Source organism: Zalophus californianus, chromosome 10 (genome assembly GCF_009762305.2).
Source record: "Zalophus californianus isolate mZalCal1 chromosome 10, mZalCal1.pri.v2, whole genome shotgun sequence".
Classification (NCBI taxonomy): Eukaryota; Metazoa; Chordata; class Mammalia; order Carnivora; family Otariidae; genus Zalophus; species Zalophus californianus.
Genome location: NC_045604.1, coordinates 81669168 through 81905090, shown reverse-complemented (window position 1 = coordinate 81905090; position 235923 = coordinate 81669168). Strand labels below are relative to the sequence as shown.

At 47.3% G+C, this 235923-nt stretch overlaps 4 protein-coding genes and 1 pseudogene across 19 annotated transcripts; 4 read left to right on the top strand and 1 right to left on the bottom strand.

Annotated features, from left to right (window-relative positions):
- The first annotated feature begins 5871 nt into the window (after positions 1-5871).
- LOC113931752 lies at positions 5872-6740 on the top strand (annotated as a pseudogene).
- A 13791-nt stretch (positions 6741-20531) lies between these two features.
- CEP20 (centrosomal protein 20) lies at positions 20532-35560 on the top strand. Of its 2 annotated transcripts, XM_027613704.1 has the most exons (5): positions 20537-20591; positions 23649-23846; positions 25899-25983; positions 30866-31002; positions 35317-35560. In XM_027613704.1, exons 1-5 carry the CDS (start codon positions 20564-20566, stop codon positions 35391-35393), a joined length of 525 nt encoding a protein of 174 aa, XP_027469505.1. In that variant the 5' UTR covers positions 20537-20563; the 3' UTR covers positions 35394-35560. The 2 variants fall into 2 exon arrangements, with proteins under 2 accessions (XP_027469507.1, XP_027469505.1); XM_027613706.1 differs by lacking the exon at positions 30866-31002 and having other exon boundaries at positions 20532-20591.
- A 7343-nt stretch (positions 35561-42903) lies between these two features.
- Positions 42904-151070, top strand: MYH11 (myosin heavy chain 11). 5 transcript variants are annotated; one of them, XM_027614101.2, is made up of 43 exons: positions 42904-43026; positions 59290-59651; positions 67986-68142; positions 85795-85822; positions 97273-97375; positions 98802-98822; positions 100856-100948; positions 102149-102212; positions 105159-105257; positions 108272-108415; positions 112716-112811; positions 114872-114990; positions 115931-116083; positions 116961-117134; positions 118268-118441; positions 119652-119766; positions 122190-122383; positions 123765-123886; positions 124014-124083; positions 124223-124383; positions 125661-125769; positions 127288-127419; positions 127510-127716; positions 128639-128776; positions 129787-129910; positions 130442-130613; positions 132041-132253; positions 133474-133618; positions 135564-135770; positions 137169-137273; positions 137362-137514; positions 137740-137988; positions 139487-139699; positions 140041-140253; positions 140532-140693; positions 141107-141235; positions 141513-141601; positions 142029-142152; positions 142804-143012; positions 143915-144023; positions 144120-144292; positions 147251-147291; positions 150363-150497. In XM_027614101.2, exons 2-42 carry the CDS (start codon positions 59307-59309, stop codon positions 147279-147281), a joined length of 5838 nt encoding a protein of 1945 aa, XP_027469902.1. In that variant the 5' UTR covers positions 42904-43026; positions 59290-59306; the 3' UTR covers positions 147282-147291; positions 150363-150497. The 5 variants fall into 5 exon arrangements, with proteins under 5 accessions (XP_027469902.1, XP_027469900.1, XP_027469898.1 ...); XM_027614099.2 differs by lacking the exon at positions 147251-147291 and having other exon boundaries at positions 98805-98822; positions 150363-151070; XM_027614097.2 differs by lacking the exon at positions 147251-147291 and having other exon boundaries at positions 150363-151070.
- A 673-nt stretch (positions 151071-151743) lies between these two features.
- Positions 151744-182574, bottom strand: NDE1 (nudE neurodevelopment protein 1). Of its 3 annotated transcripts, XM_027614104.2 has the most exons (10): positions 182456-182523; positions 181607-181847; positions 175328-175453; positions 174177-174330; positions 168651-168799; positions 159159-159295; positions 157412-157591; positions 155787-155878; positions 154189-154340; positions 151751-153400 (listed from the first exon to the last, which is right to left on the bottom strand). In XM_027614104.2, exons 3-10 carry the CDS (start codon positions 175408-175410, stop codon positions 153307-153309), a joined length of 1041 nt encoding a protein of 346 aa, XP_027469905.1. In that variant the 5' UTR covers positions 175411-175453; positions 181607-181847; positions 182456-182523; the 3' UTR covers positions 151751-153306. The 3 variants fall into 3 exon arrangements, with proteins under 3 accessions (XP_027469906.1, XP_027469905.1, XP_027469904.1); XM_027614105.2 differs by lacking the exon at positions 181607-181847 and having other exon boundaries at positions 151744-153400; positions 168651-168796; positions 182456-182574; XM_027614103.2 differs by lacking the exon at positions 181607-181847 and having other exon boundaries at positions 182456-182574.
- Positions 182575-186788: 4214 nt separating this feature from the next.
- MARF1 (meiosis regulator and mRNA stability factor 1) lies at positions 186789-228422 on the top strand. 9 transcript variants are annotated; one of them, XM_027611367.2, is made up of 28 exons: positions 186789-186914; positions 190380-190581; positions 192727-192876; positions 193384-193416; positions 194168-194342; positions 195275-195501; positions 196605-196722; positions 197300-197472; positions 198704-199132; positions 199334-199491; positions 199579-199737; positions 200774-200963; positions 201683-201861; positions 203487-203567; positions 208958-209194; positions 209324-209443; positions 210160-210335; positions 211644-211864; positions 212588-212730; positions 212907-213040; positions 214156-214358; positions 215017-215244; positions 218604-218834; positions 220970-221182; positions 222419-222479; positions 222567-222692; positions 224074-224244; positions 225787-228422. In XM_027611367.2, the coding sequence occupies exons 2-28, from the start codon at positions 190438-190440 to the stop codon at positions 226029-226031; spliced, it is 4725 nt and encodes a 1574-aa protein (XP_027467168.1). In that variant the 5' UTR covers positions 186789-186914; positions 190380-190437; the 3' UTR covers positions 226032-228422. The 9 variants fall into 9 exon arrangements, with proteins under 9 accessions (XP_027467168.1, XP_027467165.1, XP_027467169.1 ...); XM_027611364.2 differs by having other exon boundaries at positions 192727-193026; XM_027611368.2 differs by lacking the exon at positions 193384-193416.
- Positions 228423-235923: the final 7501 nt, after the last annotated feature.

Below are 235923 nucleotides of genomic sequence, written 5' to 3'. Positions count from 1 at the left end.
TAATCTCAATAACACATCCCACTCACACTGATTCTACTTCTCTGATCCAACCCTAATTGATGTAAGGTTGGTACTAATTATCCAAGGAAAGGCGGCCATGTATTCCTCAATGGTACTGCACACATGGGACATCTCTGAAAGACTCTTCCAGCCAGTAGTAACGGTAGGATGTTTGGAGGGAGGGGCCAGGGGGTCCAGGGGTAGGGAGACTTACTTTGCACGCATTTGTTTGTTTGCATTTTTTTTTACCTTGTGCATGTATACATTTTTCAAACACATGTTCTTGATAAAATACAACATGCATACAGAAAAAGCACATAATATATGTAGCCTGTGTAGTGGTATCCCATTGTGGTTTTAATTTGCATCTCCCAGATTACAAATGAAGCTGAGGACTTCTTTCTATGTTATTGGCCCTGTGGATTTCTTACTATTTGTAAGGGCATGTTAAAGTCTTTTGCCATTTTTCTCCCAATTGTCCGTCTTTTTCTTAATGATTTGAAGGAGTTCTTTGTTCAGTCTAGGTATAAATTCTTTGTCATTTATATAGATAGCAAATATCTTCTACTCCTCTGTGTGTGTGTGTTTAACCTTCTTTTGATGAAGAGAGTTTCTAAATTTAGTTCAGTTGAATTTATCAATTTCTTTCTTTCTTTTGTTTTTTTAAGTTTGATTTATTTATTTAAGTAACCTCTACACCCAACGCGGGGCTTGAACTCATGACCCCAAGAGTCCTCTGGCTCCTCTGACTGAGCCACCAGGCACCCCTCAATGTATTTCCTTTTTTTTTTTTTTTTTTAGTCTCAGCGGTAGAATTTAATGAGTCATCAATTGCATATAACACCCAGGGCTCATTACACCCTTAATGTATTTCGTTATTGCTAGTGCTCTGTGTGTTTTATTTAAGTCTCATGGTAAGTCTTGATATCCAGTAAAGCAAATCTTTCATTTGGTTTCCCCCCTCCCAAGAGCGTCTGGCTATTTTTTGCCTCTTCCATTCCCATGTAAATTTTGGAATCAGATCATCAAGTTCTTGGGGAAAAAAAAAAGCTGAGATTTTGATTGGGATTGCATTTGATCTATAAATCGTTGTAAGGGGAATTGATGCTTTTCAATCGTGAATCTCCTAGTCAATTAACATGGTATTACTCTTCATTTACTTAGGTCTACTTTAATGTCCCTCAAAAATCTTTTACAGTATTTCAAAGAGGTTTTGTACATCTTTTGCGAGATGTTAGATCTTTTTATTAGGTACTCCTTGGGTATAAGAGGAAGGCTTGCTTTTCACTCTTTTGAACTGTGTGAAATTTTTTTTTACCATATGCATATATTTTTCAGAATAAATTATTTAGATTTTAAATCCGTGCTATATCATCATTGCTTGAAAATTGAAACTCTAAAGAGGTACACATTAGGAAGTCTCTCTCCCACTCCTGTATCCATTTACATATCCCCAACTCTTTCCAAGAGGTAACTGTTATTTTTAGTCTCTTGTCTATCCTTCCAGAATTCTTTTTCAAAAAATATTTATTTATTTATTTATGTATTTATTTGAGAGAGAGAGAGTGAGCACATGCCAACAAGCAGGGGGAGGGGGCAGAGGGAGAGGGAGAAGGAGAAGCAGCAGACTTCTCACTGAGCGGGGAGCCCAACATGGGCTTGATCCCATGACCCTGAGATCATGACCTGAACTGAAATCAAGAGTTGGACACTCAACCAACTGAGCCACCCAGGCACCCCTTCCAGAATCCTTCATACACACACCCATAAATCTATATTTCCTCTTGGTATGGTCTGAATGTTTGTGGTACCCTCCAAATTCATATATTGAAATCCACACCCAATGTGATGACATTAGTAGGTAGGGCCTTTGGAAAGTGATTAGGTCATGAGAGGGGAACCCCCATAAATGAGACTGATAACCCTTACGAAAGTGACCCCAGAGAGCTCCCTTGTAACCTTCCACATCGTGAGCACTATGGACCAAGAAAAGGGTCCTCACTCAACCCTGCTGGTGGCACCTTGATCTTGGACTTCAGCCTCCAAAACTGTGAAAAATAAATTGTTACTTTTTATAAACCACCCAGTCCGTGGTATTTGTTATGGCAGCTTGGGTGGACTAAGACACCTCTCTTCTCAAAACAAATGCCGTAGATGATGTATCTTTCTGACAAAATCTCGCAGGCAAGGCAAAACCACAAGGGACTGGTGGCTGCATTCAGAAGAAGCTGAGTGTGCAAATCCCAAGAAGTTCTGATAAAGGGATCCCTGGAGAGGCGTTCCCCACTGTTACACTCTGTTCTCTGAACAGCCTTTTTAAATTTTTGAATATCATTTATTGAGTTACAAAGAGCCAGGCCCTGTGCTCTGCTAAGCACTTTATATACTCGACCTGTTTTCTCATCTTCACCAGCGACCAGAGCCCACGTACCCATCCAGTTACAGAAGGCACAGTGCCTAAGGCCATGATACTTACTTTTGGGACCCCATGAAAAATACTTTAATTCTTTTCAAATCAGAAGAAAACGATAAATACAACCCGGCCTTTATTATATTTGTCTTTATAACAATGCAATCATAAAATATAGTTTTACATTGTTTTTTATGGAGGAATGCAGCCCCACCAGCAACCCTACCAGGTGGGTACTACTGTTATACAAATTATCCAAGGGAGGAAACTCAAGTGCCTTGGCCAAGGTCAGATGGCTGGACAAGTGTAGCAACAGGGACTTGAACCCAGGCCTGGAGGACCCTGCGTGGCCACCAAGCTAAAGGACCTCCAGCTCAGCACTTTCTTATCCAGGGCACGTGTCTGGCTGGAGCTGGGGAGGTTTATGCCAGAAGGAGAAGAGTTAGAAGAGATTTCATGCAGTCTTCAAATATCTTAAGGGCTGTCACATGGAAAGAGATTAGCCCGGTTTTGAATTGTTCCTGAGAACTGAGTTAGCATAGGTGGAGTGAGGTTGCCAGAAAGTAGATTACGATCCAGTGAGATACTGAATTTACTGGGACTAACAAGATCCCTGGCAGTGACAATTTCTCCTGAAGACCAAAGAAGAGGCATGTGACCCCAGCCGCTGACAAGAAAAGAATTCAAAACAAGGCTCTGCTGGAGAAGTTTGCTGCCTTGGGAGGAGATTCGGATGAGAAAGAGTTGAACTTTCATGTCCCTTGGACGTGAAGAGTCCACAGTTGTAAATATGAGCAGTTCATCAGTATAGGGTAGGTGGGATCCTCCCTACCCATACCCCAGTCTCACGAATCCTTATTGAGTCCTCTCATATACCATGGGTGGGAGCCTGAAGGGATAGATTCTTTGGAAGACCTGTTGGCAGTATCTGTTAATATTTAGACTGTTCGTACCTTTGACTTAGCAATTCTATATGGAGGAATCTGTCCTACAATATAAGCACATAGATGAGCAAAAGCATTCGCCCAAGGGTGTCTGCCACAGTATGCTTATAATTGCAAAAGATTGGCAACAACCTATGTGTGTATCAGAGAACAGATTAACTGGATGATATAGGATTGATATATTGTGAGTGATGAAGACCCTTGAGGATATCGCCCTTAGGGGGGGTGGGAGGGCATCAGACAATTAACAAACATCTTTAATAAGTTAAATCATGCAGCACAGTTAGAGATTCGTGGGGGCTGCGTTGGGAACTTGGGAATGTGGGGTGGAGGTGGGGGCAGGGTGCAATTTTAAGTAGGGTGGCTGGGGTAGGCCTCATTGAGAAGGTGACACCTGAGAAAGACCTGAAGTTCAGTGGGACACCTGCCCCTTCCTGACATTCTTTTTAAAAATTTTTTTTCAAGGTTTTGTTTTGTTTTTAAGTAGGCTCCTGGCCCAATGTGGGGTTTGAACTCACAACCCCGTGATCAAGGGTCGATGCTCTAACCACTGAGTCAGCCAGGTGCCCCTTTCCTTCATCCTAAGGGGAAATTTGCCGAGATAACCCCTTTGATGGGCCTGGCATCCAGCAGGCCTTGGAAGGACTATTGTTCGTTTTAATCCTGAAATTAAAAAGAGCTCACAGAGCTCTTATCTCAGGAAGATGCCTAAAAACATTCCAGTTTGCAAACCAAGAGTGGGAGGCCTTGGGCTCTGGTGACTGTCTTATCTGCTTCCAAGAAGGGAATTGAAACATCTCATTGGAGGGAAAGGTCCTGCCTGTGCATCCTGTTTCCCTGCCTTCCTTTGTAGCAATCGGCCCATTGTGTTTCCATCAGTTTAACTGTCTGGGGAGGCTCCTCGGCTCCCTTTGTCCTTGATAAAGGCCCACAGGGCCTCCTCCATTAGGCAATGATGAAGCCACTGGTGTGGTAAAATCTCTCCCCCGCACAGGAGGTCACTAGTCAGCAGGTCCTTAGACCACAGGAGTTGGTCCCTATCAATACATTTATTCTGTGACTTGGCAACAGAGGGGTGGTACCAAAGGGATCAATTGCTTGCTTCCTCTGACTCCAAGCAGACCCTATCTGGTTCCTTCTAAAATTGGTTCTGGCCCCTTTAGAGTAACAAGTATCTAATGGGGTCTGCTTTGCTTTACATGTTATCTGACGTAGAGAAAGCAGCTCCTTCAAGGGGAGAAGAGACAAGCTGGATTTTTACACAAAGCCAGAAATAAGTATCCCGAGACAGATCAATAAAGTCCCAATGCAGGGATGAGAAAAGGCCTTGCTCACACCAACGACACTGCTGGTGGGACCAGAGAAGACAGAGTTGGGCTTTTGACACAGGGAAATGGGGGATGGTGTCCTAGGCAGAAGGCACAGTTAAGGAAACACATGGAAGCTGCTGACAGTGGAGCATATTCAAGCTGTTCTAAGTAGTTCCTTTCGTCCAAAGCATGGTGACAAAGGAAAGAATAAATAACAGTAATAACTAACATCCATTGTGCACTTATATGTGCACGGCAGCATTCAAAACATTTTCTACTCTGTCTGATCCTGTAAGAAAGTATATTAATATCCCAACTCTCTGAGGAAGCAGAGGCAAAGATAGGTTGCTAAATTGCCCATTTGTGGCACCACCAATAATAATAGTAATAACCACAATACTCAACTGCCACTGATTGATTACCATGTCCCCCGAGTGCTAGATGTACCTCCTCTTCTGATCTGACCCTCATTGTCCAGTGAGGAAACTGAGGCCTGGGAGGGAGTAAAATTTTTGTATATTACTGAAGCTAAGTTGGTATTAATTCTAACCAGCTTGTTATAAATTAAGAAGCTAATTGTAATTCCCGGGGCAACCACTAAGAAAACAACTGGAACATATATAGTACAAGAGATAAGGGAATCAAAATGGTACACTAGAAAACATCTATCTAACAACAAAAAAAGTAGGCAGTAATGGGGGAATTGAGGAACAAAAAGATATGACACAGAGAAAACAAATAGCAAAACAGCAGAAGTAAGTCTTTACTTACCAGCAATCACATTCAATGTAAGTGGATTAAATTCTCCAATTAAAGAGCAGGTTGACAGAATCATCAAATAACATGAACCAATATTACGCTCACTAGAGATCCAAAGACACAAATAGGCTGAAAGACAAAGGATAGAAAAAGGTATTCCATGCAAATAGTGGTCAAGTGAGCTGGAATGGTTATAGTGATATCGGAAAAATAAACCTTAAATAAGAAACTGTTATGAGAGACAGGGGTGCTTGGGTGGCTCAGTCAGTTGAGCGTCAGACTCTTGGTCTCAGCTCAGGTCATGATCTCAGGGATCAAGCCCCAAGTCAGGCTCTGTGCTCAGTGTGACAGAATCTGTTTGAGGTTCTCTCTCCCTCTGCCCCTCCCCACTCTGTAAAATAAATAATAAATCTTTAAAAAAAAGGAACTGTGGTGACGTCGAGTTGCCATGGCCAGCTACCTGTATGGGCAGGGCTGCCCAGGAGCTGGAGGACAAGCTCCTGGAGCCCCTCCGGGCAGCTACTACCCTGGACACCCCCCATGGTGGAGGGCAGTATGGCAGTGGGGTACCCCCGGTGGCGGTTATAGAGGGGGTCCTGCCCCCAGAAGGCCTTATGGACAGCCAGCTCGTGGGGGACCCTATGGACACCCCAACCCTGGGGGACTCCCCTCTGGAACTCCAGGAGGACTATATGGTGGAGCGGCCCCAGGGGGCCCCTATGGTCAGCCGCCTCTGAATTCCTACGGTGCCCAGCATCCTGGGCCTTATGGACAGGGACCTCCTCCAGGTGGCGTTCCTCCCAATGTGGATCCTGAGGCTTACTCCTGGTTCCAGTCAGTGGATGCCGATCACAGTGGCTACATCTCCTTCAAGGAGCTGAAGCAGGCTCTGGTCAACTCCAACTGGTCCTCTTCCAATGACGAGACAATCCTCATGATGATAAACATATTTGACAAGATGAAGTCAGGCCGCATCGACGTCTATGGTTTCTCAGCCCTGTGGAAGTTCATCCAGCAGTGGAAGAACCTCTTCCAGCATATGACCGGGACCACTCCGGCTCCATCAGCTACATGGAGCTGCAGAAAGTTCTGTCCCAGATGGGCTACAACCTGAGCCCCCAGTTCACCCAACTCCTGGTCTTCCGCTATTGCCCGAGCTCCGCCAACCCTGCCATGCAGCTAGACCACTTCATCCAGGTGTGCACCCAGCTACAGGTGCTGACCGAGGCCTCCCGGGAGAAGGACACAACCATGCAGGGCAACATTCGACTCAGCTTCGAGGACTTCGTCACCATGACAGCTTCTCGGATGCTCTAAGCCAGTCCCTCTGGAGAGAACGGAGTGTACCAGGGACTTTTCCTGGCTCTTGAGAGTGGGAGAGGCGTGTGGACCTCTCCTCTTTTCCTGCCCCTCCTAGAAAAAGATTCTCCCTTGCCTGATGCAGCACTGTTTCCAAAGAGGGCCAGGAGTCTCCCTGTCACCAAACCGTGGGGACCTGGGCTGAGGCCACACAGATAGCGGCCTGACCTTAGAGAGGCCTGGAAGTTGAATGTCCTTAGAGCCCCGAGCATTTGAATGGCCCAGCCTTGCGCCAGGAGCAGGAGATGTTAGTCACTGCAGTGGAGTGAGTAACGTCAGTCAGTTGGACTCCAGCCTCTAGCTGTCCCTTCTGCACCCTGACACCAGCAGTGAGTGTTCATCAGCCTCTTGCCATTAGCGACTGAGCCCCTTCACCCATACTGTCTTGTCCGATGAACCCAGTTTCTGCAAAGTGGAAGCTAACCAAGCATGAGAGAGGTTTGTCCGCGGGACCAAGTGGCTTGGGTTCCACCAGCCCCATGCCCCAAATCTGCGCGTGTTGACTTCTCACTGCCTGGGTGCCATCCCTGCTCAGGGAGCTCAGACAGGCTGCTCTCTGGGCATCCTTGGTTAGGCTCCCCCTCTGCAGCTTGGAACCCTCCCTTGCCTGCCATTCTCTGCTTGGCTTTAATCCCCAGGGGACAGTTGGCACCTCCCACTGCCAAGGTTCTTTTTTTATTTGTGTTTTTTTTTTCTTTCGGGGCCAAAAGTTCAGTGAAACTGTAAGCTTCAATAAAAGGACAAAACTCTGGAAAAAAAAAAAAGGAACTGTTACAAGAGACAAAGAAGGACATTATGTAATGATAAAAAGGGAAATCCATTAAGAAGATATGACAATGATTAATCTATATGTGCCTAAAGCAGAGCCCTATAATACATGAAATAACAACTACCAGAGTTGAAGGACAAATAATCCAACAATAATAGTTGGGAGACTACAACACCCTACTTTCAACAATCGGTAGAACTACTAGATAAAAAATCAACAAGGAGAGAGACGACTTGACACCATAAAGCAATTACACCTAACAGACTTATATACAACATTCCACTCAAAAACACCATGGTAACAGAATGAAGAGGGAGAAAAATCACATGAACATCCCAAATGAGGCAGAAAAAAAAACATTTGGCAAAATCCAACACCCTTTCATGATCAAAATACTCCATAAGAAGGACTGGAAAGGAACTACATCAACATGATAAGGGGCATACAAGAAAAACCCTCTTTACATGCAGTAATGGAAGACTTAAAGCTTCCCTGTCTAAGATTGGGAACGAGACAAAAATTTCTACTTTTGCTAATCCTATTCAATACTATACTTGAATGTTTTACAATATAGGATTTATAATTATTCGGGTATGGTGAGTCTAACAGATCAGGAGATGACTGCCATTGAAAAGGTACTTTATAAGGGGTGCCTGGGTGGCTCAGTCAGTTAAGACTCCAACTCTTGGTTTGGTTCAGGTCATGATGTCAGGGTCATGAGATCAAGCCCCCTGTCAGGCTCCACACTCAGCACAGAATTTGTTTAAGACTTTCTCTGCCTCTGCTTTCCCCTCCCCACCTCCCCCCAACCCTGCTCTCTCTCTCAAGTAAATAAATAAATCCTTTTTTTTTTTTTAAATCCCATCGTCCTTTTTAGCAGACATGGAAAAGCCAAATCTAAAATTTATATGGTATTTTAAGGGACCCTGAAAAGCCAAAAGGATCTGGGGAAAGAACAAAGTTGGAAGACTCACACTTCATGATTTAAAACTTACTACGAAGCTACAATACCTGAACAGTTTGCCACTGGCATAAATTATAGACAATATAAGTGAATGCAATAGAGCCGAGATTTTGGAAATAAGCCCATATATCCATTGTTAATGGATTTTCACAAGAGTGCCAAGACCGTGCATTGGGGAAAAGAATAATCTCTTCAACAGATGGTCATGGAACAACTGGATAGCCACATGCAAAAGACGGGACTCAGATCTTGAACTCACATTTAGAAAAATTAGCTCAGAATGGATCAACAACCTAAATATGAGAGTTGAAACTATAAAATACTTTGAAGAAAACCTAGAGGCAAATCTTCACGATCTTGGATTTGGCAATGGTTTCTTAAATGTGACACCAACAACCCAAGCAGCAGCAACCACAATAATAGATTGATGATAATAATAATAAATAATAATTTCCAGCTTATCAAAATTGAAAACATTTGTGCACCAAAGCACACTGTCAGGAGAGTAAAAAGACAACCCACAGGATAGGAGAAAATGTTTGCAAATCATACATTTGATAAGTCTCTGGTATCCAGAATATGCAAACAAACAAACAAACAAACAACAAAACCCTAAAACAATTACAACTCTTTCAAGAGCAAGAAAAATGAATAACTCCATTTTAAAACGGGCCAAGCATTCAAAAAGACATTTCTTCAAAGAAGATACTCACATAGGGCGCTTGGGTGGCTCAGTCGGTTAAGGTCTGCCTTCAGCTCAGGTCACCGTCCTGGGATCCTGGGATCGAGCCCCCCATCGGGCTCCTTGCTCAGTGGGGAGTCTGCATCTCCGTCTCCCTCTATCCCTCCCTCCAGCTCGTACTCTCTCTCTCAAATAAATAAATAAATAAAACCTTAAAAAAAAAAAGAATATATTCAAATGGCCAACAAGCAGATGACAAAAGGCTCAACATCATTAGTTACTGGGCAAATGCACATAAAACCACGATGAGATGCCACTTCACAGACACTAAGATGACTATAGAAAAAACAAAAAAGAAATAACAATTTTTGGTGAGGATGTGGAGAAACTGGGAGGCTTACATGATAGGAATGTAATAGTGTATTCTCTGTGGAAAATAGTCTGGCAGCTCCTCAAAAAGGTAAACAGACAAAAAAAAAAAACAAACAAACAAAATGAGAAAAACCAAACCTGCCATGTGATCCAGCCCTTCTATGCCTAGGCATATACCTCAGAATGGAAAAGAAGTGTTCAAATATTAACTTGTACACAAATGCTCCCAGCCTCTTTATTCATAACAGTCCAAAAGTAGAAACGACCTAAGTGTCCATCAGTGGTTGACTGGATAAATAATGTCTAGTCTAGTCAAACAATGGACTAGTTCTCAGCCACAAAAGGCAGTGAGGTACTGATATGCACGACATGGTGGATGAATCTTGAAAACATGCTAAGTGAAAGAACCCATGCATAGAAAGCCACATATTAGATTCATCTATTTATATGAAATATCCAGAACAAGTGAATCCATAGAGACTGAAAGTAGGTTAGTGGTTGGCAAGCCAGGGGGTGGGGAAGCAGGGAGTGGGGAATGGCTGCTTAATGGGGATGGGGTTTCCCCTTGGGGTGATGTAAATTCTCTGAAATAGTGGTGGTGGTTGCACAACATGGTCAAGGTGTTAAAGGCCACTGACTTGTATCCTTTAAAATGGTGATTTTTATGTTATGTGAATTTTACCCCAATCAGTTAAGAGATGAAACGAGACCCAACTTAGATGAATGGGATATGAGGAGAGTTTTGCTAAGGGTTTCTGGGCAAGTTCTGGATCTCTGGGAGAGATTCTGGAAGTTGTTTTCTCCTCTGGCCTTTGTGGTACTTGAATGGGATCCTTGAAACAACTTGGGTCATCTCATCAACCCTTTAAAAAATGGTGTCCATCTATGGGGAGGGCATGAGGGTATTCACTGGCATGCAGTTTGGCACTGTGCCCTAAATAAATGCTCCCCACCGAGTAGGCAGTTGGAGATTGCAGTTTCCAGCCTGTGCTCTTCTTGGGATGTGGTTGAGTCTTCTCAAGGAAGGAGATGTTTTTTTAAAAAGTTGCCTGGAGGGGTCCTTCCACTAATTTGCTTAAGGCCACCATATATACACCAGCAGCAGCCTAGAGCAATCCATAAAATATAAAGAAAGAGGGCCAGGGACCCAGGCACAAGTCAGGTTTTAAACCTGCTAAGAATCTGTACGTCTAGCTGTGTTTAACATTAATTTTTCCTACCAATAGGGAGAATTGATTTGCATAAAAAGTCTAATCTCCCTAAACCAAAATCTTTTGACTCTCGTATCTAAAATGTCCAGTGGTAGGGCGCCTGGCTGGCTCAGTCGGAGGAGCATGAGACTCTTGATCTTCGAGTTGTGAGTTTGAACCCCACCTTGGGTGTAGAGATGACTAAAATAAAATAAGGGGCACCTGGGTGGCTAGTCAGTTAAGCGTCTGACTTCAGCTCTGGTCATGATCTCAGGGTCCTGGGATGAAGCCCTGCTTCCCTGCTTCAGGCTTCTCACTCAGCGGGGAGTCTGCTTGTCCCTCTGCCCCTCCGCCTGCTCGTACACACTCTCTCAAATAAATAAATAAAATCTTAAAAACAATAAAAATAAAACAAAACAAAATAAAATGTCCAGTGGTAAATTTGGCTTCAATCATGGTCCAGGAGCTCAAGAGCCTCTATTACTTGGTTCTGCTTTTCTCTTTGTTGGTGACATTGTCAGCCTGGTTCTCAACTCATGGTCAGAGATGACACCCAGCACTTTCAGCTGTATTATTCCTACTAAGCCCCAAAGAAAGTCTACATCCCTTGTCCAAAACTCCAGCTGATGTCTTGGGTTTGAATCTCATTGGCCCTGCCGAAGGCACATGTCCATTCCTGGGCCAATCGCTGAGGTGGGTGTGAGTAGAATCTAGTAGATTCAGGCTAGACCTGGGTCTTATGCCCACTCCTACGGCCCCACTAAAAGGATTGGGGAGCAGGGAGTTAACAGTTTCCCAATGGAACTTTAGGGTGCCGTCCTTAGAAGAATGGACAATGGAAGCTGAGTGGAGACAACAGGTATTTAGGGGATTTTGTTTGTTTGTTTGTTTTTAGAGAGGGAGGGAGAGGAGCAGAGGGAGAGAGAGAATCTTAAGCAGTCTCCCCGCCCAGCACGGAGCCCGATCTCACAGCCCTGAGATCGTGACCTGAACAGAAATCAAGAGTCGGTTGCTTAACCGACTGAGCCACCCAGGTGCCCCAAGAAGCAACAAATGTTTAAAGCACATGACAGACGAAGCTCTATGCAATCTGCCCTTTCATATTCCCTTTGTGCCTCTCTGTCTCTCTGACCCTGTCACTTGAGCCTGCTTTCAGTTTCTCAGATGTGCTCATTGTTTCACCTCAGGGCCCTTCCACACGCTGTTCCATGTTCCTGGAATGCTCTTCCACCACCGTGCCTGGCCGACACCTACTTATCCTTTAGCTCTCAGCTCAAACATCACTTCCCTGGGGGAGCTGTGGCCATTTTATATATACAACTGTAACTCCCATAGCCCATGCTGTTCTTATAGGGTGACTTTGACACTCTGCCCATGAGATGTGTGGTCTGTGTTTCCTTGCCTTGAATCCAGGTGAGCTTGAGACTCCCATCAGAGTGCCACTGCGTGACTTTGGAAGGAGTGGCATTATGTGACTTTCATAAAAGGTGAAAAGCTTCTGCCTGGCTCTCTTGGGAGGCTCACTCTTGGAACCCAGCCACCATGCTGTATGGAAGCCCAAGTAGCAATGGCAGGGCCCCCACAGAGGGGAACTGGGATTCCTGGTTCGTATCCCTGGGTGACAGCCAGGTGATAACCAGCACTGACTTGCCAGCCGGCCCTGTGATGAACCATCTTAAAAGTGGATCCTCCAGAATCTTGACAACATCAAGTGACAGAAGCCAGACGTAAAAGGCCACATATCGTATGCTTCTATTTCTATGAAATGCCCAGAATGTTAATATCTATAGGAACAGAAAGTAGAGTAGTGGTTGCCAGGGGCTGGGGAGAGGAAAGCATGGGGAGTGACTTTTAATGGGTACAGGATTTCCTTTTAAGGGAATGAAAATGTCCTGGAATTAGATCGTGAAGAGGATGACACAACCTCGTGGATCTACTCAAAACCACTGAGTTGTGCCGTGTCAAATGGTGAATTTGATGGTATGGAAATTATATCTTTAAGAAAGCAGACCCAGCAGTCCTAGTCAAACTGCCCTGGCTGATGACATGAGGAACATAGACTCGCTGTCCGGGCACATTTCTGCCCAAACTGCAGCTTTGTGGACAAAAATAAATGCCGCTGTTTTAAGTCACTAAGGTTGAGGATAGTTTTGTTACAGAAGAATGGATGCTGATGCTGATATGGAAGCTTCCCCCAGCCTCCTCCTCAGTGTAGGGCAGGGTCCCTGTTATCTCTGTATTTATTATAGTTCCTATCGTAGTGTGTAATGAAATATTTGACTAATTCTGTCTTCCTCAGTAAGCTCTGTGCAGTGTCTTTAGCAAGAACCAGTCCCCAAAGGTGTATGTACCCGCAGTGTTCAAGAACCACGTGGCTGATGTCGAAGTAGATGGAAAGCAGGTGGAGTTGGCTTTGTGGGACACAGCTGGGCAGGAAGATTAGGATCACCGGAGGGCTCCTCTCCTTCCTGGACACTCACGTTCTACTGACGTATTTCTCCATTGACAGTCTCGATAGTTTAGAAAAAAATCTGAGAATAATAGACTCTGGAAGTCAAGCATTTCTTTCCCGACACACACATCACCCTGCTTGGGAACAAGAAGAGTCTTCAGAATGAGGAGCCCACAAGGTAGGAGCTAGCCAAGATGAAGCAGGGGCTGGTACAGATCTTTTCTGCCTTCCTTCGGCTTCATGCTTGAGGCACACATAACTTGTCAGCATTCACGCCCACTTCTGAGTGACAGTGAAGCTGAGCAGATAACCAGGACCCTGCAGTGGTGTCATAGGTAGGAAAGTGAGAGCGCAAGGGGCCAAGGATGTGTTTGTAAGAATGTCATCAAGAGCCAGGGCAGCAGCGGTGACCCACCCAGACATAACCTTCCCTGGCTGGGTTCAAGACTGGCTCTGCCACCCATCCCCTATGTGACCTTGAGCCAAGTGCTTGACCCTTCTCTCCTTCGGGTTTAGCGTGTATATTATCATAACGATTGGAGGTCGAAGAGGAAAGAGAAGTCTTACCTGCGACAAAAATTTGGAAAATTGGAGGAGATTTGGGGGGAGGGCATCAATATTATCCTACATTCTTTTCCAGCATGAAAAAGTCCTTATTGTATGGATCTGTGAGTTCACTGAACCAACCACACATTATAGATTTGCCCAGTTCAAGTGGAATATCAAATAATCTGTCCACTTGCTGGGCAAATGAAACGGAAAACCTTGGAGGTGGCATCAGACTGTGAAGGTGCCAAGTCTCCGCCCAGCTGTCTGAACTTGGGCAGGTCACTCTGCCCCCCTGAGCCTTCCGTTCCCCTTCTCACCCTTAAACCAGGACAACAATAGCAACTACCTCTTGGGAATAAGTTAAATGGTGCATGCAAAATGCTTCACACAGTACCTAGGATAGGGATGTGTGAAAAACAACAGCCACTCCTATTTTTTGGAATGTGCTCAGTGCAACGATATTGCACATAAAGACAGAAGCTATTTCTCCCTTAACAAATGCAGAAAGAATTTGAATTCCCCTGGGATTCCGACCCATCCCTTTGAATCAACGGTTTGGATTTGGTTGCCATAGTCTTAGGGGCCATGTGGCCAATGTGGAGGCATGTCATATTTTCAAAAGATGCCTTGACTTATCTGACGAGGAGATACTGTTTCTATAATGTAGTTGTCTCCAATTTGTAAAATTCCATCTACAGATCTTTTTTCTTCCTAATCTCTACAACCTCTTGCTGCAGGTCCTAAGAAAAGGAATGCCAACTAGGAGGGAGGTGACTAAGTCTCAGTAAGACACTTGACTCATTTGAACTGAACTTTGTCCAGCTGGGTTCCTCTAATAAAACATATTTCAGCAAGAGTTACCTCAGGAATTGCTTAATTCCTAATTCTTTTTGTAAACAAGGCATTGAATAAATGTACAGCTCATCCCTCTGAAAAAGACCTTTAGAAAGTGGCATTCTCATTTTACCCGGCAAATCCATTTTACTTCCTCCAAAGGGCTGACATTACTATCCACTGCGTTCCCCAACTCCCCACCACACACAAAAAATTCCACATTAAAACCTCCCACGCATCAACGTTCCAATGTGAGAACCGTGTCTATGCCACAGTTCAGAAGCTGGAACCTGTGGGCGCCTGGGTGGCTCAGTCGGTTAAGCGACTGCCTTCGGCTCGGGTCATGATCCTGGAGTCCCGGGATCGAGTCCCGCATCGGGCTCCCTGCTCGGCGGGGAGTCTGCTTCTCCCTCTGACCCTCCCTCCTCTCATGTGCTCTCTCTCTCTCTCTCTCTCTCACTCTCTCTCTCAAATAAATAAATAAAATCTTAAAAAAAAAAAAAGCTGGAACCTGTAATTCCCATGGGTTGCATTTTCTCAGTCACTGGAGAGCAAGACGCGGTTATAATCCCAGCTGCACCACACTGTCTACTTGCTTGGGGCCGGTTACTTCTCTGAATGTCCGTTTCATCTGTGAGATGAGCTGCCTGGCAGCCCTTCATTCATTTGGTCATTCTACAGATATGTGTGTCAGAGATGATCACAATAAGCAAGGTCTCTGGTCCTGCAAAGCGATCCGTGTGGGCACCAGGCGTGAAATAGAATTGCAGCCCAGTGCATGTGGGCAGCATTGTCATGGCGGTGGTGGAGGGTGGGGGAGTTCTGGAACTGTGTGAGGATGACTTTGCTCAACGTTCCTGCCGCCCTCCAGGTGCAGTATGGGGAACACCCTCTGCTCTGGAATTGCTGAGTGATGAGTCACCCTCGGGAACCTGGGGAAGTGGAGCAGGCAGGGGACCAGAGGCCACCAGACTTATCACTGGTTTCCGGGATCAAGTCACAGTTCCTTGGGAAGCTGACTGTGTTAGAGAGGGCCACTGGGGTCAACATCTAGAGAAGGGTCTTAGGGGAGGGGAGGAAGAAGTTGGAAAAAAAGTCCTCAACCTACCCCACCTCAGGAAGCTCTGAAGTCGAGGAGATCGCAAAGAATTGTCCCAATCTGGGGTAAGGAGGCTGGACCTTTAGACCCTAACACGGCTCGGGCACCGGAAGTGGTCTGCCCCCAAGGAGGGGTTATGACCCCGGGTTTGGGGGGGGTGCCGGGGGCATGGGTGTGGTGCATCTCCACTTGGAAGCTTTCTCTTGTCTCCATACCCATCCCTTTTCTCAGCCCCTCCCACCTCCCAAAATAGATCTGAGAAAAGGAGCCTAATCTAGCCAGGGAAGTTTTAGGAAGAGCCAAAGTATAAACTGAGACCTCACAAAGGAGCAGGAATCAACTAGGGAGGAAGAGGAGGAAATTTCTGGGCTGAGGGATGGACATGTGCCAAGGCCCAGCAGCAAGAGAAGGAGGGAGAGGGGGGAGGAGGAGGGAGGGGTGTTTCTCACTTCAGGGTAACCAAAAATAGCTACGTAGAGATCACTGGACTTGGGGTCCAGTTCTGACTTTGCCAAGTGCTCGGAAGTTACTTAAACTCTCCAAACACCAGTTTCTCTGTATAAACAAGGATGATTGATACAACTTGCCTCTCAGTTGTTTTTAGGATGACAAGAAATAACACACACATAGTAAGGGTTTCCTAAGTGTTAGGTGTCACATTTCTTATTATTGGCTATTGCTCAGAGAATCATAATGGTTGATCTGTTTTTTTTTTATTTATTTATTGCTTTTTTTTTTTTTTTAAGTAGGCCTCACCCCCAGCACAGAGCCCAACACGGGGCTCGAACTCAGGACCCTTAGATCAAGACCTAGAGCTGAGATCAGGAGGTGGACGCTCAACCGACTGAGCCACCCAGGTGCCCCCAGTAATGGTTTATCTGTTAATTGCATACCCCTTTCCTGGAAAAATTATAGAACAAGGAGTCAGGAGTCAGCAAACCTTTTCTTGAAGAGCCAGATTCAGTATTTTTAAGCTTGTGGACATGTGGTCTCTGTTGGAACTACTCAGCTCTTACAGCATGAAAACAAGCACAGCCTATGCATAGAAAACAGGCGGGGCTGCGTTCTGGTAAGACTTCCATTTCCAGAAACAGGCAGCAGTCCCATATGCCAATAGCTGAACCTATATTATTAAAACATCAAAACAAGTTTCTGTGGTTGAAGGAGACATTTCGGGTGTCTTTCCCTGCCTTGCTCAGAATGCTCTGTGTACATACCAGTTCCATGTATCTGCATCGGCTTACGATATCACCTAACAATGAAATAAAAAGTGAGACACAACGATAAAATTCTCATCTTGTCATCATAAGACCTCATGATTCAGATTCCATGAAGCTCATAAGCAGCCATTTACTCCACTTGAAATGATCAGTTGCCATGATCTTGTGTCAGAAAACTGACTGCAGTAATGAGGCATCATGCAGGGACTCTGCATGGACTTTCTATGTATGAATATATATATATATAGGAAGGTCATTGCCCTAGCTTGGTTTAACCCCAAAAAGCAGAATCTGAGCCGAGGGCTGATTTGCAAATAGTTTATTTTGGGAAGAATTCCGGGAAACTGGAGTGGGGATAGTGAAGGGGGAGAAGCCAATGCAGGAGTGGGTTATGGGGATGTTTACTGCCCTGGGCTATCCCAATAGAGATCCCCTAAGGAACTATGTAGAAGATGTCTCAGAAATGTCCACCCAAGCGGCACCTGGGTGGCTCAGTAGGTTAAGCGTTCCACTCTTGCTTTCAGCTCAGGTCATGATCTCAGGGTCGTGAGATCGAGCCCTGTGTCGGCTCCACACTCAGCACAGAGTCCACTTGAGATTCTCCCTCTCTCTCTGCCCCTCCCCCTGCTTGTGCTATGAATGAATGAATGAATGAATGAATGAATGAATAAGGAATGTCCACCCGAGATGTGGATTATCCACTTGCTCCCCTTGGTCAAAGGAAGTATTAAATCCCTTACATTTTCCAGAACTGAGCATGTTAAGGTACTTAATGCAGTCAAGAGGAGGCTTGAACAGGTTACCCCTGCACATACCTGGTTATGCACAGTAATGCATACACATAATTAAATCAAAATTTAAATCAAAATTAGTCTGTGGATTAAGACAGAAGTCTCTCTCTGACCATCACCCTCTAGTCATCCAGTCCTCCTTCTCGGACAATTTTTGCTTTGCTTTTTTGTGTATCTTTCCAGAGGCATCCCATGTGTAGGCAAACAAATACTTAGTATTTTTACTTTCTCTGAACCATTGGTGACACACTGCATACTGTCTACTGGACTACGCTTTTAAAAATTTCTGTCTATGCATATTGCTGATAATTACATATGTATATGTTTAGAACTCACTCTTCTTTCAAATGATTGTGTTTCATTTATGACTGTACCTTAATTTACTAACCAGTTTCTCTACTGATGATATTGGTATTTCCGGGAACTTTGAAAAAGTCAAGTTGATTGAGGTATCCATGCAATAAAGTTCATTCTTCCAACTGGACAGCTCTATGAATTTTGATCCATGCATACAATTGTGTAGTCACAACCAAGATGTAGACAGTTCCATGACTCCAAAAATCATCCTAGTGCATCCTTATGGACAGTCCCCTTCATTATCCCGGCCCCTGGCAACCACTGAGGAGCTTTCCATCCCTTTTCCAAAATATTGCATAAGTGGAATCCTACAGGATGTAGCTTTTTGAGTCTTGTTTCTTTCACCAAGCACAATGCATTTGAGATTCATCCACGTTGTTGCATGTATCAGTGGCCAACTCCTTTTTATTATTGAGCCTTTATTATGCCATGGTACAGACATACACCACAGCTAATTTATATCCATTCACCAGTCGGAAAACATTAGGTCATTTCCAGGTGGGACAGTTATGAATAAATCCGCTACTATTTCATACTGGCTTTGTGTAGAGATAAGTTTTTATTTCTCCTGGGTAAACACCTAGGAGCGGATTACTGAGTTGTACGGTGAGTATATGCTTGGCTTAATCAGCACTAGCCAAACTGATTTCTTTGTTTTCCTACCAGCAATGAATGTATACTCACCAGCCTCTGATATTGTCATTGTCACTTGTTTTTCTTTCGGCCATTCTGACAGGCACATATAGATTTTGTCTACTATAAACAGTGCTACAGTGAATATTCTTATGTATATATCCTTGGTGATTAGATGTGAGTGTATCCATTAGATACATTCTTAGAACTAGAATTGGTGGGTCGTAGGGTGTGAAAGGTTGATTAGATATTGCCAAAAAGCCTTCCGAGAAGGTGGGGCCAATATACACACATACCAGCTGGGAATGGTAATGCCTGTTTCCCCACATCCTCACCAACACAGTGTTATTACGTGATTGCTGTGTGAGTTGTTGGTGAGGACTTGAAGTAAAGCGTTAGAGCCATGCCTATCACACAGAGTGCTAAAGGATGTTATTGTATGATTACCACGATTAATCAATCAATCACATTATTATTTGCCTCTCTCTCTCTCTCTCTTAGTTCCTCATCAATATATCCAGGAGTGCTTTTCTCTGAGGAGCTCAAACATTTTACCTATGGAATTTGGTTAATCCTTATAAATCTCTTCAGATGTTGGTCAGGAATTCAGGCTCTGTGGGTTTTACAGAATAAGGAAGTGGGACAGAATAGGGCCTTTCCAAGTTTACAGAACAGATCTGTGTTCCACAAGGTCAAAATTAATCTACTTTGGAATGGGAATGGACTCCTCTAGGTTACAATGGCTTTCAAACTTTCTTTTCACTGCTACCCACTTTGAGAAATACACCAAGAATCAGGACACACATTCATACCCAAAACAGAAGTTCCCCTCCAAACCCCAGTACTTGTTTTCTATTTGTTCCATCCCATTTCATTGAAAATACGTTCATTGGGAGCCACTGATAAATAGAGTTCAAAACCTACTATGGGTTAAGACTAGCAGTTTAAAGGGCACTGTTCTAGCATCTAGGTCACAGGTGTTGGTCTTCCTGGCAATGGAAGGAATCACCGAACTGGATTCCTGATTGGAAGCACAGAATCTCACACTCAGCTTTGGTTAGATTATTCCCATGTTCTTTCTTCTTCATTTCCTTGGGATGGTAGAGTTTATTCGTTCCTCAATTATTCACAAATAGCTTTTGGACTCCTTAGGTGCACTACCCATTATTAAGTGCCATTAGACTACCCATTATTAAGAGGCCTGCCTGGATTCAAATCTCGCTTCCACCATCTGTTGATGATCTTGGTTAAGCCTCATCAGTCATCAAAGACTCAGTTTCCTCCTCTGTAACATGGGAGACATAATAGAGAAATCAATGAGCCAGTGTCACTTGACAGCGTCAAGGTGTGATCCCCAGAACAGCAGCTCCAGCATCCCTGGAGAACTTGTTAGAAATGTAGTTCTCGGATCGCACCCTGGATGGACTAAATCGGAAACCCCAGCGGTGGGGCTCCGCGATCTGTTTTAACAAGTCTTCCAGGCACGCTCAAGTTTGAGAACCACAGGCTTAATAAATGGTAACCATTGACAATTAGTCCCTGAGGCTGCAGAGATGAGCAGTGGGCAGATCATGGAAGGATTAATAAGCTAAAGTTCAGCACTAACTTGACGGCAGCACCCACAGGTGAGGGCTCTAACCTGTTTCAGTCCCGGTTCCTCCCCCCTCCTCCCTCAGCACCTAGAGAGCTCGCTGATTGGTGAGGTCCCTCCGGACAGTCACCACCCACCCAACCCGGGAGAGCGAAAACTGAAAGGGGCGGGACCGAGCACCGCGAGAGAGGCACGCCTATTGGCTATAGACCACGCCGCATAGCGGGGCGGAGTTGCGCGTGCGCAAGGCGAGGCGCGCCCCTGACGGCGGTTGAAAAATGGCGACTGTCGCCGAGCTGAAGGCTGGTGAGTGCGAGTGGGAAGTTTTCCGGGTGAGAGGCGTTTGGCCTTCCGCCTGTGAAAAGGATGCAACGAAAGGAGGGCGCGCGGAACACAGAACCAGCCTTTTTCGGGGTCGTTCTGAGGCGTCAGGGCTTGCAGAGCGTCCGGCTGGTGTGGCGGCCGCTTCGCCGGGGCCCTGGGTGAGGGAAGCGGTCGCACAGGGGCAGTTTTGGAAGCAGCTGTGAGCTGGAAGAGGAGCTGCAGGACCCGCAGGGTCCTGAGAGGTCTATAGTCCTGCACTTTGGGCCTCTGGCGCATTTGTCGGACCCCGCTCGAGCCGAGGCTTTGGACCGCAGCTTTCGTTTGGGACTGATGATTACTGTACCCACATCCATTATTGGGGTTAGGTGCAACCCCTAAACCATTTGCTTACTTGTTTTACGGAATCCTTGTAACCTGTAGGGTAGGTCCCGATCTCCATTGGGAAAACCTGGAGGTAGAAAAGTTTTCCTGGCTTGGCCATTCTCCTGTGTTTTTCACTCAGCTCCACAAAAGGTGCGAGTCAGACGGGTAACGCTTGTGCCCGGTGGTTTTGACGGAGATATCCAGGCAAATAATAGTGTTCATAGTTGCAAGTGAGCCTTAAATGTCAGACACTGCCCAGCCCCTGTGTCACCTAATAGTCTGTGTGACAACTTTATGCCTCATTTCATAGATTGGGAAATTGAGATGCAGAGAGGTGAAATAGCTCGCCCAAAGTAACTTAGCTAGAAGGAGGCAGTGCGTGAGAACCTGGATATGCTGCCCCTGAACCCCGGGTCTTAATCGCAGGGTGATACTGCTACCTGCTTAATGAAACCAGTTCCAGTTTTCAGGGACCTTGCACTCTAAATCAGTAATTCTTAAAGATCTGACAGAGAAGGGTTGAATCCCTTTGAGAATAGGATTCAGTAAACATTGATACAAATGTGTATTTGGGGCACTGGGCTGATGATGAACAGTCATAAAAAAGGCATGCCTTTATCCACAAGAACAGACTTTCAGGTGAATCTGAGCACCCTCCCTGCATGAAATACAGAATACATGTAATACTGCATCAGCCTCAGAGGATTTAAAGATACTTTGGGATATTAGGCCAGGTTAAGAACTTCTTTCTGAAGAAATTATTAGGTATTTTTTTTTCTTTTTTACGGTACAGATTTTTAAGCATAATTAAAGGAAGGGCAAAATGGTATGGAACCTGAAAAGAAAATAGAACTGGGGATTAGGAATGTCCTACGCAGATGTATCCCTTTGTTTTTTCTGCATTTCCCAGTTCTGAATATGCCTTGTGTTCAGAGAAAATGTATTTCCCGCTCAATTATCCTACATTGTATGGGCTTTTACCCCCCTACACACACCTTGGGATAATTGGGGAGGGGTGGAGGGAGAAAGAGAATCTTGAGTTAGCTCCATGCCCACTCTGGAGCCTAGTGCTGAGCCAAAATCAGGAGTCAGTCCTTAACCCACAGAGCCATCCAGGTGCCCCTGGGGTTTTACCTTATTAAAACATTTTCACATTTTTCCACCTCACTTGGTTCTGCCTTTAAGAGGTAGAACTCATTATGTTGGAGAGGGCAGCTGAGGCGTGAGCTGGTGATGAGAAAGGATAGGCTTCCTAACTCCAGCTTCATTAATTCTCACTTCTCTGCTGAGTTTGAGGCTGTGCTGTGTGCTAATTCAGAGTATTTGGGACAGGATCCTGGCCAGGGAAACAAATCTCTTCCATCTAATTTCCAAAGATGGAGTTAGAGAACCGGGGTTTGGTTATGATCCCAAGAATATGATAAGGCTGGACCTTCCTTTTATGGGCCTGTTACAAAGTCTGATTGGGTGATAACGGTACTTGCATACCCGCCAAAAAGGTTGAGGGGATGATTTAAAAACAAGGGGCGAGAAAGGTTAAAGTTTAGTCTACACTGTGTCTCTGTAATCATATCACCCAGGTTTTTGTTGGTGTATCTTAAAGCTTAAAGGGATTTTATGTTTATGCCTACATGGATAAGCTCCTTGGGCTCCATTTATTAATTTTTCTTTATTTTGGTGTAGTTATTTGGTGCCTTTGGCAGGGCACAGTACAGTATTAAACTATGTTTATTATACCAATAGTATTCAGCACTGTATTATAATGCTCCCAGGTAGCATTTATTGAGCTCTTACTATGTTCTAGGCGCTGTGGGTGAGATGTGTTGATTGTCTGGGTTATTTAGCCACTAGGGACAATGTGAAAAAAGAGGTTCCAGACCACTGCAAGGAATGATGCCAATTCAGCTCTGTGCCCCTCAGTGTCCATACTGGTATTTATGGCTAAATCTCATTATCACAACCGATATTGTAATAGGACCTTTGCTCATCAAGAACAAGTTAGATTACATTCAGCATATATATCCCTGATTCTTTAAGATGGCAATGATATAGCTACGTGTTAGATTTCTGTCTAGGCTTACAATTTCAAAATCCTGATTTTTTTTTAGGAAGTTAACTCATAAGTGTCTTTAAAAAAACAAAACCCAAAGAAGCACCTTTTTGTTCAGAATGGGCCATTCCCCAAGGGTTATCTGGGTATCAGGTTTTTATCAAAAGACAACAAATTCCTTCCTTTTATGGGATGTACTTGTTATCTTTAACCATCTTTCTAGACCAGAGGTTTTTAGTGACACAGACCTGTCTGCAGTGATAAATGCTCTTGAAAATATAGGAGACAGGGGAAATTTCAGGCCGCAGTAAGCCAAGGATAATTCTGCGCTCCCTTTTCCTCCCTCCCTGAAGATGCATACCAGACTATAGCTTCCCACGATGATGATGCTGGAAAGAGAAACTTGAATTTGCTTAAATATATTAAAACAGCAAATCATTGCAACTTGAGAACTTTATTTTTTATTACAAACATGATGCCAATCGGATAACTTCCATTCAGCACATTGTTTAGATCAAAACAATGGCTACTAGGCCATTTACCTTTTAAACAGTTTTCTTCAAAGTATGCCTAAGAATGACCAAATTTAATCTGTAATTGAAGCATTAATGTTTTATGTTTAACAGTTTTAAAGGACACGTTGGAGAAAAGGGGAGTATTAGGGCATTTAAAAGCAAGGATCCGAGCTGAAGTTTTCAATGCCCTAGATGATGAAAGCGAACCCCGACCATCATTGTCTCATGAAAACCTTCTAATTAATGAACTAATTCGGGAGTATCTGGAATTCAACAAATATAAGTACACAGCATCTGTCCTCATATCAGGTAAGAGGTTATTACTACTTGCCTGAAACAAAATCTGCTTTTTCCCTTCCCTCACTCCTCAGAAAATATTTGGGCTGAAAATCTAATTCCATTACCACACGGTGTCATCCAGGTGACGGGGACATAAAAATCTCCTGGGCTTTTTCCATAGCTTGAATACGTTCTCATGGGGCTTATTGTACTGTAGGGGAAAATAAATACCTAAACACTTAAACTAGGTGCATACTTTGAAAAGTCATCTGTGTTTCCTGATACTAAATAAAAAGTTGTTTACATTTTGTTTGCTGACAGCCTTTTTCTGTGTAGATGCTTTAAAAATACAGTTTCAGAGGCTCAGTCAGTTAAGCATACGACTCTTGATCTCAGCTCAGGTCTTGATCTCAGGGCCTCAGGTTTGAGCCCCGAGTTGGGCTCTGCGCTTGGCCCGGAACCCACTTAAAAAGGATTGGGAAGGTAAACTCCAAACTCACTATAATGATAGAAGGGAGAGAAGTGGTGTTGGGGGGAGGAGGTGGGCCGTTAAAGAGATATTTATCTCATATTTTATTTCTGAAGAAAGTAAGTAAGTAACTGAAAAGAATGCACATTAATCAGGATAGACTTTCCTCTGGGCTTGGGGGAGAAATGAGATTGGAAGGATTGCTTTGTTTAAGGTTTAATCTGAGCTTTAAGACTATTTCATGCCTCATCAAAAAAAAAGAGACCATGAAGTAGATTTTGGAAGAGAGAATGAATTCTTGGTGATGTTGGAACTTTTCCATTTAATAGATTTTTTTAAATTAACATTCTATATCTTGTATTTAATGTTAAGCACATACCTTAACTGAATAAGACTGGTGAGTTTTAGTGGTTTAAGGATCTTCAGAATCAGCCTCCACTTTCCTCAGTCTGTTGTAGATGGCTATATAATACTATTAACACTCAGAAAAGAAGAAAATTATGAAAATATAATGAATTAAGTCTTGGACCTGGGCTTCCCTAGAATGAAATGTAGTCACAATAGTCAAATTTCATGTTAAGTGTCTTGGCTTTTTTAAAAAACTGAGGTATAATTAACAATGCAATATACCTTTTTTAGTGTACAGTTCTATGGATTTTGCCAAATGCATACAGTTGTGTAACTACCACCTCAGTTACAATCACTACAGAGAATATTTTTATCACCTCAAAACATTCTCTGTGCCCTGTTTTAGTCAACTTCTTCACCTACCCCAACCCCTAACAACCACTGATCTGTTTTTTTCTGTACCTGTCATTTGCCTTTTCCAGAATGTCATATAAATGAGCCTATTCAGGATGTAGCCTTTTGAGTCTGTTTCCTTTCACTTAGCATAATGCATTTCACATTCAGCTGTGTTGGTTCCCCCCCCCCCCCCCCCCCGCCCCGAATATCAGCATTCCTTTGTATTGCTATGCCAATTTATCTATTATCATTTGAAGGCCAGTTGTGTATATTTTTTGGCAATTATCAATCAAGCTACCATAAACATTCACCACAAGTTTTTGTGTGAATGTAAGCTTTCACTTCTCTTGGGTAAAGAACTAAGAGTGGGATTTTAGGTTATGTGTGCTAATAAGTACATGCTTACCTTTTTAAGAAATGGCTCAACTGTTTTCCAAAGTGGTTGTACCATTTTGCTCTCCTACTAGCAAAGCAAAGGATGAGAGTATACAGTTGCCCTTTATCCTTGCCAGCACTTGATATTTGGGTTAATTTTACTTATAGAGTTATTGCCACCAAATGGATATTGTTACTGTCCTGTGTTTAATTTGTAGGCTTCTTCAAAAAAAGACTTCTGAAGTCCAGTATGCAGGAACATATGTTCCCAAGCAAAAATTGGGGGATTTAAAAAATGAATTTATGTTAAGCTCTGTTAAGTTACACATAAAATGATATTTTGAAAATCATAAAGTCACATACAGTTGGATCTGCCTTGGTATGTGCCATCATCACTCTTCCAAAATCTGAAAAGTCTGTATAACTGGTAAGTGGTTCTTACCAAAATCAGATGTGCTTTTTAGGTGAATAAAGACTCATGATTTTTCCTCTAGAATCTGGTCAACCTGTAGTTCCATTGGACAGACAGTTTCTCATCCGTGAACTAAATGCATTTGAAGAATCAAAGGATAATACAATGTAAGAAGTTTTTTTAAGTAAAGTTTTTTAAAAATAAAAACTTACAAGTAAGTTTTTGGATATTGTATTGGAATTGTAATCACATAGTGGTTTTATTTCATTTTAATTAAGCAGGTATTTATTTGGTTCGAGTATGCGTCTGACTCTGCACCAAATCCTAGGTGTGTAGCAATAAACAGGACAAGGCCTCTGCTCTCTGGAGCTAAAATTCCTGTGGTTTCAGAGAACTGAGCATCTGTCTCACTAAGGGTCACTCTTCTTGGCTTCTTGATGCATCCCTTTTTTTTCTTCTGAGGCTTTAATCTATCAGTTGTTTTCTTCCTCATGATGAACTCTTCCTTCTGATTGTTTCCTTCACTTCAACTTAGGAATATACTCAGATCTCCAAAAAAAACCAGTGAACTTGTTTTTACCACCGAACTTAGTGAAAACCAACCATCTACATTCATTTTGTTACTCTCCCCTCTTTTGCCTTCTTTGCATATTAAATTCTTCCTTCACCATTTATACTGAAACTATGCTTTTGAAAAGAAGGGTGACCACTTTCTAGTAGTTTCTTAGTTCTATTCCTACCTTGAAGTTGCTTAAACTTTTTCCAGAGGATCCCTGAATGGCAAAAAAAAAAAAAAAATGTACCTAGGACACTCAAAGCAGGGCCTCCCCTTCCCCCCCCCGGGCAAGAAATTTCTTTGAAGTCTTGAGCGTTTTCCCTTTCTAAAAATTTCTTGAATTTTTTTCTTTCTGCTTCATGGTATAATTGTTTTACCATAAAAATGTTATAACTGATACAGCAATTACATTGAACTCTCCCACAAATCTTTGTACAATTAATGTTCCAGGATCATATGCCACTTTTATCCTGTACTTTGTCCCAAGTCCCCGGCACCAAGAGTGGTTGTATATCTGTATTTCCAATTTGAGAAGCTCAGTTTTACTTGAGTTTCTGTAGCATTTTGTAATAGTGACTATTCTCCCTTAAAACATTTTTTGTCATTTGTCTTTTATGAACCTTTACTGTCTAGGTTTTTCTATCCGTAATAGTGTTCTCAGTTTCTTCATTGGCTCCTTTAGGGTTCCTTTAAATCATGAGCACTCTCCAAGTTTTGTCCTTAACAAAACTTTTCTTCCTGTCCCCTTACCCGCTTTTCTAAGTATGCCTGAGTCTTTAACGATGCCTCCATGCTGGTGACTCTACTTTAAATCTGACAGATCCTCTGAATTACGGACGCACATTTCTGCTGGCATCTCAAACTCAGTGTGTCCAAAAATTAAATGTGTTATTTTCACCTCCTTAAACCCCCCTTGTAGGTTCCTCATATAGCCATTTGGGTCTTAAACTCAGAGTCCATGTACAGTTGTGGCTCCTTCCCTCTCTCTGCCCGCCACTCTGCGGGCTCCGTGACTTCTGCCTCTGCACTGTTCAGAAGCCATCTGTCTGCTTTTCTGTCTCTAGTCACTTTCTTTCCCAACTTACCTTCATACCGCCAACAGCGGGCTTTCTAAAAGACAATTACTGCTTTGTTTGAAACATTTCCATTGTAGGGCTGCCTGGGCTGGTTAGTCGGTTAAGACTCGGACTCTTAATGTCAGCTCAGGTCTTGAGTTCAAGGCCCATGTTGGGCTCCACATCCATAAAAACAACAAAACAAAACATCTCCATTGTGAAGTTTTCAGATTTTAAAAAATAATATGGATTGTATATTTGAAATTTGCTAAGAGAGTAGAACTTAAATGTTTTCTCACCCATGAAAGTAACACAAAGTAAATGGGTGAGGTGATGGGTATGTTACTTAACTCGATGAGGGGAATCCCTTCGCAGTGTGTGTGTGTGTGTGTGTGTGTGTGTGTGTGTGTGTGTATCAAATCATGTTGTACACTTTAAATACCTTACAATTTTATTTCTCAATTACACCTCAATAAAGCTGGGGGGAAAGAAGTAATACAGCAAGTAAAGCAAATACTAGATACACGTGGCAGTGTGAACATAATGTGCCTCTCCATAAATACATTATTTTTCAGGAAAACAAGAATTTTCACACAAAGTAGGATAAAGTCTAGAATAGCCTTAGTTAGGTCAAGCCGTGACACCAAATGAGTTTGTGCCAAATTTATAAAGAAAACTAGTTTTCAGAGTTTTTGTGTTTCACCATTGCAAATAAGGTTATGGTAAGGCTGAACTTAAAAAAAAATTTTTTTTAACTTTTATTTAAAAAAAATCTTAACATCCATGAATTTGTGGATTAAATATGCAAGCTTTAAATTTTCTAATAACATTTAAAAATGTCTGAATCTTAAAAATTTTAAATCTTAAAACTTCATTGATGTTAATTTAAGAACAAAATTGTTCAAACTTGAAAAGCTTGAACCAGGGCACCTGGGTGGCTCAGTTGGTTAAGAGACGGCTCAGGTCATGATCCCGGAGTCCCGGGATCGAGTCCCACATCGGGCTCCCTGCTCAGCAGGGAGTCTGCTTCTCCCTCTGACCCTACACCCTCTTGGGCTCGCTCTCTCTCAAATAAGTAAATAAAATCTTTAAAAACAAAATCTTGAACCAGTTAGCTCTTTGGGAAACATGGGTTTAAAATTAAACAAAAGATGGATCTTACATTCCTGGATCTAAGAGTTACAATAAAAGATATATTGCTTTCCTAAGAGTTGAGGCACCTTAAATAGAGAAACTTACTTTCCTGCTCTTGTCATGGTCTGAAGAAGTTGGTATGCAAGCAGTTAATTACTGCTGCATAACTGAGCACCCCAGGATTTGGTGGCTTGAAACAACAATCATTTATTATCTGTGGTTGGTCAGGAATCTATGGGCAGTTCTGGTGCTCAGCAGAGAGCTGGAGATTCCAGCTACAATGGAGCCAGGGAGGTCCTCATCTGAAGGGCTTCCCTGGGGCTGCAGGATCCCCTTCTGTGTGGCTCGCTCACATGGCCGCTTGCAACAGGCCCCCATTCCTTCCATGGCTACCTTTCCCTTGGACAACTCGAGTGTCCTCATGACGTGGCAGCTGACTTCCCCCAGAGAGAGTGGCCAGAGAGAAGGCACGGAGGCAGCCATGGTACACAGTGCTTTATGACCTAGTCTTGGAAGTTGCACAGTGCTGTCACTTAATACCTTACTTGGTCCATAGAAGTGACTTGAGCCCACACTCCAGGGGAGGGCAGTTAGGCTCCACCTTTTTTTTTTTTTTTAAACATCTTTTTTTTTTTTAATTTTATTTATTTATTTCAGAGAGAGAGAGAATGAGAGAGAGAAAGCACGAGAGGGAAGAGGGTCAGAGGGAGAAGCAGACTCCCCGCCAAGCAGGGAGCCCGATGTGGGACTCGATCCCGGGACTCCAGGATCATGACCTGAGCCGAAGGCAGTCGCTTAACCAACTGAGCCACCCAGGCGCCCCTAGGCTCCACCTTTTGAAGGGAAAGGAATATCATACTTTAAACTATCACATTAGCTAATAAATAGATAGCTCAAAAAATCAGTGAAATAGTATTTTCAATGATGAGATTAGAAACGAAGAAAACATTTTTTTTTAAGATTTTATTTATTTATTTGAGAGAGAGAGAGAATGAGAGATAGAGAGCACGAGAGGGAAGAGGGTCAGAGAGAGAAGCAGACTCCCCGCTGAGCAGGGAGCCCAATGCGGGACTCGATCCCGGGACTCCAGGATCATGACCTGAGCTGAAGGCAGTCGCTTAACCAACTGAGCCACCCAGGCGCCCCGAAGAAAACATTTCTGTTGGACCTCTCTTCATTGTCAGCAAGTAGCTTCCCTTTGTGCTGGGATACTAATAGAAATCACCAGGCAGATTATTGTCATGAAAAGAGTATGGGACTTGGAATTCAAGTAGAAAGTTTGTTTACTTACAGAGGAGTCTCCAGCAAATCTTCCCTGAGCTGTGGTGGGATGATGATTAGGACATTCACAAGGAGAGGATAAAATGGAGAGAGGTTTGGGGCGCCTGGGTGGCTCAGTTGTTAAACATCTGCCTTCGGCTCAGGTCATGATCCCAGGGTCCTGGAATCGAGCCCCACATCGGGCTCCCTGCTCCACGGGAAGCCTGCTTCTCCCTCTCCCTCTCCCCCTGCTTGTGTTCCCTCTCTCGCTGTGTCTCTCTCTGTCAAATAAATAAGTAAAATCTTAAAAAAAAAAAAAAAAAAAGAGGTTAGAGTGTTTTGTAAACTGTAAAAATAGCCTTTTTTTAACCTGCCCTCCCTCCCTAAAAATAGCTTATTAAATGTTAATTCTTACTCAACTCCTGAATAGCTAACATTTATATACCATTTAATATGTGCCAGGCACAGTTCTAAACACTTGATATTTATTAACTCATTTAGTCCACAGCAACCCTAGGAGGTAAGGGCTACACTTACCTTCATTTATAGAGGAAGAAACATATATCAGGGTGGGGACATTAAGAATCTTGTTGAGGTCAAGTGGTGAAGCCAGGATTTGAACCCAGGCAGTCTGGCTTTCAAGCCGTATGACCTTCTTTAGGTAAGGATTTATTCACCCAGTAAGTGTTTACTGAATACCTACTATATATCAGACAGTGCTAGGCACTGGGAAATCTCAACTGGACTTGAAAGGCGGAATTCCTGTGTATTGATGGATGGACCTTGTATTTCAGTTTAGATGATGTTTAAGTTGTTAACATGGGTTCTCTGGGTTTTTAAATTGTCTTTCGAGTTAAATGGTACTCTTCGATTTAGAAAAGCATGAATAGTTTGCAATTTGGATAGTAACTGTGCATCTTCTTTCTTTTAAGTCTGGAGAATTACCTGGCCCTTTTGGTGGCAGAGACTGCCTTAAAGAAGAGAGATTTTAAGCTTTTCCTCTATCTGCAATTTTAATTGATTTTGCTTTTCTTCCTGCTACAGACCTCTTTTATATGGAATTTTAGCTCATTTCTTGCATGGAACTAAGGATGACCTCCAAAATCCATTTCTGAGACGGTCTTCACTTCAGCCTCCAAACCCAAATCTTGGCGAACAACCTAGCAGAAGAAAGCAAAGGGGTATGAATTTCCTGGGATTCACCATTTAGCTGTCAACAAGTATTTTTTCTTCGTTTTTTTTAATTTTTTTTAAAGATTTTATTTTTAAAAATAAAAGTCACAACCCGAAGGGCAAGAGTCACGTGCTCCACTGACTGAGCCAGCCAGGTGCTCCGAGTATTTTTTTCTTCTTAAATATTTTTCTCTCAGGTCACTTGGGTGGCTCAGTCGGTTAAGTGAGTGCGTTTGGCTCAGATCATGATCTCAGGGTGCTGGGATTGAGCCCCATGTGGGTCTCTCTGCTCAGCTGGGAGCCTGCTTCTCCCTCTGCCTCTGTTTGCTTCTCCCCCTGCTTGTGCTCTCTCTCAAATAAATTCTTTAAAAAAAAAAATTTTTTTTTCTCTCAGGAATAGTTTTTCCAGAGCTTTTGAGTCACAGTTTAATTCTACTTACATCTAATATAGTTTGAGTCTGTGTTACTTATCCTCCAAAAAACAAAATGGTTTTTGGAAAGAGAATCTTGAGGGGATGGGGGAATGACTGGACAAAATTCTTAGATATTGTTTCTATGCCAAAGTATGGAAAAACCTGATTTTCACATAGATTTGTATTCTTTGGGACAGCTTAGATCATTGGCATACTCGGTAAAGAGATTTTTATCAAATCATCACTTTTTTCCCCCCCAAGACTGAAGAAAGGCAAGATTGCTGAATACAGATAGAGAAGTCACAGGTGTCTATATTCTTTGCATTTTTTGGATACTGTTGGTGGAAGACTGATAGTTACCTACAGATAACATATTCCTAGGAGAATAGCCCCTATTTCTTTCAGAATGTTCACTCTTTAAATGAGCTTTCAGTTGCTGTGATCACATCAGCAATAGGATCTCAATTTGATAATCTGAACTGAATGGTTTATAGCTCCTTCTTTCCAACCTTGGTAGAGTTGATCCCTTTCTAAGGACAGTCAGAGGTGGGGCTCAGGCAGCAGATAACCAGAACAAATCTAAATCTTGAATGTTGAAATAAACTTCTAGGAAACATCTAAAATACAAATTGTCTTTCGTAGTTTTCATAAACTGCTATGAGCAGTATTGATTCCGTTAAATATTTGCTGTGTCTCCTAAGATCTGAAAACGAAGTATTTGTGAAGCAAGGTTACTTCTTTTGTGGGTTATTTCTGTTTTTGCTAAGAGTTACTCATCTGTGTATCTTAGAACGCTGAGCTAATGGACCATTGAAAAAGAAATCACCCCCACCTCCTTACCTTACAGTTGAGAAAACCAGTACTGAGAGGTTAAGTGACTCCTCTAAAGCCTACAGCTGATCATTTTTAGCAGAATCAGCATCTGCAAGTGCCATTCCTGTACACTTTTACACTTAAAGAATGTGAAGAAGTTTTCCTAGTTCCCTTTTCAGGGCTTGATAAGGAACTGTCATTAGTGGCTACTATTTGACAAGTACTTTAAAAGCAAAACAAAACACACAAGTAGACAAATCTCTAAGCATTCATATAATACAACATAAAATCCTCTTGAATCTCTTCCCCCTTGTCTCTCCCTAACTCCCCAATCTCCCTCCCTTCCGTGGAAGGTCCCTATTAGCAGCTTGGGGGGAGTCTCCGTCCGGACTCATTTCTGTGCATGTAAATTTATATGTACTGCTATTCGACATGTTATCCTGACATGTGCTTTGTTTTCCCTTGTCTTGTCAATATGTGTAGATCTACTTCGACCTCATTCTTAACTTTGTGTAGTATTGCATAGTATTGCTAATCATCCCTTACTGATGAACTTTTATGTTTTTAAGTTTACCGTATTGCAATATAGAATTACTTCTTTGTCCACATAAGTATTTCTCTTATGTGGATGCCTAGAAGTACAGTTGCTGGTTCAAAGCATACGCATATAAAAAAATGTAGTAGATATTGTCTAATTCCCCTCCAAAAAGGCTTTACCTACCAAGAATATATGCTAATACCAGTTTCTCTATTTAATTGCCACCAGGGGATATTGTACACGTGGACACCTGGTAACACAGCAAACCAATGACATGGGTAGTTTCAGTCCCATAAGCAAAAATAACTTCTTGAGAAATCACTTTTCTGGCTTACAAACCTTTTATTTTTATTTATTTATTTTCAGGTGTACAATATAGCAATTCAGCACCTCCATACAACACCCCAGTGCTCATCACAAGTGCCCTCCTTAATCCCTATCGCCTGGTAATCCATTAGTGTGTTCTCTAGAGTTAAGAGTGTTTTTTTGGTTTGTCTTTTTCTTCCTTTGTTCATTTGTTTTGTTTCTTAAATTCCCCATATGAGTGACGTCATTGGTGTTTGTCTTTCTCTGACTTATTTCTCTTGGCATGATACTCTCTAGCTCCATCCATGTCATTGCATGGCTTGTAAGCTTTTTATAATCCATCTCATTCATGGCTAATGACTAATAATCAAGTTACAAGTAACAGAGTATTTCTTAACCCAGTTCTGTTCTTTTTTGAGATGTGGGTAGAATAGCTAGTGGTAGCTTCATACCATGGAGGTGGGAGGGCTGGAGCGTGGGTGTGTGTGTGCATGGGAGAGAGAGAGAGAGAGGGTGTACTAGTTGGTTTGGGGCCTCCAGAGACATCAGAGAATCCAGTTCAAGTCAGTAGAGCTTTGGGTGTGTGTTCTGTGGGAAGTTCCCTGGCAGGCTCAGAGGTGAGGAGGACGGCTGAACTAATAGAAGAACCGGGATTTTGCAAACTGTTTTTCTTGACCATCAAAACTTTTCTTGATAATGGTGAACTCTTTGTGCAATGATTTGCGAAGAATTGGTAGCCACAAATGGCATTTTGTCCCAGTAACACACATCAGCATTTACTTTCAGCATCTTTCTCAGTCCTAGCTTACTGTTTGATAGAAACATGTTTTGTGTTGACAACATGGAAAGGTTATGAAAATAGTAAAATATTATGTTACAGTACCTGATCTCTACAGAAGCTCATCTAACTGAGATAGAACACACTAAGATGAAATTGTCATGTGTGTGAACATGAGTCTAAAGCATGCCAACACCAAAGCACTTTTATCACAGCTCCCAAAGAGCTGGAAAAAATGAACGGTTGTAGACACACTTGCCTCCGGGATGGTAACCAGTTCATTAGGGCTGCTGAGGTCAGTGCTTGAGAGACTGCAGGCAAAGTAGGTTCTAGCTATAAGTAAAAGACCAGATATTTTTTAACAGAAGATCATTAGCGGTGTAACTTTATTGCACATCTGTGAAGTGCATGCATCACATACTTCTTAGTAATGCTTTTCTAGAAAACCTAAAATGTCTGTGGCCTTAGGATATTGTTAATTTTGTTCTGTCCAGCAAAGCTGCCTAAAAACGAGGGAGATAGTCCTCCGTGATCCAGACCTGCAGTCTCTAGTCTTTATGAGGACGATCAGCTGCCAGGGACTAGCAGGCCTGGGTTAGAATCAGATTGTCTTTAGAATTAGAAAATCCAGGGTGTGTTTTTGGTGCTAAAATTGCATGTTTCTAACAACTGTCTAAATTTGTATTCTTTTTCTCCTGTCATCAAAATCACAAAAATGGGTTTTTCCAGTGTAAAAGTGTCTAGGGAATATTTTCTGTTTTTCACGGTTTCTCAGAATTTAGTCTTCGCCTTGCATTTTTGTTGCATTTGGATATTAAGTCTCTTCAGGTTCTTTTAATCCAAGGCACTTCTGCCTTCCAGCCCTTTCTCCCCATGACAAAAATTCAACAGAAGTGACAGGACCCCTTCTATTACCAGAGCACAGAGGGTGGTCACAGGGGCTCTGGGCTCTTCTGAACTCTCACGGAGCTTTATTGTTGTGTCTTCGGCTGAAAAACATTTTCTACAACTTCTTGGATATTTTCTGATGTGGGTAGGAAAATGTAAACTCTGCTAGTTTTTTCTTGCCACAAGAGGGTGCTGCTGAGAGGCATGTCTGTTTGAAGGTGGTTTGTTTTTTGTTTTTAGTTGAAGAACTTCGGCATCCCTCAAAATGTTAATTGAATACCCTGTCCTTTCTCTCATTCCATTCCTTACATATCATGTAAGAGAAGTTTGTAACTGCTCCTTACACATGGGTTTACTCCACAGTGCTCTCTGTTCCCTTAAAAACACTTGACAGTGAGTCTTTAGTACTAAATGTTTCTGACTTCAATAATGTTTTTAAAATGGTGAGTTTATTTCATTGTTCTAAGCCATCTAAAGAACTCCTACAATATTAAATACATAACATCCAAAAATATGTGTGGATATGTCTTCACACTGCCTACTTTGACTTGGGATAAGTACTGACATTGGTTTCTGTTCATTTCAGATGACCACCTAAGAACGGAGAAGGGGAATAGTGCTAACATTGAAGAGCCTCTTGTTTCTCAAGCGGTGAAGAGATGACATTTCCATTTGGGGCATCTTTAGTCTTAAAATTGACATATTTATTCTCTCAACATAACCAACATACATCACTAATATTTGTCCTTTGTAGAAATTTGAGTTTCTGCAAAACATTTAGCCCCTCCTGTTTGGCTACAATTGTGAATAAAGGCTAACTCTGTCGTCTAGCTTCCTGGATTTGACTCGAAAGAAAATACATTGTTTTTAGAAAGTATTTGAAAGGTTTTTAAATTTGTGAGAACTGGAAGGATTTTTTAGTACCCCGTTATTCTTGGAAAAAAAAAGAAAATTCAGGTCTTTATAGCCATATGCTCTGCTCTTTAACAAGGCTACAGTAATTAAATTTCCTTCAGGCTGGAATTATGTGGATTTGTAGAAAAATTCATTTACGTTTCTAAAAAACACTTAAAAGAACATTAAAGCCAGAAAAAATTCCTGTGAAGTTTGGTTTTTTGTTTATGATAGCGGTTTTTCAGATAACCGTTTATAATTCAGTTTGAATATCTGAATTTCTATCTAAATTTGAACTTTTAAACTAGGTAACAAGTGGTTTTTCTTTCCTTAGACCGTTTTGGTTTCTACTGGAAGATTTAATTAAAAGGTAGAGGGGGAAATAATTCTTTTAATTTTGCTGTAAGTAAAACAAAGAGTTTATTTTATTATATAAAGAATGTGGAATAAGCATGAAGAGACAGGCTTTAGGAGAAATACCAGAAAGCACCTCTTAAAAGATGGCATTGTTTAACCTCCATGTGGCCTTCAGTTGTGCAATCACAAGGTGAGCTCTAAAAGAGCCAGTCCCTACTTTTCTGGACTCACTGTATGTCAGTTTTTTATTCTTGGGATAGAAAAATGGTAAGAGCTCTTCCTGTGCTATCTCTAAAATGCTATTTTGATATTTACTAAGACATTTTTATAAGTGGAGTCTCCAGACAGATGGCACTGACAGCCGCCATGATAATAGCATGTGATCGGCAGAAGTCAGAAAGTGTATTCGGCAAAACTGCCCAGGCGCCCACATACCGACAGCATTTAACTTGAATGTTTTCCACAGGGCAAGTGAGAAGGGCTGTAGGTGGCAGAATTGGCATTCTCTTCAGAGTGTCGATTCTGTTCTGTCTTTTGAAACTTTTGAGTGTATATTTGGTGTTGGTCAGTGTTCAGTCCTTACAGATGAACGAAGAATTTTTATCTGAATGCAGAAAATTATTAAAGAAATCCCCTTAAGCCATACTTTACAAGTGAGAGGAGTTTGAGAGGCCCTGTTGATGAGCTAGGATTACAGAAGAGGCGTAGAAGTACTATAAGGGCTCATTTCCATTTTTCAAATCAAATCTGTAGTATCTGATAACAATTACAAATTCCACTGTATTGTATGTGGGAATATAAGTATCTGTATTCTTCTCAGAGGACTTGGTTTACATCCAAGGATGTTGGCAGTGGATGCTAAGTTTACCTCAGAAATTACAATCATGCAGGACTAGATTAAGAAGAAATGCTGGAGTTTATAATTTTGGTTACTGCTAAACAGAATTGTCACGTGTAGTCCATAGCGCATTTGTATGCATTATTCTATAACTTGTTTGTACCTAGGCAACTTTTATACTTTCAATGTATTACTTAATAAAAAACAATCAACTCGCCTTTGTGCAAAGGGTGTTCCTGTGACTCTTCTGTCACCAAGAGGTGGGCACCAGGACAGGAAGAATGTTGGAGGTGGTTCCCCAGGCTGGCCTTCAGGATCTCCAGCGGCCTAGTTGTTGGAGGGTATAGTGTGAGGTGGAGGGAGGGGAAATTTCCTCGTGTGTGGGCCCCTGGCATCAGCCACATCACCCTGCAACACTTAGTCTTCATCCAGGAGGCTGATGGTGTCAGTCTCCAGGGGGACAGTATTGTAACCTGGGGGGCCATTTAGGGGTTCGAAAAAGCATATTTACTAGTATGTTTTTCTATTTGCAAAAGAGAAAAACCACCTATTTTCAAAACTCTGAGATTTTTGTGATTTCCTCAAAGGACCTTCGGTTGAAAAATCTGCTCTAGAAATTTTTATACTCAGGATTTTTGAATGGTGTCAATTAATTTATAAGCCAGTTGTTGAAAAAGGTGCACGGGCTGAGACATTTAAAAAAAAACTGAGGGAAAGACAAGACAAATAGAAATACAGAGGACCCATTGAACTATTCGCATACCCCATAAACTACATCAGTACATCATTGCTGGTGGTTTTCATGGGGTTGTTGGGAGAAGTTCTCCTCCAGAAATAGGGAGAAGTTTCAGGAGAAGATTTGGATTTACAGAAAAATAGGATGTGAATTGAGACTGAAGAGGGGTTTAGGAAAAGTGGAAATATAAAACCTGGGCAGTCTAAAAACCCAGCAGGAGCAGAGGTGGTGTTTGAAGATGATAAATTTAGCTTAGCATATATGTTTGCACAGAGTAAACTGATAGCTTTATAATTATGTGCAAGAATGCAATTGTATATGACTCACATGCCTGTATGATTATATAAAATTTGATCTGTTCTTTCAACCTAAAGCCAAGTGTACATGAAGGATTAACATTGTGAGAATATGCCTTTAAAGGCATTTGGGACAATGCTTCCCAGCCACTTGGTATTTGATTTTTGTTAACCATTCTGCAAAGATTGTATGGTCTTTGTTCATTTTTTTTATTTTTAATTTTTTAAAAGATTTCATTTATTCATTGGACAGAGCACAAGCAGGGGGGAGTGGCAGGCAGAGGGAGAAGCAGGCTTCCCACCGAGCAGGGAGTCTGATGCGGGACTCGATACCAGGACCCCGGGATCATGACCTGAGCCGAAGGCAAACGTTTAACTGATTGAGCCACCCATACGCCCCCCCCAAAATATACTTTATTTTTGAGAACAACCTTAGGTTCACAGCAGTTGAGTGTAGTGTACAGAGTTTCTATACACCTCCTATCCACTCCCCCAATTCATGGCACCCCCCCCCCCCAAGGAGTGGCACATTTGTTCCAATGGGTGGACCTACGCGGACACATCATTATCACTCACAGTCCATAGTTTACATCAGGGTTCATATTTGCTGCTGTCCATTCTATGCATTTGAACAAATGTATAATGACAGGTATCCGCCATTGTAGTACCACACAGAGTACTTTCACTGCCCTAAAAAACTTCTGCCCATTCATCCCTCCAGCCCCCCAACCCCTGGCAACGACAGATCTTTTAACTATCTTCTTAGTTTTGCCTTTCCCAGAATGTCATATAGTTGGAATCCTACGGGATGTGGTCTTTTCAGCCTGGCTTCTTTCACTTGGTTAATACGCACCTACGATTCCTCCTTGTCTTTTCGCGGCTTGAGAGCTTGTTTGTTTTTAGCACCAAAGAATATTCCATCACCTCAGTGTACCACAGATTGTGCATTTACCTGCTGAATAGCCGCTTGGTTGCTCCCAAGGTTTGGCAATTATGGATAAAGCTGCTTTAAACATCCCAAGTGCAGGCTTTAGCATGGATGTAAGCTTTTAACTCATTTGGGTAAATCCTGAGGAGTATGATTTGCTGGTTCATATGTTTAGAATATGTTTCGTTTTGTAAGACACTGTAAAACTACTTTTGAGAATTTTAGGACCCTTCCTAATGGAGGGTAGAGAATCTGGTACCAAGACACCAGAGTCGGAAATTGATGAAGGAAAGAGCATTGCCAGTCCGTCTCCCATGCAGTCTTGTCCTGGAGAAGTGTGGAGCCATCATGAGTGAAACAGAAGTGCCTTTGTGCAAGAGATAGAGCTGAGCTGGGCTTGTGGCCAGGAATGATGTCCCTTCATTCACAAGAAGGCACAGCACTGTGCACATCTTGGGCTGGAGGACTTGAATGTTGGTACACTTTTGAATGATTAGATTGTGAAGCACACACAGGAGTGAACCATGCTTGGACCCAATCTTTGATATTATTAAAAACTGGAGGGAATCACATTTTGGAGCTTTTTGAAGCCAAAAGCAAATACAAAGCTATTTGATAAAGAGGGAAAGACTCCAAGAGAGAAATTTCCCCTTTGCCATCTTGTTTCATGAGTTCATGGAAACTCCCATTACACAGCACCTCACAAAGAAGACAAGCCAAGGAAATTTACTGGACAGCTCTCAAAGTAACACTTTTTTAAAAGTATTTTTCCCCCTTGATCTTAAAATAGCTGGCTTTTTGAGCCATGAGAAATAAAACAGGCATTTGACTTCATTATTGTTACAATGCGCTTTTGAAGATTCAAACATCTGAGCTTCTGCGTTGGACAGATATTGAATGAATGACTGTTATGTACACATACTGTCCCTGAGCACTCATAGAATGTACCAGAAAGGTATGAAATACTTTATATAAGGCCCTCACGTGCATCATCATATTTAACAACCCAGTAAAGTAGTTGAGGCAAAGATTCTGTTCATCTGCCCCCCTCCTTGAGAAGAACCAGTCCCAGTTCACTGACTGTCCTGTGGCTTCCGGTCTGGTGCCTTGCAGATCATGTGTAAACCTCCCGTCTACTTAACCTGGACTTGATCAGACATATGGCGTTGGAATTCTTGCTCCAGCACTAGATAGCTATGCTACCTTGGCTTGTTACTTAATTCACCAACCTGGTTTGTCAACAGCAAAATGGGAAGAAAAAAAATCTTTTTTACTACTTCAGGGACGCCTGGGTGGCTCAGTCGGTTAAAGTGGCTGCCTTCGGCCCGGGGTTATGATCCCAGGGTCCTGGGATCAAGTCCCACATCAGGCTCCTTGCTCAGCAGGGAGCCTGCTTCTCCCTCTCTCTCCTTCTGCTTGTGCTCTCTCTGTCAAATAAATAAAATCTTGGAAAAAATAAAGTACCTACTTCATAGGGTTGTTATAAGGAAGAGGAAAGAGAATGCAGTAAAATTCAGTGTTTTTTTATTTATTAATAAAAAAACCCTCCATTTATTAATAATTGCTTATAAGGATTCTTTTTTAAATTTTACGAACAAGTTCTTTAAGGAGTCAAATGCAAAACCCCTTTGAAGTACCAGTGTTAAGTCCTCCAGTCAAGATACCTGCTCTTACTCTGAGGCCAACAAGTTCGATTCTGACAGCCTGCTCTGGGTTCTTTCCAGGACGGGAAGGTGGGGGTCAACTTCACTCTTCCCTTTCCATCACCCTCTGCCCTGCACCCTGTCCGTACCAGCCAACGCAGGGACAATTTCCACTCCTTTTACAGTGCAGACACTAAAAGGCATGTGGAGAAGCAACTTATCCATCATTTTCTGAAGATCTTTACCCCTAGCTGTGCAGTCAGCAGAACTCTGGCCGTTCTTGACTCTGATTTCGGTCCCTCGCGTGTTTTCAGGGGTGAGAAAGGAAGAGAGCCGGACGTTGGAAGCATGAGGAAGTGACCAAGAGGGTCTGAGATGCTGAGCCCTGTGGCGGGGACCCTGCAGGAGGGACAGGCTCTCACTCACCATCACGTGCCCAAGGCCTGTGCCACCCTACTTGGTTTCAAGTTGGTTGAGAATAATAACAGCTACCAGGAAACAGCACAATTATGTTCATTTTGCATGGATCATCTCAAGGGCTGTTTACCAACAGCCAGGTAGGGAAACTGAGTCACGGAGCCTTTAAGGGACTGGTCCATGCTGGAACAGCTAGAAAGTGGCACTGGCCACTAACCTCAGAGACCTGTCTTTAGCCCATAAGCCAATTCACCCTGGGAAGGCATTTCGCTTTAAAATCTCCCTGGAAGTGAATCCTGGCAACGGTGGGCTCCAGTCCCAGCGAGAGCCTGGGCAGATCTCAGCACACCTCTAGGACCTCAGTTTTCTCACCTGCAAAATGGGGGTATTGATACAGCCGCCCCCCCCACCTGATCTGGTTACCAGGGGAGGGGTTGTGGACCAAGGGCACAGAGCCTGGCAGAGGTCTTCCCACCGCCTCTGACCCTCTCCCCAAACCCTCTGGCCGCTGGGAGTAGCTGGAGCCCGCGCGGGCCCGGGGGGCTGTCCCCGCGCGCCGCTGTCGCAGCCACGAGAGGCAGGGCCCCCTCCCCCGCGCCCGCCGCGCCGGGACGCCGCTCGGCACCATATTTAGTCAGGGGGAGCGGGCAGCCCCGGGCTGGTATGCGACGCTGGGAATTCCTGCAGGAAGGAGCCCGCGCCTGCCCTTTTTGGGTTGTCGCCCGCCCTGCGCCCCCAGCCGCGCCCCGGGAGGGAGGACCGGCCCGGGAAGCCGGAGCCCGTGCGGGGCGGGGACCGGGGCGGGGAGCTGGGCGCGCGGGTCACCCCCCCCCCCCCGGCCCCCGCGGCCTGGCGCGGGGCCAGCCCACCGCCTCGGCTTCCTTTTATGGCCTGTGCGCGTGCGGGAGAAGCCGGAGAGCCAGGGAGAGAGCCAGCCAGAGAGATCTGGAGCCAGAGACACCGGGCTCGAGACACAGGGAGATGTGCGGGAGAGACACCGGGCTTGAGACACAGGGAGACTTAGGACAAAGTGAGAGACAGTGATGGACACAGTGACATACAGAGTGACCGCAAGACAAAATGCATGATGGATCTGTGTCAGATATACAGGAGGGATAGACAGACGAACGCGGAGGGAGGAGGGGAGAGAGGTCCTAAGTTTTAAGTGAAGTTTTAAGCAGCTTCTTCATTTGCAAGAATTTCTTGGGCGGGAGAGGAACGGTTGGGAACTTGCAAGGGCGGGATCGCACCCACTTTCTCTTTGGATCCTGACACGCACCTTGCAAATTACATAAAGGTACCCGCCCCAACGCACGCACCCATTTTTCAGCTGCGGACACTGAGGCTCAGAGCAAGGATATGACTTGCCTGAGGTCAGGCAGGCAGCGGAAGGCACAGCCAGGCCTTAAGTCACAGCAGAGGTTTTTTTTTTTTTTTCTTTTTCTTTTCCTTTCTTCTTTTGCTTGGGGGTGGAGGTGGGGATGGCAATTTGGGAAAAATAAAAAGTTCCCTTTCACGAATAATTCCCAGCAGTCAGGGGCTCCTGCCTCGCACTTTGCAAAGTTCAAAAAATCCCCTTTCTCAACCCTTCATGCGGCACGGCTGGCCCCGTGTCCAGCCAGTGGGAGGCGAATAAAATGAAGAGTGGGGCGGGGAGGTGACAATTCAGACCCCCTCACACCGCCACCCCCCGCCCGCCCGTGGGGAGGAAGCGGTTAAAATCCGTGCACTGCACTGACCCAGCGAAGCCATTCTCAAGCATCCCCTCTAGACGCTGGCCGCTTGACCCCTTTCTGTGGGAATCAGAGTCTCGGTAACTGTCCCAGAGCGGAGGAGGGGGGTGACACACTTGCCCCGAAGGCTCCGCAGCCCCCTGCGCTCCCGCCCATTGTGCGCCCCCCCCCCTTCCCGCGCGGCCGCAGGTGCGCCCTAGGGCCCGCACAGACGCTGCGCTTTCAGGGCCCTGCAGGGGGAGCTGCGGAGGGAGCAGCATGGGACCCCCTCCCCCCGCATTGCGCCCCCCCCCCCCCGGGCCGCCTCCCCTTTCCCACCCGCGGGCAGCTCCGGGTCTATAAAGCGAGGCGTCCCGAGCGAACTGGGAGATTTGGACTCCCCTGCCTGGGAGGTGTGCCAGATCTGAGCTCTCCACCCAGTTTCTTCTCCGCTGTCCCCCCAGTTGGGAGATCTGTAAGTAGCGTGGTCCTGGGGTGGGGGTGGGCGCAATTGGGTAGGGGGTTTGACGGTCCCATGGGGCATCCTAAAGGGGCTGGCGAGTCGCGAGATGTTCTGGTTTTCATCCTCTCAAGGACTATGGTGAGGAGGTGGGAATTCACAATTTTCATTTCTCTGCCCCGGCAGCCTAGGTTTTTCCCCAAACCAGCTTCTCCCAAGGCTGTCAATGATGGGTACTTACTAAAGACAGATGCCCGGGCCCACCTCCAGTTACACTAGAATCTCCAGGGGAAAAAAAAAAAAAAAAAAAAAGAGGAGTCCCATACTATTCTTATAAGGCAAATCTGGGAGATGTGATCCCTTAAAATCTCAGAGGACCAACTTCCCTCAGCTTCTAACTTTTATCTTAGGCACAGATAAAGTGCACCTGAACTTCATTGAAAAGTCATTTCCAGTCACAGAGGCGAGCAAAGTAACGCTCCAGGTGTGTTTGGAAGCCTGGCTTAATTCTGCTGATGATGTGTTAAATCAATTACAAACACATGGGCAGATGCTCTGCAGAAAGAGGAGTGTTTTGCATCAGTTTAGAGGATGTGCTTGTTGATATCCCTGCAGAGGTAGGGCTGGTTATGATCCAGTTTATTTCTTACAGCCCAGTTTTCTTCCAGACCGCACCCCCCCGGCCCCCACCCCCCGCCAAAGTGTGAAAAAAAAAAATCTTATGCAGGTTGACCCCAGGGGCTTCAGATACCCAGACAGATGCCTGAGGCTCAATTTGCATCCCTGACCCGCAGGTAGATTAGGTAGGAAGGGGCCGGGCATGCCTGCACAGCAGGTGCTACAAATGTGGCTCTCGTTGCCCAAAGTGGGCAAAGGGAGAAAATGCGTGCCTGTTGCAGTGTTCTCCCTGCACAGAGAGTGGGTGGGGGTTTCACTGCTTGAGGAAAGGCACCATTCGAAGCCATGCTGATCAAGAAGTCAGAGAAAATATTTAGAAGCCCAAGACAGAGAGTGTTCAGTACCAGTATTAAGAACGGATGGACGAAATTGCAAAGTGGCCAGGGTTTGGCAAAGGGAAAGCAGGGCAGACTGTGAGTAAGCCGATGTGCATAGTTGTGTTCTGTTTGGTCTTTCTCGATTGGTTTCCTTTTCTTGAAGATGCTGGACTGAAAGGCATTGGATGGCAGTGTGTAATAGAGGATGTTGAATCTCTGTGGGAGGATGTTTTCCTTCCGAGCTTTTCCAGGGAGATAGCCACCGCTGGTGGGATATGTATGTACCAGGCACTGTAGCAATGTTTGATGTAATTTATCTCATTGAACACCGCAACATCCTCTTAAAAGAGGCATCATGTAAAAAGGCAGCTGTGGCTCAGAGAGGTTCAGTAACTTGCCCAGCGTCACACAGCTGCCAAGTGGTAGAACCCATTCCTGGGTCTGTCTGATGCCAAGGTTATAACCCTGACCCCACCACCTTTTGTCTTTACAAAAACTCTCTTGAGTCAGGTTTCTGGGGGCGACCAGATGCTTCCAGGAAGGCAAGTGTTTATCCTCTTCTCTTTGAAGAAAACAACAAACTGACCTTTTGCGAATTTAAAATAAAATGCATTGTTTGTCCCCCGGTGGTGGGGGTGGTGGGCCGTCGGGGCGGCCATCCCGAGGGTCCAACCCATGAACTAGCCGGGCCCTCCCGCAAGAAGCTTCTGGGGTTTGCCTGGTACCCACCATGTTTTTTTATTTTCACATCTGAAATAGACGTGTTATTCCGTACAAGGTATTTGTTATGGGTTTGTTATCATTACTTTTCTGTCTGGGGGCCGAGATTGAGGCAAACATGCCCATGTATGGTAGCGTTTTCCACGAGGCCATCCCCAGCTTGCTCACAAATTAGCGTTCTATTGCAGCTTTGTTGGTCGTGACTCTGGGGATTTCTTGGCCCTTGTTCTTCCCCTTTGGGAACAAGTTGGGGAGCCTGGAGGAGAAGGCCTTGGGGAGGCAAGTGGGATGACTTTTGCCTGCTCCTTTCTTATTTGGAGGTTTTATTTATTTTTAAAAATTTTTTGACCACTCAGGTTTATTAAGCTACTGCTTTCCAAGGTGGGAATAGAAAACAGAACTTCTGGTTCTGTAAAAAGGTAATTATCTTTGTGAGACCTGTTGCACCAGGGGTTAGTAACTCCAAGGCTTCACAGACCACGAGGAGTCCTTTCCAGTCCGTTGATGAATTTCTGCATCACTCCACAGTCAGGTCCTTGCATTCATGTGCAGGTTCCCCGCTGTCTCCCTCTTCCACCATCCGCCTCCGGCACTTTCTCCTCTGCCTTCCCCCTTCCCAGAGCTCTGGCACCCAGAAGGTTTGGCCAAACCAGCTCATCAGAATCCTGCCTATTCATCAACTGCCGATGACCCGAGTGCCTTCCTCGGCACTTGGCCCTCATTATTGACTAAATCAGTTAGCCAAGTGAAGACCTGTCATCTTAAAGGAAGGGAAGAGCCACAGTTCTGGAGGCTGTGATGTCCAATGTCAAGGCGCTGGCAGATTCCGTCCTTAGTGAGGACCCTCTCCCAGGTTTGAAGAAGGGTGCCTTCTCACTGTGGGCTCACATGGCCTCTCCTGGCAGTTTTATTTTTTTGAGGGGGGAAGTTGTCTCTTTTTTTCTGCAGGACATTGGATCCCAGCAGGTGGATTTTCTGTTGTAGGCACAATCACGTAATTCTGAAATCAGATAAGCATCTGGACTTGGAAAACCAAGTCCAGAGTTAAATCCCCTGGAATTCTAGAATGTCACGGGCAAATTTAGACATCACCCGTGTTGGACTTGGCAAACCTTGGTTTTGCCATCTGAAAAATGGGGTGGAGAAGAGCTAATGAGCACTTTTGCCAACTGACATGCTAAGCCCTTCATTGGCATCATTTTACCATCTTTACAACAACCCTTTGGAGTAGATATTATTACTGGCCCCTTTTTACTATTGTTCTCTGAATAACTTGCTCAAGAGAGCTTGCCTGGCTGATGAGAAGGAATAGTTTCTGCAGATCTAGCTCTTTCTAACTCTAGAGCCAAATGGATCACCCTGTTGGGAAGATTAAGTGGGATAATGCCCATGAAGGCTTTAACACAGTGCCTGGACCCTGGTCACCTTCAGTGGACAGTTACTGATAATGCACCTGACCAGAGACCTTAAGGATTTTGCTTAATGTGGCAGAGCGGGTACTTGGCAGAACCAGAACGCCTATCTATGGTGTGGCCTTTCTGTAAAGGAGAAACTGGTCCCTAATTTTCTTTTTGGATAATGTCTTCATAAACCCAATTCCTGTTTGCCCTGAAGGTGGTTGCTAGAATGTTCTTCTGCTTTCATATGGCTGCACTTCTTTACCTGTGCCAGGAACATCACAAATTCCAGTGCTCTTGGCCCGTTTGTGATTCATGTAGGGTCGCGATGGCATCCCTGAAGCACTCACCTATGAACGGAAACCTGTCTGGCTTTTATAGCAGCTCTTTTGCTCCTTGGGGTGTCCGCCCTCCACCCCTGACCTGTAAAGAATTTAACCATGACCACACGTTGGAGGAAAGGCTGAGTTTGAAGAGGGCCAAGCAGGAATTGGAAGGAAATTTTGTAAGGGTCAGATGATGGAGGAAATTGCTCTTGGTGCCCATCATTCTTGCCATGGGGAGTCCCGCCCATACCTTGGACTTGAATCAGTTTTTCAGCAGCTTGGAAGGAACAGCCCTCATCAAAAGTCCCCAAGAAAGGGCCACAGGACTCATCCCTTGTTCACTAACACAGGCTTGAACTTGCCATATCACTAGACCCATTCTTTCCTTACCCTGGAGCAGCCAAGCGTGCAGCAGAATCTCAAAAGGGGCCAACCTCTGAGACCCCTGGGGTCACAATTGCCAAGGTAGAATGCCCTTCTCCCTGATCCCCTTCTCCTCCCTGTTCCCCATCCTCCCTGGAAGTAACCCCAGTGTATTCTTGTGTATCTTTCCAAAACCTTTCTATGTCGAATTTCCTTTTTTTACACAAATATTGGCAGTCTGGAAATTAGGATTTTTTTTCCACTTAATCATAGATCTTTGGCATCTTTCCGTACCAGCATGTTTTGGCATTTTTAAAAATCAGCTGTGTAATACTCTATTATTTGAAAGTCTAGCTTTTTACTGAAACATCCCCTCATGGAAACATACCATCATTTATAAAGAGTGCTTCAGGGACCATCCTTGTATCTATTTTTGTCTAATTACATGAGATTATCTGTCAGATAAATTCCCAGCAATGCAATGGCTAAGTCAAAGGGCATGCACATTTATTTTTTTATTTTTTAAATGTTTTATTTATTTATTCATGAAAGAGAGAGAGGGAGGCAGAGGCAGAGGGAGAAGCAGGCCTCCCGCTGAGCAGGGAGCCTGATGCGGGGCTCGATCCCAGGACCCTGAGATCATGACCTGAGCCGAAGGCAGACGCTTAACCATCTGAGCCACCCAGGTGCCCCGCATGCACATTTATTTTTATTCTTTATTTTTTTGAGAGTGAGAGTGAGCGTGGTGGGGGAGGGGCAGAGGGCGAGAAGGAGAGAGCAGGGGAGGGGAGGAAGGAGAGGGAGAGAGAATCTTAAGTAGGCTCCATGCCCAGCACCGAGCCCAACATAGGGCTCGATCTCACGACCCCAGGATCATGACCTAAAGCCGAAATCAAGAGCCGGATGCTTCAGTGACCGAGCCATCCAGGCGCCCCGGCATGCACATTTAAAATAGATATTGAGAAATGTCTGTCACATTCGAGACTATACATTTATTGTAAGCTGTGTTATGCCAGGGTTGTAAGCGACAAAGTACAATGGGGCTTTTAGGGCCAGAAATGACCAGTTCTCTCGATCCCAAAATTGTTCTCCATAGGAGCTACGATGTCTCTTGCTAACCCAGTTCTCTTGGTAGGAGAGGAAAAAGAATTTCGCTCTACAAACTAAAAACACTCTTCCGGAGTTACTTTATTTTTTTTTTTCTATTTTAATTTCTTTATTTTTTATTTTTTATTATGTTTTGTTAATCACCATACATTACATCATTAGTTTTTGATGTAGTGTTCCATGATTCATTGTTTGTGCATAACACCCGGTGCTCCACGCAGAATGTGCCCTCTTTAATACCCATCACCAGGCTAACCCATGCTCCCACCCCCCTCCCTCTAGAACCCTCAGTTTGTTTCTCAGAGTCCATAGTCTCTCATGGTTCGTCTCCCCCTCCGATTTCCCCCCCTTCATTCTTCCCCTCCTGCTATCTTCTTCTTTTTTTTTTTTTTTAACATGTAATGTATTATTTGTTTCGGAGGTACAGATCTGTGATTCAACAGTCTTACACAATTCACAGCGCTCACCATAGCACATACCCTCCCCAGTGTCTGTCACCCGCCCCTCCCTCCCCGCCTGCGATCCTGGCCTTTTACCCTGTCGGGGTGGCTCGGGCTGAGGCCGGAGTTACTTTAAACACAGTATTTAGGGGCACCTGGGTGGCTCAGTTGTCAAGCGTCTGCCTTTGGCTTAAGTCATGATCCCGGGGTCCTGGGATCGAGTCCCCCATCGGGCTCCCTGATCCATGCGAGGCCTGCTTCTCCCTCTCCCACTCCCCCTGCTTGTGTTCCCTCTCTTGCTGTCTCTCTCTGTCAAATAAATAAATAAAATCTTTAAAAAAAAAAACACAGTATTTAAATGAGTTAGACAGATGTCAAAAGTAACACTGAAATGACAATTTCACCACCCACCTTTCTCCTGTTACGGTGAGGTCAGGCTCCCTCGGAACCCTCAGGAGGTGGGGGGTGTGATCTGTTGGGGGCATGGTGAGAGGCTCAGGCGGTGTGGCAAGGAAGAGCTTTTCTGCTAAGAGTAGATGGGGTGTCAGACAGATCTGGGTTTAAATCCTGGCTCCAACTTTTACCAGTGAAGGCTTTTAATGTACTTTACTTTCCAGGATCTCTGTAATCTTTAAGGAATAATGATGTTCACCTTGCTGAACATTTAGGGCACATAGTGAGCTGGTGTATTTAATAAATAGCCCCACCCGGGGGTGCCTGGGTGGCTCAGTCGGTGAAGCATCTGCCTTCGGCTCAGGTCATGATCTCAGGGTCCTGGGATCGAGCCCTGTGTCAGGCTCCCTGCTCAGTGGGGTGCCTGCTTCTCCCTCTGCTTGTGCTTGCTCACTCTCTCTCTGTCTCCCTCTCTCTGTCAAATAAATAAAATCTTAAAAAAAAAAACTTTCTAAAAAAAAAAATAACAAATGGCCTGACCCAATACCCCATGAATAGAAGGGGCTCAGTAATGATGGTGGCTATTATTAGTAACAGAGGTAGAGTCTGGTGGCCTCGTGGGGACAGGTTGGGGCTGGGAGAGCCGGTGCGCTGAGGGAGGCTGGTCCCCCTCCTTCTTCCTTCCACATATTTGGCTCCTCCCACACCTGGGCCAGGCCTTGACTTTGTTTCACTGATGCAGAGGTCCTTCCAGCAGGTGGGTTGTGTCCTAGATCAGGCTCAGAGGGCGTTCAGTTTTGTCTGCGTGAAATGGGCAGTGCTTTAACTTGAGGGGGTGGCTTTCTTGTACCTAAATTCAGACTTGTGGGTCTGTTGACCACCTGGCAATACAGGGCCCACATCCTCACCCGCTGACCACAGCTGGAGGGAAGGAGTTACTGCCATCTCTAGGCAGAGTGAGAGGGCTCTGGCCAGCTGCCTCAAGCCTGGATCACCCTACATTGTACCTCTGACTCCGGGGATGTTTATTTAGGTTTGTGTGTCTGGTTCCAGCTCTTGAGCTGGCAGCTTGGCAATGAAATCTACAGGGAAGCTGTCGAGCAGGCATGGTGATGTGCAAATCCTATACTGTTTGGGCCCTGGGGTATTTTATTCATTTTTCATTAGTGCAGAAGCGAAAGGGCAAGATCTTTTACCTCCGCATTCCTCTGGGGAACATAAAGCCGATGTGAAAACACACGAGAGTAGCTGAACAGTCTTAATGGGTCCAATTTCAATCCTTTGAAGAGGCCCTTTGGTTGTCACAACTGGTAGGAGGAGTGGTCGCTGACACCTAGTAGGTAAAGAACGGGGATGCTGTAGACATCCTCCAGCACACAAGACAGCCCCCTCCGCCACCAAAGACTGATCAGCGCTGCATGTCCACAGTGCCAAGGCCGAAAACCCCTGCTTGAAATGAAGGACCACAGCAGGGAGCAGGGGACCAGGTTTTGCTTCCACATAGCACACGGAGAATCCTCTCCCTGGGATGATGCTCCCTGATCACTCCTGCAATTTTGCTAGCTACTTTTTATTCCTCCCTGTGTCTCCCCTAATGCCTGACCTGAGACTTTTTGCCTAGTTGCCAGATTTTGAAGACTCAAGGCTCTGGGTGCATGCTGGGGCACGTCCTTGTAACGACGAAACTGACTTATCGGGAGACTTTGACACTGATCCGGGATGTCTCTCAGGCACATCTGTATTTCCCACAGTCCTCAAGTGCTCTGCCCGTTTCAAAGAAGGCAAACAAAGCAGAAAAGATCACCTTGGAAATACACCTTCTTTCAGGGTCCACCATAACTAGCTGTGCCGCGATGGGGAAGTTACTCAACCTCTCTGTGCCCGTTTCCTCATCTGTAAGCCAGAGTTAATGGTGTACCTCAGTGTTAATGAGGGGATTGAGATAATAGCTGGTACCCAAAAAAGATTTAACAGCTATGATTACTAATATTAGTATTATTAATTTGCTAGGCTCACCAAATTTTCTCAAGGGCAAATCTGTAGGATTTCATCCGTGTTTGGTGGGAAAAGAGGTCTGTGGCCAAATGTTTTGGGGAGCCCTGGGTCCAAAGGCATAAAATCGCTTTTGGGATTCAGGACCTGCCGAGGTCTTGGATGTCCTGATACATGCTATGTCTCTCCATGCAGAGGTGGGGGGTGGGAGCTTTGGAGAGTGGGAATGGGGTGGAAAAAGGTAGCCCTTTTCAAGTGGATTTAGCCACAGAATCTTTTTTTTTTTTTTTTAGTATCTCAACTTCCCTGAATCCCACCCAATCCCCACCCCTACTATTTCAAGGGATTAGGGTTCCAAGGAACACATTCTGGGAAAGGCCATTCCAGGATGAAGCCAGGCTCCTCTTTCCTTTGACCAAAGCAGATGTTGTACTTTGTAACTGTCAGAAGCATCAAAGCCGTGAGAAACAGGCTAGCTTCTCTCTCTCCTTTTTTGGATAGAGACAGACTCTCTGCACTTGATCTTGTTTGTGCTTCTGAGTCCTGGATCAGATAGGGTTCCTGGTGATGGGGATTCCTATGTCCTTTTATTTTTCTGTTGTATTATTTTTGCTGGTTTTCTGACTTTTAAGACAGCTGTGACCAACATCGCAACCTGAAAGTGCCCACTTAGCTGTCACGCTGCTCGGAATAAACCAAACACTTCCCTGGCCCTCTTGAGTATATTTAGGTATTTTTAAACACTTTGCATTACACATACTAACATAAGTGTACTTAACACTCTTGAGCTGTGCACTTGACTGGTTAAGGCAGTCAATTTTATGTTATGTGTGTTTCATCATGAGGATCAAAAAGAGAAAAGGAAACCACAATTTTTCATGGAGGTGTATACTTTGTATCGGAAAAGTACACATTCCATGGATATGTAGCTTAATGAATTGTCACAAAGTGAACACATCCCTGTCACCGGCACACAGATTAAGACATCCAACTTTTATCACCACGGGATAGTTTTACCTGGTTTGGAACCGCCGATAAACACAATCCCACAGTGCATTCTTTTTGTGTCTCCTTTCTTCATTCAAGTGTGTGTGTGAGATTCTTTTCTTACTGTGGTGTGGAGCTGAAGTTCCCTTCGTTTGATTGGGGTCCCATTTTGAATGTTGATAATGTGCCAGGCACTGCGTTAGGTACTTTCAAGGGTCAGTTCATTTATTGCAAATTCTCCGTTGAACTTGGGACAAGCCCATCAGGCTCGTGGGGGGGGGGGGTGGGGGGCAGAGGGGCACAGGTTCTAGAATCAGACACAGGCTCGGACCCTGGCTCTGCTGTGTGACCTCAGGCAGATTGCTTCGCCTCTCTGAACCTCTGTTTCCCTATCTGTAAGAAGGTGCTGATGGTAACACACAATTCCTAAGGCTGTGCTGTTCTTCCTCGATGGTCCTACACGTGAGCCACTCAGCCCAGCACCTGTACAGGGTGGGGGGGCAGGTGTCTGAGAATAATTCTCAGACCAACACTGTGGGTATTCAGAAAACTTGGCCCTGGGGATGATGTACAGGCCAAATGGGAGATGGTGTGGTATTGACACTGCTTACACACAGACGAGAATCATACAAATTTTATGCAGTAATATTTTTCCTTTTAAGGACAAATGTCAAACAGAAGAGTGTAACCCATCTGCAGGCACCCCACCCCTGAACCCCAGGCTTGTCAGTTCTGCTACAACTGCTTCTCATTGTCTCAGAAAGGAAGGGACTCTAAATACTTTTTTAAGGTTTATTTGTTTAAAGTCCTCTCTGCACCTAACGTGGGGCTCGAACTCATGACCCCGAGATCAAGAGTCGCATGCTCCTCCCACCGAGTCAGCCAGGTGACCCAGGAAAGGACTCCAAATAGATGAAATCATAGTACCATGGTCACTCCGAGAAATTTAACAAATTCCCTAATATAAAGGATTATCGAGTTGATGTTCAAGGTTTTCTTGATCATCTCCCACCTTTTTGGGAGGGGTTTTCGGAATTTTGTTTTTTCTCACAATTGCACTCAATTTTGCAAAAGCTTTCCACGTGAGGGGTGGCTTTTTAAAAAGGCGAAATGTGCCCTTATTTCTGATTTGCACTCGTATGTGTATGTTAGGGGGGGGAGAGGGTTCTTTTCCTCCCTCCCTCCCTCCGCGTTTGTCTTTTCTTATCCCTGTTGGACTTTTTCATTGTGAAAATGTTCCAGTGTATGCACAAGTAGAGAGAATGCTAGGACACCCCCCCCCAACCCCGCAGGCACCTGCCAGTCCCCTTTGGTAATGACCAGACTGGAGGCGGTCTTCATTTGTCTTCACCTCCCATTTTTCCTCCGGGTCTCAAGGCCCCTTTCTAGTTTATAGGTTCCTCTCCTTTTTCTGTGCTTTACTAAAGCAACGGAGTCATTTGTCCTATACCTTCCCACCTGTGGACGTCGTTGCATCCTCCCCACCATCCCCCACGACAGTGTTCAGCGTGTTCTCTGTGCCCTGCATTTCCTGGGTGTTAGACCCAGAGGCTTTGTCAGGTTTGACCCCCCACCCCTTCCCCTTCTCCTTTCTGGAAGAATATTTCCTTGATGTTAGTGGTACTTTTCATGGCTCCCCATCTGCCACCTGATTGACACTTTATTGTGTTATTAAGGTTAATGAGCACATTTAGGTGACACCATCCTGATGCATGCGTGATAAAGCTCTCCATCCAGTTCTCATCTAACACCATGGGTCCGGAAGTGTGGACCCCAGACCCACATCCTCAGCATCACCTGGGAACTTGTTAGAAATGCAGATCCTGGGGCTCATCCCAGCCCTGCTGATTCCGGAGCTTTGGGGGCGGACCAGGCCATCTGTGATTTCACAACCTCCCAGGGGAGGCTGGTGCCCAGGGATGTGTGCAAGCCGCTGGTCTCATGGTTTTAGCAATTACCGATGGTCATTGTCAGGGTCCATTATTTTATTAGGGGTTCCAAAATTGCTACATTCTAGTTTTGTCGTTTCTTCTACATTTGTTAACTGAAATTCTTCCAAGTAGAGGGAGTGTTCTTTCACAACAGTTAAGTGAGGTTGTGAGAGGGATGCTCCTGGGATAATGTCCTACGCAAAACCCATAAGAGTTTAAAACTGTAGGAGATGGGGTTGTTAAACTCAAGTTCATGGGCAGTTCCTTATTTCGCTTCTTTGAGTGATGAAGTGATTATTCAGGTTTAGGGAATAACTTGCTCATTTCTCCACCTTCTTAAAAATGCGCTATTAGGGGCATCTGGGTGGCTCAGTCAGTTAAGTGTCTGCCTTCACTCAGGTCATGATCCCAGGGTCCTTGGATTGAGGTCCTTGGATAGAGCCCCACGTTGGCCTCCTTGCTCAGCGGGGAGCCTGCTTCTCTCTCTTGCTCGGCCCCTTTCCTCTGCTCATGTTCTCAATCTCTCAAATAAATAAATAAAACCTTTTTTTTTTTTTAATGGGCTATTAGAGGGGGACCTGGGTGGCACGGTCGGTTAAGCAGGCAACTCTTGATTTCGGCTCAGGTCGTGGTCTAATCGAGCCCCGAGTCCGCCTCTGTACTCAGTGGGGAGTTGGGGCCTGCTTGCGATTCTCTCCATCTCCTCTGCTGCTTCCCCTGCTTGTGCTCGCGCTCTCTCTCTCAAATAAATAAATAAATCTTTAAAAAAAGTGAGCTACTAGATCAGGACTCTTGGAAGAAATAACTGCCCCCTCTGAGCATATCAGTTTCTGGCTTTTCTTATTGCTATTTTCACACCTGAAAGAGAAAAGTGGCTGTATTTGGCCTTGTAAAGTCTGCATCTCAGGAGTTGGCTGCCCATTCACGGGATGTGCGGTTACCCCATCTCCATGGGATTTGGGGTCCAAGTGTGAGCATTACCTTGGTGAATTCAAAGGAGTTGTGAATTCTTCTCTGCTGAAGTAGGGGTAGCAACCACACAGGATGTCCTGGTGGTCATCCATCCTAACTCAGCCTGCGCCTCAGTTCCTGGGGACGTAGCAGCAGTGGGTGGGGGGAGACGTGGGGCAGGTGGGAGGAGCCGGCTGACCGAATCAGAGCTTGGTGTCTCAGCACCTGCCTCGTGGACACATCTAGAGAGTAGGATGAAGATTGTCTCAGATGAGCTCCTCATGTTGAGAGGACATTTAAGGACTTGAAATTTTACATAAAGACTTTTCTCTGCCAATTGTTTAGTGACCTTGAGGAACGATTTACATCAGGAAGGCCGAATCAATGTTTGCTGCCCCTCCGCTCATCGTGACCAGTTTTCAAGAGAATGTCTGGGTTGCCCAGCATCTTACATGGACGACCATTGAAATTTATGTTAATCATCATGCCTCATGGGTTTAACATCCTCCTCTTTCCATTTTTTTAAGATTTTATTTATTTATTTCAGTGAGAGAGAATGAGAGAGAGAGACAGCAGGAGCAGGGGGGAGGGTCAGAGGGAGAAGCAGACTCCCCACTGAGCAGGGAGCCTGATGTGGGACTCGATCCCGGGACTCCAGGATCATGACCTGAGCCGAAGGCAGATGCTTAGCCAACTGAGTCACCCAGGCGCCCCTTCTTTCCATTCTTATAGTTCTTTTTCTTTCTTTCTTTCTTTTTAAGATTTTATTTATTTATTTGAGAGAGCATGAGAGAGAGAGAGAGAGAGCACGCGCGAGTGCACAAGTGGGGGGAGGGGCAGAAGAAGAGGGAGAAGCAGACTCCCTGCTGAGCAGGGAGCCCAATGTGATGCAGGACTTGATCCCAGGGCCCCGAGATCATAACCTCAGCTGGAGACAGACGCTTAACTGACTGAGCCACCTAGGCGTCCCTTACAGTTATCTTTCTTACCAATGTTCAAAGTCACCTGTATTGGACCAGCTAGAACCATAGCTTAATATTTTAGTATATAGTGTTCTAGACTTTTTTTAAAGATTTTATTTATTTATTTGACAGAGAGAGACACAGCGAGAGAAGGAACACAAGCAGGGGGAGTGGGAGAGAGAGAGAGGCAGGCTTCCCGCTGAGCAGGGAGCCCGATGCGGGGCTCAATCCCATTACCCCAGGATCATGACCTGAGCCGAAGGCAGATGCTTAACCTACTGAGCCACCCAGGCGTCCTAGACTTTTTTTTTTTAAGTCATCTCTACCCCCAACATGGGGCTCAAACTCACAACCCCAAGGGCAAGAGTCACATGCTCCACTGACTGAGCCAGCACATATACTAGACTTTTAAAAATGTATATACATTCATATAAAATTACGAGAAAGATTCTGTTGTAAACATTTCAATCAGCTTTATTGAGGTATAATCTACATACAGTAAAACTCACCAGTATTTTAAAAATTCACTGGCGGGCGCCTGGGTGGCTCAGATGGTTAAGCGTCTGCCTTCGGCTCAGGTCATGATCCCGGGGTCCTGGGATCGAGTCCCGCATCGGGCTCCCTGCTCCTTGGGAGCCTGCTTCTCCCTCTGCCTCCCTCTCTCTCTCTCTCTCTCTCTGTCTCTCATGAATAAATAAATAAAATCTTTAAAAATAAATAAATAAATAAAAAATAAAAATTCACTGGCTTTTAAGTGTACAGCCCAGTGGGTTTTGACAAATGTGTACAGTTGTGTAACCACCATAATCAGAATATAGAATGTTTCATCACCGTGGAGGTTCCTTGGTGCCTCTCAGCAGTCAGTTCCCCTCCCTGCCCCTGGCAGCTAACTACTGATGTGCTTTCTGTCATGATGGTTTTGCCTTTTCTAGACTTGCGTATCAGTGAAGCAATAGAGCCTTTGGGGTCTGGCTTCTTTGGTTCAGCATAATGTTTTTGAGATTTGTCTATTTTTTTCCCCTGAGTATTCCATTTATACGTAATTTTAACTTAGAAATACATCATAAGTATCTTTGTGTGATCAACGGTCACCTGTGGTATGATTCCATTTATATGAAATGTCTAGAAAAGAGGAACCTATAGAGACAGGGAGTAGATTAGTGGGTGCCAGGGGTTGGGGTTGGAATGATGGCAGACCAGCACAAGGGAACCCTTTCTTGGGGTGATGGGAACATTCCAAATTTTATCGTAGCGATAGATGCACAACTTGGTAAATTTGCTAAAAGTCATTGGATTGAACATTTACAGATGAGAGAATTTTATGGCATGTAAATGACCCTTTAACAAACATGTTAAAAGGAAAGGGATAAATTTTGGCATAAAGGAAAGTCCACACCCTGAATTTCCGGGGGAATTACCCCATTCTAATGCATGGATGTCCCAGTTAAGGCATTCCTGAAGGCCATTTAGAGGGATTGCAGATTTGCTGTTCCACAGAGCGTTGCAACCCACCTTGTGGTGCATCTGTTAGCCCTTGTCCGTTTTCTTAGGCCAAATTCCTAGAAATGCAATTGCATTTAAGCATCTGCCTTTGGCTCAGGTCATGATCTCAGGGTCCTGGGATTGGGTCGTGTCAGGCTCCCCGCTCAGTGGGGAGTCTGCTTGTCCCTCTCCCTGTGCCCCTCCCCCTGCTTGTGCTCTATCTCTCTGTATATCTCTCAAATAAATAAATACAATCTTAGAAAAAAAGAAATGCAATTGCAGGTCAAGCCTTTGCATAGATTTTAAGGTTTTCTGTTCATAAGGGTGGTGTGTACAGAGGCCCACTCCCTACAACTCTTGATGACACTGGATATTACCAATAGTTTTCATCTCATCCAAGCTGATAGGGGAAAATCAGTATCTCATTGCTTTAACTCATTTACTAGTGAGGCTGAGCATCTTTTTCTCATGTGTGTTGTCTATTTGAAGGTCTTTATAAAAAAATAAATAACTATTTTTGTTGATCATAAATTTAATACAAATTATAAAACTACAGATATGATAAAAATAGATAATTGAAAGTATATCCCTGTTCACAGTAGCATTACTCGCAATAGCTAAAACATGGACACAACTCAGGTATCTATCAACAAATGAAGGCATAAGCAAAATGCGGTATATACATACGATGGAATATTATTCAGCCTTGAAGAGGAAGGAGATTCTACACATTTGACAGCATGAATGAATCTCGAGAACATGATGCTAAGTGAACAAGCTAGTCGCAAAAGGACAAATACGGTATGATTCCGCTTGTATGGGTACTTAGAGTAGTCAGATTCATAGAGACAGAAAGTAGATTGTGGGCGCCAGGGGTTGGGGGAAGGGGAGTGGGGAGTTAGTATTTGATGGGGACAGAGTTTCAGTTCTGTAGGACATAAAAAGTTCTCAAGGTGAATGGTGGTGACAGTTGCACAACATATGAATGTACCTAATGCCGTTGAATTATAGACTTAAAAATGGTTGATAGCAAAATTTATGTTACATATATTTTACTGCGATGAAAAAAACTGGACAAAATGATAGAAAGTAAAAATCCCTAGGGGCGCCTGGGTGTCTCAGTCGTTAAGTGTCTGCCTTCGGCTCAGGTCGTGATCCCGGGGTCCTGGGATCGAGCCCCACATCGGGCTCCCTGCTCAGCGGGGAGCCTGCTTCTACTCTCCAGCTCCCCCTGCTTGTGTTTCCTCTCTCGCTGTGTCTCTCTCTGTCAAATAAATAAATAAACTCTTTAAAAGAATAAAAAAATAAAAACTTTATTGACCTATAAGTCACATACTATACACTTCACTCATTTAAATCATACCATTCAACGATTTTTCACATATTCACAAAGTTGTGTATCCACAGCTACAATAAATTCTAGAACATTTCCCTTACTCCCCAAAAGAAGCCCTGTACCCTTCTCAGCTGTCACTCCTCAGCCTCTGGCAACCACTAATCTACTTTAATCTCTGTGGATCTGCCTCTTCTGGACATTTTATATAAATGGGATCATACAGTATGTAGCCTTTTGTGACTGGATTCTTTCATTTGGCATAATTTTATCGAGATTCATCCACGTGGTAGCATGTATCAGTACTTTGTTCCTTTTTCAGGCTGAGTAATATTCCATTGTATGGATAGACCACATTTTATGTATTCATTCCATCTGTTCATGGGCGCTTTGGTGACTTCCACGTTTTAGCCATTGTGAGTAAGGCTTCTGTGAACATTCGTTGCAAGTTGTTGTGGAGATGTGTATTTTCATTTCTCTTGGGTTTGTGCCTAGGAGTGGAATTGTTGGATCACATGATAACTCTATGTTTAACTATTTAAAGAACGCTCCTCTTTTATTTTTACAGTAAACAGTAAGACTTGGCTATCTTCCTATTTCAATACACGTAGCTCTTACTCTTGCTTCGTAACCCCTGGATAGCATTTTGTTGTATGAAAAAACCATGGTTTACGTTTCCAGCGCCATGATGGTGGACGATAGGCAATGGTGCAGATCCTTTTCTGAGGGGCTTTGGATTGTTTCCATTCTTTGACCACGTAAACAATACTGCAGGAAACATCCTCGCACTTTGTGGAATGTTTCTGCAGACTGCGTTCCTAGGCATAGGAGGTGAGGGATTCGTCTGCCTTTAGGACTCAGTTCTGGCTGGATTCTGATGCTGTCCCTTTTTTCCACAGGGGACCAACCAGGCACCATGGCACAGAAAGGCCAGCTCAGTGATGATGAGAAGTTCCTCTTCGTGGACAAAAACTTTGTCAACAGCCCAGTGGCCCAGGCTGACTGGGCTGCCAAGAAGCTGGTTTGGGTCCCTTCGGAGAAGCAAGGCTTCGAGGCAGCCAGCATCAAGGAGGAGAAAGGGGATGAGGTGATTGTCGAGCTGGTGGAGAATGGCAAGAAGGTCACGGTTGGCAAAGATGACATCCAGAAGATGAACCCACCCAAATTCTCCAAGGTGGAAGACATGGCAGAGCTGACGTGCCTCAACGAAGCCTCTGTGCTACACAACCTGAGGGAGAGATACTTCTCAGGACTCATCTACGTGAGTATCTGGGAGGACAGCCCGGCACTTCTTCCAAGCCTCCTCCACCCCTGAGGGAAGGAAGAGCTTTCGAGATGTGTTTGGGATACAGGTTGGGGGGGGGTCACATGGTGAGGTAGAATCATTGTGTTGGGTTCACACCTAGTTCTGTGACATCGAACAAACTCTTTGACCTACTGAAGCCTCAATGTTCCTATTTGTGAAATGGGAATAACCACCCTCCCCCACATAAAGGAGGTGTAAAAATGCTATGTGATCACCTATGCAGAGCGCCAAGGTTCCTGGCAGATGCTCAGCAGACTTCACTGAAGTTATGGGGGGATGGTGTGACTCAGGGAGCACAGGTTCCTTGTGGGTTCGGACCAACTCCCAGAGCAAGAGGGACACAGGTGGCCCCCTGGTATCAAGCTGCTGGGCAGGGGGTCCTCCAGTTCAGCCTTTCTCTATTTGCCTCTCAGAAAGGGTGCGCTAATCCCTTGGGCGAGTTACCTAATTTCTCTGAAATTTCATTTCCTTCTCTGTGAAATGAGCAAGAGGTTAGTACCAACCTCACAGAGTGGGTTACTCTCAAAAGAAAGCACTTGGCACGCCCCTGGGCACATGGTCAGCTCTCAGGATGCTCTGTGTTACCACTGGTTATGTCGTTGTTACGGCCCTTTTTTCTTGGATCCTTTACAAACTTGTGAAAACGGTCCCCCCCCGCTTCCATCATTAAGCCCTCTGGCTCTCCCCTTCCATGTTGCCACGTGAAAATTACAAAAAAAAAAACAAAAAAAGACTTGTCCTCTATAAAAGTGCTCTGCAGATTTTTTTTCCTAATTAGGAAAATAAGTCACGTTTATTACAGAAGATTTGGCAAATTCAGGAAAGCACAGCAAACACAAAAAATCATTCCTCCCCCAGAGGTAACAGCTGATAAAACGGTGCATTCTTGAGCTCTTGCTTTGTGAGAATGGTACATGTTTATGTATTTACAAGCCTGCGCACATAGGTTAGCCTGCTCGCTCTTTTTCTTCGTCTACGAGTCGATGCTGAGCGTTCCCACATTTCCATTATAACCCCAAAAATACCTTCTTGGGGGCTATTGTAATCTATCCCGTAGATGTGTCATAACTGATTATCCATTCTGCCCACGGAATAAGTATACTTGTCCCATTTTACAGGTGAGCAAGCTGATCTCAGAGTGATAAAGCCTATCCTTAACTTCCCTAACTACGCAGGGAAAGTCCCCTTTGTCTGAGCCACTCCTTGGATGGAAATATTATCAACTTGGAGCTGTTGGTACAGGATGGACATTTCTAAGGAGGGCCGACTTCAGGGAGCTGGGGGTGGGGGATGGAGCTCTTCCGGGCCTCCTACCTCAGATGTGTCCTCTCCCTCAGAGAGGTCAAGGACGGTGGGCCTGTGTATAAATCTCACCTGCTGTCCTCTGACATAGCATTTGAGTCCAAAATAGAAATCAGGAAAAAAAAAATGAAGGGCTTATGAAGGTCCCAAGACCCAGAATATTTAATCTGACAGCAGATTAAAAAAAAAAAAATGAATCAAAGCTTCAAATTCCTGCTATGCTTCCCTGGACAGATGAGATGAAAAGCCTTTCAGCCTTGTGACCGCATACCTACTCCTAACTGTTCCTTTATGGTCAGTTTAATCGCTTAACTAGAAGCCGTTGTCCATGATGGAGGAGATAAAGAAAGAGTTGGGGGAGGGGAAGGAGAGCACGGGAAAGCAAGAGGCACAGGTGGGGGGCAGGTGATGCTGAGGCAGCCAGGGTGCCCGACTTCGCCTTTGCTAACGAAGAGAACTTTCCCCTCCATTCTGCAAAGTGCACCTCAGATGAAGACCCTTGTCCTCTTGGTTCTAGAAGAGTCTATGGAAGCCATTGGGTCCTGTGTCCTTATCCTCGAGATGCAGGTTCTTTCCTTACCTGTTCATGGCACAAGTGTGTGACTTCGAGTCTCATCCACACTCACCTGTGCTTCTGGACGCTGGGTTCTCTCTGCCGGGAGCTTAGCACGACCACTCAGCAGTGGGCTCTGTGCTTACTCTTTGGCTGGGGGATGGGACAAGGGGTTCAGGCAGAGGAAGCTCAATAAAGTGTGAGGCTTGCCTGTAGTGGGTATTGTCCCAAGTCCTTCTCGGCCTGTTTTGTCCTTTCCATCACCGGTGAGAGCAAAGCTGACCTCCCACCCCGCACGTGACCTGTCCGAGAGAGAGCTGACGTGACTTGCCTGGGGAGGGACCCGGGTCAGACTCTGGCCTGTCCGGTGGAACGCTCTAGGCTCTCCTGCTTCCATCTCTGGGGGATGCTGAGAGTTACAACGCCCAGCCCTTGCCCTGAGGTTGCCTTCTAGTGAAGGGGAGGGAGATAAGACACACTTGAGCCAGATGCGAATAAAGGACCTAGATTCTAAGATGATGAACACGGATGGAGAAAATGTGGTATGTCCATCATTTCAGGCTTAAGAGAGGAAATCCTGCTATTGGTGACCACATGGATAGAGCCGGGGGACATGATACTGAGGGAAATAAGGCAGTCACAGGAGGATGAACAATCTGGGCTCCACTCCCAGGAGGCATTGAAAGTCGTCAGGCTCCAATCAGAGCGTGGAATGGTGGCTGGCTTGGGGAGAGGGAAATGGGAAGGTGTTGCCCAACAGGTACAGAGTTTTCAGTCCTGCAGATGAGTATGTTCTAGAGAATTGTGGCTGAAGTTAACAATGCCATAGAGTACACTTAAAAATTGGTCAAGAGGGCGGACCACAGTTGTGTTGAGTGTTCTTACAAAAAAAAAAAAAAAATGTTTTTTTCCCCCTAGAACGTGTTCCATACTCAGTTCCCGTAAATGGGCACTAAGGAGTTTGTCAGCCTCCAAAGATTTAAGGACATTTGGGCATATGTACATTTTTTTTTCTGGGCAGGGGTCTCTGCTTTCATTAGACCCCCAAAGGAGCCTCATTACCCCCACAATATTGATGGTAGCTGCTGTTCATTTAAAATTCACCGTGTTACGCGTTCGTACCAAGATACTGTTATGGCGACTCCTGTTCTTTTCTTTATACACTGTTTTTAGTCTCGTGTTTGCAGATAAACGGGGGCTTAGGAAACTTACATAACTTGATGAGAAATAGGTGGGTCTTGAACCCGGGAAGTCTGGCCCTGGGACGACTCCTTTGAGCTGCTACTCATGTAATCCTTCCAACGGTCCTACGAACAGAGGCTATTACCCCATTTCAGAGACCAGGGCACTGAGGCTCAGCTGTGCTCGGTCCTATTGTTGGAAGTGGGCAGAGCTGGGACCCAGGCAAGGTTTGTCTGCCTCCAGGGCTGGAGGGATTGACTACCCCTGTTGTCTACCAGATCCTGGGGCTGAGTGTTGTTGCTTATTGATCACTACACCTACTTTTTCTTCACACCTGGCCCACTTCACTCATCTCTAACCTGCTTGATCCCTGTCAGCAGTGGGACTTTCCACTCCTGTGCCAAGGCCCTGGGGTTGGGAACATGATCCAGAGCAAAAGTAGATGGACTCTCCCAATCCCAGCCCAAATTCCCTACCTGCGAACCCCAAAGGATATTTTCCTGGTTCTGGTTTCACTGTTCTGGGAAGACCAGTGGGCTAAGGAAAGGCCTTCCTTCCAAACTCGAGCAGGTGATGTTGTTTTCATCTTAGGCCCTTGGCCTAGGGACCTGAAGGAGTATCTGCCCCAGGATGCTGAGAGCAGACTATGAGCGGACGCCTCCTGAGTGCCCGAGGGTCCTGGAGGGTGGAAAAAAAGTACATAACTGCCCCGGGTCTTGGAAGGTAGAAAGAAAACACAGCGGGAAGCTCCCTGTTACTGAGCCCTGTGACCTCACTGTTCACATCTTTTAAGTGGTTATTGCTTCAAAGAAGCTTTCTAATAACACAAGGCTAGCTATGCAAAGACCACAAGAAAATATTTAAAAATAAGAAGCATACGTCATGTCTTGTGGCTTCTTATGTTTATTGTTAACTATCTGGCCATGGGGCGCCTGGGTGGATCAGTTAGTTAAGCGTCGGCTTTTGGCTCAGGTCATGATTCCGGAGTCTCGGGATCTCCCTCTGCCCATCACCCCGGTTGTGCTCTCTCTCTCTCTCTCTCTAATAAATAAATAAATAAATAAATAAATCTTAAAAAAAAAAAAACTATCTGGCCAGATTTAAAATGTTATTTTGAATAGGTAATATAGGCAAATATTAAATAGTATATCAGGATATTCACAATTTTCCCTTTCATCCCCATTCCTCATCTTCCAGTTCCCTTCCCTAGAGAAACCTCGAGGATGTTTCTTACATAGGCTTTCAGAAATATTTTATACCTATACAGGCAAATATGTGCATATTTGTATATGTATACATGTATGTATATGTATAAATGTACTGTTTTTTTAAAAAAAGATTTTATTTATTTATTAGCGAGAGAGAGCACGAGCCGGGGGTGAGGGGCAGAGGGAGAGGGAGAAGCAGACTCTCCGCCGAGCAGGGAGCCCGATGCGGGGCTCGATCCCAGGACCCCGGGATCATGACCTGAGCTGAAGGCAGACGCTTACCCACCTGAGCCACCCAGGCGCCCCCCCTCCATCATTTTATAGATGGGGAAGAAGAGGCTCCAGGGTTTGGCCACTCATACAAATATCGCAGGTGATGGAAGAGGGCCAAGCTAAGGTTCTGCCCTGGGCCGTGTGACTTAAAGCCTGCCTTTCTTCCACCTTCCCCTCCTGGTTCTTGTTTCTGCCAGAGGAGGAGGCCGTGGGAGCAGTCAGGGCTCTGTGGCTGACCATATAAAGTGTCAGGGAAAAGCTAGAGTCACTTCCTAATACGGTCACAAGAGGGAAACCCTGGGCCTGTGGCTGGGACCTGCTGATGGCATGGGGCCCTGAGAGGCTGGCTGGGACACAGCAGGCGGGGATATTGAAACCTCTGAACTTGACCGGCTGGAGATGGGCTTGTGTGGGGGATAGGGGGGCAGAAACACCACCAACTGCAGTGGGGGGACTGGGTCTGGTGAAATGAACCGAGGTTAAACAGCAGACCTCAAGCCTGCAGATTCTCAAGCCCAACCACCCTGCGCGGGGTGTGCTCCTGCCGACCCAGCTCTTCCTCTCGCGTTGTCGTGCCTCGGAAAGATGGGCTGAACTGAGCAGAGATTCAGATCTGCCTGGAAGCTTGGGTTAAGTAAGGGCTTGCTTGGGGCCTCGGCACCAGGAGCTGTCCGAGGCAGACAGGAGCAAAGTGATACTTCTCCTAGTCATTGTATTCAGCAAGCATTTACTGAGTGTCTGCCTTGTGCGCGGCCCCGTGCTGAACTGGCGATACCAGGGTGGGCAGCTTGCAGTCCAGGAGGTGTCATTTAGGATGAACCCTGAAAGAAGAGATGGAAATGGCTCTGGGAGGATGGAGGGGAGACATAGAAGGTTCCAAGCTGACAAGGTTTCTGTCATCATGAAGCAAAGGGAGCAGGGTATAGTCACCTAACATTTATTGAGCACCTCCCGTATACCACGCACTCTGTTAAATGCTTCACAAGCATTATCTCACAGCAAGCCTGTGAAGGCCCTACCGTCACACATCTTTGTTTTGCAGCTGAGGAAAACAGGCTCAGAGAGGTTAAGAGACTTGCCCAGGGTCACACAGCCAGGAAGTAGCAGAATGGGGGTTCACACCAAGTCTGCAGTACTCGATTCTCTACCCTAAACCACTGCCCTTTACTGCCTCCAGGTCAAGGGCTTGGTGAGAGGGTGGTTTGGGCTGTAAATGACACCCACATTCTAACAAGGGCCTGGCTGTTAGCAGGGGGCACAGCCCGGGGCCATCTGGAAGTAGAGTTAAAACCTGAAGGAGAGGTGGGACTTGGCTGACCATTCAAACGACTGATCCTTATCTGGGCACTTACTCAATTGGGAGGCCCCATGCTAGGGACCAGGACACAGATGAACGGGACACAGAGCCCCTGCCTTTGGTCACAAGGTCAGCAAACCTCTCCTGAGCACCTGCTGTGTGCCAGCCCAGTGCAAAGCCCCAGGTCACAGAGATGAAGGCATTGCAGCCCCTGTTCCAGGGAATCTTTGTAATTAACGTACCCCTCAGGCATTCATCATGGGGCAAGCATTTAGTGAGCACCTGCTGTATGCCAAGACCTATGTACAGAGGAAGAGGGTGCTCTGGCGCAGCAGGAGGGGGCTGGACGATCAGATGGGGGAGGAGGGCATCAGGGCCGACAGTGGACCCATCAGGCCGAGCGCGGGTCCCGGCCCCTGCCTGCCTCTGCAGCAGCCTCCGCCTTCATCCTTGCTTGTCTCCTCCTTTATGATCCAGACGCACCAAACTGCTTGCCGTTCACCCGCATGCGCGCACCTGCCCGGCTGCCTTCCGCGCCTTTGCTACCTCCCGAGCAGGCTAACACCTCCTTGTCTGTTACGATTCAGGGCAGGGAGCACCTCCCCACTGGCAGTTTCCCTGACCACCCCCCAGTGTGGATTAGGGCCCTCTCTTCCTTGCTCCCCTTCATTCCCTGGACTCCATCCTGGGTCTAGGGACATTATTTTTAAATGTCCTTGTCCCCTTTCTGATCTGTGGGTTCTTGGAGGGCAGGGGGCCACCACTGATTTATTTATCTCCAGCATCTAGCACAGACCCGGTATACAGTAGGTGCTCAATAAATGGCTGATGGTCTGTGTTGACCTCATTCCTGCCTTTTTAGGGGAATGCTGAGAACCAGGGAGATTATTCCCTCCTCCCCCCGCCAATCCTATCCCCCTCTTACCCAGGCCCATCACACACCATTGTCCCTTAGCAGACTGAGTCCTGGGGGGACGCTCCTCCTCCGGGCAGCCGCAGGCATGGCTGAAATCCCTTTGCGAGCAGGACGTTGTGCTTTTTGTTTTCTTTAACCCCAGAGCCTTGCACGGTGTCTGGGACATGCACACTGAATGAATGAGGGACCGAATGAACAAATGATGCATTGTTTTTCTTTCTGTAGGACGGACAGAGTTCGGACAGCCTCATGGGCGGTGCTCAGGCTTGGCAGTGGGCCGAGCTGGGCTTGGTGCCACTAAGGTCTCGCTTTGTGACTTTGGTCAAGTTGCTTAACCTCTCTGGTGTTTACTTTGCCCTGAGTGTCACCCAGAGATGGGCCATCTGCTCTTCCTTTCATCCCTTCTAGGGGGATTGGAGGGAGGGCCTGCTTCTCGGCTACCAGGGCCCCAAGCAGCACTGATGCTTCTGTTTGGGAAATGCAATCCCTGTGGGACAGGATGGAGCCTGTCCCCTGAGCTGTGACAGCCCAGGGGAGAGCCAATGTCTAGGAAAGGACACCTGGAGCAAGGATAATGCCTCGAACGTGTGCTCATGGTGGGGTTTGCTGAGCGCCTTCACGCCCTTTGCCTGGTCTGATTATTTCTAGATGCTCTTATGCCCTTGGTGGGAGCAGGACAACTATTCTTTTTTTTAAATTGTGGTAAAATCCATATAACCTAGAATTCACCGTCTGAGCCAGTTCCAAGGGCACAGTTCGATGGCATTTAGTACGTCCACAGCAGTGTACAATCAGCAACACTATCTAGGTCCGGAAATTTTTTTTTTTTTAAGATTTTATGTATGTATGTATTTGAGAGAGAGAGAGAGAGAGTACGCGAGAGCGAGCGCAGGAGCAGGGGGAGGGGCAGAGGGAGAGGGAGAAGCAGGCTCCCCCCTGAGCAGGGAGCCCGATGCGGGGCTCGATCCCAGGACCCCAGGATCATGACCTGAGCCGAAGGCATTTAACCGACTGAGCCAGCTAGCTGTGTGAGCCAGTGACGACCTCACATGGACAGCAGGGAAATCACAGGGTGACGGTCACAGGGTAGATAAGAGGATTCAGTGAAGAGATGCCCATGAAGTGCTTAGAGCTCAGTGCCAGGTGCACAGTAACTACCCAGTAGACAGCGGCTCAGGGAGGTGAGTGGCGGCGTGCAGGAGAGGGGCTGGGGTCTGAACGCCGACTGTCAGAAAGCATACAGCTCTAAGAGAGAACATAGGTGGCCCAGAAACCCAGGGGTTTCCTCCTCTTTCCCCATACCCAGCCTATCCGTGATGCCCGAGCGTTCCCATCAGGACTCTGAGCCTCAGTTTCCCCATCTCTAAAATGGCCATATGAATGCATCTAACAGTTTTGCCTTGAGGATGTAGTGAAAAAAATGCATACAGAGGCGCTCGGTACGTGTTTAAATGCAGGCGGTGCTGGGTGTTGCTGGGCCCGGACCCCGGGGAACCAGGTGTCTGAGCTCTCCTCGAGGCCATGTGCTGCAAGTAAGCTTGGGTTCTCTCTTTGGCAGACGTACTCTGGCCTCTTCTGCGTGGTGGTCAACCCCTACAAGCAACTGCCCATCTACTCGGAGAAGATTGTGGATATGTACAAGGGCAAAAAGAGGCATGAGATGCCGCCCCACATCTACGCCATTGCCGACACGGCCTACCGGAGCATGCTGCAAGGTGAGCCACCCGCCAGGTGGCCAGGGTGCTGCGCGGGGTTGCTGCTCGGGCTGCCTCCAGGAGCGCCTGTTCTGTCCGGGCCCCTCCTGCCCACCCGCTGGCCTGCAGTCCTCGCCAAGAATGCGGAGTTTGGCAGGCGGCGCTGGGCCCCAGGAGCCTTGTGCCTGAAAAAGGGAAAAAGCCAGCTGAACATCTGGGCGTGCGGCTGGGAGGGTGAGGGTGGGGAGCGCAGACGGCTTGGGCAAATACGGGCATGGGCTGCTTGGTGCCCAGCCTCTCTGCTGCCCCCGGGCCCGGCCTGCCGTCTGCAGGATGGTGCGGTGCCCTCCTAACCTCCCGAGGGAAAGGGGTGGCCATCAGCCCCGGGGTCCCAACCTGCCAGCTCTGCATTTGCAGCCCTGGGGGTGGTGTGAGAGGTCTTCTCCTCTCCGGCCTCAGTTTCCCCATCTGTAAAAAGGGAGTGATAGGGTCCACCTTGCAGCTTGTGGAGATTCTCATGCAGCCTTGTCCAAACTCAAGACCCTTGCATATGCCCTCCATGTTTGTGTATTACTATTATTAGTGTTGTTATTACTATTATTAATGAACTTTTAATTGAAGTAAAATATACCTACAGGAGAGGGCGTAAACTGCACAAACTTAGTGTCCAGCCTAAAATTACCTTTGGCATATGTCTGCAGTCATAGAGCCACCACTCAGACCAAGATGTGAAATATTTCCAGAAAGTTCCCTCACGCCTCTTCCCAGTCAATACCTCCTCTATACCCCCCCAGAAGTAACTACTCTGACTTCTGTCACCATCAGTTTTGCCTGTTTTTAAACTTCATAAATATGATGTCCTTATATAACTTAATATTTTTCTCGTAAGCTCTCTCCCCCACAATCTAGTTCAGACTGAATAAAAAAGAGCACTATACTAGATTAGTTAAGAGCATGGATTCTAGAAGAGGGGTGCCTGTGTTTAAATCCCAGCTCTGCCACTCACCAGCTGTGTGACCTTGAGCACGCTACTTAGCCTCTCTGTGCTCTGCTTCCTCATCTGCAAGAGAGGATTATAATAACTGTGACCTACCCATAGGGCTGATGTGAAGATTAAATGTACGACTGCATAGTGCTCAGAACAGTGTCTGATACTTGGTCAAAACTCACGAAATGTAAACGATTATCATCATCATGCACGAAACCAGATGCTACTCATGCCAGCTGTTTGTTTTTTTTTTAGAGATTTTATTTATTTATTTATTTATTTATTTGAAAGAGGGGGGAGGGGAGAGAGCGAGTGAGTGGGGAGAGGAGCAGAGAGGGAGAGGGACAATGAGACTCTGCACCGAGCATGGAGCCTGATGCAGGGCTCAACCCCATGACCCTGAAATCATGACCTGAGTTGAAATCAAGAGTCAGACACTTAACCAACTGAGCCACCCAGGCACCTCTGCTATGTTTTTTCCTAATGCACATTGAAGAGAACATACAACTATTAAAATTGAAATCATTAATCTTTGTGGCACCTAAAATCACTTCACCGTGCTTTATGGTACATGGAATTAGGGTATGTCCTGTGCTCAGTGTGGTGCCTGGTATGCCAGAAGCTTGAACCATAGAAGTTTGCCTTGGCAGGGCCTCTTCTCGGCCTCTATCTGAATAGCACTTTGGGTCACGGCACATACCTCCTTTCACAAGAACACACATTTTCTTTTTCTTCTTCTTTTTTAAAGATTTTATTTATTTATTTGACAGAGAGACACGGCAAGAGAGGGAACACAGGCAAGGGGAGTGGGAGAGGGAGAAGCAGGCATCCCGCTGAGCAGGGAGCCCGATGCGGGGCTCAACCCCAGGACCCCGGGATCACGACCCGAGACGAAGGCAGACGCTTAACAACTGAGCCACCCAGGCGCCCCACATTTTCTTTTTTTTAATCATCAGCACAATTCTGTGAGATAGGGTCACTGTTACTACCTACACTTTATGAGAGAGACAGCCGAGTCTCTCAAAGGGCCCGGAAACCCAGGCCATGACCAAGTGGGGCCTCTCCCAGGAACACAAGCCTGGTCCAAGATTCAAAAATCAGTCAATACAATGCCTAAAGAAGAAAAACCACGCGATCGTATCAATGGATGCAGAAAAGCATTTGACAAAATTCAAAATCTGTTCATGATAAAATCGCTCAGAAAACTAGGAGAAGGAGGGAATTTCATCAACTGATACAAGGCATCTGCAAAAAATCCCTACATTTAACATCATACTTAATAGTGACAGTTTGAAGGCTTGCCCCATAAGATGAGTAGCAAGGTAAGGATGTCCACTCACACCACCCCTAATGAACATTTTACTAGAAGTCTTAGCCAGGGTAATAAGACAAGAAAAAGAAATTGGGGCGTCTCTAAGTTGTAAACTTCACCTGTTCAACAGCCTTGGTCCTCTCTCAGTAAATCCCTTTGCCTCAAAACAGTTGAACCCTTGCTTTCCTCCTCATGTGTTTTGGGTGCATTGTAAAAAGGGCAGTACCCATCACAGTGTCACTGATCTTTGGGGCAGGGTGAGAGGATTTTCTTTCCTGTAAATGGATCTAGTCTTGAGACATAGGAGTTCTCCCATCCTTACACTTGGGAGAGGGCAACGGAAAAGGACTTGGCAGTCCTAAAGCTGTATATAATTTTATGTGACTATGAGGTATGAATAGTCCTAAGGTTATGAACCAGCAGCTGGTAGGCTGCATCCAGCCTTCAGATAAGTTTGGTTTGGGCCACACAGTTTTAAGGATACTTGAAGTAGTTGTCAACTTTTAACAACTGGGAAATTATACATAACAACTGTATGTATTTTTATAGGGGCATGAGTTTTCCAGTTCCCCAGTCCCTACCTGGCCTGGGGCACTTGTTTGTGTTAACAGCCCGGCCCTTGTGTTTGACTTTGCAACCTCTGAAATAGCTACCTCCAAGAGTGTCCTGAGTCAGGAATTGAGAACTCAGTTCTGGAAGTGCCTGAGGGCAGGGATCCAGGTGTGTCCAACCTAGAAGGGCTCAGTAGAAGTGCCCCCAAGTTACTGACCGAATTACCCAAACCCCACGGGTATGACCCAAGCTGGATCATTGCAGACATGGGACTGCCAGTACCTTCAAAGACCAGCAGATGGAGCCTTGCAGAAAGGGCCATGGAGATGAAATCTCAGGTTGTGAAGGATGGCTCCTGGAGTTAGGTATGTGTCTTTGTTTAAAAAAAAAAAAAATTTATTTGTGGTCTCCCTTGATGGAGAAGTTTACAGTGATGGTTCACACACCTTTTTAAGGAAGCTGAACATCACAAAGTTATAGTATTCGTGTTGTTTGGAGTGCTTTTAGTTGCACAAAAATATAGCATACCATATAGCAATTAAAGTGGCTTAAACAATAGGAGTTTATTATTTCACATAACAAGAAGTGCAGGTTGGTGATTTCAGGGTTAGTTAATTCAGGGGCTCAAAAACAGACCTCTTTGGGATTTTCTTGGCTTCTTCCTCATGGTCACAAGATGGCAGCCATAGCTTCAGACATCATGTCCTCATGCTATGATGTCCAAAAGCCTGAAGGAAGTGGGATGTTAGGTTCTTTTCCTATGTCTCTTTTTTATCAGGGAGAAGAACCTTTTCCAGAAACTCCTCAGCAGGCATCCCCTTATGTCTCATTGGCTAAAACCTGGTCACATGCCAACCTCTAAACCAATGGTTGGCAGAGGACTGGGATGTTAGTAATTGTAATTATGCCTCATTGGCTAAACCTTTGGTCACGTGCCAACCTCTAAAGCAATTGTTGGCAAAGGGGACTGGGACCTTTATAATTGGCTTGGACTATTCGTGGTTCTTTTGTGGAGCAGCTCCCACAAGCATGTTTTCTCTGAACATCAGAATGACATGAAATTCTTTTAGCAAAGGAGAAGGGGGAGTAGCAGGTAAGCCCTGCCACAGTGCTCTTAAAATACATATGTGTAACTTTAAAAAACCTTTAATATTTTACGTTCACCCTAAAAAAAATTAAAACATGTATTTAAGCTAAAGAGAATATACCAGTGCCCATAATTCTATCATCCAGAAATCACCACTGTTAATGCTTTGGTATGTAACCTTTCATGTGATAACTGAGCTGAACATCCTGAAATGGAAGAAATTTTGATTGTCTGAAAATAAGTGATTCCAGAAAAAAAAATTCACTTGAAACAGGGACCCAAATCTCACTGTAAGGGGGAAAAAAAAGGGTTGACTGGGCTGGGGAAATGACATTGCAAATTGTCAGTCTGTTTTATCTACATATAATAGGAATTTGGTTATAATTGCAACTAGATGCTAAATCTTAGATTGAGTAGAAAATTAAGGGTTGATTTTTTAAAACTTTTTTTGGGGGGGCGCACAGAATCCCAGGAGAGCATAACACAACCTTCTTCATGTCATGTTTGATTTCTGCAGCAGGAGCTAACGAGAATAATTTTTGCAGACTTATGAGAGGGGTCATCGGTTTTCTCAAGGGCTCTTCCATTTTGGGGGTGCTTCATAAAGCCCCCATTGTGTTGTCCTTCATGATGACTCTGTGATACTTTGTCGTGAATTGACCTGACTTTGTTTGTGTGGCCTTTCCAAGCTCATTGACTTTGCGACACATTGCACCTTCAGGGAAGTTGGCAGTTTTATGGACTTGCTGCTTCGTTCTGTGTGTGTATTGTGATGGTGGATGTTGCCAGCCAGTAATCGGCAAGATAAAGCGGCTGAGTTGGTGGGTGGCAGTGTGCAGGCCAGAGAAGGATGCCTCAGTGGGGTCTGATTTCCAAAGAGGTGGACTCTCTGAAGACTATTTTTGTGTTGTGATCATGTTTCAGCGTTATACTGGATGAGGAGGATCCCCAGTGTTAATACATTTCATTCCCTCTGGGCTCTATGTTATCACACAAAGTTACACAGTGAAATAGAAAATTACTTAGAAATGATGACACATTTTAATCCCCCAAGAGAAAGTGACAGCTGTGAGCACACACTTCCATAAAAGATAAACTTTATTTAGTTTAAATGTGAATCAACAGCTGCTCCACATGGGTTCATTTTGGCATTACCTGGTACTTTCTGGAAAACTAATGATAGACTCCAATGAAACAAATCATGGGGGGGGGGGCGGAAATGCAAGCTTGAGAAAAAGAACTTTTTCTCTAGAAAGTGGAGGTTTGGTTTTTGCAAAGGAAGGTGTAGGCCCAGTTTGTGACTCCGCTGATGAAGGTCGTGATCCCAGGGGGTAAGGTCACTCAGCTGAGATCCACAATGAGCTTTCTGTCTTGTTGGTTCCTAAATCCTTTGTAGAACAAGATGAAGTGTGAAGAGGTGGGGTTGGGGAGAGACGGATAACACATGCACTGAATATAAAATGTAATGTTTGAATGTGTTACGTGAACCTGTAACTTCCTGCGGACCCGTACCCTGCATAAGAGCCAGACTCCATCTTTGTCTGCCTATTCACCTCTGTATCTCCAGCGGATCTGCTGGTGCCTGGCACATGGTAGCTGCTCAGTTAGTATTTGTTGATGAATGGATGAATGAATAAATGTACTTAATCACTAATTCTACCCCAAATTCTCCTCTCTAAATGTGTCGATCTCCTTTTACTATGTCTAGATATATGTTGAGGACCCTGCTTCTAGCTTCTCCTTGAAGGTGATTACTACTGGAGCCTTCTGACCCGCCCTGGCTACCCTCTATGACATGCAGCTGACATCCAGGACCTTCCTTATCATGCTTGGAATTGGCTCCACCCTCTCATGATGGATTCCTTGTTTCCTGGTTTCCATGTCTTCCTCTTCCTTGATTTACTCTCCTATTTAAATAGAGCACCTTTTCTAGTACCTTCTCAAGTAAGGATGTATACGAGACAGATTGAGATCCTGCATATCTCATCTGAAGACTTGATGTGTCTCTAATATGTAAGGGCCAGATTAGCTGAGTTTGCAATTTTAAGCAACAAATAGTTTTCTTTCAGAATTTTTTAAAAGATTTTATTTATTTGACAGAGAGAGAGAGAGAGAGCACAAGTAGGCAGAGCAGCAGGCAGAGGGAGAGGGAGAAGCAGGCTCTCCGCTGAGCAGGGAGCCGATGCGGGGCTCGATCCCAGGACCCTGAGATCATGACCCGAGCCAAAGGCAGATGCTTAACCGACTGAGCCACCCACACGCCCCTATTTCAGAATTTTTAAGGCATGGCTTCACAGCCTTCTAGCTTGCTTCATTGCTGAGAAGATAAAGGCCAATCTATTTCTTAATCCTTTGAGGGTGACCAAAAAAAAAATTTTTTTTTCTCTCCTTCTCTGGAAGCTTTTAGACCCTTCTTTATCCCCATGTTCATGATGTTGATGGGATTTGTCTTGGGTCTGTTTTCACCCATTGTGCTGGAGACTTCGTGGATGCTCTTCATCTGTAAACTCAGGGCTTTATATTCTGAGAAATTTTTGTGAATTACTTCCTTGATGATTTATTTCTCTCTGTGTTCTCTGTTCTGCTTTTCTAGAAGTCTTCTCCTGTCCAGAACTGAACTCCGGGACTGTCCCTTTTTCATCTCTTTTTTATTCTTTTTTTCTGGGCCGTTACTTCAACTTTGTCTTACAACCCTTCTTTTAAGTTTTCATTTGTTATCATACATATAATATATATACGATATACATACACACACACACACACACACACACACACACACACACACACACATACACACATATATATTCTTTTTCCATGCGATGTGATGTCCTTTTCCTTGGAGGATTCTTCTCCATGCCTAGTCTGTTTCCTCCAAGATGCTTATTTTCCTAGTGATTCGTTTCCACTTCTGTCTGACGTATTAGTAACTTTCTTCAGATGTCTGCTGATTCCTGGCTGCCCGTTCATCTGGGGTACTCCAGTGCAAGGTGGATGGATGCTGTGGGCTTGCAGGAGGAGCTTGCTGGTGATGAGCTTGGCTGTAGTTTGATCAGAGCTGGGCCATTCCACTGGGCCACTTCTGATAGATCTTTCCATCTTTTTTGTCCTTGGGCTGATCAGGTTTTTCAGGGAAGACTTATGCAATCGTCTCCCTGGCAGGTCAAGATCTGTCTCCCTTCATTGTGAGGGTCTAGTTAAGAGGCCAAGGGTTTCAAACTGTGGAATGAGACTTGCACTTCATCCTTTCACTACGGTCTCTAGTGCCACCCAGGGATTTTATTCTGCAGAGAATAAAATCTGCCTTCTCCTGTGGGCTGGGGGAAGGGCAGTCACTTGGCTGCAGGGAGCATGCAAGGTATGTCTAGCAGCTTCTCAGACGGACTTTCAGCCCATCCTTGTGTTTGTAAGTCCTCCCTTGCCCTGTCTCCCTGAGCCCCCTGCTGTGGCCAGTTACTGAGGTTTGGCCTGGGGGCAGGGGACTCTGTGATGAAATAGGTTGCTTTCAGCTTTCCCCACCACCAGATTAGACTTCTTCTCTTTTCCCGGAACTGTCCTCATTTGTTCTGTTTTCTGGCCTCCAAGACTTCCTTGCTCTTCTCTCTTTTCCAGTTCTTCATTTGAACTTGAAAAATCCCCTTACTGTCATTTTACTCAGGTTTGGGGAGGGAGGAACATGAACGGCAAGTGTTCAACCCACTATCTTTCCGTGGAAATTCTTTCAAAACTTCTTTTCCAAAGAAGTGATAATGATAATAGTGGATTTTTTTTCAAAGATATATTTTTTAAGATTTTATTTATTTATTTAAGAGAGAGAGAGGGGCGCCTGGGTGGCTCAGTTGGTTAAGCATCTGCCTTCAGCTCAGGTCATGATCCCAGGGTCTTGGGATCGAGCCCTGCATTGGGCTCCCTGCTCAGCAGGAAGCCTGCTTCTCCCTCTCCCACTCCCCCTGCTTGTGTTCCCTCTCTCACTGTGTCTCTGTCTGTCAAATAAATAAATAAAATCTTTAAAAAAGAGAGAGAGAGAGATTGAGAGAATGAGAGGGAGGAGGGGCAGAGGGAGAAGCAGACTCCCCCACAGAGCAGGGAGCCGATGTGGGACTTGATCCTGGGACCTTGGGATCACGACCTGAGTCAAAGGCAAACGCCCAACCGACTGAGCCACCCAGGCGCCGCCCTCAAATATATTATTTTTTAAGTAATCTCTGCACCCAACTTGGGGCTCGAACTCACAACCCCGAGATCAAGAGTCATATGCTCCACTGACTGAGCCAGCCAGGCACCCCGATAATAACCCCACGCAGTGGGGAGTCTGCTCCTCCCGCTCCTCCTCCCCTTGCTCATGCTCTCTCTTGCTCTCAAATAAATAAATAAAATCTTCAAAAATAATAATAAAATAAAATTAATTCTTGAAACTATTATAGTGCCCACATATGGACTCTAGAATAAAAACAATACTAAATTATAAAGTCAGGAAGGCCAACAGAGTTTTTACTTTTCCCCATAACATTTCCGTTGCTGGTTTTTATGAAACAGCAAATACCGAATCCTTTCAAAATTTCTCATTATTTTTCCCTCCCTTCCTTCCCGTGTGCGCGTGTGCATGTGGGCCTGTGTTTATAGGACTTGTCCCTGAATCCAACCCTGGAGGCAAGGGCTATATTATATGGGAAACTGAGGATCGGGGAGGCAAAGAACTTGCCAAAGGTCCGGTGAGGGTCAGAGCTGGATTTGAACTTGGCTTATCGGATGCCCAAGCCTGAGGCTTGCCCGGTCAGCTAGCTGTTGGGAGGAGCCCCCGATTGTCCCGTGGAAGGTGATTTGCTCCCGGAAGGTCTATCTTCTTACACACGTGGGGTGTTGAAGCCCTGGTGAAGTGACAGTTAGCTGGCGGGGGTAAATTAACAGGATGCATGTGGGGAAAGCACCACCCCTGAGGCTTTCCCGACAAGCCACTTTGGATCTCCCTCCTCCCCTGCATGGGTCCCCGGGGCTGGGGGAAGGGTGTGAAAGGCACATAGGATTTTGTCCTGATGTGCTGAGTGGAGCCATCAGGGTTTGTTGCTGGAAGTGTTTTGTCCTCATGTAATTAGCACCAAAGGGCCACTCTCGGGGATTAAAAAAGAAAATCACAGCTGGCTGGCCTCTGTCAGCTCCGAGGCTCTTGGCTGAACCCTCTTCAAACTGGAGAGAAATCTGGGAGGTGGTGTGAGCTAACCTCTAAGCTCTCTGCTTTGCAAGTTCCCACACTCAGTTGCGTCCCTCTGTCCGAGGGAGGTCGAGGTTGGCAGGTCCTGGGGCGGGGGGGGCCGGCTCAGGCTCACCAACCCCCCAGAGGCTGCTCTGTGAGCTTGGCAGAGAGAGGAAGAGCACTGATGTGTCCGCCCCCCTGCCGCCCCCGCTCACTGCTCTGGAAAGCCCGCACGGCTCGGCTCTCTCCAGCACCATGAGCCCGCCCGTTTTACCGATGGACAAAACCGACCCTCAGTGCACTGAGTGAGTTGGCCCCAGAGCCCCATGCCCCACCTGGAGACGTCACCCTCTGCTGCCCTCGAAACATTGATTTCCCCTCTGAGGCCGTGTGGTAGTGGGGTGCTGTTAACCCCATTTCGCAGACCAGGAGACCGAGGCCCCAGGAGGCTAAGGGACTGGCTTAGGCCTTCTCATTAGAAATCTCTGAACTTGGCCTAATACCCTGTCCGCTTAGGACAGAATCGCTGCAGGCTAGAGCCACTGCACCAGCTCACTATTTTGGATGACGTGGACGATGGCCCTGGTGATGATCATAGCAATTGCTGAGGTCTTCCACATGTCGTGGGTAATTTTAAGCTTTGTGCATCCAGCCTCACTTCGCTGTTTTCATATCCTGGAAAGGGGTGGATTCTTTTTCCTTTTTTTTTTTTTTTAAGATTTTATTTATTTATTTGAGAGAGAGAATGAGAGAGAGAGAGCATGAGACGGGGGAGGGTCAGAGGGAGAGGCAGACCCCCCGCCGAGCAGGGAGCCCGATGTGGGACTCGATCCCGGGACTCCGGGATCGTGACCTGAGCCGAAGGCAGTCGCTTAACCAACTGAGCCCCCCGGGCGCCCCTGGGGGTGGATTCTTATCCTTATTTCCCTCATAAGGATGGGGTCTGGCCTAAGAGGTAGAGCCAGGAAGTCATTCCAAGCGGTGTTGCTCTAGAGACCGTGTTGCTACAACGTGTCCCCGCAGGGGGACCAGATGCATGGCTCCCGGCCTCTTGGAGGTTTTGCAGTGGCCCTCAGCTCTGTGTCTGGCCGGATGGCGGGGTGGGCAGATGGGGGCTCCGTCCGCCTGGCTCGGTCATCACTGAGGCCCTGGGACATGTAGGTTTGCACTCAGAGTTATCACGAGAAGTTCACATTCTTTGCCAGGAAATGAGGAAGGGTAAAGGATCATCTGATTCTGATGACCCTTTTATGGAGCGCCTGTGGTGTCTTACTTACACGGAGGGGAGAGAGCTGGGGAGAATTTTTTTTTTTTTTTTAACAAGCAGTAAATGTTGAGTTGAAGAAGCAGGCATGCTGAAAGGACTTGGGAAGCTCTGGCTCTTTGACCACAGACGCATGCTCCAGCCTCCTCCCTCTGTGCTCTCCCAACCTCAGAGGGAATCTGGCTCCCCGTTCCCCCTTTGATTCAACAGTGTTGAGACCCCACCGGGGGAGGTGGCATGGTGAGGAGGGGTACCATCTACTTGGTGGGGACCAGGTGAAGGAGAAGGCAGGTATACAATCAAATCATCCGCACAAATACATGTGCTCAGGAAGGGAGTTTCCGGGGAGCTGTGAGGTGGACCCTGGGGCCTGTCAGTCTGGGAGGGCAGGAGGTAGGGGGCGACAAGTGGGTGTAACAAGGGAGGTGCGTGTGGGATCCATAAGCTGGTGGGGCTGGAGCAGAGAGAGGGAGGGAGAGGGGGGCAGGTGCGAGCTGAGGCCCAAGGGTCCACCATGAAAATACTGGTCTCCCCAGGCCCCATCTGTCACCTGCTATGAAAGACGCCAGAGCTTCCTGAGGGTCTGGAAAATTCCTGCTGGGCTCCAGCACAAACCCTCAGAGTATCTCTTCCCGCCCAGAATCTCTTCCTACCAGTTTTGCCGGAGGACAAGGGTAGGAGAGGAAGGCCCAGAGAAAGAGAAGGGCCCTGACCTGCAGAGTGTAGTGGGTTGGGGCATGGGCCCTGGAGCTGGGTTCAAATCCCTGTTCTGCCAATGCCCCCACCTCTTTGTGCCCAGTTTCCTCTTTTGTCCCGCGAGGCTAAGAACCGGGCCTACCGCAGTTGGTGCAAGGGTTAATTTGGACAGAGGGTGGGGAACACGTGGCCTGCTCCCAGCGAGTGCCACAGGCGTTAGCTGAGGAGGCCCAGCACTGACATTCACCTTCACGTGTGGCACTGGGTAGGCAACTGCTCTTCCCCACGCAGGAGAGGCCGTGTCCTCCATTCCTTACTGGGCTGGGGTGGGGAGTGGTGACCCTACAGCAACATAGGTCTGGCCCCCTCCCTCTCACTGGGTCCCCCTAGCAGTCTGGCATGGGAAGGAAGAGAAGCAGGGAGCCTGGGTCTGTTCTCGGTCCCAGCCTGGTTTTCTCCTTTTATGGTCAGCCTGCAGGCCTCTGGCTCCCCAGCCATAAACCACGAGATTGTGTTTGGGATCGGGCCGAAATAGCCAGTCTGTGGGGAGCTGGGCGTCCCCTGAGAGTCTTCAGGCTTTCTTCGAGGGGGCGGACCACCGGAGTCCTTTATCTCCTCGGAAAGCTGACCCGCAGACTTGCACATCCAAGGCCGGACCCGAGTCCGGGGAGGAGGGGAGAGGCATGTTTAGGGGTGTGTGTGAGGTAAGGAGCACCCCAGGTCTCTGGGCTGGGTGATGCTGGAATGCCGGCCCCAGCCCCACACACCTCTGCTCCTGGGCTGTCGGACCCTATAAAATCCCTGTGCTCTGGGCCAGGCTTCCCAAGGCTGCTGGGAAAGCCTGTCCCTCTCCCTGGACTGATGAATCAAGATAGCCTGTCCATCTGTCAGTCAGTCTCAAAATCATCCCTTAAAATAGCGGGGGTTGTCTGGGCCAGCCCCCTGCGGGGCATGTTTCTCTCTGCCTCGTTCTGATTGCAGGGGGTGTGGTTCCTCCGCCCCTCACCCGCTTCCTGACTCAGTTTTTCATGGGTTTCTTATCTGGCTCTGTTCCTGAGTGGGTTTCTCCTTTGGCTGGAAGTTGGAGGCACAGATATCTATATTCCCTGATTCCAGAACGAGGAGCTGGTGGTCGTGCCAGAGCCGGGCACCTGCCCCTGCAGATTTCCCCTCCACAGGAGAGGTGATACTGACTGCTGTCTTTTCCCACCGAGCCTTGCTGACCTTTAAGGCTTGTCTTCTGTTTTTCTGCCTGAAGTCAAGGCCTGGGCAGGGTTGCTTCCTTCTGGAAACTCTGAGGGAGAATCCGGGCCACACCTGCCTCCTGGCTTCAGGGGGTGGCTGACCATCCTTGGCGTTCCTTGGCTTGTCTCTGTCCCTCCAGTCTCTGTCACCACCTTCATGCAGCCTTGTTGGACACTTAACCAACTGAGCCACCCAGGTGCCCTGCTTGGTCCTTTTTACTGGCTGCCTAATGTGCCCTTACATGGCCGTACCAGAATTTAAATACTGAAAAATTGACTAGCTCATCTTCAGTGGACAGACCAGTTAAATGGTTTGCATCTGGTCTTTTGCTACTGCTGATGTTGTTGCAGTGACCAACTCAGGCGTCTGTCGTTAGACACATGTGTGGGTGTTTCCGATGTGGATGTTTCTGGAAGGGTATGGAGCAGCCAGGAATCGTAGCAGAAGATGGGGGTATCCGTAGGAGTCAGTGCAGCTGACCTGGAAGATGGGACTATGTGGGGATGGAGTTCTGATGCAGAAGGAGAGTGCTGTGTCTCTCCGTCTTGTTCCTGGGGCCCTTCTCCCTGCAAGGTCCCCCTGGCCCTCAGCTCAGGGGTCAGACTTGCCTGAATGGAGTGTCTCCACACTCCCTGAACATGGCGCTCGTAGGCAGCTGAGGTCCATGCTACCACCTCAAGGTGGAAAAACTGAGAGCAAGGAAGAGGAATTGAGTAGTCTTTTGGTACTTCTGCCTTTTATTGTGAGGATTTGCCTCAACCGGGTCACCAGAACGTCCATCTGTGATCTGAGAGAAGAAAAGGAGAATTGATTGGAGGTGGCACAAGGTCCATGGAGCTTGCCCAATCATCTCGTTCATCTTGCCCTGCGGTGGGCCAGATCTTCTCTATGAGATAGAACTCCCCCCTCTAGATATGGTCATTAATGTCCTCGCTGTTTCCCAGTGACACATAGGAACGGCCTTCTCCATATCCAACCATCCACCCATCCGTCCATCCATCCACCCACCCATCCGTCCATCCATCCATCCATCCATCTTCCCATCCAGCCAGCCAGCCATTCATCTTCCCATCCGTCCATCCATCTAACAAATGTAATTGAGCACCTGCTATGTGCCAGGTACTGGAGCTACAATGTTTTTTTTTTTTTAGATTTTATTTATTTGCGAGAGAGAGAATGAGAGACAGAGAGCATGAGAGGGAGGAGGGTCAGAGGGAGAAGCAGACTCCCCGCCGAGCAGGGAGCCCGATGCGGGACTCGATCCCGGGACTCCAGGATCATGACCTGAGCCGAAGGCAGTCGCTTAACCAACTGAGCCACCCAGGCGCCCTGGAGATACAATGTTAAACAAAACATATAACTTCCTACTTCCCCAATAAAGCTTGCTTTCTAATATGGGGAGACAGACAGTGTGGGCCTAAAGTGATGGTTCTTAGACTAGGTGTGTCAGGGGTGGTGGGCCGATGTGTGGATTTGAGATCTGATTCTTAGGAAGTGGATCCTTCTATCCCAGAGGCCACTCCATGCCCTGGTTCCTTCTTCCCACCTGGACCTTAGCACAGCTTCTTCCTGGCCTGGGAATAGGCCTCACACCTTCCCTTGGCTGGGCCATGCTGATCTCCCCAAGCTGCCTTGTCCCCCAATGCCTTCCCTAGTCCCCTGCGGCCGTGGCCCCTCAGGACCCATGTCCCATTTCCTGTGTGCTGTCGTACCTGGGGAGGCAGAAAGAACCCGAACTCTGACGCACGTGTTTGAGAACCCTGATCAGTCACCGAAGTGGCCATGTGACTTTGGGCTACCTAACCTCTGTTTCCTCAACCCTGAAGGGGTCAGGATCAAAGGCCACACGTGAGAAGTGCCCGATGCTCTATCTGGCCCAATAAATAGGAGGTTGGGGTTCAAATCCTGCCTCACCCACTGCTGTGTAACTCTGGGCAAGTTTAAAAGTTTCTGTGTGTCTCAGTTTCTCCATCTGTACAACGGGGATAAAAAGAGCCTATCTCGTAGGATATGTGAGGGTCTAATGTGGGTTAATACAGGTCAATGCTTAAAACAATGCATGGCACGGAGGAGGTGCTAGGTATTACATACGGTTATGTGGTATTTTTAGGGTCAGCGTCATGTCCAATATCTGGTAGATACCCTTAAAATATTTGTTGAATGAATGAATAAATGAGTCAGTTTTTCGCATGTATATCGAGCTTCCCCATGACGAAGCCCACTTCTTCTAGGTTTGGGGGTGGTTTTTTGCAGAGCTCACCAAGCTAAACTTTCTGTGTCCGGAGCTCAGGGCTTGGGAGCTGGGGGTCCAGAAACTGAAGGAAGCGAGGTCCAGAACTGGGTGCTTCTGCCTGAGGACTCCATGGTCCTGTGGGGCACAGACACAAGAAAACAGAAAAAAGCAAACCCGGGACAGAGCGCTCTGGAAGCACAGGTCCCTATGGGACCAGGGGTGTGGAAGGTCACCCCTGTCTTGGGGTCGGGCAGGAACCAGTGAGAGAGCTCCTGAATTTCTATCTGGGAGGGACTTGGAGACAACAGTGGGATTCTGGAGGGGGCTGGGGGCTTTTCTTGGGGCTTACTCTCTCTACCAAGGTTGGCGATTTGTGATAGCTTGACAGCGTTGAAGGGGATTTACAGCCAAGCCACCCCCGGCTCCATCACCGTGGCGGGGGCTTCTTGGAGGAGGTGTCATCTTTGAGGCTGAGGGACCAGGAAGGGGCCAGGAAACAAAGAAGAGGGCAGCCTGAACAAAGGCAGGAGTGTGCTCGGAGGTGGGGGGCGGGTCACTGAGGCACCAGAGTGAAGGACACAGGGGTGCCAAGGCTGGGGAGGTGGGCTGGGCCAGTTATGGGAGGTCTTGGGTGCCATGTTCAGGACTGCGGGCCTTACCTAAGGGCACTAACTTTTTATTTTTATTCATTTTTTATTAAAGATTTCTATTTATTTGAGAGAGAGAGAGAGAGAGAGAGAGAGAGCACAAGTTGGGGGAAGGACAGAGGGAGAAGGAGAAGCAAACTCTCGGCTGAGCAGGGAGCCTGATGCGGGACTCGATCCCAGGGCTCTGGGATCATGACCTGAGCCGAAGGCAGATGCTTAACCGACTGAGCCACCCAGGAGCCCTGGACACTAGCTTTTTAAAGACGACTTTATTGGGCACCTGGGTAGTGCAGTCAGTTGAGCGTCTGACTCTTGGCCTCTGCTCAGGTTGTGACCTCGGGGTCCTGAGATCAAGCCCCGTGTCAGGCTCCACATTCATTGTGGAATCTGCTGGAGGTCCTCTCTCCCTCTCCCTCTGCCCCTCCTGCTCACGCTCTCTCTCTCTTTAAAATAAATAAATCTTAAAAAAAATGAAGATGGCTTTATTGAGATAAAATTTGAGTACCAAAAATTCATCCATTTTAAGTGTGAACTTCAAAGATCTTTAGTAAATCGATAGACTTAGGTCAGCATCACTGTAATCCAGTTTCAGAACCCCAAAGGCCCATTTGCAGCCACTCCACGCCCAGCCCCTGGTGACCCCCCGCCTGCTTTCTGACTTCACGGATTTGCCTACTCTACACATTTTGTATAAATGCAGTCCTATAATATGTGGCCTTTTGTATCTGACTTCCTTTACTTAGCACAATGTCTTTGGGGGGTCATCCACGTCATAGCATGTGTCGCTAGGACATCGTTGCCTTTATGGCTGAATAATATTCCCTGGTATGAATCTACCTCGTATTGTTTATCCATTCCCCAGGTGATGGGCACTTGGGTGGCTTCCACTTTTTAGCTATTAGGCCAACACTGCTGTGAATGTTCATGAGCTAGTCTTGCAGGGACACGTGCTTTCAATTCTCTTGGGTATATTCCCAGGACTGGAATTCTGGCCCTATGGTAGATTTATGTTGGACTTTTTAAGAAACTTCCAGAGTGGGAGAGTGTTAAGTTGCAGAGTGATCGTCAGCTCGGTGTGTTAGGAAGATCACTCTGAGAAGGGGTTCGGAGAAGGACGGGACAAGACCCGGGGAGATCTCTGGCGCGGTGTGGATCAAGAGGGCCTGAGCACCGTGACAGCAAGGATGGAGCCAGGGGATGGATTTCAGAAACACTTGCCACTTTGGCTTTGCCCGTCAGCAGATAAGATGCTCTGATTTTTCGGTTATGGCTAATTCGCCGATGGTTGAAATTGTTGGTAACCGTCCCTGTATCCCTCGTAGGGCAGGAAGTGGGTTCCAGACCCTGGCTCTACCCTCTGAGGCCACTTTAAGAGTAGAAGGTGATTGGACACCTGGGTGGCTCAGTTGGTTAAGCAGCTGCCTTCAGCTCAGGTCATGATCCCAGGGTCCTGGGATCGAGCCCCACATCAGGCTCCCTGCTCAGCGAGGAGCCTGCTTCTCCCTCTCCCTCTGCCCCTCCCCCTGCTTGTGCTCTCTTGCTCTTTCTCTCAAATAAATAAAATCTTAAAAAAAAAAATAAAGAGTAGAAGGTGATCAGTAATGTCTGCTTAATCACATTTAATCTCACGATGCCCTATATTCCCTGCCGGGGTTCTCTGGGGTGGTCAGCAACAGAGACCGACTCAGCACTTTATCTAGGAGAGGAATGTATGGAGGGGAGGATTGTCAGGGAGCTCACAGATGGGGTGGGAAGACTGGAGAGCCACGCTCAGAAATGGCAGGAATGGGCTTCTCGGGACCTGGGGGCAGGAAGTGAGGGCTCAGGGCTCTGTCCACCCACTGTGCTTCCGCATCCTCTTGGCTGGGGGACCAAGTGGTGCAGCCACACCAAGACTGTATATGACGGCAGGGGTGGGGTCGGAGGCCCATCTCCTAGAGGAACACAGGATGATGCTCTTCCCAGAAGAGGACATGCTAGGTTTTCAAACCCAAACTTTCTACTACCCTATATTCTAGATGCAGGAACTGAGGCACGGAGGGGTTAAGACTACTCGTCCAAGGCCACGGAGTTGAGAAGTGGCCGAGTGAGACCCCAGTCTGCTCTGTCTGGCAGAGTGGGCTTCTGGGACCCCCTCCCCCCACACACACACCCAGAACTGGAGGGGCTAGAATGCCCACTGCCTTCTGAACTCATCAGGCTTCAGCATCTTTCTGGGGCTGCCTCCAGGACTTGGGGGGTAGGGAGGAGTGCCGAAAGGAGCCTTGCTGTCCTCTTGGCTCTGCTCTTGCCCCCTGCGCCCTGGGCAATAAGCCCAGGTGGCCCCTCACCACCTTTGTTGGGGCCAGTGTGCAGGAGCTTAGGATTGGGTTGCGGGGGGGGGCTTGGGGGGAGGCGCTATCTCCAGACCCTCTGCTCAGAGCTAATTCTAACTCATGGCCTTTTTTCTTTCTGTTCTCAGATCGAGAGGACCAGTCCATTCTGTGCACGTAAGTGGAGCTGCCTTTTCCTGTTTTTCTACAGTCGAGATCCAACCTGCTAAAGAGAAAGGTCCGTGAGGGCAGAGCTTGTGTTGACCTTCCCAGGCGCCTCATTCGTGTCTGGCACGGAGTAGAGCTGCGCTCAACTTTGGCTGAACAGAAGTCCTCACGCTGAGGCAGGCACACCCAAACTCGTCAATGATACCTGGTGCCATCTTGTTCTGCAATGTCCCCCTTTCTAAAATGAGCATTTAGTGAGCACGTACTGCATGCTAGACCCTGAGCTATTTACAGACAGGATTGCATCTCTCTGCATAACAGCTCTGGGAAGGTGGAGGGCGTCTCTGTTAGCGAGGAAATCTTGGCTCGTATTAAATTACTGCCCTAACAAGTCGCAGTGAGCGAGCACATTCGTGCTGTATTTAGTGGTTGGTGTCACTGTGTCTTCGAAGACCCAAATACATAGTCAGAGGATTATGTATTAACTCAATTTAGAATCACTCAGAGAATCTTCAGTTCTCAGGAAAAATCCCTCCTGTCATGGGCAGAATAATGAGCCTGCAGTGATCTCTACATCCTGATTTCTGGAAGCTGTGAGTATGTCAGGTCAGGTGGCCTGGGGGCATGAAGGTCGCCGATGCTATTAAGGTTCCTAATCAGCAGACCTTAAAACAGGGAGATTATCAAGAGTATCCAGATGGCCCAGTGTCATCACAAGGTTCTTAAAAGTGGAAGTGGGAGGCCGAGCAGAGGGTCAGAGGGAGATGCAACGTGAGAACTTGACCCACGATTGCTGACTTTGACGAGGGACGATGCCTGCGATGAGAACAGCCTCTAGAAGCTGGAAAAGCCAAGGAACTGGACTCTCCCCTGAAGCTCCCAGAAAGCAAGAAATACAACCCTGCTGACGCCTTGGTTTTAGCCCAGGGAGATCCATGTCAGACGTCTGACTTCTGGAACTGCGTGATCATAGATGCTGAGTTTCTAGTCATTTGTTATAGCAGCAACGAGAAACTTGTACCCTTCCCTTCGATCCTAACCCCTACACCACTCCCACCATCGCTCCTTACTCGGCAGCTTTAATGGGGCCAGGCCTCCTGGTGGGTATAAGGCACCCGGGAATGGGCCAAAAATAAACAGGACCCCTCTTCTTAAGAGGGAAGTCAGCACTAGGACGGTAATCCCACACTTGTCTTTTAGACTACCTGAACTTACTGCTTGACTTACCTTTTCAGAAACTGGAAAAGAAAACCACATACACATTTTCTTAAATCACTCAAGTAAGTGTGTAATTACAAACTGTGAAAATTACAAAGACTGAAACACGTAAGGAACTAGAAGAATCTACACATAAGAAGTATTCTAATCGGGCAGAACGAGAAAGGCTTCTCCAAAGACGTGATATTTTGGCAGAAATAGCAAAGGAAAAGGGGGAAGCGGTTCCAGCATGTGCAAAGGCAACTGGAGTCAGATGGAGCATGTTCTAATTAAGAAACTAAGAGGTCAGTTTGGCCAGAGTGTGTCCCTCAGAAGGAGCCCTCTGTCTGGGAAGAGCCATTCCCGGACATCCAGGACCCACACTGGTGGCTTTTGTATTTAGTGCATTGGTTTAGAGAAAAAGATTTTCAGCCTGCCCATGCTGGCTCAACCACTTGTAAGGCATGATGTGAAACCTTTGTGACAAGGAGCCAGCCCCCAGAAGAATTTGGGAGAAGAGTTTCAGGTGGGGAACAGCAAGGGGAGGGGTCCTGAGGTAGGGACCATTTGCCTTTTGGGGAACAGAGAAGGTTGGATGGGCTGGGGCAGAGTGGGGAAGGGGGTGGATAGGAAGGTGTGGTCAGGGAGCCAACCAGGCAGGGTCTTGCAGGCTGGGATGAAGGCGTGGAAAAGAGGTAGATCAGATCTTTCTGACCATTCAAGGAGGCCAGAAGGGCTTCTTGGGGACGCACACTGGTGCTGTCAGAGTCTGGGGCATGAGTCACCTGGGTTTGCACTTCCCACTTGGGGTGCTCAGACTCTGGTCTCAGGCCAGTCTCTCCCCCAGGGGAGGTGACTCAGGCCGACAGCTCCCTTCTCCCGCTCTCCCCTGGGGCCCGCATTGACTCTTGTAAAACGACAGGGTTTCCAAGGGGATTCCACTGGGTGCCTCACCTATGGCCTGGCCGGAGTTCCCTCCCAAGCAGGCCTCCTACTTTGACCCACCTCCCCCCATCCCTTCTGCTCTGTTTTTGAAGAAGAAACGCTTCTTGGTAAAAGCCTACAGGATTTTGATAACGCAGTGCAATACTGAGGGTCACAGATAATCTCAAGAGGGCAGCCCTTGTGGTTCAGAGGTGGGACCTTGGAGGCACAGGGCTAGGTCTGCCTTCCTGCCTTGCTGCATGGCAGCAGTTTGTGCTTGGGCAAGCTGGGTAAGTCTGCAAACCTCAGTCTCCTCATTTGTAGAATGGGGCTGTCGGTTGTGGCCACATCCTAGGGTGGTTGGGAGGATCGAAGGGGCAATGTCGGGGAAGAACTGAGCATGTGTCCTGGCACGTAGTAGATCCTGCACCATTGTTGGCTGTTGTCTGAAGTAGTGGTGGCATTTTGCCAGAGTTTTGTTGAGCCTTCGCTTGCTGGAGGCACCATGGTTTTTGAGGGTGAGGCCCAGGCTTAAGAATCAGAATCCTGGCTGCAGTGAATCTCTGCTTTCACAGATCCGAGGATCCCTGAGTTAGACTTCTGTGATTTTATGCCAGGAGTCAGCAAACTGTCACCCAAGGGCCAAATCTGGCCCTCTGTTTGTTTTTATAAATAAAGTTTTATTGGAACACGGCCACACCCATTCATTTCTGTGTGGCTCGTGGCTGAGTTTGCGCTACTATGGCTGAGTTGAGTACGTGCAACAGAAATCATTTGTGTGCCTCAGGGGCTCAAATGTTTACTCTCTGGCCCTTTATAGAAAAATTTGCTGACTCCCAGCTTTAGGCAAATCAATAAACTTCTCTCCACTTGCTTTTTCTCTTTTTTCCATTCTACCCTAAAGGCTAAATAAATAATTTTTAATTTAAATTAAATTGAAATGTAAAATGCATGCGAGCCCATATATTTAATTTTTTTGTAACTGTAAGAGTAAAGCGGATAAATACCCAGCAGTGAACAATAGGAAAACTTTACCCACAGTCCACTGCCAAGTTTGGCCCCAGTAAGCCTTGGTGTAGCCCCTTCTTCTTGTTGTTGTTGTTTTTCCTAGGCAGTTTTGAACATAAACACGAACTCAATTGTGTGCATACATCTTTTTCTCTTGCTTTTTTTCACTTGACATTCCACTGATGTCACATTTCCATGTTATTTACAAATATCCTTTTTGGATGACTGCTGACCCTCCATGGAGTTAGTGAAACACTTGAAGCTCTTAGGTCATTTTAAATTTTATCCTTGGGGTGCCTGGGTGGCTCAGTCAGTTAAGCGTCTGCCTTCGGCTCAGGTCGTGATCCCAGGGTCCTGGGATCGAGCCCCGCATCGGGCTCCCTGCTCAGCGGGGAGTCTGCTTCTCCCTCTCCGTCTGCCGGCCACTCCCCCTGCTTGTGCTCTCTCTCAAATAAATAAATAAAATCTTAAAAAATTTTTTTATTCCCAAACAAATATATGATGACGTCCAACTTTGTGGGCAGAACTTCCTCTGTGATTCCTCAGCTTCTTTCTTTGAGGATGGGGAGGTAGGACCCCAGATGCAGGAGCCACAAAAGCAAAGTCTGTGTGGTGTAAGGCTCCTGATTCTGGAGATTGGTTTGAAAAAGAACTCATGTTTCCCGGACCTCATTTTCCTGGCACCGTGGTTAGGATTTTGGCTGTATGTGCACCTGATTGTTAAATTAGTATTATTCTTTAAGTGGAATCACTTAAAAAATAGAATACTTTTGAAATGATTTTAGATTTACAAAAAAAGTTGCCAGGATGGTGTAGAGAGTTCCTATATCCCACCTGCCAAGTCTCAGTTTCTCCTGATAGTAACATGTGACGTCACCACGTTTATCACACTAAGACAACGATGTTGGTTCGTCGTTGTTAAACTATAGACCTTAGGTTTCACGGTTTTCTACTAATGTGCTTCTGTCCCACGATTCCATCCGGAATGACATCTTGTCGTCCTATCTCCCTCGTCTCTCCTTGGCTGTGACAGTTTCTCAAACTTTCTTGTTTTTCATGACCCTGGTAGTTTGTTTGTTTGTTTTAAAGATTTTATTTATTTATTTGACAGAGAGAAACAGAACATGAGCAGGGGCAGAGGGAGAGGGAGAGGGAGAAGCAGACTCCCCGCTGAGCAGGGAGCCCGATACGGGGCTCGATCCCAGGACCCCGGGATCATGACCCGAGCTGAAGGCAGACGCTTAACCGACTGAGCCGCCCAGGCGCCCCTGACCCTGACAGTTTTGAGGACTGATCAGGGATTTAGCAGAACATCCCTCAGTTTGGGTTTGTCTGATGTTCTCAGTCGCTAGACTGGGGTTATGGGTTTTGGGGAGAATGACGCCGAGGTGAGCTGCCTTCTTCATCCCACCATATCAGGGGGTACGTCAAACCCATGTGACATCCACATGACACTAATGTGACCTGTCCCTGGTGATGTTAAGCCTCATCACCTGGTTCGCATTGTACCTGCTGCGTTTAGTCATCATGTGTGCCAATTGTGGTTTCCCTGGTCAGGTAATTTTGGGGACTATGACTGCTTAAAACCATCTCAGGTACCCCTGGGGTGCAGGTCCTGCTAGACTCTGTCCCCAGATGTGGCTGCACATCAGTTGCTGAGCGACTGGTTCAGGAGCCTGACGGTCTGGGTTCACCCGGGAGACTCCTGACTCAGTGGCCTGGGGTGGAGCTGGGAACACCCAGGTTTTTATCTAGCGTGACGTGCGCCTGTGAGGCAGGTGGGCCAGCCAGTGAGCTCACAGGGATGGCAACACCCGGCACAGGCATCTTTCTGGGGGATGCCGAAAGCATGGCTGACTCCAAACTGTGTACACCCACCAATGGCGTTGGGGTGGAGAGAGGGTGGTGTGGCTCTGGGGAGTCCCTGCCAACAGAGGAAAGGGGCTCCCATGCCTCCCCTCTGTGGCCCGTTGGGGAGTTCAGAAGGGGCGGCAAACATGAGCTGGGGGAGGACTGGGGGGTCCTGGAGATCATGGTGCTCATTTTGCAGTGAGAATGTCTGGTTCATCCCCCCGATTGCTGACCCCTGGGTGCGGGTCTTGTGGGAGAAACCCGTCTGGGGTTACTTGGCGCATGCAGGGGCTGAAGAGAGGGCCCTGGTCTCAGCTCATGGGGAGCCCAGGCTAGGCTGGGAGTGAGCCCACCCTGGCACAGGGGTCCTCAGACTGTTAGCCAACCCTGCTGGCTGGCGAAGTAAAGTGATAGGGGGTGCTGGGGTCCCTTTGGCCCCTAAGCGATGTGACTATACTTGGCTGCCCCAAGCGAGGCAACATAGGGCCATTTTGGCTCCAGAACAGGCCAGATTTTCATTTTAGGGGCAGCCAGCGAGCTAGACAGAGAAGAAGGGAGTCTGGGACTCGGCTCTGCCATAATCTCACAGACAGCCACCTACCCTGTCTGCGCCTCAGTTTCCTTGCCTGTGAAGTAGACAGCTGCACCCACCTCACAGGGCGGCTGTGAGGAATATATGAGTTAATTCACGGAAAGCACAGCGCCCAGTGCCTGATGATGTCATTTAACGCTCAGCGAACATAACTGTTACTTGTCAGTTATTTTTAAAAGTGCAGCTTTGCCCTCAGCCATGCCAGGCGAAAGCAAGGAGAACCGTATGGGGTGACAGATGATGACTAGTGGCGAATCATAATCATGATAAGCTATGTCCATGATTATCTTAATGCATTTAGGCCTGGCTGGTAGATCTATAGCTAGCCACGTACAGACATTCATTGTATCCTCAGACCAGAAGTTACAAATGCTAATGCCTCGGAGAGGCTGGTAGGGAACAGAAAGGGGTGGATTAGGTCAGGGGTGACATTAGGGAGTGGTGGGGACTGTGGCAAACTGGAAAGCTCACACCCATTCGAGGGGCAGCTGTGATCCTTCCCCAGACAAACTTATGCCATGGGAGAATGCTGATGAACTGTTCCCAGAGCTGGTTGGGTTTTTTTTTTTTTTTTTTTCCTCCCCAGGAGGATCCAGAACTCTAGATTTTAGAAAACACAATGATTGCCTCCTGCATGTGCTGATCTGCTCTTGCTTTTTCCACTCAGCAGTGGATCTTGGAGGGCGTTCTGTCTGATCATGCGTAATCCAGCCTCCCTCCTTGAGGCTGCCCAGAAATGCTGTGTTTTATTTAACCCCCCCTCTATGGATGGTAGCTGTGACTGTTTCCAGACTTAAAAAATATACATAAGTATATATAAAGATATATATACAGTCGGTCCTTATTATTTCTTGATTCCATATTTGCAAATTCACCTACTTGCTAAAATTTATTTGTAACCCCCAACCAAGATGCACAGAGCCCGATGACGCACACGTTCCCAGCAGAGGGAGCTCTGCCTTTGTGTTTCAGCTCCCTGACTGTGTCCTTTGCGTGCTAGATTTAGTACCACAGTGCATTTTTGTGGCTTTTCGTTAGTGATTTCACTGTTAGTAACACACCCCACGCATCAGGCTACCACCTGCATCTTGCAGAGCTCTGCTCCCCCTCTGGCTACCCACCAACAGACCCCCTGGCCCCAGCCCCCCATCGTGCCGCCCTGATATAGCCATAACAGACCCTCAGATGACCCTGATTTAAATGACTTACTCATTTCCTTGGCTAATTTCTGTCTCCCTCTCCTGGAACGTAAGCTCAGTGAGGGTGGGACAGTGTCCTTGTGCCCTAGCATACTGCCCCTGAACATGGCCAGCGCCCAGTGAGTGGGCATTGGCTGTAGCCATTCAACTTTTATTTGCACATGTGTCCAGTTGCCCCCAAACCATCATCCGCTTAACTCTCCTTATTAAATTTCATTTGGGCTATTGTCACAATCAGCCAAAGTGACTTGAGGACCAACATGTTGATAGCAGGATATGAGCTTTTTCAAAATAATTAGGGGTCCGGGGGCGCCTGGGTGGCTCGGTCGTTAAGGTGGCTGCCTTCGGCTCAGGTCATGATCCCTGGGTTCCTGGGATCGAACCCCGCATCGGGCTCCCTGCTCAGCGGGAGGCCTGCCTCTCCCTCTCCCACTCCCCCTGCTTGTGTTCCCTCTCTCGCTGTGTCTCTCTCTGTCAAATAAATAAATAAATCTTTTTAAAAAATTAAAAAAAATAATTAGGGGTCCAGATAAGCCCAGTCGGGACTCACAATTTACTATAGGCGATTATGCCATCAAGAAACTGGAAAGTGAGCAAATGTAATGTTTAGAGCTGAGTCCTGTGGTCTAGCATGTAGTTCATAGAGTGTGAACAAACAGGGGCCTAGGTGAGTATGGAGAGGCCCTGGGTTGAGAGAGAGCTATGTGTGCACGGAGTAACCTGTATGTGACAAGGGGCTGGATTAAGAGAGAAGGGGGTAGTGGGGCAGGAGGTCAGAGGGAGCTGGGGGCGGGGGTCTTCTGGGCCCTGGGGAAGATTTTGAACTTTAATCTAAAATGGACAGGAAAGCGTTGGGAGACCACTGCCAGGGGTTGGCAAACTCTGACTGGTGGGCCAAATGCGGCCCTTCACTGTTGTTTGTAAATGAAGTTTTATTGACCACGGCAGAGCTGAGTAGTTGGGACAGAGAATGCATGACCCACAAAGCCTACAGTAGTATTTACTATCTGGCTCTTTACAGGAATTGGTTTGCGGACTCCTGGCTTATACAGTGGAAAAATAGAATAGGATTTATGTTTTAATAATAGTATGAATGTTGAAGATAATGATATAAACAGAATATAAACATTATATAAGCATTAATATATAAGTATTTATATAAGCATTAGGGAAGAAATGGTTATAAGTAATCATGGCTTGCCTTTTTGTATATCTGGCACTGTTCTAAACACTTTTATACATTCACTTATTTAAATCCTTACAACAGGGGCGCCTGGGTGGCTCAGTTGGTTAAGCGACTGCCTTCGGCTCAGGTCACGATCCTGGAGTCCCGGGATCGAGTCCCGCATCGGGCTCCCTGCTCGGCAGGGAGTCTGCTTCTCCCTCTGACCCTCTTCCCTCTCGTGCTCTCTATCTCTCATTCTCTCTCTCTCAAATAAATAAATAAAATCTTAAAAAAAAAATTAAAAAATTAAAAAAAAATAAATCCTTACAACAATCATGTAAGTGCTTTAATTATACCTATTTTGTAGGTAAGGAAACCAAGGCAAGGGTAGTTAAATGACCTGCCCAAGGTCACACAGGTAACTGGCCCAGCAGGGATTTGAACTCAGACAGTCTCACCTTGGGGCCGCTTGAGCTGTTCTGCTGATTGATGCTGTAGGGGAAGGAGGCATTGCTCCTGTCTAGAGGCAGCATTCAAAACAGAGGCAATGCTTATCTGGGCTTTGCAGGGTGTGTAGGAGTTGAACAGCACAATTGCTAGAGGACCTCCCCGGCTACAGGGGCAGGAGTCCCATGAGGACCAGGGACTGAACAGCTCTGAAACCCAGAGCTAATTTGGCTTTGCTGCCAAGGGCTGACCACAGGCTGAAATGGACTTGTAAATGGTGTTCAACCCTAGGACCCGGGACCAGCCACATGATGTGTAAAATTCCGCAAAATGAAAACGCAGAGCCCTTTACTCAAAAAGTATTAAGAATTTCAAGATGGCAACATCAGAACGCAAAGTCAAGCACAGGGCCCTCCCATGAAGCCAGCCCAGCTGGGGTTAAAGCGCCCGTTGCCTTTGGGGCAGGACTTGGCAGTGGGAGGATTACAAAGCCAGGAGGCCTGATACGGTCATGAGGAGGGAACTGGGCACCAAGTTCCCTACGAAATAGGACAGAGGTTTCGGGTGCGTCGTTCAGGAAGACATCTTTACCCCCGGAGTTCAGGGGTCAGAAAAGCAAAGATATTAATGTTTCTAAAGCAGCCCTGAGCACATCAATCTTCAGACATCCGTGGGCCTGGAGCTTTGGAGTTTTCTTTGGCACAGTTTCCCAGGACAATTTATTTTTATCAATTAAACTTAGAAACTGTTGAGCCAAGCAGCCCACATGGGGAGAAGCAGATTCCCAGAGTATATGTCTTGCTTCCCCTCCCTCGTAAGGTCAAAGGCCAGGGCCACAGTCATGGTCATGCCAATATCTTTGTTGTAAAAGAGAAGAGGTGGGAGAGGCTGAAAATAAAGGTGGAAAACGAGATTATTGTGGGAAAGGGGAGGATCTGGGGATCTGGACATTGCGTGTACTGTCTTAGAGCTGTATAGGCTCAGGATCACCTATGGAGGTGGCTTCCCACACTCAGATTTTCTCTCCTTCCTCTTGCTCCAACCAGAACCTGCCCCTTCAGTCTGGGGTGATGTCTGTCAAGCATTCTGATGTTAGCCTGATTGAAGTAATTCATACTATGGTGTAAATGACTGAATGGCTTGGTTCATTGGTTCCTCTGGCCTTAGAAAGCAAGTTCCGAGAGGGGTGGGCCTGTGTCGTGGAATGACTAGGCAAATGTAGTAGGAAGAGTCCTGACTGCACTGGAATCAGAGACCTGACTTTCAGTTCTGACCATGCCCTTGCCTCACTGTGTGACCTAGGGCAAGTTGCTTACCCACTCTGGGCCAGAGTTCCTCTTCTGTAATAACTGGGAAGTGGTCTATCCTATCTTCAGGATTGGGGGAGGGAGGCTAAAGGAGATAATGCATGTGAAACAATTAGCATGGGACCTCTCCACCCCCTAAAAAGGCAACTCTCTCCTTAAAATTAAAAAAAAAAAAAATTTTTTTTTTTTTAGACTCTATTTTCCCCTCAAGAAATAGGGATAATTGACTCCATGGTTCACAAAGTACCTCTGAGGCTACATGAAATGATGTGACCACTGGGATAACCATTAGGAAGAGGGAGAGGGCAAGTCTAAGGCCGGCGTTCCCGGAGATCAGACACTTGATATCCGGACATTGGGGCCCACAGCACTAGATCCAGAAATTCAGGGCACGTGTTTCTTTCTTCTTTTAGCTATGAGCAAAGTTGTTAATGGGTGCTTGGCAGGGCAGATTAATTTCTTTCTTTCCTAATTAGGAAAAAGAGCAGGGACTGCATTAGTGCTGTGGTACTGGTTCAGGGTGGAGAACCTTGAGCTGACCTCGCGGTAGACACATTCTTTTCCAGACTTAAAAAAAAATTATCTCTTGCATATCAGAATATTCAGTGAGCTCAGAAAATGAGAGAGTCTAGGCAACTAAAGGAAAAACAAGAAAATGGGAGGGGAGGACGAGAAGGGAAGAAAGTTTTGGTTGAGGCCCTGTCCTTCCAATTCACCAGGAAGGATGGGAATTAGAGTCAGTACCTAGGAACCTAGAGTGAAGCAATCCCACCATGATGATCTTTGGTGGCCAAGAGAGGCAGGTGGTTCAAGAAGGCCCTTTGATTGAAAAAAAATCTGCCATATTCTAGGAGTGCTCTTTTGAAAAGACAAACAGTGCTCTGCTGATCTAAACATATCAGTCATTTATACTTTAGTGTGAATTATTTCAACCAGGTTTATCCTCAGATACTTGACTCAGATCATTAGCTAGCCATCTTACAATCAGAGTGGGCTTCTCCTGAGGAGGAAGGGACTTAAATCTGCCCAGTGATTGGTGGGATAACCTGTAAGGGAAGCTTCTAAAAGTTTTACCTTAGGGTCTGGCACTCTAAGAGGTACCTGTTTCCTTCCCAGAAGGCTGCCCTTTGCCTGATCTTTCTATCTGTCAACGAAGCTCATGATGCCTTAAAAGTAGGTGATTTGCAGAGAAACTCTTCTGTGTGGTACTATAATGATGGATTCATGTCACGTTACGTGTGTCCAAACCCACAGAACGTCCAGCACCAAAGCATGAACCCTGATGTAAACTCCGGACTTTGGGTGATGATATGTCAGTGTAAGTTCATTGATTATAACAAATGCACCGCTCTGACAGGGGGGTGTTAGTCACGGGGGGAGGCTGTGCACATCGAGGGACAGGGGGATAGAGGAACTCAGTGTACTTTCTGCTCAACCTTGTTGCGAACCTAGAAAATGCTCTAAAAAAATAAAATATTTTAAACAAAAAGTAGATGATTCCAGATAAACCTAAGTTTGGACCTTGGTAGGAAAACTCAGTTTTTCTTTCTTCGTCTTTGCATCCGAATCCTTTCCTGGGCCCTCTCGGGAGTCGTTCATTGAGGTGGCGGCTAGCATTTGAGGCCCAGCCCAGCTCTGTGCCGGTGCCATGACCTTGGGCAAGTCGCTTCCCCTCTGGGAGCCTCCCTTGCCCTACCTGGCAAATGGCCCAGAGCTCTAGAACGAGAATAGGCTTATTTCCAGTGGCTCACTGTTCCCGTGTCTTTCAGAGGGGAGTCCGGAGCCGGGAAAACGGAAAACACCAAGAAAGTCATCCAGTACCTGGCCGTGGTGGCCTCCTCCCACAAGGGCAAGAAGGATACGAGCATCACGGTGAGTACAACTCCTGTTCAGTGGCTAAGGCCCAGCACATGGGTCTCTGGGCTCCGTTGAGAGGCCCTGGATCCATGTTTAACGGGCCCCTTGCCCGGCAACTCACAGGAGGAGTCTTTTTCCAGCTGGGTGGGCCCTTTGGCTCTGGCCGACTCCTCGCCTCAGCCCCGATCATCATCCTGAGGGGTCCTGTTTCATGACTTGGGCGCTGTAGGGCTTTTAGCAGCATCCCGACCTCTCCCCCACAAGATGCTGGTAGCAACATCTCTACCGAGCCGTGCCGGCCGAAAACGGCCGCTGGCATCGCCAGGTGTCCTCTGGGGCACCCAGATTGAGAACCGCCCTGTAAACGAATCTCTGTAAACTCCCTAGGACTGGACGCCCCTGTCACTCCTCCACGTGCCCCTCTGACTAGGACCCCAGGGGATGGGAGTAGCAGTGTCACTCAGCTATGGGCTTTGGTCCAGGGCCGTGACCGCGCGTCCCCTGAGTGCTGGGCATCGTGGGCTGGGGTCCGGCCATGAGTCCCAGCGATGCTGTCATTCAATTCACCGGGCTTCTAGATGGGTGGGAAAGAGGGATCGCTGTCAGATAATCCTACAGGTAAACCCACAATGGTGCAATTTGAGGAAAAGAAGAGCAAGTTTCTAGAATCATCCCTCCTGGGGTCCATCCGTCTCTTCTTCCTCCCCCATCTTAGCCCCTGCCTCATCTGTCCCCGAGGAGGGGACACACAGTGGGGCTGCTTGAGGGACTTGCCGGCGCCTCTGTCTGGAGGTTTGGGGCTGGGGAGATGGCAGTGTGGAGGCCTGAAGACAGCTTGGGGGTCTTGCTTTCTAGACCTCACAGACGGCTCTGGATCCATCACAGAGACAGCTTGTCTGGGGCGGGCGCCACTTGTGGCTCAAACCTCCCCCCCCCCTCCAACAAATGCAGGAAATCCCGCATTTCCAAACTATCTCTGGCACAGTGTATAGGAACACGTAATCCTAACGGTTAAGTTTACACGGCCATGAAACATTGCTTCCTGCTGCCTCTTCTTTCCCTATAATAGTCAACGTAAGACATAACAATACTTAAAAATGACTGATCTCTACCAAGGGCCTACGATATGCCAGACACTTTTTTCTCTGTCTCTGCAAACCCATCTCAGTCAGTAGCTCATTGATCACATTTCAAGAGCCCACCTTGGCCCCCGCAATGACAAAAACTTTTGAAATGTCTGAGTCTCTGAGAAATTCTTACAAGGAACGAGTGAAACAGAAAGGAACCAGGATCAAAGAAAAGTTGCTGCCCCCCAATTACCTCGGGGGCTCCAGGCTGTCTGGGAAGAGGGCGGGATTGCAGTCCTAATTCTCCAGCCCCGGACGTGCACGTGATTGGAATGACTCTGACATTTGTTTTATACTGTATTGTTCAACTACAGCAGGGCCCAGCTCTTGCCTACGTGAGTAACTAAGAGTGTTTTCCTGGTGTGTACGGGAGGCACGGAGTGTATTTAGACCTGCATGCTCCTGTTGCACCCACTGAAGTCCTGTAGCTGATGGTAGAAGGGGAGGGGACCCCCGAGTTTTCACAGCCCAAACCAACCAGCTCACCCAAGTGCCCTCCAGTGGGGGGGTCCGATGCCAACGAGTGGGGTGGGGGGCCCCGGGCGCCACCCGCGGGACTCCCCTTGGAATTCTCCAGGTTTTCCTCCAGCCTGGAATGGAATTCTCCAGTTCAGAATGAATCCTGCCCCCCACCCTTCCCACCAACGCATCTACCACCCGTACCCCTGACTGGACCGCCCTAGAAACATCTGTCCCGTCTGGTTGAGCATTTTAGGACACTCTGGCCCTGAAGCTTCCCTGGCTTGATTGACAGTCAGTTAATGGCACTGCTGTGGCATGCCTCCCTCCCTCCCTCCCTCCCTCCTGCCTGCCATCATCCCTACGTTTCTCCCCTGAGCCCCGTCCCCTGCGCACCGATGTGTCCCCGTGCATGTGTGTGCAGTGCGTGTCTGTCTTTGCATGCTGGTTGCTTGACCCAGGGCTCCAGAAACAGGAGACTTGGAGTTTGCGATGCACTAGCTTTGGTGGCACGGTAAGGCCCCAGCTATGCGACACCCAACGGGGTCCTACCTGGACCTCTGCAGATGTAAACTCATCTCTAACGCAGAGCTTGGGGGGCTGGCGTATGGGTCCCCTTCTGGAAGAGATCCTCAGAGGTCCTAGCTTGTGCTAGGATCACACTCAGTCCATCTTAGTGAGATCCTGGGAGGCCGTGTCATGGATGGATCAGAAGGAGAATCAGGATTCTTATTTGGGATCTAATCCTGTGTGACCCTGGCCAAGTCACTTAACTTCTCTGAGCCACAGTCTCATCATCCATACAATGAGCGGTTGGGACCAGATGTCCATGTTTAAAGCTCTCCTGAGAAGGATCTTTTGGTCCCATCAGCTGGAATTCCCATTCTAGAAAGGGAACCTTTGAATAAACACAGAAAAAACTAGCCGCTTCCTGTCCCCTTTAGGGACAGCTACCCATGATGCCCTCCTGGTGGACAGAGGCACAGGGAGAGAACTGTGCACTCCCACTTCCTTCTAGAACCGTTCCCAGCTTCTTTTTAGCCCCGCCCTGGTGCCCTGAGGAAAGGGACAGGGAATTCACAGAGGGAGCAAGGAGGAAACCCGCAGGTCCCAGCACTTCCCAGGGGAGGCCCAGAGGAAGAGCTTGGATGGGGAGGCCACTGGGCCAGTCTGCAACCGCCATGTTTTGGGGCTAGGCAAAAGCAACTCATCGCTTTCCTGGCATGACTTAACTTGTTGGCCCTTTCCTGCCACGATTAATCACGTGACCGCGTTTGTGCACAGGAGTCCCCTCAGAGGGGGCCGATGGGCTGTGTACAGTCTCAGCTGCATTTAACCTGATGAATGGAGCTCAGGCAACCTGCTTTGAAGCTTTGTTCTGCAGTCGGTTAAGAGTATTCCCGGTGGGTTTTGTGCATTCCTTATTTGCCTTCCACAAAATACTTCAGAAAACTCGTCCTGAGAAAGGAAAACTTGCAACTTAAAAAAAAAAAAAATCACACTAAAACCATCAGGAGGAGGATTGTAGTGGTTAACTTGAAGACAGCTGCTTGTTAAATGTGCGCAGCAGCAGAACTGCCATGGACAGCAGCGCAGGTTGTGCCCTGCACAACTCCACGGAGCACAGTTCATTACAATGTAAATGACGTCTTCAGCATTGTGCAGTGGTTCAGAAAGTGGCCTTCCTGGGGAACAGATGTCTTAGCTATCAGAAAGCCTGGCCGGTTGCTTCTCTTCTGAAACCCTGGAGTAAATCTGGACATTAGCATTGGAGTCTCAAACAGGATAGGAGATAGGATAGGAGAGAACCTGTAGGTTAAGGGCAGAGTTTTGGGGCAACCACCATCTAGGGCAGAACTGTCAATGCCTGGGTTACTTTCTCCACTAACTAGATGTGAATAAATTTTAGGGTGAGCTGGAAAAGCAGCTTCTGCAAGCAAACCCGATTCTGGAGGCTTTTGGCAATGCCAAAACGGTCAAGAACGACAACTCTTCACGATTTGTAAGTAGCAAAACTCCTGTGGTGTCCCCACCTGCCTGAGAACGCAGAGTCTGTGTGCGCAGGGAGCCTGAGACAGAACGGGTGGAGGAGTACCTCACAACAGCATTTTGCTCGTACCTTCAGTCCTGTTGTGACCTTTCAAGGCTGCAAGGGCTCCTGCCACACATCCCTTCATTCATTCATTCATTCATTCATTCACTCAACAGATATTCATTTTGTTTGTATACGAGGCACCTGTTAGGCATTTGACATTTATTCAGTAACTAGTTACCGAGCTCCTGTAGGTGCTAGACATTTAATACTCATCCATTTATTCAGCAAAACACGAATTGAGCACCCACTATGTACTAGGCACGTACATCCTTCAGCAAGTATTTATTAGGCACCTACTGTGTATAATCATTTGTACACTGTTATATGCACCATCCTCTTGCTTTTTCCTTTGCTCAGTTTTTATTAAGCACCTGCTGTAGACCAGATGCTGAACCAGCTCACAGGATTGTGGCAAACAGTTCAGAAGCGGTTCCTTTGTGAGGCTTGTGGCCTAGTTGGGGAGCTGACGGCCAACGAGGCTGGAGGTGCCACCTTCTCACGTACACTTCCCCAGACTCCAAGGGGCTCCCTTTCTCACTTGAGCCTCACAGGGGCAGGAGAACCCTGAAAGTGGGTGGTTAATGACTCGAAGACCTGGTTCGCCTGTCCCAAGGAGGACTGATTCCCAGCTGGATGAACTTGAGCCTGGTGGATTATGGCGGGGCCCTCCTGCTTCTGGGCAGGGGGCAAGGAGGGAGCCCTCCAGCCACAAAATTTGCCTTGTCCGTAGTTGTGGCTCTACCTCTTAGGAGCACTGGCCCATTGGGCAGGTCATACTACCTCTCTCAGCCTCAGTTTCCCCACCTTTAAAACGAGGATAACCAGGCCCAGCTGAGGGGCGTTGCAAGAGCCAAATGAAATTGATCTGTGAATGTGTTTTATAAGTTCCGCTGTTGCTACGAGGCCCAAAATCGTCCCAGCTCAGCAGATGGTGGTTCCTTCCGACATGCTGACCCGTGAGGTTCTGAGGGTTTGCAAGAAACTCTCTGTCCCCTCCCCAGCCCTCAAATGCTCCCTGATGTCTCTCTCTCCACTTACCTGCAGGGCGGGGGTGAGGACCTGAGGCTGGGGAGCTCCCCCCCGTGAACTGTGTTTTCCTGTTGGCAGGGCAAATTCATCCGCATCAACTTCGATGTCACTGGTTACATCGTGGGAGCCAACATTGAGACCTGTATCCTTTGCTGAGCCTGGGTCACACGGGACCTGTCCCGCAACCCACCTCCTGCCCCCAGCCTGAGAGGCCCCAGAAAGGTGGACGAGCTGCCCCTCGCTCCCCCCGCCCCGTTCTTGGGTTCCTTCCAGAACAGATCTGCCCTGGGGTTGTTGTCTCTTGATAGCAGGCAAACGTGAAACCCAAACAGCCTGCCTTTGATTCTGGGTTGACCTCTCCTTAGCTGAGTGACCTCAGACCAGTTACTCAACCTCTCTGTGCTTCATCAGTGCAATGGGGGGGTGATGCTTCGCAGAGCTGTTGTGAGAATAAAGTGAATTAACTCACATAAAGCAATTAGAACCACGCCAGGGGCAGAATGAGGCTGGTTGAGTATTGGCTCTGGTGTGATCGTCACTTGCTCCTTTTTGAGCCCGTGGACCCCTTGTCCTGCCTAGGGACCTGGTCTGTAACCAGTTTCCAGCCCAGAGATAGGAAATTGGTGAAGACAGAGCTTGCCCAGGGGAATAGCAGTGGCTGTGAAGGACCCAGAGAGCATCATTGTTGAGACTCTGGATGGCAAAGTGAGCCACTTGGAAATTTCTGGACTCGGGGACCAAGTCTACGGCTCAGTGATTGATCAACCCAGAAGCATGACAGGTGCCTCTGAGGCTCAAGGACGTTGTATTTTTCTAGCTGCTCGTACAGCATTTGCTTGGCACTTGTGGGACCCTGGGGAGTGTTGTAGTTGGATTTTGGTGCCCTGGGTGAGGGAGGACTTCAGAGCGGCTCAAGTCTTGTCCATTCTCCGCTCTGCCATGTCAGCTGTGGGGCTTGGGGCAAGTCGCTTAACCTCTCTGAGCTTCACTTTTGCCCCTGTGAAATGGGAGTGATAACAGCCTATGTGTGGAGCTGTAGTTCAACTGTGGTTCCGTGGAAGGACCGGTACGGCCCTCGGCCCAGGGCTCGGCCCACCGCAAGCATCTGTGGTTCTTGTGCCGTCATCAACTTTTGTCATTTTTTTTTTTTAAGAGAGAGAGAGAGAGCACACATGTGGGTAGGCAGGGAGGGGCAGAGGGAGAGGGAGAGAGCGAGAGCCTCTCCAGCCGACTCCCCACCGAGCACGGAGCCCGATGTGGGGCTCGATCTCACGACCCTGAGATGACGATCTGAGCTGAAATCAAGAGTCAGGCGCTTAACTGACTGAGCCACCCAGGTGCCCCCAACTTTTGTCATTTTCTATTTTAATCCACCCAGACGTTTTTCCCGAGAAAATCAGCATCCATCCAGTATGAAATGTCTGCATTCATCTAGAGAAGCATCCACAGCAAGTGTTAGCTCCTTAAACTGGCACGTCAGAACCGGGTTTATGTGACTGGAAAATGGGCAAACCCCTAACTGCTGAGGCACAGAGGGGTGAGCATTTCCTCCCTATGCCCCCCAGGTGCCCCCCCGGATTAGACTATGTCTGGCCACACAGGGTGGTTTTCCCCTCAAGGCCTCTGATGATACAGGTCCACAAATTCTAAAATCCAGAAACTTCTGAAAACAGAAACTTAGCTGATGGCAAAACCTGCTGAGCCCACAAGAGGCTATTTGTAGTCTCCCTTTTCCCCTCAGGAGAACAGTGATGTCTTTTGCTGCAGGAGTATTAATGGGCTCCCTCGGCGCCATTGGGAGTGTCCTAGGTTACTCATATAGTATATCCACAGTGGTCCAAAATCTAGCAAATCCTGAACCTCTTCTGGCCCCAGGGCTGGGAAAAGAGATTGTAGAACTTCTGGCATTTTGATGATCATTAACCTTATGTAGGGGTTGCTGTGCGTTGGGCACCAGCCTGGGCCCTTGGCACATAGTATCTCATTTAATTCTGGCCCAACTCTGAGAGGTAGAGATGCTGTCTCTGCAGAGGACCCAGCCGGGCCCTGACCTTCTGCTGGGATGCCGATGAGTAGGCCGTGGGCACTGGTGGGCCAGCGGGATTCTGACTCTTTAGATGTAAAGGAACAGCTTCCTGTTTGTTTTGGAGGAAGCAGGCCCCAGGCTGTCAACCCACCACTCTGAGACCAGGTGCCCGCCATGGGCTGAGCCCCCCACGATCTTGGGTCTGCATGGCCAGCCCACCCAGGGAGGAATCTGTCTTACAGCCTGTTCTTGGAGCCCTGCACACGCTTCTCAGCTGTTCATCTCCTATGTTCACGGCAAGTCTCGGGGAGAGACCCCTCCCTCTGGCCTCAGCTTCTGCCCTTCAGATCCGTGGCCGGCAAAGTGCATAGCCCGGCAGCAGCACCTGCCTCACCTGCGAGCTTGTTAGAAATGCAGGCTGTGGGCCCTGTCCCTGTGGACGCAGGGCTCCAGGGTTGGGCCGGCCCCCTGGATTTTAACAAGCCTTCTAAGGACGCACAGTTGGAAGTGCGCTGGAACAGTGAGGCAGCTTCTAGGCACTTTTAGAGCTCCGGGAAGGCCAGCACTGCTACCTTGTGGGGCACAGGTGGGCCTGCCCTAACGTCCTGCAACATCGCACTTAGGGATGAGGAAATCCACCTGGTACAACAGCCCAGCCACCCGTGTGCCCTCCACCCCACAATCCGGGACCCCCGCGGTCTCCATGCCGCACCACAGCAGAATGGGCTTTCCCCTTAGATAAATTAAGGGTGTGTTCACATTCTGTTTCCCGAGGCTAGTTGAACCCCACCCCCTCGGCCAGGGTGCTTTTGGCCACCACAGACGCGGCTTTGCCACTTGCTAGCTGTGTGCTCTTGGAAAATGACTTCCTTCCCTGAGCCTCTGTTTCCCTATGCTGAAAATGCAAATAAAATTTGCATTTACTTCCTCGGATAGGTTGTAAGGCTTAAATGAGATCTCCCCTCCTGCGGTTGGTGAGACAGGGATGGGGGAGGAAGGGTAGATTCTGGCAAAGGAAACACCGTGATACCCCCAGAATTCTTAACTCCCACCTCAAATCAGATCTGCTGGAGAAGTCACGGGCAATTCGCCAAGCCAGAGACGAGAGGACATTCCACATCTTTTATTACTTGATTGCTGGAGCCAAGGACAAGATGAAAAGTAAGTGACCTGCAAGGACACATCACTGGGGGGCGGGGGGATGGGGTTCAGCCATCACCTTCGTCATGATCCAGGGTTAATAGATAGGCTATTAAAGCAGAGCCTCAGGTGCTGCCCAGGGGTATAACTATCTTTGGGCGGCAGGTGTGTGATTCCTCATCTCTGTTCAGTGAGTGTGGTTTCCGTTCGGGTCACATTTACTGAGCACCTGCTATGTGACACGGCCAACAGTAAGTCTAATTAGGTGTTAGATACTAACTAATCAAGTCCAATTGGACCCAGGCTGCCTTCCAGGAAGGGAGAAAGACAACTGTAGTATTTACCAGTTTATAAAACTTGGAAGTATATAAGAGGCAGTTTCATAAGGAATTTGGAGGAGAAGGGGAGCTAAGCACTTTTCATTATACCTGTTTTGAAAGCCACCTTACGTGGCCTTTGTAGGGCAAGGGTCAACAAGCGATCCGTACAGGTCTAGATAATAAATGTTTTAGGCGTTTTGCAGGTGACGGGGTTTTGTCACAAGTACTCAGCTCTGCCATTGTAATGCAAAGCGGCCATGGGCGGTATATAAATCATACAGCGCATAGCTATGTTACAATAAAACTTTATTTACAAAGTAGGCGGTATGCTATAGTTTGCTCACCTCTGTTGCAGGGAAAAATATTTTTTTAAAAGATTTTATTTATTTAGAGAGACCATGCGCGAGTGGGAGGAGGGGCAAAGGGAGAGGGAGGAAGAGAAGCTCAAGCAGGCTCCCCACTGAGTGCGGAGCTTGACGCGGGCCCCATCTCATGACCCTGAGGTCATGACCTGAGCTGAAATCAACAGTCAGATGCTTAACCGACTGAGCCACCCCAGGCTCCCTGGGGGAAAAAAAAATTTTATTGAGGTATAACTAACATATAACATAGTAGTTTTAGGTATACAACATAATGATTCTGTATTTGTACATATTTCGAAGTGATCACTGCCATAAGTGTAGTTCACATCTGTCACCGGTAAGGCAAATACTTTTTTCTATAAATGCAGTATAGTATATACCAGATTCCAATAGGAAATTCTATGTTCTGAACATACAGTAACTCTTTAAAGAATATACAAATCACATAGCTGAAAAAAGGAATATATACATAGTGTAGTCTAAATTCTAGTAATAATTTCAAGACTAAAATTTTACGAGAGCAATACAAGCTTTGCTTCCCATCACTTTTGGGGCCCAGGGTTAGTTATTTTGCTTAAGAAACTTATCAAAGGGATGTGTGTGCGGGTACCTTTGCCGTGATGAGGTGTATTTCAATGTTCCGCCACTAGGGGGAGACCTCATTCATTGTTTAGTCCTGATGCTTGGCGGTCTGGAGCGTATAATAGGGTCAGAGGTGAAGCGATTTTGGAAAAACGGGGGGGGAGATGCTGAACAGATGTTGTACACTGGAAATTAGGTAAGTTATCAGTTACAGTGTGGGACATTATGAGGTGGCCCAGGGAGAAATGTGTATATCTCTCCCCCTCTTTGGCACCAAAGTCAAGAGTTTGCTTGTTTGGTGATCTAGGTTCCGGTTTTGCGCTCTGTCTCTAGTCTTCCAGAAATTGGGCAAGGATAAGGCTAACTCCTGAAATTCCTAGGGGCCATTTTTATTCTTGATGATAGATCTGGCTTCTAGAGAGGATCAACATTTGTAAATTTACCCAGAGTCTGGATAATGAAGTCTTGGCCAAGACCCAAATCCTTGTGACTTTAATCAGGCATTGCAGCTAATCCGAAGGCTGGAGTTAACTGGTGTCTTGTGTCAGTCCGCCCTCAGGCACCTTCCAAGTGACTTGACCCATAAAAGACCTTTGTTCAAAAAGAAAAGTATCTCATTGACTTTTCTCCAAAACCATAATGAAATCCAGCCTCAATTAAAGATTGATCTGGAAGAGGACACTTGATGTATTGGAGGGTGTGCTAAAGGCAAATAGTACAAGAAAAAGAGAAGCAATTATAAGTTGGGGGGGGGGGGGCTGCTGAACAAGAACAGCAGCAAAATGTAACCGGAGAATACTGCTTTACAGAGAACCATGTTTCCTGTTATAAACAAGGAGTTGGCAAATGTTTTTAATAAAGGGCCAGATAGTAAATATTTTAGGCTTTGGGGACCATATGGTTTCTGTGGCAGCTACTCAAATCTGCCTGCCCCTGTAGCACGAAAGCTGCCACAGAAAAGAGACAAGGAAATGGGAGTGGCTGTGTTCCAATAAAACTTTATTTATAAAAACAACCAGCAGACTAGAATTGACAGAAGAGCTAAATCTTTATCCACCATTGCAGGGGATCCATAGATAATATCTCATTTCGAAATATCCAGAAGCAGCTTATTATAGATGATATATAAACACATTAGAATTTATATAAGCCTATATAATATATGACATATAGTATATACAAGCCTATGTTATATATAATTTCTATTAAGCTGTTAAATAGAGAGATAGTGGTTAAGTACAAGAGGAAGAGCTAAAAGAGATAAAAGCAGTACTATAGGGTAAGGTAGGAATTGGAAAAAGGGTGAACAGGGAATGGTGTTTTTATTATAAACCTTTTGGTAGTAATTGATTTTTAAAATTCATGTGTATTAATGATGTGATAAAGTTTCATAAGTGGATGGATAAATACTGATCTAATTATGCAGGCAGCTTTGTTCCTAAAGGCAGGGTATTTTTGGACAACTGAGATAAAGGCATCCCTTCCTCCAGCTAGGTGCAACCCTGTGTCAGGCGACGTGGCTTAGCAGGTGGAGCCAAGGCTAGGTTTTAGCTGCCAGGTAACTTGGGGCAGTGCACAACCTGCACCACTGTATGAGGCCAGTGATGGCTGGTGATGCCTTCTGTGTGTTAGAGCAGAAGGAAGGTTTTAAACTGTACAAGTCTCGGGAAAGGGAACGAACTTAGGATGGCCCAGGTCCTTCACCAGGTTCATGCCTCTCATGTTCAAACTCCATCTTCCTGACCACCATCCCATCTTCCTCTCCTTCTAGATGACTTGCTTTTGGAGGGCTTCAACAACTACACATTCCTCTCCAATGGCTTTGTGCCCATCCCGGCCGCCCAGGATGATGAGATGTTCCAAGAAACCTTGGAGGCCATGGCGATCATGGGCTTCAATGAGGAAGAGCAGCTGTGTAAGTCTTCATGCCTTGAGGCTGGGTGCTGGTGAGGGGACCTAGAGTCATACCTTCAGGACCACCAGAATTAGTTAGAGGCTCTTCTTGGGTTAGGACAGATTTCTGCTTGCTGGATTCCCTCCATTCCCTCAAAAAAAAAAAAAAAAAAAAAAAGAAGGAGAAGGAAAATGAATATTGCCTTAGGTGGCTTATTGGTGTTTTAGAAAAGTGGCTTCATTCTGTTAGGCTGTTTCAGTTACAAGCAACCGACATTGGCTTAAGCAAAAAGGAAAATGATCCACTCACAGAGCTGGAAAGTTCAGGGATATGGGTTTCTGATACAATGGGTTCTGTGGTCTCAAAGGTTACCTCTAGAACCTGGTCTCTGAGCAATATCGTCTTTAGGTGGACAGCCATTTCTTGGCAGCAGAATGGCTGCTGAGGCTCCAGCCCTTGCATCCTTTGGGTTTATGTCCAGCAAAACAGATTGGATTCCCTGCCTGAGTCCCTGAATGAAGTCTCATTGACTCTTACTGGTTGGCTTAGATTGATGTGCATATTTCTGAGTTATTCACAATGATCCAGGGTTTTGGAAAGCTCTGAGTGGCTTATGTTATGGTCTCTGTTCCATTTTGGAGCTGGAGAGAGAGGACGTTTGCCTCCTCAAGAACACAGGGGCACAGGATGGGTGGGGTCGGGGGAGTAACTGAGACAATGGGTTTACTTGGGCTCTTCCTGGAAACTGCCTTCTGGTGATAGACCCATGTTGATCAATATCACCAACCAATGACCAAGAACACATTTGATTCTGAGACCAAGAAAGCTCAAAGAGATAATCTGGGTTTCCACACTGTGCTTCAAGAAATACTTGTCCTTCTGGGTTAGACGTGCCCCAGTGTTCAAGGTTAATCTCTTTTGGGAACACCAGGACACGGTTGTGGAAAATTTTTCTTCCTTCCCACGCCCACACCCCTTTGGAGCCCCAGAATAGTGCTAAGGTTGCTGAAATGCAGCACAGAGGGAGGGGCAGCTTCCCTCGAGATAACTGCGGGCCCAGAAAAAGCAGGCTCCGTGGGTCAGTGGACAAATGGGTGGTGTTTGTGGATTTTGGCCAGAGCCCCACAGCAGAATCCAATGTTAACAGCATTCCTTCCTGAATGGCATGGGCTCTCCCAGAATGATTTATTTTATTTGGGACACGAGTCATTTTTGCTTCTAATCTTTGCTTTCAACACACACACACACACACACACACACACACACACACACACACACACACTCACACTCACACAATGATTAAGTACTTGCTGTATGCCAGGCATTTGCTAATGCCTCTTAAAAAAAAAAAAAGGTACCAAGGTGTCCAGTTTTAAATAATAAAAAACCAGAACAAACTAACATGTTGATCAATGAGGATTTATTCAATTATTATTTGGCCTTAAGAAAGAAAATGATGGCTTTCTAAATTGTTTTAGAACAACATGGACTTGTGGAAATGCTTTTAATATATTTAAAGCGAAGACATCGGGGGACAAAGCAATATGCTAAGTGCTTTATACACATTATTTAATATCAAAAGAACCCAGCAATGTGGCCATTGTTATCCCCAATTTGCAGCTGAGAAAATTGAGGCACAGAGAAGTGAAGGAACTTGCCCAAGGACACAGCATGTTGCTGGTGGAGCTGGGACTCCTTCTCGGGTCTCAGAGACTCCCAAGGCCCATTGTGTGATTCACTGTGCTCTGTTTTTGTCTGTAGAAAGGTGGTGTTTGTCCTTTAAACCCTTTCCAAAGTCTGTGTCAGAACCAAGGTATGGAAATCGAGGCTAGAAGGAGCCCAGGGTATTCTAAAACGTGGACTGGTGTCGTTATCAGTGCCATGGAATCCCACTGCGGGATATTGGTCCTTTTCTCTGCTCCTTTTCAATTCTCCTGATGACTTTCAAGAAGACAGTAAATAGCAGCTTGGCACCCACTAGGTCCTCAGCCCCTCTCTGGTCCTTGCTTATCCCCCCCTTTCACCATAGAGAGCAGATCCCCGAGCCCAGCATCTTGCTAGAATTTGATAATATTGTTCCTTCTCCCTGTATTTATTTTTATAGTTGCCATCTATTTATATGGCAAGGGAAGCTGATCTTTCACTTACCATACAGTTTCCTAGTAAAGTCAGCTTCAGGAAAGAGAAATGAGTGAAAGTATAGAAAAATGTTAAATGAATAGCAGCGTGGATGGAATGCTAAGTGAACGTTAAGATGAGTGTATGCAATGACAGATGCCCCAAGGGACACAGATGGTGGGGGGGGGGGGTGGTTGGGTGTGGAGGAGGGAGGTGGCCCCGCAGGGGACATTTTTGGTTCTCACAACTCAGGAAAGGGAACACTCCTGACACCTAGTGGTTAGAAACCAGGGATGCTGCTGAGCATCCTACAGACATGCATGGGGCAGCACCCCCTGCCCCCGCAAAGATTTATCTGACCCGTTGAGATCCCCCTGAGTTAGACTGCTTCCCTGGGCTCTGTAAACATTTCAGCAATCCTTAGTTTAAACTTGGAGTTTAAAAACTATTAGTATAGCACTTAACAGTTTACACAGCCCCTCTGGTATCGTTAAAAAGAAGGTGACTTAGTTGTTTCCCATCAAAAGAAGCTTTACTCATTTGGGGAGGAAGGGTTTCTGCAATAGTGAGTGGGAGCAGATGGGCTGGTGGTCAGTAACGGGGCCTTCCTCCTGCTGGGCTGGGCCAGAGCCCCTGAGATGTGAGGGCAGCTGTTGTGAAGGGCTGTCACCCCAAGTCTGGCCTGAGGAACCAGAGGAAGCTGGGATCTCAGGCTTTGTTCCCAGAACACAGTGATTTCTTCTTGGAAGCCAGAACCCTGGGGGATTTGCACATCTGTGTTAAACTAAAGGCAAGCATTTGCATTAATTAGTCATCTGTCTTTCCATCCTCCATCCATCCATCTGTCAACCCATCAGTTAGTCCATCTATACATCAATCCACTGATCAACCCATCTATCTATTGATCCATCCGTTGATTCGTCCATCTTCCTCTCTTCCTTCCATCCATGTATCCATGATCCATCTTCCATGCATCCATCCATCCATCCATCCATCCATCCATACATCCTTCCATCCTGCATCCTCCATCCATCTTCCCTCCCTCCCCATGTGTGTCTGGACTGGACCCTGAAGTAGGCTTCGAGAATACAGAGATGATAGGACAATCTCCCACTCTCCCGCAACTCATGGTCTTGTGGGGATTTCAGACATAGGAGCCATTTTAACAGTAACATGGCTGAGTAGGGAGTCAGAGGGTTCCATGGGTGTGGGAACACATTGTTTTATCTGAAGACACTTGGATAACAAGTGGGAAAAAAAATCCCTCCTTCTCGATCCTAGCACGAGCACCTTGTACATGCAACCAGACAATATTAAGAAGCACAGGGTTTGTTGTTTTGCTTTGTTTTGTTTTTTGCTCTTTAAATATCTTTTATTGACATATAATTTACATTTAGAAAATTGTATATATCATAAATGCACAGTTTGATTAATTTTTATAGACTGAACACACCTGTGCTCCTCACGCCCCTTTAAACTAAGAGAACACCAACTGCCCCCTGAAGCTTCCCATAGCCCTTCTAATAGTTTCCCCCAAGCAAGGTTAACCATTGTCCTGACTTCTAATAGCATAGTTTTCCCTATTCTTGAACTTTCTGTAAGTAGACTTATATAGTTATGTTCTTGTTTGCATTTGGCGTCTTTTGTTCAGCATTTGTGAGATAACAGTTTTATTGTTTGGTTGTAAATCATTCATTCTCCTTGCTGTATGGTAGGGGTTGATAAACATTTTCTGTAAAGGGTCAGATAGTAAATATTTTGTGGGCCATATGATCTCTGTTGCAACTGTTCAACTCTGCCCTTGTAACATCAGACAGCTACTGACCACATATAAATGAATGATTGTGGCTGTGTTCCGATAAAACTTTATTTACAAATGGCAGGCAATGGGCTGGAGTTGGTCCATGGGCTGGAGTTTGGTCCGTGGGTTGGTCCCACCCCTGGTGCACACTATTCCTTTATAACACATGATTTTTAGCAACCATCTGAACATATTCTGCTATCCCTAGCCAGGTTTTCTACCATGATAGCAGGGAATTAGGTTAGTTTGCCTTTTTTTCTAGACTTAGGAGCTCAGAACTGAGTCTTTTTGGGAGAAGGAGGTAGGTTGGCCGTACGATCCCCAATAACTTTAGGCTCTAAACCTCCAGAGCATCTTGGTGTTGACGTCTGTGTCTTACCCACTCTTCTCTTCTCACCCCAGCCATACTGAAGGTGGTGTCGTCTGTCCTGCAGCTTGGAAATATTGTCTTCAAGAAGGAAAGAAACACAGACCAGGCATCCATGCCAGATAACACAGGTGCTTCTTGCCTTTTCTGAATAAAATGACAACTTCTGTGATGGGAAGGAGGGTCACATGAAGTCCTTGGTTATTTTTTGGATGAGGGTATTAACAAGAGCTAAACTAACTTATTTTCACTGACTTTTGTCTTTTTTAGACTTTTTACTGCGGATGATCCTACGGTGGGAAGTTCTTGAATCAGAGCGTGGGCCGGGGGGGAGGAGAAATAATAGTTTTAGATCAGACAGGAAGGATTCTAACCCTGCCCCCATCATTTGTTTTATTAGACAAATATTTTTGACCATGTACAATCTGCCAGGCGCTGGGGTTCATCAAGAAGCCCCATAAGAACAGCCCCATTCCTCGTGGCACATACGGTCTTGCTGGGGGGACAGAGCTCAAGTTTCTCTGCAATTAGAGTTGCCAGATAAAATATAAGATGCCCAGTTAAACCTGAATTTCAGATAAACAACAGATGTTTTTATTACAAGATATATCATTTTATAATATATTGTATGTTCTATGCAATATTTGGGACATAATTATACCTTGTAAATGTTGGTTATTCGTGTGAAACTCAGGTTTAACTAAGCGTCCTGTATTTTCTTTTTTCTAAATTTGACAGGCTTACCTGCAAATAAGCAGTGTTTTGTGTTATGGAAAGATTGCGTGGTTACCCCCATGCTTGTGGGTGGGTGAGCCAAAAGGATAATTTAAGTCCCTGGCTTGTCCAGCTGCTGTCTCCACAACAGGGGTGCAGGCTGTATATGGTGCTGCTTTTGGAAAGCTCCCTAGAGCTTACCCTCCGTTGTACCTGCCCGTTGTTTCTCATGTGGTATACTCCAAAATATGGCAAGTGAAAGGACTTCTCTCACCGAGGAGAAAACTCCAGGGAAAGACAAACCAAAAAAGCCCCTCTTGCACAAAAGAGACAGGATGAAATCCTAAAACCACACCAAGTATCGTCTGCCACACACATGCAAACCATCAGGCACCACTAACCTTCATGTGGTGGATGATTATTATTTTCTTTTGAAGAAAAGGTTTAAAATGAGGAAGTGCATAATATAACAAGAGTCCACCATCCAGAACTGACATTTGTGAATGTGTTCTGATACTGCTTTGTCTTTCAAATGAAACCAAGTAGCCGACAGTGACATCCCCCCCTCCCCCCAGCGGGATCCCCAGGGGGTCCCATTCTCCCCCTCATGCCTCCAGGCAACCACAACTATATTTTACTCTGTCCCTTTCTGATTGCATTTTTATGCTTTCACACACGTGTATCTAAACAATATATGGTGTTGCTTTGTGGGTGTGACTTTAATTTATGAGAGCGATGTCACCCTGGAGGCACCATTCTGCAACTTTTCTCTATACTCACCATTGCCTGGAGCCGGGTTTCTCAACAGTAGCGCCCCCTTGTGTGACAACCAAAAATGTCTCCGATCATCGCCAAATGTCCTGTGGGGGCAAAATCATCCCCAGTTGAAAACCAGTGGTCTAGAAAGAAAGAGAAAACGAGAGTCGTTCCTTTACCTGCTGTTGGGTGCACATCTTGTGAAAACACCGTGATATATTTGTTTGTTCCCATATTAATGGACATTTAAGTCGTTTCCAGTATTTTTCCACCACAAATAATGGTGCAACACAGATCTTGGCACAGTGGGACACTCTTTACGTGCCTTACCTCATTTAATCGTGTTGACAACCCCACAAGGTACCAGATGGCCCACGCTTTTTACGAGCTGAGAAAAGCAAGGCCCTAGGAAGTTAAATAGCTTTTCCAAAATCACCTGGTTAGGAAGTGGGAAAGGGGCAAGAACTTGAATCTAGGACCGTCTGACCCTAAGCCCCCACTTGGGGCATACCTCCATCCCACCTCTTAGCAAAACACTGGGGATGAGGTCACCAATGACAGTGGTTTCCAGGACTCTTTCATGCTATGTTCACTACCATCATGCTCCTTTTCTCGAAAAATATCCAATGTATGCACAGGTCACGAATATCCCAAGTGGTGTGCCTTCCTTCCTAAGCCTTCTCTTTTGTGATACACTTAATATGCTTTTTCTTCCATCCAGCTGCTCAGAAAGTTTGCCACCTCATGGGAATTAATGTGACCGATTTCACCAGGTCCATCCTGACCCCACGTATCAAAGTCGGACGGGATGTAGTACAAAAAGCTCAGACGAAAGAACAGGTAATGATGCACTTGCTGTTTATTTTTGCATGTGAAATGATTTCTATACTTGCTATTTATTTCTGCAGAATCTTCCTTCCATCCATCCATCCATCCATCTGTTCATCCTCCCATCCATCCATTCATCCACCCATCCATTTATACATTTACCCATCCACGTATCCATCCCTCCGTGTACACGTACATCTGTTCATCCATCAATTCATCCTTCTATCCACCTGTTCACCCATCCATTTACCCATCTCTTTTCATCTCTTTTCATCCATCCATCCATTTATCCATCCATCTGCTTATCCACTCATTCACCCATCCATGTGTTCAACCGTCCATCCGTCCATCCATCCATCCATCCATCCATCCATCCATCCATCCATCCATCCTTCCATCCATCCATCTGTTTATCCATCCATCCAGTCATCCATGCATCCATACATACACCCATCTTTTTAGCCATCTGTCCATTTCCTTAACCCTCATCCATCCACTACTAGAATATTCAAAGTCCCATATCAGGTTTTAAAGATCCATTACTGAACAAGAACAGCACAGTACCTCACTCATGATCTCATCTTGATCTCTTAGTTGTACATACAAGGTCAGACCTAAAAGATACATTTTTGAAAATGATTGTGTACCCTTTCTAGAGGCAGAACTGACCACTTCTAAATGGTCCCTGTAATGGAAACAGACCTACTCAGATCCAGGTCCCTCTGATAGGAAATATTCAATTAGCCACACAGTCAGTCCTTAGGTTTGACCACCCTATTCCTTATTGCCACTTTTCAACTGGGTGTAGAGATGGTGTAATTTCTTTTTTTGTTTATTTTTTTTTAAGGACTGATTATGGGTAGGAGGGGAATAAAAGTCTGAGCTGCTGGCCAGGCTCATATGAAAATGTGGCCCACTGGGGATGACCATGTTCCCTCACTTGCCCCCACAGGCAGACTTTGCCATAGAGGCTCTGGCCAAGGCCACTTATGAACGCCTTTTCCGCTGGATACTCAGCCGGGTGAACAAAGCCCTAGACAAGACCCACCGGCAAGGGGCTTCGTTCCTGGGGATCCTGGACATTGCTGGATTTGAGATCTTTGAGGTACAGCTTGGTGAAATCATGACAGCAGTGGTCTTGGCTCTCTGGGATGAAACTTCTCTTTGAAGAAGTCATTATTTCATGGGCGGGGGGGGGGGGGGCTGTCTAGCTAAGGTTACATCCTGGAGGGTGTAGGAAATGTATTGGTTTGTGAAACCGAGAAGCCCAGAGCTACAGCGGGGTCCAGCAGGCAAGATCCGATCTCTTCCGTCTCTCTCTCTCTCTCTCTCTTTCCCTCCCTCTACGTCGGTTCTGTTCTCAAGCTGGTTTTCCCCTCATGGTGGCAAGATGGCTGCCACAGCTCTAGACAGCCTCTCAGCAACCCTGGAAGTTCAGACCAATTCCAAGTGTTCCCCACAGTTCCAACCAAAATCTTGCAGTTGAGTCTCACTGGCTCTTACTCACCTGAGTTGGGCCAAGCCTTGTTTTCAGGGTCTTGATGTACTTCATGTAATGGGAACATGGCTACTGGATCCCACCCCCATAGACTGGAGGGGCATTCTCAGCGAAAGGGAAGGTCTAGAGATGGACAGATCGTCTAAAACATATCTCCTAGAGAATCACTCCCTCTCTTGAGTTTCGTTGTCCACATCTGTACAGTGGGGGTGATGAAGTACCCCACACAGTTGTTCTACCCATAAATCACTGTACAGGGGAAGGAGATAAGCACCCTCAAAACAACGTGTGTGGGGACCCCGTGATGTGAGAAGAGCCAGCCCCATGAACTCTAGGCAGCCTTTGCTGGGGCTCAGCCCTCTCTGGGCTCTGAAATGGCAGAGGGGCTCTTGTGCACAGGGTGCCAGCCATGGGCAGATCTTCTCTGGTCCCCCTGTCCTGTGACCACGATGCTCACCGGGCCTCCCCGCTGTCGTGCACTCAGGTGAATTCGTTCGAGCAGCTCTGCATCAACTACACCAACGAGAAGCTGCAGCAGCTCTTCAACCACACCATGTTCATCCTGGAGCAGGAGGAGTACCAGCGCGAGGGCATCGAGTGGAACTTCATCGACTTTGGGCTTGACCTGCAGCCCTGCATCGAGCTCATCGAGCGGCCGGTGAGGGCCCACATCACACTCGCCTGTGTGTGTGGCCTCGCTCGTCTGGCACGTGGACCCTGCCCTCGCCCCACGGGTGCACGTCTTTCCCCCCACCCACCCCCCCGCCACTGAGTCCTTGTGAACTCCATCACACTGTCCCCTAACCCACATTTTACTCTCAAAGGTATTTTCTTTTTTTTTTTTATTTCTCCCTCCCTGCCCTCCCCTCCCCTCCCCACCTTCTCTTCCCCTCTGTCTCTCAGTCATTCATCCCCAAAGGCAAGGGTCTTTCTTTGTTTTGTTCCCTGGTGTATCCCTAACTCCTAGAACCACGCCCATAGTAGGTGCACAGTCAATAATTGTTGAATGACTGTTTACTGAGCTCCTGGTCTGTGCCGGGCCCCCTCTTTAGGGGCTGGGGATGTAACCGTGGACCAGATGGACTTAGTCCCTGCCCTCCGGAAGGAGCAGGCAATGAAACCCGATAAACAGATGAAGCAACTAAAACCTCTGATAAGGCCTCTGTGGAGAATGATTTAGGGAGTCCCGCTTTGGACAGAGCAGTGAAGAAATATTTCTCAGGGCGCCTGGCTGGCTCGGCCAGAAGAGAATGTGACTCTTGGTCTCGGGGTCCTGAGTTCAAGCCCTGTGTGGAGTGTAGAGCTTACCTTAAAAAAAGAAAAGAAAAGAAATACTTCCCTGATCTGAGTCTAAAAAGTGCAGACCATTCCAGCAGAGTAAATGGCATGTGTGTAAGTTTGGCTGTGTTCCTGGCACCTTGGCTTAGCCTGTCTGGGCCACAGAGACGGGCTTTATTCAAAGGAACCCTGAGGTAAATTTCTACGTAAAGCAACAAATTCAAGGGTGAGATCTTCGTGCTGGTCCGTGTGTTCTGTCCACTAGGGGGCAGCAACAAACATGTTCTGTTGGTGCCTGCGGGTCCCTCCCCAGTGCGGGTCCCCCCCCAGTGCGGGTCCCCTGGACACAGGGTAATTTGAGGATGGATCTATGGGAGTGGAAGATATAAATCCATTTAGAAGAGGTGATAGAGCCAGGGGGCTGCCTAGGGTGTGTTTCAGTGGCCAGTTCTTTCCAGCAAGCCCCAATTTCGGGTACCCTAGCTGTGATCCTGCCTTCCTTGTTTCCCATAGAACAACCCTCCCGGGGTGCTGGCCCTGCTGGATGAGGAGTGCTGGTTCCCCAAGGCCACAGACAAGTCGTTCGTGGAGAAGCTGTGCACGGAGCAGGGCAACCACCCCAAGTTTCAGAAGCCCAAGCAGCTCAAGGACAAAACGGAGTTCTCCATCATCCACTATGCCGGGAAGGTATCAGCCGCAGGCCCCAGGGCTCTCCCTGTCCCCGGGGACCAGCTGGGGTGTTCCAAGCAGGAGTGGTTTGGGTATGGCAGAGCCGAAAGGCCTCTGGTGTGAGCCAAATCCAAGCAAGTCTTCTTATGTATGTTCTGAGTGTCTATTCCACCCTCTATACCATATTCCAACCAGGGTGACCAGGCGATTGTTTCTTGTATAGACGCTGAATCCTTCCAGCTACAATTTAAACCCAAGAGGAAGGGCCAGCTGGGATGGGATGACCCATAAACACATTTTTGGGTCCAACAAATCTCTCCCTTATCCCAGCCTTGAGCTCACCACTGTCCGCCTGTGCCGTCCAGGGAAATACGTGACGGTTGTCTTCTTCCTTCTCCTTGTCTTCTTCTTCCTCCTCTTCCTCCCTCCCTCCCTCCTTCTTCATGATAATGAGGATCATCATGTGAGAGCTGTAAATACACAGGTGCTTCCCCTGTGGTTCCTGAGGGTCCTGCATAACGTAGAAAAGACCCAGGTTGGCCTGGCTTGCAGAATCTGAGTATTTTATTGTCTCTCCAGGGCCCCCCCCCCAACCCCCGCCTCATGCGAACAGGCAATGCCCTGTACCAGGTTGGGGAGGGGAGGGGGGCTGGCAAACCACGGCCCACATGCCACATCTGATCCACAGCCTGTTTCCGTAAATAAACTTCTATGGGCGCATAGCTCCTATGTTTACATAAAGTCTTTGGCTGCCTGTGACCCAGCATGACAGAGATGTTGTGCCCTGCAGAGCTGAAAATGTTTACTCTCTGGGCCTTTTACCAAAAAAAAAAAAAAAAAAAAAAAGTTTGCCAGCACCTACCCAAACTCAAGGGCGTATGCATTCCCTTAAGCACACGGAATAACACTTTCCTCTTTCCTGCTTTCCAAGTGGCTCTTTTCAGTCCCCTCTCCGATCGGGCCTGGCGATCACCGTAGCAGCCCACAGCCCATAGTAACCCCTGAGAGCTCTTTTACAGGATGCTTCCATTTCAGCGTGCACAAGGCCCTTTAAAGTACTGATCTGTCAGCCTCTTCATGGGCGTTTGAGGAGTCCCATCACAGTGGCTGTTAACACCATTTCCTCTCTGACCTGGCAAGATCCGGGAGGGAAACTGGAGGCCTTGGGCCCTGGTCTTCATTTGTAACAGAGGCAGAAGCACCTGACTGGTGGGGTGATCCTTGGCAGGTGGACTACAATGCCAGTGCCTGGCTGACCAAGAACATGGACCCGCTGAATGACAACGTGACTTCCCTCCTCAATGCGTCCTCGGACAAGTTCGTGGCCGACCTGTGGAAGGATGGTAAGGGCCTGCTGGCGGGAGCTGGGAGACAGGGTACAGAGTGCTCTGCCTCCTTCCAGCTGCCCCTGGTTTGCACCCCTGCTCCCAGGAAGGGTGGGCCTGTGGGGGGTGGGGAGAGGGCAGGGTGTGAAGGTGATACGTTCAGCCACTTCTGGAGTGGTGACCCCTGCCTCCTCATTCCCACACCCAGGCCCCAGGGAGAAGGTCCCTAAATCAGGGTGCGGGTGGTAACAGAAAAAACAGTGCAGGAGGCATGGTGACTTCTCATCTGGAGTCAGAAAGACTTGACTGTGATTTTGTCTCTGCCACGCACTAGCTGTGTCATCTTGGACAAGTCTCTTGACGTCATTAAGCTTGAGGGTCCACCTTAGTAAAACCAGGAAGATAAGAATAGTCCCCGACTCTCCTAGGATTATTGTGAGGGTAGAATTAGACCGGGGGCTCAAGCCTGAGCATGCTTCAGAATCTCCTGGGGGACTTGTCAAAACTCAGATAGCTGGGCCATCCCCCAGAGGTTCTGATTCAGCAGGTCCAAGCGGGGCCTGAGAATTTGCATTTCTAACAAGTTCCTAGGTGGTGGTGGTGGTACCACTGCTCTGGGGACCACACTTGGGTTCCCTCTGAGAACCAGCCAAGAAATAATCCATGTGAAGTGCTTAGCACCTGCCAGTCCTATAGTAAAGGCTCAATACATGCCTGCTTCTGCGATGACTGTTAGGTGTGGTGGGGTTTTCTGCTTTTGTTCCAGGACCTCGGTGCCCATAGTGGATTGTGTCTTTGCACAGAGCCTGTGGACCTTGGGCTTATAGGCCTGGACACCTTTGTTTTAAGCATGGTAGAAAATGCTGGAGGAGGAGTTCTGTTGTGCCAACATTTACTGAGTGCTCACCATGTTCCGGGCCATGGGATCGGGTGATGGCATCTCACCCTGGGATTTGTGACTATTTCAGCAAGGCCCTTCCCTCAAGGAGCCCAGAGTCTTGCAGGAGACAGAGACAAGCAAAGACTTTATTACATGGACCCTAACTGAGTACAAGGAGCAGAAATAGGGTATCCTAATGCCAGTGAAGTTAAACTGAACCACCATCAGCCAACTGCATAGAACTGTCATCTATAGACTGCTTCATCCAGTAACAGCAGAAGGCACATTCTTCTCAAGCTCACATGGAACTTCCACCAAGCTAGACCACATTCTGGGCCATAAGACACACCTTAATGAATCTAAAAGAATAGAAAGCATACAGTATCTGCTCTTGGACCACTGTGGAATTAAACTAAAATCAATAAGAGAAAGCTAGTTGGAAAATCCCAAAATACATGGAGGTTAAACTTTTAAATGGCACATGGTCCCCGTGTCTTATTTAGAAGTGTCTTGGTGTGTTATTTAATTTTCTCAAGTGAAATTTTAAAATATTTTGAACTAAAAAAAAAAAAAGGAAAACACAACTTACCAAAATTTGTAGGGTGCAGCCAAAGCTGTGCATTGAGGGAAATTCATAGCAATGCCAGTGGTTTGAGCTCAGCATGTGCAGCATCCACTGGGATGGTGGGAGTCTTTCATTCTGTTCTGAAAGAAAAAGAGCCTTGGTGGTTGTAATGCTACCATCAACACCACCAATAACACCATCACCTATTCCTTGTTGAATATTAATGTGCCAGATTCCTACCTTAGAGTGTTGGCTATACTTTGTGTCCAGAATATTATTTCTCTGAATATCTACCTAATAGCTCACTCAACTTATCAGAGAGATCACCCCCATTACTCTTTCTCTCCCCCTTTACCCTGCTTTATCTTTGTAAGCATGCTGCACCACTTGGAATATTGTATACTTACATATGTCATCATTGTTGGTCTCTTTCCACTAGAATATCCATAGAATATGACCTAGGGTGTGTGTGGAGACACATGGTCTTTGTTCATGGCTGTATCTGTAGGGCCTGGCACATAGTAGGCTCTCAATAAATATTTCTTGGTAGATGAAGGACTGAAGGCAGGTGGGAGGGGTCAGCCTTTATTTGCTTCTTCCTGCCCTAAGAAGTAGATGCTGTTGTTACCACCATTTTGTAGAAGGAGAAACTGAGGCACAAACTGGCAACAGGCCAAGGCAGTGGCAAGATCAAGATTTATTCCCAGGTCTCTGTGACAACATGAGAGAGAATTTGTTCTTTCTGTCATTCAAGGGCTTTCAGATTTCCCAAATAGACAATACATGGAAAGCAATACTCTGCACACCTCCCCTTACCTCTTGCTAGAGGAAAGGTGTTGGCCCCCAGAGGAAAGAATGGGGGGCGGTGCCCACCAAAAGGGAGCAGAGGACTTGGGGTCTTCCACCCTCTGGGCCTGGTCCTCTGGCCTATTGTGGGGGTGGAGGGCCCCTGCGGCATGGGCCAGAGGCTGACACCAACATTAATGTGCCCCACAGTGGACCGCATCGTGGGCCTGGACCAGATGGCCAAGATGACAGAGAGCTCACTGCCCAGCGCCTCCAAGACCAAGAAGGGCATGTTCCGTACGGTGGGGCAGCTGTACAAAGAGCAGCTGGGGAAGCTGATGACCACACTACGCAATACCACACCCAACTTTGTGCGGTGCATCATCCCCAACCACGAGAAGAGGGTGAGGCCACCTGCCTGGCTCCTCAGGGGTCAGAATGTCCTCCTTGGGGATATCATCAGGGGGCTTTGGGAAAGGGAGAGGCAGACCATGGTAGAGGGGCAGGAGGAAAGCCTGACTCTGTACCCCACAGGTTCCATCTGACATGGGTAGAAGTTTGTCTGAATTGGGGACCCATCCCCCATCCTGGAGGCAAAGGAAGGCAAGGGATGGAAGGGACTTTCAACCCTGGAGTTTCTGTCCAGGGCATCCAAGCACTCATACATTCATTATTCCGGTCAATATTTACTGAGCTGCACCTATGCCCAGTGTTGAGGATACAGGGCTGGATAAATTGTGGTCCTTGCCTGCAGGTTTCTTATGGTGATCTAGGGCAGGGATGCTCAGCTGGAGCAGTCATGCCCCCCTCACCCAGGGGACATCTGGCCATGTCTGCAGACTTCGTTGGCTGTCATAACTGGGAGGGAGCTGCTGTTCATATCCAGTGTATAGAAGAAGCCGGGGATGCTGCTAAACGCCCTGTGGCACACAGGGCAGCCCCCAGAGAGGGAGAAGCAGAGAATAATCCAGCCCAAGATGTCAGTAGTGCTGATGTCATGGGAGACCCGGTGGGGGAGAGACACACAAGCTGATATGCACCATGTAATGTGGTAAATTACAAGAACACCGTGCAGCTGGGGCTCCCACTCTAGCCTAAGGGCTCAGAGAACGCTGCCTTGGGAACGAGTAGGCATCAACTTGGTGAAGTGGAAGGCAGGGTGGAGAAGGCATCCTAGGCAATGGGACCAGTAGAAGCAAAGATGTGAGCTGAGAAATGAAAGGTCTAGGCAGTGAAACACTAGGTCATTTCATGTTGGCATGTGATGGTGTGAGGCAGGGATTGGGGAGAGATGGGGCTGAATATCTTGACAGGAACTGGGTTGTGGCACTCTCTTGTGGATTGACCAGAGGAGGCCTTTGGGGCTTTTAAAAGCAGGGGTATGTCATGATCAGACTGATGTTAGGGAAACAGAATGAGAGGTTGCAGAGGGAGGCAAGACAAGAGCAGAAAGCAGGTAGGAGGGGGTGGTGATGGTGAGTGGGTGGCAGTGGACAGCAGTGGGCCCATTGGGAGTTATCTGGGAGGTAGCTTCTGTAGAACCAGTGATGGAGAGGAAGTGAGGGAAGGAGAGGTGATGGGGAGGAAGCCCCAGCTTCTAGCCAGGTGATGCTGGTGCCACCAAGTACAAGACAAGTGGCACTGAACCCTCAGCTGAGACCTCACCTGGTGAGGTGTCTCTGTCAACCTTGGTGGCCTGACGATGGGTCACCCAGGCCTGAGATTTGGGGCTTGCTGCTCCCTGAGTCCCAGCCCCCCGGTCCACTGGCCTCTCTGCCCTTGCAGTCTGGCAAGCTGGATGCCTTCCTGGTGCTGGAGCAGCTACGCTGCAACGGGGTGTTGGAAGGCATTCGCATCTGCCGTCAGGGCTTCCCCAACAGGATCGTCTTCCAGGAGTTCCGCCAACGGTGAGCCTGCTGGGGCCAGGCATAGGGGTTGGGGTCCGCAGGGGGCAGGGGGTGAGCCAGGCCAGGTGGCGGGATGGAAGGACGCCGGAGAGGCATCTGATCAGTGGCATCTGCCCCGTGTCTCCAGCTACGAGATCCTGGCTGCCAACGCCATTCCCAAAGGCTTCATGGACGGGAAGCAGGCCTGCATTCTCATGGTGAGCCCTGCCCCAGCCCCTCCCCAGGGATCCCTGGGGGCACTGCCAGGAACTCATTGGGGTAGGCCCTTCCTTAAACACGCCTAATGGACACTGTCACAGCTGAGAACGAGAGCACCTGTCCCCCTTCCTTCTGCAGATCAAAGCCCTAGAACTGGACCCCAACTTGTACAGAATCGGGCAGAGCAAAATCTTCTTCCGGACGGGGGTCCTGGCACACCTGGAGGAGGAAAGGGACTTGAAGATCACCGATGTCATCATGGCTTTCCAGGCCATGTGTCGTGGCTACCTGGCCAGGAAGTAAGGACCCGAGTGCTGTTGCCTCCCTGCAGACAGCCCAGAAACATGCCCTTCTCGGGGGATGCGGGGGTGCTCTGTGGCCTCATGTTCTGCTTCCCTGCTTCTAAGAGGCCACCTGCTTTAGGAAGCATCCTGATCAACCGGTAGCTACTTGTTATAGAGGCAGAAACTCTACCATTGTAGGGATGCGCCCTTGTTTTAAAGGCCTTCGTCCTGCCTCCCCCCTTACTTGCTGGTGAACTTGGGCGAGTTTCTTTCTCTCTCTGAGGCTCCGATCTCTCCACTGAAGAATGAGGATACTCATTCCTGCCCCGTGGGGTTGTTTGTGAGGAGTTGAAGTGCACGAAGAGGGTTAAGAACAGGGCCAGGTTGTCATTTCAAAAGTGTGAGAAAATGGTAAGGATTGGAGGAAAGAGGATTTGGCTGTGTCCATACCCCCATGTTCAAAAGGGATTCAGAAGGCTCATTCATTGCCAAGTGGACCCAAGATGGTGAAGGACACAACCAAGAGGGTGAAGGTCAGAACCAAGACGGTGAAGGCCACAACCAAGATGGTGAAGGCCAGAACTGGGGGGCTCATAGTCCAGGGACAGCCCTAAGTGGTTAAATTTCATAAGTAAATTCTCTGATACACCCTCCCACCTCTGCGAACTGGAGCAGCATCATTCTTCAAGTTCACCCATGTTTCAAGATGGCAGCCGAGCAGAGGAAAGAGGATCCATTTAGCTCCCTTGGCAGTGGTTTTGCAAACCCATCAGCCCTTAGACACAAAGAGCACTGGTTCTGAATCAGACTTGAGATTTCTAAGATGCACCCGAAGAAAGAGTAGGTTTGTCAGTCACTCAGCTTTAGGGAAGACAAGGCGCAGCTGGAGATGTGTAAGATCCCCCTTAGGAATGGTGTAGCATAGATTGATTTCCTAGGTGTCGTTTGGACCACAGCTCTGAGTCCACGGTGTTTCGTGAGCTGGGGGTTTTCCTTGCCGCCCACCGGCTGCCCAGAAAGGCTCTGGCCTCCAGATGATTGAAGTGGTCGTTGCCCAGATAATATGCATGTGCTGATGCTCAGAGCTTCCTGAAGAATCTGAGCTGGAGAGAATGGGGAGTGGGGGTGGGGGAACATCCTCACGTGAGTCACAAAATCACAAGCCAGACAGGTGCATCTTGCTTTTGGGATGCCGCGGGGCAGGATGCTGCAGACGATCCAGGGAGACAGGGTTTGGACCCCCACCAACCCCCACCCGGGGCTTCTCACGGCACCCCCTCCACCCTCCCCAGGGCCTTTGCCAAGCGGCAGCAACAGCTGACAGCCATGAAGGTGATTCAGAGGAACTGCGCCGCCTACCTCAAGCTGCGGAACTGGCAGTGGTGGAGGCTGTTCACCAAAGTGAGTGCCGCGGACCCCTCGTCTGTTGGGGCCCTCCACCTGGGCCCTGCGCCCCAGATGCTCCCGCTGTGGGGTCGCGTTTGGTTGATGGGCCCCGCGTGCACTCGGGGGCTCAGAGTCAAACCTCGCCTGTCCGTAGTTCAGCCCAAGAAGGCGCCCCTCCCCCTTCTTTGGCACGTGGGTTATCCATGACCCTGACTCGGATCCAGAGCATTTCCACAGGGATCCCTCAGGTTGCTTGTTTCCAGCCACACCCACTTCCCCCCGAATAGCCCCACACCGCTCATCTGTCCTCCCTGTGATTTTGCCCTTTCGAGAATGTTACACAAATGGCTCTTTCACAAAGCACCACCATTCTCTGGAAATCAGGAATTGGGGGCGTTCATCGTGGATCTTATTTATGGTAGCAGAATGTCAGCACCCAGCCCCTAACAGACTCATCCATCGATGGGATACTTTGCAACTCTTAAGGGGGATGGCTATCTGAAAACCCCCAACAAAGCAGGTGTAGAGGGAACTTACCTCCACAGAGTAAGGGCCTGCTATGAAAAACCCACAGCTAGCATCATCCTTAATGGGGGACAAAACTGAGAGCTTTTCCCCTGAAGCCAGGAGTAAGACAGCGATGTCCTCTGTCACCGCTTCTATTCCACAAAAATGGCAGCTATCAAAAAAACAAAGGTGTAAAGGTGACAGAACAGCATGGGGTCATAATTATCTTGTAGTTTTAAGTATAGGATGCGGCATAGAAAATCAGACAGCATGATCTGCGGGGTGTATTTTTTAAACACGTAGGAGAAAAGAGACTGGTGGGGAAAGCCAACAGCGCATGTAGTGACCTTGATGGGGAGGTGGAACGTAGGAGATTTCTTTTCCCCTTTTCTCCTTGGAATGAAATATGCCAGTTGGTCAGCAGTAATTCTCTCTCTGGGAAGGGACTAAATGGGAGGAGAGACTTTTTCCTTTCCACTGGGCGCCTTTTTCGGTTGCTCTAGTTTATGATTTCTTTCTTTCTTTTCTTTTTCTTTTTTTTTTTTAATTTGACAGAGAGAGAGACAGCGAGAGAGGGAACACAAGCAGGGGGAGTGGGAGAGGGAGAAGCAGGCTTCCCGCGGAGCAGGGAGCCCGACACGGAGCTCGATCCCAGGACCCTGGGATCATGACCTGAGCCAAAGGCAGATGCTTAACAGACTGAGCCACCCAGGCGCCCCATAGTTTATGATTTCTCAACCTCGGCACTCTTGGTGTTTTGGGATGGGTAATCCCGTGTTGTGGGGGCTGTCCCGTGCTTTCTAGAATCTGCAGCAGCACCCCTGGCCCGTACCCATAGGTGTTGGTAGGATTCCCCACCCCAGTTGGGACAGCCCAAACTGTCCCCAGAAATTGCCAAGCGTCCCCTCGGGGGTGTGGGATGGTATAAACCGGTCCCTGGTTGAGAACCGCTGAGCTGAGGCATTAGGAGAGCTTCCACCTTCCTTGCACCATGGAAGCCAGTGACGGCTGATGGTGTGCGTGCAGGTGAAGCCCCTGCTGCAGGTGACACGGCAGGAGGAGGAGATGCAGGCCAAGGAAGACGAGCTGCAGAAGACCAAGGAGCGGCAGCAGAAGGCCGAGAGCGAGCTCAAGGAGCTGGAGCAGAAGCACTCACAGGTAGCGGCCCGGAGCACGGCGGGGGCTGCGGGGGGCGGGCAGGCGCACCCCTACAGGACTCACGGCCACCTCCCTGCTCGCCACTTGCAGCTGACCGAGGAGAAGAACCTGCTGCAGGAGCAGCTGCAAGCAGAGACAGAGCTGTACGCCGAGGCCGAGGAGATGCGCGTCCGGCTGGCTGCTAAGAAGCAGGAACTAGAGGAGATCCTGCATGAGATGGAGGCCCGCCTGGAGGAGGAGGAAGACCGGGGCCAACAGCTGCAGGCCGAGAAGAAGAAAATGGCCCAGCAGATGCTGGTAAGGCCCCACAGGGGCAGCTGCCTTATCATCTGGCCCTCACTGCAGGCCTGCGAGGGGCATGTGGTCAGGTATGTCCCCTGCTGGGGACTAAAGCTTGGAGCGGATCAGCTGTCTGCCCGGGTAGGGCCACGCAGCCAGAGTGGTCTCCTGGAGAGCCCGCTCTGTTCTCCTGCCCTGGCCTCTGTGTGCAAACCCCTTTTCTCCTCCTCGCAACCCCGTGTGAGGGGTAATCATGTCAGTTAGCCCTTGTTGCAGGACGAAACACCACCCAGAACTTAGCGGCTTGGGATAACGGGTCAGGAGTCTGCAAGTGGCTCAGCTGGGAGGTTCTGGCTGAGAGTCTGTCCTGAGGTTGCAGTCGGGATGTGAGCCCAGGGCTGGAGGACCCACGACCGCATGGCTTGCTCCTGTGGCTATAGTCAGGAGGCCTCAGCTCCTCACTGGGGGGTAGGGGGGTGGAGGGAGCATCTCCTCAGGACTACATGGTGGCTGGCTTCCCCCAAGAGGGGCGAATCAAGAGAGGGAACAGAGGGGGGAGGCCACAGTGCCTCTTCTAGCCTAATCGCGGACATTACACCTCATGGCTTCCCCTTAAATCCAGCCCACACTGATGGGGAGAGGAATGAGCCTCTACCTCGTGAAGGGAAGAGTACCGGAGAACTCGGGGACACATTTTAAAACCACACAGTATTTACTATCCCCATTTGACAGATGGGAAGACTGAGGCTCCATGAAGCCAGTGGTTTCCCAAACCTTTTATTTCCAGTAAAAGGAGACCACAGAGCACAGGGGGCCGTGAGGCCCAGCCTCCGCAAGGGTCAGCCCCGAGGCCCAGTCTCCACGAGGGTCAGCCCCCAAGCTCCGAGAGAGGGATCCCGCTGGGAGCGAGGCTTGTGATTCCTTTCCCTTACCCGCAAAGGATCTGGAAGAACAACTGGAGGAGGAGGAAGCTGCGAGGCAGAAGCTACAGCTCGAGAAGGTCACGGCCGAGGCCAAGATCAAGAAACTGGAGGACGATATTCTGGTCATGGACGATCAGAACAATAAGCTGTCAAAAGTGAGTGAGTGGCGCCAGTTCCTGCATTAACCTGGCAGGCTCGCCGGGGCTAAGCACTCCAGATGCTTTCCCTTTCTGGCCAAATACAAGATGCTGGAGGCGGCCTTCCTGACTGCCGTCTAGAGGCAGGTGGACCCCATGGGTGGGGTGCCCAGCGGTCCCACCAGGACCAGGGCTGCCATGGAGCAGGTCTCAGAAATTCCATGCCAGTGGAGACCCCGAGTTGTGCGAGAGCAGCCGCGTGTGCCTGAGACTGGGGGCCTCTCCCGCATTCTCTCAGGCCGCTTCCGGTTAGCAATAGGGTGACCCGCGGTCCTGGTTTGCCTGGGACTGAAGGCCTTCTGCGATGTGGGACTTTCAGTGGCCAAACTGGAAAAGTCCCCGTGCCACCCGGGATGAGTAGGTCACCCGAGGCAGGGACCACTAAGCAGGTACAGAGCATGCATGGTTTGGGGTGCAGAGCATGCATGGGGAAGGGGAGCCCTGCCCTGGTGGGGCTCATGCTCTAGGGAGGCAGGAAACACCTAACCACTAATGACCCTCACAGGCTTCTGAAGAGGGTGTTCACCATAGTATAAAAATAGAGCATTAGGAGATGGAAGCGAGGTATTCAGGGAAGGCTTCCTGGAGGAAGTGACATTTAAGAGGCAACCTGAAGAACGAAGAGTAGTTGGAAGGGGCGTGGAGAAGCAGCTCAGCAGCTGGTCCTGTGTGTGCAAAGGCCCTGTGGCAGGGAAGAGCTGGCCTGTGGGAGGAAGGGGGATAAGGGTGTGATTGCCTGGACCATGAAGTGTGCGGGGCAGAGGTCGCATGAGATGGGAAGTGGCTGGGTTTCCGGGAATGACTGTTAAGGAGTTTCTCTTTATCATTTTAAAGCTAGGGGTTGTCTTTGGTGTTCATGCAGATTTTCCTTCCAACTGTTTATCCGGAAATGACTAAAAATGAAACGTGGAATCTGGAGAAGAGGAAAAAAAAAAGCTTCCGATATTTCTTTTTCTTTCCCCCAAAAGGAGCGAAAACTCCTCGAAGAGAGGATTAGTGACTTAACAACGAATCTCGCAGAAGAGGAAGAGAAGGCTAAGAACCTTACCAAGCTAAAAAACAAGCATGAATCTATGATTTCAGAACTGGAAGGTAAACCGGCTCCCTCGAAGAGGGTTTCAAATGGATGTTTTAAGATCAGAGACCTGGGGCGCCTGGGTGGCTCAGTCGGCTAAGCGTCTGCGTTCGGCTCGGGTCATGATCCCAGGGTCCTGGGATCGAGCCCTGCATCGGGCTCCCTGCTCGGCGGGGAGTCTGCTTGTCCCTCTCCCTCTGCTCCTCCCTCCCACTCCTGCGCTCTCTCTCTCTCAAATAAATAAATTAAACTAAATTGAAAAATAAAATCAGAGAGCAAATCTGAGCATGGCAGATGACTTCAGGGGAGGTACGACCCTCTCGAGGCTCCCCCAGCTGACACACCACTAATAATAAAGGTGCTTCTCATCAGCCCTAACTTTCCTGCCACTATCTGGTGGTCTGGGCCGTGACAATTACCGGTGGGAACGTGTGTGTGCGCGCGTGCGTGTTCACGTGCATGTTCGTGAATTGCGGGAGCAGAAAGACTTGGCCTCTGGGTGCCTTTCTGGTAGTGCGCACCTGCTGAGGGCCCCGGCTTTGTCGTAGTGCGGCTGAAGAAGGAGGAGAAGAGTCGGCAGGAGCTGGAGAAGCTGAAGCGGAAGCTGGAGGGGGAGGCCAGTGACTTCCACGAGCAGATAGCTGACCTGCAGGCACAGATTGCGGAGCTCAAGATGCAGCTGGCCAAGAAGGAGGAGGAACTGCAGGTGGCCCTGAGCAGGTAGTATGGCTGGCGGGGCACCGCAGTGGGCCCCGTCCTTCTTCCTCCTCCAGGCAGGCCTCCAGGCTCCGGGGTGCCTCCCCTGTCCTGCTTGCACCTCCAGAACCACGCCACCCACTTTCCTCTCTTTCCTCCAAACTCATCCTCTCTCCACATCTCCCCTCCTCCCGCCGCATCTGCCTCTTGGATGTCCAGGCCCTTCTCGTCTGCAGTTGCCCACGGAGTCCGTTCGACCCCGCCCTGCTCTCCTCCCACCCCCAGACTGCAGCAGCCCTCAGATTCTGCCGGTCCTCAGAAACGTGTCTGTGCCCCGTCCCCTGTTGGCCCTTCTCCCAGCTCCTGGCTGGGTTCACACTAACAGCCTCGCACCGGGAATGCAGCGACAACTAACGGGGATTTTTCTGTTCACCGTGTGCCAAGCTCTTCCCAGGCAGTAACTTCAGGCACACACCGGGCCAGGGACTCTGCTGCGATCTCCATGTCACTGAGCAATAAGCTGGGCTTGGGGCGAGAGGAGGGACCATGAGCTGGGATCTGAGCCCCAGAACTTTCTGACTGGTCCCCCTGGCCAGCTCTTTGGCTCCCAGTGTGTGCTGCAGGATGGTGCTAGGGTGATGGGCCAGAAGCATCACCTGGGTTGTGAACCTTCACGGAAGACTTTGCTGGTTTTTGCAGGGAAGGCCAGGCTCCTGTCCTGCACAGCCTGACCCCAACCCGAACATTTAGCTTTCTCTCTTGCTGCTCACCGTTCCCAAGCTCAGTACGATCGAGGTGCTCACCTCCCCTTGCCCTGAGGAATCTTGCCTCTGGGCCCTCTTTCATGTTGTTCGCTTTCCTTCCACCACAGCAAAGCAAGAGGCCAGCCCCACCATGCGTCAGGAGGGAGCTGCCTTCCACGAAAGTCCTCACGCACTCCAAGCCATTCAGACAATGCTTCTCACATCCCACCTTGGCCCACGGTCGCCACGTCCCCCACACGGGGGCGCCCTGGTTTTAATATCTCCCCATGCAGTACCTGGCCAAGTGCTTTGCATGGAGCAGGCACTCAGCCACTGTTTGAGCAAAAGGAAGAAAGAAAGAAAAGTAGTTGTTAAGGAGAAATAATTGTCCGTGTTCACAAAGCATCTATTAAGCTCCTGGTGTGAACGAGGCACCTGGGTAGTCTGGGACCAGGCTCTGCTTTCACACACACACACTCACACACTCACACACCACAATCTGTTTTTTTACATCAGACAAGTCCTAATCAGCAAACAGTCCTACCTGGCAAGAAGGGGTCCAATGTGTCTCGGGGACGTGGGTGGAACCTGGTTTGATGTCTACGGAACATGAGTATCTGGTTCCAGGAAACAATCTTGGGCGATGTTGGGAGATCTCAGGGGCCAGAGACCCCCGGGGTCTTCATTCTGGTGATCTGTCCCCGGCAGGCTCGACGATGAAATTGCTCAGAAGAACAATGCTCTGAAGAAGATCCGGGAGCTGGAGGGTCACATCTCAGACCTTCAGGAGGACCTGGACTCAGAACGGGCCGCGAGAAACAAGGCCGAGAAGCAGAAGCGGGACCTGGGAGAGGAGCTGGAAGCGCTGAAGACAGAGCTGGAGGACACGCTGGACAGCACGGCCACCCAGCAGGAGCTCAGGTGGGAGGCCAGCCCGCGGAGCCCATGGCTCCCACCACGTCGCCGGCTGCACGGATGGGGTGGCTGGGGGGGGTGGGGAGAGGGGCAGCCCCCAGGCACATCCTGAATCTCAGGTCCTACAGCTACCATCTGTAATAGATCCTTTTTCATCTTATTTTGCATCATGGTAGTAGGACTTAACTCAATTCGAGAACAATTTGAAAGCTATAGAAACGTAGACACCAAAAATATCACCCTCGGCCCCAACACAGTGAACGTTTTTGTGTATTCCTTCCTGTCTTCTCATGTGTGTGTCTATGTGTGTCAATAATTCTCCAGGTTCCCGTCTCCAAGAGTGTGTGTTTAAGTTTTGTGATACATGTTTTAAAATAACCTTTGCGGGATGGGTCCTTAAGATTCGCTGGAGGATCACAGATACCAGCACCAAAAAAAAAAAAAAAAAAACACCCCAAAACAAACACATATACACACACAAAAAAAACAACAAAAACAGGTCACCTGCTAGGTAAAGAATGCTGACTTTAGCAAAAGTAGGTCGCTTATTCATTCAACATACACACAAATGCATTTGCATGCATCCTGTGCCACATCCTTTGTCTGTACGTAGAAGCCAGCACAGAATTCTGCTCCCTCCCCACCTGGCCAATGATCCAGAAACGCCCAGTGCAGTATTTGAACGCATGGGCTCAGAGCCAGGCCATGTGGGTTCAGATTCTGGCTCTGTCACACAGTGGTTGTACCAACACAGGCAAACTGCTTACCCTCTCTCAGCCTTAGATTTCTCATCTGTAAATTGGAAGAATTAGTATATCTGCCTTTGAGGGTGACTCTGAAGGGTATATACAATGATGTATATAAAGAACTTAAGTCAGAGCCTGGCATATAGTAAGTGCTCAATAAATAAGAGCTCATCTTAATATTTGAGGAACATTTTGCAATTCACAGATGTTCTTTCAACATGTTCCTTAGTATTCTTGTGTATTGATTTGCTGGCCTTGAGAGTCTCTGGGCAAGTAACCATGCTCCTCATTTTGCAGCCGAGGAACTGCCAGGTCCAGAGAGGTTAGGTGACTTCCCTGAGGTCACCCAGCCAGGGCGGGGCCGCTGATGGGGACCTCAGCTCTGGGTCCCGGGAGAGCTTCTCATTCCTTTGCACAGCACTGTCTGAGGTGAAGCCCCGTCTCCCCCCAACGGCCACCCTCTGCGTTCTTCGTGCGCAGGGCCAAGAGAGAGCAGGAGGTGACGGTGCTGAAGAAGGCCCTGGATGAGGAGACGCGCTCCCACGAGGCCCAGGTCCAGGAGATGAGGCAGAAGCACACACAGGTGGTGGAGGAACTCACCGAGCAGCTGGAGCAGTTCAAGAGGGTACGTCCTGATCTTTTTGGTGACCACACGCAAAAGGAGCGATATGGTGACAGCTTCCGATAACTACAGATCGGGGTCTGTGCTGAGACACATAGGCAGCCCTACGAGATTGTAATGACAGTGGTCACGAGAGCATTTATTAAGCGCTCACTGTATATATGTCAGTTGATCCTCAGAACCACCTATGACGTAGGTACTCACCCAAGGTCACACAGCTAGTGACCGAGCTGGGGATTTGAACCCAAGGAGGTAGAGTCTATAATCCACTGCCCCCCAGAGATAAGCCACTATTTAGCAAAACTTCTGGGAGGATAACTTAAGATGGAGAACATCGTATAATTTCTCTGCAGATTGGAGGGAAACAGCTCCCTGGCAGAGTTTGAGAATGACTGGATCTAACGTTCTTTTCCCCGCCATGGTTGGCTATTTGGGATGTATGGGACGTGGGGCAGTGAAATAGCACTCCTCTGAATGCTCTGTGGTGAACTTCCTCTCCCTTGGGAGAATTTCCCTGTGTTTCATTCCCAGCGGGGAGCTTTTTAGCTTGCAACATCCGGATTGTTTCCCCTCAAGATCTGAATTCTATACCTCACCTTCAGTGAATATGGCTTCCCGGCACTTTCTGGATATCCATATGGCTTCCCAGCATCCTGGCACTTTCTGGATATCTCCCTCAAGCTAGACTAAGTGGGGGTAGCATTACCTAAAACTTGTTGGAGTTTGCATTTGTTTCTGTCACCAGCCCAGGTGAATATTCTTCAGGAGGTGGTTTACTGAGCACCTTCCTGTGAGCTGGGTCACGCTGCTTCTATCAGAATCTCAAATTTTCCTGCACTTGGAAATAAAGGCACCAGCCCCTTATGTCGCACAGACTATGAGCCAGATACTGTTCCATTGCTTTACAAACACGAATTCATTTCCTCTGTGGCCCTGTTAACGAGCAGCTCCCCGGCCCCATCTTCCGCCCTTATACAGGTGGTCTTAGGACCGCTCTGAAAAGCGCGGTGCAGGACTGAGCCCCCCACCCCCTCCAGATGAATAAAAGGACACTTGTTGGTGTCCTCTTGTCAAGTGAGATCTGAATACTAACTTTTGACATTGTCTCAATTCTTTGTGCATGTTGGACAAATAAGATTTTGCTAATCGTAACTACAACGTACATTTCCCCTTGCGGTACTATGTTGAATAAAAGTGATGAGCGTGGACATGCTTATCTTGTTCCTGACCTTAGGGGAAAAGCTCTCCATTTCTCCCCACTGAGTATGATGTTTGTCTTGTTTTTTAAATGTCAGAATTCCTGAGGTATATGAAGTAAAACCCTGTAACTGTAAAGTTTGATGAATTTTGACAGATATATGCATCCGTATAACCACCACCTGTCATGATAGAGAACACTAGAATTTTTTTATAAAGAAGCTGGAATCCAAATTTTTTTAAATGTTATTTTAAGATTTATTTACTCATGAGAGACAGAGAAAGGCAGAGGCAGAGGGAGAAGCAGGCTGCCCACTGAGCAGGGAGCCCGATGTGGGGCTCCATCCCAGGACCTTGGGATCATGACCTGAGCCGAAGGCAGACGCTGAACAGACTGAGCCACCCAGGCGCCCCTGGAATCCAGATTTATGTGACATTTCTTTACTAAAATGTTGGCAACTAAGACTAGGTCAACCAGGACATAACAGTAAGTTGGATGTAGCTCATGGAATGCTCGTTTGCAACCTTTGAGCTTTAGAAAAACAGAATACAGAAAGTCTTACAGTGACCGCGTGTCTCCCACCTCACCGCGTCCCTCCCTTGAGGCAACAAGCACAGGTCCTTAGAACCTTCCTGACTGGCAGAGGGAAAGGGAAAGAGGAAGATGCCCCAAGGGATAGAGGTTCTGATCTTAAAATGCGTTCCTGGCCCGAGCTCTAATGCCTTCCCTCCCCTCTGTTTACTTGGCCAGGCCAAGGCCAATCTAGACAAGAACAAGCAGACGCTGGAGAAGGAGAACGCCGACCTGGCCGGTGAGCTGCGGGTCCTGAACCAGGCCAAGCAGGAGGTAGAGCACAAGAAGAAGAAGCTGGAGGTGCAGCTGCAGGAACTGCAGTCCAAGTGTAGCGATGGGGAGCGGGCCCGGGCCGAGCTCAACGACAAGGTCCACAAGCTGCAGGTGAGGCGGCGGCGCAACAAGCATCCCTTGGTCCCAGCTCTGCAGGGGGATGAAGCTCTTCCCGGCTAACTGAAGTCTCTCTTGCTGCAAAGCAAGCTGGTTTCCTCTTGTTCCATTTCTCAAGGAGAGGAGATGGGCTCTCTCTTCCGTTCGATCTTTAGAAACCTTCATCTGCTCATTCAGCAAGCATTTGAGTCTTTGCTGTAGGCCGGGCGCCATGTTTAATGCTGAGATACAGCGGCTAGAAAGACACGGCGCTTGCCCCAATAGAACTCTGACCCAGTGGAGGGAAAGGCATTTCTAATTCCATGAATGATGTAAAATGATGCAGTAAGTGTAAGTAACAAGGGGCCTGGCCTGTAGGAGGAGGAGTTGGGAAAGGCTTCCCTAAGAAGGAGGTATAGTCTGAGATAAGTAGAAGGCTAGGACACAGAGGGAGCAGCATGTGCAAGGGCCCAGGGGTAGGTGGGAAATTAGAAGAGATCACAGAAGTTGAGCTAGAATGCTGAGCTGGAAGGGGAAATGTGGTGTAACGTGGGACTAGAGAGGTAGGTCGTGGCCGAGTGACACAGGGCCTTCGAGGTCCCATTATTATGTATGTTCGTCTTTACTCTGAGTGACAAGAAGCCATCGATAGGTTTTAAGCTGAGCGATGACAAAGTCTGTTTGTCTTTGGTCTTACTTAGCTTTGACTAGACGTTTGGCCTGACTTCCCATTCATGGGATACAGGCAGATCTTTGATAAGTATTTAATGTGCTTATAGCCTGGGACAAGGGAGCAGGGGAAGCATTAAATACGATTTTTCCCCCCACATGCAGGGGAGAGCAGGGGTTCTGCTCTCATAACATAAGCAATGTCCTAGAGGAGCAGAGTCAAGATCATTTATATCCTCGTTGTAAGCGGGAAGAAGATGGACAGTGGGCTGATATCCCCAAAAGGACCTGCTCCTGCATCTCTGGTTTTGGCCATAAGGACGCATGAAAGGGCCAAGAGTAGGGGTGAGGAAGAGGGTGGTGGAAAAAGGGCCCTTGGAAGTGGAGGCACCATCTGTATCCTCTTCTCCAACTTTAGGGAGCAGGAGAGTCCAGAGCAGCTCGATGTCTGGATTCTCAAACCGGTTTCATTTTTTGCCAACCTTGGCAAGGATCCAGGATCCAGGATCCACTGAGTGGGATTAGGACCCAGTCAATACAGTTTGGGGCTCTAAGAGGTTCCCAACCTGTAAGCGATTCACTCCCCTTGGGAGCCATGGAGCTACCATGATCAGGCCCCATAGCTCGTGGGTATTTCTCAATCGGCAGATACCACATGACCTATCGTGTGAGTAGAGAGGGCCTCTCTTACTTAACAGGGATCCCGTTCTGGAGGTTCTAACCACAGTCTCTTGGCATCCTCAGAATGAAGTGGAGAGTGTCACAGGGATGCTCAACGAGGCGGAGGGGAAGGCCATAAAACTGGCCAAGGACGTGGCATCCCTTGGGTCCCAGCTCCAGGACACCCAGGTGGGTATTTGGCCACATCATCCAGAGGGACCCGGGGTATGAACTTCCCGGGCATGGGTCCCTGGGACTTCCATGTGTCCTTCCATAGGAGCTGCTTCAAGAAGAAACCCGGCAGAAGCTCAATGTGTCCACCAAGTTGCGCCAGCTGGAGGATGAGAGGAACAGCCTGCAGGACCAGCTGGACGAGGAGATGGAAGCCAAGCAGAACCTGGAGCGTCACATCTCAACTCTGAACATCCAGGTGCTCGCTAAGTGTCCTTGCTTTTCTAGGACCGAGCCTTGGAGGGAGATCAGGAGCTCGATTGGGCCGTGGTGGTGTGTTGGAGCCATTTTGCTTGGCTCACTGGCTCCCCCTGCTGTTGAATTTCTGCAATGCGGAGAAAGTGGTCTCTTCCCAGGGTGGGGTCAGGGACGGGAATCAGCCAATGGCCCTCCTCTTACGGGACCCCGGACACTGCCATTTTAGCTCTCCGATTCGAAGAAGAAGTTGCAGGACTTTGCCAGCACCGTGGAAGCCTTGGAAGAGGGCAAGAAAAAGTTCCAGAAGGAAATCGAAGGCCTCACCCAGCAGTACGAAGAGAAGGCAGCGGCTTATGACAAACTGGAAAAGACCAAGAACAGGCTTCAGCAGGAGCTGGACGACCTGGTTGTCGATTTGGACAACCAGCGGCAACTCGTGTCCAACCTGGAAAAGAAGCAGAAGAAGTTCGATCAGGTAGGGGCTGGAGGGTGGTCCGCTCTGTGCGCGGACACGGGCCGGGGCAGGTGGGGCTGCAGTGTATCTGCATCCCATCCCCTGCTTTGCTGGCCGCGATGGAAGGCTAGCTTGCCTCGGGTGACCCTGAAACACGAGGGCTTTCTAGGTCAGAGTGAGGAGAGCGGCCCCACCCGGACGGGACTTCCAGGTACCCCCACCAAGAGGCTCACCTATGACCTCATGATGCCTTAGTTTCTAGCCCCAATAAGGAGCAAGATTTGTTTTATTCACTCAACAAGTATTTATGGAGTGCCTCCTGAATATTCCAAGTAATTTAATGTTTCTACCCTTTAGATAACCACTTTCCCCTAACATTTCATTACGCACAATTTCAAGCACCCAGCAATGCTTAAAGCATGAAACCGTGAACACCTGAATACCCACCACCTGGATTCGAGCGTGAACGTTCTACCAAACTTGCTTTATTACATGTTTATTGATAAGGATGAACTGTATATGTCAGTGGTATCTTATCTTTTGGATGCATTTCAAAGCAAATTACAGACCTCCCCCTCCATACCTCAACACTCTGTGTATTAACTTAGAGTTCCTATTTCAAATATGATTTTGCTTCTTGTGAGATAAGCAAAGCAAAATTACCTACATAGAAATGCACAAATTTTTAAGTGTACACTTTCTTGAGTTTTTTTTGTTTGTTTTTGTTTTTTTTCTCTCTTGAGTTCTGATAAATGCATCCACCTGTGTGGCCCAGACCCCCAAATACCGACTTTTACTTTGTTACTCAGAGTTAGCAAACATCATTTGGTTTGCAAGTGACTTGGGGTTATCCTAAAAATCAATTTGGGGATTGTACTGGGTCAGAGCCAGAGGCGTGGGGGCTCAGAGCACCAGGCTTTTAGATGATGCTGGCCCTTCCCTTTTTTGTCTCTGTGCGGTTGACCAGTCTTCCCTGTTTCCACTCTGCTGTCCCATTATCGGTTTCAAGGCCTGAGGTCACGTCTTTTATTTTCCTGTCACGTTTGGTGTAGGGTTTTTGTGTTGACTGTGCTATTTGGGGGCCCCTATTACTTACCTTTGCTGACTTCTAGAAGTCTGGGTTTGGCTCTCTCTGCAGATGAGATTAATGTCCCTAACTCTGGCTCCTAGGGCACTTTTGAGAGCAAGAGACGAGTGGCCATGAAAAACACAAAAAGAATTATTGGCCCCCGGCAGGATTAAATGTCACTTGGACCTCAGTAGCAGTGTGTTCTAACCGACATGGGCGGCATGAGTGATTTCAAAGCACAAAGACTCAGCAGATGCTGGTTGCGCGGAAGGTCGAGCTAGAAGTCAGAAGCAAGCTTATTATTAACTCTTGCCATAGATACCTTGACTGGTTACACCTGCCCGAGTACATTTAGCAGGACACAAGTCTTCTTGCCCTTATTTGCAATGAAATGAAGCTGAGCTTCGGGTATGCTGAGGGGTCACTTCTGGGGCTTCTGTTGTGTTGTAGTTGTTGGCCGAGGAGAAAAGCATCTCTTCCAAATACGCGGATGAAAGGGACAGAGCCGAGGCAGAAGCCAGGGAAAAGGAAACCAAGGCCTTGTCCCTGGCACGAGCCCTCGAGGAGGCTCTGGAAGCCAAAGAGGAACTTGAGAGGACCAACAAAATGCTCAAGGCCGAGATGGAGGATCTGGTTAGCTCTAAGGATGACGTGGGCAAGAACGTAAGTCTTAGCTCACTCACATGTCACCAGCCCACCCTCCCCACTATTTATCAGTCCCTGGGGTGGGCTGGGCAGGAGGCAGGGGGGGCTGGCTCCGTGCCTCTTTGATGTGAAACCATAATCGGGACTGCAGGCAGTCCCTCTGACTGTCACCCACACATTGGTTGGGAACAGCAGTTGGGGTTGGGGTCTGAGTCCAGGGCTCCCAGAGGAAGGCTCTGGTCTTGACTCCTTGGCCATGCATCCTGTGGGGGGCAAAAGGCCCTCTCTCTGACTTGAATGAGCTTCCTGTCATTGTGGGTTGCCTGCCCATCTACATGAAGTCAACTCTCACGTGAAAGGTCCATGAACTGGAGAAGTCCAAGCGGGCCCTGGAAACCCAGATGGAGGAGATGAAGACCCAGCTAGAGGAGCTGGAGGACGAGCTGCAGGCTACGGAAGATGCCAAGCTGCGGCTCGAGGTCAACATGCAGGCCCTCAAAGGCCAGTTTGAGCGGGACCTCCAGGCCCGCGATGAGCAGAATGAAGAGAAAAGGAGGCAGCTCCAGAGGCAGGTAATCTGGGGCAGGTCAGGGAGAAGGGGGGCTGGAGTGGGAGGTGGGGTGGCCAGTTTCCTTCCTCCCACCACCACCTCCTGGCCCGATGGAGACTTGGTTTTCTTCCCTGCAACCTGGAGATGAGCAGACCCACCTGGCAGGGGGCTGTGCACACCTGGGAGCTGGCTGAATGCTGGCTGAGGCCGGGGTGGGCTGGGGTGGGCTGGGGTGGGGGCGGAGAAGGGCCTCCAAGGGACGGGTCAGCCCAGCAGCGCACATCTCCCCTCCTCGCTCAGCTTCATGAATACGAGACAGAACTGGAAGATGAAAGAAAGCAACGTGCCCTGGCAGCCGCAGCCAAGAAGAAGCTGGAAGGGGACCTCAAAGACCTGGAGCTGCAGGCCGACTCAGCCATCAAAGGCAGGGAAGAAGCCATCAAGCAGCTTCGGAAACTGCAGGTGGGTGATGGCTCAGATGCAGGGTGCAGGTGGAGGGAGGCCATGGCTTCCCCGAGGCCGGGGACGTCAGCAGCAGGACGCATGCCTGTCACTGGTGCCTATTAGCTGCTGTTTTCCCCACCACAGTTCAGCATTTGGGGGCTGTTTCTTGCCCTGGGTAAGGCATGGTTACCAGGCATTTGGCCGTGGCCCTCCGACCGCATGGCCATTTTTTAGGTCTGCTGAGCCCATCCAGAACGGTGCCCCCTCAACAGCAATCTAGCCATATGTGAGGTGGTGGGTTATGCTCATACAATGGGGACATCTCTGTGGTTAATTGTGGAAAATCCTAGGGGTTGGCATGCAACGATAATTTGGGCAGAACTTGGGTGAGTAAGGACATCTTAGCTTGTCCTTCCTGTTGACTCATGCAGGCTCAGATGAAGGACTTCCAGAGGGAGCTAGAAGACGCCCGTGCCTCCAGAGATGAGATCTTTGCCACCGCCAAAGAGAATGAGAAGAAAGCAAAGAGTTTAGAAGCGGATCTCATGCAGCTCCAGGAGGTAACGCCTTCTCTCTGAGAGCCTCAGACAGGGGTCTCTTGGTAGGCACCCTCAGCACCCCGGTGATTTCTTTCGCTCATCCAGCATTCCACATAGGCAGACCCCCAGAGTAAGGGCAGCGAAAGACAGGATTTTTCTCCTCCAATATAGATGCAGGGCTTCCCCTGAGCTCAGAGAAGGCATAGCCACTTTCAAGGGTGGCCATAGAAACTGCTGGGGTTCAGCCCTTCCGTGGAAGATAACAGGTTTCCTTCCTCCCCGGCCCCCCACCGTCCAGGATCTAGCCGCAGCTGAGAGGGCTCGCAAACAGGCCGACTTGGAGAAGGAGGAACTGGCCGAGGAGCTGGCCAGCAGTGTCTCAGGAAGGTATGGAGCTGCGTGGGGAGGAGGGGGTCCTAGACTCAGATGATGAGGGAGAGGCAGCTCATGGGAGAACCTCCTGGACCCCCGTTTTACTGCTGAAAAGGACAGTGTCCGCTGAGCTTGTCACAGGGGTCACAGGGGTCTTCACACCCCATCTGTGTGGCCAGATTTGTTCATTCTGAATGAGCAGCATGCTGGGGCTGGGGCGGTTGGGGACACCAGAGAGGGGAGAGCTGATCTTTGTGCCAGGCCCCAGCTCTGCTGATACCTACTAGATAGTCCTGGCCCCCTTCTTCCCAGCTGTGTGACTTTGGACAAGTCTCTCAGCCTCTCTGAGCCTGTTTCCTCCTGGGCATCGCTCCTCCAAGGAGAGGGAATCTTATAAGCCAGGGGGAGGCTGGAGCCCCAGATGTAGCTGCATTTCCCTTAGGAACACACTTCAGGATGAGAAGCGCCGCCTAGAGGCCCGGATTGCGCAGCTGGAGGAAGAGCTGGAGGAAGAGCAAGGCAACATGGAGGCCATGAGTGACCGCGTGCGGAAGGCCACGCAGCAGGTGGGGGCCGGAGTGGGGCAGGGCACCTGAGCGGTAACAGTGCTGGGCTCCACCTGTAATAAGCCCACCGTGGCCCAGTGACATGCACTGCAGGCTCCTGTGGGCCAGGCCGGGGTGCGGTGGGGTGGGGGGGAGGGGAGCAGGGAGACGGGGGCGAGGGGCCAGCACGCCTGCTCCCTGCACCCAGTCCCACCTCTCAGAGTCCTGCAGCACCCTGCCAGCCTGCAGCGTCTCAGCTGGTGGCCAGCGTAGGTCTGGCTCCCTCCAGCAGATGCTGCGTGCCTGGAGGAAGGGCCTCGGGGTACTTCTTGCTCTGTCCCCAGTCCCCGGCCTTACCCTCATGAGCACTCAGTGCCATTACTGAGTGCCAGCACTGAGTGCCACCTCCAGGACGGGTGCTCGGGACCCACCACGTGACCCAGAAACGGGGAGCCCGGGTAGCACTGGGACGCTGCCCCTTGAGCTGTGCCCAGGAAGGAGCTGGTGGCTGAGGGAGCCAGGGAGGGCTCCTGGGGGCTCCGGCTCCAGGGACCCACGCTGAAGCCGAAGGCGGCGGGGGGGGGGGGGGGGCAGCAGGAGACGTTCGTCATCTCCATGGACCACGCCGGGCTTCCGTGCCCTCCACTTCATGACCTTCACCGTCCTCCGCAGGCTGAGCAGCTCAACAACGAACTAGCCACGGAACGCAGCGCGGCCCAGAAGAACGAGAGCGCAAGGCAGCAGCTCGAGCGGCAGAACAAGGAGCTGCGGAGCAAGCTGCAGGAGATGGAGGGGGCGGTCAAGTCCAAGTTCAAGTCCACCATCGCGGCCCTGGAGGCCAAGATCGCACAGCTGGAGGAGCAGGTCGAGCAGGAGGCCAGGTATGTGGGGCCCCGGCTGCAAAGACAGCCCGCGTGCCAGTGAGGGGTGGGGGGGGGGCCGGGGGGGCCCTCAGGCTCTCTGGGCATCAGTTCTGGCTGGGAAATAAGCCCCATGGTACCCGGGCTGCAGCTGTACTGGGAGATCAGTATGTGAACGTCGGGGAGGGGGGGCGGGGCCGGGCCCAGGGAAGGCCCTTAGCACTAGCATTACGTAGCAGGCCTCCTCCGTGAGGTCAGCCAGCCTTCCCGGTAGCACGCCAGCTTCTCCTGGCCTGTGTTTGCAGGACGTTGTGTTAAGGGCTACACAGAAAGTCCCAATCAGCAGCCAATGCAGCCCAAGCAAGTGTGAGAAGGGACCCTTCTCATTTTAATGAGAAAGAAAGGTCATAGCACCATGGTCACCGTCAGACCACATGGATTCTGACCCATTTTTATTTTGGTAGTGGCTTTACTGATAACATTCATACCCTAGACTTCAGCCCTTTAAAGTGTTCAACTCAGTGGCTTGCAGTATATTTGCAGAGAGGGGCACTCTCTCCACAGTCAACCAGGGAACGTTCTCGTCCCCTCAGTAAGACACCCTGTACCCCTTCACCCTCAGTCTCCATCAGCCCGCAGCAACCACTGACGGACTTTCCGTTTCTGTGGTCTATTCTGGACATTTCATATAAATGGAATCACATACTGTGGGCCCTTTTGTGGCTGGCCGCCTCTGCTGAGCGTGTCTTCAGCATTCACCCATGTTGGAGCAGGTGTCAGAACTACATTCCCTTTTACGGCCGAACCCTGTTCTTCTAGCCCCGGTGTGGGGCTCCGGAAAAGCGCTCACAGTGGGCACGGTGCAGGTCGGGTCTGTACGCCAACGGCAAGTGAAGCCATCCCCTCTCCCTCCGTCTATGCAGAGAGAAGCAGGCGGCTGCCAAGTCGCTGAAGCAGAAGGACAAGAAGCTGAAGGAGGTCCTGCTGCAGGTGGAGGACGAGCGCAAGATGGCAGAGCAGTACAAGGAGCAGGTAAGCCAGCTCCTCGGGCCCCTCCCGGCCCGCCGCCGACCCTACTAAGGGGGGGGGGGGCCTCCCCTAACCCTTGGGCCTCTCCCTGACTGACAGGCAGAGAAAGGGAACGCAAAGGTCAAGCAACTCAAGCGGCAGCTGGAGGAGGCGGAGGAGGAGTCCCAGCGCATCAATGCCAACCGCAGGAAGCTGCAGCGGGAGCTGGATGAGGCCACGGAGAGCAACGAGGCCATGGGCCGCGAGGTGAACGCGCTCAAGAGCAAGCTCAGGTACGGCTCGCGGGCTGGGCTCCAGGCAGGCCTGAAGCGCCCACAGTGCGTTTCTTTATCGCTGCAAAGGGCGCCCTTTGCCCAACGCCCCGCTCCTTTCCACGGGTTCCTCCTGCTCGCCCGCACTTGTGCAAGCACCAATGTGCACCAGGCCGAACCCGTGGGCACGGATCCTCCCTGCCGTTCTATAATGGCTGCTTCCCTTCCCATCCCATCCTCAGGTGAGGAGGAAGAGGCCAACCCCGGTCCCCTGAATCAGTACAAGTCCCTTCTCTCCCGAACCTCTTTTCTGGACTCTCTTCGGCTCCTTGGTCTACCTCCGGGTCTCATCACCATTGCTGTTTGGGGCTGGATCATTTTTGATCACACAAGCAGGCCTGTGTACTGTAGGATGTTGGGCAGCATCCCCGGCCTCTCCCCACTGGATTGTCCCAACACAAAGTGTCTCCAGACATCGCCCAACGCACCTGAGGGTGCAGGCCTGTGGTTGAGAACCTCTGCCCTAACTGGGGCTGAGTTCTCCCCCACACCCCTGCACCTCTGGGCCTGAAGGTGGGTAGGCAATGCCCCCTGCTCCTCAGGGCTCCTTCCCACCCCCATTGGTTCCCTGAAGGCTGGGGCCCCGAGCTTCCTGGCACACGTGCCCACAGCCCTCGCCGGCTTATCATTGGCCTGCCCTGCCATCTTGGTCTCTCTCCATCTCCATCTCTGCTCACTCCCTGAGTGATCTCAACCAGCCTGGTGGCTTTTGAATTCCACCCACAGTGAGTGACTTCCTCATTTCTATCTCTAGCCCAGACTTCTTCCTGGAACCCCAGACCCTCACACCTTGAGCCCTGACTGAACCCCTTCACCCCCCAACCAGCTTCCTGCATAGACTTCTCTAGCCCAGCAACTGATAAAGCCATCATTAACCCAGGCCACAAACCTGGGGTCATATTTTATTTTTCCCTCTCCCTTATACCTCACATCCAATCTGTCAGAGAATCTGGTCAACTTTCCTTAAAAATACTGTATATCCAGAATCCAACCATTTCTTGTTGTCCTGGTCCAAGCCACCCTCTCCTACCATCTAGATAACTTTTACAGCCTCCTCATGGGCCTGTGTTCATACTGTGCTTTTATAGTCTGTTTTCAACACAGTAGCCAGAGGGAGCCTGTTGAAATGGAGGTGAGTCACAATCCGCCCTTTGCTTGAAACTATCCAATGGCTTCAGCTCATTCAGACTGAAAGCACCGTCTTTACGATGGTTGGTTCTACTAGGCCCTAATGATCTCCATCCACTGCCTCCTAAATGAGCCCTCCACCTCTACACACGCTGCCTTGGGGCCTTTGCACTGGTGGTTCCTTCTGCCTGGATGCTCTTCCCCCAACTCTCCGCACAGCAGGATCCCTCCTTCCCTTCCTTCAGGCACTGACTCATCCACGTTCCCCTGTCTACAACTTCCAACCTCATTCCTTGCTGTTCTCCTCCTTGCCACCTATCACCATGTAACCTATTTTACTTATGTCATTTGCAGCCTTCACTCGGGCCCCACGAGCACAGAGGTTTTATCTATTCATCCCCAGTGTCTGGGATAGTGCTGGGCACAAGCCTTCAGTCACTGAGTCAGAGATGTTATTTCCCCAACCTCACTGTCCTATCACCTTGGCCCTTCTGCCTCAGCCTCTTACTACCTGTACCATTGCTGACTTCACGTGGTCTTTGAAATTAACTGTTCTAATCACACGCACATCCATTTGCAAATAAGTCCTACCACCCCTGTATTGTTAAACCAGCATCACCGGCATTAACAGGTCACAACGAAATTAAAATAGTGAAAACAAAACAATAATGAATTCTAGCCACCGTGGCTACGAACTGATGACTATGACCAGAAGGCCTACTTCCCCGTTAACAAGGGAGAGACAGAAGACATTAGCACCAAAAGGACCGTCTCTGACATAATCAGATGTATTTAAAAAGAGTTAGAAAGGGAACACCTTTGTCACTGTGCAACTGAGTTATCCAATGGCATGCCCGGGAACCATGTGAAACCACCTGCCGTATCAACTCCAGACTCTGAGAACCACTGCACGTGACGAAGGGAAAGGCCAGACCCCTTTCAGAATGGGGAAGAGAAGGGCTAGTACAGGGTAGGGGCTTCTGGAGGGAAACCCCCACTGCCGGGATGAAGGCCAGATGTCAGCCCTCGGGTCCAGCAGGGGCTTAGGGACACCCCCCAGGGTGATGTCAGCAAGATCTCTGCTGTTCTCACCACACAGACCCCCGGAATCTGCCCCTGCTGGTGACTGGTCCCTGCCCCTCCTCGGCGCTGGGCTGAGTGGTGGGGCAGTCGTCAGCCACGCTGGCTCTGTCACCCTGAGCTGTCACTGCTCCCTTTTCTCAGGACCCACAATTCTTTTGGCACATACTGAACATCCCCTGTGGGTTCTGCCCCAAACGGCCCTTCTTAGGCTGAACAGGCCAGTACTGAACATTCCGTTTCTTGCAGTCCTAGCATGAGCATCCGCTAAGGCGGGGTGAAGACCGAGCAGTACGTCTCACACCCCTGAGTCTCGTACGTGTGCAAAACCTAAAGTCAGGTGCTAGAGCTTTGAATGAGGTTGGCAAGCCCAGCCAGCTCTCGGAGGACCAGGAATTGTAAAGCAAGTTTCATAGTTCTACCGACCCGACAAGTCTCAACAAGAGCCCCTGTTAAAGCCTGACCAGCGTGCCCAGCCTTTGCCACCTCGCCAGTCCTCTCAGACACGAGCTTATCAAAGGAAACGACGACTTAATGTGTACCAGCCTCTTTAAGAGCTCTTGGTGGCAGGTGCTTCACTGCCAAGTTGCCTTCTAAGTGCCTTTAATGATTTAATTGAAGCGAATGCCTTTAACGAATAAACACGCACTGAAACGGACTCCCTCTCGTTTGCGGATGATAACCACCAGGGACTCTCTCTCTCTGTTTCAGAGGCCCCCTCCCCCAGGAAACTCCGCAATGACTCACACCAGGTATCATGCCTTCAGCTTCGCAGCTCATGTGTGTTGCACTCAGTTTCCACACTTCTCTTCTGCCATCCCACCCGCCCAATCCCCAGTGGCCCCCCGTTTTGGCCCCCCCCAATTTCTGTGAGATTGCTGCAAAATCTGGAAGGTGTGGAGATCCTAGTTCAAAACTCTTTCATCACAGCCAAGATCACCTAAGAAGACTTCACCTCGTGACCCATGTTCCTTCCCTACTTCTGCTTTGGCAATGTGACATGGCACTGAGTGTGTCCTTGTCCCCGCGTGCTGACCGGTGTTCAGAGGCTGTGTGTCACCTGGATTGTTCTTACCTAAGAGGGCATCTCCCACACTGTTAGGACACCTGGTTGTGCTGTCCTCCCTCGTCTGGTTAAGACCCCACACTGAGCGGGCAGGACAGCTCCACAGTCTGGGTCCATTCCCGGAGAACGGCTTCAAGCTGGCTGGTCTGGCTCACAAATCAGAATTCACAGGGCACAGGTTCATGGTAACCAGAGCCCAACAACCGGATACCCCCGCAGCTGGGCTTTCACAAACACGTCTGCGAAAGAAATGAGCTCTCACCGCGCGTTGTACAGTTGCTGAGGCTGCGTGGGGCTGAAGGCCGGGCTGCTAGCTGCATTTCCAGCACACGAGGGCGCACGTTGGCCACCTCGGAGCCAAGCGGGGTCCTGGCAGAGCCTTTTCCAGAGGTCTTGCGGGCACATACTCAGAGTGGGGAGTGGACACCCGAGACTGGAGGAAGAACACAGGGCCCTTCCCGAGAAAGAGTTAAGAGGCCTCGACTTGTCTAGGAGTCTAACAGCTTTAGCACATGTGAAGTTAGGCACTGGGGCCGGGTTTCCCTCTCATCTCCCTCGAGAGGCCAAGCCAGCCCTGGCTGGTGTCCCCCTTCTGCTCTTTTGGAGAATCTCAGCTTTGCTGCCACTCTGCAGGTACTTAAACCTGATTGAGGTATTGGCAGGAGCTTTAGGAAGAGCTTTCAGCCTCTAAGACAGAGCTTCTGGCTCCTGCCAGCTCAGACTGGAACGTCGGACCCACTAGTTGATGGGAAACCGAGTCCTTGCAAAGCAAGGGCTCATAGTCTTGTGCTGATTCCTGGTGTGCCCCTAGGGCCTTGCAGAAGTTCTCAGAGTCCATGACTAGAAGCCAAATGCTCCAGGATCAGACCCTTTAAGTAAATCTTTATGGGGGCTGGGGGGTGGGGTTTACCTTACTTCATGTGACAGATGCAGCCAGTGCCAACCTCTGCCTTAAATTTGAAACCAGTTCAAGAAGGGCACCTGAACTGGAAGACAGACTCACAGGACTGACTGGCAGCTAAGCAGGTGGAGGGAGGGGGGAGACTTACGGTGACCCTGGGTGTGATTTACCTCTCAGATCAAGGGAGCCCATTTCTCACTTCAACTCTTCTCACTTGCACAGACTGTCCCAAGAGGTAAAGAGTGCTTGGAGCCTGGAATGGTAGGGAAGACAGAGTTTCCAGCCCCAGGCTGTCCCATCAAATTGGAACCGGGAGGGGAGATGCAGGAGACCCATGCAAGCAGCAGCCGCTACTTTTTCATCCTGTCCTCAGAGAGCGTTCTCTGGGACCCAGGTTCTTGGAAAGCACAGTGCTCAAGACTTTTTAAGGTCACTTCTAGAAGAGAGAGAGTGATGGAAAGTGAGTTAGTTCTAAGGGCGCTAGGCACCTCCATGCTTCCCTCTGATGTGAGTGAGGCTGGCCAGAATCTTCAGCTGGGAGTGGCTACAACCTGACGTATTCGTTCCTGATTGCTGCACCCCCGGAAGTACCATTCTCTGAAACTAGGCGGGTTTTCCCAGCCATGTTTCTCCCACCCTCAGACCCCAAAAGGCTCAGGTTGGGACTCCCCTTCTCAGCGATCAGGACACTCTGGGCCTTGCTTTGCCTCCAGTCTTACCTCTCTGAGTTGCCCCTTTTGACTAAAGCATGGATAACTGGAATGGGCTCTCTCCCTCGTGGCTTTTCTGTCCAGCTTTTGTGTGGCAAAGCAGGCCGTTTTCATTACAAAGAGTCTGCACTCCTCTCAGGCATCCTAAAATGAGTTAAGACAGGTCCTCCGATTCAGGTCAAACAGGGCCGGATGGCCAGAGCCCAACAGATTCTTTGCTGTGGTCGCAGGAAAGATGGCAACCATGTCTTCCAAGCAGAGGAGGTCGAATGCAGGTGGATCGGTCTTCTCCTTTTGCCTGCCTGCCTGCCCTTCTAAGCAAAGCCTCACTTCAGTTAACCTGGGCAGGCTCTGGCAGTAACTCAGGGCAGCTGGCACTCCAGAGATGGGAGCTGTTAAGGACAGAGAGGAAGGGGTGTCCTACCAGCTAGAGCTAAAATACACCTTGGATTAACAGGTCTATCTCACTTTTCTAACAAATATTCATTGAATATTATAGGCCATGCGTGGTGCCTGCATGGTGAGCAAAAATCAGACAAGATCTCCGCCCTGTGAGAACTCATGCCAAGAGTTCTGCTCCACACAAGCAGGGGGCCCTGCGTTGCCTGAACCAAGAGCACACTTCTGGCATCCATGCAGTGACCTCTCTCCCTCGAGGCTGCCTTTGATGCTCATTTCCACCTCCTTACAACTGAAAACCTAAAACCCTCCCCCTTTTTACCTTCTGAAGGCAAGGAGGTACAGCATGTTGAACATGTTCCCCTTTATACCGGCCCCAGAGGGTATAAATAAACCCATGGGAACATGCTAAGCAGAGTCCACTGGGTTTGGAATAAACCCATGGGAACTTGTTTTTCCCTTTTCTAAATGAAAGACCCCAGCAGACCAGAATCCTGTGGGTCATTGGATGACCAAGCCAGTTTTTTTTTTTTTAAGCAGATGGCCTTGCTTTGAAAAATCTACTTTTCCCCCATGCCAGCTGATGAAATGCTACCAGACTTTGAAATTGGTCAGGGCTTGACTTCAACCTGAATACTTGCCTCTCATTTGAGTTTGTCTGCATTTGTCTTTTGCCCCTTGAAAAATCTCCCTTCCCGAGGGAGATTTCGGTACTCAAGAAACACGTATTTCTCTTAAATCCCACAGGCGAGGAAACGAGACCTCTTTTGTTCCGGCTAGAAGGTCTGGAGGACGTCGGGTCATTGAAAATGCGGACGGCTCTGACGAAGAAGTGGACGCTCGTGATGCGGACTTCAACGGAACCAAAGCCAGTGAATGAACAACTTGCTACAAACGAACAAAACCAAACCCAGTGGACTCTGCTTAGCACCGTCAAAATCCATCTTCAAATTCCAAACGTCACAGACACCCCTCACGATGACTATAAACACCACCGCCCTGAGTCTGGGGCATCAGTGGAACTTTTGAGTGATGTACCAAACGAGAAAAACCCAACAGGCGACACAAACCCCACCCGCTGCCCCTATCAGTGAATTGTGCCGAAATTGTGAGGTTTTAGGAAAGATATAACCACCGTAACTGATCACTGGCAACTGAGTTTACATGACAGGGGGCAGGAAGTCACCAAAGTGGGTGCCACCGCCTCCCCCTCCCAAGTCATTCCCATACCCTTCCAATGTGTCGAGTGGGCCCCTGTTTTGAGTTCTTTCCCCTCCTGGTTACCACACCTCAGACGCACACAGTTCACGGAGACCAAGTGCCTTCGGTAGTCACAGGAATTAAAAAGGAGACACTGCTCCAGTGGGTAAGAGCAGGAATGTTACACTGTTTTATATGCACCCCGATTGTACTTAAGGACACCCTCACAAATAAAAGGTTATAAATCACTGGCAAGCACTCAGCGCTTCTGTCGTTTTCGAGAGTGAAAGAATGGGGGAAGGGCATTCTCATTGAAGCCTTATGGTGACCCTGTGAAGTCAGCTTATTCTTCCTTCATAAACGGGGAAACTGAGGCCTAGAGATGTGAAATCAATTGTCCGAGATCCCACAGCTGGCACAAAAAAAGGCAAGCAGAGATGTCACGGGAGTCTGTGTTGAGGGGACTTCTCAAACCAGAGGTGGGAGGCTCCAGGCCCAGGAAGTAGGAACGTGACCAGAAAGAATGTCCTTATCAATTCAAACCCATACATACATTACTGGGAAGAATACAAGACATCCTTGCATTTTAAAGTTAAAACACAAGACCTTCATCCAGCAGGGGCCAACCAACTTTCTGTGAAGGCCAGAGAGTCAGTATTCCAGGCTACATATGGTCTCTGTCACATGGTTATCTTTCCTTTTTAAATTTTTTTAAGTTTTTTTTTTTTTTTTTTTTTTTTAAGTTTATTTGACAGAGAGAGAGACAGCGAGAGAGGGAACACAAGCAGGGGGAGTGGGAGGAGAAGCAGGCTTCCCACTGAGCAGGGAGCTCAATGCGAGGCTCGATCCCAGGACCCTGGGATCATGACCTTAGCTGAAGGCAGACGTTTAACAACTGAGCCACCCAGGTGCCCCTAAATTTTTTTTTAAATAACCCTTTAAAAATATAAAACCATTCCTACTGCGGGGGCCACACAATACCAGGTCATAGGTCCTTTCCTTCCTCAGCTTGAGTGTTCCAGACAGAGATCCCTTGCAAAAGTTCTGTTCGACACAATTCTACACACCAACTCCGTGGGGTCCAAGAGATTTGAGAAGAGAAGAAATAAGGCAAACTGAAAAACTCAAGCCAGTGACCAAATGCGAATATACCCTGAGCAATATACAAACATACCCCAATTACACTTACTTCTAAGAAGCTGACTTGAAGGGAATTTTTTTAAAGTAGAGTTTTTGGTTTTTTTTTTTTGCGTATTTAGTTACTTGGTTAAAAAAACAAGTTTTTCACCACCATACGAGCAAACATAAAAGCACAAACGAAGCGGCATTTACTGACCACCACCACAAGCTAGGTGAAAATTAGTTTCTCTTGATTTTATTGTTCTTTTAAAAAAATAAAAGTACGTCTTTCACTGACACAGGTTAGAATGTTCCCAGGGTAAGGAGCCGGGCACCAGAGATCAATTCTCTGTTGAATTTCAGTAGCACTTCTAAAGTTCTATCTTCAACTCAAGGACGTTTTTGCTATTCTTTTGGAAAAATAACTTAGTAACAAAAGGTTGTTAAGCTGCATGCATGCTCCTGAATTCGTGTGTTCTTTTTACTCAACTCCAAAAGTGTGAGAGGGCAGCTCACACCAAGCAGGGTTGAGTACATATAGTATCTGTGTGGAAATCGCGTGTTTGTTTCTTCTTTGACAAGGAAGCTTCCAACAACAATCCTGTGGTTTAATCTTATTTGGAGGTCACCCCGATTATTTATCAAGGCTTTGAATGATGTCCTGCTCTCAGGGGCTGCATTCCCAAGGCCATGACACCCTAAAGACTGTCAGGGTCCCGAAGGGGAGGTCACCCTCAGGCCAGGGTAGAAGTTTGAGGAAGACTAACCATCAGGATTGGTCTAAAGAGGACACAGACTTTCCACTGACCTGGTCCACACAAGATCTCCTCTGAAACACAAGCACACCTCTCAGTGCCTCAGTGAGAGCCAGATTACAAAGTCCCAGCGGTACACAACACCAGAGTTTCTTTTTAAAAAGACATGTGCCTATTCTACTCCTCTCTCCTAGACATGATTTCATTACACAGACCCTCCCTGTGCCACAGAGCCCTGGGAGATTTTGTTCTGGAAGACGGCCTGAGTCTGAGGTGGGCTCACATCCCACTTTTGAGGCATCTCCCAACATTAAAAAACACAGTCTTAAAGCCACTGAGGACTCAGGCCAGCTCACAATGATGGGGTAGCCTCGGCGTCCACACCTTCGAGCCCTTTCCAGAGGGTCCCGGTTGCCCCGTCCACACCAGCAAGCAGGATGGGGACCATGACATTTCCCCAGAACAACTACCAGGGGCCACGGGCGATGGCCTCATTGGCTAATGTGACTGCTCCTATTTCTCAAACTAACTTAAAAACACAAAAACCTAGTTTAAAGAGGGAAAGAAAGGTAGGACCCTTGCACAGACACACCGGGGCTTCAGCTTCCGTGGATTTCCTAAAGCAACATCTTGACTACACCCTGGGCTGACGGCAGCGACGGTGTGGAAATATTTGAAGGCGGCTTCCCAAATTCCAGGCGTTTTCCCAACCTTCAGATAGAGCAAACCAAATTAGGCGGACATGACATCTGTGACAGACTGGCTAGCATCGGGGCCCACAAAGTTCTAAGAGTGACTATCAGGAGTCAGGAGCAGTGTCTCCCTGGGTATCATGAAGTGAAATGAAGAAAAAGACACTGGCCGGCTAGCTTGCATGTTCCCAAGGCCACATGAAAAGCCCGGTCACAGAAGACCAGCTAAAAACATCCTCTTCAACAGGGTTGGAAGTTGTGGGCAAGCCATGGAAGACGAGTCTTCATTTCCTGCCATCAGTCTGCCATGGGTCTACCAGGGTGACGTGGCTTGGGGGCCAGGAAGATGGTGGCACGGCTTAGAAAAATCAATGAATCTAGAAGCTGCCCCGATTCTCCTCAAGTAAGAAAACACCCAAAGCTGTCAGAGGTCAGATCTGTGTTTTCTCATCAGGCGACTGGCTTTGGGAATCTAGTCTGGCTGGAAGGTAGTGCCTGTTTCCTGAGTTTCTAAAGATTTTTTTTTTTCCCTTCAGGAAAAAAATCCTCTGGGGGAAGCAGAGCAGTGTTTGAAGCCCAAGTCCCAAACAAGGGTTTCATACAGGACATGCTCACAGCATGACCAGGAGCTGGGCTGCCAGAATCAAATAATGAAAATGAGCCTCTTCTGGGCCATTTGCCCTTAACCAGAAGACACCACCTAACTCTGTCTCAAGGGGGTAGAGGGTAAGGTTCACGGACATAAGCCCGCAACTTTTCCAAACGGCTATGGGCTCCCCCCTGGAGCGGACAGCTAAAGGTACTGACCCTTTGTCACCCAGAGGCACGCCGGCGCTGCTCGGCTGTCTCTCACCACCATCTCTGTGCTTGCTCCCCCGCCCCGAGGCTGGGCCACTCGTTCGGTTTGGGGACTGATCATACACGAAGTTCCGGCAGGACGCCAGCTTGGACTCCAGTGCCTGCAGAGAAACACGTTTTCATCCTCCAAGTTAAAGACAAGAACTCACCTCTCACCCAGAGCCTGCGCATAGACAATAACCGAAAACAGGGGTTCTCAAATTGTGTTGGACGCTGGAATTCCAAAGTGGGGCCCTGAAGGAATCCAATGTACGTCCAACTTTTAGAGCCACTGACCTAAGACATTTCGGGGCTTCTCGGGAAAATCACTAACCCCACCTATTATCCAGTTCTGCCTATGGGAAATAGGAAATCCACTTTTGGAATGATTTGCTCTTTTGTTTACCTCAATAAACATGCTCAGAGTGGCTTGTGTGGAAGCACTGTGCCTTGCTGGAAAGGGACCCCATGAAAACCAAGAGGGCACTGAGACCACCATACACTTCCTTATACTCTAACTGTCCAAAACATTACCAGAGAAATGTGTTGGGGTGCCTGGGTGGTGCAGTCGGTTAAGCATCCAACTCTTGGTTTCAGCTCAGGCTATGATCTCAGGGTCATGGGATCAAGCCCCGCGTCAGGCTCCACTCAGTGCAGAGTCTGATTCAGATTCTCTCCCTCTCCCTCTGCCCCTCCCACTTGTGCTCTCTCTAAAATGAATAAATCTTTGAAAAAAGGGAGAGACAGAGAGAAATGTGTTTACAGAACAGAAAACCAGACAACCAGAAGGTAAAAGGAAAAACATGATGAGGTTGCAGTTCTGCATACATTCTGGCAGGATTTAAATTATGTGATCTTCCAGGCCATCATTTTTAAAACTAAAAGAAACCACCACAAAGAATACCTATGTTATTTTTTTTAAAAGATTTTATTTATTTATTTGACAGAGAGAGAGAGAGAGAGAGCTAGAGAGGGAACACAAGCAGGGGGGGCAAGAGGGAGAAGCAGACTCCCCGCCGAGCGGGGAGCCCGATGCAGGACTCGATCCCAGGACCCTGAGATCATGACCTGAGCCGAAGGCTGACGCTTAACGACTGAGCCACCCAGGTGCCCCACCTATGTTATTTCTTAAGCACAAAAGAATCTTTCCCTGTAATGAACATAAAACCTATAAAGTCAAGTTTTTTGCCCTAGACTTTCGAGATTTCTGTCTTTAACTCCCTAAGAAATTTTAAAAAGAGGAGGCAATTTTTAAATGTTTCTCAGTTTTTTTCAAATTAAGGAAAAAAATCATAGACACCAACCCAATTACCCAAATTCCAACGAAAAATGACCAGGGAAAGATATGCCCAGGCAAAGAGATGACAGAGTCAGGGCTCTGGATGTTCGTCAATAACAATGCTCACAGAAGCTCAAACGATGCTCAGGGACACTAACAGAACCAGAGTTTTGCCTAAAACACAGGGAGTCTCTGCTAACGGGAAAGGAACTGGTAAGGTCACCCCTCTCCAATAACCTGAAACACAGGCAAGGAGCCACACCAAACCCCAGGGAGGTGGTGGTCTTACCCCTACTTTCCGAAGCAAGTCTCCCACAATGTTGAGAGCCGATATCCGCGCTGCAGGAGTGAGGGGGGTCCCACCCGTGGAGTCATCCAGACCTGGGTGTGCAAAAGGAAGCGCACGTAATACCAACCTGCAGTCCTAAGTCCGTGCACTAACATCCCTAAATGCAGAACCACAGGGGTGGACTTGGGAAGCTAACTCTGCCCTCTGATCCCGGATGCTACCCTGTTGCACTCACTAGTTAACTAACACAGGAAAAGTCTACTTGATGACCAAACTCTTGCAGCCTTACAACCACTATATTAAACGTTTATCTTTATGTGTTATTCTTTTAAAACAAAAGTGAAATAAGTCCTCTTGAAATTCTAGGAATTCCATATAGTTAGGAACAGCATTGGAGCAAACCACATCTGTAAGAAGCTTAACTCTCCAGAGCCCCTCTCTCTCCTCCAAGCAAGACCCGGGGACCAGCGGCACCAGCATCACTGGGATGCTGGTTAGGATGCAGGATCTCAGGCCCTGCCCACACCTGCTGAATCTCAGTGGCATACTCAAGTGTGGAAAAACCCTGCTCTAGACTGGGATTCTGGAAGTCTCACCAGCTTCTTGATCCCAGGGGACAGGCTAAGGGATAAAACAGTGTGAGCCCTGGAGCCAGCCAGCCTGGGTCTGAATCCCAACTCTGCTATTTACCAGCCACATGATTTTAGGCAATCTCCTTTATCAGGGCCTCAGTCTCCTCATCCATCAAATGGGGATAGCACTTGCATCTTGGGTCTGTGGTGAGAATTCAGTGAGGTCATATATATGCAAAGCATGCAAAGCACAGTGGCTAACTAGCACACACCGAGCACTCGGTAATTGTCTATCATTGTTACTTGCTATTAAGCGGCCCAGTAACAGTCTCAGTTAGTTAATCAGCAGAGGAGCTGGGGAGAAAACTCAAATTGTTCTTTTTTTTTTTTTTTTTTTTACCAGCAGCCCAGGTTACACTGGCTCCACTTCTGGATGAACGTATTTATTGCTAGGCCCACAAAATGCTTTTCAAAAAATTTTTTTATCTGGTTATTGAAATTTGCAATTTGGGAGATTTCATGTTCAAGAAGAGGATTTCTGGGGGCGCCTGGGTGGCTCAGTCATTAAGTGTCCGCCTTTGGCTCAGGTCATGGTCCCGGGGTCCTGGGATTGAGCCCCACATCGGGCTCCCTGCTCGCAGGAAGCCTGCTCCTCCCTCTCCCACTCCCCCTGCTTGTGCTCCCTCTCTCGCTGCGTCTCTCTCTGTCAAATAAATCAATAAAATTAAAAAAAAAAAAGGATTTCCAGCTTCTGATGAAGAATGGAAATGTCTGCTAAGGCTGGGCCCACATTTCTTGGGGTAGAAGCAGAGTGGCAGCTTCCTTGCCCCACTCCCCGCTCACCACAGATTCCACCGCTCCCTACTACCTTACAACCAAGCTCTTCTTATCTCAAAGCTGCCTCCCCCTCCCCCTCCCCACCCTACCCCCACCGTGAACACCCCAGTTTGCTCCCTGCAGTACAGCCTGGCCCAGTGGCTCTCTCACCCAGGATCCTACCCCCGGGAAAGTTTTGTGAAGCGAAGAAAATCCTCACAATGGCTATGCCCTTACCACGTCTGAACGTCCCTGGTGTGTTTAAGCTAGCGCTGGGTCCCCGATGAGCTATGGGTGTGGACGGCACAGAGCCGGTGGCCTGCACTGCTGTGTCTGTCCTTTCGGCCTCCACCGAGCTGGGCATGGGGGTCCTGGGCTTCTCCTGCTTCTGCTGCACAGCCAATTCCTGCCGCAAATCTGAGACAGGACAAGGACTCAGATTAGGTCCCTGCTTTGGGTGAAGGGGGGGCGGGGACGGTGAGCAGTAGACACTGGTCAGGGAAAAGAAGTGCCAGAACGAAAAACCATAGGTGGAAACCCTCAACGAAGTGAAACCCACAGGACCTGGCCTAGCAGGCTTGTAAAACTACATAATTTTTTAGTAAAAACAAAAAGGTTTAAAAATTTTTAAAAACTATGGCAGTGACAGATACACTAATGCTTTTCTTGCTCCAAAACAATTTCAGTGCAATAGGGTATATAGAATTCTAAGTGAAAATATGCTTTCTCAACCCATCCCCAAATGCCCCTCCTCACTCATAATCACTATAATATGGGGGAGATATTGTCAATCCTTTTTTTCTGTATTTTCAAAGAATTACGTATCTCTCTTAAGCATATGATAGGAATAATTCTTATTAAGTATAAATAGAAATATATCTACTGTCTATGACAGCATGTCTTAATCTTTCTAACTATGTCTATAACATTCCAGAAAATAAGTTTATGTAATTTATTTAACCACTTCACTACTCCTGGGCATTTATAGAACTACCTTTCAAACTTAAAAAAGAGTTTTTTCTTAGGGGTGCCTGGGTGGCTCAGTTGGCTAAGCGTCTGCATTTGGTTCAGGTCATGATCCTGGGGTCCTGGGATCGAGTCCCGCATTGAGCTCCCTGCTCAGCAGGGAGTCTGCTTCTCCCTCTCCCTCCGCTCCTCCCCCTGTTCATGGTCTAATAAAAAAATAAAATCTTAAAAAAATGATAAAAATAAAGGGATACATGCTCCCCAATGTATATTTTAAAAAGTTTTTCTTTTTAATCTCCCTTCTATTATCTATATGTTAGGAACTAAATTAATGTTATGAACAATTAATTGGGATGTTTAAAAAAATCTCTTCTGCACCCAGATCTACCTCTGGAACTGAACTTCCACGGAGCAAATGCTAATGGGAATTCAGAGCTCTAAGCCACATGCATTAGCAGCCAGCAAGCCACAAAACCAATGGGCTAGCTAGCAACTACATCAACACGAATTTTCTCTCCACAAAACTCTTATACTCCTACCGATCAAAAAGCCCGCAGTGGGGCGCCTGGGTGGCTCAGATGGTTAAGCGTCTGCCTTCAGCTCAGGTCATGATCCCAGGGTCCTGGGATCGAGTCCCACATCGGGCTCCCTGCTCCTTGGGAGCCTGCTTCTCCCTCTGCTTCTCTCTCTCTCTCTCTCTCTCTCTCTCTCTGTCTCTCATGAATAAATGAATAAAATCTTTAAAAAAAAAAAAAAAAAAGCCCGCAGTGGGCTTAAATATCCACAAGGGGTCTTCACAGGGTCGGACATCTGACAATTCTTAGCACGGGGTAGGAACCAAGGCTGAAGCCTGCCCAGTGTGGTTCTATACCCTCTGACCAGACTGTCTGTGTGCCGAGCAGGGCACAGATTTCCAGCAAAGGTAACACTGGGCGACACTGCAGGACAAGCTGTTCTCAGGCAGGCAGAGGAGAAAACGCTGGTGAGGGTACAAAGAACAAAGCCAAGGCCTCCTGACCTCTGGCTTCATCCTTCAGTCGCTGAACAGATTCTAGGAGATTCTCCTTCTCATCAAGTTCGCTCTCCAGGAAGGCATTTCTTTCAATGGCTTGATTCAAACGCTGCTCAAAGTCTTCCAGAGACATGATTGTGGCCCTGGTAAGAGAAAAATAAAGCTGTCCAAGAGAGCAAACAGCAGCATCCATTTGGTGTCTACAAACCCGGGAGACAAGAAAGGCCAGACACAAGGGGGGTATGAGTCCCAGCATGGGCACTTCCTAGACACCACGGACCTGAACAAGCATCTTAACCTTCCAGGGCCCAGGCTCTTCGCCTGCAGAATGAGAATTGTCTTAGCTCTTGGGGTACACAAAACTGTCCTGGGGATTAAGTGAGAAATGTCCATATAGCACTTAGCAATGAGCCAGCGCCTTATTAGGATGACCCAGAGGACCCAGCCAAATGCCAAAAGCAGCAAATCTTCTCTTGGAGACTCAAAATGCAAATCAGTATTCAGAATATCCTACTAAAATCCATACAGAACTTATTATTGTACATTTAATCAGGGAGAAGAGACCATCTTTTCAGTTACCTTAAACAATTCAAAATGCCCAGCTGCCCTCCTAAAAACCACTTCCTCTTGTGACCAGTATAGACATTTCACTGGAATGCTATTAAGGCACTGAGAAGTGTGGTAATAAAGAAATGTGTCTAACTCTGAGGCACAAAACAGGAAGCTTGCCCAGACAGTTTCCTCACAAGCAATGCAGGGGTAATAACAGTACCTCCGCATGGTGGTGGGGGTGTCAAGGGGCAAATAATACACTAAGCCTCCAACAGATGTTTTGCATGTGAGTGCTCAATAAATGCCAGCAATTTTTATTACTGACCCTGTGTTTGTCCTACTAATTGTTATCTCATGGTGGTTAGAAGTTTATGTTTGGAGCAGAACCCAGGAGAACCTAGCTCTCCAACATAAGACTACCTAAGCGTTCCTAGGCTGCTTAACCTCTCTTAACCACTGGTCCTGCAAAGTGAGGATCAATTCATGAATTCATCAATTCAATATATCCTGCTATGTCTAGACTGAATTATATTCGTACCCTCCCTCAAAGGGTCTTCAGAGAAAAATAAAGTTACCAAAAGTGCTTAAATAAAAACAAAGGAATAACATTCAGGAGTACAATACTGGAAACAGTTAAGATCACCCTAAAGGCTTGACATGTCAAACATACAAAAAAGATAAAATGCGTAGGAATTCATCTAACAACAAATAATGTAGGATTTTACCACAGGGCACGGAAGGCTTGTTGAAATGCAGACATATGGTGTTTGTGAAGAGGAAGACCCAACATCACAAAGAAATCCATTCTCCATAAGTTACCTCAGAGTTTAACAACATCCTAGTAAAAATATTAATAGCTTCTCGTTGGGGACAGTGGCACAGGGGTCTGATTTAAAAGATCATGTGAAGGGCGGCGCCTAGGTGGTTCAGTCAGTTAAGCATCTGCCTTCGGCTCAGGTCATGATCCCAGGGTCCTGGGATTGAGTCCCGCATCGGGCTCCCTGCTCTGCGGGAAGCCTGCTTCTCCTTCTCCCACTCCCCCGCTTGTGTTCCCTCTCTCGCTGTGTCTCTGTCAAATAAATAAAATCTTTAAAAAAAATTTTTTTAATAAAAGATCATGTGATAATAAAATAAGAATGTCCAGAATAACTCTGAAAAAGAGAGAAGTAGCTCCCCCAGATATAAAGAACACACTATTATAAAGCCTCAATGGTGAACAACAGTGTGGTGCAGCCTTCAACAGTTATAAGGACCGACTAGGGAGACCAGAGATTCAGAACTAGATCCAAATACAAAGGAGAACTTAATTTATGATAAAAGTGACATCGCAAATCACTGATGAAAAGATGGTTGATTCAGGGCACCCGGGTGGCTCAGCTGGTTAAGTGACTGCCTTCGGCTCAAGTCATGATCAGGCCCCGCATGGGGCTCTGTGCTTAGTGTGGAGTCCGCTTGAGACTCTCTCCTCCATCTCCATCTGCCCCTCCTGCCTGCTCTCTCTCGCAAATAAATCAATCAATCTTAAAAAAAAAGAAACAAACCATGGAATTACCATATGACCCAGCAATCACACTGCTGGGCATATATTTAAAAGTGAAGGCAGGAGCTCAAAGAGGTATTTGTACATTTATGTTTATAGCAGCAGCACTCACAACAATCAAGAAGCAGGGGTGCCTGGGTGGCTCAGATGGTTAAGTGTCTGCCTTGGGCCCAGGTCATGATCCCAGGGTCCTGGGATCGAGCCCCACATCGGGCTCCTGGTTCAGTGAGGAGCCTGCTTTTCCCTCTCCCTCTGCCTCTCTCCCTGCTCATGCTCTCTCTCTCTCTGTCTCAAATGAATAAATAAAATCTTTAAAAAAAATTTAAAAAAAAATCAAAAGCAGAAGCAACCCAAATGTCCACGAACAGATAAATGGATAAAGAGAATGTGGTATATACAGTTGACCCTTGAATAATGCGGGGGCTAGAGGTGCCGACCCCTCACGTAGTCCAAAATCTGCATGTAACTTTTGACTCCCAAAATTTAACTACGAATAGCCTACTATTGACCAAAAGCCTTACCAACAACATGAACAATTAGCACATATTTTGTATGCTATATATATTACACACTGTACAATAAAGTAAGCTAAAAAAAATGCTATTAAGGAAATTTGTAAGAGAAAATACGTTCATAGTACTACACTGCATTTATTGAAAAAAAAAAAAAAATTCCATGTGAGTGGACCCACGCAGTTCAAACCCGTGTCGAGTCAACTGTACATACACTTGAATATTATGCAGCCTTAAAAAAAAAAAAAAAAAAGAGGAAATCTTGTTGCACGCTACAACATGGGTGAATCTCAAAGACACTATGCTAAGAAAATAAGCCAGGCACAAGAGGACAAATACTGTATGATTCCACTCCTATAGGGTATCCAAAGTAGTGAAAATCAGAGAAAGCAAAAAGGGGATTACCAAGGGTCCGAGGGAGCATGGAGGAGGATTTAGTGTTTAGTGGGTGCAAGTTTCAATGTTGCAGGATGCGAAAGGTCTAGAGAGCTGTTGCACAATAATGTGAACACACTTAATGCTACTCAGATGTACACTTAAAAATGGTTAAGATGGGGGCACCTGGGTGGCTCAGTCGGTTCAGCGTCTGCCTATGGCTCAGGTCATGATCCCAGGGTTGCGGGATTGAGCCCTGCAAAGGGTAGTGGGATTGAGCCCCGCATCAGGCTCCCTGCTCAGCGGGGAGCCTACTTCTCCCTCTCCCTCGGCTTGTGCTTGTGCGTACTCTCTCTCCCCTTCTCTGTTACATAAATAAATAAAATCTTTAAAAAATATTGGTTAAGATGGTGAATTTGATGTTGTGTGTTTTTATCACAAGAAGTTTTTTTTAACATCTATGTAACACTACTACATAGAAGAGTGAAATGAAATAAAATCAATTTTAATCTTTGTACAACTTTTCTGTACCTTAGCATTCACAAAAAATAACCTTTAAGGAATGCATTTAATTTTTAGTTACTTCCAATGAGGCCCTGAGTCTTTCAAGGTTATCCCCTTCCTAAAAGTAAGTCATTTCATTTTACAGATACCGTGGAAGGACTTTAACGAGCAAATAGCTGGTAGGGCTGAGAAATTAACTCTTCTTGAAGTAGGGGGTCAAATTTTCCAAATATAACTATTAAAATTTTACAATAAAATTGTTTTTTAATTTTTTTAAAAAATAAAACTTCAGTATTCCAGAACTTTATGCATTCTGTAATGATGATCTGGGCCTCGCCTCTACCTTATCTGATTTTTTTTTTTTAAAGATTTTATTTATTTATTTGACACAGAGAGGATACAGCGAGAGAGGGAACACAAGCAGGGGGAGTGGGAGAGGGAGAAGAAGGCCTCCCGCGGAGCAGGGAGCCCGATGCGGAGCTCGATTCCAGGACCCCGAGATCATGACCTGAGCCGAAGGCAGTCGCTTAACGACTGAGCCACCCAGGCGCCCCTCTACCTCATCTGATTTTAAGACCAAACAATTCAGTATTTGGCCAAAATGTGAATCCAATGCGCTTTTAATTTTAAAAAATGTAAAGCAATGTAAGAAAAAGAAGAAAAAGCAAGCATAGACTAACTGCTTTATAAACCTTAGACTGGGGCACCTGGATGGCTCAGTTGGTTAAGCGACTGCCTTCGGCTCAGGTCATGATCCTGGAGTCCCGGGATCGAGTCCCGCATTGGGGTCCCTGGTCAGCAGGGGGGTCTGCTTCTCCCTCTGACCCTCTTCCCTCTCGTGCTCTCTCTCATTCTCTCTCAAATAAATAAAATCTTTAAAAAAGAAAATAAAAATAAACCTTAGACTGCACAATGCCCTCCCACCTGTGACTGATACATCTGACTACAGGGAAATCAAATAACTTTTGACAGTAACATATACAACAGACAAAGCTGGAAGACAAATCTAAATGCCGAATATTTTTGTGTCACAAATCTATAACAATCTCCTAGAAATGAAAAACAATAACCCAATTTAAAGACAGGCAAAGGGTGCCTGGATGGCTCAGTTGGTTAAGCGACTGCCTTCGGCTCGGGTCATGATCCTGGAGTCCCAGGATCAAGTCCCGCATCAGGCTCCCTGCTCAGGAGGGAGTCTGCTTCTCCCTCTGACCCAACCCCCTCTCATGCTCTCTCTCAAATAAATAAATAAAATCTTTAAAAAAAAAAAAAATAAAGACAGGCAAAGATAGAGAGTTCATAGAAAAAGAAATAAAACAGTTCTTAAATTAGGAAAAGGAATCAACATCACTCATAACTGAGAAGTGTACCCATTGGTCACTTACTAAACTGGCAGAAATCCGAGGTCTGAAAACCACTGTTAGTGAAGCTACTTGGAAAGACGGATTTACATACATAGCTGCCGGGAATGTAAAGTGATACAACCGTATAAAGAACAAATGGGCAATAATATCAAAATCACATATGCATATATCCCTTGACCCAGCAATCTCACTTGTGGAAATTTATTCTACAGATAAATATCTGTGCAAGCAATGTTTAGGATTCATTACAGCAATGTTTATCACTGCACAAGAATGCAAATGTAGCAGATATCCATCTACAGGGGACCGGACAAATAAATCATTATGTACTATACAACACTAACCATACAATAGAATATTATGCACTTGGGGAAAAAAAAACAAAGAATGCTCTGTGTCCTGAAAGATCTCCAAGATCTACTGTTATGTGAAAGAAGATGTACAATAGAGTGTATAGAATGCCCTTTGTGGGGGGTGGGATATGGTGAATTTCTATTTTTATTTCCTTGAATTTGCATAAAAAACCTCTACTCTTTGGATATTATTTTAGAACCAGTCAATGTACTATTTCTTTGTGGTAGACTGCATAATTGGGCCTAATTCTTCACCCTCCCTACATCCACATCCTTGTTATGGCCTCAGTGTGAGTGGAATGTACTGTCCCACCTCTTGACCTGGACCACATGACTTGCTTTGATCAATGAAATACGGGTGAAAACAATGGTATGCCAGTGGCTTGCAAACATACTACAAAGTCATGGTAATCGAGTCATTATGGTATTGGTATAGTAATTCACAAATTGTACACTGGACCAAAATAAAGAATCCAGAATGAGATCCCAGGATATGTTAGAGATTAACATATGACAGAGATGGGTTAAATTCAGTGGAAAAAAAGTATTTAATAAATAGTACTGGTACAATTGGCTATCTATGTACTGAAAATAAAACTGGACCCATGTCTTGTACTAGGTAAACAAATTTCAGGCAGATTAAAAGTATAAGTATAAAATAAATAATAAAAAAAGTCTTACAAAAAAAATTAAGAGAAGACATGCATAATCAAAGGATCAAGGAGATTTCCCTAGTGCAGTCTGGAAACACAGAAGCTAAAAAAGGAGACAAAAATTGGATGACCTAAAAATGAAAATTATTTGTATGGAACATGATACCAAAGATAAAGGCAGAAGACCAGATTATTCTATGAAAAATATTTTCCACGTAGGATAAAAGATTAATGGAAAAATATACAAAGAGCTCTGAGATCCCACTTTTGATAATGATAAGGTGGCTTGTATCAGACCAAAGCTCTCATGTAGTTGTAGATTACAACTACAAACTCTGGGTCAAACAACAATGGTCTGAAGGCAATAACAGCAGCCACCACTTGGAGGAAAGAAACAGCAGTGGGTGAATGTTGCATCTCTGTTAATGTTTTGCCTACAGCTCCATGACAGAAGTCCATCACTAGTGCCAAATTCTCATCTAAACTCTTCCCACATCTCTGGCTAACCTCTAGACCATGCAAATGCTCAGCAGACTTGAAGCAACCTGGTTAAGGCTAAAAGAATCAAACAGATTTCAGCTACTGCCCATGAAGCGGAAACAGTTTGGAGTGTTAGTTCGTCCTAGTTAACAGACCAGGAAAAAAAAAAAAAAATCAAAACCAAAATCCATAGTTTCTGCCACACATCATTCATAATGTCCAGAATTCAAGATTACGCAACATGACACATGAAGAGCACAAAAAATGTGCCCAAACTCAGGAGAAAAGGCAATCACTGGAAATGGCCCTAAGATAACCTAGATGTTAGAATTAGCAGAAAAGAAAAGGACTTTAAAGTAGCTACTGAAGGATATAAAGAGAGGAGCTCAGTCTGTTAAGCATCCAAATCTTGATCTCGACTCAGGTCATGATCTCAGGGTTGAGAGATCAAGCCCCATGTTGGGCTCTGCGCTCAGCGGAGAGTCTGCCTGGTATTCTCTCTCTCTGTTCATGCGCTCTAATAAATAAATCTTTTTAAAAAAAAAAAAGGAAATTAAAAAAAAAGGGGGGGTGCCTGGGTGGCTCAGTCGGTTAAGCACCTGCCTTTGACTCAGGTCATGGCTCTATCCTGAGATAGAGCCCCGCATCAGGCTCCCTGCTCAGCAGAGACCCTGCTTCTCTCTCTTCCTCTGTTCCTCCCCCTTCTTGTGCTCTCTCCCCCTCTGTCAAACAAATCTTTTTTTTTTTTAAAGGAAATTCTAGAACTGAAAATACAATCTCTAAAGACACTACTGGAATTCGTTTATCAGCCGATTGGAGAGGAGTCAGTGAACCTGAATCAGATCAATAGAAATTAACCAATTTGAAGAACCAAAAGAAAAAAAGACTGGGGGTTTAAAAAAAAAAAAAAAAAAAGAGGCTGTGTGACAATATCAAAAGGACTTAATGTGTGTGTAGTTGGTGTCCCAGAAGGACAGGAGAGAGAAAATGGGGCAGCACAAATCTCTGAGAAATAATGACCAAAGTTAAATTTGGCAAAAAGAGAAATTTACAGACTGAAGAAGCCCAGCAAACCCCTATCAAGATAAATACATACAGGGGCTCGCTCAGTCAGTAGAGCAGCTGACTCCCGATCTCAGGATCATGAGTTCGAGCCCCACATTGGGTATAGAGATTATTTAATGAAATGAAAAAATCAATTCTGGTTAAATCCAACAATTAAAAAAAAAAAGTTAGGTATATATAAAATCTAGCCACATCATAGACTGCTACAAACAAAAAGTCAAGAGAAAATCTGAGAGCAGCCAGAAAAAAAAATATTACATACTGGGAAGTAACCATTCAAATGACCACTAACTTCTGACCTGAACCAAGAAAATCAGAAGACAGTGGAACAATCCCCTGAAAGAAAACAAAACAAAAAAACAACTGTCAACCCAGAATCCTACATCCAGTGGACATATCTTTCAAGAATGAAGGCAAAAGACACTTTCAGATAAACTAAAACAAGGAGACTTCACTGTGAACAGACCTGTCCTATAAGAATTCCTAAAGGAAGTTCTTCAAGCTGAAGGGAGAGGGTACCAGAGGGAAACCCTGGTCCTCAGGAAGGAATGAACCAGAAATAGTACATATGTGGGTAAATATAAAAGCTTATCTTTTTAACTCTCTTAATTTCTTTAAAATATACCTGGCTTTTATTTATTTTTTTTTAAAAGATTTTATTTATTTATTTGACGAGAGAGACACAGTGAGAGAGGGAACACAAGCAGGGGGAGTGGGAGAGGGAGAAGCAGGCTTCCCACCGAGCAGGGAGCCCGATGCTGCGGGGCTCGATCTCAGGACCCTGGGATCATGACCTGAGCTAAAGGCAGGTGCTTATATGACTGAGCCACCCAGGCGCCCCTATTTATTTATTTTTAAAGATTTTTATTAATTTATTTGAGAGCGAGAATGAGAGAGAGAGAGAGAGAGCACGAGACGGAGGAGGGTCAGAGGGAGAAGCAGACTTCGCGCTGAGCAGGGAGCCCAACCTGGGACTTGAATCCCGGGACTCCAGGATCATGACCTGAGCCAAAGGCAGTCACCTAACCAACTGAGCCACCCAGGCACCCTATACTTGGCTTTTTAAAGCAAAAATTATAGCAATGTATTGTGGAAACCACAGCATTTGTAGACATAATAGTATTATGAGTATAGCATAAAGTTCAAGGATGATAAAAGTGAAACTATAAGATTCCAAGGCTGTTGCACTTCACATGCAGTGGTACAATGAAGTGTTGTGATCCTAAAGCAACCAGTAAAAAATAATGCAGGGGATGGGGCACCTGGGTGGGTCAGTCAACTGGGCGTTTGACTTTTGATATCAGCTCAGGTCTTGATCTCAGGGTTTTGATTTCAAGTCCTACACTGGGCTCCACGCCAGGTGTGGAACCTACTCAAACTAGTAATAATAATATTATTAACAATAATGCAGGGGACTACGGGGGCAACACAAAGGTTCCATATCTTAACAAGAGCATGGGTCCCGTGAACGTATATGCAATTTGCCCAAAATGATTGAACTGTATGCTTAAAATCTGTGCGTGCCACTGTAAGCAATTTATATCTAATTTTTAAAGTGTTTTCATCAAAGAAAAAAGGGAGCCTGGCACAGAGTAGTTATTCAATAAATGTTATGATTGTTAGTATTCTGCTAAACAACAGAACGTCAGTTTAAGAAATCCTGTTCTTGGGGCGCCTGGGTGGCTCAGTCGGTTAAGCACCTGCCTTTGGCTCAGGTCATAACCCACGGTCCTGAGATCAAGCCCCATGTTGGGCTTCCTGCTCAGCAGGGAGTCTGCTTCTCCCTTTGCCTCTGTCCCTCTCCCCAGCTCGTGCTCACTCTCTCTCAAAAAAAATAAATAAAATCCTAAAAAAAAAAAAAAAAAAAAGGGAATGAAATCCTGTTCTTTGGACATGCTTACCTCAGGGCGGTATTTAGCACATGCTCGTCCTTCTGCCTGGCGTGTTCTCACCTCATACCCTTCCCTGGATGATGTCTCTGCATCCCCTGGTCTTAGCCCAAATGCTGCTTCCACTGGGAGTCCTGCCTTGGCCAAATGCTTTCCCTGCCAATGGCCAAATGAATGCATTCCAAAACCTGTTCTCTCCTTCCCGACGTACCGTTTTGCTCTTTCCAAGTCATCATTGGCTTGCTCTAGCTCTCTGATGTATTTCTGAAGTTGATCCTTAATTGCTTTGGTCTGGGCAAGGTCATCCTCCAAGGCTGAGATCTGCCGGTAGCCTTCTGAGTGCTGCGTTTCAAACTTCTCCTGGAGGACAAAACTGACACTGAGTGTGTGATTTAACCTTCTGATAAGCTGTGTTTATCTCCCTTCCCTGTCATCTCCTTAAAATACTGAGGGATTCCTGGAACATATGCTCTCCTGTTGGAGTGGACACTACTGCTTTTAGCTTGTGAGTGTCCGACCCTCCCCGTGTGCACAGCTCGGCAGCACCCTGATTTCTTTAGGGGACTTAGCTCTCCCATATCATAGGATCTTTATGGGACCGGTCTTCACATCACACTAAGGAGGCTCCAGACATTCTCGTAGCCTCCCACCACAGCCAGGCCACAAGCCTAACCTCAGCCAGTAGAACCTTCTCTCCACAGATATGGACTCTGAAGCAAGTGAGGGCAGAGCGAGAATGGGGGCCACCATTCAAAGTTGTTATGTCCCAAGTACTTCCCACCTCTTGGCCCACAAGCATCTTGCAGCCCGCCCCCTCCTGAACTTGGTCCCTGCAGCCCCTAAGGGTCAAGACCCCCAACAATCTTCAAAAGGAATTATTTTGCTCAAGGTGTCCACAGCCATGGAAAGCCATATAAACCTCTCCAAGCCTCATCCACAAACAAGGGCAACACCAATCCACTTCATGCGACATCCCTGGATTGCGTATCAGGAATCACAGTAACTTTGGTTGCTTGTGCCTCACCGTAAGAGCAGGAAACCATGTACTTAGTCTGACAACTGTTCTAACTTTGTGATCCAGGACACACCCTTGTAGCATGGGGGAGTTAGAGAGGACTTTTGGACCTTTGGGGGAAGGGGGGAAGGAGAGAAGGAGGGAAGGAGGGAGGGAGGGAGGGAAGGAAGGAAGGAAATAAAGAAAGCCCCACAACCTGTTATTAATTATCAAAAGAGCTTAGTGTGATGTGACTAGTGCTTTCCAAGGCAAGAACTAGGCAAATGACTTCATGATCTGTTGCTGCGCAATGTCAGCAGCTAACATTCATCACATGCTTACTCTGGGCCAGCTTCTTGGCTCAAGATAGTTCTTACGTTGGCTCATTTAATGCTACTTCAGAGACATGAACTGGGGCTACTTCATTAGCCCAAAGTCAACTGGTAGCAAATGACTGAACCAAGATCCAATGTGAGCCCCTGGGGCTTGTGCTCATTAAACAACTATGCTTAACTGCCCTCAAACGTTTCCTTCCAGGCCACAGAGGTATCGACCACACATGCACACGCACACATACGTTCTGCTTTGACTGCTCTTTCAAATCACCTTCCTTCACCAAACACCCTTACTGCTTTCCCTTCATCTACACACGAAAACATGTCCCACAGGAAAGGCCCAAAGTCTAATTAGAAAGTTTGAGGGGTGCCTGGCTGGCTCAGTTGGTAGAGCACGCGACTTTTCGTCTCAGGGTTGTAAGTTCAAGGCCCACATTGGGTGTGGAGATTACTTTAAAAATAAAATCTTAAAAAACAAAACAAAACAAAAAAAACAGGGTGCCTGTGGGGGCTCAGTCGGTTAAGCGGCTGCCTTCGGCTCAGGTCATGATTCCAGTCCTGGGATCGAGCCTCACGTCCGGCTCCCTGCTCAGTGGGAAGCCTTCTTCTCCCTCTCCCTCTGCCTGCTGCTCTGCCTACTTGTGCTCTATCAAATAAATAAATAAAACCTTAAAAAAAAAAAAAAAGAAAAAGGAAGCTTGAAAAACAGACACACTCTTCTTTCCTCAGTCAAGTAAACAAAGGCGTTGCTAGAAAAGTCGGGATGCACGAGGAGAATGACATAATGGTACTTGGGCCAGAGAGGTGTGGTGAGAGCAGCGTGAGAAGAGCTTCCACAGAACAAGCAGATCCTTTACGGGGTGGGGACAGGGAGGGCATTGCACATCCTCAGGCTGCTCCATCCCCTCTGATACTCTGTTTCCTGGCCATGAGCAGAGGAAGCAACTCCCCTCAGCCAAGGAGGGGCCGACCAAGCCCCACGCAAGGGCCAATTCCCAGGGCTGGCTCTGACAGCCTCACCCCCTTTATCCGGGTGCATCTCCAAACAAAACAGGAGCGCAAAGGATCCGATGTCATTAACCTCAATTCAAACCCAGTTTCTAAGATGATGCCGTTAATGGGCTTCTCCACCAGCATAAAGATGCAAAGGATGTCCTTTGAACTCGTGGACATGAAAAACCGTTGCTAAATATTGTGCTTTCATTTGGGGCTAATTATAATAAGCTGTCAGCTGATGAAGGCATCAACAGACTCTGTTTGATCCCTTATAGGCCTACAGGCCTTCTTATTCAACTTGTGGTGAATAAGCCAGTTGTCAAGTCTGACTCAGTTGAAAACATTTCTCTGGGGTCACTGACAGATACTTGCTGGTGGCAGTTTTTTTTTTAAAGTAATCTGTACCCCAACGTGGGGCTCGAACTCATGACCCTGAGACCCCGAGTCACATGCTCCAATAACGGAACCAGCCGGGTGCCCCGGTGGCAGTTCTGTTTACCCAGGCATTTCTACTTCTTCTGCTTTACACTCTGCACCTCAGGCATCTGTCTGGTGGTTGTCACGAAGAGGTCTTCTGCAAGTTCAAAGGCTCGGTCTTGAAACAGTTAATTACTTCATAATTGCTCGACAGGAGTCGGCCTCCACGGAGGGCCTGGTCCCTCTCCGGACTACGGCTCACACCGCCCACCGCCCTTCCACAGTGTTCCGTCCGAGTCCCCTTCAAGTTAAGCACCACGATTCCTCAGCGCCAGGGGCAGGGGTCGGGCTGCCCACAAAATCAGTGGCATGGACCAGGTGTAGGGATAAAGCAAAGGACACTTATCCCTCAGTGTCAGGGATGGAGGTGGGGGACAGTAGTGGGGACTGGGATGGGCTGGTGAACGCTTGCTCGGTCTCAGTAACCGCCGCCTAGAGTTTCACTGGCGTGGAAGAACGCAGGCCTGGCATGCCGATTCTCAAAGGAAGTCAGAAACCCAGACTTGTATACGAAGCCTCACAACTTTGAATACTGATATTAAATACTTAAAACGCCAGGGGCGCCTGGGTGGCTTGGCTGGTTAAGCATCCAACTCTTGCTTTTGGCTCAGGCCATGATCTCAGGGTCATGAGATCGAGCCCCATGTGGGGTTCTGTACTCGGGGTGAAGTCGGCTTGAGATTCTCTCTCCCTCTCCCCACTCACACGTGAACTCTCTCTCAATAAATAAAATCTTTAAAAAAACACTAAAGATATAAATTTTACTATCAGGGCGCCTGGGTGGCTCAGCTGGTTAAGCGACTGCCTTCGGCTCAGGTCATGATCCTGGAGTCCTGGGATCGAGTCCCGCATTGGGCTCCCCGCTCGGCAGGGAGTCTGCTTCTCCCTCTGACCCTCTTCCCTCTCGTGCTCTCTGTCTCTCATTCTCTCTCTCTCAAATAAATAAAATCTTTAAAATAAATAAATAAATTTTACTATCAAAAGAATGAACTGTAAACAAACCCTCAACTCTAGTTAATAACAGCACACTGCAGTATTTACAGGGAAGTGTATAGATGTCTGCAAGCCACTTTGAAATGCATCAGAAAGCTAGACTGATGGATAGATATGTAATCAAAAAAAAGTATGGCAAAAAAAAAATCAAGTATGGCAAAGGTTATCAGTAGAGCCTAGATGGTGGATATACAGGTGGTCACTGGAAAATTCTTTCAACCTTGCGGCGTGCTTAAAAACTGTCACGATAAAATGTTGAATAAAAACCAGGGAAGACTAAGCAAAAAACATCAGTGGGCCAGACGGATCTGTAGACGTCCAGTGTGGGCTTTGCGGTCTACAACATGAAAGCTTACACTCCACTGCTCAGCTTCTGAGGTCTTTGGGGATCTTTCCTCTGCCCCTCCCCATCCCTCAACCCCCAATCCATTTGTGGGTCCCACTTTTTCCTATGCACTACTAAAGCCAGGATTCTCGAGTCTGCTCGACATCCATTCTCGTCTGTGTCTACGGAAGGTCCAGATTAATTATTCATTAACCCCTAAGCCCCAACCTGCTGGCTACGTGTGCACATGCACACACATAAGTGCATACACACTCCCTTCACCTTCAAAAATCAGCTCAAATCCCTCCCAGCTCCCCCGGGAAGCCGTCTCCAGCTCATGCAGACCCTTCTCTCAGAAGGATCTCTCGATCACTACTCCGTAACTGAGCATCTTTTTCCTTAAGTGCTTTTGGGGTTAGGTTTGTTTCCTTCACAAAGCTTCCAGAGCTCTAGGAGCACATCCCCTTCCAGTATCCACCATACCTCGCCCTTGGTTCTTTCCCCCCAGCAGCTCATCAAAATTTACATGGGGAGCTTTATTTTTAAAAATGAAGAGGCAACTGCGTGGCTCAGTCAGCTAAGCAGCTGACTCTTGATTTCAGTTCAGGTCATGATCTTGGGCTCTGCACTCAGCAGGGAGTCTGCTTCAGGATTCTCTCTCTCTCCCTCTGCCCCTCCCCACTGCGCACTCTCTCTAAAATAAGTAAGTAAAGCTTAAAAAGGAAAAGACATGCAGACATGCCTAGGTCCACCCCCCCCCCCCAGACTTACTCAGATCAGGAATCTCAGGGCGAGGGTGGGTTCAAGCCTGCCTGGCTGTGAGGGCTGAGAGACGCAGTCTGCAGGGCATGGGCGAGTGCTTATCTGCTAAGCCCTACAGAATGTCCAAAAGGCAGTCTTTACCCTTTGGACCGGTGGTGCTCCTGATACTTGGCAATGTCGACAGGTATTTCTGGTACTCATAAATCTTGGGGGGAGAGGGTGCCCCTGGCATCCAGTGGGTGGAGACCAGCAATGCTGTTCAACACCCTACAATGCAAAACTCAGCCCTCACTGCAGAAAGTTACCGGACCTCAAAGGTCCACAGTGTTCAGGTTGAGGAACCTGCTCTAGACCGGCACTATCTAACAGAACCTTCTGTAATGATGGAAATATTCTCCACCTCTCTGTCCAATAACGATACCCACTAGAGATGTGGGGCTGCTGAACAGGTGAAATGTAGCTAGCAGAAGGAAGGAATTACGTTTTTATTTTATTTTAATGAACTTAACTGTCAATTCACTGGGCAGCATAACTCTGGACTTTGTATAATCTAATGATCAGCAAATCCGGTGACACTCCATACTCCAAAAATGTCTACCTTTCACATGCCTGGTGGGGTTGTGATAGACAGCCAGGAATGACCGTGGGGACACATGTGTGACTTGCTTCTCACAGAGCTCCTCCTAATGGGGGCAAAAAAGATTTCCAACACCACTTCCACCCAGCAGGTCTTGAGGGAGGAGGGAGCATGCCCAGGGCTGGCCAGGGGCCCCCTCGCACAGCCGGGCTCGCTTTCCCAGGCACACACATGCCACGCCAGAAGCCTGTCTGGGCGTGCTGTCCATGTCCTCTCACCTTGATGGTTTCCAGCTCCATGCGAAGGCGGTTATTTTCCGACAGGAGGTCCCTGTTCCTGGTTTCAATCTGTTGCAGCTGCGTCTCCAACTCAGCTTCATATTCGCGGCTTCCCTCCTGGAACTCTCGGAGCTCCTCTTGCGTGTTCTCTGCCCTACAGAAGTCCCAGACGCCATTAGGCAACCATTTACTGAGCACCTAGCCATGCTGTGGAGGGTGATGCATGGATTAGCTTGTTTGTCAACCACCTTTCGAGGCAGAAACTAGGCTTACCCTCATTTTACAGGTAAGGCTGAAAGAAGATGTGACTTGTCTCGATGTCATGTGAGTCAGAAGTAGAGCTCAGACCTCAACCCACATCTGCCTGACTCCGAAGCTATTTCTCTACGAATTCACTCCCTGCTCATTCATTCAACGTATTTGGTTTTTGAACTCAACGTGGAGTAAATATCCTTGGGATTGCGTACCCTCTGCAGATTTACTTGTAAGCAGGAATTGGATCTAATATAAATGTTTGCTCACTCCACCACTACAGTGTGCGCCTGGCCAACCCCAGACACCCAGTTCCAGGTCCTCGATCCTTAAAAGTAAGCAACGCTTTTTTTTTTTTTAATACTAAACCTGAGTTATCTTATAGTCAAATTAAGAATAAGAAAATTAGGTGGAGAATATGAGTCCATGAGAAATAAAAAGCAATGCTGAACACACACACATACACACACACACACACACTACTCCCAGATATGGACACTGAACCGCTGGTTCCACATTTAAAATCTGCAAAAACCCATACTGTCAGGCACGGCGACTGACCAGATATGGCATCCCCAACTGATAAAACCCTTCCAGAAAATAGGATGGGAAAGAGCACAGCAGTTTGCTCAGGACTGGAGGCTTTGATGCTCACATTCTAGCCCAGCTGCTTACTGGCCGGTGTGACCTCGGTGGGCAAGTTATTTGCCTTCCCTGAGGCTCAGTTCCTCATTTGTAAAATGGGGTGATAACTATTTCCTCATGAGGCAGTTTTGAGATGTAACGGACAGAATGTGTGTCAAGTCCTTTGTAATGCTTGTCGCCTCAGAAGCCCCACACTGAATGGTAGCTGCCACCAGGATGGGAAGAAAAAGCAGGGTGAACTCGGGAAGACTGACCTCTGCTTGTAAGTCATAGCCAGATCTTTCCAGTAGTTAGCTTCTTCTTCCTCAGAGCTGAAAGTCTTTCCCGAGTCCTCCATGGTGAAAACAGAGCAAGAGGTCACTCTTCTTGTGGCATGGTGTCTAGGAGAGAAAGCTTTATAATTACTGTCCATGTCTGGTTAAAGAGCTTATTTTTAATGTGGTGGGGGGGGGGAGAGGAAGCTCCTAAATTTTGTGTTGGATTAAATGATAAAACATTGCCAAAAACTGAAACCAAACTCAGACAAAATACAGCCCACCCACGTTACATTCCATGAATAGATAAAACTACCAAGATTTTATTCATTTCATGGGGGTGGGGGGGGGGGCGCAAGGAAAACAAAAAGGAGGGGAGGACATCTCTGGGGTTCTGGTTTCAACAACAGGTGCCACCACCATCCCCATCACCAGAGATGAAGAACAGAAGGAAAGACTTTAGGGCGAGAGGATAATGAGCCGAGTTTGGGATATTTCTAGTTTGACATGCCAGTGACACATCCAGAAGCAACAGCAGATCTGAAACTCTGGGGTGAACTCTGGCCTGACACAAATTTAAGAGTCCTGAGCCTGTAGCTGCTTCTTCCCTCTTTCTCGTGACGGAACTGCTGGAGAATCTAGTGAGTGCTATTTATGGAACGCTGAGGAATGCCAGTGTTTGACTGGTAGGCAAAGAAACAGTAATCTAAGGAGACAGGGGACAAATGAAGAGACGAGAACCAGACAGTGAGCTGTCCTGGCAGTAGATAGATGGTGTCAAGGGAAAACGACCGGTCCACAGTATCCACGATACAACAGAGAAACTAAGAGAAGGACTGGAAAATACCCAGGAGACCTCGCGGAATGTCGGTCACTGGTGATGTGAGCAAGAACAGTTTCAACACAGTGCGGGGGGGGGGGGCGGAAATTGGGCAGAGGAGTTACGAGGAGGTAAAGAAGAGGAAGTAGAGGAAATTTTGGAGAGCTGGGTGTGAGAAGCAGACAAACAGGACAGTAGCTACAGGGCAGGGGGTGGGAATGGGGCCTTGGCTCTGAGGACTTGGAGAGATCCAGAGCAGAAGCTGGGGAAGGGATCTCTATGAACAGCGGGCCATTTACAGACTCTGGCTGACAGAGCCTTATTTAAGGCTCTGAGCTTGTCAAAAGTTCATCAGGAATCCAAATGAGATGTCTCCAAAGTCCCTTCCTTCCCTCAAGGGAGCTCACAATCGGATGTCCTCAGGGACAAAAGAATGAACACAACTCCTCACTTTGCAAGGCATAACAACCTGTTTTGTTTTGTTTGGTTTGTTTTTTTGAGAGAGCGAGCGAGCGAGCTGGGAGGGGGGGTGAACAGAGGGAGAGCATCTTAAGCAGGCTCCAGTTCAGAGCACAGGGCTCGATCTCACGACCCTGAGATCACAACCTGAGCCAAAATCAAGAGTCAGACACTTGACTGAGCCACCATAACAAGCTATATTTTTTTACTACAAATATTAATCATTCAGCTAAATATGTTAGTGTTAACATGGACACAATCAGCAACTTCTGGATCCCTGGTTAAAAAAAAATCAATTATATTCAAGCACAGCCCTTATTGATAACTAGATTTGTTAGTATCTGTACTCACATCTTCTCTCTTTCCTAATTTTTCTCCCTTCCCTCATTCAGAGACAACATGCGATGTGCCCCACCCATCCCCTTCTGGGGAACAGTTTCTCTGAAAGCTGAATGGAAGCACAGAAGCTGCAAAAAGTAGAAAGCTGTTCATTTGTTGATCTTTCTCCAGTCCAGCATTTCTTCTTCCAGCTTTCTGTAACACCACTCCAATCTTGGGGAAACTAACCCTACATTCATTCCATGTGATTCAGATGTACTTGACATCAGCATCTAGGGGGCACAACACGGGAGGGATGCCTCCAGCATCAGTAACTGGCTCAGAGGAGGGCCGAACCCAAGCTGAGCCAATAACAGGATGGGTCTAACCCAAACTAGACCAATGATTGGTTCAGGGGTGGCCCTAACCCAAGCTGAGCAAATCAGTGTCAAGGGCTTTTGCAGAGCGATCAAGAAAGACACTCTGGAAGTGTTAACTAATCTTATTGTGGTAATGGTTTCACAATATATTCGTTTATCAAACCATCATGTTATATACCTTAAACTTACACAATGTTCTATGTCAATTATATCTCCATAAAGCTAGGAGAAAAAAGAAAGAAAAAAACTCTTCCCACTAGGGTAAGATGGTAGGAGGTAAGCGTGGAGCTGCCAGTGATCATCCTCCCATCACAAGGGAGGCGTCTGCCAGAGAATGAAGCCAAAACAGAGGAAAGCAGAGCCAAGAGGTGGAGACGCTGGGTCCTGATGATCTCATTTGAACACCTGGATCCAGTCATACCTGATTTAAGGTTATGAGAGATAACCAACTCCCTTTCTTGACTATACCAGTTAGGGTTGGATGGCTGCCACAGAGGGTCCTAATTAAGGTAAGTAGTGAAAGATGTTGTTTGCTGAAAGTAAAAAGAATTAGAGCACCTAGAGTGTAAATAACATCAATTAACATGGCAATGGGTAAGGGTAAACTTAGATGCGGTACTCCCTGCTCAAGTCTTAAGCTCTAATGAGCCCAGAACTCATCTAATATGAAGTCACCAAACCAGTCCCTATAGTGTCCAGAGCCCGTGCAGCTGAGTGCTGTGTGACCGTTATCTTATTGAGGATAGTCTCAACTGCATGGCACAAGAGTCTGTGTAGTAGGGCGAAACAGTTAGGAACTAGGAACAATGGATGTAGACTGGTTTTTCCTGCTGTTTGGGAAAATATATCTAATATTCAATGTAATTAGTTCCTGCCTACTTCTCTAAACATTCCCCAACCCTACCCACCCGCCCCCAGGCATTAGCTTATGTTCGAGGCACACGGCCTTCTTTCCGTTTTTTTTTTAAGATTTTATTTATTTATTCGACAGAGAGAGACACAGCGAGAGAGGGAACACAAGCAGGGGGAGTGGGAGAGGGAGAAGCAGGCTTCCCGCGGAGCAGGGAGCCCGATGCGGGCCCAATCCGAGGACCCTGGGATCATGACCTGAGCCGAAGGCAGACGCTTAACGACTGAGCCACCCAGGCGCCCCCTTCTTTCCATTCCTTAAGCACAACACACTTGCTCCCCACCTCAGGGCCTTTGCACTTGCTGTTCTCTGCCTAGGTATCCTCCTTGTCATTCAGATCTCAGCTGAAATGTCTTCCCCAGAGAGACCTTATTTGAATACACCACCAAATATCCTCTCTAGCCCTTCACTATTTATTAACCTTTGCTTTATTTCATCATTTTGAGTTTTGTTTTTAATCTTTCCCCACTGGAATGTCAATTGTTGAACACAGGGGCCTTCTCCATCTTGCTTTTTTATCCCAATGCCTAGAACAGTGCCTGGCATATAACAGGCACTAAATATATGCTTGTGGAATGAATGAGCAAAGGGAAAGATAGAGATGGACCACTAGTAGGAAGGGGATGTGAGGTTAAGGAAAAGCAAGAAGCCATAAACCTCTGAAGACTAGTTTATGGTTGACACCTGTACATCCCTAAGAGGCTTGGCAGGATGGGGGAAAACCCCACGCTCCCTCAGCACCTGAGTGGCATCTCATTAGTGGAAAGTGGCAGGAGAGAATACCTTGTTGGAAACTAACCCCTCTCCAGGTGTACATGATAAGGAGCATCTGATACTGTTCTTGGGGTTTAATGTTCACCCTCATTCTTATGACAGCTGAGTTTTGGGAAAAAAAGCTTCCTAAATAAAACACTTATGGCCAGTGAAGACTAAAAATCCTCAGGAAAGAAACGAATTTGAGATGTTTTAGGAGGCACTTCCATTGCGCGAGAGGCTCTAATTACAACCGCGTTGATGGGAAGGTTCTGGTTTTGGACTTCAGGGCCAGGGTGTAGGGGTGATGGTGGTGGTGGAAAGACGCTAAGCAGAGACCTGAGCTCCTGTCACAGCCTGCACCATTTGTAGCTCCTCCAACTAAAGGGCAAAAACCACAGGCCTGGCATTTCAACCCAAAACCCCCCTGCATTTTAAAAACAATCCTTAGGGAAGAGGAAAAAATATATTATAGACTAAGAAGAAGCAACAGCCGAACTTCACTTTGTTCTGAAACAACAATCTTAAAAATGTACGCTTTTTCCTTTGCCATCTGAAAACGTCTCACAGTTCCAATGTGCATTATTCTTTGCCACAGAAAGCAGGTAAGATGACTCGGAAAGAAAGACTCCCTCTCCCTATTGAACTGAACCACCGCGTGCTGGGTGTTTAATAACTTATGTTCAGTTTTATCCCCTTTAAGCCATTCGGCTATTAAGAGTAAGCAAGACATCACTTGGGTTCTTAGAAGCAGAAGCTGGAGCAGAAACACTGCACGCCTTGGCCATCTCCAGAGGTGCAAGTGGACAGCAGAGGCAAATCAGACCCAAGTGCAAGTTGCGGGGAGGGAGTGACTGGAGGGTCTTTGAATTCAAGTTCATGGTCTCCTTGGGGTTGCAAAGAGACTGTTCAGAGGTCAGATTCACTCATTTCATCTGGCCCCCAGTCTTTCCAAACGCACTGTGACAGGCACGGGTCTCGGTATATACAACTCTGTACCCACGATCTTAAAAATGGGCACTGCATGCCTTTCATTTGTGCTACAAGTGTTATAGGCATTCTGCCTCTATGCTTCTGCTCTCGCACCCCAGGAGCTCTGTGGACAAACCTAATGGGCACCTCAAAAGTATATGCTACAGCAGGCAAGGGAGCACAAGCTGGGAGCACAAAGTTCAAAAAGTATGTATTCTCTATTTTGCATGACTTAGATCTCCCACCCCACCTTTGATTTCAAAACCCTAGAGAAAACAAAGCGCTCTCCTTTGGCTTTCCTCTGAGAGAAGAAACCAGCATAGCTGGTCAGGAGCAGTACAAACGTATAAACTATCAAGAATTAACTCACCACCCTTCTCCACGCCAACCTCAATCCTTCCCAATCAAAACAAAGGGAAGAGCTGAAGGGAAAGGGAGGGGAAAGAAAGACACGGCCAAATGTCTGCACGTGCTTCAACAGCTTCTAGGTTATGATGCAGGCTCCGCATTTTGCAGAAGTGGCATCACTGGGGCAAAACCAGTCAAGAGTCAGCAAGTCTGGCTTCTGTCTCTGTGCTTTCAAAATCTGTAATGATCTTCCTACAAAAATACTTAGACAGGCATGCAAGGACATATACTCAAGGGTGTATGCCATCATTCACTGATGTGGAAAACTGTAGAAACTTAACTATCAACAGAGGACTGATTTGGAAAATTACACAGTTGTTAAGAAGTATATGAACTAATATAGAAGAAAGTTCATGATATGTTAAGAAAGGGTGCCAATTTTGTTTATAAAGGTATCTCTCAGGCACCTGGGTGGCTCAGTCAGTTAAGTGTCTACCTCAGGCTCAGGTCATGATCCCAGAATCCTGGGATCAAGCCCAGTATCAGGCTCCCTGCTCAGCGGTGAGCCTGCTTCTCCCTCGGCCTCGGCCTGCCACTCTCCCTGCTTGTGCTTTGTGTCAAATAAATAAATAAAATCTTTAAAAAAAAAAAAGATGCTAGGCAAAGATTTTTTTCCTTCTGTGATTTCCCTCTCCTCCAACCCTTCTCGAACATTTCCAAACACCTTCTAAGGGCTAAAGCAGTGCTGGGAGAGGCAGACAGAAAGCACCTACATCAGTACTAGGTGCAAAAACAGTCCTAGCTGCTGACACAAACTTTCTGTATGCAGGCCCACTCATGTTAGGAAATTATCTGGTAAGGAAAGGGAGTGTAATCTCTCTGGGCTCACAAGTTCTAAGGCAAAAGAACACACTTTGGAAACAAAAATAACCTCCTAACAGAATAAGCCAAGTTAAGAAACTATTATCCAAAATGAGAGGATAAAATATGCCAATTGGACGCCCCTGAGACTTAAAGCATCTAATCCTACACAAAAGACACAGTGAGAGTAAAGATTTAAGTTTCAAACCTGGTTAAATACCAGTGTGGTGGTGGGGTCAGGTAAGTGGCTCTGGGAGTCAGTCACTGGGATCCAAATGCTCTTCAAAGCACCCTATGTGTGTCCTAAAATGCCATCCTACCCAAGAATACAGAAACCAAACTAGCATAGAAAATGACAAATCTCTGCTCAGTGCACCCTGTAAAAGCCGTTTCTTTAGAAAGGAAGTTAAAAGGGACCTCGAGGCTGAAAGTAGAAAGAGGCACAACCTGGTACCAACCCTGGACAAAGAAATCCGGGAAGCTCAGGCCCTCAGGAGGCGGAGAACCTGAGATGACTGGAGAAGATAAGGTAGCTTCCCAAAAAGCCGTGTCAAGATGATGGCGGGATTTCCCACGACCTCGGGGAGGCAGGTAAGTCCCAGCACTGCATTCAAACTGTAGAATAAGCGTTTTCGTCCTTTATCCTATCCTTCCCCAGAGTGCTATCAGGGGAAATCTGAACCTTCCTGCAGCAGAGATCTGAAAAAAGCAGAGGGAAGGAGACTGTTCCAAACACGTTCCCGAAGGCACGGAGATGCCAAGCAGGGGGGAGGTTTTTGGAAAGAGGCCTGAACTGACGGTGGAAGTGGCAAGGGGCAGTGGACGAGGGCGGGGGGGAAGGAGATACGAGGAATGAGGGAGAGTCTGGGGCAGCAGGAGGCAAGGGGGTGGCGGGGGCTGAGAAGAGGCAGAAAAAAAGAGCGAGAAAAGACCAAGAGAGCCAGGAGGGCAGAGGAGCCAGGCAGCGGGGGGCTGGAGACGAGGAGGGCACGAAGGACCGTGGAAGTCATGGAGGAAGCGGAGGGCGCTAGAAGAGAAAGTTGGCCAAGGCGAGGAGCTGGGCGCGAGGACACAAGGGTGGGAAGGCACAAAGTTAGGAAGGGAGGCTGCAGAGAGCGGGATTTTTGAGCCCAGCGCCCGGGACCGGCGGAGTACAGGCGGCCGGGAAGGAACGCGCGAGCGAGGGGCGCGGCAGGGTCCCTGCAAGGCGGCTCCTGGCGGTCCCCAGGGCGGGCAAGAGAGCTTCCCGGTGGTGGCGGCGGTCCCGGGACGGCCCCCAGCCCCGGCCACCGCAGCTCCGCACTTACCCCGGCTCTGTCCGCGAGGACGGGCGGCTACCGCGGCGGACGGCGCAGCCCGGGCCTCTGACCACCGCCCCCACCCCCGCGCCTGCGGCGGGCGCCGACCATTGGCTGCGGCGCCACGGAACCGCGTCGGCCTCGGCCAATCAGCGCCTAGCAGCGGCGTTTGGAAACTTTTTTCCCAGGGCCCGGGCGCGGCGTGGCCACGCGGCGGCACTGGGCCGGAGGGGGCCTGGGAGGCTCCCGCTGCTCGGCAGGGACCTGGCAGGCCTCGGAGTGTGCAGGCGGGTCCCTGGACATCCGGGGACGGGCTTGGACGTGAGGGCCACGCTGTTCAAGAAAATACGACTCCCTCCCCTAGACACCGATCGCATTTTCCCCAAATCCAGGGAAGGACAAAGATCCAGGTCCGCTTAGGCTAAGCAATGTTCCATGTTCTTTACACCCAAAATAAAAATGTCATCATCATTATCTTCAAAGGCGGCGAACTTCGTGTATAAGGGCTTGGTTTCGAGCCTGGCTTTGAATTCTAGCTGTATTCCTACAAGCTGGTTGATCTTGGGCAAGTGACTTGAACACTCTGTGACTTAGTTTCCTCATCTATAAGATGGGGGCTCATAATAGGATTCTACCTTGGGGTTATGCGGAGACAAATTGAGTTGACTTGGAGTCTGTAAAACGTTTAGGACCGTGCCGAGCACAAAGTTAAATACAATCTGTGCAATTCTTAAGTGATCATGATTTGTTCATTGGTTGTGTGTCAGAGGCAATGCTAACTTCTTGACATGGGTTTTCTTATTCACACAGCAATCCCAAATGTTCACCAACAAATATTTATTGTGCACTCAGGCTTATAACACAACAAATGTCAGACAAGCTGCCAGTCCTCAAAAGGCTTATGCTACTAAGAAAGCAAGACACTAAACTAGCAAACAGAAAGAGTAAAATGATTTCAGATGCTTGTGAGTAATGATTTCAGAATAAACAAGGTCCCTTGAGAGAAAAGGGTCGGGAGGGGTCACTTCAGATGATCAGGGAAGGCTGCTCGTTGGAGGTGACAATGGAGCTCAGATCCAGATGATGAGAATCACCGAAAAGCACTTTTATTGTCCTCGTTTTAAAAGATGAGAAAACAAAGGTGCAGGAAATTAAATGCATTGCCCAAGGAGTCCCAATTAGTAATAACAAACCAGGCTTCAAACCTGGATCTGTTTGACTCCTACACCCGAATTCTTTAGCACGACCCTAGAGGCAAAGAGATTTTTAGCTATTTTGAGGCCTCTGGCCATACTCTTAGAATCCTTCCTGCCTCCCTGCCTTGGTTAAGAATGACCTTTCTCTGTCATGAGAGAAAGTCATAAGAATGACTTTTTTGACTCCTTCCTAGTTGCCAAAGAAGCTCAGAGACGCAAAAGGGAAACTCACTGCCTATATCAACAGAGTTAAGTACCAAAATGTCTTTCAGGAAGCTTCCATCCTGCTCACAAACACTAATAAATCATTCACACCCTCGTCTCAACACTTTTCCTCTGATGCTTTCTTTCATCCTCAGAATTTTATTTGAGGGCGCCTGGGTGGCTCAGTCGTCTGCCTTCGGCTCTGGTCATGATCCCAGGATCCTGGGATCGAGTCCCACATCGGGCTCCCTGCTCAGCGGCAAGCCTGCTTCTTCCTCTCCCACTCCCCCTGCTTGTGTTCCTGTTCTCGCTGTCTCTCTCTGTCAAATAAATAAATAAAATCTTTAAAAAAAAAAGAATTTTATTTGACTCCCACCACTCTGTGAGATTTCTGGGCAGGGAGTAATCATCCCAGTTTACAGATAAACTGAAGCACAAATCAATGTTAGCCAGTCCTGCCTAAATGGCACTGATCACTTAAAAGTCACTTAAACTAGTTTCCAATTTCCTTCATTTTCCATAAAGACAACAGGGAGGACATTGAAATGATCATCATGAAAGTTCTCAGGAATAGTTTAGGAAATGGCTTTGTTATTGGGTAAAACCCTAGAACGAAAAGAAAATTTTGGAGCATGTTAAAACCTTTTCCTCCCTTTATTCAGTGTTTTCCTTGTAGCTTTTAGATATGAATTAGCAGAGAGCTCAGTTTCTCTTGCTTACATCCTTCCGTTATAATTTATTATTTCAAAACACTAAACTGAACATAGGCAGAAGATAAGTTGCTGGGGGAGAAACTCCTTTAGTGACAACTAGGTTAATTTAGAAGGTGAATTGAATGAAAAATGGCCACTTACATAGCACAAAAATAAAACTTCATCCTAGTTCCATAAATGTGAAGATTATAATTTGGACAGGGAAAAACTGAAAGTTACTCTTACTCTCTGATAAAAGTTTGCCCACTAAAGACATAGGAGTAAGATTAGCAGACACTATATTTAAGAAAGCATCTCTTAAGAAAATGTGAAAGCACTCTTTCACAAGTATCAAATTGCATTTCACTTCATAATTACTTCCAAGGACTGGTGTAGTCTGCTTAGGCTGGTTTTCTACAGAAAACACTAAAACTTCATTTCATTAAAAATTATTTGTAATTCAGAATTTTCATTAACTTTCCATTTAGTAGAATTGATTCGGCTTTATTTACTGCATTTAACCTGTTGAGATCAGGCACAGCTCTGGACTTGAAAGAATACCAAGCAAAGTCAAACAAAATGTGTCTGTTCTGTATTGTTTTATGACAAAAAACCTTTTTAAAAAGGCAATAAAAAATCCAGTTACTTTGTTTCCTTTTTATATTTTTTAGTTACTTCGATGTGCCTTCAGAGATACTCAACTGGCATAAAAAGAAAAACTCCTTTAAAGAGAAAAATAATTTGGTACTTTGGGAAAAAAAAAACAACACTAGACACAGGGTTGTTTTTCATCTGTTCTAATTCCCACTTGGAAAATAATACCCCCCCCACACACACAATGAAGATTTACTGAGCAGTAATAAATACCTAAGCAGGCAGATGATGTGTGTGCTTGTCATCTGCCTTCTGGACAATGAAAAGCAAGCACAAAGGGCGCTTCAGCTACGTGTTTGATCTTGCCCTCCGCAACAGGAGTCTACAAGGATGTCTACAGGGATGTATCATCTTCCCCTGAAATTCTCTTTAGAGGAGTTTTTCTTTTAACGCAAACTGCCTAATGAAATTGCCTCACCCTGCAGACTTCAGGCAGGGGAAAAAACAAAACAAAAAAAACTCTTGGCGATTTCTACTTATTCGTCTGCAAAATTAATGTTTCTCGGCAAACTTCAGAAGTGAACTTTTAGGTCGTATTCAGGAGCCCATCGTAAATAAGTCTCGATTTAGGTATGTTTCATTTTTCTCATTGGCAACAGGAAATCGCGAGCAGTTAGCATTTTCAGAAACGACGGTCGTGCTGAGCTTTAAAAAAAAAAATTACTTCAGGTAAAAGATTGTGAAGCACCAACCCCCTCCCCGGAAAAAAAAACCCTCAACCCCCCCCCAAACCCCAACCATGTCACATCCATCCTCCTAACACACAAGCCCTCACAGGCTTCATAGAGCTTTCCCCACCCTGTCCCTGGAAAGTTTGCATGCGCTTGCAACGGGCTCTGGACCAGAGCTTTTAAAAAATGACGTTTGCTAACTGAAATCACGAGGATCCCTTAAAAGTAGGTGACAGTGCCCAGCCGAGTCTGAGCTCACACTTCGTTTTGTGCCAGCTGGGTCGCCACCTTGAGAGAAACCCCGCCGGCCCGAAGGACCTCGCGGGAAGCCCGGCTGGCGGTTATTTTTCTCTCCACTCGCCACTAGGTTGCACTAGATTAAGGATGCTGTGGAAATTATGCATCATTTAATTTAAAAAAATAATAAAGTAGAGCCAACACGTGATGAGAGGGACAGAGGGGAGCGCGCGCGCGCGCACGAGCTACAGCGGCAAAACGATCGGGTTTTTCATCGAAATCCCGTTTAAATCGCCTTCCCTCAACAGACTGAAAGAGCTGAATTGTATCAAATCCCGGTTGGCAGGTTTTTTCCCCCGGCTCCACCTCACAAGCCCCTTCATTCTTCGCTTTCAGATTCCTTTCCACTCCACCACGATAAGCCAGGGAGAAGGCCTCCTTAAACTCAGGGTTTTCGCCAAAAAAGCCGGGGTCTCCCCCAGGAAAGGTCCCTATTTAGGGGTTTATCGGGAGGGGACTGAGCCTGACGAGGCTGCAGGGCCGCGAGGCCCCGCCCCCCCCGGGGTTCCCAGCACGCCCCGCGCGAGGAGGACGCGGCGGCGGGGGCGGGGTGGAGGAAGGGGCGGAGCGAGGGGGGGAGAGAAGGGCGTCGGTTTTGCGACAGGGGCGGTGCGGTGCGGAAGCGGAAGTGGAGGGTGCGCTTGGCGGCGGCGGCGGGAGCTGCGGAGTCGGGAATCAAAACAAAGGGCCTGGGGGGGGGCGGGGGGAAGGCGGCGGGGCCGGAATGTGAGCGGAGGTGGAGCCCGCGGCTGAGGTGAGTTGGCTGGCAGCTCTGGGGACTAGTTCCTGACGGGCTCACAGCTCTGGGGCCACCGGCTGGAGGCGGGACAGCGTCCCCCCCTTCCCCTGCCCTTTGCTGGCGGGGGGTGGGGGAGGTTGGCTACTCCGAGGGGAAGGACTGGGATTCAGGCCCCCACCATAGGTTCGGGTTGTCTCCCTTTCAGGTTCGTTCACGACTGTCACTGCTGCGCCCCTGCTGCCCTTCCAGGGTGTTTGGCTCCCCGTCCGGACCTGTCCCCCCGCTCCCTGTTAGGGTTCCAGGCGTGGAGAGCAACCTTTCCGGAGCAGTGTGCACAGTTGGAAGGTTAAGAGAGGAAGAAAGGGGCGGGTGTTTTTCAACCCCACTGAGCGTTTTTGCATTCTCCTCGGCAGTTTAGCACTCCCTAGGGTGTAGTCTCTGGCTTGACAGATAGGGTTGAGTTGCCTTAGGGCATGAGCCACTCCCACTACTAATTGTAACTCTACACCGTGATACACATTTTCGTTTCTCAAGCACCTTTCTGGTATTATCAAGAGCTTTCCAATTACATTTGTATCTTTTGGACTTCCCCACTTCTCTGAGCGGTAAACAGGCTGTTTTGCATACACGGAAATCAAAACCTAAACTGTCTTCCTAGATACTGAACTCTTCACTCGTTCAACAATTGTTGATATGCACCAGGCACTGGTAGGTGCAGGAAATACAGCAATGAATGAGAAAACATGATGTCTGCTGTCGTGGAGTTTACAGTCAAGTAGGGGAGACATATAATAAAAAAGCAAGCAAATAAACAATTTTGGATAGAAGAGCTGTGGAAAAAAAAGTAATAGGACTGGGTGGTGTGGGTTTCCACGACTAACTTGGGTGTTCAGAGAAGGTTACTTCTAGATTTTATGCTTTGATTGTCTCATTAAATCCCAACAACAGCCCTATAAGGATGCCACAGTTATCAGGCCCAAATTTTACACATAGGATCTGAGGTTCAGAGAGGTTGTGAACTCTCCATAGCGACACATATAGGAAGCAGCAAAATTGGGGATTAATACACAGACGGACATCAGAGTCCGTGCTCTCAAGCACTATCTGAATTGTTCAAAGAATCCCACTCAGATCAACAGAAAACTTGCTTTGGCTACCTAAGTTACTTAGTGGTATTCCCAGGAATGCTTGGGAAATTTTCTGGGTTCAGGCCACTAATAAGCTAATACATTTGTACTTTCTGTTGATTGTGTTGAGCCATACCGAAGGCACGTTGGTGTGGTGGAAAGAGGTGGACAAGCCTGGCTCTGCCCCCCTTTAATTATGTGATCTTGGCAAGTTACAAAACTTAATTAAACTTCTGTTTACTCCTATGTAAAATTGTGGCTTATTAACTCCCTTGTCTATCAGATTTACTGTGGGGGAAAAGATGACATAAATGAATCCTATTGTCTGGTTGTTTTCATCACTGTATGTCTTGTGCCAAGCACAGGCCTGTTATATGGTAGATATTAATTACTGAATGAGGAAATAATGTTAAATAAAAAGGCTTTGTAATTGGTCTTGTACACTACCTGTTAGCACCTTTCAGGATTGGCCTTGAGGAGATTTGAGAGAGCATGTTCAAGTTGTGTATTGTCATGAATATCCCAGATTTCTGTGATCTAGAGAGGAGTTTGTTGGGGGATACAAGACCTGTGTTTAGTAGGAAAAACAACAATCATAATTTATTGTCATTGTGGCAGTTAACTCCATTTCTGCTTCCACACTAACTCCTAACTGTACGTAGTAGGTGAATAGTTGCTATATTCATTCCTTAATTTAACAAATAATTACTTAGTTTACACTATGTTGCAAGCCCAGTGCTTGGCACAAGCTCTACATTGCCGACAAAAATGGGTGGTGGGGTCCTTTATCTAATCCCCCCCCCCCAGCAGTGCTGCGGAGGGGGAGAAATTAGCCACACTCTGCAAAGGAAGAAACGGAAACTTAATGAAGTTTTTGTAGCTCCCACATAAGGGCCAAATAGTAAATATTTTAGGCTTTGTGGGCCCTGCGGTTTCTGTTGCAAATACTTGACTAGGTAGCTGTAGTGCATAAATATTATTTTGATCCTCCCCGGAATTAAAAAGTGTAAAATACCTTCTTAGTTTGAAGGTCATTTAAATACAGGCAGTGGGCTCGTTTTGGCTAGCAGGCTGTAGTTTGCCTGCCCTTGCTTTTTGTGATCAGTTCTATATTTTAGATTGAGTACTCATCTGTCCCTTCACCATACTATGTAGATGTTACAATCTCTTGAGAAGAGCATCTTATCAGAAAGAGAGCTAAAAGAAAATGTTTTCTTTATGTCCAGGAGAAATTTCTGATAAATTGATAACCTTAAAATGGCCACCATAGGTAAGAATAGGTGGTGTTTCGGTTTGATGGCAAGGACTTGGAAATGAGGTTCAGTTGTCCTTACCATTGGCAGGCTGCCTCAATGCCCACTGGCTCTTATTGATTTGATCTGCTTTTATTGTACTGTTTAAGACTTGTAAGAATGTGGTTGCACTGGAGTAGATACAGCACATCTGTGACTTGAGATTTCTCAGTTAGATTTTTGGTGGTATATCAGATTGCACTTTTGTAATAAGTAAATGAAGAAATTGCTTCGATTTGTTCTGTAGCAGAATCAAATTTACAGAGTCCACAGAGTTCACTTAATTTGGACCTTCCTCAGTCACATCAACGACACAGTGGGATAGGTTGCTATTAAGTCAATTTCAGAATCTTACGTAATTGGCTATGAAGACATGTAATTGTTCTTTTACTAAAATTATATGTTCTCTTTGTTAACTTTTTCACCCTTACCCGTAGGGTCTTTAGGGAGAGGTGGTCGAGAAGAATTAAGAAAAAACTATAGAAAAGGCCTGCTCAGGGCTGGAGGAGGTTGGCCCCTGGCTAGAATTCTACTTTTATTCCTTATGATCTGACTTGTTGGGAGCCATTGTACCATAAATATAGTTGTGCCATAAGTACAGTTGCAGTCTCACTTTTTTACAAATTTATTTGAGAGAGAGCGGGAGTGCACACACAAGCTGCGGGGAGGGGAGAGGGAGAAGCAGGTTCCCCACTGAGCAGGGAGCCCAGCTCGGGGCTCTTGATCCCAGGACCTGAAGATTGTGACCTGAGCTGAAGGCAGACACTTAACCGACTGAGCCACCCAGGCGCCCCTGCAGTCTCACTTTTTTTTTTTTTGAAGATTTTATTTATTCATTCGAGAGAGCGCGCACGCACACAAGCAAGGGGAGAGGCAGAGGGAGAAGCAGACTCCCTGCTGATCTGGAGCCCGACATGGGGCTCGGTCCCGGGACCCCGAGATCATGACCTGAGCCGAAGGCAGGCGCTTAACCATCTGAGCCACCCAGGTGCCCCAAATCTCACATTTTAATAGTGAAATTTGTACTTAGGCAAATAACTTTGAGATCTCATTCTTAACAGGGTGGAAGAATGAAAGAAAAGAAAGATGAAAGAATGTTGAACCACTTTGTATGGCTGTATGATGGAAGGAAGCGGAACTGAGGACTCCTGCAGTAGAACACCTGGATGGCTGCAACAAAATAATGATGCTAAGCCATGGCTTTGGAAATTCTCTAATTGCTTTTCTCGTCCTGAGCAGACATTGCCACTTAGTCCCCAAACGGTAACTATGCGCAAGACGGAGGACATAGCAAATTCCTTATGCAAATAGATGTGCTGTCTGTTTGGTCTGGGGCAGTCTCTCTCTCCCTGGAGTCTGTGCTAAGTTTTACCTTGTATCCTGCTTATTCTTCCTCATAGCACATGATTATAATTCCTGACTCGAGGAGAGCGTAAATTTTTTTTAACTCCTGCACTCCTATTCTAAGGAACTGTAGGTGCTTTAAATATTTAATGTTAACATTTGGGGAAGATTTGTTTCTTATGAAAGTCACAGATTCCAAAGATGAAATCCAGATTGTAGAGTCAGATCAGAGGAAAGTATAAAATAGATTTTATTTCACTCTAACCTTCTGAGTTTTGAGTCTTCAAATCAAGGGAAGATTGATAGGAACTTATTGCCAGTCTTTTTCTGTTCCAGATTTCTCTTGAATATTTAAATGCGTCTGTAACTTCCTTTGCCTTTTCATAGTGATTTTGACTTTTTCTGATTTCATTCCATGCACCATATTACCACATTTCTATTCTGTGTCTTTTTTTCTTTCTTTTTTCTTTTCTTTTTTTGCTACTGCACTTGGGATTTAAATGAGTCTTTACTATGAATTTACATAAGGGTATTAGTAACTTTTTAAAAACTCAACTAAATTCCCAATCTTCTCCAGGTTTTCATTATATAGTTACCTATTTTTGCATGGCATCAGTAATTGAGGTCAGTGACTTTAGGGGCACCTGGCAACAGGGTTGGCAGCTCAGACAGGGCTTCCTGGGGTGGAGGATCTGGCCCTTATGGAGTCACACAGTACAGGATTGCACTCAACTTTACAGATCCAGAAACCTGATTTTATCAGTGGCACCCAGGATTGAGTAAATAAATTCAGGAAAACCAACTCATGATAATCCTGACCATAAAAGCCAGATCTTTTTTTTTTTTTTTAAGAGCCAGATCTCTATAAATCAGAATGCCAGTAATTTCCAGCCTAAACTGTAATTACCAAGAGGGCAGAACACACTGCTTGTTGGCAGTCAGTCAATTGCTATCTCCTCCCTTTTAGGAAATGTCCAAGTGAAAAATCCAAATTTCTCCTAAATGAGTGTACTCTCCTAGATGAGTGTAGAACCACAGCCAAAGGAGTGAAATCATGGCAGTCAGATGGCCCTTTCTATGCTCTGAGGGAAGAGCATGTCTCATTATATCAGGACATTCTCTTAATAGTTCCTGCAGTCAGCCAGTAGGGGCTATTGATTAGTTAAATCCCCTTTCGGTAGCCAGGTACTCTGCTGAGTGCTTTATGTGCACTATCTCTTTTATCCTTCTAACAACTGTAGGAGAAACAAATAGAGATTATATAACTTACCCAAGGTCCTAAAACAGTTCCTGAGTATCACATTCAAACCCAGGTCTCTGACGCGGGTGCCATGCTATGACTTTGTAAATATACTGGCCACCTGTGTCTGTGTTGGAGGCATATGACAGACAATTTCTCTGGAATCTTATTCCTAAATAGTTTTCTAATTACTCTGAGCCTTGTCCCTGACTACGAAGTGTTGGCATTATGGCTTTAGGTCATGATATCCTAGTTTGCCTAATAATGTCAACAGCACATTTAAGACCTCTCCATGGTTGGGCCCCTGGGGTGGATGGCTGAGCTCATCCCTAATGTTTGGAATCGCCTGGAGGACCTTCCTAAATCCTTTATGGTCTGACTGCAAGAACTATTAAGTCTTTTCCTCCAAGCACTTGGCTGGCAAGCCATCTTTATTGAATATTGTTTGTGATTGTGTTGTTTTCATACCATCTGTTTTGTCTTTAGAAGACCCTGTGAGGCAAGGGGAAGTTATCAAAGGGAAGTCCCTGAGGCACAGATGGTTAACCTGCTTTGCTGAACATGTAAGCAGAACCCTCCCCCAGTCTCCTAAAATTCAGGAAGGACACAGTCTTGATTTTAGTTGTCTGTTTTGGTGTTCACCTCCTGCAGGCCTCTCTGAAGAATGCCCCTGGTTTCAGCTGCCATTCCATATTGTTTGGTTATGGTTGAGTGATGTAAACAGGACTGAATGCTGTTTCCATTTTTGGATTGCAGTAGGATGTGAGTAACCAAAAGTCACTGGCCTCCTGACATTAACTGGCGTTCTGATCTTCTCTTCCCAGAAAGATTACATGGAGAACAAGAAAGTTGCTGTGGAATTAAAGGATGTGCCATCTCCCCTTCATGCTGGCTCTAAACTTTTTCCAGCAGTCCCACTTCCAGATATCCATTCTCTTCAGCAACCTAAAATACAGCTTTCACCTGTCCCCAAAGTAAGCTGCTGTGCTCATTGCCCTAATGAACCCTCCACGTCGCCAATGCATTTTGGTGGTGGCGGTGGTGGCGGTAGCGGAGGTACTGGTAGCTTGATTCACCCCGGCGCACTGTTAGACTCGCAGAGCACCAGGACCATCACGTGTCAGGTAGGGTCAGGGTTCGCTTTCCAGTCTGCGTCTTCACTCCAGAATGCCTCAGCTAGGAACAATTTGGCCGGCATTGCAAGTGACTTTCCCAGCATGTGTCTAGAAAGTAATCTATCTTCCTGCAAACACCTGCCCTGTTGTGGGAAGCTTCATTTCCAATCATGTCATGGTAACATGCACAAGCTGCATCAGTTCCCGGCTCTCCAGGGCTGCGCCTCTGCTGGCTATTTCCCCTGTTCTGATTTCACAAGCGGGGCTCCAGGGCATTTGGAAGAGCACATTTCACAGTCGGAGCTAACGCCTCACTTGTGCACCAATTCTTTGCACCTAAATGTGGTACCTCCGGTTTGTTTAAAGGGCTCACTTTACTGCGAAGACTGTCTCAACAAGGTGTGTATCTTTTTATTGTTCTGTTGGGCGCAGCTGACCTTTGAGGAATGACTTTCTTAAAGTAGATAGATGTTTCTTGAAAAATCTTTATTGTGCACGGGGGTGAAGATTCTTCTGTGAGGTAGCTTTCACCCCATCAACATAGCTTCTCTTGGTCCTGAGAGAAGCAAAGGGTAAAATGGGAAGGGCCATTCAAAAAAGTGCTGAGTCATTATTTATGTAGTTTATGCTTTTAGAGGCTCTTGTTGTAATCAGGCTGTTTCCCGCATGTAAACCGAGTTTGGCAAAGCTTCGTGTTCTGTTTTGTCTTTAAAGGCTAGAGCACGATTGCAGTTTGTCATAACTAACACCTTATACATGGACCCATTCATGTAATGTAGGTCACGCCATGTTGTTCCTTTGTAGTAATTTGAGGGACTTGGAACTTGGCCTCCATCACACCGGTGTTAAAAATCTCAGTTACCTTCACGTAAAGTGTATTTGGGGTCGCCTTTGGAGGATACACATGCCCTAGAATGATCATGTGACTACCTTCCCAGATCATTTCAAGTCACTTCCTGAAGTGAGTTTATGACCTGATAGCTAATAGTTCTGGGAATGCCCTGAAATACTGAAAATACATTCCATCAGAGGTTAACAGGTGGAAAGAAGAAACACTTAGACTGTGTTTTCAGTTGTTGTTTATAACCCTAGGTTCTGAAAATGATGTATCTGAAACCTCCTCCTTTTCTTAAAAAAATTTTTAAAACAGCCGGCAAGAAATAGTATAATTGATGCTGCTAAAGTCTGGCCAAATATACCACCTCCAAATACTCAAACTGCACCTGTTACTATTCCTCTGTGTAATGGCTGTGGAACCAAAGGAACAGGGAAGGAGACCACGTTGTTATTGGCGACCAGTCTAGGCAAAGCTTCTTCGAAATTTGGTAAATGACAGTATGGTATAAAATGTGCATATTTAAGTAGTTTTCAGTATCTGATGCTAACACTGCATTTAGTCACCTCGAAAAGAAAAGATTCCTTGTGGTTCTGAAGCTACTGGGTAAATGAGTCTCCATTTCTGCCTCTTGGTAAAAATCTTTTTATTCTTAGAGACCAACAAGCCATTTGCCTTTTATGTTGAGCTGCTGCTGTTTGAGACCAGAAGCTGTGTATAGAAAAACAGGGAGTATATTAGGAGAAATCAGTGCTAGAGGGGACTCCTTGTCAACTTAGGTTCAAAATCACACTGTTAGTTGTGCACTCCGTGGAAGTACTTAATATTTAGAAAGATTTTGTAATGGTTGATGAAAAACTAATCGAAAAAACCTAATGTCATTTCCCCCCAAAAGTAGTTAATGTGATATTTTATCTTTTGAAAGCATTTTTTTAAATATTAGATCAGATGTTAATGCAGTGTTAAATTTTTTTTTTTTTAATCAAGAACAGTAACAAGTTCACCCGTTGTCACCTCTTCATTGGTCTTCCATACTGAGCAGGTAGACAAGCGTGGGCAGAGCATGACAGTGAGGTCCCAGAGCTGCAGTGTCCGTTTACCTCCGCGTTAGTGTTCAGAGAAGCATAATGATCAGCATGAGAATGGCTCATGCGTTGCAGTGGATTTATTGTGGGCTTGAAGTAACTTGACCTTTAGAATTGTTCTCTCCTGAAAAAGCAGAATAATCGCTTAGAAATACTATTGGAACTTGCGGTTGTGCTATTAGGTCAGCCGGTGAGGTTGGTATCCTTAAGCTTAACATCAATCAGTAATTTCGTTTTTCTGCCACTAAGAACGATAGGTAGCTACCTATTATTTTATTTTTAGTTTGTCATTTTTTTTTTCCACTATGTGTGATTGAAAGTGTTAACATTTCCTAAGGGTCACCAGAAGTTGCACTAGCCGGACAGGTGCTGGAAAACTTACCCCCCATTGGAGTTTTTTGGGATATTGAAAACTGTTCAGTTCCCTCTGGCCGTTCAGCTACTGCTGTTGTACAGAGAATCCGTGAGAAGTTTTTTAAAGGCCACAGAGAAGCAGAATTCATCTGTGTGTGCGACATTAGTAAAGAAAACAAAGAAGTTATTCAAGAGCTGAATAACTGCCAGGTAAAAAAAAAAAAAAAAAAAGAATTTTAATCTATTATGGTAGAAGAATAAGCACATGTGGGTTTGTTTGGTTTTTTTTTAAGAATTTTGATTCAAAGTTTAATACACATTTTTCCTGAGTTTACAAATAAAGGAAATTAGCAAAAATTATTTCTAAAGTACTAGAAGTCATTTAATCATAACTGATCTTCCAATAATCTGCTTGTATGTGACTAGTGCTCTGCTAGTATGATGGTTACATTTATATCCTTTGTTTTGACTTCTGTGACTGCTCTGTGGAAAGGGCTCATAGGATTTATTATTTGAAATATACGAATTTAACTGAAGGACCAAGATGTTAAGCAACTTTTAAAGATCACATGGCCAATAAACCGATGAGCTAGGATTTAAATCCAGATTGTCTGGCTGCAAAGTCTGTTAAGCTGGAACTAGAATCCAGTTCTTTTGACTCTTAGACAAGTAATTCTATTGATACACCATATTGTTGCCTAAAATTCTATATTTGTGCTCCTTAAAAAATGAATAAATCCTATTGTGTATTGCACGTAGTTGAAGCACCTCTCAAAACCTTTCCTTGCTCTGGAGACTTCTGTGTAAGCCTGAGGGCTTTATCAGAAATAAACACATTTTAGCTTTGTTGGGGACAGATGCCTCTCCTCTCCCACCACCTGACCCCAGATCCTGGGGCCACAGACAATGTATAGTGGAGACAAATGACATCAAATACAGCGCTGAATCTTAACCTTCATCATATACCAATCTCTGCTACTTCCCCAGCTGTTGGCAAAAGCTATTAGTGAGAGCTAATTTACCTACTTGAAATTTCACTTCCTTTTCTGCCTGTTTTCTCAAAGGCGAATGGACGAAGTACAAAAGCAGAAGATTAGAGAGGCAAGAAGGGATGATAATGGGTCTAGCTCATTTTTACGGAGAGACAAATTTGAAATTATTGAGATCCACTTACAATTTTTTTCCATTCCTAAGTGGCAGTAATAACAAGAGTGTCTTTCCTCAGGGACCATTTGTTAAGATGCAGGCAGAATGCATAGTGGTTTTTCTGACCTCAGCTCTTGCTCATTTGTCCTTACTTTAAATTAACGCAGGTAACCGTTGCCCACATCAATGCTACAGCAAAGAATGCGGCTGACGATAAGCTCCGCCAGAGTCTCCGAAGGTTCGCGAATACGCACACTGCTCCGGCCACTGTGGTTCTTGTGTCAAGTAAGTGCAGAAGCATCTGCTAATTTCCACTAAACTCACTGTATGGGAATTGTTACAGAAGCCAGAACATGTTTAAATAAAATATGCCCCCAGAGAGGCTGAAATACACAGGACATATTTATGCTTATGTCTGAGAGCTGTATAGAGAAGAAACAGAGTCTGTGTGGGTTTTGTATATTTTCTCCTTAGAATATGAGTACAGATTCTTGTGGGGCCAGTTAAAATGTAACTTTTTTTTTTTAACCCTGGACCCAGTATTGCAAATTTTAAAAATCTAAGAAGAATCATTTCCAAAGTTGATGCTCGCCAGAATGTTAATATTTCTTCTCTTCTACGGGAAGTAACGTGTGTCTTGGAATTCATTATAAGTATGTGGTAAAATTGTCTTGTGGTGTTAATTCTTCTGATACGGAATGTGTTCCTGTTCTAAGAAGAAGGGGGTAGGAGGTGGGGAGCAACTCTGAGTACTATAGTCCAGCCATTTCTTTTTTTTTCAGTGGGTGTCAGTGGAGTTGTGTGTCTCTGTCCAGTCCTTCTAATGTTTGGGGATGGGGGTGGGGTGTACCTTCTCTTTCAGCTGATGTCAATTTTGCATTGGAACTCAGTGACCTGAGACACAGGCATGGTTTCCACATAATTTTGGTCCATAAAAACCAGGCCTCAGAAGCACTGCTGCATCATGCCAATGAGCTGATCAGATTCGAAGAGTTCATTTCTGACCTGCCCCCCAGGTTACCACTAAAAATGCCAGTAAGTGGGTTTGTGTTCTTTTTTTGCTGTATTCTGATGTTACATTATGGAGGCTGAAGACCACCCATAACGGGCCACCAAGTGAGGCTGCTCTTTGTAGGAGGCTGGCCAGAGTTTTGAAATAAGGCTTAGAAATAGTTCTTCTCTTAAAATATACAGAGAATTGATATGTATGGATTTTGCTTTTATTTTGTTGCACAGTATTGTAGGGAATTGATGTGTAGGTTAACCTTACCAACAGCCACTTGTCAGTGTCTCGAAAGCTAGCAGTGTTCTGTGTCCAGTGGATGGAAGTAATGGAAACATTTATTACTCCTTTTGCTTCCAGGCATGGGTAAAGAATATAAGGATGGTTTGCACACACTTGTGGTTGCAGTCAAATAAACAGAGAAATTATACACCTTTTTTTTTTAAGATTTATTTATTTAAGAGAGTGCACATTCAAGCGAGCAAGGGGAAGGACAGAGGGAGAGAGAGAATCTCAAGCAGATGCCGTTCTCGGTGTGGAGCCTGACATGGGGCTCGATCCCATGGTCCCAAGATCGTGACCTGAGCTGAAACCTAAGAATCAGAGGCTTAATCAACTGAGCCACCCAGGCGCCCCTAATTGTACACTTTTTAGGCATTTAATCCTTAAGCCCCAGAAACCCCTAGGCCTGTTTTCTACAGTTTCATTCCCCACCATGCACGTGCACTTGCACATTTTGTAGTGGTTATTGCTACAGCTGTAGCTCGTTGAGCCACGTGCTAGGAGAACGTGAGCGTATTTCCAGCAGGGTGAGCATTTCTTAAGGTCTTGATTTGGGACAAGCATGTTTACTACAGTGTTGAGCTGTTTTTAAGCTATTTGGAGATTATATGTGACTCCTGAAGAAATTGGCATTCCCTTTTCTAATGTTAAAGGCCTTTAAGTCAGTTGTAGTATTTTAGGTAACAGATTGTCCACTTTTGAGATCCTTATTCTTTATGGTCAAAAAAGAAAAAAAGACTTGATTATTCAGAACTTTAAATCTTGCCATTCTTATCCACTAGAGTGATCATTTAAGGTATATTTCTCTTTTTCTGTGTTTTTCAGTCTAAGTAAGTTTACCTTCTCCCCTCTACATCATTGTTACCTCCCCTCCAAGGCTAAGGCTGTTAGCTTCAGTCTGGAGATCACTCCCTGTTCTAATTGTGTAAGTGAACGTGTGCCCCTGAGTTAACCTGTTGTAACACTTCTCCTCTGTATCAGCAGTGCCACACTCTGCTCTATGTTTATAACCTACCAGCAAATAAAGATGGCAAGAGCATCAGCAACAGGCTCAGGCGCCTGTCTGATAATTGTGGTGGGAAAGTGCTGAGTATCACAGGCTGCAGTGCGATTCTCCGCTTCATAAACCAAGATAGTGCGGAACGGGCTCAGAAGCGAATGGAAAATGAAGATGTCTTTGGTAATAGGATCATTGTGTCATTTACTCCAAAAACTAGAGAACTCTGTGAGACAAAGAGTTCCAGTGCAATTGCCGATAAAGCGAAGTCTCCCAAAAAACTTAAGAATCCAAAATTGTGCCTCATCAAAGATACAAGTGAACAATCTTCCAGTGCCAAAGCCACGCCTGGAAAAGGGTCGCAGGCAAATTCTGGATCTACTACAAAAAACACAAATGTTAAAAGTTTACAGGTAACTTTGATACCTCTTGCTTTCTGAAGTTTATGGTAGGTTTGGTTTCTTTGTGTCTGTGTTTGATATGCCCGCTTGCTTTTGGCATGTCCTTTTTTATTTCCATTTTTGACCATACTCAGAGTTCCATGTTTCCTGGACAGGCTTTAAGACACGTTGGGTACTTATATTTTCACCTCCGCCGCGCTTGTCTCTTTGAAGGAGCTGTGCCGCATGGAGTCGAAGACTGGGACTAGAAACAGTGACTCCCAGCAAGGTAACCCGAGGCTGGCAGCACCTCCTCACAGAGGCTTGAGTGCTGCAGCGCCCGCGCCTAAAAATTCGGGGACAGCAGAGTCTGCTTACAAAACCAATCCGAGGTAGGTTCAGTTACTCTTTCTCACAGATGATTGTCTGATGTGAAGGAAATCCAGTGACCCTTCCCCGTCAATTTTTCTCTCCATTAGAAAAGAGAACCTCTGTGCCCGAAGTGTCACCAGTTCTCCCGTAGAGAAAAAAGATAAAGAGGAGACCCCGTTCCAAGTGAGTTACCCATCGGCTTTTAGCAAGTTGATCGCATCAAGGCAAGTCAGTCCTCTGCTCACCGCACAGTCATGGTCTTCTCGGTGAGTCTAGCTTTTTGGTCGTGGGGGTAGTTACTGCAGTAGGAGGGATTATGAAATAACATCTGTTTAAAAGAATGCAAGCAATACAGGGGTACATAAAGTAAAAGATGAGTCTTCCACCCCTCCTCCTCCAGCCCCTCTTTTCCTCGGGTAATCTTAGCTAGCGTTTGGGGGCAGTGCTTCTCACCGTTCCTTCCTCCTGCGCGTGGGAATCTGGGTTGGCAGAGGTCAGAGAAACTTGTCTAGGAGTCCCGGGTCTGGATGGGAGGCACGTTAACATGTCCTTACCCTGTTCTCCTCACTTCGTCATGTTGTGGAAAAAGCCCAAACTGGACACACATTGGTTACCCTTATTCCTAGGGTAATTACCAGGAGCTGTTTGAAAAGCAAGGGTCTCTGTGAACCACTGTAATTACCTAAGTAACACTTACTAAGCTCTCCAAACTCATACTGAGTACTTCTGGGGGCCTGGAGGACAGGAGCCATAAGACCACGTTGCATCACGTGAACTCCTTCAAGCATTGTATTTTTCTGCTGAGTTGGTGAAGACTCACTCCAGAAAGTGACTTTAGATCTGTAAAGTTACATTTTAAAATTCACATGAAAGTTTTTCTGATCTGGAGAAAGACTACAACACATGAGCAAGAATATCTAGCATTTTCAGAGCCAGGGAGAGGTTAAATGACTTACATGAGTATCACAGGCTAATTAACCAAGAATAAATACCCAAAGTGGAAAATTAATTCATTAGGCCCACCTATAATTTTTTTCTTCAGTTCTAAATAATCCAGTGAAAGAATATTTGATATTAAATCACGTACTGGTTGTTAATAAGGAGTCAACAGGTAGTACTTTGACAATAAATCTAAATCCATGTATATTTAAGATAAACATACATTTGAAAATCAAATATTTAGTTTGGTCGAATTATGGAAAGTTGTTTCTATATATAGCTTTGAGCAAAGCCTAAATGATATAAACTAAATAAATAGAATCACAGTTTTTAAAAATAATTTAATACATATGTCTTACGCAGGAGTATGTCTCCAAACCTTTTAAACAGAGCGTCCCCACTTGCTTTCAACATTGCAAATCCAAGCATTGGTGCCGACAGCCCAGACCCATTTGCAAATGGTGCTGACATCCAGATCAGCAACATCGACTACAGGTTATCCCGGAAGGAGCTGCAGCAGCTCATGCAGGAAGCGTTTTCTAGGCACGGCAAGGTAACCTTTTCTCTCTTGTTCCTGCCTTTCTTTTACCCTTTGCTAGCACTCCAACTCAAGAGAATGTCATTCAACACACATAACCACAGCCAGGATATAAGGATTACTGAATGAGTTTGAACGCCATCCTTTTTCCTTTGGTCTGCTCATGGTGATACTATACATCCAGTTTTTAGGACATAGCCCCAGAGAGCAAGAGACCTAGTGGAGAAGCACTTGTGGTCATGGGCAGGGATTTAAGTGGCACTTTGGGAAATAAAACGCAGATGGATTTTATTTAGCTCTGGCTGCTAAAATACAGAAATAGGATTCTAAAGTAACGTTGGCTGTTTTTGTTAACATCTTACTGTATTGATGCAGTTTTTAGGTGCTGTTTGCTAGAAGTGCACCTTTTCCAGATTATTAAAATGGCTATGCCCCAAGTATTTGCAGGGTCCGGAGAAGACCCCAAAGACTCCTCACATGTATTGGCTTCTGAGCCTGCATGGGAGTGCTGTGTGTGCCAGAGCATGCAGGCAGGCCGGGCCAGTTTCATATTCCTGAAGGTCACCCAGTTCTAGTTCACTTAGGTTTTGCTTGGCAGAAGTGTAGAGTTCGGACAAGTTCCCTCACAGAAGCACGGAAGTCCGCAAACGTGTTCCCTAATGATTCACCTTCAGTTTTAAGATGACAGGGTTCTGGGTAGACATAGCATTCCATTTTCCTTTTTACTGCTGTAGGTGAAGAGTGTTGAGCTCAGCCCCCATACAGATTATCAGCTCAAGGCTGTTGTTCAGATGGAGAACTTACAAGAAGCAATCAGTGCGGTGAATAGCCTCCACAGATACAAAATTGGCAGCAAGAAGATCCTGGTCTCACTTGCCACAGGAGCTGCTAATAAATCACTCTCTTTACTGAGGTAAAAACAAACCATTTATTTCAGGAAATAACATTTTGGCCCAGAAATAACTTTGGAAGTAAGAAAATAGATTTGATCACTGTCCCAACCCTCTTAGATGATTACATATGCTGCAATAGTGCTTACTCTTAATTGGTAGAGCTTACAAATAAGTTAGAAGTCAGCAATAAGCTAGTTAGAATAATTCAACTTTTGTTCAAGTCATTCCTCAAAGGGGAAGTACAGCTTAAACTTGGCAGGCAGTTGGGAGTAAAATAATACACCACATATCCAGAACAGGTTCTAAAAATAGCCCTCTACGATAAAAGTTTATAAGCCTGGAAAGTCTGAAATACTACCTCCAAATCTTAGGAGAAGGTAGGTTTGTCTATAAAGGGTAGATCTACAAAGCTCCAAGCTCTCAACCTGCAGATAGATCCTTAACATCAAATAGACACTCCGTAAGTCTGCATTATGATTATGTCAATTGTAGGAATCTGGTGATGATTTTATTCTTAATGCGCTTTGGTGATTCTTCTGCTCTCCCTGTTTTGGGGGAAACTAGTAAAACAGAACTCACTCCTAAAAATCTGAATTCTCAGAGGTCTTCTGCTGTGACATGTACTTCACCATTATTTTAAATTACGGTTTTTATCCCCTAGGATAAAAGTAATACTCATTGAAGAAACTTCAGAAAGATCAGAAACATAAAAGAAGAGGGGGAGAAATCCATAATCCTGTGGCTCAAAGCCAGTCACTCGACAGTTTGCCTTTTGTTTTCCCTCTTGAGTGTTTTTGGCTGCCTTTTTGTTTTTTAAAACCATAGTTGGGATGATATATTGTATTCAGTTGTGCATCCTCAACTATGGGAATTCCACACCCATGTGGAATTCATGAACCACAAGAACCACAACGTGGCAGGAGACATTCAAGCTGTTCTGCTTTTTACTCTGAGTTGACAAGGTGTTTGTCTCATAGAGTAGTCAGTGTTCTTCTGATACACAGGTGTGAGAAGCCCTATGCTTGAGTTTGATGAAAATTCCAGGGTGTCTTGACTTTATATTCTTTAATCACCTTGTCCCTAAAGTAATTTCTTTAAGTTTTTCCAGAAAATTAATTTTGACATATCACAATTGCTTCTCGGCCTTTTGGCTAAGATCAAGTGTAATTTTGACATATCAGAAACTGGTAAATTTACGCTGCATGGACCATTGAATAACATAGGGGTTAGAGGTGCCGACCCCCTCCCCATGCAGTCAGAAATCTGCACATAACTTTTGGCTCCCAAAATCTTAACTACTAATTGAATTACTGTTCACCAGAAGCCTTACTGTTCACATAAACAATGGATTAACCCCTGTTTTGTATGTTATATGTGTTATATACCATATTTTTACAAAAAAGTAAGAAAGAAGAAAACGTTACTAAAATCATGAGGAAGAGAACATACATTTACAGAACTGTACTGCCTCGATCGAAAGAAATCCACATGTACACAGACTCGTGAAGTTCAAACATATGTTGTTCAAGGGTCAGCTGTACTTTGTGTTAATTTTATGAGCTCAGTTTTTTAAATACAACTTGGAAATCATCTGTTGATGTCCAGCGACATCTGTTCTCTGATTGAGTGCAATTTTGTTTTACAGTTCAGAAACAATGTCTATTCTTCAGGATGCTCCTGCCTGCTGTCTGCCTCTTTTTAAATTTACAGATCTCTATGAAAAAAAGTAAGTTAGGTTTATTTTTTTTCCTCATTGATTCAGTCAATACTGGTCGGCAGCTTCCAGAATCCCTGTATTGATTAGTGATTGGCATAACACGGTGGTAGCTAGTCTTAAGGAACTTCCAACCTGGTGGAGGTAAAGACATAAAAGCAATGGTATGCAGATTCAGAACCAGATTTTGATTTTAACATTAAAACAACTTTTCGTTTTTATTAAATTTAGACCTCAGTCCCTAAAGCTGTACTTTCATTTTTTTTCTCCAATTGACCAATGAGTTTTGTTCTTCATCGAGTGAACATTTTTGAGCACCTTCTAGACTATAAGCTCCAGGATGACAAGGACTTAGGACAGTCTCTTCAGTACGCAGGGCTTAGTAGGTGCTCAGCAAGTGTTAGTGGAACGAAAATGTCAGGCTCTGTGGAGAACGCGGAGCTGAAAGGACACAGCCCTTGTCCCTGAGGGACTTACGTCTAGAAGGGAAGAGAAAACACTCACAGATGATTATAGAACCAAGAAAACTGTCCTAAATGAGGAGCAGGGAGGAGAAACTGCTGCGAGGATAGAAGGAACAAGGGTGGGGACTATTCCTCTGTGAACCGTGGGAGCCCTGAGTCGTGGAGGAGGGAGAGGGCGGCTGTGGTGGCCGGAAGCACGCGTCCGGAAGACTTTCCTGCTGATGGTTCCGTCTGCCATGGAATGGACAAGGCAGGGAGGGAGACAATGGAGGGGCAGTGCCACGCCAGCCCCCAGGCCTGGGCAGATGCTGTTGGAACACCCAAGTTTGAGTCGTCAGTGAGATAGGACTTGGTGACTAGTTTTATGTAGCAGGCAAGGTAAACAGTAGAGGTCATTTTGATTCTGAGTTTTTTTGCCCCAGATTACTGGGAGGATGGTTGTATGGTTAAACCAGAAATGGAGAAATAAAGCATGTTTGGGAGGTAGAGTGAATTTTTGACCTTGGTTTTTGGACACTTGAGATACAGAGTGGTGGCAGTCATTTTCCTAAAGGGGATCACGAAAGACAGGGGAGCGGATAGGGAGGGCGAGGGAACCCAGAGAAAGGCGGAACTGGATGAGATGGCACCAGGGACAAGAAGTGGGAGAGAACCCAGAGGTGAGGGTGACATGGGACGTGTGGGGATGGTGCGAGGTTTGGCAGGGAGGAGGAGGCTGCTGGTGACTTGAGAGCCATCCCTACAGGGTCCTGTGGATAAAATCCTGGGGGAACAGGCTGACAGACTGGGTGGTGCAATGGCAGAGCAGCTCCAGAGAGAGCAGCTGTTTCCATTAGAGGCACGACGAGGTTACAGGACTGAGTGATGCACCAGCGGGGTATGTGTGCAGGGGCAGACAGCGTGAGTGAGGGTGAGGGCGTGAGACCGCATTTGGTCGGGGGGGACATGTGAGCATCAGTGTAGGGCCCTGGGAAGAAACCACTGGAGCGGCTGATGTTGAATGTGTGCTTAATGTGTGCCAAGCTCTTCCCAGACATAACATTGAATCCTCGTATCAACCCTGTGAGGTCGGTATTATCTTCCCATTTTGCATTTGGGAAAGCTGAGGCCTGGATTGGTTCTAGAAGGTGACTAAGGCCACACAGGTTGAGTCAGGATGTGAACTCAAACATGTCTGCCTTCTGACCCTGTGTCTTTTTTTTTTTTTTTTTTTTTTGAGAGAGAGAAAGAGCACGAGCAGGGGGAGCAGCAGGCAGAGGGAGAGGGAGAACCAGGTTCCCCACTAAGCAGGGAGCCCAGGATCATGACCTGAGCTGAAGGCAGACACTCAACTGACTGAGCCACCCAGGCACCCCTTGTGGTTTGTTTTTTTTTTTAATAATTTTTTTATTATGTGATGTTAATCACCATACATTACATCGTTAGTCTTCGATGTAGTGTTCCATGATTCATTGTTTGTGTAGAATACCCAGTGCTCCATTCAGTACATGCTCTCTTTAATACCCATCACCGGCTAACCCATCCCCCCACCTCCCTCCCCTCTGTGATTTTTTTTAAATTTTTTATTGTTACGTTAATCACCATACATTACATCATTAGTTTTTGATGTAGGGTTCCATGATTCATTGTTTGTGCATAACACCCAGTGCTCCACGCAGAATGTGCCCTCTTTAATACCCATCACCAGGCTAACCCATCCCCCCACCCCCCCCAGAACTCTCAGTTTGTTTTTCAGAGTCCATCGTCTCTCATGGTTCGTCTCCCCCTCTGACTTACTCCCCTTCATTCTTCCCCTCCTGCTATCTTCTTCTTTTTCTTTTTTCTTAACATATGTTGCATTTTTTGTTTCAGAGGTACAGATCTGTGATTTAGCAGTCTTGCACAATTCACAGCGCTCACCATAGCACATACCCTCCCCGATGCCTATCACCCAGCCAGCCCATCCCTCCCACCCCCCACCACTCCAGCAACACTCAGTTTGTTTCCTGAGATTAAAGAATTCCTCATATCAGTGAGGTCATATGATACATGTCTTTCTCTGATTGACATTTCACTCAGCATAACACCCTCCAGTTCCATCCACGTTGTTGCAAATGGCAAGATCTCATTCCTTTTGATGGCTGCATAATATTCCATTGTGTATATATACCACCTCTTCTTTAGCCATTCATCTGTCGATGGACATCTTGGCTCTTTCCACAGTTTGGCTATTGTGGACATTACTGCTATAAACATTGGGCTGCACGTACCCCTTCGGATCCCTACATTTGTATCTTTGGGGTAAATACCCAGTAGTGCAATTGCTGGATCGTATGGTAGCTCTATTTTCAACTGTTTGAGGAACCTCCATACTGTTTTCCAGAGGGGCTGCACCAGCTTGCATTCCCACCAACAGTGTAGGAGGGTTCCCCTTTCTCCACATCCCCGCCAACATCTGTCGTTTCCTGACTTGTTAATTTTAGCCGTTCTGACTGGTGTGAGGTGGTATCTTATTGAGGTTTTGATTTGGATTTCCCTGATGCCGAGCGATGTTGAGCACTTTTTCATGTGTCTGTTGGCCATTTGGATGTCTTCTTTGAAAAAATGTCTGTTCATGTCTTCTGCCCATTTCTTGATTAGATTATTTGTTCTTTGGGTGTTGAGTTTGAGAAGTTCTTTATAGATTTTGGATACCAGCCCTTTATCTGGTATGTCATTTGCAAATATCTTTTCCCATTCTGTCGGCTGTCTTTTGGTTTTGTGGACTGTTTCTTTTGCTGTGCAAAAGCTTTTTATCTTGATGAAATCCCAATAGTTCATTTTTGCCCTTGCTTCCCTTGCCTTTGGCGATGTTTCTAGGAAGAAGTTGCTGCGGCTGAGGTCGAAGAGGTTGCTGCCTGTGTTCTCCTTTAGGATGTTGATGGACTCCTGTCTCACGTTTAGGTCTTTCAACCATTTGGAGTCTATTTTTGTGTGTGGTGTAAGGAAATGGTCCAGGTTCATTCTTCTGCATGTGGCTGTCCAATTTTCCCAACACCATTTGTTGAAGAGACTGTCTCTTTTCCATTGGACATTCTTTCCTGCTTTGTCAAAGATGAGTTGACCATAGAGTTGAGGGTCCATTTCTGGGCTCTCTATCCTGTTCCATTGATCTTTGTGTCTGTTTTTGTGCCAGTACCATACTGTCTTGATGATGACAGCTTTGTAATACAGCTGGAAGTCTGGAATTGTGATGCCGCCAGCTTTGCTTTTCTTTTTCAATATTCCTCTGGCTATTCGGGGTCTCTTCTGGTTCCATACAAATTTTAGGATTATTTATTCCATTTCTTTGAAAAAGGTGGATGGTATTTTGATGGGGATTGCATTGAATGTGTAGATTGCTCTAGGTAGCATTGACATCTTCACAATGTTTGTTCTTCCAATCCATGAGCATGGATCGTTTTTCCATTTCTTTGTGTCTTCTTCAGTTTCTTTCATGAGTATTTTATAGTTTTCTGAGTACAGATCCTTTGCCTCTTTGGTTAAATTTATTCCTAGGTATCTTATGGTTTTGGGTGCAATTGTAAATGGGATCGACTCCTTGATTTGTCTCTCTTCTGTCTTGTTGTTGGTGTATAGGAATGCCACTGATTTCTGGGCATTGATTTTATATCCTGCTACTTTACTGAATTCCTGTATGAGTTCTAGCAGTTTTGGGGTGGAGTCTTTTGGGTTTTCCACATACAGTATCATATCATCTGCAAAGAGTGAGAGTTTGACTTCCTCTTTGCCGATTTGGATGCCTTTGATTTCTTTTTGTTTTGTTTTTTTTTAAGATTTTATTTATTTATTTGAGAGAGAGAGAATGAGAGAGAGAGAAAGCACATGAGGGGGGGAAGGGTCAGAGGGAGAAGCAGACTCCCTGCTGAGCAGGGAGCCCGATGTGGGACTCGATCCAGGGACTCCAGGATCATGACCTGAGCCGAAGGCAGTCGCTTAACCAACTGAGCCACCCAGGCGCCCTGATTTCTTTTTGTTGTCTGATTGCTGTGGCTAGGACTTCTAATACTATGTTGAATAGCAGTGGCGATAGTGGACATCCCTGCCGCGTTCCTGACCTTAGGGGAAAAGCTGAGCTTTTCCCCATTGAGAATGATATTCGCTGTAGGTTTTTCATAGATGGCTTTTATGATACTGAGGTATGTACCTTCTATCCCTATACTCTGAAGAGTTTTGATCAAGAAAAGATGCTGTACTTAGTCAAATGCTTTTTCTGCATCTATTGAGAGGATCATATGATTCTTGTTCTTTCTTTTGTTAATGTATTGTATTGCGTTGATTGATTTGCGGATGTTGAACCAACCTTGCAGCCCAGGGATAAATCCCACTTGGTCATGGTGAATAATCCTTTTAATGTACTGTTGGATCCTATTGGCTAGTATTTTGAGGCACCCTTTGTGGTTTTAAGCTCCAAGTGTGAAAGACCTGCGTCGGGGGGGGATGATTGAGGAGTTGAGCCTCGGGGAGTGTGGGTCATGAGGTTGAGGCATAGATGAGGTAGGGAGTAACTAGGAAGAAGTACACCTCTTCTGAAGGAGTTGAGCAGACATGGTGAGAGGGATAGGTAATACAGAGGGTTTTACAGCTTGGGGGAGCCAGGTTGAAAGAGGTCATATCAGATAGCTTTCCATCTCAGAAAATTAGGTGAGGTCATTTACAGAAACTGCAGGGTTCGAGGAATAAGTACCAAATGACATAGTGACTAATGGGCAGTGAGCCAGAGGTGACTCGAAGAAGTGCCAAGCATTACTGGTTTGGTAGTGAATGAATTTATAGTAGGATTATTCCAGTTTTACTTTTGAAGAGACAGAGGAACCATTCTTGGCGCTAGCCCTTTATTTCATCAGATACACAGGCATTGCTGTATAATCAAAGAAAAACATTCTAAATCAGCATCTCTCTCCTTTTCCTCGCTTTTAGGTTTGGACACAAGTTGAATGTGTCGGATTTATATAAATTAACAGACACGGTCGCAATCCGTGAACAAGGGAATGGCAGACTGGTGTGTCTCCTACCCAGCAGTCAGGCCCGGCAGAGCCCCTTGGGGTCTTCCCAGTCACATGATGGCTCCTCGACGAATTGCAGCCCAATTATATTTGAAGAGTTAGAATATCATGAGCCTGTCTGCAGACAGCATTGTTCCAATAAGGACTTCAGGTATAACACTCATCTCCCTTTAGAAATCATCCTTTTGCATAAGGTGATGGAATATCTGTTACAGTCACCTTACAAATGTTTTAGACCACAGAGAAACGTCAGCTAACTATTGTGTTCTCTTTTCTGTAGTGAACATGAATTTGATCCAGACTCCTATAAGATTCCTTTTGTGATTCTCTCTTTGAAGACATTTGCGCCCCAGGTTCATAGTCTTCTGCAGACACACGAGGGCACCGTGCCTTTATTAAGGTGAACATGTCAAAGCCATTGAGATATGATGCCTTGGTTCTCCTCTTTCTAGAAAGTCTGCCCTCTGCCCACACCTCTTCCCAAGCGAGTATTATAGAATGCTTCATCCTAACATTTTTAGCACCTTGCAGTCAAAGTATATCTGAAATGGGATCCATATGCTCGGTACTTCCACAAAAAAATTTGTGTGTGTGCTGATTTTTAGAAACGTAAGCAACGAATAGGAACATTTCTTCCCCACAGAGATGAGATTAGTGTAAACGCTGTATTAGATGTATGCATGCACGCTGCCAGCGTTTACACAACCTCAAGCAGTAGATCGTAAAGCTTGAGAGAGAGGTGTTCTTCAGAAGGCCATGTAATCATCCCGTGGGCCACACAGTACACTTAATAATAGGGGCCAGCACGGGACAAAGTTTGCCCTAAAGCCATTGAGACCTTAAAGCAGGTAAATAACTGGCTTGGAACCCAGTTGCCTTGTTTCTCACACCCTCTGCTGGAACATTGTCTAGGTATTTGTGGTATCCTCAATGCATCAAAGAGGTCAATGCTGCAGTGATGGCCTCCCCCTCCCTGGGACCTGAATTTTCACATTCAAACCCAGATCCTGAGGATTTAAGGAGAAATGATTTATGAATGGATATGTTAAAGATTTCTCTTTAGCAGGTGCTTTGCTTTTCCATTATTTTAATCAGCCTTCTTTTCCCCCACTTCAGCTTTCCAGATTGTTACGCTGCCGAGTTTGGTGAACTGGAAGTAGTGCAGGAGACTCAAGGGGGTGTTCCCTTGGAACACCTCATCACCTGTGTTCCGGGTGTCAACATCGCCACTGCACAGAATGGCGTCAAAGTGGTCAAATGGATTCACAACAAGCCCCCGCCTCCCAACACGGGTAGGAGTCAGGCTTTCGGTTTTTCTGAGCCACTGGCTACCGTGAGAGGAGCTTGCTGGCTTTTATCTGGTACGGCAGCACTGTTTGCCAAGCGCAAAGCACCGTGAATGTCTCCTTTGATCTTTTAAAAGCTGAAACTACTCTCTAAAGTGCTGAAGGTCTGGCAGAACCAGACTTTTTGCAAGGACCAGCATCAATTCTGTAAAAAAAAATTTAAAAACCCACATTTCACAGTTACAAATCTCTTTAGCCCTACCTAATTTTGTGAAGCTCTTTGGCTTGTCAGTTGACTGGCCTTTTAAAAATCGTTTCAGGTATTTGAAAGAAATACCTCTAAATGCAGTTTTACCTTTGAAATTCATTTTGGTCAATGTTTCTGACTTTGGTAAATATGAAAACAGATTTATCTCCCAGTGTAAAGGACCAGGAAATGTAAACCTAGCTTTGGGTGAGTTTCTGAGTTGGGCCTCCCCTGAGCTGCAGGTGTCTAACCCCGCCACCTGTGAACAGCCCTGAAAATTGTTGCCTTCCTGTGGATATGTCCTTCTCTTTGACCCCAAACACTTCCTCCTTTGCTCCTCCCCCCTATGGGAAGAAAGGTAAGGATTACCAGGGAAGGAAAAATGTTTGTATCAGAGCTGCTTACCACTTTCTCCTGCCTTTCCCCTCAGTCCTAGACCACACAGGCTCCCATATACTTGTGCTCTTTCTCCTTTCTCGTTAGCCTGCCAGTCTTGTAGAAAGGTTTCCATCCGATTATACTTTTGTAATTAAAACTTTCTTAATTACATGGATATTCAAGATAAATGCAAGAACTTCTTTCTTAGTTTTATATCAGCTAGTTTTATGTTAACCGCTTTCCATGGTTTCCTGAGCAATGTTTTCAGCTTCCTTGTAGGTTTGTTAGGCTTTTCTGGGCTACCTGCTTGCTGCCCATCCATAACTTTGTTTCTGTGGGAAAGTATGTTCCATGGGACCAAGTTACAAATGAATCTTTGAAATACAACTAGTTTATAAGCTGCAAACATCCTGTGTAATATCACTTCTGCTTTAACACTGCTGAACTATGCTTTACTTTGACTACAGTACTTTGAAAAGTAGTAGTAAAGCATCTGCCAGCCCATAAAGAGGTTGGGCTAGCCCATAGATTATATGGGACCTGAGTATAGATGCTGAGAAGTAAAGCAGCCCTTCGGTCTCATCTCTTTGGTCATAGTTGAGCTCAGGTGAGGGAGGGTGACGTTAGTTAACTTTCTTTCAGGGGTGAAAATCCTGTCTTAGGCATGTTCCATTTTTCTCCCCGTCTAGACCCTTGGCTTCTGCGGTCTAAAAGTCCTGTGGGCAACCCCCAGCTGATCCAGTTCAGCAGGGAAGTGATTGACCTGCTGAGGAGCCAACCATCCTGTGTCATCCCCATTAGTAATTTCATCCCGTCCTACCACCACCATTTTGCAAAGCAGTGTCGGGTATCAGACTATGGATATTCCAAGCTGATAGAATTATTGGAAGCCGTGCCTCATGTATTGCAGGTAAGGAAAGCTTAAAGATTACTTGCTTAATGACGGGAACGTTCCTCTGTGGCTTTGGCTCCTTCCAAGAAACAGGGTAGCTGGTAACCTCATTCAAGGTGGCTTCTCAGTTTTTCCAGAAAACTATGAGTTTAAACATAAAGAAGGAACCCCTTAGAGCACTGAGGAGTATTTTCCTTCTCATCTCTGTAGACCCACTTTCCTCTTCCTAGCCCAGGCCTCTCCAGGATTGTTCACTCTTACAGAGGAGGGGCCCTGAACACGGGCTTGGCTCTCATCAATGAGTTAAAGACCAGCTCCTGGGCTGGAGCCTAGCATTGGTTCCTAAGGAGTCTTTGCCTTATTAATTTAGAGTGTTCTATAGCTTCTTGCCTATAAAACAGCTTCCCACTTATAAAATGTCCTGGAACACCTTGGTTGTCTTTTGTAGACAAAATTAGTTGCCCAGATTAATAATATGCTTTTTATTTCTATACTCATGACTATTTGAGAAGGGCTATATAGGGCAAACAAAAAGGGGGTGGGGGTCCCAGGCACTTGAACAGTTGTTCATTTTGACCATCTACGTTCTGTTGATCTTCATGCGTTTGAAAATGCAGATACCACGTATAAAAGGACTTGTTCTCTGAGAGCAGTAACAGGAGAGAGAGAATGCCATCAGCCGGAGAGTCAGTATGTGCCAAGGTCTGACAAGTATAAATAATCAAAGTGTTTGATTTGCAGATTCTCGGAATGGGCTCCAAACGTTTGTTGACCCTTACCCACAGGGCCCAGGTGAAGCGCTTTACTCAGGATTTACTAAAACTTCTCAAATCCCAAGCCAGCAAACAGGTCATCGTAAGGGAGTTCTCACAGGCTTATCATTGGTGAGTTGATGAGAAGGGGGAAGAAAAGGAAAGCAAATATTTCAAAACACTTTTTTTCCCACCAATTTAAAATAATCATCTAACGTTTTCTACTTAGCATTTTTGAGGAAGACTTAAAAGTTAATTTAGCAAGTGATATTTCTCATTCTTCACCCATTTTCCTCGTTAAATTCTAGGTGTTTCTCAAAAGACTGGGATGTCACCGAATACGGTGTTTGTGAGTTGATCGATATCGTATCAGAGATACCAGACACAACCATCTGCTTGTCCCAACAAGATAATGAAATGGTGATTTGTATCCCCAAGAGAGGTATGTTGACTTAAATGTGCTGGAAGACAGTTGCGTATCTCAGTGTTTACCTTAACATAGACTCCTGTATCCTTTCCGCCACCTCCATGGTTCCTGAAGATTCCATGGAAAGTGCATTGTGAGAACTCTCGCTGTGCAGTGGATCTGAGGTTCTTCAGAGCAGGTGCAGCAACTTGCCAACAAGAAAAGCAAGCTGATTTTTTAGAATTCACTGTAGGGAAAAGAAGGGCATAAGCGGCACTTTCTTGAAATGCTTTCTTCAGCCTGTCTGTGGCTGTTGCCACCATAATTACCCAGCTGAGAGTCAGTTACCATGGCTGTTGCTTGTCTCTTCTCTTTAACTGAGCTACTTGACTGTGCATTCTTGAGAAGGAAGAAGATACAAGCAGATGTTTTATCTTTCACATTTCGGTCATTCTGGTTGAGGTCTGGGAGCTGGGATAGGTAAAATTACATCTACCTACTGTCCTGTTCTCCCAGTATCATTAATCAGTGCTTCTTAACCTCTGTTCCTGCAGAACGCTGACGTTCATGAAATCATAATACTCCAAAGCTTTTGGAGTAATGTCAGTTTTCCGATTCTCATTTACAAATTAATAGAAACAAAAATTAAAGTTGAATCTTTTTCTCCCCTGTATTTTTGTTAAACTTTTGTTGCCTGTACTCTCTTCTGCTAGCAATTTTAACTGAAGATCAGAAGAAGACCCAAAAAGCATGTGGCTATTCAGAAATGCAGTTTTATAGAAATAATGTCTAGATTACTTTTTCAAGTACGGAGAGCTGGATGTGTGTCATGCTCATATATATGGGACGGGGTGGGCGACGGGGAGCTAGAGAAAATAACGTCCAGCTTGCAAGGCCAGATGACATGAGTGTGTATGTGTCTTTCATAGTATACCATAATAGTCTCCTAGCTTCCTGGTGGTGTGTCCTCGAGAGAGTTTGAAAACCATTCTGCACAGAGAGAACATGAACCTGTTTGTTTTAGGTTGTGGGTGTTTGGAACGCAAAGATGGCATTTCTTGTCATCTGTGCATAGGACTAATCCGGCAATCAGGTTTAACACAAATGAATGGAAGAAGACTGATTTATTTTTTTATTTTTTCTTCTGTAAGAGCGTACCCAGGATGAAATAGAAAGGACAAAACAGTTCTCCAAGGATGTTGTTGATTTGCTACGGCACCAGCCGCACTTCCGGATGCCCTTTAACAAATTTATCCCTTCCTACCACCACCACTTTGGCCGGCAGTGCAAACTCGCATACTACGGGTTCACCAAACTACTTGAACTTTTTGAAGCCATACCTGATATTTTACAAGTGAGTGAAGAGATTCCAGTTATATTTTTCTGAACAATATTGGGGGGAGTTGTTCTTTTCCAGGTCTATTTTTCCTGGGAAGTAGTGATTTAGGAAATAGGAGGAAAACCTTAAACATTTTGATCAGAGAAGCTAGGTTGTTGGCTAGCTAGTTAGTATTTTTAGGTAAATGTGGGGTTTTTTTCCTTCAATAAAGAAAGAAATCATCCTTTAAATTTGTTTCAGGGTAATTATTGAAAAAAGAGATTAAATAGTTCAATTTCTTAAATGGAATATTCTTCCATTAGCACCATACTTTTCAAATCTCTTAGGTTGGCTGTGGGGATGAGTATATGAGGTGATGCGAATGCTTAGCTGTTAAGCCACTGTGAAGTTGAACCAGATTTCTGTTGTTAATTTTATTAGCATTACTATTTTTGACCCCTAAAGTGCTTTTAAAATTTTTCTTGTATGTGATAAAATACACATCACCTAGTTAACCCTTTTTTAAGTGTGCATTTCAGTAGTATTAAAATCTTGCAAAACTGAAGCTCTATATCTATGAAAGAACACCAGAGTGCTTCTTAGTTACTAAGTGTATACGTTTATATGCCGTTGAATTCCATGACCAATCCCAACTTGTTCACTCTCGCCTTCCTCCTCCTGTGTGTTTTCCAAGGTATTGGAATGTGGGGAAGAAAAGATCCTCACTTTGACGGAGGTGGAACGATTCAAAGCTTTGGCTGCCCAGTTTGTCAAACTCCTTAGGTCCCAAAAAGATAACTGCCTTATGATGACAGATCTGCTTACAGAATATGCTAAAACTTTTGGTTACACATTTCGTCTCCAAGACTACGATGTCAGTTCAATTTCGGCTTTAACACAGAAACTCTGCCATGTGGTAAAGGTGAGCAGATTTTTATTTTCATGGATGAAAACATGGCGGCAGCATCTTCCCCGGGGTGTTTACCTAAGCTTAGCATTTCCTCGTTCACCCCTGGCACTAGTCACCGCTTCACAGCACGTGCTTCGTACGCCATTAATACGTTACTAGGTAGCAGGAGATGACTCTGGTTTGGCAGGTAAGAGTTCTGCACTTGCTCTTCTGTGTTTCTTAGAGGCCTTGCCACAGTCACGTCCCTTTGAGCCGATGAGGTTTCTGTTTTATCCGAGGGTGTTTCTTCTCAGGAGTATCCGTCTAAGCGGACTGTGGTCTCTGAAGTTGTGGGGAGACTGTAATCACAGACCTCTTGCCCCTCCCAGATTCTGACAGACTTGAGTAGATTTAGGAGCTTGCTAGGCTCACAGCTGTCTTCGTTGCTGTTAATAGGAGGTCGGGGAGGCTAACTTCCTCTTCCCGCCCTGGGCTGAGCTGACCCTCCCTGTCCCAGGTAGAGCAGCTGGACCGTTTCAAGCTGCCTCCTGCACGGGACCAAGAAAACTCACTATAAGGAGGGAGAAGTGAAAGGGAAAATGTACGAAGTGGGGGCAGCCCCAGTTACAGATCTGGAAGGAATCCAGTTATGTACTGTCCGGTTAAAGGGACATGAACCTCCACAGAAGACTGAGAAGGAGCTGCCGGAGAGCAGGAAGGACACTAGGAGTGTGGCACACTCCCGGTGCTGCCTCCTGGGAGGACGGGTGAAGGCAGGGACTAGCGTGACCTGCAGGCCTAGCTAAGTGGGGGGGGGGGGGGGCTTAGGGTTGCTAGCCAAGACGGCGTCAGCACCAGTGTGTGGGGACCAAAGAAAGGCACATGGAGTGGGTTGAGGCAGGAGGAGTGGGACACGACAGTGGTGACCGGTCATGCAGACAGCTTTTCGGCTTGTGTGCTTGTGAGGGAGGAGAGAGCGTGGTGAGAGGAGACTGCAGGACGGAGTGGGCCAGTGCGCTTTCTGGCAGCTGCTTTGCTCCCAGTGGAGAGACTTGAGCATATGTGAGAGCCACAGGGAAGGATCTGCTTGAGGAAGAGAAGATAAATACCCAAAGACGAGACAGGGTGGCAGGGTGGGGATCCTGAGGAGGCAGTCCTGGGAATTGGTGTTCAGCGGAAGGAGGCACAGCCCTGATATTAGTACTGTGACCAAAGGGAGGGAGTGTAGGGTGGAGGCAGTAAGTTTGATGTTCCTCCCTGGGAAGAGGAGGGAGGTACCTGAAAGAGACAGGATTCACGATTGAAGTGGCCACCGTGGTGCGTGGGACCTGCTGGGGACCTCAGGCAGGGGTGCTGGGAGTCGGGGGAGCTCCGCAGGGAGATGGCGGGGCCCGTGGCACTACTGTGGGGACGCTCAGTGGTGCGGGGCTGCTTTGGTGCAGGCGCAGGGGAAGCAGACAGTGGGCTGAAGGTGGGAGTTTGCCAGATGGTGCAAAGAAAAGACATAGGGACAAGGGAGCTTCCAGAATATGACCAGAAAGGCAATGAATTAATGGCCCATCAGCGCCAAGGTGGATGAAAGAGGAACGTGTAATGAAGGGAGAGGACTTGAATTGGGATGACATGGGAGTCCGTGCAGGTGAAGCTGGAGAAGGGGTTAAGAAGAGCTGATTGTTGGAATCTCTTTCCGGTTTCCCACCCCAGCGTCTTACCCCAGGCTTCCTTTCTCGTGCGGCCTGCGTGGGAGGTTTGCGTGAGCTACGTGGGAAGTGGGCGGTAGCCAGTAATCGCAAGTGTGACCTGGGAATGGGAGTCTGCAGTGGAATTGAGTAGGAGAGGATGTGCCTGGAGATGGGGTGGATGAGGAACAGAAAGGCCACGGGGTGGGATAGGCCCCCTGGATGCTCGGTCACCCAGCGTGCGAAGGCAGTGGTGGACTCCAGTGGATTGCAGGTCTAAGCCGTGACCAGAGATTTTGATGAGCGAGGGTGAGTGAGTGGGGAGTTGGGGCATCAGCAGTCAGCATGGGGAGGGATCAGGGGGGCTCTGGTGTGCTGCCCTGCCTTCTACAGCCTCTCCCGGGAGCCTCTGGGAAATGCTGATGCCCGGACTTCACTCCTGCCTCCGAGGTTCTGGTGTAATCAGTCCCAGTGCGCTCTGAGCGTTGGCATTTTTTGTAAGCTCCCCAGTTGGTTCAGTTGTGTAGCATGGGTTCAGAATCAGGAGCTTTCTCTAAGCATCAAAAGAGCAGGTTTTTGTTTTTTTCTCCTTGAAAGGCTGGAGTTGTAGCAGTGGTCTGGGCATCTGAGAATATGGCTCGGATTCCCCAAGGCTTGAATCTGTTGATTGATTAAACCCTGCGTCTGCAGAGGAAACCTGTCCTTGAAATCTCCACAAATCTGTAACCATGATAAGTGGGGTGGGGGGCCTACGCACTAACCTCCTGCCTTGGCTCTGGGTGAGCGTCCAAACCAGGGACACACTGGGATTGTGATGGTTTCTCAAGTGCTATTCACCTCTCTCTGCCTCTGAGAACCCAGAGCCCCAGGGAATACGAGCCTGTGATTACCCAGCCCTTACTGAGGCACTGAGACCTGTGGTCTTGGCTGGGAAACCAGACAGGGGGCAGTTCTGTATCAGTAAACTTGGTTCGCGTACCAGCACCTAAGCACGCGCATACTGAAGCTCTGCCTGTTTTAAGTCCAGTGACGGCTCAGTTCACGGACTTGTTCCTCTGCCCAAGGCCTGCAGCTCTTGGTTAGCACATGCCTGTTTCTTCACATGCTCTTTGGTCTCCCATTGCTAACCTGTGTCTTTTCCAGAAGGTCCCCCTTCCAGTGCACTTCATCACTCCAACCCTGTATCTCCTCGAGAAGCAAGGGAGAAAAATGTAGTCAAATAGGAAAATACCCACTTGCTGGCTAGTGATGATGGACTAGAGGAGTGCGGGTGCCTTTAGTCAGAGTGGGCCTTCAGTCTAGTCTGGGACACAAAGGTGGGGTGAGTCAGTCTGCAGAGCACCCTGTAGACTGTCACCTGCAGTCCACACTACCCCCTTGAGCACAGAAACCTTCAGTTCGGGGTCTTGGGCCCCTGGATGTCGGCTCGCCAGTCTTCCCTCCTTCCATAGGGGAGTGGAATGAGTGCCCTAAGAGAGGGCTGGTATCGATGGCTGTCTGCTTGTGGACCAGCAGAAAGGGAGGGTACAGTTCCCACTCTGGTGTCCCACAGCAGCCGGAAACAAACTCACGCACTCACTTACGGGTACGAGAAGGAAGTAGAGGTTTTCCCTCTATTGGTCTCCCTAGCCCGAAGGATAGTAGCTGAGCCAGGTGGCCGTGCCCAGTGTGCCGCTCTCGAGCTGGGAAACTCTGGGACTCTTGTTCCCCCAGATTGCTGACATGGAGTCGGGCAAACAGATTCAGCTGATCAACCGCAAGTCCCTGCGCGCCCTCACTGCCCAGCTACTGGTGTTGCTGATGTCTTGGGAAGGAGCCTCCCACCTTTCTGTCGATGAGCTCAAGAGACATTATGAAACTACCCACAGTGCTCCCCTCAACCCCTGTGAATATGGATTCATGACCTTGACTGAACTTCTGAAGAGTCTGCCCTACTTAGTGGAGGTACGAGTGCTAACGGTTCTGTAGAGCCATCTTACTGAGATCTGCTGAACTGTTCCTGGGCACCTGATGGTCTGGGTTAGAGGATGTAGAGCGGGAAAGGACCAGTCGGTCATTTTGTACTTGAACAAACCAAGTCAGAGCAGGGTTACAGGCACCTTGCCCAAATGAGTGCCCAGCTAAGAGGGAAGCCGCGGCCTCCTGAGTCCTGAGCTGGGGTGTTTTTGTGCTACGCCAGGCTGCAGTTGACTACTGTTAGCGCTTTCTGACAAGATGGATGGTGTGGGGGCAGGGAGGGGGGCTGTCATCAGTCAGACACTGATCAGAAAGGAAGGCTGGTCACCTGAGTAGTCTTTTAAGAATAGCACTTAAAAAGAATCATAGGAGAATATTACGGATGTAAATAAGCCCCCCTCCCCCGGCCAAGTTATCAAAATTGACCCAAGAAGTTAAAAATTAGACCAGTTGGGGTGCCTGGGTGGCTCAGTCAGTTAAGCATCTGCCTTTGGCTTAGGTCATGATCTCAGGGTCCTGGGATCAAGTCCTGCATCGAGCTCCTTGCTCAGTGGGGAGCCTGCTTCTCTCTCCCCCTCTACCTGCCGTTCCAACTGCTTGTGGTCTCTCTCTGTCAAATAAATAAATAAAATCTTTTTTAAAAAAATTAGACCAGTTACCACAAGAGAGGCTGTAAGATCATTGAAATTTTAACCAGTGAAAAAGATACCAGGACCAGATAGGTTGTTAACAGTTGGATTTTTAACTAACTTTAAAGAATTACTCCCAACTTCCTAAAAACCATTCTAGGCCGTATTAAAAACAAAACAAAAAGACAACAAAAACAAAAAACCTCACCACTTGATTTTATGAAGCCAAAGCAACTTTAACACCAAAAACCTAACTAATACAGTCCCCCAAGAGACAGTGATTGTAAATAGGGTATTAACCAGTAAAGTCCAGCAAGGTGGAAAAAGAGTGCTATCCCATTGTTACCATATAACCATGTGATTGATAATTAAATAAATCAGAGATATGGACAGAAGCTCTCTCCTTGGCCAAATTCGGGCCAGGCTCTTGGGAGCCGCCTTCTACACTAGACTGCAACCTTGGATGTCTTGGTAATTTTCCATCCACCAATACCCCCTCCCTCCTTAGCTATAAATCTTCACTTTTCTTCGTTGTATTCAGAATGGAGCCCAATTCTGCACTGAGGTTCTTTCCTTTTATTGCGGTAGTTCTTGAATAAAAACGATTTTTCCCACTCCAACTACTGTCCAGCTCTGGTTTGTCCTCACAATATCACATCCAACATTTTCAGAGCTCTGTTAATTATCTTTTATGTGAACAGTGGTTCTAGGTAGCGTAAACGGATCCCAGACAAAAGGCTTTCTGTGGCCAGCTCAGAGTGGGAAATATCCCTTCCCTTGGAGATTGTCAGTGCACATTAAAGACTCTGGAAAGGTTTATGGTAAAGAAATTTGTTTACTTGACAACAGAAGAACTTTGGGGTTTCTTCCCTTAAAGAAGATTAATGTCATCCTGCAGCACAGAGTTCCTTGGATCCCCACTTTGGGCGAGGGGGTTCGTTGGCCTCAGTCCCCGCTGTCTGATGCAGTCCTCTCACTGGGAATTTGTCTCCCCTCCTCACTGCCTCCTTTTGTTTGAGACCCCATATCTGCCAGTTTCCTTCCTTTCTGACAATGCTATTTCCCCAGACCTCTGCCATCTTAGATGCACAGATAGAATTGAAGTTTGCTCTAAGGTAGCACTTTCTGTGAGGAGATCCTTGAATTACAGCCCCCTCCTCCCAAGCTTAGTGCCCATTTTCAACTTGACTTGGTGCCTTTTCACTCTCAGCTGAAGGCCCAGACTCCCTGGAGGGGGGCGGGGCAAGGCCAGTCACTCTGGAAGTTTCTTTTTTTCTTTTTTAAGATTTTATTTGTTAGCGCGTGTGCACAAGCAGGGGGAGGGGCAGAGGCAGAGGGAGAAGCAGGCTCCCCGCTGAGCAGGGAGCCAGACATGGAGCTTGATCCCAGGACCCTGGGATCATGACCCAAGCCAAAGGCAGACACCTAACCAACCGAGTCGCCCGGGCGTCCCACTCTGGAAGTCTCTAATGCTGCGTTTTTCTCTTGAACCAGGTTTTCACTAATGATAAAACAGAGGAATGTGTGAGGCTCACGAACCTGTATTTGTTTGCCAAGAACGTGCGGTCTTTACTTCATACTTACCACTACCAGCAGCTTTTTCTCCATGAGTTTTCCGTGGCCTATACCAAGTATGTCGGAGAAACACTGCAACCCAAGACCTATGGCTACAGTAGCGTGGAAGAGCTCTTGGGAGCAATCCCTCAGGTGGGTATTCTCGGAGCTTCTTGGAGAGTGTCTTCCTGGAGAGCCCCAGGCTCACTCTCCTGAACACAGTCATGAAATGCTGCCAGGCTAATGAAATGGCAGGCACTTTGAAAAACGTACTGTTGGCATTAAAGGAATGATTCTAGCGTTGATTGTGCAAGTCTTTATTAAATCCGTATATGCCAGGTGAGTAAGTTGCAGCCCCTTCCTCAGAAAGGTGTCAGGTGATGGACAGGGCACCTGGCAGGTGACAAGGCAGTGTGGTCCGCGCAGCCCTCCATGGGTACCCTGAGGAGGGTCATGGGCAGGGCCCATGCCCAGGCTCGGGGTTTGTTCCAGAGCCGAGATGTCAGGGATTTATAGACGTGAACCATGTGATGAAGAGGGGACAGTCTGGGCAGAGGAGATTGCATAAGCAGATGCAAAGCAGTGACAAGTAGCATGGAACATTGAGGGCATTAAAAACCAGGCCGGGGCCTACCAGTGCAATGAGAGCTCACGTACAGAGGGCCTTGCTCCTCCGGGTGAGCAGAAGGACCTGGAGGAGAGAAGTGGGGAGCCTCAGGTTTGTGTGTGAAAAGCACCGGGTCACTGCTGTGTCCAGAGTAGCAGGGGGGTAGGAGGGAGCTTGGCGAGGACCCTTGCCATGGCTGGAGCCCAGGTGAGAGTGGTAACGGGACCGAACCCTCTTGAAAGTAATGCAAGAGGCAGTGAAGGACCCAGGGAGGCTGAGATTGGGACTCAGTGCAGATGCATGTGGCGGAGTTCTGGGAGCCAGGGGCCTCCGCTCCCACTCTTGCTTGGCTGAGGAGTTGAAGAGAGGACTCTGTTTCAGGATTAGGACCAGGAGCTTAGTTTGAGGGGTCTGGAAGGTCCCCATTAGTTCTCTTAGGGTATATTTAGTTTCTGGAGAAAATGGGAAGGACTCTTGTGTGAGAACTGTCTCCTTCAACAGACCAGAACTGGTGTTAGGGAGATGGTGTTTCTGAGAGCCCTAAAGAATATTTTTAAAGCTGAGTCTCACCATTTTTAGACTACACGTCTTCTTGTAAGGGGCGTGTCTCTGCCAGCTTCTATTACTTTAAAAGCTAAAGAAAGTATAGAAAAATTTTCCTTGGCATTAATTTCTAACTTCTAATATATTTAGGTCAGTGCAACAGGTCCCATTCTTCCTGGATTTAGGGTTTAATTCCCCTGCTTTTCCACTGCTTAACCAGTAGTATGTCTTGTGTGCAGGTGGTCTGGATAAAAGGACATGGTCATAAGAGAATTGTAGTGTTAAAAAATGACATGAAAAGTAAGTAAGCACCCGTCCCCTCCCTGCTTCAGAAATCCCGGTTCTCTCACTGACTTTTCCTTCTGACGGCTGCTCTTGGTCCTCCAGGTCGTTTGAGTTCACTCGGGCTCGCCCCCACCCATCCTGAAAACCAGCCCTCGGCCACAGAGTGCTTCCCGGAGGTGCCCAAGTCTCGCACAGCCGTGGAACCCGAACTTGGAGCAGGCAGCGATGGTAAGCGAGGCACAAGACAGCCAAGCTTGCGAAATTCTCGAAGAACTGGCGGGGGTGTGGGCTGGGAGTGGGTGGGGGCAAGGACCACAGTGGGCCGCCTTCATGTATTCTCCAAAGCAGTCTGGTGTTCGGTTGGTAACAGAAAAATGAGCCTGCATTTCAGAGCATTTTATGGTTCCTGGTTCAGGTTCTTGAAGGATGTTGACACCCCTGTAATGACAATATGTCAGCCCAGTTCAGACTTCAGAGGAAAAAGTTTTTCTGACATTTGTTAAGCAGTATTTTAAGACTATTGCAATAGGGTCAACTCTGCCGCACCCGGGGAGGGAGATGGAAGTCAACTGAGTACAAGGATGAACGGGGATGTTTTCGTCAAGGAGCAGAGCGAGGGGAGAGGTGGGGGGGCACATCACCCAGGGGAAGACATCAGAGGTGGAGGAATGAGGGCCTTGGTCAGAGAGCAGGGGTGGGGAGTTCTGGAAGAACTGACTTCCCAAGATGCCTAAGACTGGGCTTGGTAAGGACCGGACAGACATGGAAGGCCAAGGTCAAGGCCTAGTGGAGAAGAGGACACAAAAGGGCCAGGTTCAAGCTGGATCGAGAGAGTCTTTGTCACAGGGCCTGCCTGGGAAAGACTTGGTAATAATGCATAAATAATACACAAAACAACATGGATCCACTCAGATTTTATGTGGAGCCTCCTTTTTAGATAGAAATCGACTGACTTGAGCTCTGTAGCAATTGTAACTTTATTGAAAGACTTTTGAATCCATTGTTGCATATGAGACTTTTATCTTTGTACGACTCTGTAAGTCACTAATTGGAAGTGTTACTGTGGCCTGTATGTGGAGGGCACATTTCACATTTTATAAAGCATGGGAATGGAGCTCCCCGCCCTCAGCTGTCAGCACAGCCTGCAGGGAAGTTACCTCCCATCTCCGAATGAGGGACCCAAGTTCCAGGAGGTTAAAGAGCTTAACCAGGATCATTTAGTGAGGGAGTGATAGAACTGGGGCCCATGTCTTAGGATTCAGAGCTTTTACTCATTTTAACTACTTTATACCCCTTCTAAGGACTTATTTCCTCTCTTTGGATGCTGATTGTGGAACCTTTTTTTTTTTTTTTTTTTTTTTTTGGCTTCTGCCCCTTGGGGCATTGCTGTTCCTGAGAACACAAATCAGGAGATCCTGGCTTGTGGCATTTCATTTACCAAAGAGTGATCCAGACCTTTCTGTTAATGGCTTTGTTGTTGTTGTTAACCTTGCGTTCTTGAGTACTTCCTGGCCTTTTTCATCTTGAAGGCTGAGACAGAAAGCCTCAGGCACAGACTTGTGATAGACTGCTGTCCTGAGTCAAGCCCCGGCCTGCCTTCTCTGTCCAGGGCCCCACCAGACAGAGCAGGAGCTTCTGCGCCTGACCAACGACTCCCCTGTGGACCTTCTGTGTGCACCCGTCCCTTCGTGCCTGCCGTCCCCTCAGCTGAGACCAGATCCTGTCATCCTCCAATCTGCTGATCTCATTCAGTTTGAGGAACACCCTCAAGAGCCTTCTGGTAGGATGCACTGTGTGGTTGCGGGGATTTTCTCTGGGTTAAAAAATTAAAGCACAATGCCAGTAAGGGAAAAGTTTGACGGAGGTGGGGAGAAGCTATATTTTCAGGCACAAGTATACCTGCGCCGATTATTCACGACCCTCTCTTCAGTCAGTTTTCCTGCAAAGCTGGGTTCACAGCCCGGGGTGGCTTGGGGAGCCTCCAGCCCGGGAACAACAGTGGGTCTGGAAGGATGACTCAGCTGGGCCGTGAAGCCCACGGACGCATGTGTGGAGGGCTTCCCGGGCTTGTGTTGCCTGCCTGCGTAAAGGTGCAGCAGCTCGCGGGCATACCCGGTGTCCCGCGTGCGTGCACGGCAGCTCTGGTCCGGCCTAGAGGTGAATGATGGCTCTAGGTCGGGGCCTCGTGAGGGATATGAGCGGGGGAGGGAGGGCCGTCTGTGACTTGAGCTCTGGGCCCTGCACAGGGAGCTGAGGAGGGACTGGAAGCTAGCTGCGGCGAGCACCGATCTGGTGCTGGCCCCGAACTTGGGCTCCCAGACACGCTCACACCTCATCCCCACCGCAGCCCTGCAGGGCGGGCGACGGAGGGCGCGGCTTGGCCTGCCACCAGAGACCACGCTGGCCCCAGGCTGCCGGACTGGAAGTGGCCGAGCTGAGATTTGAACCCCAGGCCCCTTGTCTTGCTGTATCACCTGACTTCCGGAGAGGTGGCCCATCTGCTCTGTCGAGGCACCTTCCCTGTCGCCTTCGTCTGCCACAAGGGTTTTTCTCCACTCTGCTTACTGTTTCCAGGGGGAAGCCAGGGACAGCCTCGTGTTGCCCAGTGAAAGAACTGAGGCTGTTTATCGGGAGAGTAGGAGGTAGGGAAACCTTCTGCCACTGGAAGATGTAACGTGTGACAGAAGCAGGAGTGTACCCCTCTGGGAGGCACGGCGGGAGCCGGCGGGAGCCGGATAGCAGTGCGCCCGTAGGGTTGCAGCTTTGGTGCATTTCGTCTGCAGCAGGCCCAGTACTCGGGGCTCGGCCAGAGAAAGAGCAGCCTGTAAACACTGAAGGAAAAATGGCTGTGTTTCACTGCCTCTGTGCACTTCTCTCCCTGTCTCTGCCCGCCTTAGATCCACGCAGGGCACAGCCCTCCGTGAGCGGAACGCGCCGGGGCTTCCGGACACTGAGGCCCCTCCTCGTGGGAAAGTCTTTAGGTCCCATGAGGCTCATGGGTCTTTAACGACCTGACACAGTGAATGGGCAGAGAATCAAACTGGGGAAAAAATGCTTCTGCACCGTTGCCCATTGAGTTATAACCCAAAGTGAAGCTTTCTAAAACTTTGTAATCCCAGGGAGAGAGAGCTGAGGCGCCATTTATTTATAAATATCTGACTCACGTGACGTGTTGGCCACATAGCTGATATGTAAATTGCAGCATGGGCGTGATGTTTGGTGGGTGATTTTTAAAAATATTTTTTGAGATGATAACAAGGGAGAAACCCCACACGTCTTACAGGTCCTAGAACTGAATGTGTTTGCTTTTTGGTGTTTACAGAAATTATGATTTTAAACCAAGAAGAGAACATTGAAATTCCAGTACCAGTAAAGAACAACAGCCCAGCCTCGGACTCCAGCTTCTCTGGCATCTCAGCAGCTGTCCCAGTGCCTCCCTGCCCCTCCTCAGAAACCTCAGAGTCACTGCCCAGCAAGGACCCCGTGGAAAGCCCAGCCAAAAAGCAACCCAAAAATAGAGTAAAATTGGCAGCCAATTTTTCCTTTGCACCTATAACCAAGCTTTGACTCGCGTTTTGAACATAGAATTAGGATGGGGAAACACTGTCTGATTCTGCACACAAAAGTGGGTTCGAAAAACACAGCCTTTTCTGTTTGAATGCAAACCCCCTAGAAGCCAGTTCATCTTCAGATGTATCCCATAATGTTTGGTTTCTTTTACATTGAACACAGCTTTAGAGCTGAAGTGTTTCTTTCTTTTGCTCCTCCCCTAATTATTTGGAAAAAACAAACCAAAACAACAACAACAAAAACCCAAAAACTTCCTGGCATTTGTTAAGGAATCCTTAATATATCTTACCAAATTTTTCTTAATTATTCTAAAGTGTAATGGTGTTCTGTAAGGAGAAAGCAGTGAGACCTCAGCTAGAAGGGAGTGGTTTTACTGCCATTAAAGCCACATCCGTGGTAGAATCTTACATGTAGCATAAGATAGCCTCTCAGCCTTTGCTTACTGATGTCTCCAGACAGTACAAATCAAGTGCATGGTGTGTGATACCGCAGAGCCGGCTCCGCGTCCCTGCGCGTTCCCACATGGAAGCGGAAGGGCGGGCGAGGTGGGGAGAATGTATTTTCCGGTTGGATATGAAGCTTCCTGGCTTCCATGTGACTTGTAAGCGTGCCTTGTTTGTTCTATTGAACTATGTCTGTAGTTGACAGATGTGGCTTCATCACAAATTTTTTTAACACTGTTTCCGCTTCAGGGTGCCATGTAGGAGCTTTCTAGAAAGTTGAGGATGTTTTAAGCTTCCCTTTTATGTTACGTTCCAGTGTGATATGGATTAGGTTAAGGAAAAGGAGATGGTCTTGGTGTCATGAATTTAAAGTCAGCATTTGAATTCCAGCACACAGTATTGTGTGTCGAACGGCAATGTTGGGAAGAGAGTCTGATTTTCTAAAATATGCATGAAATGCATAAATTACAAATCAGAGCTGAGGGGCGAGGTGCTTTAACAGGAGCAATACCGATACTCTTTCCACTAGGAAGAGACAGAAATTCAATCTCTACGTGTGAAGGCCAAGGTTGATCATCTTAACCTTGTATTTGTAATTTTAAAACCTGGTTTGGGTAGCTGGGAAGCTTTATGTGTGAGTGTGTGTGTGGCGGGGGGGGGGGCTCAGTGTCTTTTAATAGTGTCTGCTTTTACTGTTATTTCTCGCTGTTGGAAGCATGTTTGGTTTTTTTGTGGTGTCTGATGTTGGCATTTGGGAAAAGCCAGCCTTTGAGGGAGCACTGCCCTGTGGAATGACCTTCGCCTCGAGGTGGCGGAGGCATCCAGTGACGGGTGGTCTCTCACCCCTCTTGGAGAAACCTGACATTTACAATGGGTTGTATTTGTTGGGCAAAAAGGCGGATTCGTTCATAGAGCAGAAAGAACCTGTTGGCATAAGGTCTTCCACTACTGAGATGGTTTCTTTTGGGGGAAATGTTTATATTTTGTAATTTCTAGAAAGCCAGAAAATGGGCTCTGATTTCATAGCCAGCATTTTGATAAAATGCCACAAAACAAGGGCTCCAGAGAGATTTTTACAAGTCGGGTTTTTGTTCCCCAAAATCTTTAAAATGAAGCCATTGGTTCCCAGTTCTCCACACATGGCCCCAGTCGAGATGGAACAACCCTGGAAAAGCTTGCAAGCAGTATGGCCCTCTGCGAAGCCTCTCCAAATGAAGGCATTTCTCCTACAGACATAGTACGGCAGGAAGTCAAATGCAGATGTCCAATTTTTTTTTTTTTTTAAGAAGCTTTTAACCAGTGTGAGAAAGTTGGTGTCGAGAACCTCAGTTGCCTTATTCTGAGACTTAAGGCTGAGTTTGCACTCTTGGACTTTAGTTTTGCTCACCTAGGGCAGGATTGACTTTAAAAACGTCAGAGGTACCATTACAAGTCACGAGGAACAGTCTCAGAGCAGTTTCTTTGGGCAACCATCAAAGAAGAGCCTGCAGGTGTGCACTGTCGTGGGAGTATGGTCAAACCCAACCGTTCGCTGGAGTCGCCAGCCAGTGTGGGATGCGTGTGTGACTCTAACCGTCGCTGTTGGAAGATGAGAGAATAAATACAGCGTGAGCTTGTTGTGTCCCTGATGTACTCCACAACGGCCAGTCTGATTGCTATCTATTTTTTTATCCAGAGGCTTAATGAAATGATGTATGAGAATTAAGACAAAGAAATTATTTCTGGGTGGTAAGATTTACCAGATTAGATATATCTGTTTAAAGAAAAAGAAAAAAAGTTCACCACAACCCCCTTTCCCATCTTGCACTGTTTCGGATCGGGCTTGGGGGAAGAGATGTTTTTCTTAACTGTCTACTTTGTTTGAACACTTTTTTTGTGGTTCAAGTGCTGTTTTGTGTGTTGGGACCAAACAGTTGTCAATAAACTTTACAAAGCAAGCATCTAATTTGAGTCTTCCAAGTGCTGTGTTATTTGTCTGAGGGGAGGGGTGAGAAGCCAGTCCAGTCCTCTCCTCTTTTCACGTTGGGTTCCCCCAACTTCTCACCCCTTCTGAAAATCCAGTTGTTGGGGAGAGTGAAGTAATCTGACATTCTCGGGGGCCCTTCTCACTTAGCCTGCAGCCCCAGCCGGTGTCTCTCTGTACTGCCTGCCCCCCTCATGGTTAGGGCCCTCCGAGGTTTCCAGCCGAGTTCCAGTGTATAATCACATGTGGGGCAAATACAGTAACCACAAACCCCTCTGGTTAGAAACCTGAGATAATCCCTCAGATCTCTCTCCCCATGAGAGAAATCCATTTTGCAGTCTACCTTGTTTTTGGTCACTGCCTGGCATGCTTTTCCAGTAAGTGCATTTGGAAAAGACTTCTTTCACAGATTCCACGGTGAAACCCTTCCCCTAAGACCACCGTGACACCCGCCCCCCACCCCCTTGCAAGAATCTAAAAGGACCTAGAAGACACTTGAATGTTGGGGTGAATTGCTTCTTCATGAAGTGCCATTTTTAAAATTCCACCACTAAACAGCTCTTAAAAACCTTTGGCAGTCCTTTCCAAACATCTCTCATGCTAGCAGATCTTTGCAGAAAACCTTGAGCCCCTATTGAGCGACACGGGGATGTTCTGTAGGTCTGGACTGGGATTTGCAGCAGGGCATCCGCATTTCTCTCTCTGTTTCTCTTGTGGTCTGGAGGTGGTAGCTTTGAAGATGGCCAGCTGAATGAAGGCGCACCTGTCCATGCAGAGGAGACGGGTGCCGACATCTAGAACCTGGCTCCTGATGCTTCACCCTAGCTGTTCCCTCCACCATGAGGAGCATGGTGCTCTGGGATGTCTGTCCTCTGCTTTCTAGCAGCTTCACATGGGCAGAGACCCAGTCATGGCTCAGAAGCATCCCCGCTGCCTCCCCCACCAATGGGCTTGCTCCGTGGATTGGGACAGGTCACATGTTGGCTCTGGGACTGCGAGAGGAGCAGGCACCCTGACTCACTGCCCCATAAACCGGCGGTCGGCGTGGTCCCACCACTGCCTTGCCAGACCTGCACCGCCTGACGGCACACTCCCGCGGTAGCCGGCCAGTCTCCGGGCTGCTGCTGTGTTAACAGCATCGGTGTCACCGCATGCCACTCTTTGGGGACAGACTGAGCCCATTTGCTTGTTTGCATTGATACTTTCCCAGGAAAGTTCTAGTCTCTCCCTGGGAGGAAGGCAGCCCTGGGAAATAGGAGGAAGCAGCTGCTTGCCTTTGGGACAGGGTCAGCAAATTATGGAAATGGCAACAAAGAGAGAAGCCCTCACTTCTCAGGTGCCCCGGGCCAGGAGCCTAGAAGATCTCAACTCTGAAATAGAGGACCAAGACCTTCCTCAGCGAGACGAGGAGAAGAATTCACATTTTCTGGGAAGGAAGTACTTGGAAATGGGGGACTCCAAGCACAGAGAAGGTGAGCGGAAGCTCAGTAGCCACTGCCACAGTGTGAAGAAGCCAGGAGCTGCTGCAGCAGTCAAGGGCAGGGTGGCGCCATCTCCGACCGCTGCAGGCAGCTCATGGGAAGGCCTCTGCTTCCACCTCTGCCCGGAAGCCCTCCCGGCTAGACTGCAGGGCCTGGCACGGGAGAACCCCCACTCCCACCTTCCCCCGCCTTCTCCCTCAGAGTTTCTGATGTCGCTCACAGTGAATGCAGACAAGCCTGCCCACGGGCCTGCAGGGCCCCCGCCCTCCGTGTTAGCAGCCTCTGAATCTGGTGTGGGGCCCGGGTGCGCAATCAGGAAAGACCTCTCTGTTCTCGAGTAGAATCCCTGTTTCGCTGCCCTACGTGAGGAGGATAATAGGGTTTTACACATGGACTCTGAGTCCTGACCCCTGCCAACCTCCCGCATCTCCCCTCTGTTCTGAGTGAGGGCCCCAGGTTTTGTTGGCCGTCATCTGGAAGCCACCTGTAAATCCTGGAGGCCATCCACAGGTCCCTGCCACATGGGCCTCCCTCAAAATGGCAGCTTAGCTCATCAAACCCATGAGGAGAATCTCCAGTCCGTTGAGAGCGAGCCCCGCAGAATGTAACCGAACCAAGGGAGCGGCTTCCCATGGTCCTTGCCAATGTCCATCAGGTGGAAGCCAGCCACAGGCTCCCACACGATCCTGGAGGGAATGACTGGGGAGGAAGAAAAGGAGTCCCGGGCTAAACCCACTGAGGGTCTGCGGTAAGTTTCAAAGCGGCAAGAGCCCCTGATAGACCCACTTGCGGTCCACCCATCTTCCACGTCCTAGCGCCGAGGTTTCCAGATGGGAATGGGAGGCCACGGAGGCTGAGCAGAGAACCACCCCCTCTGACCCAGCCAGTAATTCTGGGCTGGCCATGTGACCATTAAAAAACAGGATAACAGGCCCAAAATTGAATTTCTGATGCTAAGCTCCATGTCAGCACACCAAGACGTGACTACAATTTCAGCGCTCCCAGAAATGGAATCCTAAACCAATCAATCAGGAATAGTCTGATCAGCACTAGCCAGGTAATGGGCCTATCAGACCCCTGTCCTCCCCTAAAGGAAGGTGGCCTTGTGATAGCCAACCTGCTTCTGTGCCTAGTATAACTTCCGGTTCCTGCTCCCTCCTGCGTGTGAGAGAGCCTTCCTCTCCATTCCACTGGTACTGCCTGATTCGAATTGATTTTTGCTCAAGTAAACTTAATATTTTTTAAAAAGATTTTATTTATTAGAGAGCGAGAGCGTGCAAGCAGGGGGAGCGGCACGCAGAGGCATAGGGAGAAACAGGCTTCCTGTCAAGCAGGGAGCCCAATGCGGGTCTCGATCCCAGGACCTGGGGATCATGACCCAAGCTGAAGGCAGACGCTTAACCGTCTGAGCCACCCAGGCGCCCCTAAACTTAACATTTTTAATATGCCTCAGTTTATCTTTATCTTTTACCATGACGCAGGCCAGGCCTGGCAGACCCTGTGCTGGGGTCCGGGAGACCCCGAGGAGGACGAGTGCCCGGAGCTGTTGCTGTGAGCCTCACCGGGAGACTCTGCCCAGGATAAAGCCCTGGAGGGAGGCGGGCGGAGAGGCAGACAACCACGGAGTCCAGGTGACAGTGCTTGAACCCCTGGACTCAAGGGTACCCCACACCTCGGCCCAGGAGCCAGGAGATGCTCTGATGTTTTGGCCTCTTTGGCTTCAGTTTTGGTTACTTATGACCAGAGCATCCCACTGCAGAGCTCCAGCTCCACATGGGGGGTAGGGGGAGTAGGGGGACAGCAGGGGCCACTGAGAGTTCCTGACAGCCTCCCGTGGTCTCCTGTCCCCACCCCAGCCTCACCTCCTCCAACTCCTCTCCGTGCTGCATCTTGCTGCAGAAGTGCGTCCTTCTTTAGGGACATCCCTGAACCCCAGCGTCCAGTAGCTGCCCCCTCCCACACTCCCGCGGCCTCTGTGCTTACCACCATTCCAATGGGACAGAAAGTCCACAACTGTTCATCAAAACCCAAACCCACCGCAGCTGCCCCTCCTGTGGGTGGAGGGGCAGTGAGCCACCTTATCAATAGAGAAATAAACCTTGGTGGGGAGAGTGGGCCCTGGGGCCCAGAGTCAGGCTAGCATGAAGGCCGGAGGGAGCTGCATTGTTCCAATAAAGTGGGAGGGTAATTGCTCACAAGGAGGCCCCGGGACAGAGGTGAGCCCTTTGGTGGCTGGTAGCAAAGCGGGTGGGAATAGGAGCAGTCAGTCTTCACTGGTGTGTGTGGCTGTGATGTGAACCCACATCCACCTCCATACACATTCGGGAAGGTCGGCTTCCTGTCCCGAGACTTCGGGCAGCTTGGTTTCTGTGGTGAGTGAGGAAAGGAGGTGAGTTCCACGTCGGACTTGGTGGGAGGAGGGAGGGGACAGCTGTGGGAAGGGATGTGAGGGGTGTGCAGAGCTAGTGGGGGCACAGTCCAGGTCATGTGTGACCAGGGTGGGGGGGGCCGTAAGCCCCCGGGAAGGTGCGGACACCTTGGGGAAGCGTGTGCAATGGGGCTCCAACTGACATTCAGGTTACAGTAACTGTCACAGCAGCCTGTTCACGTGTCTGCTCACTGTCGGCTTCATGAAGGCAGGACCCAGCGGGTGTCACTCACCCTCTCTGCCCCAGGCCTTCCAGAACCATAGCAAGGCTTGAGCAGCCTTCTGATCTCGCAGCTTCTTCCCTTCAGCTGTGGCCAATAATAACCCACTCTTCTCAGTGCGTTATCTACCACGTGCATTGTTCTAAGCCCATCCCGCACAGCTGATGTCTCGTTAATGCCCCAGTGTTCTCTCCGTCTTACAGGTCTGGACACTGAGGTGCACAGAGGGGCAGAGATCCCCCAGGCTCACCCAGGGAGAGCTTCAGCTGGGATTTTCACCCAGGCAGGCTGACTCCAAGCCGAAGCCCTTCATCACCTAGATTGCTTTCCTTTTTGCTAATCCTGCTGGTCAGTGGGTTTTGTTCGGATTTACTGCCGTTGAGGAGGCCTCCCTCCCCTCCTCCCCCGCACCTCGCTCCTGTTGGATGTCCATCTCCCTCACTAGAAGGTAAGTTGCAGGAAGGCAGGACCCTCTCTGTCTGGTTCATCTGTGTTCCCTGGTACCCACCATGTGCTCCATTCCCTGGTGGAATTAAACACGGGAACGGATGGAAAAATGACCTGACCTTTGTTCCTCAGCCAGCTTCCCTATGTGTCTTGCCCCAGCGCAGGACGCCCACCCAGCTGTCCTGTGGTTGGTGGCAGGTATCTGAGCCTTGCTGCTGGCAGTGGGCCCATTCTAACTGCTTCTTCTCAAGCTGTATTGGAGCTGAGCTGGTGCATTCCCACAGCTCAGGGCTGCCCAGCAACCATGGAGCAGAGAGGTTTAGAAGAGGCTCAGCTGCTGCAGGCATGGCCAAGGCTCACCTCCATTCGAGGACAGCTCAACCGGGAATGGGGTGCGAGGCTGCTGGGCTTAGAAATGAGAAATAAACACACTGAGCCCGACTGGCACCCTGCTCTCAGACTCAGGTCCCAGCTCTCCCACGGACATCCTGTGTGAACTTGGGCTAATCACTTCCCCTTGCTGAGCCTCAGTTTCCCCAGCTGCCACATGGAAGTGATGACCTCTCCCCCACTGTGATGGAACAGTGGGTGAGGGGCCACTCTCCTGCCCGATGCATCTGGCTGCTGGGCCAGCACCTCGCTGAAACCGCTCACACCAACCCCATCCTATTGCAGTGTCCCCTGGGCCCTTTTCACAAAGTTCTGAAGGCCACATGATGTCTGGGTCAAGTTGGATGCTGCAGAACACCCGCTCCTTGACACCGCAGGTGTTCCTTCTTCCTCCCCAGCTGCTGCTCCTGTTTGCTCCCTTAAAAGATGGTGTGAGCAAGGGTGAGAAGCCGGAGGAACGGGGAGGAAGGAGGTGGGGAAGGCCCTGGAGGTGCTGACTCACCAGGCCCCAGCCCCAGGCCTTGACCATGAGGGTGGGGGGCAGGTGCAGGAGAGCTGGAAAACAGCCAGATCTGCACATTAGGAAGGTCCTTTTGGCTTCAGCAGGGTGCACAGATAGATCAGAGAAAGAATTGGCAGGGAATCCGAGAAGTTCTTGGCACAGGGAATAATGTATGAGGGCCCAGGAGGGGGGCCAACAGACCGCATAGCCCGAAGAACCATAAAATCCCAAGAAAGCTTTGGTGCCCCCCGCAAAAGGCGAGCGGATGCGATGAGGGCAGGGATGTAGGGAGGGCCAGGTCCAGAGAGCCTTTTCATCCACACGAGAGAACCTGGATTTCAACCAAAAGGTGTAGGCACCGTTTTAAAGAAGGGAATGACAACTAGGTTTGTGTTATTCAGAAAAGCAGCCAGCCACCGTGTGGAGCGTGACCAGGTGCTAAAGGAGGCCAGTTCAGAGCAAAAGGTGATGGTGGTTACACTGGGGGCATGGTGGTATGCACAGACTCTAGGGAAACTCAGTTTTCTAAAGCTAAAGACTTGGCAGTTGGGTGGATGTGTGGAGGAATAAACGAGCCGAGGTCACGTCCTAGGATAATCTTTCTTGAGATGGGAAACTGCAGGGGAAGCTGAGGCAGTTTAGGATGGGGGTTGGCCAACTTTTTCTTAAAGGGCCGGTGTAAATATTTTAGGATTTGCCATGGGGTCTCTGTCACAGGTATTCAACTCTGCTGCTGTACCCCGCAAAGCAGCTGGAGACAATACATACACAAATGCTCTTGGTTACCTGCCAGTAAAACTCAATTTACAATAAACGGGTGATGGGACTGTTCACTGGCCCCTGGTTTAGGATATGTCACATTTGATGTGCCTTCTCTGGTTCCAAATGGACAGTCTAGGAAGCAGTCGGGGAAGTGGGTCCGAGTACAAGAGAAAGGTCTATTCTAGGTGAAGGAGGGAATCCAGGAGCAGCCGGGTGCAAGGGCCTTCTACGGCCAGGAGTGGGGAAGAGCAGAATGCTGAGGGCCAGGCCCTGAGGTCAAGTAAGAGAGAATGGAGACTGGAGAGAGGTCTTCCTGGGTGGTGGGAGGTTCACCTCGAGATGGGGCACGTTGGCAGTGTCATAACTGGGCCATAACATACCCCACAGAGCTAGCGTGAGGGTTGACTGTGTGGATGGGATATAAATGTGGGGTGCCAGAATATGCCACCCCAAGAAATGCCCCTTTGGCTTATGGATTATTTCCGAGCTAAAGGCCCTTGAGAACCAACAAGTGCAGAGAAAGCTCTTCTTTTATAAAGGCAATCTCCCTTTATAAAGGAAATTTCCATTCATAAAAGATGTCTCCCTCTCCCACACCAGGAGGAGGAAGTCTCATCAGTGGAGAAGGCAGGTCTTAACATCTGCATAACAAATCTAACCACACAACACTTGTTTACCATACTTTTTCTGCCCCTCTCCCCATAACTTACTACCTTATCGGAAACCCAAAACCCCTTTTCCTTTTAGTTCAGATGGTAGGTGGGTTCAAGTTCTAAGCACCTCTTTGGGTTGTTCATTGCCCAGTGCTCCCACATGGACTTGTGCAGTGCCCATGTTCATACACTCCTGCTTGTTTTTCTCTTGGTCTTCTGTCGTTGGCCCATCTCACTGAAAGGACTCCAGCTGGAGGACATGAGATGGGTAAAGAAAAGAATTTTTCCTTACCCACATAACCACATGATGACATCCCCAGTCAGAGGGGTCAGGGATAAAAGAGTGACAGAAACCAGATTTAAATAGGGTGAGGATGGGACTAGAGATGAGAGAATGAAGACGGCAAGATGGGGGACAATTCTCAACATGTAAAGCTATGAAGATGGACAGAGAGATGGTGGCTGCAGGGGAAGATGGAATGGAGCGCTAGTTGGTTGGTTGGTTGGTTGGTAATGGGAGAGATTTGTTTCAGTTCTGACAGGGAAAGAAAGACCTTTTGAGACTACAGGAGAAGGGATGGATTAATGATGATTCCACC

Coding starts and splice junctions, on each gene's coding strand:
- CEP20 (XM_027613704.1), top strand. CDS start 20,564: ATGGCGACTGTCGCCGAGCTGAAGGCTG. Junction 23,847..25,898: donor AGCATCTGTCCTCATATCAG/GTAAGAGGTTAT, acceptor TTTTTCCTCTAG/AATCTGGTCAACCTGTAGTT. Junction 25,984..30,865: donor GAATCAAAGGATAATACAAT/GTAAGAAGTTTT, acceptor TTCCTGCTACAG/ACCTCTTTTATATGGAATTT.
- MYH11 (XM_027614097.2), top strand. CDS start 59,307: ATGGCACAGAAAGGCCAGCTCAGTGATGATGAGAAGTTCCTCTTCGTG. Junction 105,258..108,271: donor AGCCAAGGACAAGATGAAAA/GTAAGTGACCTG, acceptor CTCTCCTTCTAG/ATGACTTGCTTTTGGAGGGC. Junction 141,236..141,512: donor ATCTCATGCAGCTCCAGGAG/GTAACGCCTTCT, acceptor CCCACCGTCCAG/GATCTAGCCGCAGCTGAGAG.
- NDE1 (XM_027614103.2), bottom strand. CDS start 175,410: ATGGAGGACTCGGGAAAGACTTTCAGCTCTGAGGAAGAAGAAGCTAAC. Junction 174,331..175,327: donor GCTATGACTTACAAGCAGAG/GTCAGTCTTCCC, acceptor GGACTTCTGTAG/GGCAGAGAACACGCAAGAGG. Junction 159,296..168,650: donor GACTTGGAAAGAGCAAAACG/GTACGTCGGGAA, acceptor TTCTCTTACCAG/GGCCACAATCATGTCTCTGG.
- MARF1 (XM_027611361.2), top strand. CDS start 190,438: ATGATGGAAGGAAGCGGAACTGAGGACTCCTGCAGTAGAACACCTGGA. Junction 194,343..195,274: donor CAAAGCTTCTTCGAAATTTG/GTAAATGACAGT, acceptor ACATTTCCTAAG/GGTCACCAGAAGTTGCACTA. Junction 195,502..196,604: donor AAGAGCTGAATAACTGCCAG/GTAAAAAAAAAA, acceptor AAATTAACGCAG/GTAACCGTTGCCCACATCAA.